The following is a 288,358-nucleotide window of genomic DNA, read 5'->3' on the forward strand; positions in this document are numbered from 1 at the left end:
ATGCTAAAATATTGTCCACATGTCAGCACATAGATCTGTCAGTCTCTTTGTACATAGACAAGGATCTGCTTTGCTTCTTTGAAAATATTCATTTATGAGTACTTCTGTGATTTTATCATTCCATGCTTTAGCGGCTTGTTTTAAACCATATATACTTTTCCGTAGCTTACAAATCATGTTTGGTTTCCTTTTATCTTTGAATCCTAGGGGTTGTTCCATGTAAATGTCTTCTGTTAAGTCTCCATTCAGAAATGCTGCATTTACATCCAGATGTTTCAACTGCATTTGTTTCGTTGCTGCAACTGCAAACAAAGTTCTGATTGTGGTGTGTTTGACAACTGGAGCAAATGTCTCATCATAGTCTTCTCCATATTTCTGAGAATAGCCATTAGCTATCAGTCTTGCTAGGTATCAATCAGTTGTGTCATCTGCTTGGCATTTTACTTTAAAAACCCATTTACATCCTATAGCCTTTTTTTATTTTGGTAGTTCTGTCAGTGTCCATGTCTTTGAATAATGCATGGATTTTATTTCTGTTTCTGCAGCCTTTATCCATTTGTTGGCCTCTTCTTCTGAAAGTTGAGATATGTCCTCCCAAGATGTAGGTTCATAAATTTTATTTGTACTTGCATTGTATGAAAGACATTGAGGTGGTCCTCCCTTGTTTTCTCTTATTGAGCGTCTTGGTTCTATGTCTGTATGGAGCTGTATCTCTTGATTTTCAGGTTTTTTATTTTCATCGATTTCCACTTCTTTCTCATCAGATGTTCCTGCTGTTATATCACTGTCGTTTCTCTCATTTTTTGTTTCCAGTGATGTCATTATGTCATCATTTAGATCTTCAATGAATGTAACACTGTTACTCACTGTGATTCTGTCTTGGGATCTAGGATTCTGTATCCTTTGTAATTGTCACTATATCCGACAAATATTCCTTCAATGGCTCTGTTTTGAAGTTTGGAGCGTTTTTCTTCTGGAATAAACACAAAAACTTTGAAACCCAAAAAATCTTAAATGATTCACACCTGGTTTCTTACCTTGCCACAGTTCATATGGGTTTTTTCCAGTTTTCTTGAAAAAAGTCTGTTTTGCAGATAAGTAGCTGTCATTGCTGCTTCACCCCAGTATTTCTCTGGTAGTCTGGAGTCTGTTAGCATACATCTTATCATTTCAGTCAGAGTTCTGTTTTTCCTTTCTGCTACCCCATTCTGTTCAGGTGTGTATAGAACAGTCTTTTGATGCTCTATTCCATTCTGTCTGAAGTAGTTTTCTATTTGTTGTCCTGTAAATTCACCTCCATTATCACTTCTGATGATGATTGGCTTCCTCTGAAACTTGTTATTTGACTTTGTCACATAGTCTTGTAATTTTTCAAAAACTCCACTTTTGTTCTTTATCAAGTACTTGACTGTGTATCTTGAGTAGTAATCTATGAAGGTCACCATATACAGTATCTATTACCTCCTGATGTGGTCACTTTCATGGGTCCACGTACATCAGTGTGTACCAAGTCAAGTGGTCTTGTGCTTTTTGTCTCACTCTCTTTAGGTATAGATTCTCTTGTAGATTTAGATTTTATACAACATTCACATTTTACGGCAATTGAGCAATCAGAAATCAATAGGTCTTTTGTCAAATTCTTCTTTCGTAACACCATTATACTCTCAGGATGTCTGTGTCCTTGACGTCTGTGCCACATGTGAATAAAATTCTTGTGATCATGAGTACATAACTTCATCTGTTCCTTTAATGTGTCTAGATGATATAATTGTTCACTTGCTTTGACATTAATTATTACCTTATCTCCCGCTAGGATTGTACAATTATTATCTTTAAATTTTCAGTAAGTCCTTTGGCTGTCAGACGCTTTACGGATAACAATCCTCTTTCTAGTCCTGGATCATATTGCACATCCTTTACTAGTAATTTTAAATTATGCCCAAAACTATCAGGACAGATTAGCATTCCTTATATGGATTAACTGATCATCCTCCACTAATAAGCTGATAGTAGCTCTTGCTTGTCTGTTTTTCTTATCCTATGTCTGATTATCATCTGGTCTGTCTGTAGTGATTACCTCCCATAAATCACCTTTAGACAATAACATCTCCACTTTGTACTTCCATAACTGATAGTTCTCATTGTTCCGCTTAGCTACTGTGAGTCTCAGCTCTGAACTGCTGCTCATATTCTGACTCATGGATATGTAGAACGTAGTGGTGCCTGGATAGACCCTTCTTTTTAGGCGCTTCCGTATTCACCTGTACTCACGTTCATACCGATTAATCAGACAGCTTAACTCAGCCACGATCTCATGTAAGAAGACTCCAGGAAAAGAGGGTTGCTTTAACTGAAATTCTTGTATTATGATGAAAGTAGCAGGTAAAAAGGAATATTCAACAGAGGACATGTAGTAGGATGCATACAGATGGAGGAATGATGACAAAATGGAGAATAAGGGAGTGAACAAACATACATCACAAGACTACAGTGAGAGAGTTGGGCCAAAATACAGGGAAAGGCAAACTTCTGCCTAGAAAGAAGGATTGAACACAAGCAATGCAAATATTAATGATTTCCCAAGTCGTGAGACATGACACTCCCCGTCTGAAATCCTTGGATTTCACGATGTCCATAATTCTTCGAAGTCGTTCGAACCTGAAAAAACAAGAGGAAAGAAAACATGCATGCAATAATAAACATCAAAGATTTTAAAGTCCAAACTCGTTGTTGTCGACCCGTAGATCAAACCGAAAGATAAGTCCAAATATATTAAACCCATCTTCAGATTGGGGAAGCCGCAAACATGCCAACTCTTCCACCAACCCAGAATCCAATGGGAATGTTAACAGTTCAATCCAATGGAAAATGTCAATATTCAATAAAACTGGGGGATGAGGAGGAATGCTCCCCGCCGTGAACAACGTCCAGGAGCATGATCAGTTCATGTGATGTCCTCCTTTCGTATAAGCAGCACGAGTTCAGTGACCGGGCGGAAGAAGGTTCGGGTAGAGCCCCCTTTTGTCACCTTAACTTCTACCTTACGAGTCTTTCCGTCCTCACTGGGTAGGACCTTGGCGATAAGTCCCATTGGCCAGTCATTGCGATGAGCCTCTTTGTCCTTTAAGAAAACGAGGTCTCCTTCTTGGAGATTAGGACTGGGCGTCTGCCATTTGTGACGGTTTTGAAGCAAGTGCAAATATTCAGTCTTCCAGCGATGCCAAAACACGTTAGCCAGATGTTGTACTTGCCTCCACTGACGTTTGTAAATGTCCTTGTTATCGAAATTCCCAGGCGGAACTTTAGCAGCTCCAGTCTTCTGTGTAAGAAGTGTAGCTGGAGTAAGGATCGTTGGAGCATCGGGGTCGGATGATACTGGAACCAAAGGTCTAGCATTTATTATGGCTGACACTTGGAAGGTGAAGGTGTCCCGTTTGATATCCCACAGTAGACCAAGGCTGCGCTGTGTTGCAGGAACATCAGAACCCAAGTCGAGGTCTTTTAGGTTTGTGGCATGGTCTTCAGATGGAAACGCGTTCATTACCTCTTGACTGTTAGAGATAATCTTGTGGAGTCTGAGGTTTGATGTGGATAGCATTTCCTGTGTCCTGGAGAGTAGGTCAATAGCATCTTCACTTGTGGGTAAGGACTTGAGCCCATCGTCCACGTAGAAGTTCTTCTCTACAAATTGCCGAGCATCGGATCCGTACTCTCTCTCACCTTCCTGGGCTGTCCGTCTCAGACCATAGATCGCCACAGCAGGTGAGGGACTATTCCCGAAGACATGGACCTTCATCCGGTAGTCTATGACCGGATTGTTGACATTGTTGTCTTTGTGCCATAGGAACCTAAGATAATTTCTGTTGTCTTCTTTCACGATGAAGCAATGAAACATCTGCTGAATGTCGGCCATTATGGCGACAGGTTCTTGTCTGAAGCGGATCAATACTCCAAGGAGGCTATTGTTCAGGTTGGGCCCAGTTAGGAGCAGGTTATTGAGAGAGAGGCCTTCAAACTGAGCGCTGGAGTCAAACACGACTCTGATCTGATTAGGTTTGCGAGGGTGATAGACACCAAAGGATGGAAGATACCAACATTCTTCTCCCTCCCTCAGTGGTGGCGCAGGTTCAGCATGATCTCTGTCAAAGATGTTCTGCATAAAGTCAATGAAGTGCTTCTCCATCTCTGGTTTCCTCTTTAGGGTACGCTTTAAGGATGAGAACCTTGCAGTTGCTTGCTGCAGGTTGTTCGGCAACCTCACTCTTGGGAAACGAAAGGGTAAAGGAGCTACCCAACTGTTGGAGTCATCTTGAGCAAATTCTGTATTCATAACCTTTATGAACTCTTTATCTTCCCTTGTGGGTGCCAACTTGTTGTCACTACTTGTAGAGTCGAACACTGATGACCCGAGGTTTTCATCCCAGGGCTGGTGCGTGTTCATGTTGTTGAAGGATTCCTGTTGCCAGTTGGTGTTGCTCACTTTCTCTTTCACCCAGTAGTGATGTGGGCATGGTTGGAAATGGGTGCTGCGACCATTTGACAAGATGTGTGTTTTGTAAGAGGAGATGTTGTTAGGTCTCTTCATCTTGTGTATGCAAACGTTGCCTACGATTACCCAGCCTAGATCTAAGCGTTGGGCAAATGGTGCGTCGTGTGGTCCGTTAATTTGCTGACGTACCTTGTGCAGCCGGAGAATGTCTCTGCCCAGCAGAATCAGGATATCTGCTTTGTTGTTGAGGGCTGGTATCTTGTTTGCTATCCTCTTGAGATGTTGATGATGAAGAGCAGCCTCTGGCGTTGGGATCTCTTCTCGATTGGATGGAATCTGGTTGCACTCGACCAGTGTAGGTAACGGTATCTCGACGGTGTTCTCGAGAGATGTCGCTGTAAGGCCACTGGCCCTTCTCCCAGAAACCTCTGTAACACCACTGCAGGTACCTAAGGTGTAAGGGTAAGCATTTCCCTTTAAGTTAAACATATCAAAGAGTTCTGACCTTGCAAGTGATCGGTTGCTCTGATCATCCAGAAGGACATACACCTTCACGGCTTTCTCTGGGTGACCGTTGGGATACACGTTCACCAGGCAAATCTTCGCACAGGACTTGTCCCAGAGGTCTTCTCCGCAGACTTCTGTGCATGAAGAAGATATTGTGGTATGGCTTGCAGTTTGAGCTGCGTCCTCCCCGCCATGGCTCATGGTGAGGGAAGGAGTAAGTGTAGAGTCAGGACGGAATGGGTGGAGTGCTTGTACGTGGTCCTCACTGTCACACTCCATGCACTTAATTGTAGTTTTACAGTCTTTAGCAAGGTGTTCAGTAGAAGCACAACATCTGTAGCATACCCCGAACTTCTTTAGAAGCTCCTTGCGTTCTTCGAGCGGTTTCTTCCTGAAGCCGATGCACTTTTTTAAGGGATGTGGCTTCTTGTGGATGGGACATTCACGATTTGGGTTCTCTATCTTTTCACCCTTGTTACTGTTGCCTGGGGCTGATGTTGGTAAGGGAAGAATATCCGTCTTCTTCACTGACACTGGACCCCTGCGGTTTCTGTCATTCGAGCGTGCGCTGACGTATTTAGAAGGAGGTGAAGCTGGGCCACTGGATTCTTCGTAGGAAAAGCTTGGGTCGTTCTTACGCTCTGCCACGTCTTTTATAAACTCACAGAAGTAGGAGAATGGAGGAAATGACACTTGATGGTCTTTCTTGTATTTTGACCCTAGTGTAGTCCACTTTTCTTGTACATTGTACGGTAGCTTGGAGATAATGGGATTTACTCCACGAGCAGTGTCCAGGTAGCTGAGGCCAGGTAGGTGGGTGTCTGCCTTGGCCAGCTGGAGCTCTAACAGCAAGTCACTGAGCTCTAGGAACTTTGAACTGTCTTTGCTTGATATCTTTGGAAAACTCTGTAATCGCTTGAACAGTGCATCCTCTATGGCTTCTGGACTGCCAAAGTTTTTCTCTAGTCTTTCCCATGCAGCCATGAGACCAGCCATTGGATTACTGATATGTACAGACCTGAGTCTCTTGACACGCTCTGTGGATTGTGGTCCTAGCCATCTGATTAGCAGGTCCAGCTCTTCGGTAGCAGTGATGCCGAGGTCACTAGTTACGGTTCTAAAGGCATTTTTCCAACCTCTGTAATTTTCAGGTTGGTCGTCAAACCTTGTGAGACCGGTTTTAGTAAGTTCGCGGCGAATCATGTACCTTGCGAAGTCGGACATGTCTGTTCTTTCTGACTTAGGATGCACAAATGTAGGCTGAGCAGTGTTGTACATAGGGGTGAAGACGTCCTGGCCTTGAAACATGGGTAAGTATGGAGTGGCATATGCATTTAGTCCAGCAACCGGTTTGGTGGGTATAGTCTCTGCTACATGCGGAGCTGGCACTGCGCGGTTGTCGAGAGTATAATGACCTGCCGGCATATTGGGTTGCGTGTAGATAATAGCCTGTGGAGTTTGGTGAGATGCGGGGTCTTGGCGCATACTGGAATACGAAGGAAGTTTAAGTTTGGGAGCATTGTACTGACCTTGAATGTAGGGTTCTGTAAGTGGATCGGCATCCTGGTGCCCTGGAGAAGCATGAACGCCATCAGGAATGTTAGTAATGGTCTGCGGTTCGCCATTTTGGCTTAGCACGTAGTCTCTTGTGCGTTCAATAGGGTCTTCTGCCTCCACTTCACACAAACTGATGCTGTCTCTTTGACTCCCACTGATAGCTCGCTCCAGGATCCTTAACTCTGCCATGGCTGTCGCGTGCTCACATTCCTTCTCCAGAGCTTCCTTGCGTGCTGCATCCGCATCCATTTCTGCTCTCCTTTGTGCTGTGGCTGCATCCATTTCTGCTCTCTTTTGTGCTGCATCCGCATCCATTTCTGCTCTCTTTTGTGCTGCGGCTGCATCCATTTCTGCTCTCCTTTGTGCTGCGGCTGCATCCATTTCTGCTCTCTTTTGTGCTGTGGCTGCATCCATTTCTGCTCTCCTTTGCGCAAAGGCAGCTTGTATCTTAGATGTTTCTGCCTTAGCACGTGCTCTTATAAGCTGCTCGCTGAGAGTGGAATATTTTGATGAACTTGACCTAGATGAGCGTTTTGAGTGCTTGGACAATTTGGATGAGCGAGTTGATGCATCTGGTGTCCGTGCAATTTTAGCCTCTAACTTGGTTTTAATGTCACGTACGGTGCAGTCTCTTTCAGAATTCAGCTGCCGGAAACTTTGCAATTCGTTTAAAGTCTCTGGCAGATTCAGTTTTTTCAGGAGAATAATGTATTGGTCAGTCTTCTCCACATACATTTGGTATGCTGTGCATAATTGTTCTAGGACTCCCTCAAGTGGTAACTCATGAGAAGCAGGCCTTGATACAGTGTCTATGTGATTCAGCACTTTCTCCCACAGTGAAGACACATCACTATACACGACACATTTTGCAGTCTCTAAATTCTCCATGACTTTCCATGTAGGTTTGACTGTACGTTTTCCCCTTTCACTAGCTGGTGGATGGGGATCTGGGTCTCTTTCCTGTGTTTGTAAGTCTGGTAGGGACATTGTATTCCTTGCTTCAGACATGATTTGATTGCAGGCAGGAAGAGTGGAGGATGAGGGTTATACTTCTCCCTGTTTATCTGCAGTGTGTGCTTCTATGCACGCTGGGGTCTGGCTGGGAACTGGGATACCATCTATCTGGGAAATGTCCTATTCCACTGAGGTTCAGCACAGACCTTGAGTTACTGTCTCTGAAGGCAGGCTATTCCTTTTTACTATTCTGACTCATGGATATGTAGAACGTAGTGGTGCCTGGATAGACCCTTCTTTTTAGGCGCTTCCGTATTCACCTGTACTCACGTTCATACCGATTAATCAGACAGCTTAACTCAGCCACGATCTCATGTAAGAAGACTCCAGGAAAAGAGGGTTGCTTTAACTGAAATTCTTGTATTATGATGAAAGTAGCAGGTAAAAAGGAATATTCAACAGAGGACATGTAGTAGGATGCATACAGATGGAGGAATGATGACAAAATGGAGAATAAGGGAGTGAACAAACATACATCACAAGACTACAGTGAGAGAGTTGGGCCAAAATACAGGGAAAGGCAAACTTCTGCCTAGAAAGAAGGATTGAACACAAGCAATGCAAATATTAATGATTTCCCAAGTCGTGAGACATGACAGCTCATCTTTAACTTATTTGTCTTGTTTGTTAGGAGAGAAGTGCTCTGAACTATTCTTTCTGCATTCACCAAGTCATTTTTGTCTTCTATGCTGGGCCCGTAACTTGTTGCATTGTTTGGTCACAGAAGAAACTTGTGAGCGTAAATTATATCGGGTAATTCAACTTTTATCTACACAGAACATGAGGTACATGCATCAGCTTCTTAATACAGCATAACAGGAAGTCTGAAGGACCTTTTACCTGAGAGAAAGTGAAACCAAAGTACAATAAATATATGTATTGCATATAACAGTAACAACATTGCCATCTACTGTCAGAAAAGTGTAAACTCCTCCTGCACACAAATAAGTCTGTATCTGTTGCATATCTGCCAACATCACCTACAGTGTCAGGTAGGCGTTGTTATACTTATTAAAATGATACCTTGGTTGATGAAGTCCATCTTGTGGTTGTTGTTTAATCTTTATGTGCAGTTTTGAGGTAATGAGATTCTCGTGCTCCAGGGTGGGCTTGTGGGGGTCTTTATGTGGTGCTCTGCTTACATTCATCTCTATGGCTTCTGACAGGTCACTGATCCCTTAGTGACCTGCTCCCATTTTACATACAGCATATTTTATTGTTTAAAAAAAATGCATTCATCATGCAGGCAGCGGCGCCTGCACTATATCATGATCGCATCTATAATGTCAATATATTGATTTTTTTGGTGATATAAATTTGTTGAGAATATTAAAAATTCATCCTCAAAATAGCGCCTGACGCACCTGCGCAGTAGTATAATTCGGAACTTGATAGATGCCGGCACCATATAGGAGGAAAAATTGAATCCACTAAGATAGCGCCAGAGGTGCCTGCGCAGTAGCATTTATCGAATCGCTACGCAGGCACTGACTGACAAAAACTGAAAGAAACTTTTTTTTCTCTCAACCTCCGAGAAAAACTGATGCGACTCTGATAACACTTCAAGTTGGATCTCCTTCATGTGTGTTGGCTGAATTTTGCAGGGCACTAAGAGCACTAGGCCTAAACCTGTCACTCATCCACCTGTTACTGATCAATATTTCAGCTAGAAATGCTTGTCCAAGCCCTGTCCCATTCATCCATGCTGCACAATAATACTATTTGTACTCTGGGTCAATTGATGGCACTTTTGCTGGTGTCTGCCCCTAATTTGAGCTGTTTGAGAATTTTTTTTGCCCCCGCTTAAGGGGTTGTCTATGTCTTTGGTTTAGCCTCCCCTTGAATTCAATGAGTTTCAGGTATGTTCGGCGAACATGTTTGTCAAACATCGGAACTTTTGCCGAACCAAGCCGAACTGAACCTTGAAATGTTCACTCTTCTCTACTCATCTTTATAATTTGTCTGGGCCTGAACAGACTGCCATGAAAAAATATGTTAACAAACGTTTGTGGAAGGGTGATATCCATCCTTCCTCCTCCCTTGTGGCTGCTCGATTTTTCTTTGTCCTTGCCTCGATTTCCGAGAACTAAACAAAATCTCGTTTACCCATTTCCACTCATCCCCGACCAATATAATCAGCTTTTGGGAGCTAAGTGGTTTTCTAAACTTGATCTTAGAGGGGCTTACAATTTGATACACAACCAAATGGGTGATAAGTGGAAACCGTCAGAGGTTTTTTTTTAAATCTTAGGGTGGTTTCACACTTGCGTTTTTGTCTGCACTGCAGCGTTTTTTTTCAAAAAAACGCATGCGTTTTTTTTTCCTATATTTAACATTGAAAACGCATGCGTTTTTTTGTGTACGCGTTTGGTCGCGTTTTTTGACGCATGCGTTTTTTTACTGCATGCGTTCATTTTCTGAAATGCTACTTGTAGTATTTTTAGAAGCGTTTTTTGGACCAAAAAAAAACGCATGCGTTTTCATGCGTTTTTTTTGGGTCGAAAAATACATTGGAGTCAATGGGAACGCATGCGTTTTTTGGTGCATGCGTTTTTTGCGGTAAAAAACGCATGCGTTTTGTTATTAAAAAACCAGAAAACACACTGATATGCCACCCCCCAGCATAAAGGTGATAAAGGGAACCTAACCCTACCCCTAACCCTACCCCTAACCCTAACCCTACCCCTAACCCTAAGGGATCCTAACCCTACCCCTAACCCTACCCCTAACCCTACCCCTAACCCTAAGGGATCCTAACCCTACCCCTAACCCTACCCCTAACCCTAACCCTACCCCTAACCCTAAGGGATCCTAACCCTAACCCTAACCCTAATCCCTTTATGGTTAGGGTTAGGGGTAGGGTTAGGGGTAGGGTTAGGGTTAGGGGTAGGGGTAGGGTTAGGGGTAGGGTTAGGGTTAGGATCCCTTAGGGTTAGGGTTAGGGGTAGGGTTAGGGGTAGGGTTAGGGTTAGGGTTAGGATCCCTTAGGGTTAGGGTTAGGGGTAGGGTTAGGGGTAGGATCCCTTTAGGGTTATGATCCCTACCCCTAACCCTAACCCTAACTATTTCTGTTTATAGTGGGTTTTTTACTTTATTTTGATGATTGGCAGTTGTCACACATTTTTCTGCATGCATTTAAAAAACGCAAACGCATGAAAAAACGCATGTAAACGCGGTTAAACGCCGCGTTTTTTTCACCACATGCAAAAACGCATGCGTCAAAAAAACGCAGCGTTTACATGCGTTTTTTCACCATGCGTTTTTTTGCGTTTTTTACCGCAAAAACGCACCCCAAAAAAACGCCAATGTGAAACCAGCCTTATCATACCATTTGGGTTATCCAATGCATATGCTGTTTTATAAAACTTTTTGAATATTTTCTCTGATTGCACTGTGAGATTTGTTATGATTTACCTGGATGATATTCTAATTTTCTCACCTGATATGGACTCTAACTGTATAGTGCACAAGCAGGTAGTCATGGACAAGGGGCTGCTGTGTTCTCACACCCTACAAATAAACAGTGTATCTATTCCTGTGTGCTGTGCGTGTGGTGCCGTACTCTCATGTTTAAGCCGCAGGCTCCCAGATCTATGAACATCAGCAAACAATTCAGGGGACACTTGTTTTTAACAAACAGTTGAACTACTTATCATCTTATGTTCAATTGATGATACAGCACAGTACATTTCCACGTTCTCTGTTCAACTTCAGCTATCCCTTTGCATAATGGCTCCCTCAGACCCCAGGGTACTCCCATCCAGCATCTCATATTGTAAGGTTAAATGGGATCCCTCTTAATGTTGTGTCTGATAGGAAAATGCAATTTGTCTCCAAATTCTGGAAAGCTTTTTGTTGTAAACTATGGATTAAATTGCCATTTTTTCTCTGTTTACAACCCTGAAACCAATAGTCAGACAAAGGACAAATCAATCTTTGGAACAAATTTTAAGGAGCTTTGTGTTGTCTCGGCAAGAGGACTAGTCTTCATTTTTACCTCTCGCTGAGTTCACCTTTAACAGTCGAGTATACTGGAACCTCACTGCTTTTCTGTAGTTATAGTTTTCATCCCCATTTTGGAGAATTTCTAGGAATAGTTGTGAATGTTCTATGGTAGAGGTCGTTAGTCCTCTTTTTGTGACTTTGCTATTAAATTTAGTGTCAGGACTCGCAAGTGTGGGGACCCTTGACGCGAGTTGCGTGCTTGCATATTGTTAGGGCTAGCGGAACGCACCAAATAATAAAGATAGAAAAAGGTGCGTTCGCAGCCCGGGGTCCACCGTGAAGAGATGGAACCTGCTGCCAAGTAATGACGGACTATATGGCGGTACAATGTGAATACACACACGGGTTAACTTCACCCTGTGTGAAGGAAGCGAACCCTGTTAAGTCACAGGGCCGCGGTACCGCACACAAGAGCGCAAGCAAGGAGTCACCTAGCTCAGTCCCTAGACTTGGGATCCGAGTCCGTGTAGACTACTTGCGCTCGACACTGCTAATGGGGTGTCAGCGTAACCAAAATACTAATTAAAGACGCACTAGAGTGCGTGCGGTGCCGCACTGGCAAACGCCACTAACCACCCAGGCTTGGGTCAGGAAAGCGCTGTGAAAGCGCACGGCGCTGCACTGGCGGTCACAGCAATTAGACGCTGTATGGTGTGTCACGTGCTTAGATTAAGTCGGGCGCTAGATGGCAATCATCCACCTTCCGCGAACAGTCATCCAATAGGGACAGGATTTTAAAGAACGACTTTCACTCACAAAACACACACGTTTACAAATATACACTAGCGCATGGCCGTGCGGTCATGCGAACCTTATATAGCTGCAGCATGTACATGACCTTCCCAGAAGGACCAATGGGAGGCTGCCACAGAAGTTGAGCACCTTCAGGACCTTCCTGGAGGACCAATGGGATCTGCTGCAGTATCTGGGCATGTGACCCTCGATCTCCAATGGGAGATCTTGCCCTGGGCATGTTCAGAAGGGGAAAAGCAGGACTTACTCCCAAAAGCGTCTGCTTGCCGCTGCCCAGCACTGGCTTCAATGGCAGAAGCTGAAAAAGCAGCAGTAACCCTATGCAGAGAGTGGGACTGAGCAAGACACTGGGTCCGACGTCTCCACTGAGCAGATTCCACTGCGGCTGGAAAGAATGGGAGACCGCAGCAGAGATGGTTCGAGATTCCCCCTGTGCAGAGGCGGGAACTCGACACCTAACATTACCCCCTTAGGGCCCCCCTCCTTGGACCTCGCTACGCTCGAAGGCAGCAATGAGCTGTGGAGCTTTTTTTGCCACGTACCACCTTGCACCCCAATATACCGTTCACCTCGTAATCGTCCGTAGACAAACCTGATGACTCGGAAAACCGGGACATGTATACGGGTTTCAAGAGGGACACATGAAAGGTGTCAGTGATACCCAAGCGTGGAGGAAGGGCCAGACGGTAGACCACAGGGTTAACCTGTTCGAAGACCTTGAAGGGACCCAAGTAGCGAGGTGCAAACTTAGTGGACTCAACACGCAGCCTGATGTTACGGGCGGAGAGCCACACTAAGTCGCCAGGAGCAAAGGTCGGAGTGGGGCGCCGAATGACCTCATTCTCTCCTTAGAGGCCCAAATGGCATCCTGAGTGCAGTCCCAAATGTCCCATGCCTCCACAGCCCAGTCTGCCACCCTGGAGTCGGCGGAAGACACGGGCATGGGCACAGGGACACGCGGATGCTGGCCATAATTTAGGAGGAATGGAGTCTGACCGGTGGAGTCGGCTAAGGCGTTGTTAAGCGCAAACTCTGCCCACGGTAGCAAGGATGCCCAGTCATCCTGCCTGGCAGAAACAAAATGTCGTAAATATGTGACCAGGGTCTGGTTGGCCCTCTCTACCAACCCATTCGTCTTGGGATGATATGCCGAAGAGAGATTCAACTCAATACTGAGTAGACGACAAAGCTCTCTCCAGAATCGAGACGCAAACTGGGGACCCCGGTCACTAACAATTTTGTCTGGCATACCGTGTAGGCGAAAGATATGTTTGATGAACAACACAGAGAGAGCCCGTGCAGAAGGTAGCTGTGGAAGAGGCACCAAGTGCACCAATTTGGAAAAATGGTCAGTGATCACCCAGATAATGGTGCAGTTACGAGACTTGGGTAAGCCCACCACAAAATCCATCTCGACCATCTCCCAGGGCCTGTCCGCCACCGGCATGGGATAAAGCAACCCAGCTGTCGGTTGCCAAGGAGACTTGTTCATTGCGCAGGAGACACATGCCCGAACATAGTCTGCGACGTCACGAGCCATATGCGGCCACCAGTACATCCTTACCAAGAGCTCAGATGTCCTCTTGGTCCCAAAGTGTCCATGGACGAGTGAGCCCAAGAGAGAACCTCCGGTCGCAAATTAGATGGCACGAAAGTCTTGCCTGGGGGCACAGACTCTAGCGAAACCGGAGCCACCGTTCTCAGGCTCTCTGAAGGGACAACTAGCCGAGGCTCCTCCTTCTCTGATGATGATAGTACAGAGTGAGAGAGAGCATCGGCACGAACGTTCTTCTCCCCGGAAAGAAAATGGAGGAACGAGAATTTAGCCACTGGGCTGTCTGTAAATACACCAAGATCTTGTGGTCTGTGAACACCTGGAAGGGAAAGCGAGCTCCCTCCAGAAGATGTCTCCACTCTGAGAAAGCCAACTTCATAGCTAGCAACTCCCTGTCCCCGATGGAATAATTCCTCTCCGCTGGTGAAAAGGTCTTGGAGAAGAAGAAGCAAGGATGCTTCCGACCTTGAGCATCCTTTTGGAAGAGGACTGCTCCAGCACCAATGGATAAGGCATCCACCTCCATAATAAATGGCTTATCTACATCGGGGCGATGTAGGATGGGAGCGCTAGCGAAGTGTGACTTAATCGAGAGAAAGGCCTTGGAGACCTCCTCCGACCACAACTTGGGATTTGCTCCCTTCTTGGTGAGGGTAACCAAGGGAGCTACCAAAGTTGAGAACATGGGGAATGAACTGGCAATAGTAATTAATGAACCCCATAAAGCGCTGCACCGCTTTAAGAGTATGGGGTTCCTGCCAGTCCATCACAGCCTGTAGCTTGGCAAGATCCATAGCTAATCCCTGGGCAGAGATGATATAGCCAAGGAAAGGTAAGGACTCCAGCTCAATCACACACTTCTCCAACTTGGCATAGAGGGAGTTAGCCCGTAGGAGGTCGAAGACCTTGCAAACATCTCTCCGGTGGGAGTCAATATCTGGAGAGTAGCTGAGAATATCATCCAGATAAACTACCACCGAGGTGGAAAGCATATCCCGGAAGATGTCATTTACAAAGTCTTGGAAAACAGCTGGGGCATTACAGAGCCTGAAGGACATCACCAGATATTCATAGTGCCCATCCCTGGTGTTAAAAGCCGTCTTCCATTAGTCCCCCTCGCATATGCGAATCAGGTTGTCAGCACCCTGCAGATCTAATTTAGTAAATACCCTTGCTCCCCGTAGCCTATCAAAAAGCTCAGATATCAGGGGTAGTGGGTACTTATTATAATGGTCATGGCGTTAAGACCCTTGTAGTCTATGCATGGATGCAGTTCTCCACTCTTCTTCTGTATGAACAACCGAAAAGATAATGGACACCAGAGCTAAAATATAACAACTTTATTGAGAAATTATTCTAAAATGATACACAGATATTAAAAACACAAATAAAAAAGATGCAATAGACAAAAGGGAGGTAAACCTAGTGCCACACACGGTTACAACTATCAATAGGGGAGCAAATCAGCAGTAATATGTCAGAAACCGTACATACAAATGTATATATATATCAATACCCAGAAGTGTAGCAACTACAAACTACAGGCCCGAGATCAGATTTCACTATAGAATAGTAATGGTAAAAGAAGTGGGCAACTACACCAGGAAAAAAGCTCCAAGAAGATAAATATACACAGACAGCAGGGTGGTATAGGTAGTGTAAACTGAGTATTTAAATACTAGTATCGAGTAGTGTCTCACCCTATACTGGCACATCCAAATAGATACACTAAGAAAGTTATACTGGGAAGTCCCATATATAAAGAAAGAGAGAGGACTGTGCCACAAGAGCAAATGCCTGCCAAATAGCTAAAGGGGAGACAAGATTACAGGAATCCGATAAGATGCAAACCATATACCAACCTGCTGCTGCTGCTGCCGTGCGTGGATAGGAGGCCCCGACGCGCGTTTCGCAAATATGGCTTCTTCGGGGGGCGCACGCTAGCGAAGAAGCCATATTTGCGAAACGCGCGTCGGGGCCTCCTATCCACGCACGGCAGCAGCAGGTTGGTCTGTGCGGCCTTCCAAAGAAATACCACCCCACACCATTACTGACCTATTGCCAATGCGGTCATGCTGAAGGATGTTACACGCAGCAGATCGCTCTCCACGGCATCTCCAGACTCTGTCACGGCTGTCACATGTGCTCAGTGTAAACCTACTTTCATCTGTGAAGAGTACAGGGCGCCAATCCTGGTGTTCTGTGGCAAATGCCAAGCGTCCTGCACGGTGTTGGGCTGTGAGCACACCCCCATCTGTGGACATCGGGCACTCAGACCATCCTCATGGAGTCGGTTTCTAACCATTTGTGCAGACACATGCACATTTGTGGCCTGCTAGAGGTCATTTTGCAGGGCTCTGGCGGTGCTCCTCCTGTTCCTCCTGTTCCTCCTTGCACAAAGGCGGAGGTAGCGGTCCTGCTGCGGGTTGTTGCCCTCCTATGGCCCCCTCCATGTCTCCTGGTGTACTGGCCTGTCTCCTGGTAGTGCCTCCAGCCTCTGGACACTATGCTGACAGACACAGCAAACCTCCTTGCCACAGCTCGCATTGATGTGCCATCCTGGATGAGCTGCACTACCTGAGCCACTTGTGTGGGTTTTGGAGTCCGTCTCATGCTACCATGAGTGTGAAAGCACAATCAGCATTCAAAAGTAGCCAAAACATCAGCCATAAAGCATTGGTACTGAGATGTGGTCTGTGGTTCCCACCTGCAGAACCACTCCTTTATTGAGGTTGTCTTGATACTTGCCAATAATTTTCATCTGTTGTCTATTCCATTTGCACAACAGCATGTGAAATTGATTGTCAAACAGTGTTGCTTCCTAAGTGGACAGTTTGATTTGACAGAAGTTTGATTTACTTGGAGTGATATTTTGTTGTTTAAGTGTTCCCTTTATTTTTAAGTTATGTGAGGACTTTTGTAAGATGAGCTGAAATTTTTATTGGTACCATTTTTGGACACACAACATTTTAGATTTTCTATTCCGATTTTTGGGAGACAGCTTGAACAAAAAACAAATTCAGGAATTGTTCTTTTTTTATGCCATTCATCATATGGTAACATTGATAAGGCAGCTTTATTCTTCAGGTCAGTACAGTTACAGCGAAAAAACATTTTCATAATTTTTTTTAATGTTTTGCCTCTTTTACACAATAAAGACAATAGAGAAAATAATAATTTTTTCATTGCTATATTGTGAGTGCTATAACTCTTCTATTTCTCTACAGATAGAACTGTATGGCAGCTTGTTTTGCGGGACTGGATGACATTTTTGGCTGTACTATTTTTATTTCCATTCAACTTTTGATAGCGTTCTATTCCATTTTTTTTGGTGGAATGATGAAAAAGCATAGCTTTTTGCCATGTTTTTATTACTTTCTTTTACGGAGTTCAATGAAGGGGTTAAAAAATGTGACCATTTTATAGGTCGGGTCGTTACGAATTCGACAATACCAAATGTGTGTTTTTGTGTGGATTTTTTATCATAAATATACCTATTTATTGGTTGAATGTATATTTTAATATTTTTTTAAAATACTTTAAAATTTCTTATCACTTTTTTTACATGTTTTTACATAATCCCTCTACTAGACTAGTTGGCTGACTCAGAGGTCGTCATGATGATTGTTGCTATGGCAACGATTGGACTCTCACTCTTCCTGCCTTGTAAATGCTGCGATCACTATCGATTGCAGCATTTAGGGGGTTAAATGGCCTGAGGCAGTACTTCTGGCAGTGACAGCCGAGGCTTGGCTTTCACTTAAGCCAAGCTCCTTGTAGTGATCTTGTGGGCACTACTCCTGTGCCCGCATGGTCGTTATTACATAAATTTAAGTTATTTGGTGGGAACCCTTTCCCGACCATAACATTAACTTACATCAAATGTAGTCAGGGGTTAAAAAAGAAGTTGCAATCAATGAATCATGCAGAAACATCTCAAGTTGCTAAATTCAACCCATAAAACGGAAAGGGGGGGTATATCTAAAGAAGAATATAATGCTGTCTGCAGGGCAAGAGTTAGAAGAGCTAAATCCAGTAAAGAAGTAAAGCTTGCAAGGGAGACTAAAAGTGGCAAAAAGGATTTGGGGAGTATTTCAAAAGCAAAAAAAGGTCAAAGATGCTATAGGATTTTTACAAGATGAAAGGGTGAAGTGGTCAAAAATGATGTTGACAAGACCAAACTTTTAAATTTCTATTTTGCATCTATGTTCTCTAATAAAGCAAATATAACTGATCTTCATGGTGCCATCAAAGGAATAAAATAATCCACACTATCCATAAACAGAGAGATGTTGAGGAAACACTTAGCTAATTTAAATGAATTTAAATCTCCTGGTCCAGATTAATTACATCCTAGTGTACTGAAATGGTTAGCAGAGGAAATTGCAGAACCACTAGCCAGAATCTTTGAAAAATTTTGTTAAACAGGAGAAGTCCCAGAAGATTAGAGAAGGGCAAATATTGTCCCTATCTTCAAAAAAGGAAAGGAGATGGAGCCAAGAAATTACAGGCCAGTGAGTCTTACTTCTATACCAGCCAGGAAAAATCTTTGAACAAATTAATAAACAGCATGTATGTAAGTACATGGATAAGAATACTGTAATTAACCAGAGCCAGCATGGGTTTGTAGCAAACAAGTCATGTAAGACTTTCCTTCTATGATGAGATCACTGACTGGGTGGATCAAGGAAATGTGGTAGACATAGTATATCGTGACTTCAGCAAAGCATTTTATATAGTATCTCATACTATCCTTATTGAAAAAATGGCCAAGTATGGGATTGACAAAGCTATGGTTAGGTGGAATTATAACTGGCTCAGTGATCTGTTATGGTCTGGTGATTAAGGAGCGACATGAGACTAGCTCTGAGCAGGTAGTAGCTATACTGACCGCAGTCCCTAAGCTCAACACAACACTAGAAGTAGCCGTGGGATGCTCCTAACTCTCCCTAGGCACCTCGTCACAGCCTAAGAGCTAACTACCCCTAAAGATAGAAGCAGGAAAACTATCTTGCCTCAGAGAAAATCCCCAAAGGATAGATAGCCCCCACATGTAAGGACTGCGAGAGGAGAAGGAAATGACATACGTAGTATGAAACAAGATGTAGCACAGGAGGCCACTTCTAGCTAGACAGAAATAGTACAGAACAGAGCACTATGCGGTCAATAAAAAAAAACTAGAAAAAGTCCACCGCAGAGAAATGCAAAAAGTCTCCACACCTAACTATAGGTGTGGAGGGCAAACTCTGCTGCCCAGAGCTTCCAGCTTAGCTGAATAGATCCATATTGATAAGCTGGACAAAAGAGCAAAAACAACAAAGTGCTGAACAACAAAGTCCACAACAAGTGAACCGCAAAAAGACAAGCAAGGACTTAGCTTTGCTGAACGGGTCAGAGTGTCAGGAAATCCAAAGAGCAATGACTCCAGGCAGGAACAATTGACAACTGGCATTGAATGAGAGATAAGGCCAGACTAATAAAGCCAAGCCAGGAAGCCGATCAGTGAAAACAGCTGCAGAAGCTAAATCCAAGAAGCAGCCATACCACTCAAAACCACAGGAGGGAGCCCAAGAGCAGAACTCACAAAAATGTTACTTACAACCACCGGAGGGAGCCCAAGAGCGGAATTCACAACAGTGATCGTACTCAAAGAGTGGTAACAAATGCTTGCACATCCAATTGGAAGTGTTTTAAGTGGGGTGCCACAAGGGTCTGTCCTGACCCCAGTGTTATTCAACATTTTTATAAATGATGTAAAATTAGAACAATTGGAGTCAAAACTACTGTCTTTTGAAAATAGAAAGATAGTATTTATTCAGTAACAAAATAACATATTAAAGTCACCATTTTCAACAATATAATAAAAGCGTATAATCATCTCAGGGTAACTACACAAATACAAGGACACAGGTAGCACATCCACAACTCCACACTAATCTGAGAAATCTGACCCGAGGTATCAGGTTCTTAAAGTATATAGGCTGTATAATAATAGGAACTATATGTCTGAACAGACATATAATCACATAAATAAGTGCACGACTGATCCTCACCCATCATGGTCATAGTGTGGAAATGGAATACCAGCCCCTACTCGAGTTTTAGGAATCTTCGGGGGGGCCATCATTTTTATAAATGATCTAGATAAGGGCACTGAAGGGAAACTAATCAAATTTGCAGATAATGCAAATATAGGAGGGATAGCTAAAATAGAGAAGACAGAGAAGGGATTCAGAAGGATCTAGATAAGCTTTAACAATGGGTAGTGAGTGACTAAAGGCCCCTTCACATTTAGCGACGCTGCAGCGATACCGACAACGATCCGGATCGCTGCAGCGTCGCTGTTTGGTCGCTGGAGAGCTGTCACACAGACCGCTCTCCAGCGACCAACGATGCCGGTAACCAGGGTAAACATCGGGTAACTATGGAAAAACAGAAAAGGAGAACCACTAGAAAATGCTGCACACCACAATAAGTATCAATAAATGTAAAAAGGCAAACTTTATTGACGCAATAAAAACATTAAAAACAAGTAACACACCACAATTCCCCACAATGATCCATGACTATTACAGTGGCCAAACCAGGGCAAATACCCTATAGAATAAAGTGTCATATACCTAAGCAATATACACATAAAAAAAAAATAGCACATCAATATAATAAATCATATACTAGATGTAACACAGGTATAGCACAGATATAACACATACAAATGGCCCTTTATAACTATGCCTCCTACATGAATACAGGGTACCCTGAGCAGAAAGAATATATATATACTATATGTTCAGGTAAAAACACAGACCCTGTTAACGGATATAGACAGATATGGCAAAGATGGTAAGTACCTATATGTCAGCACACAGTCTAATGGCCCTATAAGGCTTATGCCGAGTAACAAATCCAAAGGCAAAATGCCCAAAAAGGAGGAGAAGAGGCAAATGCACAAAGTACCCAGGTGTATAGGGCTATAGTGGCCACATACCCACAATATAAGTGAGAATCCTAGGTCCAGCCATGCAAAACAAAATCAAAAGGCATCGCCAGGAGCACAGTGTGCAGAGAGACAAGGATCAGAGCGGGGAGAGACCCCACGCGTATCGCCGTTACAGGGACGGCTTCGTCAGGGGAAGGGTGCCAGACGATCGTCAGAAACAGTTTAATACCTTGTAGTGATGACCAGATTTAGGTGAGGACGCCGGAGACTGGAACCGGAAATGACGCACGAAGAGGGCGGAAGTATGTACAAGGCAGACGTCTCTGCCCATATTGCGCAATGCGCATGCGCCGAACCTCAGCAGCGCAGCGCATTGTGCACATAATAAGAAGATCACCAGGAGTACGGAAACAAGTATAACACATAAAAGATATCGAAAGGGGAGGTACTCCTATCACAGCCACTCAAGGGGAACCTGATAGAGTACGAGGGAACAGTAAACAATCATGGACAAACGTAGAAGGACACAAAAGGAATATAACACATAAACAAACAGAAGATAACTGGAAAAAACGAATATTGAAATGAAAATATATAGATAAAAAATACAAACCAAAAAATAATAATGAATCAATTTAAATAAAGAGACATAGCCCCCATACCTACTGGATCATATATTTATTGGAAATAGCTGAGCCCGAAGGGTTCAATGGCCAAAAGAATGTAGGTATTTACCAAAAACAACAGGGCTATATGCCATATAAAATACAGAAGAGCAAATAATGATGATCAATAGAGACTGTGGAAGGACCGACCCTAGTAACAGGAGTACCCCTATAAGAGGAAAAGCCATACCCTTGGAGCAATCTGATAATTGTAAACCATGAACCACCTGAACGTGTACCAATACCAAAAATATGGCTGGTAGTGGTGAAAAAATCAAAAAAAAGAGACCGTAATGTGGTACTATATTGCACATACATGATGTAAAATAAAGCATGAGTATGTCTCATAACTGCTAATACCCCACATGAAATATACATGCATAAATCGACTATTGCCCATATCTGCAATGTTTAGTCCTGGATATTTAGTCCATATTTTCACAGAATTCCTCATCACAGCTAGTCCACTCTCCAAATCAGCAAGGAGGCATGTTGAGGACCATACATGGAGACCACATAGTATGGTAAAGTGTGGTCCGATTAATCTATCATTCACAAAATGTGGACGTTGTGATGTCGTTCAAATGTTCAGAAAATCTTCATCACTGTCGTCCTTCTGCCACCGCTGGCGGAGATGGATGTAGAAACATGTGATAAAAACTAGATCATGCTTGAGTCCCAATATTATTAAAAGAACTACCGTGGATTGTCCGTATATGGAGACCACATCGTATGGTAATTCGTGGTCCCGTTGATCTATCAAACACAATATGTGGGCGTTATGATGTTGTTCAAGTGTTCAGGATTTCTTCATCACGAGCGGCATGCTGCCACCGCTAGCCGAGATACATGTTGAACCATATGATAAAAACTAGATCATGCTAGAGTCCCAGTTTCTCGAACTGCCATGGATTGTCCAAAAGGCACAAAGATGACCAAGTGATACTAGATCAACCTAAAAGGGGACATAAAAGAACACATATGGTAACAGGGTTATTTAGCCTAGAAAGCCCGAAAAGAGGAGATCCTCATTGGTGCCTCGAGGTGCAGTGGAGTGTAGTAAAAAAATCCAACGGGCCTCAATTTGTAAAAGTTTACGTTCGAGGGATTCCCCTCTCCCCGAACTCTTAATATGTTCAAGACCTACAAACCTAATGCCCGTATGCCTACCTGCATGATGTGACAAAAAATGAGAAGCCACTGAAGTAAGAGGCTTCTCCCTACGGGCATCAGCCATCGCAGTACCAATAGTGGAAACATGCTTCTGCATGCGACGGCGCAATTCTTGAGATGTTTGTCCCACATAAATGAGTGGACATGGGCAAATGATAGCATATATCACATTGGTAGTCTTACAGTTAATGTATGACTTTAGTCCATGCTTAGTGCCGTCAATGGGATTGCAAAAGCAATCCCTGACTGGATACATATACTGACAGATATTGCAGTCTCCGCATGGAAAAGAGCCCCTCAATGTAATACCGCGATTCAGTCTGATAGTGGGCCTGATGTAATGGCTCCTCGTGAGAATATCTCTTAAATTTGGTGCCCTTCTTGCACCAAAAAACAAACACTAGATACTTACCTACAGCCGTCTGTCCTCCAGCGCTGCGCTCTGCTTCTCTGCTCTCCTCCTGTACTGTCTGGGAGCCGGAAAGCAGAGCGGTGACGTCACCGCTCTGCTTTCCGGCTCACAGCCAGTACAGGAGGAGTGCAGAGCGCAGCGCTGGAGGACAGACAGCGGTAGGTAAGTATCTAGTGTTTGTTTTTTTTTACTTTTAGCATGGTAACCAGGGTAAACATCGGGTTACTAAGCGCGGCCCTGCGCTTAGTTACCCAATGTTTACCCTGGTTACCAGTGAAGACATCGCTGGATCGGTGTCACACACGCCGATCCAGCGATGTCTCCAGGGAGTCCAGCGACGAAATAAAGTTCTGGACTTTATTCAGCGACCAACGATCTCCCAGCAGGGGCCTGATCGTTGGTCGCTGTCACACATAACGATTTCATTAACGATATCGTTGCTACGTCACAAATAGCAACGATATCGTTAACAATATCGTTATGTGTGAAGGTACCTTAATAGAATGGTATTTAACAGGAAGAAATGCAAGATTCTATATCTGAGCAAGAAAAAAATACAGCTACAGAATGGGAAGAATAGAACTAAGATACAGCATGTGTGAAAAAGACGGGTGTAATAGCTAATGGCTAATATATCACAGACTGCACATGAGTCAATAGTGTGATGCAGCAACAAAAAGGCAAACACAGTTCTAGGATGTATTAAGAGAAGCATAGAGTTTAGATCACATGAAGTAACTATCCCCCTCTACTCCTCCTTGATCAGGCCTCATCTGTAATACTGTATTCAATTTTAGGCACCTCATTTTAAAAAATACATTGAAAAATTGGAGTAAGTTCAGAGAAGAGCTACTGGGATGATGAGCGGACTGCAAAGTATGTCCTATGAGTAACGATTAAAGGATGTGGGAATGTTAAGCTTGCAAAAAAGAAGGCTAAGAGGAGACTTAATAGCTGTCTACAAATATCTGGGATGTCACAATGTAGTGGTATTATCATTATTCTCATTTGCACATGGAAACACGAGACGCAATGGAATGAAACTGAAAGGGAGAAGATACAGATTAGATATTACAAAAAAAATTTGGCAGTGAGGATGACCAATGAGTGCAACAGGTTGTCACGAGAGGTGGTAAGTTCTCCTTCAATGGAAGTCTTCAAACAGAGGCTAGACAGACATCTGTCTGAGATGGTTTAGTGAATCCTGCATTGAGCAGGGGGTTGGACATGATGACCCTTAAGGTCCCTTCCAACTCTATCATTCTATGAATTGCTAAACTCCACCCACAAAACATAGAACAAGTAAAATAGACTTTAAAATGGTGTAAACAGATAATTGGATGCAAGCAAAAAAAGGCGCAAAATACACAAACCTGGACAAAAACACAGGTGAAAGGCATGATGAATCGGGACTAGTATGCCATGTATAGTACATTATAAAATCTAATAAAATCTTCAGTGAGCAGATATAGCCGATACTATTTGTGTACTGAATGTTGATAATCAACTGCTCCACCAACGTAGATTAAACACATGAACATCACAAGATTCTTTATTTAAGCAAACTCTCAAACACTGGTGATATTTCTTTACTATTCCCACATTATCATTATCTTGTCACAACGCTGCCTGTATATAGTGTGAGCTGTATCTAATGTGACCATTTTGGGCTGATTGATCATCAGTTGCGTCTCACTTTTCAAGTTTGAAGTCTTCTCACACAGGTAATGCACAATAAACCAAATGATGAATAGGACTGTTGTTTAGGCTTTTTTCTATTATGTTTTGTTGCTTTGATGTGCCCTTTCTCTCATGTACCCTTTATTTCCCCTATCCTGTTCCCTAAAGCCATTTCAGTTTCAGACTAAATTAATAAACAAGGTGAAAAATGAGTGAGACTTTACACATAGGGGTAGATTCATTCAAAATGTCATAGCGAAAGCCTGTCTTAAAAAGGCTTATCCAGGTTTGGAATGAAAGTATGTATGCACTCTATGAGACTGAAGACTTGTGAATCCTCACAGTGCGCATGGCGTTTGCTGTCAGGATTCTCCAATTTCAGGGCATGGAGAAGGTGGTCATGGGAACACAAGTATGCGAAAATACATACTCCCGGACACATCCTAGGTAGACATGTGCAGCCTCACTCAATACAAATTATTTGATTGAAGCCACATGTCTAATCAGAATGCGCTGTGAGTATTTAGAAGTCTGCAGTCACATAGAGTGACTCCAGACTTTTGTGCCAAACACGGAAATTCCCTATAACGAAGAGACTCACTGGAGTACAGTGTACCTAATTCATTAAGTGGCGCATGCCGCTTGATAAATTAGGGGCATCTGTTACCCGGAATGAGCCAATGCCAGAAATATACTCCAGAGGACTTCTAATTAATTTGATGGGCGGCATAGCAGAGTGCATTTCCACCCATGTCCAGTCAATGCTACTCTCAGAATGACTTACCTTGTCAGGACTGGTGTGTAAATGCCAAATGTTACAATATTGTTGCTCAACTTCCAAGTTATTGTAACTTATTAAGGTGTTTTACACCACAATTCTGGCATAAACAGCTTAACTACTTAATGACTGCTGATACGCGTTTTTACATAGGCCATTAAGGAGACATAATACTCAGTGCTGCTTTTTCACAGCACTGAAAATTAAGTGTATATAACCCCCAAACAGGCGAAAATCCCATTGGTGTCAGCTATATATGACATTTGATACGCTACAGCATTGGCTCCAACCAATTTTGGAACTAATTGGAGTCAATTAACCCCTTAAATGCTAAGTGGTTAAAAGGGGATTAAACTGAGACTGACAGGTGTCAGGCACTGCAGTAATTGAGTACTACAGTGCATGATTTGAAGGAGCTGTGCTGCCCTTCCACTAGAGTCTTGTCTGAGCGGGTTTTTAGTGAACTGGGGGCTCATAATTGATAGGTGTTCATAGAATCATAGAAACGTAGAGCTGGACGGGACCTCCTCGGTTATCTGGTCCCACCACCTGCTCAATGCAGGATTCACTAAATCGTCTCAGAGAGATGTCTCTCCAGCCTCTTCAATTCAAGGAAAACTCACCACCTCTTGTGGTAGCCTGCTCCACTCATTGATCACCCTCATGTTCCAAAAGTTCCAAAAGTTTTATCTAATATCTAATCTGTATCTTCTCCTTTTCAGTTTCATCCCATTGCTTCTGGTCTTTCTTTGTGCAAATGTGAATAAAGCAAATACATGTGCTGTTGCTTAGCCCTCTTCATCCCATTCTGTATATACCTCTTCATCCCATTCTGTATATACTTTTTCATTTTTCTTGCCTAGATGTAGGACTTATTAAAAGTCATTCTGTTAGTTGCTGCACACAGTCCCAGTTTGTTTTGGTCTTTTTGAATCCCCTCTCTCTCTTCGATAGTATTAGCTATGCCTCCTAGCTTTGTGTCATCAGCAAATTTAATCAGTTTACCCTCCATTCCTTCATCTATATAATTGATAAAGATGTTAAACAACACAGGACCCAGGACAGAGCCCTGTGGAATCCCACTTGAGACATTCTTTAAACTGGATGTGCAGCCATTAGTGACCACTCGTTGGGTCCAATCACTAAGCCAGTTATGAATCCATCTAACAGTTGCCTTATCCATTCCATAGTTGGTAATGTTTCCATAAGGATGGTATGAAATACTTTATCAGATGCTTTGCTGAAGTCAAGATATACTATATCTACTGCGTTTCCCTGATCCACCTAGTCAGTGATTCTGTCATAGAAGGTGTTTTTGCCAGTCAACAGAGAATGCTGACAGACTCATTCTCAATAGAATGAAAAAAGCCTGGATTAGGCTTTCCACACCACAGCAGCACATAGCGTTTTTAATATTCAATATATGTATGAGGCCCTCCAGTTGTTGCCTTCAAGGGTGTATGAGTGACGCTCCTTATAATTTTTTCCTGGCTTTATACTTTGTGAATAGCCTTTATGAGTGTAAGAATACAGAAACTACACTTTAAAAATATACAACAGTGGGAATACCGCGCTACAAGTGGCTAATGCTGATGGACGTACAGGAAACTGCTATATCATATAGGAACTGCTAAAGTTCCTGCGCTGCAGTTGCTATTAACTATACAGGTGACTACTTAGGCTCTATACTTGTATGTATCAGATCGCACCCATTAATAGCAACTCCTAATGATCTATACCTTACTTGGTGTAGCCGTGTAGATGTCGATGCACTGGTGAGCTGTTAGCTTCAGACCCAGATGCCGAACCTGTGCTCCTAGAAGTCCGCTGCACCGGAGAGTAGTCACGTCCTTGTAGAAGGTGAATGTGCAGGTGTCAGCAACAGCCGTTGGTGGTGGCTGTGGGTATAGCAGGCGAGGACTGCTTGGATAGCGTGTAGAGCCAGAGACGTCCCGGCCGGAGGCGTCCCTGGATACACGCGGAAGATGGCCGACACCGCCGAGCAGTGAGTGACGTCACTTGGCCTAGGGGGACTCAGTAGGGTCAAGACTAACCTACGCGTTTCGAAGTGTCACGCACTTCTTCATCAGGGTTACCGCCCACTGTCTCCAAACCCCTTTATAGACGTCCTGCCCGTACCCCGCTGTGTGCTAACACCTACATGCAATTGTGTATTCCTGGACGTTCGTAGTCCCCCCCCCCACCCACAATGCCGGCAATTCCAAATGTGCACACCTTACATACGAGCAGGCATACATTTGCCCCTTGTGTGTAGTATGTAATTAAATGCTTATTATGACCATACATTATGTATGACTAGACACAATGAGTGCCGAGAGATAGGATAAAAAGTCCAACTGGTAATATATGATTATCACTGATGCATGCCCCAAACTGCTATAGGGCATTTTTATTATCATTTGTACCATATACACATATATATATTTTTACAAATATAAATACAATTATTTTTAAATTTTGTTCTTATTGTCTTTATAATTAACCCTTCGCTTTTATCTATTTATGTCTTTTATATATTTACCGGGGTTTTTATATTTATGTTCTTAATAAAAGTGACGTTTTAATTTACGGACATGATAGGCGTTCTTTTCAAACTACATTACTTACTTGCATCATGCACCTAATATATTACCAGTTGGCCTTTTTATCCTATCTCTCGGCACTCATTGTGTCTAGTCATACATAATGTATGAAAAGAACCTGAAGACTCATCTCTTCCGACAAGCCTACAGCCTGCAGTGATCCTCAACCTACTGAACAGCCGTACAGCCAGCTCTTCCCTCTCCTAGTGTATCCTCACCCACCCCCTGCAGACTGTGAGCCCTCGCGGGCAGGGTCCTCCCTCCTTATGTACTCGTGTGCCTTGTTATCTGCTCATGTTTAATGTATTTGTCTATATTTGCCCCGTATTCACATGTAAAGCGCCATGGAATAAATGGCGCTATAAAAATGTATAATAATAATAAAAATAATAATAATAATATGGTCATAATAAGCATTTAATTACATACTACACACAAGGGGCAAATGTATGCCTGCTCGTATGTAAGGTGTGCACATTTGGAATTGCCGGCATTGTGGGTGGGGGGGGGGGGGACTACGAACGTCCAGGAATACACAATTGCATGTAGGTGTTAGCACACAGCGGAGTACGGGCAGGACGTCTATAAAGGGGTTTGGAGACAGTGGGCGGTAACCCTGATGAAGAAGTGCGTGACACTTCGAAACGCGTAGGTTAGGATTGACCCTACTGAGTCCCCCTAGGCCAAGTGACGTCACTCACTGCTCGGCGGTGTCGGCCATCTTCCGCGTGTATCCAGGGACGCCTCCGGCCGGGACGTCTCTGGCTCTACACGCTATCCAAGCAGTCCTCGCCTGCTATACCCACAGCCACCACCAACGGCTGTTGCTGACACCTGCACATTCACCTTCTACAAGGACGTGACTACTCTCCGATGCAGCGGACTTCTAGAAGCACAGGTTCGGCATCTGGGTCTGAAGCTAACAGCTCACCAGTGCATCGACATCTACACGGCTACACCAAGTAAGGTATAGATCATTAGGAGTTGCTATTAATGGGTGCGATCTAATACATACAAGTATAGAGCCTAAGTAGTCACCTGTATAGTTAATAGCAACTGCCGTGCAGGAACTTTAGCAGTTCCTATATGATATAGCAGTATCCTGTACGTCCATCAGCATTAGCCACTTGTAGCGCGGTATTCCCACTGTTGTATATTGGTTCTTTTTGGTTCTTTCTGTCGGATTGGGCACATTATCCGATTGGGATACCAGCGGCACTTGTGGAGCCTACACATAGAGTTTTAGCGCCAGTGTATTTTATTGTTCAGTGTACACTTTAAAAATATTTTAAAGAGGCAAATTAGATGTTGCTTTTCAGGAGTATCTGAATGACTGGATGACCCTCCTTAAAATTTTTTCCTGGTTTTGCCTTTTCTGCAAAGCCTTTATGAGTGTAAAAGTACATCAACTACACTTTTAATATATTTAGGTTTCAAAACATTTTGTGGATTCAATTGGTCATTCATAAAGTTTAACGCAGTTATTGTTCATTACGGTTATATGTAAAACTAAAAAAAAGGGTTCATTTTTTTCTGGATACAATTACTCATCCATAGAGTATTAAGTATGTGCTCTTGGATACATTTATTTGGTATATAACATCCCAAAAAAATGTTCAAAAAGTTTTGTGGATTCAATTAGTAATCCATACAGTGTAACATGCACAGTGGGTGACAAGGTGACAAAATGGCAGAATCCCATGATACTCCCGAGAGAGCGACCAAAAGAATATCATAGCCAGACCAAGCCGGCGCAAAACTGAAGGTGGCAGTAGTCTGTAGTCCGGAACTGGCCACTTTCCCAAAACTACCAAGGCCTGAACCTACACCACATCCTTCACCGCTTAGGTTCTTGCAGACAGCGGATGGGCAAGCCAGGATCCAGGAATTAGTGAGCAGACCTCAGCTGGTGAAAAGAGAGAAAGAGTTGAGCCTGTACCAGGGCTGGAGAAATTATAGCGGGCCCACTATCCGTAAGGTACAGACAGATGGCATCCTGGGTGGAGATCAATGTGCAAGACCAGCAGGGGGTCATAGAAGAGTTAGGACCCATCATCACATCTCATTCAACCAGTGGGCAGTAGAGATGAAACACTTGCCTCGAAGGCTGCAAGAGATCACGTTCCTCAAAATAGAGGGTCAACATTGCTGGTATGCGGTGGGTGTGATCTAAGAAGGAAGGGAGCAGGATGAACCCTTTTTGAGAAATGAACATGTCGGGGGGCTCAGGCACTACCCGAAGCCAGGTCAATTACAGCTAAGGCACCTGGGAATCGGGCTTCAGGAAGCAGGTGGAGGCAGTCCCCCCAGCCTCCAAAGGGAGAAGAAGAAGCAGATACGTGAAGAGCATAACTGTATTCCCCTTCTTATACTTTTTTCTTAGCTTTGCATATTCTGCAAAGCATTTAATAGTGTAGGAGCATATCAACTTTACTTTAAAAAAAGTTTCTGGATTCAATTCAAGTCATCCATATGGTTTATTGCGGTTATTGTTACATTACGGTGGCTTAAAATTTTGAAATATCGCTTGGCCTGGTACAGTTCACAAAATATTTTTGTTCCAAAAATTAACCATTGTCATATATACTGTAGAACCTGCTTTGTGTGAAATTTTGTTGGTTTGAATCATCCTTAGTCCTTACCCCACAAGGCGAGACCTTGTATGAAGACCTAGACTGAGGAAGACTGGCAATCATCTTGTGTTTCCACCGATATATGTACTTTTAAGTAGTGACTCCAGACTTTTTTACCCAAGTGCTTTATGACTAATCTTGTCCATTATGTCATCATGGTTTTTATTGATTCTTGTTACTAAATATTGTTATATGATATTTCAATAAAAAGACTTTTTGTATAGTACTCAAACAGACTTTTTTGACAATTAAACATAAAGCTTTGCATGTGGACCAAGTGGAGATGACGGAAAACATAACACAGGGAGATACTACCCAGCCCAGCCTCATCTCATCTGCTCAGCGCAGATTGGGTAGCAATAAGGAGGTGGAGGCTGAAGAGGAGGAGGAGGAACAGGAGCTGGCTGCTAACGCAACAGAGGCTAGCACCCACACAAACTTTGTCCCATCTCCCTCAAAAATTTTCCATTAAATGTCACCTGCTTAACCCAGCAGGAAGTATGGCGGCGTCTAAAAATCAATAAAGTTGACAAATTCCCAGGCCTGGTTGGGATACACTCCCAAATACTGCAGGAGATATGTACAGTCATTGATAGAGCATTATTTTTCATCTTTAAAGATTCTATAATAACAGGGCCTGTGCCACAGGACTGACATATAACGTCAGTCAATGTAATGTAATGCCCAATTCCCCAATGTGGGGTGTTGTGAATTCTGTGGCAGAGCTCCCTCCTGTGGTCACAAGTGGTACTTCGGCTGATTCTCTCTGTGAGCTTCCGTTGGTGGAGGAGAGTGGTACTGCGGCTTCTGAGTTTCCTTCCTCAGGTGATGTGGTGAAGTCGTTAGGTGCTGCTCTATTTAACTCCACCTAGTGCTTTGATCCTGGCCTCCAGTCAATGTTCTAGTATTGGACCTGTTTCCCCCTGGATCGATCCTGTGGCCTGCTGCTCTGCATAGCTAAGTTCCGCTTTTGCTATTTTGTATGCTGTTTTTTTCTGTCCAGCTTGCTTTTTTGTTGTTTCTTGCTTGCTGGTAGCTCTGGGACGCAGAGGGTGTACCTCCGTGCCGTTAGTTCGGTACAGAGGGTCTTTTTGCCCCCTTTGCATGTTTTTTTGTAGGGTTTTGTGTTGACCGCAAAGTTACCTTTCCTATCCTCGCTCTGTTCAGAAAGTCGGGCCTCACTTTGCTAAATCTATTTCATCTCTATGTTTGTCTTTTCATCTTAACTCACAGTCATTATATGTGGGGGGCTGCCTTTTCCTTTGGGGTATTTCTCTGAGGCAAGGTAGGCTTATTTTCTATCTTCAGGCTAGCTAGTTTCTCAGGCTGTGCCGAGTTGCATAGGAAGCATTAGGCGCAATCCACGGCTGCCTCTAGTGTGGTTGGAGAGGATTAGGGATTGCGGTCAGCAGAGTTCCCACGTCTCAGAGCTTGTTCTATGTTTTTGGGTTATTGTCAGGTCACTGTATGTGCTCTGACTTCTATGTCCATTGTGGTACTGAATTACCTTATCATAACAGTACTGGAGGCCCAAAGTACTAATGATTCTCAATAGAGGGAAAAAAGAAGTTCTGAGACCATTTTTTTTTCTCTGCACTGTGTTTTGCCTTTTTTTTCCCCTAGACATTTGGGTGGTTCAGGACACAGGTGTAGCGATGGACATTAAAGGTCTGTCTTCATGTGTGGATCAGCTCACGGCAAGAGTACAAAATATTCAAGACTTTGTGGTTCAGAATTCTATGTTAGAACCAAGAATTCCTATTCCTGATTTGTTTTTTAGAGATAGAACTAAATTTCTGAGTTTCAAAAATAATTGTAAACTATTTCTGGCTTTGAAACCTCGCTCCTCTGGTGACCCACTTCAACAAGTTAGGATCATTATTTCTTTTTTACGTGGCGACCCTCAGGACTGGGCATTTTCTCTTGCGTCAGGAGATCCTGCATTAAGTAATATCGATGCATTTTTCCTGGCGCTCGGATTGCTGTACGATGAACCTAATTCAGTGGATCTGGCAGAGAAAAATTTGCTGACTCTATGTCAGGGTCAGGATGAGATAGAGGTATATTGTCAGAAATTTAGAAAGTGGTCTGTACTCACTCAATGGAATGAAGGTGCGCTTGCAGCTATTTTCAGAAAGGGTCTCTCTGAAGCCCTTAAGGATGTCATGGTGAGATTTCCTATGCCTGCTGGTCTGAATGAGTCTATGTCTTTGGCCATTCAGATCGGTCGACGCTTGCTTGAGCGTAAATCTGTGCACCATTTGGCGGTATTATCTGAGCATAAACCTGAGCCTATGCAGTGCGATAGGACTTTGACCAGAGTTGAACGGCAAGAACACAGACGTCTGAATGGGCTGTGTTTCTACTGTGGTGATTCCACTCATGCTATCTCTGATTGTCCTAAGCGCACTAAGCGGTTCGCTAGGTCTGCCACCATTGGTACGGTACAGTCAAAATTTCTTTTGTCCGTTACCTTGATCTGCTCTTTGTCATCTTATTCTGTCATGGCATTTGTGGATTCAGGCGCTGCCCTGAATTTGATGGACTTGGAGTATGCTAGGCGTTGTGGGTCTTTCTTGGAGCCCTTGCAGTGTCCTATTCCATTGAGAGGAATTGATGCTACGCCTTTGGCCAAGAATAAGCCTCAGTATTGGACTCAGCTGACCATGTGCATGGCTCCTGCGCATCAGGAGGTTATTCGCTTTCTGGTGTTGCATAATCTGCATGATGTGGTCGTGTTGGGGTTGCCATGGCTACAAGTTCATAATCCAGTATTAGATTGGAAATCCATGTCTGTGTCCAGCTGGGGTTGTCAGGGGGTACATGGTGATGTCCCATTTCTGTCTATTTCGTCATCCACCCCTTCTGAGGTTCCAGAGTTCTTGTCTGATTACCAGGATGTATTTGATGAGCCCAAGTCCGATACCCTACCTCCGCATAGGGATTGTGATTGTGCTATCGATTTGAATCCTGGTAGTAAATTCCCAAAAGGTCGACTGTTTAATTTATCTGTGCCTGAGCACGCCGCTATGCGGAGTTATGTGAAGGAGTCCTTGGAGAAGGGGCATATTCGCCCGTCATCGTCGCCATTAGGAGCAGGGTTCTTTTTTGTGGCCAAGAAGGATGGTTCGCTGAGACCTTGTATAGATTACCGCCTTCTAAATAAGATCACGGTTAAATTTCAGTACCCCTTGCCGTTGTTATCTGATTTGTTTGCTCGGATTAAGGGGGCTAGTTGGTTCACCAAGATAGATCTTCGTGGTGCGTATAATCTTGTGCGTATTAAGCGAGGCGATGAATGGAAAACTGCATTTAATACGCCCGAGGGCCATTTTGAGTATCTAGTAATGCCATTCGGACTTGGCAATGCTCCATCAGTGTTTCAGTCCTTTATGCATGACATCTTCCGAGAGTACCTGGATTAATTCCTGATTGTGTACTTGGATGACATTTTGATCTTCTCAGATGATTGGGAGTCTCATGTGAAGCAGGTCAGAACGGTGTTTCAGGTCCTGCGTGCTAATTCTTTGTTTGTGAAGGGATCAAAGTGTCTCTTTGGTGTTCAGAAGGTTTCATTTTTGGGGTCCATCTTTTCCCCTTCTACTATCGAGATGGACCCTGTTAAGGTCCAAGCCATCCATGATTGGACTCAGCCGACATCTCTGAAAAGTCTGCAAAAGTTCCTGGGCTTTGCTAATTTTTAACGTCGCTTCATCTGCAATTTTTCTAGTATTGCTAAACCATTGACCGATTTGACCAAGAAGGGTGCTGATTTGGTCAATTGGTCTTCTGCTGCTGTGGAAGCTTTTCAAGAGTTGAAGCGTCGTTTTTCTTCTGCCCATGTGTTGTGTCAACCAGATGTTTCGCTTCCATTCCAGGTCGAGGTTGATGCTTCTGAGATTGGAGCAGGGGCTGTTTTGTCGCAGAGAAGTTCTGATTGCTCGGTGATGAAACCATGCGCCTTCTTTTACAGGAAGTTTTCACCTGCTGAGCGAAATTATGATGTTGGCAATCGAGAGTTGCTGGCCATGAAGTGGGCATTCGAGGAGTGGCGTCATTGGCTTGAAGGAGCTAAGCATCGCGTGGTGGTCTTGACTGATCATAAGAACTTGACTTATCTCGAGTCTGCCAAGCGGTTGAATCCTAGACAGGCTCGTTGGGCGCTGTTTTTTGCCCGTTTTGACTTTGTGATTTCGTACTTTCCGGGCTCTAAAAATGTGAAGGCGGATGCTCTGTCTAGGAGTTTTGTGCCCGACTCTCCGGGTTTATCTGAGCCGGCGGGTATTCTCAAAGAGGGAGTAATTGTGTCTGCCATCTCCCCTGATTTGCGGCGGGTGCTGCAAAAATTTCAGGCTAATAAACCTGATCGTTGCCCAGCGGAGAGACTGTTTGTCCCTGATAGGTGGACGAATAAAGTTATCTCTGAGGTTCATTGTTCGGTGTTGGCTGGTCATCCTGGAATCTTTGGTACCAGAGAGTTAGTGGCTAGATCCTTTTGGTGGCCATCTCTGTCGCGGGATGTGCGTTCTTTTGTGCAGTCCTGTGGGATTTGTGCTCGGGCTAAGCCCTGCTGTTCTCGTGCCAGTGGGTTGCTTTTGCCCTTGCCGGTCCCGAAGAGGCCTTGGACACATATCTCTATGGATTTTATTTCAGATCTTCCCGTCTCTCAAAAGATGTCAGTCATTTGGGTGGTCTGTGATCGCTTCTCTAAGATGGTCCATTTGGTACCCTTGTCTAAATTACCTTCCTCCTCTGATTTGGTGCCATTGTTCTTCCAGCATGTGGTTCATTTACATGGCATTCCAGAGAATATCATTTCTGACAGAGGTTCCCAGTTTGTTTTGAGGTTTTGGCGAGCCTTTTGTGCTAGGATGGGCATTGATTTGTCTTTTTTCTCGGCTTTCCATCCTCAGACTAATGGCCAGACCGAACGAACCAATCAGACCTTGGAAACATATCTGAGATGTTTTGTTTCTGCTCATCAGGATGATTGGGTGTCCTTTTTGCCTTTGGCTGAGTTCGCCCTTAATAATCGGGCCAGCTCGGCTACTTTGGTTTCGCCGTTTTTCTGCAATTCTGGTTTCCATCCTCGTTTCTCTTCAGGGCAGGTTGAGTTTTCGGACTGTCCTGGTGTGGATACTGTGGTGGATAGGTTGCAGCAGATTTGGACTCATGTAGTGGACAATTTGACATTGTCCCAGGAGAAGGCTCAATGTTTCGCTAACCGCAGGCGCTGGGTGGGTCCCCGACTTCGTGTTGGGGATTTGGTTTGGTTGTCGTCTCGTTATACTTCTATGAAAGTTTCCTCTCCTAAGTTTAAGCCTCGTTTCATTGGTCCATATAGGATTTCTGAGGTTCTTAATCCTGTGTCTTTTCGTTTGACCCTTCCAGCTTCTTTTTCCATCCATAATGTATTCCATAGGTCATTGTTGCGGAGATACGTGGCACCTGTGGTTCCATCCGTTGATCCTCCTGCGCCGGCTTTGGTTGAGGGGGAGTTGGATTATATAGTGGAGAAGATTTTGGATTCTTGTATTTCGAGACGGAAACTCCAGTACCTGGTTAAGTGGAAGGGCTATGGTCAGGAAGATAATTCCTGGGTCTTTGCCTCTGATGTTCATGCTGCCGATCTGGTTCGTGCCTTTCATTTAGCTCATCCTGGTCGGCCTGGGGGCTCTGGTGAGGGTTCGGTGACTCCTCCTCAAGGGGGGGGGGTACTGTTGTGAATTCTGTGGTCAAGCTCCCTCCTGTGGTCATGAGTGGTACTTCGGCTGGTTCTGTCCATGAGCTTTCTCTGGTGGATGTGAGTGGGGCTGCGGCTTCTGAGTTTGCTTCCTCAGGTGACGAGGTTAAGTCGTTAGGTGCTGCTCTATTTAACTCCACCTGGTTCTTTGTTCCTGGCCTCCAGTCAATGTTCCAGTATTGGTCTTGCTCTCTCCTGGATCGTTCTTGTGGCCTGTCTGCCCTGCATAAGCTAAGTTCTGCTTGTGTTACTTTTGTTTGCTATTTTTTCTGTCCAGCTTGCTATATTGGTTTGTCTTGCTTGCTGGAAGCTCTGGGACGCAGAGGGAGCACCTCCGTACCGTTAGTCGGTGCGGAGGGTCTTTTTGCGCCCTCTGCGTGGTTGTTTGTAGGTTTTTGTGTTGACCGCAAAGCTATCTTTCCTATCCTCGGTCTATTCAGTAAGTCGGGCCTCACTTTGCTAAAATCTATTTAATCTCTGTGTTTGTATTTTCATCTTTACTCACAGTCATTATATGTGGGGGGCTGCCTTTTCCTTTGTGGAATTTCTCTGAGGCAAGGTAGGCTTATTTTTCTATCTTCAGGGCTAGCTAGTTTCTCAGGCTGTGCCCGAGGCGCCTAGGTCTGGTCAGGAGCGCTCCACGGCTACCTCTAGTGTGGTGTGATAGGATTAGGGATTGCGGTCAGCAGAGTTCCCACGTCTCAGAGCTCGTCCTATGTTATTAGTAACTATCAGGTCACTTTGTGTGCTCTTAACCACCAGGTCCATTGTGGTTCTGAATCACCAGTTCATAACAGATAGCCCCCCACAAATATTGACTGTGAGAGGAGAGGGAAATAACATACGCAGATATGAAATCAGATTTTAGCATAGGAGGCCATACTAGCTAAAAAGAGAGAATAGAACAGAGTACTATGCGATCAGTATAAAAACACTAGAAAATATCCACCACAGAAAATATGAATCACCACATCTGACTAAAGACATGGAGGGTATATCTGCATCTCCAGAGACACAGCTTGGCTGCAAAAAATCCTTCACAGACAAAGCTGGACAAAACAAAAACATGAATATGCACAGAACTATAAGGTCCACAGCAGGTGGACAGCAAAAACAAAGCCAGGTCTTATCTTTGTAGAAAAGCAGAGCAAACTGGAGAGACCAGCAGGGAAGTGAATCCTCCAAAAACAATGGACAACTGGCAGGGACTAAAGAGTCCTGCAAAGCTATATATCCCAGTCAGTTTTGCAATTAGTAGACACACCTGTCCAATCCTGCAGTCCAGGCACAACTGCATTACCCTCTACAACCACCGGACGGAGCCCAAAAGCTGAATTCACAATAGTACCCCCCCCTTGAGGAGGGGTCACCGAACCCTCACCAGAGCCCCCAGGCCGATCAGGATGAGCCCGATGAAAGGTACGAACCAAATCAGCGGCATGGACATCAGAGGCAGAAACCCAAGAATTATCCTCCTGGCCATAACCCTTCCATTTGACAAGGTACTGAAGCTTCCGCCTCGAAAAATGAGAATCCAAAATCTTCTCAACAACGTACTCCAACTCCCCATCGACCAACACTGGGGCCGGAGGATCAACAGAGGGAACAACAGGCTCCACATATTTCCGCAACAAAGATCTATGGAAGACATTATGAATAGCAAAAGAGGCCGGAAGCACAAGGCGAAAGGACACCGGATTAATAATCTCAGAAATCCTATAAGAACCAATAAATCGAGGTATAAACTTAGGGGAAGAAACCTTCATAGAAACATGACGGGAAGATAACCAAACCAGATCCCAACCCGAAGCCGGGAACCAACACACCGACGACGATTAGCAAAACATTGAGCCTCCTCCTGAGACAGCACCAAATTGTCCACCACATGAGCCCAAATCTGCTGCACCCTTTCGACCACAGAATCCACACCAGGAAGGTCAGAAGGCTCAACCTGCCCAGAAGAAAAATGAGGATGAAAAACAAAATTACAAAAAAAAGGCGAAACCAAAGTACCGAACTAACCCGATTATTAAGGGCAAACTCGGCCAATGGCAAAAAAGCCAACCAATCATCCTGATCAGCAGACACAAAGCATCTCAAATAGGTCTCCAAGGTCTGATTAGTTCGCTCAGTCTGGCCATTTGTCTGAGGATGAAATGTAGAGGAAAAAGACAAATCAATGCCCAGCTTGGCACAAAAGGCCCGCCAAAACCTAGAAACAAACTGGGAACCTCTGTCGGACACAATATTCTCCGGAATACCATGCAAACGTACCACATGCTGAAAAAACAACGGAACCAAATCAGAAGAAGGCAATTTAGGCAAAGGCACCAAATGAACCATCTTAGAAAATCGGTCACAGACAACCCAGATAACCGACATTCTTTGGGAAACAGGAAGATCGGAAATAAAATCCATAGAAATATGTGTCCAGGGCCTCTCGGGAACCGGTAATGGCAAAAGCAACCCACTAGCGCGGGAACAGCAAGGCTTAGCCAGCGCACAAATCTCACAGGACTGCACAAAAGAACGCACATCCCGCGACAAAGAAGGCCACCAAAAGGACCTACTAACCAAATCTCTGGTACCAAAAATCCCAGGATGGCCAGCCAACACAGAACAATGAACCTCAGAAATCACTTTACTAGTCCATCTATCAGGAACAAACAGTTTCCCCACAGGACAGCGGTCAGGTTTATTAGGCTGAAATTCTTGAAGAACCCGTCGCAAATCAGGGGAGATGGCAGAAAGAATCACCCCTTCCTTCAAAATGCCGACCGGCTCAAGAACCCCAGGGGAATCAGGAAAAAAACTCCTAGAGAGGGCATCCGCCTTAACATTCTTAGTACCAGGAATGTACGAGACCACAAAATTAAAACGGGAGAAAAACAGGGACCATCGAGCCTGTCTAGGATTCAGCCGTTTGGCAGACTCGAGGTAAATAAGATTCTTATGATCGGTCAGGACCACAATACGGTGCTTGGCCCCCTCAAGCCAATGTCGCCACTCCTCAAATGCCCACTTCATAGCCAACATCATAATTGCGTTCCGCAGACGAAAACTTCCGAGAAAAGAAGGCACACGGTTTCATCAAGGAACCATCAGAATTCCTCTGAGACAAAACGGCCCCTGCCCCAATCTCAGACGCGTCAACCTCAACCTGAAATGGAAGAGAAACATCTGGCTGACGCAACACAGGGGCAGAAGTAAATCGGCGTTTAAGCTCCTGAAAGGCAGAAACAGCCGAGGAGGACCAATTTGTCACATCAGCGCCTTTCTTTGTCAAATCGGTCAGTGTTTTAACCACACTGGAGAAGTTGGCAATGAAACGACGATAAAAATTAGCAAAGCCCAAGAATTTCTGAAGGCTCTTCACAGATGTGGGCTGAATCCAATCATGAATGGCCTGAACCTTAACCGGATCCATTTCTATAGATGAGGGAGAAAAAATGAAACCCAAAAAAGAAACCTTATGCACTCCAAAGAGGCAATTTGACCCCTTCACAAATAAAGCATTATTACGGAGGATCTGAAATACCATCCTGACCTGTTTCACATGAGACTCCCAATCATTCGAAAAAATCTAAATATCATCCAAATATACAACCATGAATTTATCAAGATAACTCCGAAAGATATCATGCATGAAGGATTGGAAGACAGATGAGGCATTAGAGAGTCCGAATGGCATCACAAGGTATTCAAAATGGCCTTTGGGCGTATTAAATGCAGTTTTCCATTTGTCACCCTGCTTAATACGAATAAGATTATATGCCCCTCGAAGGTCAATCTTAGTAAACCAGCTAGCCCCCTTAATCCTAGCAAACAAATCAGTAAGCAAAGGCAAGGGGTATTGAAATTTGACCGTGATCTTATTCAAGAGGCGATAATCAATACAGGGTCTCAAGGAGCCATCCTTCTTGACAGCAAAAAAGAACCCCGCTCCCAACGGTGAAGAAGATGGCTGAATATGCCCCTTCTCCAAAGACTCCTTAATATAGCTCCGCATGGCGGCATGTTCTGGCACAGACAGGTTGAAAAGTCGGCCCTTAGGGAACTTACAACCTGGAATCAAGTCAATAGCACAATCACAGTCCCTATGCGGTGGAAGGGAACTGGATTTGGGCTCATCGAATACATCCTGGAAGTCTGACAAAAACTCAGGAACTTCAGAAGAGGGGGAAGAGGAAATTGACATCAAAGGAACATGATCATGAACCCCCTGACAACCCCAACTAGTCACAGACATGGATTTCCAATCTAACACCGGATTATGTAGCTGCAACCATGGAAAACCCAGCACAATATCATCATGCAAATTATGCAACACCAGAAAACGACAACCTTCCTGATGGGCTTGCGCCATGCGCATGGTCAGCTGTGTCCAAAACTGAGGTTTATTTTTAGCCAACGGTGTAGCATCAATGCCCCTCAAAGGAATAGGGTTCTGCAAAGGCTGCAAGGGAAAACCACAACGTCTGGCAAATTCTAAGTCCATTAAGTTCAGAGCGGTGCCTGAATCCACAAATGCCATGACAGAAAATGATGATAATGAACAGGTCAAGGTCACAGATAACAGAAATTTAGGTTGTATAGTACTGATGGTAACAGAACTAGCGATTCTCTTTGTATGCTTAGGGCAATCAGAAATAACATGAGCAGAATCGCCGCAGTAAAAACACAACCTATTCTGACGCCTGAATCTTTGACGTTCAGCTCTAGACAAAATCCTATCACACTGCATAGGCTCAGGGCTCCGCTCGGAGGACAACGCCACAGTGTGCACAACTCTGCGCTCGCGCAAGCGCCGATCAATCAGAATGGCCAGAGACATAGAATCACTCAGACCAGGAGGCGTGGGGAACCCCACCATATCATCTTTAACGGATTCAGAAAGACCCTTTCTGAAAATTGCCGCCAAGGCATCCTCATTCCATTTAGTCAGTACAGACCATTTTCTAAATTTCTGGCAATACGATTCTGCCGCTTCTTGACCTTGACACAGGGTCAACAAGATTTTCTCAGCCTGATCCACAGAATTAGGCTCATCATACAACAACCCCAATGCCTGAAAGAACGAATCAACATCAAGCAAAGCAGGATTGTCAGTTTCCAGGGAAAATGCCCAATCCTCTGGGTCACCACGCAGCAGAGATATGATGATTTTAACCTGCTGAATAGGATCACCAGAAGACCGGGGTCTTAATGCAAAAATACAGTTTACAGTTATTTTTGAAACTCAAAAATTTGGATCTGTCGCCAAAGAACAAATCAGGAGTGGGAATCTTAGGTTCTAAGGCAGGAGTCTGAACAATATAATCTGAAATACCCTGTACCCTAGCAGCAAGCTGATCCACCCGAGAAACTAACTCCTGAACATTCATGTTAATACTAGATTCCGTAGCCACCCAAAGATTAAGAGGAAGGAAAATACCAAACAGGCTAAGGAAAAAAATGGCTCAAAACCTTCCCTCCCTTCTTCTGAGATGCAATTAACTCATTGTTGGCCAGTTGTACTGTTATGATCTGGTGGCCTAGGAGCAGCATGAGACGGACTTTGGAGAAGGTGGTCCCTGTACTGACCGCAAACCCTGAACCTAGCAGCGTAACTAGTAGGGTTGAGCGAAACGGGTCGTTCATTTTCAAAAGTCGCCGACTTTTGGCAAAGTGGGGTTTCATGAAACCCGATCCGACCCCTGTGCGGGGTCGGCCATGCGGTACGCGACTTTCGCGCCAAAGTCGCGTTTCAATGACGCGAAAAGCGCCATTTCTCAGCCAATGAAGGTAAACGCAGAGTGTGGGCAGCGTGATGACATAGGTCCTGGTCCCCACCATCTTAGAGAAGGGCATTGCAGTGATTGGCTTGCTGTCTGCGGCGTCACAGGGGCTATAAAGGGGCGTTCCCGCCGACCGCCATGTTACTGCTGCTGATCTGAGCTTAGGGAGAGGTTGCTGCCGCTTCGTCAGAAGCAGGGATAGCGTTAGGCAGGGTCCATTAACCACCAAACCGCTTGTGCTGTAGCGATTTCCACTGCCCAACACCACCTTCGGTGTGCAGGGACAGTGGAAGCTACATTTTTTTTTTTTCCCCTCAGCGCTGTAGCTCATTGGGCTGCCCTAGAAGGCTCCCTGATAGCTGCATTGCTGTGTGTACGCCGCTGTGCAAACCAACTGCTTTTTTCAAAGCACAAATCCTCTTGTTCCTTCCTTTCTGCACAGCTATCTTTTTTGTTTGTACACACTTTTTATTTAATTTGTGCATCAGTCCACTCCTTATTGCTGCCTGCCATACCTGGCTGAGATTACTGCAGGGAGATAGTAATTGAAGGACACTCCCTGTTTTTTTTTTTTTTTTTGTGGGAGATTAAGATTGACATTTCTGCTAGAGTGCCATCCCTGTGTGTGCCATCTCTCACTCAGTGGGCCATAGAAAGCCTATTTATTTTTTTGCTTGATTTGGGTTATAAAATCTACCTGAAAAAATCACTACATCAATCAGTGGGAGAAAAATATTGGCCTCAGGGCTTGTGTGCCACTCTTGACTCCTGTGTGTGCCATCTCTCAGTCAGTGGGCCATAGAAAGCCTATTTATTTTTTTGCTTGATTTTGGTTCTAAAATCTACCTGAAAAAATCACTACATCAATCAGTGGGAGAAAAATATTGGCCTCAGGGCTTGTGTGCCACTCCTGTGTGCATCATCACTCACTCAGTGGGCCATAGAAAGCCCTTTTTTTTTTTTTTTTGCTTTATTTGGGTTCTAAATTCTACCTGAAAAAATCAATAAATCAATCAGTTGGAGATTAATATTGGCCTTTGGGCTTGTGTGCCAGTCCTAAGCGTGCCATCTCTCTCTCTCAGATAGTGGGCCATAGAAAGCCTATTTATTATTTTTTTTATTGGGTTTATAAATTTTCCCTGGAAAAAAAAAAAAAAAAGTGGGAGATTAATATTGGCCTCTGGGCTTGTGTGCCAGTCCTGAGCGTGCCATCTCTCTCACAAATAGTGGGCCATAGAAAGCCTATTTATTTTTTTGCTTGATTTGGGTTCTAAAATGTACCTGAAAAAATCACTACATCAATCAGTGGGAGAAAAATATTGGCCTCAGGGCTTGTGTGCCACTCCTGACTCCTGTGTGCATCATCACTCACTCAGTGGGCCATAGAAAGCCCATTTTTTTTTTTTGCTTTATTTGGGTTCTAAATTCTACCTGAAAAAATCAATAAATCAATCAGTGGGAGATTAATATTGGCCTTTGGGCTTGTGTGCCAGTCCTAAGCGTGCCATCTCTCTCTCTCAGATAGTGGGCCATAGAAAGCCTATTTATTATTTTTTTTATTGGGTTTATAAATTTTCCCTGGAAAAAAAAAAAAAAAGTGGGAGATTAATATTGGCCTCTGGGGTTGTGTGCCAGTCCTGAGCGTGCCATCTCTCTCACAAATAGTGGGCCATAGAAAGCCTATTTATTTATTTTTTTTTGGTTTTATAAATTCTCCCTGAAAAAAAAAAGGGAGATTAATATTGGCCTTTGGGCTTGTGTGCCAGTCCTAAGCGTGCCATCTCTCTCTCTCTCTCAGATAGTGGGCCATAGAAAGCCTATTTATTATTTTTTTTATTGGGTTTATAAATTTTCCCTGGAACAAAAAAAAAAAAGTGGGAGATAAATATTGGCCTCTGGGCTTGTGTGCCACTCCTGACTCCTGTGTGCGTCATCTCTCACTCAGTGGGCCATAGAAAGCCTTTTTTTGTTTTATTTGTTTTCTAAATTCTCCCTGAAAAAATCATTTTATTTTATTTGGTTTCTAAATTCTTCCTGAAAAAATAATTTTATTCTATTATTTTTTTTTCCTAAAGTCTCCCTGAAAAAACAAAAAAAAACAAATCAGTGGGAGATTAATATTGCCCTTTCTGCTTGTGTGCCAGTCTTGACTCCTGGGTGTGCCATCTCTCTCTCTCTCTCTCCAATTGTGGGCCATAGAAAGCCTATTATTTTTTTAGCTTGATTTGGGTTCCAAAATCTACCTGAAAAAATCACTACATCAATCAGTGGGAGATAAATATTGGCCTCTGGGCTTGTGTGCCACTCCTGACTCCTGTGTGCGTCATCTCTCACTCAGTGGGCCATAGAAAGCCTTTTTTTGTTTTATTTGTTTTCTAAATTCTCCCTGAAAAAATCATTTTATTTTATTTGGTTTCTAAATTCTTCCTGAAAAAATCATTTTATTCTATTATTTTTTTTTCCTAAAGTCTCCCTGAAAAAAAAACAAAAACAAATCAGTGGGAGATTAATATTGCCCTTTCTGCTTGTGTGCCAGTCTTGACTCCTGGGTGTGCCATCTCTCTCTCTCTCTCCAATTGTGGGCCATAGAAAGCCTATTATTTTTTTAGCTTGATTTGGGTTCCAAAATCTACCTGAAAAAATCACTACATCAATCAGTGGGAGATAAATATTGGCCTCTGGGCTTGTGTGCCACTCCTGACTCCTGTGTGCGTCATCTCTCACTCAGTGGGCCATAGAAAGCCTTTTTTTGTTTTATTTGTTTTCTAAATTCTCCCTGAAAAAATCATTTTATTTTATTTGGTTTCTAAATTCTTCCTGAAAAAATAATTTTATTCTATTATTTTTTTTCCTAAAGTCTCCCTGAAAAAACAAAAAAAGCAAATCAGTGGTAGATTAATATTGCCCTTTCTGCTTGTGTGCCAGTCTTGACTCCTGGGTGTGCCATCTCTCTCTCTCTCTCCAATTGTGGGCCATAGAAAGCCTATTATTTTTTTTAGCTTGATTTGGGTTCCAAAATCTACCTGAAAAAATCACTACATCAATCAGTGGGAGATAAATATTGGCCTCTGGGCTTGTGTGCCACTCCTGACTCCTGTGTGCGTCATCTCTCACTCAGTGGGCCATAGAAAGCCTTTTTTTGTTTTATTTGTTTTCTAAATTCTCCCTGAAAAAATCATTTTATTTTATTTGGTTTCTAAATTCTTCCTGAAAAAATCAATTTATTCTATTATTTTTTTTCCTAAAGTCTCCCTGAAAAAAAAAAAAAAATCAAATCAGTGGGAGATTAATATTTACATTTGTGCTTCAGTGACAGTCCTGCATGTGTGGCATCTCTCTCATTTGTTGCCACCAACAACAGAGTGTGTAACATTGTGCCTGATTTTCGCTGTGGTCTCACTCACCTGTAAAGGGGTAGCTAAATCATACTGAAGTTATAGCTCACCGTGTAATTTGTGTGACAGCAACAAATACCGTTAGTTTGTTTACGTTTTTAAAACAATGAGGAAGTCTGGTGGAAGAGGTCGTGGCCGGGGGCGTTCATTGTCAGCTGGTAATGAGGGTAGTGGTAGTGGTGGAGCATCAGCTGGTCGTGGGAAAAAAAATATTGCACCTAAGTCTGGAGCTGTGGAGCCAGGTTCGTCGTCTGGCTACACAAGGCCTCGAACGCTCCCTTTTCTGGGAGTAGGAAAACCGCTTTTAAAGCCGGAGCAGCAAGAGCAAGTTTTGGCTTATCTTGCTGACTCAGCCTCTAGCTCTTTTGCCTCCTCTCGTGAAACTGGTAAATGTCAAAGCAGCGCGTCGTTAGTGGATGTTCACGGTCAGGGACAAGTCGCTTCCTTGTCCTCTTCAGCAAAAACAACAACAGAGAAGAATGCAGCAAGCGACACAACGGGTTACTCCATGGAGCTCTTTACACATACCGTCCCTGGCTTAGAAAGTGAAGCAGTTAACAGTCCATGCCCATTACAAGTTGAATCTGACATGGAGTGCACTGATGCACAGCCACAGCCAGACTACTATGCTGGTCCTTTGACTCAGACCACAGCATTGCCCTCGCAGGGTAATGATCAAGAATCAGACCCTGATGAGACTATGTTGCCCCATCACGAACGCTATACCACCGACCGACACGGTGACACAGACGAAGTTGCACACGAGCTACAAGAAGAGGTAATAGATGACCCAGTTCTTGACCCCGATTGGCAGCCATTGGGGGAACAGGGTGCAGGCGGCAGCAGTTCTGAAGCGGAGGAGGAGGGGCCGCAGCAGGCATCAACATCGCAACAGGTTCCATCTGCCGGGCCCGTATCTTGCCCAAAACGCGTGGCAAAGCCAAAACCTGTTGGAGGACAGCGTGGCCATCCGGTTAAAGCTCATTCTGCAATGCCTGAAAAGGTATCCGATGCTAGAAAGAGTGCAGTCTGGCATTTTTTTAAACAACATCCAATTGATCAGCGCAAAGTCATCTGTCAAAAATGTTCAACTACCTTAAGCAGAGGACAGAATCTGAAAAGTCTCAATACAAGTTGCATGCATAGACATTTAACCACCATGCATTTGCAAGCCTGGACTAACTACCAAACGTCCCTTAAGGTTGTAGCACCCTCGGCCAATGAAGCTAGTCAGCAACGCAACATCCCTTCCGGCAGTGTAGGGCCACCATTTTCCGCACCACCTGCAGTATCTGTGCAGGTTTCTTTGCCAGGTCAAAGAAGTCAGGGTCAGGGAATCACCAGTTTTGTAGTAGGAAACACTGCATCTAGGGCACCGGCAGCAACAATACCATCTCCCACCGTCTCTCAGTCTGCCATGTCCACCGGCACCCCCGCTAGTTCCACGATCTCCAGCTCTCCAGTCCAGCTCACCCTACATGAGACTATGGTTAGAAAAAGGAAGTACTTAGCCTCGCATCCGCGTACACAGGGTTTGAACGCCCACATAGCTAGACTAATCTCGTTAGAGATTATGCCCTACCGGTTAGTTGAAAGCGAAGCTTTCAAAGCCCTGATGGACTACGCTGTACCACGCTACGAGCTACCCAGTCGACACTTTTTTTCCAGAAAAGCCATCCCAGCCCTCCACCAGCATGTTAAAGAGCGCATCGTCCATGCACTCAGGCAATCTGTGAGCACAAAGGTGCACCTGACAACAGATGCATGGACCAGTAGGCATGGCCAGGGACGTTACGTGTCCATCACGGCACACTGGGTAAATGTGGTGGATGCAGGGTCCACAGGGGACAGCAAGTTTGGGACAGTTCTGCCTAGCCCACGGTCTAGGAAACAGTTGTCTGTAGCCATTCGCACCCCCTCCTCCTCCTCTTCGTCCTCCTGCAGAAGCGAGAGCTCGTCCACAGACCGCAGTCGCACAACCACTCCATCCGCAGCTGCCACTGTTGCACACCAGGTCTCCCATTATGGGGCAGCTACTGGCAAACGTCAGCAGGCTGTATTGGCTATGAAGTGTTTGGGCGACAACAGACACACCGCGGAAGTTCTGTCCGAGTTCTTGCAGAAAGAAACGCAGTCGTGGCTGGGCACTGTAGATCTTGAGGCAGGCAAGGTAGTGAGTGATAACGGAAGGAATTTCATGGCTGCCATCTCCCTTTCCCAACTGAAACACATTCCTTGCCTGGCTCACACCTTAAACCTGGTGGTGCAGTGCTTCCTGAAAAGTTATCCGGGGTTATCCGACCTGCTCCTCAAAGTGCGTGGACTTTGCTCACATATCCGCCGTTCGCCCGTACACTCCAGCCGTATGCAGACCTATCAGCGTTCTTTGAACCTTCCCCAGCATCGCCTAATCATAGACGTTGCAACAAGGTGGAACTCAACACTGCACATGCTTCAGAGACTGTGCGAACAGAGGCGGGCTGTTATGTTTTTGTGGGAGGATACACATACACGGGCAGGCAGTAGGATGGCAGACATGGAGTTGTCAGGTGTGCAGTGGTCGAAGATTCAAGACATGTGTCAAGTCCTTCAGTGTTTTGAGGAATGCACACGGCTGGTTAGTGCAGACAACGCCATAATAAGCATGAGCATCCCCCTAATGCGTCTGCTGATGCAAAGTTTGACGCACATAAAGGATCAGGCGTCTGCAGCTGAGGAAGAGGAAAGCCTTGATGACAGTCAGCCATTGTCTGGCCAGGGCAGTGTACAGGACGAGTTAGCGGGCGAAGAGGAGGAGGAGGACGAGGAGGATGATGGGGATGATTATATTTTTAATGAGGAAGCTTTTCCGGGGCCACTGGAAATTGGTGGCGCGGCAAGGCCGGGTTCTGGTTTTTGGAGGGACACAAGTGACGTGGATTTGCCTGAAACTGCCCCTCAACCAAGCACAACCACAGATTTGAGAACTGGAACTTTGGCCCACATGGCGGATTATGCCTTACGTATCCTCAAAAGGGACACACGCATAACTAAAATGATGAACGATGACGATTACTGGTTGGCCTGCCTCCTTGATCCTCGCTATAAAGGCAAATTGCAAAATATAATGCCACATGAGAACTTGGAACTAATATTAGCAACCAAACAATCAACTCTTGTTGACCGTTTGCTTCTGGCATTCCCTGCACACAGCGCCCGTGATCGTTCTCACACGAGCTGCAGGGGCCAGCAGACCAGAGGAGTTAGAGGGGCAGAAATCAGAAGTGGCGTTGGCCAGAGGGGTTTTCTGACCAGGTTGTGGAGTGATTTTGCTATGACCGCAGACAGGACAGGTACTGCAGCATCAATTCAAAGTGACAGGAGACAATATTTGTCCAGTATGGTTACAAACTATTTTTCATCCCTTATCGATGTTCTCCCTCAACCGTCATTCCCATTTGATTACTGGGCATCAAAATTAGACACCTGGCCAGAATTGGCAGAATATGCATTGCAGGAGCTTGCTTGCCCGGCAGCTAGTGTCCTATCAGAAAGAGTATTCAGTGCTGCAGGTTCAATACTAAGAGAAAAAAGGACTCGTCTGGCTACCCAAAATGTAGATGATCTAACCTTCATTAAAATGAACCACAACTGGATTTCGAAATCTTTTGCCCCACCTTGCCCGGCCGACACCTAGCTTTCCTATGAAAAGGTCTTGCCTGTGGACTATTCTGAATGCCTTTTCCAATATCGTAATTTTCTGCACCTGATTGTCCAGCATATGACATGTTTACACCTCACTAAATTGCCAAACTCCCCACACGGGGCCGTGGTATCGACACTTGGCGACAGCACCCGTGAGAGTGCTGTTTGTCTGAAGAGGTGGGTGTGCCCGCTTTTGGTCGACGGCACTGCCACTGGGTCCCTCCTAGTACAATAAAGTGTCTCTGGCGGTGGTGGTGCGCACCCAACGTCAGACACACCGTTGTAATATGAGGGGCCCTGGGCCTGTACCGCCGGCCACAAGACAGTTCCCCCCCCCCAGCTCAAACAGTGCTCTACCACTTGCAAAATTATCTCACAGCTCCACCAATGTTTAGTCTATGCGCTGACATCCTTCAATGCCTGCCACTGACAATACCATTGTATTGACATTTTTGTTATGTTAGGCCTTCGAAGCCTGTCTGCGGTCACTCCTTCCACTATGCCTCCACTGACCACACCACTGCTGCCCGTGTACCCCTGGAACCAATTTAAAATTGCCTACAGCCAGCCCAATTTTTTTATTTTAGGCCTTCGATGCCTGTCTGCGGTCCATTCTTTCTACTACTACTACACTGACCAGGCCACTGCTGCCCGTGTACCCCTGGAACCAATTTAAAATTGCCTACAGCCATGTGTTATTATTTTAGGCCTTCGATGCCTGTCTGCGGTCACTCCTTACAATATGCCTCCACTGACCACACCACTGCTGCCCGTGTACCCCTGGAACCAATTTAAAATTGCCTACAGCCAGCCCAATTTTTTTATTTTAGGCCTTCGATGCCTGTCTGCGGTCCATTCTTTCTACTACTACTACACTGACCAGGCCACTGCTGCCCGTGTACCCCTGGAACCAATTTAAAATTGCCTACAGCCATGTGTTATTATTTTAGGCCTTCGATGCCTGTCTGCGGTCACTCCTTACAATATGCCTCCACTGACCACACCACTGCTGCCCGTGTACCCCTGGAACCAATTTAAAATTGCCTACAGCCAGCCCAATTTTTTTATTTTAGGCCTTCGATGCCTGTCTGCGGTCCGTTCTTTCTACTACTACTACACTGACCAGGCCACTGCTGCCCATGTACCCCTGGAACCAATTTAACATTGCCTACAGCCATGTGTTATTATTTTAGGCCTTCGATGCCTGTCTGCGGTCACTCCTTCCACTAGGCCTCCACTGACCACACCACTGCTGCCCGTGTACCCCTGGAACCAATTTAAAATTGCCTACAGCCAGCCCAATTTTTTTACTTTAGGCCTTCGATGCCTGTCTGCGGTCACTCCCTCCACTATGCCTCCACTGACCACACCACTGCTGCCCGTGTACCCCTGGAACCAATTTAAAATTGCCTACAGCCAGCCCAATTTTTTTATTTTAGGCCTTCGATGCCTGTCTGCGGTCCATTCTTTCTACTACTACTACACTGACCAGGCCACTGCTGCCCGTGTACCCCTGGAACCAATTTAAAATTGCCTACAGCCATGTGTTATTATTTTAGGCCTTCGATGCCTGTCTGCGGTCACTCCTTCCACTAGGCCTCCACTGACCACACCACTGCTGCCCGTGTACCCCTGGAACCAATTTAAAATTGCCTACAGCCAGCCCAATTTTTTTACTTTAGGCCTTCGATGCCTGTCTGCGGTCACTCCTTCCACTAGGCCTCCACTGACCACACCACTGCTGCCCGTGTACCCCTGGAACCAATTTAAAATTGCCTACAGCCATGTGTTATTATTTTAGGCCTTCGATGCCTGTCTGCGGTCACTCCTTACAATATGCCTCCACTGACCACACCACTGCTGCCCGTGTACCCCTGGAACCAATTTAAAATTGCCTACAGCCAGCCCAGTTTTTTTATTTTAGGCCTTCGATGCCTGTCTGCGGTCCGTTCTTTCTACTACTACTACACTGACCAGGCCACTGCTGCCCGTGTACCCCTGGAACCAATTTAAAATTGCCTACAGCCATGTGTTATTATTTTAGGCCTTCGATGCCTGTCTGCGGTCACTCCTTCCACTAGGCCTCCACTGACCACACCACTGCTGCCCGTGTACCCCTGGAACCAATTTAAAATTGCCTACAGCCAGCCCAATTTTTTTACTTTAGGCCTTCGATGCCTGTCTGCGGTCACTCCTTCCACTAGGCCTCCACTGACCACACCACTGCTGCCCGTGTACCCCTGGAACCAATTTAAAATTGCCTACAGCCATGTGTTATTATTTTAGGCCTTCGATGCCTGTCTGCGGTCACTCCTTACAATATGCCTCCACTGACCACACCACTGCTGCCCGTGTACCCCTGGAACCAATTTAAAATTGCCTACAGCCAGCCCAATTTTTTTACTTTAGGCCTTCGATGCCTGTCTGCGGTCACTCCTTCCACTAGGCCTCCACTGACCACACCACTGCTGCCCGTGTACCCCTGGAACCAACATCAGAAAATATAAAAATAAGTATTTTGCTTATAAAAAAGAAAATACTGGAGAGATATCAAATGCAGACATTTTAACATTAAAAACAAACACATACAACAAAAATCTGGTACAGTACTAAAAATGGCCACCAGCTACAATAACTTTCTCCTGCAAGTAGTTAACTGAAAGTTTTTTTCAATTTAAAACACAGATATGGCATCCACCGAGTGTTGTCCTGTCGCGTCTTCTTTATATTATTGCCAAGAAGATGCAAAACAATGAAAATAATAAAATCATTATTTACCAAAAAAATAGAGTAAGTCAAAACCACATTGCAAATAAACATTCATTACAAATAAAGAAGCAGAGCGCGTCCGAGGGTGAGTATATACCTAATAAGAATATAATCACCCTCGGACGCGCCCTGCTTCTTTCCGACAGCCTTCCTTCCTAAGAATCAGCCCTTCCGTGGTGTAGAGAGAGGGTTTGTTACACTCCAAGGTGTTCTCCAGGTTGCCTTTCCTGAGCTTCGATCTTCCGGCTCTCGTTTAGTAGTTCTTGGAAACTACGCTGCATTGGGCCTACAAATTGGGTATGGGGTGTAGAGAGATGGTGTGTTCCACTCCAAGGTGTTCTCCAGGTTGCCTTTCCTGAGCTTCGATCTTCCGGCTCTCGTTTAGTAGTTGTTGGAAACTACGCTGCATTAGGCCTACAAATTGGGTATGGGGTGTAGAGAGATGGTGTGTTCCACTCCAAGGTGTTCCCCAGGTTTCCTCGCCAATGCTTCGATCTTCATGCTCTCGTTTAGTAGTTGTTGGAAACTACGCTGCATTAGGCCTACAAATTGGGTATGGGGTGTAGAGAGATGGTGTGTTCCACTCCAAGGTGTTCTCCAGGTTGCCTTTCCTGAGCTTCGATCTTCCGGCTCTCGTTTAGTAGTTCTTGGAAACTACACTGCATTAGGCCTACAAATTGGGTATGGGGTGTAGAGAGATGGTGTGTTCCACTCCAAGGTGTTCTCCAGGTTGCCTTTCCTGAACTTCTATCTTCAGGCTCTCATTAAATTGTGGTTAAACGGAACAGCTGCATTTGGCGTACTAGTTGGTTTGGGGCCTACTATCGGTGTCTGCCACTCCTTGCTGTTCTCCTGGTTTCCTGTCCTGAAATTCCGTTTTCAGGCGCTCGTTAAGTAGTTGTTAATGTTAGACTGCATTTGGCCTACTAGTTGGGTTGGGGCCTACTATCGGTGTCTGCCACTCCTTGCTGTTCTCCTCCACTGAACAAAGCTGTGCCGCCTGTTTACTACGGTTGCCAATTTTGAACTGCATTTCGACTACTTACTGATTTGGGCCTACTCTCTGTGTCAGCCTCTCATTCCAGTTGTCCTCCACTGCAATGCCCCCTGGTTATTCCTGTGTTACCAATTTTGAACTGCATTTAGCCAACTTTATTCTTTGGGCCTATATCTGTGTTTCCTCCTCATCCTGCCCATTGCCCAGCCAGTGATAGATAAGTCTGCTGGTACATTGACCCATAACGCAACATTCCCCGTGCACGCTACACAACAACATTGTGACCCTGCTGAAAGTCAGGTTGCTCTTCCCGCATACCATACCACCTTACACGGGGACAAAGAGGAAGGTGCAGATGAAAGTGCAGGTTCCTTCATCAGGTGGGGGGAGGAATACTAGTTGGCGACGTCACTGGCACAGGGCCTCTCATAGTACGCAAAAGTGTTGCTGCCGGTGGGTGGCGCCCCCGCCGTGCAAACACACCGCTGTACTTTGAGGGGCCCTGTGCCAGTGCCAATGCCAACGAGTGGGCCCCCCCTGCTTGCTCAGGTTCACAGCACTTGCAAAGTTGAAATACTTACCTCTCCCTGCTCCACTGCCGTGACGTGGTCCAGATATCCTGGGCCCACTAATTACTTGAACCAGCCCTACCCACCACAACTTTAGCCAAATGACCCCCAATTTCAAATGCCTTCCAATTATTATAAGGTAAATTACGCTTGACAAGCTTCATTAAGAAGAATGGATGGTTTTGACATTAAAATGGGCACTCTAGGTGTTTTCCTGGTCCCCGCTCACTGCCGACTATGCTGCCCCATTGACTTGCATTGGGTTTCGTGTTTCGGTCGATCCCGACTTTACGTCATAATCGGCCGATTTCACTCGACCCGACTTTTGAGATAGTCGGGTTTCGCGAAACCCGGCTCGACTCTAAAAAGGTCAAGGTCGCTCAACTCTAGTAACTAGAAGTAGCCGTGGGGGGTACCTAACACTCCCTAGACCCCTCGGCACAGCCTAAGATCTAACTTCCCCTAAAGACAGAAACAGGAAACCTATCTTGCCTCAGAGAAAATCCCCAAAGGATAGATAGCCCCCCACAAATATTGACTGTGAGAGGAGAGGGAAATAACATACGCAGATATGAAATCAGATTTTAGCATAGGAGGCCATACTAGCTAAAAAGAAAGAATAGAACAGAGTACTATGCGGTCAGTATAAAAACACTAGAAAATATCCACCACAGAAGATGCGAATCACCACATCTGACTAAAGACATGGGGGGTATATCTGCATCTCCAGAGAAATAGCTAGGCTGCAAAAAATCCTTCACAGACAAAACTGGACAAGACAAAAACATGAATATGCACAGAACTATAAGGTCCACAGCAGGTGGACAGCAAAAACAAAGCCAGGACTTATCTTTGTAGAAAAGCACAGCAAACTGGAGAGACCAGCAGGGAAGAGAATCCTGCAAAAACAATGAACAACTGGCACTGACTAAAGAGTCCTGCAAAGCTGTATACCCCAGTCAGTTTTGCAATTAGTAGATACACATGTCCACTCCTGCAGTCCAGGCACAACTGCATTACCCTCTACAACCACCGGAGGGAGCCCAAAAGCTGAATTCACAACAATAATATACAGATGTTTATATAGCATGCTGCTGTGTATATAGTATATAGTGTGGAATTCACGCTACCTACACTGGCACATCTCTACACTATATAGTATATACAATATATACACAGCTCCACTCTATATTCCTTAACACAATATATATTGTGTAACTATGTTTGCTGCGTATACTTCTCCTTGTGTCAGTATCTGCTCTTATTATGTTTACTTATTATGTTTACTGTATATATATATTTTTTTTAAATTTATTTATTGGCCCATTTCACAACATTTCGGATCCATAACAGAACATTTCTCTTCTGTGGAACTGAAATGCTTCTTGCTTGCTCAGGGTCCCGGCACTTGCGATAGTTACCTCTCCCAGCTCCTCCGCTACGGCATCTTCCGTGTCTTCTGACTGTGTCAGGTCAGAGGGCGCAATGATGTCACTAGTGTGGGTGTTCTACTCTGAACAGTCACAGTGCAGAGAGATGGAAGACACTGACGCTGAGGAGTCTGGAGCAGAGCAGCGGCTAGCAAGGAAAGGTGAGTATTTCATTTTTGTTTTTTCAAGTTTGGAGCAATATATGGGGCCCATTATATACTGGGGCATCATGGGGCCCATTATACAGTGGGGCAAAAAAGTATTTAGTCAGTCAGCAATAGTGCAAGTTCCACCACTTAAAAAGATGAGAGGCGTCTGTAATTTACATCATAGGTAGACCTCAACTATGGGAGACAAACTGAGAAAAAAAAATCCAGAAAAATTACATTGTCTGTTTTTTTATCATTTTATTTGCATATTATGGTGGAAAATAAGTATTCGGTCAGAAACAAACAATCAAGATTTCTGGCTCTCACAGAACTGTAACTTCTTCTTTAACCCCTTCATGACCGGGGGATTTTTCGTTTTTCCGTGTTCGTTTTTCGCTCCCCTCCTTCCCAGAGCCATAACTTTTTTATTTTTCCGTCAATTTGGCCATGTGAGGGCTTATTTTTTGCGGGACGAGTTGTACTTTTGAATGACATCATTGATTTTAGCATGTCGTGTACTAGAAAATGGGAAAAAAATTCCAAGTGCGGTGAAATTGCAAAAAAAGTGCAATCCCACATTGGTTTTTTGTTTGGCTTTTTTGCTAGGTTCACTAAATGCTAAAACTAACCTGCCATTATGATTCTCCAGGTCATTACGAGTTCATAGACACCAAACATTACTAGGTTATTTTTTATCTAAGTGGTGAAAAAAAAATTCCAAACTTTGCTAAAAAAAAAAAAAAAAAAAAATTGCGCCATTTTCCGATACTCGTAGCGTCTCCATTTTTCATCATCTGGGGTCGGTTGAGGGCTTATTTTTTGCATGCCGAGATTACGTTTTTAATGATAGCATTTCGGTGCAGATACGTTCTTTTTATCGCCCGTTATTGCATTTTAATGCAATGTCGCGGCGACCAAAAAAACGTAATTCTGGCGTTTCGAGTTTTTTTCCCGCTACGCTGTTTAGCGATCAGGTTAATACTTTTTTTTAATTGATAGATCGGGCGATTCTGAGCGCGGCGATACCAAATATGCGTAGATTTGATTTTTTTTTATTGATTTATTTTGATTGGGGCGAAAAGGGGGTGATTTAAACTTTTATTTTTTTTTATTTTTTTCACATTTTTTTAAACTTTTTTTTTTAACTTTTGCCATGCTTCAATAGCCTCCATGAGAGGCTAGAAGCAGGCACAACCCGATCGGCTCTGCTACATAGCAGCGATCTGCTGATCGCTGCTATGTAGCAGAATTGCACGTGTGCTGTGAGCGCCGACCACAGGGTGGCGCTCACAGCGACGGGCAATCAGTAACCATAGAGGTCTCAAGGACCTCTATGGTTACCATTCACAAGCATCGCCGACCCCCGATCATGTGACGGGGTTCGGCGATGACGTCATTTCCGGCCGCCCGGCCGGAAGCGGTAGTTAAATGCCGCTGTCTGCGTTTGACAGCGGCATTTAACTAGTTAATAGGTGCGGGCAGATCGCGATTCTGCCCGCGCCTATTACGGGCACATGTCAGCTGTTCAAAACAGCTGACATGTCCCGGCTTTGGTGCGGGCTCACCGCGGAGCCCTGCATCAAAGCAGGGGAGCCGGCATCGGACGGTATAGTACGTCCGATGCCGGTAAGGGGTTAAGAGTCTCCTCTTTCCTCCACTCATTACCTGTAGTAATGGCACCTGTTTAAACTTGTTATCAGTATAAAAAGACACCTGTGCACACCCTCAAACAGTCTGACTCCAAACTCCACTATGGTGAAGACCAAAGAGCTGTCAAAGGACACCAGAAACAAAATTGTAGCCCTGCACCAGGCTGGGAAGACTGAATCTGCAATAGCCAACCAGCTTGGAGTGAAGAAATCAACAGTGGGAGCAATAATTAGAAAATGGAAGACATACAAGACCACTGATAATCTCCCTCGATCTGGGGCTCCACGCAATATCCCACCCCGTGGGGTCAGAATGATCACAAGAACGGTGAGCAAAAATCCCAGAACCACGCGGGGGGACCTAGTGAATGAACTGCAGAGAGCTGGGACCAATGTAACAAGGCCTACCATAAGTAACACACTACGCCACCATGGACTCAGATCCTGCATTGCCAGACGTGTCCCACTGCTTAAGCCAGTACATGTCCGGGCCCGTCTGAAGTTTGCTAGAGAGCATTTGGATGATCCAGAGGAGTTTTGGGAGAATGTCCTATGGTCTGATGAAACCAAACTGGAACTGTTTGGTAGAAACACAACTTGTCGTGTTTGGAGGAAAAAGAATACTGAGTTGCATCCATCAAACACCATACCTACTGTAAAGCATGGTGGTGGAAACATCATGCTTTGGGGCTGTTTCTCTGCAAAGGGGCCAGGACGAGTGATCCGGGTACTGTTGTGAATTATGTTATCGAACTCCCTCCTGTGGTCATGAATGGTACTTCGGCGAGTTCTGTCCATGGACTCCCTCTGGTGGCTGTGAGTGGAGCTGCTGGTTCTGAGGTTCCTTCCACAGGTGACCTAGTTTATCCTTTGGCTGGCTGCTCTATTTAACTCCACTCAGATCGTTACTCCATGCCAGCTGTCAATGTTCTAGTACTGGTTCAGTTAGCTCTTGGATCTTTCTGGTGACCTGTCTACTCCAGCAGAAGCTAAGTCCCTGCTAGTTTATTTGTTGTTCTTTGTTTTCTTGTCCAGCTTGCTATCATGATTTTGCCTTGCTAGCTGGAAGCTCTGGGATGCAGAGTGGCACCTCCGCACCGTGAGTCGGTGCGGGGGTCTTTTTGCACACTCTGCGTGCTCTTTTTGTAGTTTTTTGTGCTGACCGCAAAGATACCTTTTCTATCCTCAGTCTGTTTAGTAAGTCTGGCCTCCCTTTACTGAAACTTGTTTCATTCATGTGTTTGTGACTTTCATCTTAACTCACAGTCAATATTTGTGGGGGGCTGCCTTTTCCTTTGGGGAATTTCTCTGAGGGAAGGTAGGCTTTATTTCCTTTCTCTAGGGGTAGTTAGCTCTTAGGCTGTGAAGAGGCGTCTAGGCAGAGTTAGGTACGCTCCACGGCTATTTCTAGTGTGTGTGATAGGATTTGGGATTGCGGTCAGCAGAGCTCCCACTTCCCAGAGCTTGTCCTGTGTTAGTTTAACCATCAGGTCATTCCGTGTGCTCCTAACCACCAGGTCCATAACAGTACAGCTGGCCCAAAGTGTTAATGCATCTCAATAGAGGGATAAGAGAAGTTCTGAGACCATTTTTTTTTCTCTGCAGTGTGTTTTGTCTTTCTTTTCCCCTTTACCTCTGGGTGGTTCAGGACACAGGTGTAGATATGGACATTCAAGGTCTGTCCTCTTCTGTGGATCATCTCACTGCAAGGGTACAAAGCATTCAAGATTTTGTAGTTCAGAATCCGATGTTAGAGCCTAGAATTCCAATTCCTGATTTGTTTTCTGGAGATAGATCTAAGTTCCTGAATTTCAAAAATAATTGTAAACTGTTTCTTGCTTTGAAACCCCGCTCCTCTAGTGATCCCATTCGGCAAGTAAAAATCATTATTTCTTTGTTGCGTGGTGACCCTCAAGACTGGGCATTTTCCCTTGCGCCAGGAGATCCTGCATTGCGTGATGTAGATGCGTTTTTTCTGGCGCTTGGATTGCTTTATGATGAACCTTATTCAGTGGATCAGGCAGAGAAAATCTTGCTGGCTTTGTGTCAGGGTCAGGATGAAGCGGAGGTATATTGTCAGAAGTTTAGAAAGTGGTCTGTGCTTACTCAGTGGAATGAGTGTGCCCTGGCGGCAATTTTCAGAAAGGGTCTTTCTGAAACCCTTAAGGATGTTATGGAGGGATTTCCCACGCCTGCTGGTCTGAATAAGTCTATGTCCTTGGCCATTCAGATCGATCGGCGCTTGCGTGAGCGCAAAGCTGTGCACCATTTGGCGGTATTCTCTGAGCAGGGGCCTGAGCCTATGCAATGTGATAGGACTTTGACCAGAGCTAAACGGCAAGAACACAGACGTCAGAATGGGCTGTGTTTTTACTGTGGTGACTCCACTCATGCTATCTCCGATTGTCCTAAGCGCACTAAGCGGTTCGCTAGGTCTGCCACCATTGGTACGGTACAGTCTAAATTTCTTTTGTCCGTTACTCTGATTTGCTGGACTTAGAGTTTGCCAGGCGCTGTGGTTTTTTCTTGGAACCCTTGCAGTATCCTATTCCATTGAGAGGAATTGATGCTACGCCTTTGGCCAAGAATAAGCCTCAGTACTGGACTCAATTGACCATGTGCATGGCTCCTGCACATCAGGAGGATATTCGCTTTTTGGTGTTGCATAATCTGCATGATGTGGTCGTTTTGGGTTTGCCTTGGCTACAGGTCCATAATCCAGTGTTGGATTGGAAATCAATGCCTGTGTCCAGCTGGGGTTGTCAAGGGGTACATGGTGATGTTCCATTGCTGTCAATTTCGTCTTCCACTCCTTCTGAAGTCCCTGAGTTTTTGTCGGATTACCGGGATGTATTTGATGAGCCCAAATCCAGTGCCCTACCTCCTCATAGGGATTGCGATTGTGCTATTAATTTGATTCCTGGTAGTAAGTTTCCTAAGGGCCGACTGTTCAATTTATCTGTGCCAGAGCACGCTGCTATGCGGAGTTATATAAAGGAGTCCTTGGAGAAAGGGCATATTCGCCCGTCGTCATCACCGTTGGGAGCAGGGTTCTTTTTTGTGGCCAAGAAGGATGGTTCTTTGAGACCTTGTATTGATTACCGCCTTCTTAATAAGATCACGGTCAAATTTCAGTACCCTTTGCTGCTACTGTCTGATTTGTTTGCTCGGATTAAGGGGGCTAGTTGGTTCACCAACATAGATCTTCGAGGGGCGTATAATCTTGTGCGAATTAAACAGGGCGATGAATGGAAAACAGCATTTAATACGCCCGAGGGCCATTTTGAGTACCTGGTGATGCCATTCGGGCTTTCTAATGCTCCATCTGTGTTTCAGTCCTTTATGCATGACATCTTCCGAAAATACCTGGATAGATTCATGATTGTATATTTGGATGATATTTTGGTCTTTCCGGATGATTGGGAGTCTCATGTGAGGCAGGTCAGAATGGTGTTCCAGGTCCTTCGTGCGAATTCCTTGTTTGTGAAGGGGTCTAAATGTCTCTTCGGAGTTCAGAAGGTTTCATTTTTGGGTTTCATTTTTTCCCCTTCTACTATCGAGATGGACCCTGTTAAAGTTCAGGCCATTTATGATTGGACTCAGCCTACATCTGTGAAGAGCCTGCAGAAGTTCCTGGGCTTTGCTAATTTTTACCGTCGCTTCATCGCTAATTTTTCTAGTGTTGTTAAACCGTTGACTGATTTGACCAAGAAAGGTGCTGATGTGGTCAATTGGTCCTCTGCGGCAGTTGAGGCTTTTCAGGAGTTGAAGCGTCGTTTTTCTTCTGCCCCTGTGTTGTGCCAGCCAGATGTTTCGCTCCCGTTTCAGGTCGAGGTTGATGCTTCTGAGATTGGAGCAGGGGCTGTTTTATCTCAAAGAAGTTCTGATGGCTCGGTGATGAAACCATATGCTTTCTTTTCTAGAAAGTTCTCGCCTGCTGAGCGCAATTATGATGTTGGCAATCGAGAGTTGTTGGCTATGAAGTGGGCATTCGAGGAGTGGCGACATTGGCTTGAAGGAGCCAAGCATCGCGTGGTGGTCTTGACTGATCACAAGAATTTGACTTATCTCGAGTCTGCCAAATGGTTGAATCCTAGACAGGCTCGATGGTCGCTGTTTTTCTCCCGTTTCGATTTTGTGGTTTCATACCTTCCGGGCTCTAAGAATGTGAAGGCTGATGCCCTTTCAAGGAGTTTTGTGCCTGACTCTCCGGGTGTTCCTGAGCCGGCTGGTATTCTCAAAGAGGGGGTAATTTTGTCTGCCATCTCCCCTGATTTGCGGCGGGTGCTGCAGAAATTTCAGGCTGATAGACCTGACCGTTGTCCAGCGGAGAAACTGTTTGTCCCTGATAGATGGACTAGTAGAGTTATCTTTGAGGTTCATTGTTCGGTGTTAGCTGGTCATCCTGGAATCTTTGGTACCAGAGATTTGGTGGCTAGATCCTTTTGGTGGCCTTCTTTGTCACGGGATGTGCGTTCTTTTGTGCAGTCCTGTGGGACTTGTGCTCGGGTTAAGCCCTGCTGTTCTCATGCCAGTGGGTTGCTTTTGCCCTTGCCGTTCCCGAAGAGGCCCTGGACGCATATTTCCATGGATTTTATTTCCGATCTCCCTGTCTCTCAAAGGCTGTCGGTCATGTGGGTGGTTTGTGATCGTTTCTCTAAGATGGTCCATTTGGTACCCTTGTCTAAATTGCCTTCCTCCTCTGATTTGGTGCCATTATTTTTCCAGCATGTGGTTCGTTTGCATGGCATCGTCTAGGACAGAGGTTCCCAGTTTGTTTCGAGGTTTTGGCGGTCATTTTGTGCTAAGATGGGCATTGATTTGTCTTTTTCTTCGGCTTTCCATCCTCAGACAAATGGCCAAACCGAACGAACCAATCAGACTTTGGAAACATATCTGAGATGCTTCGTTTTTGCTGATCAGGATGATTGGGTGTCCTTCTTGCCTTTGGCTGAGTTCGCCCTTAATAATCGGGCCAGCTCGGCTACTTTGGTTTCGCCTTTTTTCTGTAATTCTGGTTTCCATCCTCGTTTTTCTTCAGGGCAGGTTGAGCCTTCGGACTGTCCTGGTGTGGATTCTGTGGTGGACAGATTGCAGCAAATTTGGACTCACGTAGTGGACAATTTGACATTGTCCCAGGAGAAGGCTCAACGTTTCGCTAACTGCCATCGCTGTGTTGGTCCCCGACTTCGTGTTGGGGATTTGCTTTGGTTGTCGTCTCGTTATGTTCCTATGAAGGTTTCCTCTCCTAAGTTTATGCCTCGTTTCATTGGTCCTTATAAGATTTCTGAAGTTCTCAATCCTGTGTAATTTCGTTTGGCCCTTCCAGCTTCTCTTGCCATCCATAATGTGTTCCATAGGTCGTTATTGCGGAGATACGTGGCGCTTATGGTTCCCTCCGTTGACCCTCCTGCCCCGGTGTTGGTCGAGGGGGAGTTGGAGTATGTGGTGGAGAAGATTTTGGATTCTCGTATTTCGAGACGGAAAATCCAGTACCTGGTCAAGTGGAAGGGTTATGGTCAGGAAGATAATTCCTGGGTTGTTGCCTCTGATGTTCATGCTGCCGATCTGGTTCGTGCCTTTCATTTGGCTCGTCCTGATCGGCCTGGGGGCTCTGGTGAGGGTTCGGTGACCCCTCCTCAAGGGGGGGGTACTGTTGTGAATTCTGTTATCGAACTCCCTCCTGTGGTCATGAATGGTACTTCGGCGAGTTCTGTCCATGGACTCCCTCTGGTGGCTGTGAGTGGAGCTGCTGGTTCTGAGGTTCCTTCCACAGGTGACCTAGTTTATCCTTTGGCTGGCTGCTCTATTTAACTCCACTCAGATCGTTACTCCATGCCAGTTGTCAATGTTCTAGTACTGGTTCAGTTCGCTCTTGGATCTTTCTGGTGACCTGTCTACTCCAGCAGAAGCTAAGTCCCTGCTAGTTTATTTGTTGTTCTTTGTTTTCTTGTCCAGCTTGCTATCATGATTTTGCCTTGCTAGCTGGAAGCTCTGGGATGCAGAGTGGCACCTCCGCACCGTGAGTCGGTGCGGGGGTCTTTTTGCACACTCTGCGTGCTCTTTTTGTAGTCTTTTGTGCTGACCGCAAAGATACCTTTTCTATCCTCAGTCTGTTTAGTAAGTCTGGCCTCCCTTTGCTGAAACTTGTTTCATTCCTGTGTTTGTGACTTTCATCTTAACTCACAGTCAATATTTGTGGGGGGCTGCCTTTTCCTTTGGGGAATTTCTTTGAGGCAAGGTAGGCTTTATTTCCTTTCTCTAGGGGTAGTTAGCTCTTAGGCTGTGAAGAGGCGTCTAGGCAGAGTTAGGTACGCTCCACGGCTATTTCTAGTGTGTGTGATAGGATTAGAGATTGCGGTCAGCAGAGCTCCCACTTCCCAGAGCTTGTCCTGTGTTAGTTTAACCATCAGGTCATTCCGTGTGCTCCTAACCACCAGGTCCATAACAGTACAGCTGGCCCAATGTGTTAATGCATCTCAATAGAGGGATAAGAGAAGTTCTGAGACCATTTTTTTTTCTCTGCAGTGTGTTTTGTCTTTCTTTTCCCCTTAACCTCTGGGTGGTTCAGGACACAGGTGTAGATATGGACATTCAAGGTCTGTCCTCTTCTGTGGATCATCTCACTGCAAGGGTACAAAGCATTCAAGATTTTGTAGTTCAGAATCCGATGTTAGAGCCTAGAATTCCAATTCCTGATTTGTTTTCTGGGGATAGATCTAAGTTCCTGAATTTCAAAAATAATTGTAAACTGTTTCTTGCTTTGAAACCCCGCTCCTCTGGTGACCCCGTTCGGCAAGTAAAAATCATTATTTCTTTGTTGCGTGGTGACCCTCAAGACTGGGCATTTTCCCTTGCGCCAGGAGATCCTGCATTGCGTGATGTAGATGCATTTTTTCTGGCGCTTGGATTGCTTTATCATGAACCTAATTCAGTGGATCAGGCAGAGAAAATCTTGCTGGCTTTGTGTCAGGGTCAGGATGAAGCGGAGGTATATTGTCAGAAGTTTAGAAAGTGGTCTGTGCTTACTCAGTGGAATGAGTGTGCCCTGGCGGCAATTTTCAGAAAGGGTCTTTCTGAAGCCCTTAAGGATGTCATGGTGGGATTTCCCACGCCTGCTGGTCTGAATGAGTCTATGTCCTTGGCCATTCAGATCGATCGGCGCTTGCGTGAGCGCAAAGCTGTGCACCATTTGGCGGTATTCTCTGAGCAGAGGCCTGAGCCTATGCAATGTGATAGGACTTTGACCAGAGCTAAACGGCAAGAACACAGACGTCAGAATGGGCTGTGTTTTTACTGTGGTGACTCCACTCATGCTATCTCCGATTGTCCTAAGCGCACTAAGCGGTTCGCTAGGTCTGCCACCATTGGTACGGTACAGTCTAAATTTCTTTTGTCCGTTACTCTGATTTGCTCTTTGTCGTCTTATTCTGTTATGGCATTTGTGGATTCAGGTGCTGCCCTGAATTTGATGGACTTAGAGTTTGCCAGGCGCTGTGGTTTTTTCTTGGAACCCTTGCAGTATCCTATTCCATTGAGAAGAATTGATGCTACGCCTTTGGCCAAGAATAAGCCTTTCCTATCCTCAGTCTGTTTAGTAAGTCTGGCCTCCCTTTGCTGAAACTTGTTTCATTCCTGTGTTTGTGACTTTCATCTTAACTCCTAGTCAATATTTGTGGGGGGCTGCCTTTTCCTTTGGGGAATTTCTCTGAGGCAAGGTAGGCTTTATTTCCTTTCTCTAGGGGTAGTTAGCTCTTAGGCTGTGAAGAGGCGTCTAGGCAGAGTTAGGTACGCTCCACGGCTATTTCTAGTGTGTGTGATAGGATTAGGGATTGCGGTCAGCAGAGCTCCCACTTCCCAGAGCTTGTCCTGTGTTAGTTTAACCATCAGGTCATTCCGTGTGCTCCTAACCACCAGGTCCATAACAGTACAGCTGGCCCAATGTGTTAATGCATCTCAATAGAGGGATAAGAGAAGTTCTGAGACCATTTTTTTTTCTCTGCAGTGTGTTTTGTCTTTTTTTTCCCCTTAACCTCTGGGTGGTTCAGGACACAGGTGTAGATATGGACATTCAAGGTCTGTCCTCTTCTGTGGATCATCTCACTGCAAGGGTACAAAGCATTCAAGATTTTGTAGTTCAGAATCCGATGTTAGAGCCTAGAATTCCAATTCCTGATTTGTTTTCTGGGGATAGATCTAAGTTCCTGAATTTCAAAAATAATTGTAAACTGTTTCTTGCTTTGAAACCCCGCTCCTCTGGTGACCCCGTTCGGCAAGTAAAAATCATTATTTCTTTGTTGCGTGGTGACCCTCAAGACTGGGCATTTTCCCTTGCGCCAGGAGATCCTGCATTGCGTGATGTAGATGCATTTTTTCTGGCGCTTGGATTGCTTTATCATGAACCTAATTCAGTGGATCAGGCAGAGAAAATCTTGCTGGCTTTGTGTCAGGGTCAGGATGAAGCGGAGGTATATTGTCAGAAGTTTAGAAGGTGGTCTGTGCTTACTCAGTGGAATGAGTGTGCCCTGGCGGCAATTTTCAGAAAGGGTCTTTCTGAAGCCCTTAAGGATGTCATGGTGGGATTTCCCACGCCTGCTGGTCTGAATGAGTCTATGTCCTTGGCCATTCAGATCGATCGGCGCTTGCGTGAGCGCAAAGCTGTGCACCATTTGGCGGTATTCTCTGAGCAGAGGCCTGAGCCTATGCAATGTGATAGGACTTTGACCAGAGCTAAACGGCAAGAACACAGACGTCAGAATGGGCTGTGTTTTTACTGTGGTGACTCCACTCATGCTATCTCCGATTGTCCTAAGCGCACTAAGCGGTTCGCTAGGTCTGCCACCATTGGTACGGTACAGTCTAAATTTCTTTTGTCCGTTACTCTGATTTGCTCTTTGTCGTCTTATTCTGTTATGGCATTTGTGGATTCAGGTGCTGCCCTGAATTTGATGGACTTAGAGTTTGCCAGGCGCTGTGGTTTTTTCTTGGAACCCTTGCAGTATCCTATTCCATTGAGAGGAATTGATGCTACGCCTTTGGCCAAGAATAAGCCTTTCCTATCCTCAGTCTGTTTAGTAAGTCTAGCCTCCCTTTGCTGAAACTTGTTTCATTCCTGTGTTTGTGACTTTCATCTTAACTCCTAGTCAATATTTGTGGGGGGCTGCCTTTTCCTTTGGGGAATTTCTCTGAGGCAAGGTAGGCTTTATTTCCTTTCTCTAGGGGTAGTTAGCTCTTAGGCTGTGAAGAGGCGTCTAGGCAGAGTTAGGTACGCTCCACGGCTATTTCTAGTGTGTGTGATAGGATTAGGGGTTGCGGTCAGCAGAGCTCCCACTTCCCAGAGCTTGTCCTGTGTTAGTTTAACCATCAGGTCATTCCGTGTGCTCCTAACCACCAGGTCCATAACAGGTACATGAAAGAATGAATGGGGCCATGTATCGTGAGATTTTGAGTGCAAACCTCCTTCCATCAGCAAGGGCATTGAAGATGAAACGTGGCTGGGTCTTTCAACATGACAATGATCCAAAGCACACCGCCAGGGCAACGAAGGAGTGGCTTCGTAAGAAGCATTTCAAGGTCCTGGAGTGGCCTAGCCAGTCTCCAGATCTCAACCCTATAGAAAATTTTTGGAGGGAGTTGAAAGTCCGTGTTGCCAAGCGAAAAGCGAAAAACATCACTGCTCTAGAGGAGATCTGCATGGAGGAATGGGCCAACATACCAACAACAGTGTGTGGCAACCTTGTGAAGACTTACAGAAAACGTTTGACCTCTGTCATTGCCAACAAAGGATATATTACAAAGTATTGAGATGAAATTTTGTTTCTGACCAAATACTTATTTTCCACCATAATATGCAAAAAAATGATAAAAAAACAGACAATGTGATTTTCTGGATTTTTTTTTCTCAGTTTGTCTCCTGTTATGGCTGGCAATCAGGCAACACAGCGTGCAGTAATCAGCGCACATACAGAGATCTGGCAATAACCAAAAACAATAGGACGAGCTCTGAGACGTGGAATCTCTGTAGACTGCAGTACCTGATCTATCCTCACACAACTATAAGCAGCAGTGGATTGCGCCTATCACTACCTATGCAACTCGGCACTGCCTGAGGAGCTGACTAGCCTGAAGATAGAAATACAAGCCTGACTTACCTCAGAGAAATACCCCAAAGGAATAGGCAGCCCCCACATATAATGACTGTTAGCAAGATGAAAAGACAAACGTAGGAATGAAATAGATTCAGCAAAGTGAGGCCCGATATTCTAGACAGAGCGAGGATAGCAAAGAGAACTATGCAGTCTACAAAAAACCCTAAAACGAAAACCACGCAAAGGGGCAAAAAGACCCACCGTGCCGAACTAACAGCATGGCGGTGCACCCCTTTGCTTCTCAGAGCTTCCAGCAAAAGTTAATAGCAAGCTGGACAGAAAAAACAGAAAACAAACTAGAAGCACTTATCTAGCAGAGCAGCAGGCCCAAGGAAAGATGCAGTAGCTCAGATCCAACACTGGAACATTGACAAGGAGCAAGGAAGACAGACTCAGGTGGAGCTAAATAACAAGGCAGCCAACGAGCTCACCAAAACACCTGAGGGAGGAAGCCCAGAGACTGCAATACCACTTGTGACCACAGAAGTGAACTCAGCCACAGAATTCACAACAGTACCCCCCCCTTGAGGAGGGGTCACCGAACCCTCACCAGAACCCCCAGGCCGACCAGGATGAGCCACATGAAAGGCACGAACAAGATCTGGGGCATGGACATCAGAGGCAAAAACCCAGGAATTATCTTCCTGAGCATAACCCTTCCATTTGACCAGATACTGGAGTTTCCGTCTAGAGACACGAGAATCCAAAATCTTCTCCACAATATACTCCAATTCCCCCTCCACCAAAACAGGGGCAGGAGGCTCCACAGATGGAACCATAGGTGCCACGTATCTCCTCAACAACGACCTATGGAATACATTATGTATGGAGTAAAGGAGTCTGGGAGGGTCAGACGAAAAGACACCGGATTGAGAATCTCAGAAATCCTATACGGACCAATAAAACGAGGTTTAAATTTAGGAGAGGAAACCTTCATAGGAATATGACGAGAAGATAACCAAACCAGATCCCCAACACGAAGTCGGGGTCCCACACGGCGTCTGCGATTAGCGAAAAGCTGAGCCTTCTCCTGGGACAAGGTCAAATTGTCCACTACCTGAGTCCAGATCTGCTGCAACCTGTCCACCACAGAATCCACGCCAGGACAGTCCGAAGACTCAACCTGTCCTGAAGAGAAACGAGGATGGAACCCAGAATTGCAGAAAAATGGAGAGACCAAGGTAGCCGAGCTGGCCCGATTATTAAGGGCGAACTCAGCCAACGGCAAAAATGACACCCAATCATCCTGGTCAGCGGAAACAAAACATCTCAGATATGTTTCCAAGGTCTGATTGGTTCGTTCGGTCTGGCCATTAGTCTGAGGATGGAAGGCCGAGGAGAAAGATAGGTCAATGCCCATCCTACCACAAAAGGCTCGCCAGAACCTCGAGACAAACTGGGAACCTCTGTCAGAAACAATATTCTCAGGAATGCCATGTAAACGAACCACATGCTGGAAGAACAAAGGCACCAAATCAGAGGAGGAAGGCAATTTAACCAAGGGCACCAGATGGACCATTTTAGAAAAGCGATCACAGACCACCCAAATGACCGACATTTTTTGAGAAACGGGAAGATCAGAAATGAAATCCATCGAAATATGTGTCCAAGGCCTCTTCGGGACCGGCAAGGGCAAAAGAAACCCACTGGCACGTGAACAGCAGGGCTTAGCCCTAGCACAAATTCCACAGGACTGCACAAAAGCACGCACATCCCGTGACAGAGACGGCCACCAGAAGGATCTAGCAACTAACTCCCTGGTACCACAGATTCCTGGATGACCGGCCAGCACCGAACAATGAAGTTCAGAGATAACTTTACTAGTCCACCTATCAGGGACGAACAGTTTCTCGGCCGGACAACGATCAGGTTTATTAGCCTGAAATTTCTGCAACACTCTCCGCAAATCAGGGGAGATGGCAGACACAATGACTCCTTCCTTGAGGATACTCGCCGGCTCAGATAACCCCGGAGAGTCGGGCACAAAACTCCTAGACAGAGCATCCGCCTTCACATTTTTAGAGCCCGGAAGGTATGAAATCACAAAATCAAAACGAGCAAAAAATAACGACCAACGGGCCTGTCTAGGATTCAAGCGCTTGGCAGACTCAAGATAAGTAAGGTTCTTATGATCAGTCAAAACCACCACGCGATGCTTAGCACCCTCAAGCCAATGATGCCACTCCTCGAATGCCCACTTCATGGCCAGCAACTCTCGGTTGCCCACATCATAATTACGCTCAGCAGCAGAAAATTTCCTGGAAAAGAAAGCACATGGTTTGAACACTGAGCAACCAGAACCTCTCTGTGACAAAACCGCCCCTGCACCAATCTCAGAAGCATCAACCTCGACCTGGAACGGAAGAGAAACATCAGGTTGACACAACACAGGGGCACAGCAAAAACGACGCTTCAACTCCTGAAAAGCTTCCACGACAGCAGAAGACCAATTAACCAAATCAGCACCCTTCTTGGTCAAATCGGTCAATGGTCTGGCAATGCTAGAAAAATTACAGATGAAGCGACGATAAAAATTAGCAAAGCCCAGGAATTTCTGCAGACTTTTTAGAGATGTCGGCTGAGTCCAATCCTGGATGGCCTGAACCTTAACCGGATCCATCTCGATAGTAGAAGGGGAAAAGATGAACCCCAAAAATGAAACTTTCTGCACACCGAAGAGACACTTTGATCCCTTCACGAACAAGGAATTAGCACGCAGTACCTGGAAAACCATTCTGACTTGCTTCACATGAGACTCCCAATCATCTGAGAAGATCAAAATGTCATCCAAGTAAACAATCAAGAATTTATCCAGATACTCACGGAAAATGTCATGCATAAAAGACTGAAAAACAGATGGAGCATTGGCAAGTCCGAACGGCATCACCAGATACTCAAAATGACCCTCGGGCGTATTAAATGCCGTTTTCCATTCATCTCCCTGCCTGATTCTCACCAGATTATACGCACCACGAAGATCAATCTTAGTAAACCAACTAGCCCCCTTAATCCGAGCAAACAAGTCAGAAATCAATGGCAAGGGATACTGAAACTTAACAGTGATCTTATTAAGAAGGCGGTAATCAATACACGGTCTTAGCGAACCATCCTTCTTGGCTACAAAAAAGAACCCTGCTCCCAATGGTGACGACGATGGGCGAATATGTCCCTTCTCCAGGGACTCCTTCACATAACTGCGCATAGCGTTGTGTTCAGGTACGGACAAATTAAATAAACGACCCTTAGGGAATTTACTACCAGGAATCAAATCGATAGCACAATCACAATTCCTATGCGGAGGTAGGGCATCAGACTTGGACTCTTCAAATACATCCTGAAAGTCCGACAAGAACTCTGGGATGTCAGAAGGAATGGATGACGAAATAGACAAAAATGGAACATCACCATGTACTCCCTGACAACCCCAGCTGGTTACCGACATAGAGTTCCAATCCAATACTGGATTATGGGTTTGTAGCCATGGCAACCCCAACACGACCACATCATGCAAATTATGCAGTACCAGAAAGCGAATAACTTCCTGATGTGCAGGAGCCATGCACATGGTCAGCTGGGCCCAGTACTGAGGCTTATTCTTGGCCAAAGGTGTAGCATCAATTCCTCTCAACGGAATAGGACACCGCAAAGGCTCCAAGAAAAATCCACAACGTTTAGCATAATCCAAATCCATCAGATTCAGGGCAGCGCCTGAATCCACAAACGCCATGACAGAATACGATGACAAAGAGCACATTAAGGTAATGGACAAAAGGAATTTGGACTGTACAGTACCAATAACGGCAGAGCTATCGAACCGCCTAGTGCGTTTAGGACAATTAGAAATAGCATGAGTAGAATCACCACAATAGAAACACAGTCTGTTCAGACGTCTGTGTTCTTGCCGTTCTACTTTAGTCATAGTCCTGTCGCACTGCATAGGCTCAGGTTTACTCTCAGACAATACCGCCAGATGGTGCACAGATTTACGCTCGCGCAAGCGACGACCGATCTGAATGGCCAAGGACATAGACTCATTCAAACCAGCAGGCATAGGAAATCCCACCATTACATCCTTAAGAGCTTCAGAGAGACCCTTTCTGAACAAAGCCGCTAGTGCAGATTCATTCCACAGAGTGAGTACTGACCACTTCCTAAATTTCTGACAATATACTTCTACATCATCCTGACCCTGGCATAAAGCCAGCAGATTTTTCTCAGCCTGATCCACTGAATTAGGCTCATCGTAAAGCAATCCCAGCGCCTGGAAAAATGCATCAACATTACTCAATGCAGAATCTCCTGGTGCAAGAGAAAACGCCCAGTCCTGTGGGTCGCCGCGCAAAAAAGAAATAATAATCAAAACCTGTTGAATAGGATTACCAGAAGAATGAGGTTTCAAGGCCAAAAATAGCTTACAATTATTTCTGAAGCTCAGGAACTTAGTTCTGTCACCAAAAAACAAATCAGGAATCGGAATTCTTGGTTCTAGCATCGATTTCTGATCAATAGTATCTTGAATCTTTTGTACATTTACAACGAGATTATCCATTGAGGAGCACAGAGCCTGAATATCCATGTCCACAGCTGTGTCCTGAAGCACTCTAATGTCTAGGGGAAAAAAAAGACTGAAGACAGAGCTAAGAAAAAAAAATGATGTCAGGATTTCTTTTTTCCCTCTATTGGGAATCATTGGTGTGGCTCCTTGTACTGTTATGGCTGGCAATCAGGCAACACAGCGTGCAGTAATCAGCGCACATACAGAGATCTGGCAATAACCAAAAACAATAGGACGAGCTCTGAGACGTGGAATCTCTGTAGACTGCAGTACCTGATCTATCCTCACACAACTATAAGCAGCAGTGGATTGCGCCTATCACTACCTATGCAACTCGGCACTGCCTGAGGAGCTGACTAGCCTGAAGATAGAAATACAAGCCTGACTTACCTCAGAGAAATACCCCAAAGGAATAGGCAGCCCCCACATATAATGACTGTTAGCAAGATGAAAAGACAAACGTAGGAATGAAATAGATTCAGCAAAGTGAGGCCCGATATTCTAGACAGAGCGAGGATAGCAAAGAGAACTATGCAGTCTACAAAAAACCCTAAAACGAAAACCACGCAAAGGGGCAAAAAGACCCACCGTGCCGAACTAACAGCACGGCGGTGCACCCCTTTGCTTCTCAGAGCTTCCAGCAAAAGTTAATAGCAAGCTGGACAGAAAAAACAGAAAACAAACTAGAAGCACTTATCTAGCAGAGCAGCAGGCCCAAGGAAAGATGCAGTAGCTCAGATCCAACACTGGAACATTGACAAGGAGCAAGGAAGACAGACTCAGGTGGAGCTAAATAGCAAGGCAGCCAACGAGCTCACCAAAACACCTGAGGGAGGAAGCCCAGAGACTGCAATACCACTTGTGACCACAGAAGTGAACTCAGCCACAGAATTCACAACAGTCTCCCATAGTTGAGGTCTACCTATGATGTAAATTACAGACGCCTCTCATCTTTTTAAGTGGTGGAACTTGCACTATTGCTGACTGACTAAATACTTTTTTGCCCCACTGTATATGGAACATTACATGGGCCCATCATATACTGGAGCATCATATGTGGCCCATTATATATGAAGCATCATATGGGGCCCATTATATATGCAGCATTTTAAGGGGCCTATTCTGTTTGGATTAGTATATGAGGCCCATCATATACTGGAGCATTATATGGGGCCCATCATATACTGAATGGAGCATTATATGGGGCCCATTCTCTTTGGAGCAATATATGAGGCCCATCATATACTGTACCATTATATGGGGCCATCATAAACTGTGTGGAGCATTATATGGGAGTTATTCGTTATGGAGCAATATATGGGGCACATTATATACTGTATGGAGCATTATATGGTTCTCATTATGTATGAAGCAATATATGGCTCTCATTATGTATGGAGCATTATATGGGTCTCATTATTCTGTTTGGAGCATTATATGAGGCTCATTTTACTATATGGAGCAATATATGGGGCTCATTATTCTGTATGGAGCACTATGTGGTGCCCATAATATTGTATGGAGCAATATATGGGGCTAATTATTCTGTATGGAGCATTATGTGATGCCCATAATACTGTATGGAGCATTATATTGTGCCCATAATAATGTATGGAGCAATATATGGGGCTCATTTGTTATGGACCTGGTGGTTAGGAGCACCTGGAACGACCTGATGGTTAAACTGACACAGAACAAGCTCTGGGAAGTGGGAGCTCTGCTGACCGCAACCTCTAATCCTATCACACACACTAGAAATAGCCGTGGAGCGTACCTAACAGGCCTAGACGCCTCTTCACAGCCTAAGAGCTAACTAACTAGCCCTAGAGAAAGAAAATATAGCCTACCTTGCCTCAGAGAAATTCCCCAAAGGAAAAGGCAGCCCCTCACATATATTGACTGTGAGTTAAGATGAAAGTCACAAACACAGGAATGAAACAAGTTTCAGCAAAGGGAGGCCAGACTAACTAAACAGACTGAGGATAGGAAAGGTATCTTTGCGGTCAGCACAAAAAACTACAAAAGACCACGCAGAGTGTGCAAAAAGACCTCCGCACCGACTCACGGTGCGGAGGTGCCACTCTGCATCCCAGAGCTTCCAGCTAGCACAGCAAAATCATGATAGCAAGCTGGACAAGAAAATAAAGAACAAATAATAAACTAGCAGGGACTTAGCTTCTGCTGGAGTAGACAGGTCACCCGTAAGATCCAAGAGCGAACTGAACCAGTGCAAGAACATTGACAGCTGGCATGGAGTAACGATCTGAGTGTAGTTAAATAGAACAGCCAGCCAAAGAATAAACTACGTCACCTGTGGAAGGAACCTCAGAAGCAGCAGCTCCACTCACAGCCACCAGAGGGAGTCCATGGACAGAACTCGCCGAAGTACCATTCATGACCACAGGAGGGAGTTCGAAAACAGAATTCACAACAGTACCCCCCTTGAGGAGGGGTCACCGAACCCTCACCAGAGCCCCCAGGCCGATCAGGATGAGCCAAATGAAAGGCACGAACTAGATCGGCAGCATGAACATCAGAGGCAAAAACCCAGGAATTATCTTCCTGACCATAACCCTTCCACTTGACCAGGTACTGGAGTTTCCGTCTCGAAATACGAGAATCCAAAATCTTCTCCACCACATACTTCAACTCCCCCTCGACCAACACCGGGGCAGGAGGATCAACGGAGGGAACCATAGGTGCCACGTATCTCCGCATTAACGACCTATGGAACACATTATGGATGGCAAAAGAAGCTGGAAGGTCCAAACGAAATGACACAGGATTAAGAACTTCAGAAATCTTATACGGACCAATGAAACGAGGCTTAAACTTAGGAGAGGAAACCTTCATAGGAACATGACGAGATGACAACAAAACCAAATCCCCAACACGAAGTCGGGGACCAACACAGTTGGTTGGCGGTAAGCGAAACGTTGAGCCTTCTCCTGGGACAATGTCAAATTGTCCACCACATGAGTCCAAATTTGCTGCAACCTGTCCACCACCGTATCCACACCAGGACAGTCCGAAGGCTCAACCTGCCCTGAAGAGAAACGAGGATGGAAACCAGAATTACAGAAAAAAGGCGAAACCAAAGTAGCCGAGCTGGCCCGATTATTAAGGGCGAACTCAGCCAAAGGCAAGAAGGACACCCAATCTTCCTGATCAGCAGAAACAAAGCATCTCAGATATGTCTCCAAAGTCTGATTAGTTCGTTCGGTTTGGCCATTTGTCTGAGGATGGAAAGCTGAAGAAAAAGACAAATCAATGCCCATCTTAGCACAAAATGACCGCCAAAACCTCGAAACAAACTGAGATCCCCTGTCCGAGACTATGTTCTCCGGAATGCCATGCAAACGAACCACATGCTGGAAAAACAATGGCACCAAATCAGAGGAGGAAGGCAATTTAGACAAGGGTACCAAATGGACCATCTTAGAGAAACGATCACAAACCACCCAAATGACCGACATCCTTTGAGAAACAGGGAGATCTGAAATAAAATCCATGGAAATATGCGTCCAGGGCCTCTTCGGGACCGGCAAGGGCAAAAGCAACCCACTGGCACGAGAACAGCAGGGCTTAGCCCGAGCACAAGTCCCACAGGACTGCACAAAAGAACGCACATCCCATGACAAAGAAGGCCACCAAAAGGATCTAGCCACCAAATCTCTGGTACCAAAGATTCCAGGGTGACCCGCCAACACCAAACAATGAACCTCAGAGATAACTCTACTAGTCCATCTATCAGGGACAAACAGTTTCTCCACTGGACAACGGTCAGGTCTATCAGCCTGAAACTTCTGCACCAAGTTCCGCAAATCAGGGGAGATGGCAGACAAAATTACCCCCTCTTTGAGAATACCCGCCGGCTCAGAAACACCCGGAGAGTCAGGCACAAAACTCCTTGACAGGGCATCAGCCTTCACATTCTTAGAGGCCGGAAGGTACGAAACCACAAAATCAAAATGGGAGAAAAACAGCGACCATCGAGCCTGTCTAGGATTCAACCGTTTGGCAGACTCGAGATAAGTCAAATTCTTGTGATCCGTCAAGACCACCACGCGATGCTTGGCTCCTTCAAGCCAATGTCGCCACTCCTCGAATGCCCACTTCATAGCCAACAACTCACGATTGCCAACATCATAATTGCGCTCAGCAGGCGAGAATTTTCTAGAAAAGAAGGCACATGGTTTCATCACCGAGCCATCAGAACTTCTTTGCGACAAAACAGCCCCTGCTCCAATCTCAAAAGCATCAACCTCAACCTGAAACGGGAGCGAAACATCTGGCTGACACAACATAGGGGCAGAAGAAAAACGACGCTTCAACTCCTGATAAGCCTCTACAGCCGCCGAGGACCAATTGACTACATCAGCACCTTTCTTGGTCAAATCAGTCAACGGTTTAGCAACACTAGAAAAATTAGCGATGAAGCGACGGTAAAAATTAGCAAAGCCCAGGAACTTCTGCAGGCTCTTCACAGATGTCGGCTGAGTCCAATCATAAATGGCCTGAACTTTAACAGGGTCCATCTCGATAGTAGAAGGGGAAAAAATGAAACCCAAAAATGAAACCTTCTGAAAACCAAAGAGACATTTCGACCCCTTCACAAACAAGGAATTCGCACGAAGGACCTGGAACACTATTCTGACCTGCTTCACATGAGACTCCCAATCATCCGAAAAGACCAAAATATCATCCAAATATACAATCATGAATCTATCCAGGTACTCTCGGAAGATGTCATGCATAAAGGACTGAAACACAGATGGAGCATTAGAAAGCCCGAATGGCATAACCAGGTACTCAAAATGGCCCTCGGGCGTATTAAATGCTGTTTTCCATTCATCGCCCTGTTTAATTCGCACAAGATTATACGCCCCTCGAAGATCTATCTTGGTGAACCAACTAGCCCCCTTAATCCGAGCAAACAAATCAGACAGCAGCGGCAAAGGGTACTGAAATTTGACTGTGATCTTATTAAGAAGGATGTAATCAATACAAGGTCTCAAAGAGCCATCCTTCTTGGCCACAAAAAAGAACCCTGTTCCCAACGGTGATGACGACGGGCGAATATGACCTTTCTCCAAGGATTCCTTTATATAACTCCGCATAGCGGCGTGCTCTGGCACAGATAAATTAAACATTCGGCCCTTAGGAAACTTACTACCAGGAATCAAATGAATAGCACAATCGCAATCCCTATGAGGAGGTAAGGCACCGGATTTGGGCTCTTCAAATACATCCCGGTAATCTGACAAAAACTCAGGGACTTCAGAAGGAGTGGAAGGCGAAATTGACAGCAATGAAACATCACCATGTACCCCCTGACAACCCCAGCCGGACACAGACATAGATTTCCAATCCAATACTGGATTATGGACCTGTAGCCATGGCAACCCCAAAACGACCACATCATGCAGATTATGCAACACCAAAAAGTGAATATCCTCCTGATGTGCAGGAGCCATGCACATGGTCAATTGAGTCCAGTACTGAGGCTTATTCTTGGCCAAAGGCGTAGCATCAATTCCTCTCAATGGAATAGGATACTGCAAGGGTTCCAAGAAAAAACCACAGCGCCTGGCAAACTCCAAGTCCATCAAATTCAGGGCGGCGCCTGAATCCACAAATGCCATAACAGAATAGGACGACAGAGAGCAAATCAGAGTAACGGACAAAAGAAATTTAGACTGTACCGTACCAATGGTGGCAGACCTAGCGAACCGCTTAGTGCACTTAGGACAATTGGAGATAGCATGAGTGGAATCACCACAGTAAAAGCACAGCCCATTCCGACGTCTGTGTTCTTGCCGTTCCGCTCTGGTCAAAGTCCTATCACATTGCATAGGCTCAGGCCTATGCTCAGAGAAAACCGCCAAATGGTGCACAGCTTTGCGCTCACGCAAGCGCCGATCGATCTGAATGGCCAAGGACATAGACTCATTCAGACCAGCAGGCGTGGGAAATCCCACCATGACATCCTTAAGGGCTTCAGAAAGACCCTTTCTGAAAATTGCCGCCAGGCACCATGACATCCTTAAGGGCTTCAGAAAGACCCTTTCTGAAAATTGCCGCCAGGGCACACTCATTCCACTGAGTAAGCACAGACCACCTTCTAAACTTCTGACAATACACCTCCGCTGCATCCTGACCCTGACACAAAGCCAGCAAGATTTTCTCTGCCTGATCCACTGAATTTGGTTCATCATAAAGCAATCCAAGCGCCAGAAAAAACGCATCTGCATCACGAAATGCAGGATCTCCTGGCGCAAGGGAAAATGCCCAGTCTTGAGGGTCACCACGCAACAAAGAAATAATGATTTTTACTTGTTGAACGGGGTCACCAGAGGAGCGGGGTTTCAAAGCTAGAAACAGTTTACATTTATTTTTGAAATTCAGGAATTTAGATCTATTCCCTGAAAACAAATCAGGAATTGGAATTCTAGGCTCTAACATCGGATTCTGAACCACAAAATCTTGAATGACCACGGAATGACTCACGGTGCGGAGGTGCCACTCTGCATCCCAGAGCTTCCAGCTAGCACGGCAAAATCATGATAGCAAGCTGGACAAGAAAATAAAGAACAAATAATAAACTAGCAGGGACTTAGCTTCTGCTGGAGTAGACAGGTCACCTGTAAGATCCAAGAGCGAACTGAACCAGTACAAGAACATTGACAGCTGGCATGGAGTAACGATCTGAGTGGAGTTAAATAGAACAGCCAGCCAAAGAATAAACTACGTCACCTGTGGAAGGAACCTCAGAAGCAGCAGCTCCACTCACAGCCACCAGAGGGAGTCCATGGACAGAACTCGCCGAAGTACCATTCATGACCACAGGAGGGAGTTCGAAAACAGAATTCACAACACTCATTATACTGTATGGAGCAATATATGGGGCTTATTATTCTGTATGGAGCTCTGTGTGGTGCCCATAATACTGTATGGAGCAATATATGGGGCTCTTTATTCTGTATGAAGCACTATGTGGTGCCTATAAAACTGTATGGAGCAATATATGGGGCTCATTATAATGTGTGGAGCACTATTATGGTGACCATAATACTGTATGTAGCAATATATGGGGCTCATTATTCTGTATGGAGCACTATGTAGTGCGCATAATACTGTATGGAGTAATATGTGGGACTCAATATTCTATATAGAGCACTATGTGGTGCCCATAATACTGTATGGAGCATTATATGGTGTCCATAATAATATATGGAGCAATATATGGGGCTCATTATTCTGCATGAAGCATTGTGTGATGCCCAAAATACTGTATGGAGCATTATTTGGTGTCCATAGTAATGTATGGAGCAATATATGGGGCTTATTATACTGTATGGAGCAATATATGGGGCTCATTATTCTGTATGGAGCACTATGTGGTGCCCATAATACTGTATGGAGCAACATATGGGGCTCATTATTCTGCATGAAGCATTATGTGATGCCCATAATACTGTATGGAGCATTATTTGGTGCCCATAATAATGTATGGAGCAATATATGAGGCTCATTATTCTGTATGGAGCACTATATGGTGCCAATAATACTGTATGGAGCAATATATGGTGCTCATTATTCTGTATGGAGCTCTATGTAGTGCGCATAATACTGTATAGAGCAAAATATGGAACTCGTTATTCTATATAGAGCACTATGTGGTGCCCATAATACTGTATGGAGCATTATATGGTGTCCATAGTAATGTATGGAGCAATATATGTGGCTCATTATATTGTATGGAGAAATAAATGGGGCTCATTATTCTGTATGGAGAACTATGTGGTGCCCATAATACTGTATGGAGCAATATATGGGGCTCATTATTCTGTATGGAACACTATGTAGTGCCCATACTACTGTACGGAGCAATATATGGGGCTACCACATGTGAATTTTTATTTCAATGGGGTGAAAAAGGGGTGATTTTTTTTAATTTTTTTTTTATTAATTTTTTTCTGTAATCGCTAGTGTCACGATATGGTATGAAATATCATAAGTAGTTTTCTAGCCTGCGTGGGCTAAGCCCCCCTTCTTGGAGCAACAGTTTGTAGCTGCAAATTCCTGGCTTTCCTTCTCTGAGAGTATGGGGGAAGAGAGGTTTTATTGCCGAATGGAATTTACGACTAGCATTTCCTGTGTAAGCTCTTGTTCAGCTATAAGGGAAGTAGAAACTTCAAGAATCCATGAAAGATTCTTTGTTTGGTTTTTGTTAGATATTAGGCAAACGATTTAAGCTAGGAACATGAAAATATATATTCGTAGTCTCACTCGGTGTATCTACACATCCCATGAATCTCGGGCTTCTAACTCCATCTGGTAAAGAAGTAGGGTTTTCTCTGTAAATATGTATCCCAGATAGGACATATTTGATCTCATTAGAATGCTCACGTTAACCCGAGATGATTGATGGGTTTGTTAGAACTATGACGTGTTTTGTAGTGAAGTTATAGAAATTAGAGAGAATAGTTTAAAGTTTAGGCAGAATGTAGAGAGAGGAGGGTCTGGATAAGCCAGCCTTTCTGTGATGTCACAGCCTTAATGTTTTAAGTGTCTGGCAGGCTCTGAGGAGTGACTTGCTGCTTGATTTCTTGTCTTGTCCTGGAAGAGCCCTGCTCACGTCCAAATGAGCTGGGACGTATGGGAAAAACTGCCCTAGCCTGGTTGCCTGTCATGCTTTGAACATGTAAGTGTTGCTTTTTCTCATTTATTCCCTTTATGTTATAATTACCCTTGTACATATTTGCAATTGTCTCATTTGTAACTTCTTTATAAAATATTTTTGATAAAGCACTGCCTAATTGATTTCAATGGAATATACTATTATATATTAGTTCGTTCATCCATGCTCTAAACTTACCCTGTCTTCTGAAGGGAAATACGCTACTGTTACTGTTGTGTTGGGTTAGCTTCAGACCCGTTTAATCGAAGCTGGTGGCAGCGAAAGTGCGCTGACTGTTAGATTATGCTGAAGCAACTGCGGGTTTGATAATTATTGTTCCTGCCTGAGTGGGAGTAGTTATCGCGTCGCTGCAGCGTGCCCAATAGCCAGTACATAGCAGGCAGCCTTTCTGGCGACTAATTACCCAGGGTGCAGTACCTAATCTGACCTGAGAGTAAGGGGGGCGCCAGAGAGCTGCAAGTGTTAAGTGGAACTGTAAGCGGGATATACATAAATCCCTGCAGTTCGTGGTATATAGAAAAGCAGTGGGATACCTAGAATAAGCCCCTGCTGTAAACTAAGAGGTCAATAGCCTTGTGTGTGGTTTTTTTCATCACATCGTGGAGTGGAGGGATAACTAAGATAAGCCCCTCTGCACATGTGATAGCCGTCTGTTGGCCTAAAGTCACCTCAATCCGTGACGTAGGGGTGACGGTCACGGTGTGAATCCTGACCCATTGGTGACAGCGGTCAGGGGAATCGTGACAATTGGTGGCAAGGCGGTGGGATATCTTAGAGCATTAGTGATTTGGTTTGAGTAATCATTCCTCTCACTAAAAACTTGCAGAAAGTTCTTGCGAGGACTCTGCGCAAATAAGTTTGGAGAACGAACTCAGTGCTTTTTAGTTGTGAGACAATTGTGTACTGGTAATTATCCCCTCCCTTTCTCTTCGTTTTTCTATCCTATCTTTTATTTGGCAACCATGGTTGTGCTGGGAGAAACCTTTTATGAGCAGCAGACCAGAGACACCCTTGTTGCCTTATGCAAGACACAGCACATTGACTTTGCAAGCAAAAACAAAGCCCAACTGGTCGCAGATCTGGTGCAATGGGAAGCCGCTCGAGACCGCTCTCAGAGCGCAGAGGCCGCAGAAGCCAGCACCAGCGAACATGGTGCTGCAGCAGAGGTCCAACCACTGAATGCTGGCCCTGTTAGCAATCCGGGCGAATTGGACCCCCACCTGCAGGCGGCCTTGGAAGAACTCCCCACTGATGACCATGAGGGACGCCTACGGCTGATTCAGCAGTATCGGCAGGAGGCCCGAGCCGAGCGGGAGGCTGAGAGAGCCGAGCGCCAAGCCCAGCGAGAACATGAACTGGAGATGCTCCGGCAAAGGGGGATGCCCTCCACCGCCCAGAGACGTGAGCCCAGCAGCGCTCACATACCTAAGCCCCGGCCCAATCACTTTCCTGTTATGGAGAAGGACGGGGACTTGGACACTTTTCTGCGGGCCTTTGAGAAAGCCTGCAGACAGTACCGGCTGCCTACAGATGAATGGGCACGATACCTGACACCAGGGCTGAGAGGCAAAGCTCTGGAGGCATTTGCTGCCCTCCCTCAAGAACAAGATGGTGACTATGAGGCCATCAAGCAGGCTCTGATAGCCAAGTACCAGCTTACACCCGAGGACCCTCCAACGTGGCCCACACGACAGTTACAGTGATGTGGTGCATGGACTGGGGACCCACTTTGACCAGTGGACCCAAGGACTGTCAGTGACCACCTTTGCACAGCTGCGAGACCTGATGATCAAAGACCAGTTCTTTCATCTTTGCCCAGCTGAGGTGCGACAGTTCGTGATGGACAGAGAACCCAAAGACGTGACGAAAGCAGCGCAGATTGCCGATGCCTATGAGGCCAACCGTAGATCGGAAGTGCGGAAGCCAGTCACCACCAGCTGGAGAGGGGGTAAGCCTGCAACCAACGCCAGTACCCCTGCCAGCCAACACACCAGAGGTCCTGTCCCCGTGGCCAACAGCACCAGACGTACCACCGAACCTCGCACGTGGTACACCTGCCATCAGACTGGTCATATCAGTCTCTCCTGCCCAACCAAGCTGAAGAACACCCAAGCCAAGGCCCCAGGGCCTAATGCAGCAGTTCTTTTGGTGGGTGGTGTGGTTGGGAGGGTGTGTGACAACGTACAGCACGTCACTGTGGGAGGCCATGTTGCTACAGGCCTCAAGGACACCGGGGCTGAACGAACCCTCATCCGACCCGAACTGGCGGCCCCTGAAGAAATCATTCCGGGGAAAACCCTAACTGTCACTGGGATTGGGGGCATCAGCTGTCCCTTACCGTTGGCCCGGGTTTTTATTGATTGGGGTGCCGGGAGCGGGGTGAAGGAAGTGGGGCTGTCTGATAATTTGCCCACTGATGTTTTGTTGGGGACTGATTTGGGGAGGATGGTTGCATACTACGTCCCTGACACCCCTCCCCAATCTACTAATAAGGGTAAAGTTAACCCTGATGATGATGATGATGGGAAATCGCATGTGTTACCTGACCATGCTTTATCTTGTAATGATGCATCTAATAACCATTTTTTCCCTAGGATTGATGGTGAAAATGTTGTACCTGTGCCAGCTGAACCTGATAATGATTTTTCTGTGAAGGTTAATGTGTCCATAGGTACAGGCGTGCCCAGCCACGTCGCTCTGCGGAGTGAGACGGCTGAGGAACCCCAAACAGGGGCAAGTGTCGGTGCTACAGGAAATGGGGAGATGCATGGGAACCGTGAGGAAGGTGACGCCATGAAAGTGACCAGTGCCACCGAGGAAGGTAACTGGCCCATAAGTAGCACTGCCCCTGGAGTGTTGGGGGTGGATGGGGAGGTAGAGCCCATAGCAGCGCCGGCTGATGGGACTGTAGAAACCACCGGGGAGACAGCCTACATAGCTGCTGTCACCCGCAGTCAGAGTGCCCGGAACGCAGATAACTGTCAGCCTTCCGGACCCTCCTCAGTCACCACTGTGACTGAACCAGAGGTGGACCCAGAGCAGGTCCAAGAGGGTTCCCGTGGGGAAGGGGCCCTGACGTCGCTTTTGGCTTCCCCTAGCCAGGAGTTTCAGGCCGCTCTGCACACAGATGCAAGCCTAGAGAGTTTGAGGCAACTCGCCGGGACGCGCTTCTCCGAGACCGATAAGGAGAAGGTGTTCTGGGAACAAGGTAGGTGTACCGGGAGACAGTACCCGGAGAATCACTAAAGAAGTGGTTGAGGGAAAGACAGCTGGTCGTCCCACAGCAATTCCGGGGTGAGTTGTTGCGGATTGCCCATGAGATCCCGCTAGCTGGACACTTGGGGATCAGCAAAACTAAGGCCCGGCTGTCTCAACACTTCTATTGGCCTAAGATGGGGACAGATGTGTCAAACTACTGCCGCTCCTGTGTCACCTGTCAAAGGGTGGGGAAAGCGGGGCCTGCTCTTAAGGCTCCCCTGATCCCTTTGCCAGTGATAGAGGAGCCTTTCCAGAGGATCGCGGTGGACATTGTGGGCCCGCTGGCCGTCCCCAGCAGCTCTGGAAAGCAATACATCCTTACTGTGGTAGACTATGCTACCCGGTACCCAGAGGCAGTAGCTCTGTCGTCAACTAGGGCAGATAAGGTGGCGGATGCACTGTTGGCTATCTTTTCACGTGTAGGATTTCCCAGGGAAATGCATACTGATCAAGGGACCCAATTTATGTCTCGCCTAATGGAGGCTCTCTGTAAGAAAATGCAGGTGAAGCACCTGGTATCGAGTGCGTATCACCCACAGACCAATGGCTTGTGTGAACGCTTCAATGGTACCCTCAAACAGATGCTACGCATGCTGGTTGAGACTCAAGGGCGCGACTGGGAGCGGTACCTCCCACACCTGCTGTTCGCTTACCGAGAAGTTCCGCAGGCCTCGACGGGGTTCTCCCCCTTCGAGCTCCTGTACGGCAGGCGAGTCCGGGGACCCCTTGGGTTGGTAAGAGAATCCTGGGAAGAGGAGCCGAACCCTTCTGAAGTGTCCATAGTGGAGTATGTCATGCGCTTCCGTGACAAGATGCAGACCTTGACGCAGTTGGTGCATGACAACATGACGCAGGCTCAGGCTGATCAGAAGCACTGGTACGACCAGAACGCCCGGGAGCGGACCTACCACGTGGGTCAAAAGGTGTGGGTGCTGGTCCCCGTACCAACGGATAAGCTTCAGGCCGCCTGGGAGGGCCCGTACGTCGTCCACCAACAGCTCAACCCGGTCACTTACGTGGTCACGCTTGACCACGCTCGGGGTAGGTGAAAGGCCTTTCACGTCAACATGATGAAAGCTCATCACGAACGTGAACCTTTCGTCCTACCGGTCTGCAGCTTGCCCGAAGACGGTGAGGAAGACACCCTCCTGGACACGCTGGCCCAAGCCAAGGCCAATGAGTCCATTGAGGACGTGGAGGTAAGCGCCTCGTTAACTGAACCCCAGCGGTTGCAGTTGCAAACCACACTGGAACCCTTCCGGGTCGTATTCTCCAACTGACCTGGGAGGACTGAGTTAGCCGTCCACGAGGTGGACACCGGGAATCACGCCCCACTACGGCGAACACCCTATCGAATCTCTGACCAGGTGCAGCAGATTATGCGCCAAGAGATCGATGAGATGTTACAGCTGGGGGTGATTCGACGGTCAAAGAGCGCGTGGGCATCACCTGTAGTTCTCGTGCCAAAGAAGGACCGGACCACACGGTTCTGCGTGGACTACAGGGGGCTCAACGCCATTACAGCCTCTGACACGCACCCCATGCCGCGCATCGAGGAGCTGCTTGAGAAGTTAGCTGGCACAAATTACCTAACAATAATGGATCTGAGTCGAGGATACTGGCAGATTACCCTGAGCCCTGAGGCGCAGGAGAAGTCCGCCTTTATCACACCCTTTGGACTGTACGAGTCCACGGTCATGCCCTTCGGCATGAAGAATGCCCCTGCCACTTTCCAGCGGATGGTCAACCTCCTGCTTCAGGGACTGGAGAAGTACGCCGTGGCGTACGTGGATGACATTGCCATCTTCAGTTCCTGCTGGGAGGAACACCTGCAGCATCTCGAGGAGGTGCTCAGGCGAATTCACCAAGCAGGACTGACTATCAAGCCGGGAAAGTGTCAGATGGGCATGAGGGAGGTTCACTACCTGGGGCACCGGGTAGGCGAAGGCACCATGGAGCCAGAGCATGGCAATGGTGATGGGTTGGCCCACCAGGGTGAACCTGCTGAGGTGCGCATGGAGGAGAACCATCAGGTCCTGCCTCCCTAGCGCACACCAAAAGGGGGAGGTGTCACGATATGGTATAAAATATCATAAGTAGTTTTCTAGCCTGCGTGGGCTAAGCCCCCCTTCTTGGAGCAACAGTTTGTAGCTGCAAATTCCTGGCTTTCCTTCTCTGAGAGTATGGGGGAAGAGAGGTTTTATTGCCGAATGGAATTTACGACTAGCATTTCCTGTGTAAGCTCTTGTTCAGCTATAAGGGAAGTAGAAACTTCAAGAAGCCATGAAAAATTCTTTGTTTGGTTTTTGTTAGATATTAGGCAAACGATTTAAGCTAGGAACATGAAAATATATATTCGTAGTCTCACTCGGTGTATCTACACATCCCATGAATCTCGGGCTTCTAACTTCATCTGGTAAAGAAGTAGGGTTTTCTCTGTAAATATGTATCCCAGATAGGACATATTTGATCTCATTAGAATGCTCACGTTAACCCGAGATGATTGATGGGTTTGTTAGAACTATGACGTGTTTTGTAGTGAAGTTATAGAAATTAGAGAGAATAGTTTAAAGTTTAGGTAGAATGTAGAGAGAGGAGGGTCTGGATAAGCCAGCATTTCTGTGATCTCACAGCCTTAATGTTTTAAGTGTCTGGCAGGCTCTGAGGAGTGACTTGCTGCTTGATTTCTTGTCTTGTCCTGGAAGAGCCCTGCTCACGTCCAAATGAGCTGGGACGTATGGGAAAAACTGCCCTAGCCTGGTTGCCTGTCATGCTTTGAACATGTAAGTGTTGCATTTTCTCATTTATTCCCTTTATGTTATAATTACCCTTGTACATATTTGCAATTGTCTCATTTGTAACTTCTTTATAAAATATTTTTGATAAAGCACTGCCTAATTGATTTCAATGGAATATACTATTATATATTAGTTCGTTCATCCATGCTCTAAACTTACCCTGTCTTCTGAAGGGAAATACGCTACTGTTACTGTTGTGTTGGGTTAGCTTCGGACCCGTTTAATCGAAGCTGGTGGCAGCGAAAGTGCGCTGACTGTTGGATTATGCTGAAGCAACTGCGGGTTTGATAATTATTGTTCCTGCCTGAGTGGGAGTAGTTATCGCGTCGCTGCAGCGTGCCCAATAGCCAGTACATAGCAGGCAGCCTTTCTGGCGACTAATTACCCAGGGTGCAGTACCTAATCTGACCTGAGAGTAAGGGGGGCGCCAGAGAGCTGCAAGTGTTAAGTGGAACTGTAAGCGGGATATACATAAATCCCTGCAGTTCGTGGTATATAGAAAAGCAGTGGGATACCTAGAATAAGCCCCTGCTGTAAACTAAGAGGTCAATAGCCTTGTGTGTGGTTTTTTTCATCACATCGTGGAGTGAAGGGATAACTAAGATAAGCCCCCCTGCACATGTGATAGCCGTCTGTTGGCCTAAAGTCACCTCAATCCATGACGTAGGGGTGACGGTCACGGTGTGAATCCTGACCCATTGGTGACAGCGGTCAGGGGAATCGTGACAGCTAGCCTTCTTAGGGGACTTGGAGATGTGATTGTACGATCACTTGTGCTATATACAGTGATGCAACAGCATCACTGCATATCACAGAAATCACGGTCTCCTTTGAAGCCCGACTACGGGCAGGGTCTCAAAGGAGCTCCATAATGACAAGAACAGGGATCATCAGCTCCTCCCCGGCTGTCATGACAACCCGCAGTCACGTCACGGGTGCGCTGATGGACAGAGAAAATGACGCACGTGCACATCAGTGTGTTTTAAATGCCGCTGTCAGAGATTGACAGCAATATTTTAGAAGTTAACAATCGCGAGTGGAGCACTGCTCCACCCATGATTGTTGGAGGCATGTTCTGGCTGTAATACACAGTCACCACCTGCTGAGTATGGGGCAGGCTCGGTATGTAAGCCCGCTCCATACACTCGCTTCCGAAATGCGCCGTACATGCATGATGGATGTCATGAAGGGGTTAAAATTATTTTCAAGTATTAACTTTTTTTATTGATATAAAATGTTTTTAATTAAAATATTATTACTTTACAATCAAAGGGAGTGTAAAAAAAAACGTCAACAATTGGAGAAATGTAAAGTTTTATGGAATATAGTGGCACTATATAAATAAATTTATAGTATTCAAATAGTATTCAATAAATAACAAAGGTCAAAAGCAAATCTAGGTTTTTCAGCACCTGGAGCAAAATTCACTTTAATTCTCCCTACTACACACAGCTTAAGCAATTTGAGTGAGTAGTCGTCATGTGACCTCACACATACGATTTGCATACATACATTCTGCTTCTGTAGATGACAAGGCTACAGACACCTGTTTAGACCAAGAAAATGAACGTTCTCCAAGTTGGAACAAATAGCCACTTATCGATTTACGATTAGTGATGAGCGAATATACTCGTTACTCGAGATTTCCCGAGCACGCTCGGCTGTCCGCCGAGTATTTTTTAGTGCTCGGAGATTTAGTTTTTATTGCCGGAGCTGAATGATTTACATCTGTTAGCCAGCTTGATTACATGTGGGGATTCCCTAGCAACCAGGCAACCCCCACATGTACTTATGCTGGCTAACAGATGTAAATCATTCAGCTGCAGCGATAAAAACTAAATCTCCGAGCACTGAAAAATACTCGGAGGACACCCGAGCATGCTCGAGTAATCTCGAGTTACGAGTATATTCGCTCATCACTATTTATGATCAATTAAGATATCACCCCAGTCCACATAGCCTGGAGTTTTAGATCTCCTGTTTCAGATATCCTTAAATGTATGTCTTGAGTCTCTTTCAAATATTGAAGAACTCTTAATGGCATTCCAGTTTTTTGGAGTAGATTTTCCATATATCTACAGAGAATTCCAATTGTTGCTGCCATATCCAATCGAGTCATAGTTTCTGTGTATAGAAGTGCCCCCACTGCCTGTCTGTATTTCTCATTGTTAGGTAACAGATCATGTTCTCCTTCCAACTTTAAGGAGATTGATTCCATTGGGGTCTATATACCTTTAGGCTTCTGACATTCCAAACTGATTTAGAATTGAGTTGATTTTTGCACTTTGGTCTAGAAGAAATCTTCCATCTTCTCTTTGCTCTTTGGACCTGTATTCCTACATAATATGTCACATTTCCAAAGTCCTTAATTTCAAAATGCTGATTCAGAATTTGTCATCTTTGCAATTTCTGTTTCCGCTCGATGAACCATAATCACATCGTCCACATATAAGAATATGCATCCACTTCCGTCTGTACATTTTGTGTATAAAAATGGATCTGGATTATTATTATTATTATCTGCTTGACCTCTTTTAAATCCGTCTTCCAACAAGAGTTTGTCATTTTCATGTTTCGTGCTCTTGCCAATTGCTTAAGACCATAGAGAGATTTTTGTAGTTTGCAAACAAGATCCATCTTATGTACAGCACCTATAGCCATTATACTCCTGAATGTGGCCTGCTTAGCATCTGGAGAAAATGTGGCATCATAATCTCCACCATATTTATGCAACTAATCTTGCTTTAAATCTGTAAATCTTGCCTTTAGGCTGCCATCACACTAGCAGTATTTGGTCAGTATTTTACATCAGTATTTGTAAGCCAAAACCAGGAGTGGGTGATAAATGCAGAGATGGTGCATGTGTTTCTATTATATTTTTCCTCTATTTGTTCCACTCCTGGTTTTGGCTTACAAATACTGATGTAAAATACTGACCAAATACTGCTAGTGTGATGGCAGCCTTAGAGTCATACTTGGGCTTAAAAATCCATTTACATTTGATTGCTTTCTTGCCTTGAGGTAATTTGGTGAGTTTCCAAGTTTGATGAAGGGAATTCATTTCCTCATTTGGAGCATTAATCCACTTCAGTTTTTCATATATAGGTAGCTGTTGCATTTTATCCCATGACTGCGCCTCTGACTCAGGTAGTATTTTGACAAAGTAGGATAGATGCTTAGCTGGTATACCCTTGTATGATCTCAACAATCTCCTGACTTCAGGTTTATTTGATTTTTATGTTGATTCTTCAGTGGTTGAAGAACCTAACGAAACTTCTACATCTTTTTCCTTGTTATTTTGAAATTATGACTGAGATTATTGTTGCTTCAGCTGTACTACTGATATGATATCATGAAACTTGAGCTTCACAAAGTTCTAATCAATCATTACATTTTTGCTTATTGTGACCTTGTTTGTTTCTGGGTGCAGAATTCAATATCCTGTTTGGGTTTCACTGTAGCCCACTAGGTTACCCTCTTTTTCATGAAATTCACACTTGGTATGTTTTTCTTTATATAAATACTTTACTTTCAAATATTCTCATGTGTTGTAGTTCAGGCTTCTTGCTGTTCCATTGCTCAAATGGAAATTTCTCAGTAGCTTTACCCGGTAGTCTGTTTTGAAGATAGCAAGCTCTCATGATTGCTTCACCTCAATACCTCAATACCTTGTTGTTGGCAAATCTGTATCAAATAGGGTACTTCTTCCACTTTCGCAAAGTGTCCGGTTCCTTTCTACACCATTCTGTTCAGCGTTGCATGGTACAGTGGTCAGAAACAGGATTCTATTTTTCCTTAAGTAATTTTGTGTCTCATTAAATCATAATGACAAACCAAAACATCCAAATGACCCTGATCAAAAGTTCATATACCCCATTTCTTAATACCATGTATTGCCCCCTCAAACATCAATGACAGCTTGAAGTCTTTTGTGGTAGTTGTGGATGAGGTTCTTTATTTTCTCAGATGGTAAAGCTGCCCCTTCTTCTTGGCAAAAAAAACTCCAGTTCTTGCAAATTCCTGGGCTGTCTAGAATGAATAGCAACCTTGAGATCTCCCCAGAGTGGCTCAATGATACTGAGGTCAGGAGACTAAAATGGCCACTCCAGGTCCTTCACTCTGTTCTGCTGTATCCAATGACAGGTCGACTTGGCCTTGTGTTTTGGATCGTTGTTATGTCACGCTGCATTCTTCTTTCCTTCAACTTTGAACAAGTTTCCCTTGCCTTTATAGCTCACACATCCCCAAAACATCAGCGATCTACCTCGGTTCTTTACAGTAGGAATGGTGTTCCTTTCACCATAGGCCTTGTTGACCTCTCTCCAAATGTAACGTTTATGGCTTTGGCCAAAAAGTTCAATTTTAGTCTCATCACTCCAAATTACCTTGTTCCAGAAGTTTTGAGGCTTGTCTCTGTGCTGTTTTGCATATTGTAGGCGACAAAATTTTCTGGCAACTCCACCATGCAGCCCATTTTTCTTCAAGTGCCTCCTTTTTGTGCATCTTGAAACAGCCACACTGCTAGTTTTCAGAGAGTCCTGTATTTCAGCTGATGTTATTTGTGAGTTTTTCTTTGCATCCCAAACTATTTTTCTGGCAGTTGTGGATGACATTTTTGCTGGTCTATCTGACCGTGATTTTGTTTTTACAGAGTCCCTGATTTTCCATTTGTTAATCACAGTTTGAATGCTGCTGACTGGCATTATCAATTCCTTGGATATCTTTTTATATCCCTTTTCTGTTTTATACAGTTCAAATACCTTTTCCCGTAGAGCCCTTGATAATTCTTATGCTTTCCCCATGACTCACAATCCAGAAACATCAGTGACTGGATGAAAGATGCAAGAGTCTGTTTGGATACCAGAAACTCACTCAGCTTTTATGCACACACACTAATTACAAGCAGACAGGTGAGGATGTTACCTTTAGTAGCCATTCAAACCCATTTGTGTCAACTTCTGAGCATGTTATCAGGCCAAAATCACCAGGGTATGTGTTAAATAATACTTATTACATATAATTAATTATTCAGGGCTCTTTACCAGACGTGATACTATAAAGAAAATGTCTTGATATTTCTCATAAAAATGTAGTGGTTTATTGGATTGTCCACCAAAAAGCATCATTGCAGCAAAACATAAAATAGGTGCAATAGTTCCAAAGAGATTATACATTTGTCCATATCAAAGTTTGTTCCCCATCTTTCCTGAGATTCTGAATGGTAAATGGTGTTTGTCTCTGTCATGAAGTATGGTAGAAGTCATTACTCACATACCAGCTGTTCATTTTGTCTCAAGTCTGTGTCTGTCTTGTGTGTCCGCAGAGAGTGAAGGAAAAACCCCACAAGTCACAGCCCCCCTCCAGTGAGTCGTGGATATATATATATCCCATAGAGCACGTGTTCTCTCCATATGGTGTTAACTTTTACTCTGAGCTAAATATACAGGAATAGCATATGTAATGTCAGCCAAACCTGCCATGAGGCTCACTACAGAATTGAGTATAAGTCAATAATCAATAATTAATATTAAACAGTATGTGAACTTTCGATCAGGGTCATTTGGATGTTTTGGGTTGTCATTATTATTATTATTATTTATTATTATAGCGCCATTTATTCCATGGCGCTTTACATGTGAGGAGGGGTATACATAATAAACAAGTACAATAATCTTGAACAATACAAGTCACAACTGGTACAGGAGGAGACAGGACCCTGCCGGCGAGGGCACACAATCTACAAGGGATGGGTGAGGATACAGTAGGTAGGGTAGAGCTGTCCGTGCAGCGGTTTGGTCGATCGGTGGTTACTGCAGGTTGTAGGCTTGTCGGAAGAGGTGGGTCTTCAGGTTCTTTTTGATCATTATGATATAAAAAGAGAAAACACAGTAGTTTGACAATAAATGGCTTCACCCAACTACTAATCATGAGTGGAGAAAAGGTTTTCGTGTTATCATTCAAATTCTCTAAAAAAAGGCCAATAAATCAAAAATTCTGCATGGGTATATAAACTTTTGAGCACAACTGTACATAAGAACGGCACCAGGTATGTTGAGTATGCATTTGACAATGATAGTCACATTTTGTATTACACTGGAGCATTACTTTCATTTTCAGCTAAGTTAATTGCTCTTGAAGAGAATTGAGATTTGTTTGTAGGTAATCTTTGTTTTTTGTTGATCTCTAAATCTTTATGCTAGCATGTTTACACTTTTTCGTCTCTTTCTTTCAGTTAATAATAAAAATGTCTTCCAGTAAAGATTACAAGTCCCTAGTTAAGGGCATCAAAAATCTAGATTTTTCGGGGGACAGTGTGCCATGCAGTCTTCTTCTGATTGGTGACATTGCATTCCCAGTGGTGGTAAGTGCTGCAAAGCATGTCCTTATTGCTGCCTCGAAGTATGGAAAAGGACGACTTGTAGCTATTGCCCATGAAACCTTTTTGGATCAATCTCAATTCATGGATTTTCTGAAGAATGCAATATCCTGGTTGAAACCTTCCTCAGATGCAGTAATTGGAGTTGACACAAACTTCAACAATTTGGAGAAAACACTCTCTGCCTCTGGACACAAGGTTGAGAAGATCACTGGTCTGAAGAAAGATTTAGGCATTCTTTGTACAACCGGATATGAGGAGAGTCTGACAGATGACATTATTTCATTTGTAAAAGGAGGAGGAGGTCTTCTTATTGGAGCTCAACCCGCAGATTGGGCCTCCAAAAACAAGTCAGATAAGGTCCTGTTTAATTTTCCTGGTAATAAGATAATCTCTGTTTCTGGAATGTATTTTACAGAGACTTCAGGAGAAAATGAAAATGTTAAAATCGGTGATCAAATGCCATTGACACCATGGTACCATGAGTGAGTACACACAGTTTAAGATATTTCTAATAACTTACAAATGTAGTCTTATCATATATGTAGATACAATGTAACATTTAAAATACCATTAATATTCATAATGTTTAATTTAATCTGATGCTATAACTCAGTTGCCAAGAAAGGACAAGGGTTTATGACACTTGGAGGAGCCCCACGGCCCTGTTTCTTGCATGTCAGAAAATGTATGAAGTGAGTCATCTAAGTAAAAGAGAGCATTAAACATCTTATTTTTGTCTTACACTGAATGACTATTTTATTAGAGACATGCCCTTGATTTGAGCTTCCCAATGTAATTACTAAACAAGTAAGTGCAGAGTGCAATTTAAAAACAATTTTCTGTGGATCAGTCTCGGTGAGAATACACATTAGAATCAAATAATTGAGGAATCTGAATGAGGGAATCAATGGTGTCAGGGAATCAATGGTGTGGGAAATGTTTCCCTGGCACCCCATGATGGACGCTTGGACTGATATTTAGTAAGACTTTGCTAGAAAGTATGGTTGATCAAGTCCATCCCTTCATGGCAGGTGTTCACCAATGACAGAAGAATACTTTCAGTAGGGCAAGACACAATAGCACAGGGCTCATATAAAAAAATGAGCGAAATCTCCAAAGTCGGCTCACCTGCTGGGAGTCCACTGAATGGAGACTGTGGTTCATAAGGGGTTACCAGAGACGAGAAGAATTATAGCAGCAGGCAGATCCAGTACAAAATCCCAAGCATTTATTCAAATAGTTATTAAAGTCTACAAACACACTTCATCCACCACCACTTGTGAGGTTAAAAGCTCTGGCAGATGCGTTTTGGATACATCTTTAATCATTGCCCTAGACCAGCTAACTTGATAGGACCAATTCCTTAGGAGACTCAAAGCACAGGTCAGGTATAATTAAACCAGGTTTAACTCATAATGATAGATCAGTTCTTGCCTGATGTTCATACCTAGTGGTGATTGTGTTTTAAGTATATACATCCACCATGTTTCTCTGTTAGGGTATGTGCACACGTCAGGATTTCTTGCAGAAATTTCCTGAAGAAAACCGGAAATTTTCTGCAAGAATTCCGCATTTTTTTTGCGTTTTTTTCGCGTTTTTTTTTTAGCATTTTGCTGTAGCATCGCTTGGAAAACTGACTGACAAGTTGGTCACACTTGTCAAACATAGTGTTTGACAAGTGTGACCAACTTTTTACTATACATGCTGCCTAAGCAGCATCTATAGTAAAAGATAGAATGTTTAAAAATAATAAAAAAAAAAAAAAATGGTTATACTTACCTGGAAACAGCCGATCTCCTCAGCGGCGTCCGTTCCTATAGATGGTGTGTGTGTGCAGGACCTTCGATGACGTCGTGGTCACGTGAGCGGTCACATGAGCGGTCACGTGACCAATCACAAGACATCATCGCAGGTCCTTCACACAGAGCATCTATAGGAACGGAAGCGGCAGCGTGCGCCGATGAGAGGCGGGAAGACTCCGGGGGCCATCAAAGGTGAGTATATGACTATTTTTTATTTTAATTCTTTTTTTTTACCAATTATATGGTGCCCAGTCCGTGGAGGAGAGTCTCCTCTCCTCCACCCTGGGTACCAACCGCACATAATCTGCTTACTTCCCGCATGGTGTGCACAGCCCCATGCGGAAAGTAAGCAGATCAATGCATTCCTATGTGTGCGGAATCCCCGCAATTCCGCAAATTTAATGAACATGTTGCTTTTTTTTCCGCAATGCGATTTTTTCGCAACATTTGCACTAGAAATGCGGAATACACTGTAAATAATAGGAGGCATATGTAAGCGTTTTTTTCGTGTTTTTATCACGTTTTTATAGCGAAAAAACGCCAAAAAAACGCGAAAAATACTGAATGTGTGCACATGGCCTTAATGAGTTTTTTTCTTATGGTCACCTCCTCTATGAGTTTGTTTAACCCTTTCAGTATCTATGCACTGTTGCAAAATGCTTTGATGCTGCAGAGCTTTTAAAAATTAATTTATACACTGGGTCTCACAAGTGTCTCCTAATCCTGATTTTTAAGGCACTGGCAGTGTACCTTTCGTTGCTAGCCAAATGTTAGAATTTATAGATTCATTTAGATATAGACTATCTCCAATTGTGGGAGCTTTTCTTGCCACAACCCGCATTGGTTGGGATAAAATGAACTTTTTACCTTGAAAACATATAAGGATGTGTACTCTAATGAGTGAGCTAATCGCTCAAAATGGAGGGTTATATGTACGTATGTATGTAAGATCTTTAACCCCTTAGCGACCGCCGATACGCCTTTTAACGGCGGCCGCTAAGGGTACTTAAACCACAGCGCCGTTAATTAACGGCGCTGTGGAAAAAGTAAATAGCGCCCCCCAGAGGCCGATTTTCTCCGGGGTCTCGGCTGCCGGGGGTAGCCGAGACCCCAGAGAACATGATTCGGGTTTTTTTTAACCCACCCCGCATTTGCGATCGCCGGTAATTAACCGTTTACCGACGATCGCAAAAAAAAAAAAAAACGCGATCTCTTTTTAATTTCTCTGTCCTCCGATGTGATCGCACATCGGAGGACAGAGAAAAGGGGTCCCAGGTGGCCCCCCAATACTCACCTAGCTCCCCCGATGCTCCTCGTGTCTCCCGGTGGGCGCCGCCATCTTCAAAATGGCGGGCGCATGCGCAGTGCGCCCGCCGGCCGGCACCGGGAGAATGTTTGGGGTCTCGGCTGCCGGGGGTAGCCAAGACCCCAAAGAGCATGATCGGGTCGGTTTTACCGACCCCTGTTTTGCGATCGCCGGTAATTAACTGTTTACCGGCGACCGCAAAAAAAAAAAAGTAAAGTGTAATTCTCTGTCCTCTGATGTGATCGCACATCAGAGGACAGAGAAATAGGGGGATTCGGGGACCCTACAATACTCACCTGTGTCCCTGGATCCTCTTGCTGCTCCTCCTGGCCGCCGGCAGAAGAAAATAGCGGGCGCATGCCCAGTGCGCCCGCCATCTGTCTCCATCTGCCGGCCGGCAGGAGAACAGCAGTTAGGGCTAAAATTAGGGTTAGGGGTAGGGTTAGGGGTAGGGTTAGGGGTAGAGTTAGGGGTAGGGTTAGGTTAGGGGTAGAGGTAGGGGTAGGGTAAGGGGTAGGGTTAGGGTTAGGGCTAGGGTTAGGGCTAGGGTTGGGGCTAAATTTAGGGTTAGGGTTGGGGCTAAATTTAGGGTTAGGGTTGGGGCTAAATTTAGGGTTAGGCTTCTTTCACACTTACGTCGGTACGGGGCCGTCGCAATGCGTCGGCCCGACATACCGACGCACGTTGTGAAAATTGTGCACAACGTGGGCAGCAGCTGTAGTTTTTCAACGCATCCGCTGCCCAATCTATGTCCTGGGGAGGAGGGGGCGGAGTTACGGCCACGCATGCGCGGTCAGAAATGGCAGATGCGACGTACAAAAAAACGTTTCATTGAACTTTTTTTGTGCCGACGCTCCGCCAAAACACAACTGATCCAGTGCACGACGGACGCGACGTGTGGCCATCCGTCACGATCCATCGGCAATACAAGTCTGTGGGCAAAAAACGCATCCTGCGGGCACATTTGCAGGATCCGTTTCTTGTCCAAAACGACGGATTGCGACGGAATGCCAAACGACGCAAGTGTGAAAGTAGCCTTAGGGCTAGGGTTAGGATTGGGGCTAAAGTTAGGGCTAGGGTTGGGGCTAAAGTTAGAGTTAGAGCTGGGATTAGGGTTAGGGTTTGGATTAGGGTTGGTATTAGGGTTAGGGTTGGCATTAGGGTTACGCTTGGGATTAGGGTTAGGTTTGGGATTAGGGTTAAGGTTAGGGTTGTGATTAGGGGTGTATTGGGATTAGGGTTAGGTTTGAGGTTAGGGTTGAGATTAGGATTAGGGGTGTGTTGGATTTAGGGTTTTGATTAGGGTTATGGTTAGGGTTGACATTAGGGTTGTTTTGGGGTAAGGGTTGTGATTATGGTTAGGGTTAGTGATTAGGATTATGGATCAGGTTGGGATTAGGGTTAGGGGTGTGTTGGGGTTAGGGTTGGAGCTAGAATTGGGGGGTTTCCACTGCTTAGGTACATCAGGGGGTCTCCAAACACGACAGCCAATTTTGCGCTCAAAAAGTCAAATGGTGCTCCCTCCCTTCTGAGCTCTGCCTTGCGCCCAAACAGTGGGTTACCCCCACATATGGGGCATCAGCGTACTCGGGATAAATTGGACAACAACTTCTGGGGTCCAATTTCTCTTGTTACCCTTGTGAAAATAAAAACTTGGGAGCTACAATATCTTTTTTGTGGAAAAAAAAAATATTTTTTATTTTCACGACTCTGCATTCTAAACTTCTGTGAAGCACTTGGGCATTCAAAGTTCTCACCACACATCTAGATAAGTTCCTTGGGGGGTCTAGATTCCAAAATGGGGTCACTTGTGGGGGGTTACTACAGTTTAGGTATATCAGGGGCTCTGCAATCGCAACATAATGCCCACAGACCATTCTATCAAAGTCTGCATTCCAAAAAGGCGCTCCTTCCCATCCGAGCTCTGCCGTGCGCCCAAACAGTGGTTTACCCCCACATATGGTGCATCAGCGTACTCGGGATAAATTGGACAACAACTATTGCAGTCCAATTTCTCCTGTTACCCTTGTGAAAATAAAAACTTGGGGGCTACAATATCTTTTTTGTGGAAAAAAAATATATTTTTTATTTTCACGACTCTGCATTCTAAACTTCTGTGAAGCACTTGGGCATTCAAAGTTCTCACCACACATCTAGATAAGTTCCTTGGGGGGTCTAGTTTCCAAAATGGGGTCACTTGTGGAGGGTTTCTACTGGTTAGGTACATCAGGGGCTCTGCAAACGCAACATAATACCCGCAGACCATTCTATCAAAATCTGCATTCCAAAACGGCGCTCCTTCCTTCCGAGCTCTGCCGTGCGCCCAAACAGTGGTTTACCCCACATATGGGGTATCAGCATACTCAGGACAAATTGGACAACAACTTTTGGGGTCCAATTTTTCTTGTTACCCTTGTGAAAATAAAAACTTGGGGGCTAAAAAATCTTTTTTGTGGAAAAAAAATATTTTTTATTTTCACGACTCTGCATTCTAAACTTCTGTGAAGCACTTGGGCATTCAAAGTTCTCACCACACATCTAGATAAGTTCCTTGGGGGGTCTAGTTTCCAAAATGGGGTCACTTTTGGAGGGTCTCTACTGGTTAGGTACATCAGGGGCTCTGCAAACGCAACATAATACCCGCAGACCATTCTATCAAAGTCTGCATTCCAAAACGGCGCTCCTTCCTTCCGAGCTCTGCCGTGCGCCCAAACAGTGGTTTACCCCACATATGGGGTATCAGCATACTCAAGACAAATTGGACAACAACTTTTGGGGTCCAATTTTTCTTGTTACCCTTGTGAAAATAAAAACTTGGGGGCTAAAAAATCTTTTTTGTGGGAAAAAAAAATATTTTTTATTTTCACGGCTCTGCATTATAAACTTCTGTGAAGCACTTGGGCATTCAAGGTTCTCACCACACATCTAGATAAGTTCCATGGGGGGTCTAGTTTCCAAAATGGGGTCACTTGTGGGGGATTGCTACTGTTTAGGCACATCAGGGGCTCTCCAAACGTGACATGGCGTCCGATCTCAATTCCAGCCAATTCTACATTGAAAAAGTAAAACGGCACTCTTTCTCTTCCAAGCTCTGCAGTGCGCCCAAACAGTGGTTTACCCCCACATATTGGGTATCGACGTACTCAGGAGAAATTGCACAACAACTTTAGTGGTCTAATTTCTCCTGTTACCCTTGTGAAAATAAAAATTTGTGGGCAAAAAGATCATTTTTGTAGAAAAAATGCAATTTTTTTTTTCACGGCTCTACGTTATAAACTTCTGTGAAGCACATGGGGGTTCAAAGTGCTCGCCACACATCTAGATAAGTTCCTTAAGGGGTCTAGTTTCCAAAATGGTGTCACTTGTGGGGGGTTTCCACTGTTTAGGCACATCAGGGGCTCTCCAAACGCGACATGGCGTCCAATCTCAATTCCAGCCAATTCTACATTGAAAAAGTAAAACGGCACTCCTTCTCTTCCAAGCTCTGCGTTGCGCCCTAACAGTGGTTTACCCCCACATATGGGGTATTGGCGTATTCCGGAGAAATTGCATAACAAAATTTATGGTTACATTTCTGTTTTTACACTTGTGAAAATAAAAATTTGTGGGCAAAAAGATCATTTTTGTAGAAAAAATGCGATTTTTTTTTTTTCACGGCTCTACATTATAAACTTCTGTGAAGCACATGGGGGTTCAAAGTGCTCACCACACATCTAGATATGTTCCTTAAGGGGTCTAGTTTCCAAAATGGGGTCACTTGTGGGGGGTTTCCACTGTTTAGGCACATCAGAGGCTCTCCAAACGCGACATGGCGTCCAATCTCAATTCCAGCCAATTCTACATTGAAAAAGTAAAACGGCGCTCCTTCACTTCCAAGCTCTGCGGTGTGCCCAAACAGTGGTTTACCCTCACATATGGGGTATCGAAGTATTCAAGAGAAATCGCACAACAACTTTAGTGGTCTAATTTCTCCTGTTACCCTTGTGAAAATAAGAATTTGTGGGCGAAAAGATCATTTTTGTGTAAACAAAAGCGATTTTTTATTTTCACGGCTCTACGTTATAAACTTCTGTGAAGCACTTGGGGGTTCAAAGTGCTCACCACACATCTAGATAAGTTCCTTAAGGGGTCTAGTTTCCAAAATGGTGTCACTTGTGGGGAGTTTCCACTGTTTAGGCACATCAGGGGCTCTCTAAACGTGACATGGCGTCCGATCTCAATTCCAGCCAATTCTGCATTGAAAAAGTCAAACGGCGCTCCTTCACTTCTAAGTTCTGCGGTGCGCCCAAAAAGTGGTTTACCCCCACATATGGGGTATTGGCGTATTCAGGAGAAATTGCATAACAAAATTTATGGTTACATTTCTGTTTTTACACTTGTGAAAATAAAAAAAATGGTTCTGAATTAAGATGTTTGCAAAAAAAAGTTAAATGTTCATTTTTTCCTTCCACATTGTTTCAGTTCCTGTGAAGCACGTAAAGGGTTAATAAACTTCTTGAATGTGGTTTTGAGAACCTTGAGGGGTGTAGTTTTTAGAATGGTGTCACACTTCATTATTTTCTATCATATAGACCCCTCAAAATGACTTCAAATGTGATGTGGTCCCTAAAAAAAATGGTGTTGTAAAAATGAGAAATTGCTGGTCAACTTTTAACCCTTATAACTCCCTAACAAAAAAAAATTTTGTTTCCAAAATTGTGCTGATGTAAAGTAGACATGTGGGAAATGTTATTTATTAACTATTTTTCGTGACATATCTCTCTGATTTAAGGGCATAAAAATACAAAGTTTGAAAATTGCAAAATTTTAAAAATTTTCGCCATATTTCCGTTTTTTTCATAAATAATCGCAAGTAATATCGAAGAAATATTACCACTAACATGAAGTACAATATGTCACGAAAAAACAATCTCAGAATCAGCGGGATCCGTTGAAGCGTTCCAGAGTTATAACCTCATAAAGTGACAGTGGTCAGAATTGCAAAAATTGGCCTGGTCATTAAGTACCAAATTGGCTCTGTCACTAAGGGGTTAACTTTATGATGCCATGTTATGGGTAAACAGGATGAGGGAAATTTGGAACCTGACCACCACTCACAAAATTTTCCTGAATATAGAACTGAATGAGTGATACCTAAAATTGGGACATTTTCTGAAGAAAATGCAATCTTGGAAATAAAGACCCGAGCCACTGACTATCTAGCATACCGACAATTTGAATCAGTCTTGCATTACAACAAAACCATATTATTATCCTGTTGCATCGAGGCCTCCCATACTTGATACTTTTCAGGAGATTGTTGAGGATGAACTAATTAAAACAGAGGACTAAATCGCTACACTTTCACTCTAATAATCTGACATCTGCAGAACAATTGTTGCTAAGAGAACTGAATAATAATAAGGGGAGGTTGTTATTTTGAATGCCATGTTATATGAAAAAGTGAATTTATTAAAGCCTAATAATCAAGATATATACTGTAAATTGCATTGTAATTCCACCACTGTTTTTCAAAAGCAATTATTGGAGCTGCTTTACGAGGGTGTGAAAATCGGTGGTTTAGATAAAAAGTTATCTGAAGATCTCTATGTTTACTTTCTCATTATCCCGATTTTTCACTACCTGCCAAAGGTGCACAAAAATCTTTTCCCTCCCCTTCTTAGACCAGTTGAAAGGCACCTTAGGTGAAAACCTTAGTACATGGATTGACCTCTACCTGCAACCTTTGGTAGCGGGACTTCCTAGTTTTGTTAGGGACACAAAGCATGTAATAGTCTCTTTAGATAAAACCAAATGGCCAGTAACCAGCTCTTGAATGACATGTGATGCAATATCGCTATATCCTTCTATTCCCCATGAATTGGCAATAGAAGCCTTACGGTCCACTTAAAAAAATATAGCACATATCAACCACAAATTCAGGATTTTATTATTATGGCCACAACATTTTTACTGGGCCACAATTATTTTTCTTTCAATTGGGAATTTTATTTACAATAACGAGGAGCATTGATGGGGCGGGCTTCTCCCCATCTTTATCCAACATTTTTATTATATACTGGGAGGAATTTTTTATTTTTTTGAATGCCAATCCTTTCTCCTCCCATGTCAGGTGGCATGGTCACTTTATAGATGACCTGCTCATCATATGGGATGGACCAGAGGTATTGGCATCCGATTTTTGTTTTTGTCTCACATCAATAATATTAATAATTTAAACTTAAAATTCACCCAAAATCATCAGGGAAAAAGCAATACATTTTTTTGATATTTCACTTACTTTTGATGAAGAGTGTAGTGATCTCCCCGTATAGGAAGGAGACAGCTACAAACTGTATATTATATGCAACCTGCTCCCATTCTAAAAGGTTGTGAATAATATCCCTGTGGGTGAGATTTTTAGGTATAAACACAACTGTACTCTGGAAACTCAATACAAAATGCAATTGTAAGCAGTAAAAATGGACTATGAGCACGGCATTATCCATAACGGACACTGGATAGAGCAGAGAGTATAGTGAATTAAAAAAATCCAGATAATATATTGAAAGACTAAGAATTGCCAACAGTGGATAAAAAAACCTGAAAATAATCCAGTGACATTCGTATGAACATATAACCCCAAGTTTGGAGTGATTAGCTCACTTTTTAGAGAACTTTTTCAAGATAAAAAGCTCAAGTCTATTTTATGCAAACCAGAAAAACTCCCACAATTGGAGATATTCTCACGTCTATATCTAAATGAATCTATACATTCTAACAACACCTGGCTAGCAACGAAAGGGTCATATAAGTGTGGACACACCGACTGCACATGCCGCAAATACAGTATATGCAGAATGCTAAAAGCTTTTCTTCCTCAGTGACAAATAAAAAATATGTAATAGCTCATATATTGTATATTTAATTACCTGTACCCATTGTAATTTACAATATGTGGGCTGCACTACCGGCCTCCTTAAAAAGCAGGATGAGACACCTGTCAGACGCAGTGAATAAATTACTTTTTAAAAGCTCTGCAGCATCAAAGCATTGATGTTTCTCCCTTTTAGAATACAAAGGGTTAAACTACCTTATAGAGGAGGTGACCATAGAAAGAAGCCAATAACAGAGAAACATGGTGGCGGTATAAACTTACAACACGATCACCACTAGGTATGAACGTCAGGCAAGACCTGATTCATCATTAATCATTATGAGTAAAACCTGGTTTAAGTATACCTGACCTGTGCTTTGAGTCTCCTCAGGAATTGGTCCTATCAAATCAGCTGGTATGTCCAGGATATGACAAAACATGCCATGTTTTTAGTTTGTCTAGTGCAATGATTAAGGACATGTATCCGAAGCGTGTCTATGTCATGAATTGCAGGGGTTATCTATTTGTATATTCCCAGTTCCGTTTGGAACTTGCAGCTCTCTGGCGCCCCCCTTACGCTTAGGTCAGTCAGGGAACTACACCTAGGATAAGTAGTCACCAGAAAGGCTGCCCGGTCGTGTACTGGCTATTGGGCACGCTGCAGTGAGGGCGATATAACTATTCCCAGCCGCAGCTGGGCAATACACTTATAAAACCCTTTCCGTCACTGCCAACTTTACCCAACAAGCTCAGTACACTCTGCTGCCACCAGCTCCTTTACCATGAGTAATAGCGAGTTAGGATCCAACCCAATCAGTAGCAATTGCTTAGGTCGGAGGACTTAGGGTACGTTTAGAGCAAGGAAAATGACACTAGTAAATATTATAGCTTTTACTCCAAAAGGATTAGGCAGTGTTTACAAAAAGTATGAAAAACGATATTACAAGATGAGACAATTATAGTGTGTACAGACAATTACAAATAAAAAGGGATTACAGTTGAAAAACACTTACAGTTATCTCATATCATGGTTGCCATGTGGCAGTGGGAAGAGCGACACATCACAATGCATCAGAGCAGATGGTAGAGCTTCTGTTAGCTGACTTTCTGGACAAAGACTACTCCTAAAATGAGGTTCCATATTTTATACCCTGTGCTCGTAACATCACTGAGGGGCTGGATATGCCCACCTTGGAAAGGTATGGAAAACCTTCTATTGCACATAACTCGAGGTGGGCACCTCGTAGAAGGACGCCAAAACTATAATTCTCCCGAGCATGAGATGGGTGTTAATTTGAACCCAAACATGAAGTATCTGTATGACCCAGTTAAGTAGTAATCCATTTCTTTTATTCTGCTGAAGCTGGAGTCTAGAAACTTCACTGATGTGTGGACCTATTAATGCACATTCCAAAAACGTCAGCTTCACCCCTATATCACTACTTGGGGTTGGGGTATTTCATCTTGAATAACTGTATCATACACAAAGAAGCACATGTTTCAGACAAAGGACTGGTTGTTGAGAACCAACACATTCCTGAGGGAGGGGGAAGGAGTATAGGATTACACAAGCCAGCAGGGAGAGAGAGACAGAAGGAGGGGAGAGGAGGGTCAAAGCTGCAGCTTGGGTGCATGTCATTTGCAAACCCAAAAGATGTAGCAGAGCTCTGTATGAGTCATGGCACAATGAGGCTTACGTCATATTTCATGACAGTCTGCAAGACCTTTTAACCTCACAAGTGGTGGTGCGTGAGATGTGTTTGTGGATTTTAATGACTATTTGTATAAATTCTTGAAATTTTTTGATCAGATCTGCTTGTTGCTGGAATTACTCTGGTTTCTACAAGGCTCATATAGTTATGAACTTTTTCTAGAAAGATGATCGTAGGTTTTTCTTGCTCCCCTTAACTTCACAGACTGCAGTTCTTAATTCTACAGAGTTTTGAACACCAAAATGAAAACCAACATTCTAATAGATGGGTGACTCTAATAAAGTGGCCATTTAGTGTATATTGTAGTAGAAAAAAGAGAAGCCTGCATATATCAGGAGCTCAGCCATATACCTCTTCCATTTTAAAAACTTGCATCTGGCTGTAAGAAGCTGGCTGCAGCAGGAGCACCCAGCTCTGTCTGTGGCACAACCTATTGTAGCTAAACTCAACCCTTCCACTAAGTTCTACGCTTCAAACATTTATATGTCAGAAATGGAAGAGATCCAAGTTCCTAAAAAAACAAACAAATAAAACTGCAAACAAAAAGTGATCCATTTTTATCACTATGTTATCATTCATTTCTAGGTTTATTGATGCTTGGAATAATCATGTTTGTAATTCAGATTCTTGCTTAGAGATCCTGGGTCCCAAAACAAAATATGCAGCTGAGCTCATCATATAACATATTCCAATTATATTACTGATACATTTTTATGTAGTAGATGGACCTTTAGAACTCGTTAGGTGCCAGGGTTTTGGTGGTACTCCTGTTTCGGCATCCCTATTCCTGAATACCTGCAAATATGTTGTAAGCAGGTACGGACTGGGACTGAAATTCAGCCCTGGCATTTAAAATCCCACAGACCCATGTTCTCTCAGTCCCCAAGCACCAGATGTGGATATATCACTAATATTACCCTGGATGGAGGAAATCAAGATTTACTACAAGACCAAAATTTCTAATGATACCCGTGGCCTGCTGGGTTGACTGACGGAGTCAACTATTTTGTGCTCCATCACAACTCTCAACAGTATGGGTGTCTTGAACACCAATTCTGTTAATAATGTAACAGACAAGGCAGCCCATGACCAGACAGGCCCTTCTGGCATTTGCCAGAATTGCCAGATGGCCAGTCAGTCCCTGGTTGTAAGTCAATAAATGTAAAAAATAAATTAAGTAAAAGGGACTGCTCACTCAATATTGGAATATGTTTATATGCTAAATACATTACTTTGGTTGAAATGTCTCAGGTAAATGTGTTAACTGTGTTCTATTTCTTTGTCATGATTCTCTATTTACAGTGTGGACTTTTCAGCAGATCAAAATATTTTTCTGAAAGATGTAACCAATTTGGACCTCACAGGAGATTGTGTTTCTTCAGAAATTTTACTTCATGGACCTCTGACATTTCCAGTTGGAATGACTGATGACTTTCGATGCTTTGCTGGTGCCGCGTTTTATGGCAAGGGACGAGTTGTTGTTGAGGGTCATGAGTCATACTTCGATAAACCTGAACTTAAGACTTTTACCATGAACGCATTGTCTTGGTTAGGGATGGGTAGAGATGGAAAGATTGGTGTTAATAAAGGTTTGAAACTCCTTGCCGAAGTCTTAGAGAATGAAGGCTTACCTTATGTAATATCTGATTTGGATCCAGAACTCAGTGTGTATTGTTGCACATCGTACAGTGATGAAGAGGGAGAAAAAATTCAGCAGTTTGTGGCAGAAGGAGGAAGTCTTCTGATTGGTGGACATGCTTGGTATTGGTCCTACTCCAATCCAGACGTGGTTTCTCAATATCCTGGCAATAAGATCATTAACAAATTTGGAATCACCATTCTGTCCAAGACCATTCAGCGAAAAGTGTATCAAGTATTGGATCGTGATGCAGCAACTAACACATATCATTTTCTCAGAGCATTGTACCAATTCTTAAGAGACGTTAAGAGTGGGGCTGAGCCAAAAACACCCTTAAGCTCTTGGCTAAAGCAGTTCAGAAGCGATGTGTCAAATTTTTTAAGGTTACCAGCAAGTCCACTAATTTCATCAATAAAACAAGAGCTTGCAGATTTGGTACAAGGACCTAATTTACCTAATGTTAGTAAAGAGAATCCAGTGAAAAACTTCTCCCTTGATGCTTTTATCCTGAGCTTGGCCTTTGAAATGAGCTGCCTGGATGATCCAATGTTATGTAATTTCCAATGTGCTGATACAGATGTTGTAACAGTACAGATCGATGCTACGAATGAAGGTAATGTATCTTTTTACTTCTAGCAGTAATAACAAAAAATATAGATAACATTTTACAGGTTAAATAAGGCTTAAATGCATTGTTCAGTATTAGAAAAACAAGGCTGCTTCCTTTTACAAATCGCCACACGCTACCACTGACCATGAGTTTGTGACATTATAGCTCTGTCCTGTTAACTTCAAAATATTACATTCTAATTTGGTGTAGATTTATGCCAACCATGAAGTGACATAAAGAAGAAAAGCGTAACACGCCAAGTTGCACCAAAGACAGTCCACACCCACTGTGAATAGAGCAGGCTTAGATCCTGAGTTCCACTAGGCACATGCGCACTTGACATTCTCCTAACATGTGCATCCAATTTTACTTTCTTTCTGACATTTTCTATACATATATGTTGGAAAGGGGTTAAAAAGGATGCAATACTATGGACTTACACAAGAATGCAGGAATGCTTTATACACCACTTCGTTTATAGACGGTAACTTTGGATACTCTGTTCTGCATTGGAGCTGTATGCACAAAGTGGTAGAATATTTTTTTAATAAAGGTTATATAAAAATTACTTATATTTTTATTTCAGTTGTATTAAAACAAATTAAATAAACTCTTTTGAAGGTGGGCACAATATTTAATTTATTAAAATTAAAGTTTAAAAGTTATATAATTCATGACTCATTCACGCTTGTTTGACGTAGCATGCATTTTTTTTAGATGAATCAATGGATGAGAGGAAAGCTATACAGTGGGGGGAAATAAATGTTTTATCACTTGCTGATTTTGTGTTTCAATAGATTTTTATTTATTTTTCCAAACAGAAAAAAAGAGCAAAAAACTAATTTTCTAACAACAATAACAAGCTGTGCATGTGGCGTAACACTTCTATCTTTTAAGTATATCTTCTCTCAATATTTTACCGTACTTAAGACGTATTATTTATTGTAATGGGAGGGATAGGCAGGGGAATGGCAAGGAGGGGGGGGGGGTGGAAGGGTAAAGGAATGGGTGTATTCAAATCTAGGATAAAAAAGGAGTAAATGTTGCATAGTCCATTTTCTCAAAAAAACAAAAAAAAAATGATTTATCTGCTTAAACTGTTATAATCATACTATTACGGTACCTATTATTAACGATACCAACTTTATATCCACCAATAATATGTAAGGAGGAATTCCAGAGCTGTGGGTGCCTGTATTGAGCTGGGTCCGGAACTATCAAGGCTTCGTTCCACGTTGCCTGGGTGAAGGAACAGGGGACCGGACAGGGAGAGGGGATGTGTTTAGACAGAAAACAGAGCAGAAAGCGTGCAAATAGACAGTTTCCCACCATCAGGGAGAGTGCAGGAGGGTGAGCAGCGCACTCCACACCCAGAGCAGCAGCATCATGATGCAATGCAGCCGAGATTTCCTGGACACTCCAGCGGGGTAGTGTGAGTGGGAAGCGCCGTGCGCCCGAACGAGTGTATGACCTCACTTGTGCTGGAGAACGTGAGCCGGTTACACGACATTAAGTTGCGGTCCCCTCTGCTGGACAGCACGCATCACCCACGTTTCATACCGGGTTCTCTGCAGCTCTCTTTATTGCGCCGGCCATTGCCGGTACTACGACCCCCAACAGATCATCTGCGGCTGAGGAACCTAAGGACACGATAAGTTTGATAAATGGACTGTTGTTACATTCTAACTTTCTCTTACAATTTAACTGTTATCTCCCTGCAAGGAGCCTCTTCATTGTACCAAATTAAATAGTTAATCTGTTAAACATTGCTCTGCCTCCATTTCATCACTGCATCCCGCAACCTGTTACAAATACACAATATATTTACTTCTAATTAGGTTTCTAACAATTCTACATTTAATAAAACAAATTCTTGTATTCCAAGCCTATATTTCTTTTTGTATTTGTTAATTCTTCCATTGCAAAGGAGGGATCTTTGTCAACCACCCAAGGACTTCTTATACCGATTTTCTTTTTTTTTTCCTTTTTCCCTTTCTCTTTCCTTCTCTCCTGTGATTGGAGGGAACTAGGTGAATGGTGTTGTGAATTCTTTATTCCAGGGGGCCCAATTTTCAAGCATTTGGGAAATCTATTGTGTCTTGTGGCATGGTTAAATTTGTACACATTATGTGCTATTCTTTCTATAATGTCCTCTATTTTTGGAGGATCTTTCCTTTTCCAATGGGATGCAATTAAATGATTTGTTACCATTATTATAAGTGAGACTATATAGATATTTTCTTTAGGTACATCATTTATTCCTATTGTTAGAATTGTTAATTGTGGAGAGAGTCTTATATTATTGTGTGCAATCTGTTGTATCAGTTGTTCCACTTTTTTCCATGTTTCTTTAATCGAAGTACATTCCCAAAAGATATGCTTGATGTCTCCCTTTTTCCCGCATTCCCTCCAGCACAATCGTGACTGTGCTGGGAAGATTTTATTACGTCTAACTGGAGTAAAGTACCATCTTATAATTAGCTTATAATAAGTTTCATGCAGCGTACCGTATGTATTGGATTTATATACTGTTTTAATAGATTTTTCCCATTGTTCTGAATCTTGAGTAAAGCTCAAATTTATTAATGCAATCAATGCATTTTTTTTGTTATATTGACCATTTCTCATTTTCAGAAAATAAATACAAAATGTATTGCTTGGAACTTCGGAGACATGTTGTCAGTAGTGTTGAGCATTCCGATACTGCAAATATCGGGTATTGGCCGATATTTGCTGTATCGGAATTCCAATACCAAGTTCCGATATTTTTGCGATATCGGAAATCGGAATCGGCGTGTGCGGTGCATATGGTTCCAAGGGTCTGGAGGAGAGGAGACTCTCCTTCAGGCCCTGGGATCCATATTCATGTAAAAAATAAAGAATAAAAATAAAAAATATGGATATACTCACCCCTCCGGCGAACCCTGGCTGTCACCGCTGCGAGCGTCTGCCTCCGTTCCTAAGAATGCAGTGAGTGAAGGACCTTCGATGACGTCAAGGTCACGTGAGCGGTCAGGTGACTGGTCACCTGACCGCGACGTCATCGAAGGTCCTTCACTCACTGCATTCTTAGGGACGGAGGCAGACGCTCGCAGCGGTGACAGCCAGGGTCCTTCGGAGGGGTGAGTATATTCATATTTTTTATTTTTATTCTTTATTTTTTACATGAATATGGATCCCAGGGCCTGAAGGAGAGTTTCCTCTCCTCCAGACCTGGGAACCATCCAGGATACCTTCCGATATTTGTGTCCCATTGACTTGCATTGGTATCGGGTATCGGTATCGGCGATATCCGATATTTTTTGGATATCGGCCGATATCATCCGATACCGATACCTTTGAATATCGGAAGGTATCGCTCAACACTAGTTGTCAGTAGTTTATAGAATAAAAGAACAATTTACATTTTACTCAAAAATATACCTATAAAGAGAAAAATCAGACAACCTGAAAGTTTTGCAGTGGTCTCTTAGTTTTTGCCAGAGCTGTATACTACATGTTTTCCATTTTATTTCATTCTTCGGTTCCTCAATCAAAGTGATTATTGGTTTAGGTATTTGTAGCTGTTGATTCTGTTTTTTCTTTTTTTTTATGCATCTTTTAATGTCCAAGTATTTTACAAACTCTATATCATCTAATTTATATTTCTCTTGTAGTATATAGAAAGGTAGTAGTTCTTTAGTTCCTTCTTGATATATGTCTTCTAAGTGATTGACACCTTTTTTTTCCAGTCCTCTAATGTTACATATGGTAATGCCGATTCCAGAATCCTTCTTGGAATGTTTTTTATTTTATCCTGAATGGGATGGTCTATTAGTTTTTTGTTTAGTAGTTTCCATGATTTAATTGAAGCTTGTAGGGTTGGACATTGTGGCAATTGAAGAGATGAATCTAAGATATGGGCTAAAATTAGAGAGTTTAATGATCTGTTATTGTTTAATACTTTTTCAAGTAATACCCATCCTGTGTTATCATTACTGTTGATCCATTTTTTACTTTGCTTGATCAAGTTGGTTAGGTAGTAGTTCATGATATTTGGTACACTTAAGCCTCCTTTTTTTTTGTTTTTGCAGTGTGGCATTAGCAACCCTTGGTATTTTACCGCTTCAAATAAATCCAGAAATTTTGTTTGTAATTTCTGTAGCCAGTTTTGAGAAACCTCAAGGGGGATTGCTGTAAATACATAAAGTATTTTAGGGAGACAAAACATCTTATATCTTACATCTTATGTCATTATTTTTCCAATCCAAGATATGTCTTGTTTGGCAAACTTTGTGATATAAATCATTTTGCTGTTCTGAATTAAGGCTAGATTTATATCTATTACCGTAAGTCTTTTGTTTTCCTAGTTATTTGAATTCCCAAATTATGGTATAGTGTCTCTTTCTCATACATACTTGAATTCTATCTTAATACTCTCCATTAGTTCCTCATCCAAGCAGAAATCCAAAATTTGTGATTTGTTCTGATTGATTTTATAAAACAAGACCTTGGAAAATTCATCTATTGTTTTGGCTATCTCGCTTAAGGTACCTTCACACTCAGCAACTTTACAACGAGAACGACAGCAATCCGTGACATTGCAGCATCCTGGATAGCGATCTCGTTGTGTTTGACACGCACCAGCGATCTAGATCCTGCTGTGATATCGCTGGTTGGAGCAGAAAGGCCAGAACTTTATTTGGTCCTCAGATCAGCGTGATTCCTCGTGTTTGACAGCAAAAGCAACAATGCCTGCAATGATTTACATGGAGCTAACGACCTGTGACGACCTGTGAGAACGATAAGTGAGTAACCCTTACGTCACTGGATCGCTCCTGCATCGTTCTGGAGCTGCTGTGTTTGACATCTCTACAGCGACCTAAACAGCGACGCTCCAGCGATCTGCTCGTTGTCTGTATCGCTGCAGCGTCGCTGAGTGTGAAGGTACCTTAAGTGATTCTAAGGGATTAGTTATGGTGAGTAGGGTTGAGCGAAACGGATCGGACACATAAAAAAATCGCCGACTTTCGGCAAAGTCAGGTTTCATGAAACCCGACGCGATCCTAGTGTCGGATCGGCCATGAGGTCGGTGATCTTCGCGCCAAGTCGCGTTTCGTATGACGCATTCAGTGCCATTTTTCAGCCAATGAAGGAGGATGCAGAGTGTGGGCAGCGTGATGACGATTACTGGTTGGCCTGCCTCCTGGATCCATGATATAAAGGAAAATTACAAAATATCATGCCACATGAGAACCTTGAGCAAATATTGGCTACCAAACAAGCAACTCTTGTAGACCGTTTGATTCAGGCATTCCCAGCACACAGCGGCGGTGATGGTTCTCACACGAGCTGTAGGGGGCAACATGGAAGAGGTGTTAGATGTGCACAAATCCGAAGTGGCGTTGGACAGAGGGGTTTTATGACCAGGTTGTGGAGTGATTTCGCAATGACCGCAGACATGACAGGTACTGCTGCATCGATTCAAAGTGACAGGAGACAGAATTTGTCCAGTATGGTTACGAACTATTTTTCCTCCCTTATCGATGTTCTCCCATTCCTCTTTGATTACTGGGCATCTAAAATAGACACCTGGCCTGAATTGGCAGAATATGCATTACAGGAGCTCACTTGCCCTGCTGCTAGTGTGCTATCAGAAAGAGTCTTCAGTGCTGCTGGTTCAATACTGACCGAAAAAAGGACACGTCTGGCTACCCGAAATATTGATGATCTGACCTTCATTAAAATGAACCAATCATGGATTTCAAATTATTTTGCCCCACCTTCCCCTGCTGACACGTAGCTTGCCTAAAAAATGTCTTGCTTTTGGCCTCCTCATATTGACTGCTCCAATACCTCCATTTGCAGCTGCTGAATGTCCACCAAAGGCCATTTTTATACCTCCCTAAATGGGCTGACTCCCCCCACAGGGCCGTGGTCACCACTTGGCACAAGCACCCGTGCGAGTGCCGTTTGCCTGGACAGGTGGGCGTGCCCACTCTTGGGCGACGGCACTGGCACAGGGTCCCTCATAGTACAATGAAGTGTCTCTGATGGTGGTGGTGCACAACCAACGTCAGACACACCGTCGGAATATAAGGGGCCTGGTGCCAGTACCGCCACCCACGAGAGAGTGTTCCCCCCAGCTCGAATAGTGCTCTACCACTTGCAATACTTACCTCTCCCTGCTCCACTACTGTGTAGTCTGTGCTGTTAAATCCTTCAATGGCACTGCCAATACAAATTTGTTGAAATGATAGATGATAGTTAAAATATACAGGGGCCCTGGCCTCCATTTGGACCAGTTAAAACTTTGCGCCAACTACCACTGTCTGCTACTCAGTAGAGGAGCCCACTCCTGTACCTAGCTATGCCACCTGTTTATTTATAAACAATTTTTTGGCAGACATTTAGCCCATTTTAATTATTTGGGCCTAATAACTGTGTCAGCCAGTCATTACATTTGTCCTCCACTGAATAAAGCAATGCCGCCTGTTTAGTCTTGTTACCAATTTTGAACTGAATTTAGCCTACTTACATACCTCCCAACCGTCCCGGATCCAGCGGGACTGTCCTGATTTTGACAGTCAGCCCCGCGATCCCGGGCGGGACATTAATTGTCCCGCACTGCTTGGGAGGTATGTGAATCACCCGGTCGGTCAGCTGAGAGCTCCCTGAGTCCCTGCACCCGGCCAGCACAGCAGCACATAATGGCTGCTCTGTGCACAGGACCTGTGATGAGGTCACAGGATGGGAGGAGTCAGGGGTCACATGATCGGATTCGGGAGGAGGACCTCCGTGTACAGGACTTTGCTGGTTGCCATGGCGCCGGAGGAGGGTAAGGCAGCGTATGTGTGAGGTCAGGAGGTGTTTACAGGGTGGATGTAGCAGAGCCGTGTGTGTACGAGGTGTATGGAGCTGAGCCGTGTGTGTAAGGGGTGTACGGAGCCGTGTGCATGAGGTGTACGGAGCGCAGCCGCGTGTGTACGAGGTGTACGGAGCCGTGTGCATGAGGTGTACGGAGCGCAGCCGCATGTGTACGAGGTGTACGGAGCCGTGTGTATGAGGTGTACGGAGCACAGCCGCGTGTGTACGAGGTGTACGGAGCCGTGTGCATGAGGTGTACGGAGCGCAGCCGCGTGTGTACGAGGTGTACGGAGCCGTGTGCATGAGGTGTACGGAGCGCCGCCGCGTGTGTACGAGGTGTACGGAGCAGAGCAGCATGTGAAAGGTGTACGGAGCGGAGCCGTGTGTGTAAGGGGTGTACAGAGCACAGCCGCGTGTGTACGAGGTGTACGGAGCACAGCCGCGTGTGTACGAGGTGTACGGAGCACAGCCGCGTGTTTACGAGGTGTACCGAGCACAGCCGCGTGTGTACAAGGTGTACGGAGCGGAGCAGCATGTGAAAGGTGTACGGAGCGGAGTCGTGTGTAAGAGGTGTATGGAGCACAGCCGCGTGTGTTACGAGGTGTACGGAGCATAGCCGCGTGTGTACGAGGTGTACGGAGCACAGCCGCGTGTGTACGAGGTGTGCGGAGCGGAGCAGCGTGTGAAAGGTGTACGGAGCGGAGTCGTGTGTACGAGGTGTGCGGAGCACAGCCACGTGTGTACGAGGTGTACGGAGCACAGCCGCGTGTGTACGAGGTGTACGGAGCACAGCCGCGTGTGTACAAGGTGTACGGAGCGGAGCAGCATGTGAAAGGTGTACGGAGCGGAGTCGTGTGTAAGAGGTGTATGGAGCACAGCCGCGTGTGTTACGAGGTGTACGGAGCACAGCCGCGTGTGTACGAGGTGTACGGAGCACAGCCGCGTGTGTACGAGGTGTGCGGAGCGGAGCAGCGTGTGAAAGGTGTACGGAGCGGAGTCGTGTGTAAGAGGTGTACGGAGCCATGTGTACGAGGTGTGCGGAGCACAGCCGCGTGTGTACAAGGTGTACGGAGCGGAGCAGCATGTGAAAGGTGTACAGAGCGGAGTCGTGTGTACGAGGTGTACGGAGCACAGCCGCGTGTGTACGAGGTGTGCGGAGCGGAGCAGCGTGTGAAAGGTGTACGGAGCGGAGTCGTGTGTAAGAGGTGTACGGAGCCATGTGTACGAGGTGTACGGAGCGGAGCGGAGCAGCGTGCGAAAGGTGTACGGAGCGGAGTCGTGTGTACGAGGTGTACGGAGCACAGCCGCGTGTGTACGAGGTGTACGGAGCGGAGTCGTGTAAGAGGTGTTCGGATGAGAGCAGAGTGTGAAAGGTGTATGGAGTGGAGCCACGTGTGTACGAGGTGTACAGAGCAGAGCCACGTGTGTACGAGGTGTGCGGAGCAGAGCCATGTGTGTGCAAGGTATACGGAGCGGAGCAGTGTGTGCAATGTGAATAGAGCGGAGCCGTGTGTGTACGAGGTGTACGGAGTAGTGCCGTGTGTGTACGAGATGTATGGAGAGGAGCCGTATGTGTATGAGGTGTACGCAGCGGAGCCGTGTGTGTGCAAGGTATACGGAGCGGAGTAGCTTCTGCAATGTGTATGGAGCGGAGCGGTGTGTGTATGAGGTGTACGTAGTGCCATGTGTACGAGATGTATGGAGCGGAGCCGTGTGTGTATGAGGTGTATGGAGCGGAGCTGAATGTGTACGAGGTGAACGGAACGGAGCCGTGTGTGTTTGAGATGTATGGAGTGGAGCCGTGTGTATGGAGCGGAGCCGTGTATGCAAAGTGTACGGAGCGCAGCTGCGTGTGTATGAGTAGCTATGTGTGGCCATTATACGGTACGAAGTATCATGTGCGGCCAATATACAGTATGGAGCATCATGTGCGGCTGTTATACAGTGTTGAGCATCATGTGTGGCCATTATACAGTATTGAGCATCATGTGGGGCCATTATACAGTATGGAGCATCATGTGTGGCCATTATACAGTATTGAGCATCATGTGGGGCCATTATACAGTATGGAGCATCATGTGGGGCTATTATACAGTATGGAGCATCATGTGTGGCCGTTATACAGTATGTAGCATCATGTGTGGCCGTTATACAGTATGGAGCATCATGTGTGGCCATTATACAGTATGGAGCATCATGTGTGGCTATTATACAGTATGGAGCATCATGTGTGGCCGTTATACAGTATGTAGCATCATGTGTGGCCATTATACAGTATGGAGCATCATGTGTGGCTATTATACAGTATGGAGCATCATGTGTGGCCATTATACAGTATGTAGCATCATGTGTGGCCGTTATACAGTATGTAGCATCATGTGTGGCTGTTATACAGTATGGAGCATCATGTGGGGCCGTTATACAGTATTGAGCATCATGTGGGGTCATTATACAGTATTGAGCATCATGTGTGGCAATTATACAGTATGGAGCATTATGTGTGGCTGTTATACAGTATTGAGCATTATGTGTGGCCGTTATACAGTATTGAGCATCATGTGGGTTCGTTATACAGTATTGAGCATCATGTGCGGCCATTATACAGTATGGAGCATCATGTGTGGCCATTATACAGTATTGAGCATCATGTGTGGCCATTATACAGTATGGAGCATCATGTGCAGTCATTATACAGTATGGAGCACTGTGTGGCCATTATACAGTATGGAGCATCATGTGCGGCCATTATACAGTATGGAGCACTGTGTGGCCGTTATACAGTATTGAGCATCATGTGTGGCCATTATACAGTATTGAGCATCATGTGTGGCCGTTATACAGTATGGAGCACTGTGTGGCCATTATACAGTATTGAGCATCATGTGTGGCCATTATACAGTATGGAGCACTGTGTGGCCATATTTTTTTGTTTATAATTATTCTTTATGAACAGTGTGATCAGCAGTGCTAAATGGGTGTGGTTGAGACGTGGATATGGGTGTGACTAGTGAATGGGTGTGGTCAGAGGCGTGGCCTAAAATTTGCCGCGGCGTGCGTTGTGCGCCGCTAACTTTGTCCCTCTTTCCCAGCTTCAAAAGTTGGGAGGTATGTACTTACTTATTGGGCCTAGTAACTGTGTCTGCCACTCATTACAGTTTTCCTCCACTGAACGAAGCAATTATGCCACCAGTTTAGTCCTGTTACCAATTTTGAACTGCATTTAGCCTACTTTATTATTTGGGCCTACTAACTGTGTCTGCCCCTCATTACAGTTGTCCTCCACTGAACAAAGCAATGCCGCCTGTTTAGTCCTGTTACCAATTTTGAACTGCATTTAGCCTACTTACTTATTTGGGCCTATATCTGTGTTTCCTCCTCATCCTGCCCATTGGCCAGCCACTGCTAGATGAGTCTGCTGGTACATTGACCCAGACCACTACATTCCCCTTGCACTCTACACAGCCAGAATCTGACCCTGCTGAAAGTCAGGTTCCCCTTTCCGCATACTATACCACCTTACATGGGGACAAAGAGGAAGGTGCAGATGAAAGTGCAGGTTCCTTCATCAGGTGGGGGGCATACTCGTTGGCGATGTCACTGGCACAGGGCCCCTCATAGTACGCAAAAGTGTCTCTGCCGGTGGGAGGCGCCACACGCCATCAAACACACCGCCGTACTATGAGGGGCCCTGTGCCAGTGCCAATGCCAATGAGTGGGCCCCCATTGCTTGCTCAGGATCACAGCACTTACAAAGTTGAAATACTTACCTCTCCTTGCTCCACCGCCGTGACGTATTCCGCGTTTCCTGGGCCCACGAAAATCTTAAGCCATCCCTACCCCCCCACAACTTTAGCCAAATGACCCCCAGTTTTCAATCCCTAACTATTATTATAAAGTAAATTAAGATTGACAAGCTTCAGTAATACGAATTGATGTTTTTGGCATTAAAATGGGCCCTGTAGGTTTTTTCCTGTCCTCCACTCACTGCCGACTTTGATTCCCCATTGACTTGCATTGGGTTTCGTGTTTCGGTCGGCCCCCGACTTTTCGCAATGATTGGCCGATTTCACCCGACACGACTTTTGACAAAGTCGGGTTTCGCGAAACCCGACTCGATCCGAAAAAAGTTAAAGTCGCTCAACTCTAATGGTGAGCATTACATAGTCTGCAAATAGACTTATTTTATAGTTTCTGACTTTTGTTGGAATACCTTTAATTAGAAGATTTATTCTATTTTTTTCTGCAAATGGTTCCATTACTATTGCAAATAATATGGGGGAGAGAGGGCATTGTCTCGTTGCATTGGTGATTGTGATGGTGTGATATGCTATGTGGGAATCATTTTTGTGTATATTTCTATTTTACTTATTTTCATGGTGTTCTCTTGTAGAAGGAGTTATTTGCTAATTGATGAATGGCTGTTGCTGCCATCTGATATCAGCCCCCACAGTACTGTATTGTATGCTAATGACATGTTGACCTAACTTGTTGAAACAATGAGCCCCTGCAACCTTCCCCCCTGACGTATGAACGAGGAGGGGGACTTAAAATATCATGGAGGTGAGACACAGATCAGTCCTGTGTGGAATGATGAGGTGTTCACAGGATCTCAGAGAGAAAGAAGAGTATATGGACTATGTGATCCTCTATCTGCTGGATTGCTGGACTTTTATCCTATTACTGAACTGCATTCGGATTCTGGACTATTTTATCCTTTGTGTGCTGGACTATATAAGGACCTTTCGTATTTTTGCCTAAATAAAGATCTTGGAATTGCTCACTATTCTCTTGCTCTGTTGATTGTGCGGTATCGGAGTAGAACCCCGTGACAACTGCTGGCAAGCAGTGGGATCAACAGAGCGTAACCTAATGGAGAACCACCCAGAGAGTGAATACAGGAATTGGACTGTATCCAGTTTACAGGAGAGAGCCAGAGACCTGGGCCTGAACTACCAGGGACTGACTAAAGAGGCCTTAATTGACCTACTGGTGGGTGCCAGCCCAGCCACCTCCTCCCATATGTCTGAAGGACGAGCACTGGAGACGAGGACCACCACCCCAAAAAGCCAGTGGGTGGTGTGGTACGAAGAAGAGATGGCGGTTCTGGGCCCAGGTGTTGTGAATTCCGCTCTTGGGCTCCCTCCGGTGGTTGTAAGTGGCACTTTTGTGAGTTCTGCTTTTGGGCTCCCTCCGGTGGTTTTAAGTGGAATGGCTGCTCCTTGGATTTAGCAGCCTGCAGCTGCTTCCACTGATTGTCTTTCTGCTCAGCTATTTATGCCTGGCTCTTCCCTTCAGCCAGTGCCACTTGTCAATGGTTCCTGGTTGGATTCACATCTTTGCTTGGATTTCCCTGATATCCTGACCGGTTCAGCAAAGATAAGTCCTTGCTTTGCTCTTTTCTGTCCACATGTTGTGGACTTATTCGTTCTGTGCATTCTATGTTTTGTCCAGCTTGTCAGTATGGATTAATTCCGTTAAGCTGGAAGCTCTGGGAAGCAGATTTACCCTCCACACCTTTAGTCAGGTGTGGAGATTTTTGTAAACTCTGTGTGGATTTTTGTAGTTTTTAATACTGACCGCACAGTATTCTATCCTGTCCTATCTATCTAGCTAGACTGGCCTCCTGTGCTACATCCTGGTTTCATTCTGTGTATGTCTTTTCCCTCTCCACTCACAGTCATTACTTGTGGGGGGCTATCTATCCTTTGGGGATTTTCTCTGAGGCAAGATAGTTTTCCTGTTTCTATCTTAAGGGGTAGTTAATTCTCAGGCTGTGACGAGGTGCCTAGGGAGTGACAGGAGCTGTTATGATCAGGTAATTCAGTACCACAATGGACATAGAAGTCAGAGCACATACAGTGACCTGACAATAACCCAAAAACATAGAACGAGCTCTGAGACGTGGAAACTCTGCTGACCGCAATCCCTAATCCTCTCCAACCACACTAGAGGCAGCCGTGGATTGCGCCTAACGCTCCCTATGCAACTCGGCACAGCCTGAGAAACTAGCTAGCCTGAAGATAGAAAATAAGCCTACCTTGCCTCAGAGAAATACCCCAAAGAAAAAGGCAGCCCCCCACATATAATGACTGTGAGTTAAGATGAAAAGACAAACGTAGAGATGAAATAGATTTAGCAAAGTGAGGCCCGACTTTCTGAACAGAGCGAGGATAGGAAAGGTAACTTTGCGGTCAACACAAAACCCTAAAAACAACCACGCAAAGGGGGCAAAAAGACCCTCCGTACCGACTAACGGCACGGAGGTACACCCTCTGCGTCCCAGAGCTTCCAGCAAGCAAGAAAAACCAAATAAACAAGCTGGACAGAAAAAACAGCAAACAAAAATAACACAAGAGCAACTTAGCTATGCAGAGCAGCAGGCCACAGGAACGATCCAGGAGGAAGCAAGTCCAATACTAGAACATTGACTGGAGGCCAGGATCAAAGCACTAGGTGGAGTTAAATAGAGCAGCACCTAACGACTTCACCACATCACCTGAGGAAGGAAACTCAGAAGCCACAGTACCACTCTCCTCCACCAACGGAAGCTCATAGAGAGAATCAGCCGAAGTACCACTTGTGACCACAGGAGGGAGCTCTGCCACAGAATTCACAACAGTACCCCCCCCTTGAGGAGGGGTCACCGAACCCTCACCAGAGCCCCCAGGACGACCAGGATGAGCCATATGAAAGGCACGAACAAGATCGGGAGCATGGACATCAGAGGCAAAGACCCAGGAATTATCTTCCTGAGCATAACCCTTCCACTTAACCAGATACTGGAGTTTCCGTCTTGAAACACGAGAATCCAAAATCTTCTCCACAATATACTCCAACTCCCCCTCCACCAAAAGCGGGGCAGGAGGATCAACAGAAGGAACCATAGGTGCCACGTATCTCCGCAACAATGACCTATGGAATACGTTATGGACGGAAAAAGAATCTGGAAGGGTCAAACGAAAAGACACAGGATTAAGAACCTCAGAAATCCTATACGGACCAATGAAACGAGGTTTAAACTTAGGAGAGGAAACCTTCATAGGAATATGACGAGAAGACAACCAAACCAAATCCCCAACACGAAGTCGGGGACCCACACAGCGTCTGCGATTAGCGAAACGTTGAGCCTTCTCCTGGGACAAGGTCAAATTGTCCACTACATGAGTCCAAATCTGCTGCAACCTGTCCACCACCGTATCCACACCAGGACAGTCCGAAGACTCAACCTGCCCTGAAGAGAAACGAGGATGGAACCCAGAGTTGCAGAAAAACGGCGAAACCAAGGTAGCCGAGCTGGCCCGATTATTAAGGGCGAACTCAGCCAAAGGCAAAAAGGACACCCAGTCATCCTGATCAGCAGAAACAAAGCATCTCAGATATGTTTCCAAGGTCTGATTGGTTCGTTCGGTCTGGCCATTAGTCTGAGGATGGAAAGCCAAGGAAAAAAACAAGTCAATGCCCATTCTTGCACAAAAGGCTCGCCAAAACTTCGAAACAAACTGGGAACCTCTGTCAGAAACGATATTCTCTGGAATGCCATGTAAACGAACCACATGCTGGAAGAACAATGGCACCAAATCAGAGGAGGAAGGTAATTTAGACAAGGGTACCAAATGGACCATCTTAGAGAAGCGATCACAAACCACCCAAATGACTGACATTTTTTGAGAGACGGGAAGATCTGAAATAAAATCCATAGAGATATGTGTCCAAGGCCTCTTCGGGATCGGCAAGGGCAAAAGCAACCCACTGGCACGAGAACAGCAGGGCTTAGCCCGAGCACAAATCCCACAGGACTGCACAAAAGAACGCACATCCCGCGACAGAGATGGCCACCAAAAGGATCTAGCCACTAACTCTCTGGTACCAAAGATTCCCGGATGACCAGCCAACACCAAACAATGAACCTCAGAGATAACTTTATTCGTCCACCTATCAGGGACAAACAGTCTCTCCGCTGGGCAACGATCAGGTTTATTAGCCTGAAATTTTTGCAGCACCCGCCGCAAATCAGGGGAGATGGCAGACACAATTACTCCCTCTTTGAGAATACCCGCCGGCTCAGATAAACCCGGAGAGTCGGGCACAAAACTCCTAGACAGGGCATCCGCCTTCACATTTTTAGAGCCCGGAAGGTACGAAACCACAAAGTCAAAACGGGCAAAAAACAGCGACCAACGAGCCTGTCTAGGGTTCAACCGCTTGGCAGACTCGAGATAAGTCAAGTTCTTATGATCAGTCAAGACCACCATGCGATGCTTAGCTCCTTCAAGCCAATGACGCCACTCCTCGAATGCCTACTTCATGGCCAGCAACTCTCGATTGCCAACATCATAATTTCGCTCAGCAGGCGAAAACTTCCTGGAAAAGAAGGCGCATGGTTTCATCACCGACCAATCAGAACTTCTCTGCGACAAAACAGCCCCTGCTCCAATCTCAGAAGCATCAACCTCGACCTGGAATGGAAGCGAAACATCTGGTTGACACAACACAGGGGCAGAAGAAAAACGACGCTTCAACTCTTGAAAAGCTTCCACAGCAGCAGAAGACCAATTGACCACATCAGCACCCTTCTTGGTCAAATCGGTCAATGGTTTAGCAATACTAGAAAAATTGCAGATGAAGCGACGGTAAAAATTAGCAAAGCCCAGGAACTTTTGCAGACTTTTCAGAGATGTCGGCTGAGTCCAATCATGGATGGCCTGGACCTTAACAGGGTCCATCTCGATGGTAGAAGGGGAAAAAATGAACCCCAAAAATGAAACCTTCTGAACACCAAAGAGACACTTTGATCCCTTCACAAACAAAGAATTAGCACGCAGGACCTGAAACACCGTTCTGACCTGCTTCACATGAGACTCCCAATCATCCGAGAAGATCAAAATATCATCCAAGTATACAATCAGGAATTTATCCAGGTACTCTCGGAAGATGTCATGCATAAAGGACTGAAACACTGATGGAGCATTGGCAAGTCCGAATGGCATTACTAGATACTCAAAATGGCCCTCGGGCGTATTAAATGCAGTTTTCCATTCATCGCCTCGCTTAATACGCACAAGATTATACGCACCACGAAGATCTATCTTGGTGAACCAACTAGCCCCCTTAATCCGAGCAAACAAATCAGACAACAGCGGCAAGGGGTACTGAAATTTAACCGTGATCTTATTTAGAAGGCGGTAATCTATACAAGGTCTCAGCGAACCATCCTTCTTGGCCACAAAAAGAACCCTGCTCCTAATGGCGACGACGACGGGCGAATATGCCCCTTCTCCAAGGACTCCTTCACGTAACTCCGCATAGCGGCGTGCTCAGGCACAGATAAATTAAACAGTCGACCTTTTGGGAATTTACTACCAGGAATCAAATCGATAGCACAATCACAATCCCTATGCGGAGGTAGGGTATCGGACTTGGGCTCATCAAATACATCCCGGTAATCAGACAAGAACTCTGGAACCTCAGAAGGGGTGGATGATGAAATAGACAGAAATGGGACATCATCATGTACCCCCTGACAACCCCAGCTGGACACAGACATGGATTTCCAATCTAATACTGGATTATGGACTTGTAGCCATGGCAACCCCAACACGACCACATCATGCAGATTATGCAACACCAGAAAGCGAATAACCTCCTGATGTGCAGGAGCCATGCACATGGTCAGCTGGGTCCAGTACTGAGGCTTATTCTTGGCCAAAGGCGTAGCATCAATTCCTCTCAATGGAATAGGACACTGCAAGGGCTCCAAGAAAAACCCACAACGCCTAGCATACTCCAAGTCCATCAAATTCAGGGCAGCGCCTGAATCCACAAATGCCATGACAGAATAAGATGACAAAGAGCAGATCAAGGTAACGGACAAAAGAAATTTTGACTGTACCGTACCAATGGTGGCAGACCTAGCGAACCGCTTAGTGCGCTTAGGACAATCAGAGATAGCATGAGTGGAATCACCACAGTAGAAACACAGACCATTCTGACGTCTGTGTTCTTGCCGTTCAGCTCTGGTCAAAGTCCTATCGCACTGCATAGGCTCAGGTTTATGCTCAGATAATACCGCCAAATGGTGCACAGATTTACGCTCGCGCAAGCGTCGACCGATCTGAATGGCCAAAGACATAGACTCGTTCAGACCAGCAGGCATAGGAAATCCCACCATGACATCCTTAAGGGCTTCAGAGAGACCCTTTCTAAAAATAGCTGCGAGCGCAACTTCATTCCATTGAGTGAGTACGGACCACTTTCTAAATTTCTGACAATATACCTCTATCTCATCCTGACCCTGACACAGAGCCAGCAAATTTTTCTCTGCCTGATCCACTGAATTAGGTTCATCGTACAGCAATCCGAGCGCCAGGAAAAACGCATCAATATTACTTAATGCAGGATCTCCCGGCACAAGAGAAAATGCCCAGTCCTGAGGGTCGCCACGTAAAAAAGAAATAATGATCCTAACTTGTTGAACTGGGTCACCAGAGGAGCGAGGTTTCAAAGCCAAAAATAGTTTACAATTATTTTTGAAACTCAGAAATTTAGTTCTATCTCCAAAAAACAAATCAGGAATAGGAATTCTTGGTTCTAACATAGAATTCTGAACCACAAAGTCTTGAATATTTTGTACTCTTGCCGTGAGCTGATCCACACATGAAGACAGACCTTTAATGTCCATCGCTACACCTGTGTCCTGAACCACCCAAATGTCTAGGGGAAAAAAAAGGCAAAATACAGTGCAGAGAAAAAAAAATGGTCTCAGAACTTCTTTTTTCCCTCTATTGAGAATCATTAGTACTTTTGGCCTCCAGTACTGTTATGATCAGGTAATTCAGTACCACAATGGACATAGAAGTCAGAGCACATACAGTGACCTGACAATAACCCAAAAACATAGAACGAGCTCTGAGACGTGGAAACTCTGCTGACCGCAATCCCTAATCCTCTCCAACCACACTAGAGGCAGCCGTGGATTGCGCCTAACGCTCCCTATGCAACTCGGCACAGCCTGAGAAACTAGCTAGTCTGAAGATAGAAAATAAGCCTACCTTGCCTCAGAGAAATACCCCAAAGGAAAAGGCAGCCCCCCACATATAATGACTGTGAGTTAAGATGAAAAGACAAACGTAGAGCTGAAATAGATTTAGCAAAGTGAGGCCCGACTTTCTGAACAGAGCGAGGATAGGAAAGGTAACTTTGCGGTCAACACAAAACCCTACAAACAACCACGCAAAGGGGGCAAAAAGACCCTCCGTACCGACTAACGGCACGGAGGTACACCCTCTGCGTCCCAGAGCTTCCAGCAAGCAAGAAAAACCAAATAAACAAGCTGGACAGAAAAAACAGCAAACAAAAATAACACAAGAGCAACTTAGCTATGCAGAGCAGCAGGCCACAGGAACGATCCAGGAGGAAGCAAGTCCAATACTAGAACATTGACTGGAGGCCAGGATCAAAGCACTAGGTGGAGTTAAATAGAGCAGCACCTAACGACTTCACCACATCACCTGAGGAAGGAAACTCAGAAGCCACAGTACCACTCTCCTCCACCAACGGAAGCTCATAGAGAGTATCAGCCGAAGTACCACTTGTGACCACAGGAGGGAGCTCTGCCACAGAATTCACAACAGTACCCCCCCCTTGAGGAGGGGTCACCGAACCCTCACCAGAGCCCCCAGGACGACCAGGATGAGCCATATGAAAGGCACGAACAAGATCGGGAGCATGGACATCAGAGGCAAAGACCCAGGAATTATCTTCCTGAGCATAACCCTTCCACTTAACCAGATACTGGAGTTTCCGTCTTGAAACACGAGAATCCAAAATCACTCATAGAGAGAATCAGCCGAAGTACCACTTGTGACCACAGGAGGGAGCTCTGCCACAGAATTCACAACAAGGAGCATCCCACGGCTACTTCTACTGTTGTTTTGAGCTTAGGGACTGCGGTCAGTACAGGTACCACCTCCTTCAGAGCTCGTCCCATGTTGCTCCTAAACCACCAGTTCATAACAGTACAAGTGGCCAAAAATGAATTAAATGCATCTCAAAAGAAGAAAAAAAAATTCTGAGCCATTTTTTTTTCTGTGTTCTGTTTTTTTTTTTTCTCTTGATCTCTGGGTGGTTCAGGATTTATGCTCTGGCATGGATGTTCAGGCTTTGTTTTCTCGTGTGGATCAACTTGCTGCAAGAGTACAGAGTATCCAAGATTATGTTGTCCAGACTCCAGCTTTGGAGCCTAAAATTCCTACTCCTGATTTGTTTTTTGGGGACAGATCCAAGTTTTTGAACTTTAGAAATAACTGCAAATTGTTTTTTGCTTTGAAACCCCGTTCTTCTGGTGATCCCATTCAGCAAGTTAAAATCATCATATCCTTGCTGCGTGGTTACCCTCAGGACTGGGCATTCTCCCTTGAATCAGGGGATCCGGCATTGCTGAATGTAGACGCATTTTTTCAAGCGCTCGGATTATTGTATGACGAACCTAATTCTGTGGATCATGCAGAAAAAACCCTGTTGGCCTTGTGTCAAGGTCAGGAAGCGGCAGAAATATACTGCCAGAAATTTAGGAAATGGTCTATGCTCACTAAATGGAATGAGGATGCTCTGGCTGCTATTTTCAGAAAAGGTCTTTCTGAAGCCCTTAAAGATGTTATGGTGGGCTTCCCTACGCCTGCTGGTTTGAGCGAATCTATGTCTCTAGCCATTCAGATTATTATTATTAGGTTCTGTAGAAGGACGTAGATCTGGGGATTTATTATGATGGAATATAGGCTGAACTGGATGGACAAATGTCTATTTTCGGCCTTACTAACTATGTTACTATGTTACTATGTAGATTGATCGGCGTCTGCGCGAGCGCAAAGCTATGCACCATATGGCAGTGTCCTCTGAGCAGAGTCCTGAGCCTATGCAATGTGATAGGATTTTGACTAGAACAGAATGGCAGGAATTCAGACGTCAGAATAGGCTGTGTTTTTACTGTGGTGATTCGGCTCATGTTATCTCTGATTGCCCTAAGCGTACTAAGAGAGTCGCTAGGTTTGTTACCATTAGTACTATACAGCCTAAATTTCTCTTATCTGTGACCCTGATTTGCTCATTGCCGTCCTTTTCTGTCATGGCATTTGTGGATTCAGGCGCTGCCCTGAACTTAATGGACTTAGAATTCGCCAGGCGCTGTGGTTTTTCCTTGCAGCCTTTGCAGAGCCCTATTCCTTTGAGGGGCATTGATGCTACACCATTGGCCAAGGATAAACCTCAGTACTGGACGCAGCTGACCATGTACATGGCTCCAGCACATCAGGAAGATTGCCGTTTTCTGGTGTTCCATAACCTACATGATGTTGTTGTACTGGGTTTTCCATGGTTACAGGAACATAATCCGGTGCTGGATTGGAAAACTATGTCTGTGACTAGTTGGGGTTGTCAAAGGGTACATAGTGACGTTCCTTTAATGTCAATTTCCTCTTCCCCCTCTTCTGAGGTCCCTGAGTTTTTGTCGGATTTCCAGGATGTATTTGATGAGCCCAAGTCCAGTTCCCTTCCTCCACATAGGGACTGTCATTGTGCTATTAACTTGATTCCAGGTTGTAAGTTCCCTAAGGGCCGACTTTTCAATCTGTCTGTGCCAGAGCATGCCGCCATGCGGAGTTATGTTAAGGAATCTTTGGAGAAGGGGCATATTTGGCCGTCTTCGTCACCATTGGGAGCGGGTTTCTTTTTTGTTGCTAAGAAGGATGGCTCCTTGAGACCCTGTATAGATTATCGTCTTCTTAATAAGATCACGGTCAAATTCCAATACCCCTTGCCTTTGCTTTCTGATTTGTTTGCTCAGATTAAGGGGGCTAGTTGGTTTACTAAGATTGACATTCGAGGGGCATATAATCTTGTTCGTATTAAACAGGGTGATGAATGGAAAACTGCATTTAAAGGGACACTGTCACCTGAATTTGGAGGGAACAATCTTCAGCCATGGAGGCGGGGTTTTCGGGTGTTTGATTCACCCTTTCCTTACCCGCTGGCTGCATGCTGGCTGCAATATTGGATTGAAGTTCATTCTCTGTCCACCATAGTACACGCCTGCGCAAGGCAAGATTGCCTTGTGCAGGCATGTACTACGGAGGACAGAGAATGAACTTCAATCCAATATTGCAGCCAGCGGGTAAGGAAAGGGTGAATCAAACACCTGAAAACCCCGCCTCCATGGCTGAAGATTGTTCCCTCCAAATTCAGGTGACAGTGTCCCTTTAATACGCCCGAAGGCCATTTTGAATACCTCGTGATGCCATTCGGGCTCTCTAATGCTCCATCTGTGTTCCAATCTTTCATGCATGATATTTTCCGCAATTATCTTGATAAATCCATGGTTGTATATTTGGATGATATTTAGATTTTTTCTGATGATTGGGAGTCTCATGTGAAGCAGGTCAGGATGGTATTCCAGATCCTTCGTGATAATGCTTTATTTGTGAAGGGGTCTAAGTGCCTATTCGGAGTTCAGAAGGTCTCTTTTTTGGGTTTTATTTTTTCTCCCTCATCTATGGAAATGGATCTTGTTAAGGTCCAAGCTATTCATGACTGGATTCAACCCACATCTGTGAAGAGCCTTCAAAAATTTTTGGGCTTTGCTAATTTCTATCGCCGTTTCATTGCCAACTTTTCCAGTGTGGTTAAGCCCCTTACTGATTTGACGCAGAAAGGTGCTGATGTTACGAATTGGTCCTCTGCGGCTGTTGAGGCCTTTCGGGAGCTTAAACGCCGATTTACTTCTGCCCCTGTGTTGCGTCAGCCGGATGTTTCTCTTCCTTTTCAGGTTGAGGTTGACGCTTCTGAGATTGGGGCAGGGGCCGTTTTGTCTCAGAGGGATTCTGATGGTTCTTTGATGAAACCGTGTGCTTTTTTTTCCAGAAAGTTTTCGCCTGCGGAACGCAATTATGATGTCGGCAATCGGGAGTTGTTGGCTATGAAGTGGGCGTTTGAGGAGTGGAGACATTGGCTTGAGGGAGCTAAGCACCGCGTTGTGGTCTTGACTGATCATAAGAATCTTATTTACATCGAGTCGGCCAAGCGGCTGAATCCTAGACAGGCTCGATGGTCCCTGTTTTTCTCCCATTTTGATTTTGTGGTCTCGTATCTTCCGGGATCTAAGAATGTTAAGGCTGATGCCCTCTCTAGGAGTTTTTTGCCTGATTCTCCTGGAGTCCTTGAGCCGGTTGGCATTCTTAAGGAAGGGGCGATTCTTTCTGCCATCTCCCCTGATTTGCGGCGGGTGCTTCGGGAATTTCAGGCTGATAAGCCTGACCGCTGTCCAGTGGGGAAGCTGTTTGTTCCTGATAGATGGACAAGTAAGGTAATTTCTGAGGTTCATTGTTCAGTGTTGGCTGGTCATCCTGGGATTTTTGGTACCAGAGATTTGGTTGCTAGGTCCTTTTGGTGGCCTTCCTTGTCGCGCTTTTGCCGGTCCCTGAGAGGCCCTGGACGCATATTTCCATGGATTTTATATTGGATCTTCCTGTTTCCCAGAAGATGTCTGTTATCTGGGTTGTTTGTGACCGGTTCTCTAAAATGGTCCATCTGGTACCTTTGCCTAAGTTGCCTTCCTCCTCAGATTTGCTTCCATTGTTTTTCCAGCATGTGGTTCGTTTGCATGGCATTCCGGAGAATATTGTGTCTGACAGAGGTTCTCAGTTTGTCTCTAGGTTTTGGCGGGCCTTTTGTGCTAGGATGGGCATTGATTTGTCTTTTTCTTCGGCGTTTCATCCTCAGACTAATGGCCAAACTGAGCGAACTAATCAGACCTTGGAAACCTATTTGAGATGCTTTGTGTCTGCTGATCAGGATGATTGGGTGGCTTTCCTGCCATTGGCCGAGTTTGCCCTTAATAATAGGGCTAGTTCGGCTACTTTGGTTTCACCTTTCTTTTGTAATTTTGGTTTTCATCCTTGTTTTTCTTCGGGGCAGGTTGAGCCTTCTGATTGTCCTGGTGTGGATTCTGTGGTGGACAGGCTGCAGCAGATTTGGACTCATGTGGTGGACAATTTGACGTTGTCTCAGGAAAAGGCTCAACGTTTTGCTAACCGCCGTCGGTGTGTTGGTCCCCGGCTTCGTGTGGGGGATTTGGTTTGGTTGTCTTCTCATCATGTTCCTATGAAGGTTTCTTCCCCTAATTTAAGCCTCGGTTTATTGGTCCTTATAAGATTTCTGAAATTATCAATCCAGTGTCTTTTCGTTTGGCTCTTCCAGCCTCTTTTGCCATTCATAATGTTTTCCATAGATCTTTGTTGCAGAGATATGTGGTGCCTGTTGTTCCCTCGGTTGATCCTCCTGCCCCGGTGTTGGTTGAGGGAGAGTTGGAATATGAGGTTGAGAAAATTTTGGATTCTCGTTTTTCGAGGCGGAGGCTTCAGTATCTTGTCAAGTAGAAGGGTTATGGCCAGGAGGATAATTCTTGGGTTGTTGCCTCCGATGTCCATGCCGCCAATTTGGTTTGTGCTTTTCACTTGGCTCGTCCTGATCGGCCTGGGGGCTCTGGTGATGGTTCGGTGACCCCTCCTCAAGGGGGGGGGTACTGTTGTGAATTCCGCTCTTGGGCTCCCTCCGGTGGTTGTAAGTGGCACTTTTGTGAGTTCTGCCCTTGGGCTCCCTCCGGTGGTTTTAAGTGGAATGGCTGCTCCTTGGATTTAGCAGTCTGCAGCTGCTTCCACTGATTGTCTTTCTGCTCGGCTATTTATGCCTGGCTCTTCCCTTCAGCCAGTGCCACTTGTCAATGGTTACTGGTTGGATTCACATCTTTGCTTGGATTTCCCTGATATCCTGACCGGTTCAGCAAAGATAAGTCCTTGCTTTGCTCTTTTCTGTCCACATGTTGTGGACTTATTCGTTCTGTGCATTCTATGTTTTGTCCAGCTTGTCAGTATGGATTAATTCCGTTAAGCTGGAAGCTCTGGGAAGCAGATTTACCCTCCACACCTTTAGTCAGGTGTGGAGATTTTTGTAAACTCTGTGTGGATTTTTGTAGTTTTTAATACTGACCGCACAGTATTCTATCCTGTCCTATCTATCTAGCTAGACTGGCCTCCTGTGCTACATCCTGGTTTCATTCTGTGTATGTCTTTTCCCTCTCCACTCACAGTCATTACTTGTGGGGGGCTATCTATCCTTTGGGGATTTTCTCTGAGGCAAGATAGTTTTCCTGTTTCTATCTTTAGGGGTAGTTAATTCTCAGGCTGTGACGAGGTGCCTAGGGAGTGACAGGAGCATCCCACGGCTACTTCTAGTGTTGTGTTGAGCTTAGGGACTGCAGTCAGTACAGGTACCACCTCCTTCAGAGCTCGTCCCATGTTGCTCCTAAACCACCAGTTCATAACACCCAGGCATCTCTCAGGAGTACAAGGAGAAGGCTGCCCACCGGGCACAGCGGAGACAAGAAGCAATGGAGCTTGAAAGAGGGAGTAATTCAATGTGTAGTGTAAGCCCAACGATCCAGGAGCCTGTACGGATCACCCGGACCGAGTTTAAGCCATTTGATGAGGCTTCCGGAGATGTGGAGGGGTTCTTCAAGGACATTGAGCACCAGTATGCTGTGATGGAGGTGCCCCACTCTGGCTGGATGCGGTTGTTAGTGGGACTCCTGAACGGTAGCCTGGCGGAGGCTTACCGAACCATTGACTCACAGCGGAATCGGGATTATAACATTGTAAAGCGGACTATCCTGGATTACCATGCTATCACCACAGACTCATGTAGGGCCAAGTTCAGAGACCTCCCATGCACTACGGGGGGATCGTTTAGAATGTATGCACATAAGATGTCCCATGCATGTTGGAGATGGCTGGAAGCAGAAAACGCCTTTAGTGTGGAAGATGTTATACAGGCGTTCCTTATAGAACAATTTCTTGCCAAGTGCCCTGCAGAGGTACGGGAATGGGTCCAAGAGCACACGCCGTGTACCATGGATAGAGCTGCAGCCCTGGTCGATGAAGCCCTTACTATCCGACCACAATGGAGGAGGTTTCTGGACAATGAACAACGGCCTTCTCCCGTGCCCTGTCCCCCTCTGATTATATCTGCCCTTCCACCTGGTTGCAAGCCGATTACAATCACGCCTCACAATCTTGGGCCCCAACATTTCGGACCACGACCTCGGGGTATCACAGAGAGGAGATGTTATGGGTGTGGGAAACCTGGACATTTGCAGTCTGGCTGTCCCTCAAGGATTCGGAGGAAGCCCCACCTCATCGAGTGCATCCTGTGCACTCCATCCTGCCTGAGGAAGAGCTACCACCCCCCCCACCAGAGTGGACCACCGACCATGGCACCATAGATACCCCTCCTGGAGTGTACGGACTCGGCCTTTGTTCTTTAGGTACCCAGAGCAACAGCAACGCCACCTGCAGGATGTCTCAATTGATGGATACAAAGTGTCAGGATTTAGAGACACGAAGGCATTCCTGACTATCGCTGACCCCCGTGTGGTTCGAACCGAGGCAATTTACAAGGGTCTGGGAATTCCCATTGTCTTGGCGGGGGGTGCCCGCAAATATATACAGCGAGCTTCTGTGCGATTGGATTATGGTTGTGGAGAAAAACTGTGTTGGATTGGAGTTTTGGGAGGACTTCCTGCAGATATCCTCCTTGGAAATTACATTGGGGAGTTACAAAGTCATTTTGTGGGAGCAGAAGGTCTGTTGGCCTCTCACTCTTCTGAAAGAACAATTGGAGGGAGATATCTTCATTCCCTACATTCTAGAGTTCAGAGACTGTCTCGCCCAGCTAGTGTAACGGGGTCTACCAAGCTGGGGTACCTCTTTCAGTACCACCCCGTGTTTCAGGAGGTCCACTCTGCTTTGGATAGATTCTGAATGAAGGACGCTGGCTGGAATTCCTTGGTTGCGTGAGAGCATATAAAAGCTGACTGCTACCCCACGTATTTCCAGTCTAAAAGAACACACTTTATTTACAGCACACAGAATATATAACACAGATACACAGGGCAGGCCAATAGAAAAAGCAAGCCAGACATACATTACAATAGCTGCAGGGGGCCGGAGCCTGCTGATATGTACTGTGGGAATTACAAAGGTGGGGGAGGACAGAAGGGGGATATCTTGTCCTCTCTGCCCAGGGGCGCAGCCTGTGGACTGATACATTTCACATGGAAACTATTATACATAATATATACTGCATAACATATTCTTGGTGCTGGGGGTTCTGTAACAGCTAGCTACCTTGGCTAATCAGCGAATATCAGCGAATGACCCAGTCCAGTCAAAAGGCCTGGTATGACCATAAAGCCATGACCCAGGAATTTATTGACAAGTGCTCATGATTATTGCAACCCCTGCCACTGTATTGAGCAATGTGGACTAAAGTGAGCAGGCCTGTGTAGACCTCATAGCGTGCTCACTTATTATGAGGGGGGAGAGGTTGTGATGGTGGGATATGCTATGTGGGTATCATTTTTGTGTGTATTTCTATTTCACTTATTTTCATGGTTTTCTCTTGTAGAAGAAGTTATTTGCTAATTGATGAATGGCTGTTGCTGCCATCTGATATAAGCCCCCACAGTACTGTATTGTGTGCTAATGACATGTTGACCTAGCTTGTTGAAACAATGAGCTCCTGCAACCTTCTGCCCCTGACCTGTGAATGAGGAGGGGTACTTAAAATATCATGGAGGTGAGACACAGGTCAGTCCTGTGTGGAATGATGAGGTGTTCACAGGATCTCAGAGAGAAAGAAGAGTATATGGACTATGTGATCCTCTCTCTGCTGGATTGTTGGACTTTTATCCTAATACTGAACTGCATTCGGATTCTGGACTATTTTATCCTTTGTGTGGTGGATTATATATGAACCTTTCGTATTTTTGCCTAAATAAAGATCTTGGAGTTGCTCACTATTCTCTTGCTCTGTTGATTGTGCGGTATCGGAGTAGGACCCCATGACAGTGATGTTAAAGATTTCCGAAGCATAGTTGTTTGTTATTACTTTAGCCGAGGGATTTTTATACAGTGCCATTATTCCATTAATAATGGGACCATTAAAGCCAAATTTTTCAAGGGTGGAAGTGAGAAATCCCCAATGAATTCTATCAAATGCTTTCTTTGCATCCAGGGTTAGGAGCAGAAAAGGCAGTTGCTCAACCTCTACTAGACTAATGAGGTTAATAAGCCTTCTGGTAGCATCAGTAGCCTGTCGACCATATCCAAATCCTACTTGGTCCTGGTGTACAATTTTGGGTAATTTTTTAGTTTATTGGCAATAGTTTTTGAGTATATTTTGATGTCTGAATTTAGTAGATATGGGCTGGTAATTTTTTTACTAATGTTTGGTCACCTTTGTTTTTTGGTATGACTATTATACTTGATTCTACCATTTCTTTTGGAATATTTCCTTCAATTAAAAAGGTGTTGAATACTCTAGTTAAGTGTGTGGGGGGGGGGGTAACTTGTTTGTGTATGCTATATAATATTCATTACTGAACCCATCTGGGTCTTATTGGTTTTTAGTTTACTTATAATTTCTTCTATTTCAGGTTCTGTTAATGGTTTGTTTAGATTATCTAGTTGTTCACAATCTAATTTTGGTAATTGAACGTTCTTAAAAAAGTTGCTTATGCTTTTTTCTGTTTGTTGCGTTGTTTTTTTTTTGTCATTTTTTAGATTATATAATGCCTCATAGTATTCTGCAAATGTTTTTGATATATCGTTTGGGTGTTCTTGTCTTTCTCCTTTATCATTTTTAATTAGTGCAATTCTTGATTTGTGTTTTTGCTCTTTGAGCCTCCTTGTCATGAGTTTTGTTGGTTTATATTATTAGAAAAATTGTGATTCATTTTCATATTCCTGGTGTATTTATCGTATTAGTCTGATAAATGGGCTTTAAGTTCTATTCTTAACCCTATGATTTTTTTGTGAAGGTCTGGTGAAGGTGTAGTAAGTTCTTGCTGGGCTTTTAATGCATTTTTTTATTTGTTTTGTAATTTCCACCATTTTTTCCCTCTGATATCTCGGTGAGATCTGAATTAATATTACTCTTATAACAGCCTTATGGGCTCTCCAGATTGTATGTGGTGATAAATTATTTGATGGATTTTCTTTACAATAATTTTCTAATGCTTCTTCAATTTCTTTTTTATACTGAGGGAGTTGAATTATATAATTATTGCATTTCCATATTCTGGCATTTTTAATAGTGTTTCCTCGATTCTATTTTAAATTTCAATGGGACGTGATCCGACTAAGTGATCGTACCAATTTCTACAGGTTTAATTTTTTGTAGCGTGTATATATTGGTAAGTAAGAGGTCAATCCTTGAATCCTTGAAAAGCTTTTATGCCTATTAGAATAAATTGTATACTCTTTTTACATTGAGTTTAAACACCTAAAGGTGTCATAAAGGTCTTCTTTGAGTAGCCATTTATTTAAATTCGATTTTGGCTTTCTTATTGTCGAAGTTGAGTCTATACTCTCATCTGGTTAATAGATAGAAGAACCTGGCACTCTACTTAATGCGTTGTGAGAGGTTTTATTTTGTATTATCAACAAAACGTTTTGATCCCTAAATTCGGGACCTTCATCAGTTACTATAGTGTAAGAAAACAAATGCATACATTAACATTGTGAACATCAAAAATAAAATGAAATAAAGCTGAAAAAGAAAATTAAATAATAAAAATAAAATAAAAAGAAAATAAGAATGAAGCCAAAGTATATACAATGCAATGTGGAACAAAGTCGATCCGAGACATAACGGTCATATGGAAAAATTAGAAAAAAAGTATATAAGTTGGGGACAATAGATTAAGAGACAGATTATCAGGCATCACAATACATAAGAGGCAAATAAAGGCAGGTAAATTAAAAATGCAAATTGAGACTGAAGTACATTTACAAAAGGAGATTGGTATAGGTATATCCGAGATGTCAGAGAGACACATGTGTGGCTGTAATGTGAAAGAAAAAGGGGGGGGGGGCTCATATAAAGGATGCTAAGTCATAGTCCCTACTTAGACCTTTTGGATGAAGGGTATCCAACGTGTGGATGCAAAACGCTTCTCGGCGTTTAAGGAGTGCAATCCTGTTGCTCCCCTGTCTCGGAGAGGGCACATGTTCGATCACCTGAAATTTCAGGTGGGTGATGTTGTGACCCCTGGTGACAAAATGAAATGGGATGGGTAGGAGAAGGTTTTTACAACAAATTGTAGACTTGTGTTTTGAGATCCGATCGCGTATGGGCTGCGTGGTCTCCCCTACATACAACAAGCCACATGGGCATTTAATCAAATAAATGACCCAGGAAGTATCACATGTAAAAAATTCAGGAATTTTGAAACTCTTTCTGGAGAGTGGATGGTGGAAGGACGCACTCTTTTGGACATTATTACATTAGGTACAGTGCAAACAGGGAAATGTCCCTGTTTTAGGGTTCTGAAGAAATTGTTGGCGTGGTGGTACTTTTTTGGGGCCTAGATCTGACTAAGGAATCTTTCAAGTTTGGGAGCCCGTATACTCTCATCTGGGACTGCATTGAAATCTCCAAATGTTATTATTTCCCCTTTTTGTATTTCTTTTATTTTTCCTATTACTTTGTTTAAGAATGTAATCTTACCTTTGTTAGGTGCATAAATATTAGTTATAGTGTACAATATATTGTTAATTGTGCACACCAAAATTATGAACCTGCCTTCATTATCAATTATTTGGTCTATGATTTGAAAATGAATAGTATTTTTTATAATCAGCGTGACTCCTGCTTTTTTTTTTTTTTACATGATGATATAATGTGTGGAAAGTCTTTGTGAATTTTTTCCCCTGGGAAAATTTAGTTTCTTGTAAGCCAATTATGTCTGCATTGGATTCTTTAATTTCTTTCCATAATATGTGTCTTATATTTGGGTTATTCAAACCCTTTACATTTAATGATAAAAAAAATTACTTTCATTTTTAATTCTTCTGGGTCCTCAGGTGGCTGGAAAGTACTTCTCCTAATCTATGTAAAAAAGGCTAATACAAAACAAAACAGTATGCTTGTTACAGCAAAATTAACCCCTTAAGCCCCGAGGGTGGTTTGCACGTTAATGACCGGGCCAATTTTTACAATTCTGACCACTGTCACTTTATGAGGTTATAACTCTGGAACGCTTCAACGGATCTTGGCGATTCTGACACTGTTTTCTTGGGACATATTGTACTTCATGTTAGTGGTAAAATTTATTCGATATAACTTGCGTTTATTTGAGAAAAAAACGGAAATTTGGCGAAAATTTTGAAAATTTCGCAATTTTCCAACTTTGAATTTTTATACCCTTAAATCACAGAGATATGTCATGCAAAATACTTAATAAGTAACATTTCCCACATATCTACTTTACATCAGCACAATTTTGGAACCAAATTTTTTTTTTGTTAGGGAGTTATAAGGGTTAAAAGTTGACCAGCAATTTCTCATTTTTACACCATTTTTTTTAGGGACCACATCTCATTTGAAGTCATTTTGAGGGCTCTATATGATAGAAAATACCCAAGTGTGACACCATTCTAAAAACTGCACCCCTCAAGGTGCTCAAAACCACATTCAAGAAGTTTATTAACCCTTCAGGTGTTTTACAGGAATTTTTGGAATGTTGAAATAAAAATGAACATTTAACTTTTTTTCACACAAAATTTATTTCAGCTCCAATTTGTTTTATTTTACCAAGGGTAACAGGAGAAAATGGACGCCAAAAGTTGTACAATTTGTCCTGAGTACGTTTATACCCCATATGTGGGGATAAACCACTGTTTGGGCGCATGGCAGAGCTCGGAAGGAAAGGAGCGCCATTTGACTTTTCAATGCAAAATTGACTGGAATTGAGATGGGACGCCATGTTGCGTTTGGAGAGCCCTTGATGTGCCTAAACATTGAAACCCCCCACAAGTGACACCATTTTGGAAAGTAGTCCCCTTGAGGAACTTATCTAGATGTGTGGTGAGCACTTTGACCCAACAAGTGCTTCATAGAAGTTTATAATGCAGAGCCGTAAAAATAAAAAATCATATTTTTTCACAAAAATTATATTTTTGCCCCCAATTTTTTATTTTCCCAAGGGTAAGAGAAGAAATTAGACCACAAAAGTTGTTTTGCAGTTTGTCCTGAGTACGCTGATACCCCATATGTGGGTGTAAACCATTGTTTGGGCGCATGGCAGAGCTCGGAAGGGAAGGAGCGCCATTTGACTTTTCAATGCAAAATTGACTGGAATTGAGATGGGTCGCCATGTTGCGTTTGGAGAGCCCCTGATGTGCCTAAACATTGAAACCACCCACAAGTGACACCATTTTGGAAAGTAGACCCCCTAAGGAACTTATCTAGATGTGTTTTGAGAGCTTTGAGCCCGCAAGTGTTTCACTACAGTTTATAATGCAGAGCCATGAAAATAATTTTTTTTTTTTAAATGATTTTTTAGTCCCCAGTTTTGTATTTTCACAAGGGTAACAGGATAAATTGGACCCCAAAAGTTGTTGTCCAATTTGTCCTGAGTACGCTGATACCCCATATGTGGGGGGAAGCACTGTTTGGGCGCATGGCAGAGCTCAGAAGTGAAGGAGCGCCATTTGGAATACAGACTTAGATGGATTGGTCTGCAGGCATCACGTTGCATTTGCAGAGCCCCTGATGTACCCAAACAGTAGAAACCCCCCACAAGTGACCCCATATTGGAAACTAGACCCCCCAAGGAACTTATCTAGATGTGTTGTGAGAACTTTGAACCCCCAAGTATTTCACTACAGTTTATAACGCAGAGCCGTGAAAATAAAAATTCTTTTTTTTTTCACAAAAATGATTTTTTAGCTCCCAGTTTGTTAGGACTGGCGGAACGCACCAAGTAAGATGACATAGATGCGTTCGCAGTCCGGGGTCCACCGTGCAGGCGAAACCCGCTGCTAGTGAATGACAGACTATATGGCGGTACTTAAAAGTATAAACACGTGGGTTAAACCTCACCCAACGTGAAGAAAGCGATCCTGTTAAGTCACAGGACCGCGGTACCGCACATAGAGCGCGAGCAAGTAGTCAGCGAACTTAACCCCGAAAGGGATTGAAGTCCGATTAGACCCTTGCTGGCACAACACCGCAACTGGGTGTGTAATGACCCTTATTAGTAATATATAAGCACAAAAGTGCGTGCGATGCCGCACTGACGGACGCCGCTAACCACCCAGGCTTCGGTATGGAAAGCGCAAGGCAAGCGCACGGCGCCGTACTGGCAGGCACAGCTATAAGACGCTGTGATGTGTGTAACATACAGATGGATAGTCGGGCGCTAGAGAGCTACCATCATCCGCGAGCAATCAACAACTCTAGGGAGGGATACTTAGGAGCTTTCATCCATCGACATACATCCATCTACACACACACATAATAATTGTACACTAGCGCATGGCCGTGCGGTCATGCGCAGTTTATATAGTTGCAGGACAGGAAGTGGCCACAGAAACTTTGCCGTAACTCTCTGTACAGAGCGAGACCGAGCAAGACGCTGGGACCGACGTCCCTGCTGAGCAGACTCCACTGCGGCTGGATAGGAATGGGAGACCGCAGCGGAGACGGCCCGAGATTCCCCCTGTGCAGAATTGGGAACTCGAGACCTAACATTACCCCCCCTCCTAGGGCCCCCCCTCCTTGGGCCTCGCTACGCTCGAAGGCAGCAATGAGCTGTGGGGCCCGAATGTTTTCAGCGGGTTCCCATGACCTGTCCTCTGGGCCATAACCCTTCCAATCCACCAAATAGAACTTTTTGCCGCGTACCACCTTGCACCCCAAAGTAGCGTTCACCTCATAATCGTCCGTAGACGAACCCGATGTCCCGGCAGATGACTCGGAAAACCGGGACATGTATACGGGTTTCAAGAGGGACACGTGAAAGGTGTCGGTGATACCCAAGCGTGGAGGAAGAGCCAGACGGTAGACCACGGGATTAACCTGTTCGAGAACCTTGAAGGGACCCAAGTAGCGAGGAGCAAACTTAGTGGACTCAACTCGCAGCCTGATGTTACGGGCGGAGAGCCACACCAAGTCGCCAGGGGCAAAGGTCGGAGCGGGGCGCCGATAAACATCGGCGCAGGACCTCATTCTCTCCTTGGAGGCCCGAATGGCATCCTGCGTGCGATCCCAAATGTCCCGTGCCTCCACAGCCCAGTCTGCCACCCTGGAGTCAGCGGAAGACACAGGCATGGGCACAGGAACATGCGGATGCTGGCCGTAATTTAAGAGGAATGGAGTCTGACCGGTGGAGTCGGCTATGGCATTGTTAAGTGCAAACTCTGCCCACGGTAGCAAGGATACCCAGTCATCCTGCCTGGCAGAAACAAAATGTCGCAGATATGTGACCAAGGTCTGGTTGGCTCTTTCAACCAACCCATTCGTCTCTGGATGATATGCCGAAGAGAGATTTAACTCAATACTGAGTAGACGACAAAGCTCTCTCCAGAATCGAGACGCAAACTGGGGACCCCGGTCACTAACAATTTTGTCTGGCATACCGTGTAGGCGAAAGATATGCTTGATAAACAAGACAGCCAACGCCCGTGCAGATGGTAGCCGTGGAAGAGGCACCAAATGCACCATTTTGGAAAAATGGTCGGTGATCACCCAGATAATGGTGCAGTTACGAGACTTGGGCAAGCCCACCACAAAGTCCATCCCGACCATCTCCCAGGGCCTGTCCGCCATGGGCAGAGGATAAAGCAAACCAGCTGGCCGTTGCCGAGGAGTCTTGTTCCTGGCGCAAGAGACACACGCCCGAACATACTCCGCGACATCACGGGCCATATGCGGCCACCAGTATGTCCTCGCCAGTAACTCAGATGTCCTTTTAGTACCAAAATGTCCACCCACCCTGGACGAGTGCGCCCAAGAAAGAACCTCCGGTCGCAAACTGGATGGAACAAAAGTCTTGCCCGGGGGCACAGACTCCAGCGAAACCGGAGCCACAGTTCTCAAGCTCTCGGTGGGGACAATAAGCCGAGGCTCCTCCTCCTCCTCCGCAGATGACACAACGGAGCGAGAGAGAGCGTCGGCCCGAATGTTCTTCTCCCCAGAAAGGAAATGGAGGCTGAAATGAAACCGGGAGAAGAACAAGGACCATCTGGCCTGGCGAGAATTCAACCGCTGAGCTGTCTGCAGGTACACCAAATTTTTATGGTCTGTGAAGACTTGGAAGGGAAAACGTGCTCTCTCCAAGAGATGTCTCCACGCCGAGAAAGCCAACTTCATGGCTAGCAACTCCCTGTCCCCGATGGAATAATTCCTCTCTGCTGGTGCGAAGGTCTTGGAGAAAAAGAAGCATGGATGCTTCCGACCTTGAGCATCCTTTTGGAAGAGGACTGCTCCAGCACCAACAGAAGAGGCATCCACCTCCATGATAAATGGCTTATCAACATCGGGGCGATGTAGAATGGGAGCGTTAGCGAAGTGTGACTTTATAGAGATAAAGGCCTTGGAGACCTCCTCAGACCACAATTTGGGATTCGCCCCCTTTTTGGTGAGGGCAACCAAGGGAGCTACCAAAGTTGAGAAGTGCGGAATGAACTGGCGATAATAATTGATGAATCCCATAAAGCGCTGCACCGCTTTAAGAGAATGGGGTTCCTGCCAGTCCATCACAGCCTGTAGTTTGGCAGGATCCATAGCCAATCCCTGGGCTGAGATGATGTAGCCTAGGAAAGGTAAGGACTCCTGCTCAAACATACACTTCTCCAACTTGGCATAGAGGGAATTTGCCCGTAGGAGGTCGAAGACTTTGCTAACATCTCTCCGGTGGGAGTCAATATCTGGAGAGTAGATGAGAATATCATCCAGATAGACTACGACCGAGGTGGAAAGCATATCCCGGAAGATATCATTCACAAAGTCTTGGAAAACGGCTGGGGCATTACAGAGCCCGAAGGGCATCACCAGATATTCATAGTGCCCATCCCTGGTGTTAAACGCCGTCTTCCATTCGTCCCCCTCACAGATGCGAATCAGGTTGTAAGCACCCCGCAGATATAATTTAGTAAATACCCTTGCTCCCAGAAGCCTATCGAATAGCTCGGATATCAGAGGCAAAGGGTACTTATTCTTAACGGTGATGGCGTTAAGACCCCTGTAGTCTATGCATGGACGCAATTCCCCATTCTTCTTCTGCACGAAGAAGAATCCTGCCCCAGCAGGTGACACTGACTTCCTGATGAACCCTCTTGCCAGATTTTCCTGGATGTACTGTGACATTGCCTCCGTCTCCGGGAGAGATAGCGGATAGACTCTACCCCGGGGAGGCTCAGCACCAGGCAAGAGGCCAATAGGACAGTCATAGGGGCGATGGGGCGGAAGGGTCTCCGCCGCCTTTTTGGAGAACACGTCTGCATAAGACCAATACTGCTTGGGGAGAGAGGATAGATCTGCGGGTACCTCTGTTGTAGCAACCTGAACGCACTCCCTCTGACACCTACCCCCACAAGATTCACCCCATCCCAGAATTCTGCCTGAGGACCACTCGATATGAGGAGAGTGGTACCGTAGCCAAGGTATTCCCAACAGGACCTCATCAATTCCCTCTGGAATGACGAGCAGAGAAATAATCTCCTGATGAGATGGCGACATGGACAGAGTAATAGGGATGGTCTGGTGTGTTATCTGTGAGGGCAGTGTCGACCCATTCACCACTCGTACCGTTACAGGTTGAGCTAGCATAACCAAGGGTATTGCGTGACGTTGGGCGAAGGCAGAAGACATAAAATTGCCCTCCGCCCCAGAATCCACGCAGAGCTCTACCGAGTGGGAGAATGAGCCTATAGTAATTGTCCCCTTAAAGGACAATTTAGAGGCAAACGTCGCCGTGTCTAGTGTACCTCCACCTACGACCACTAGACACTGACGTTTCCTCGACCGCTGAGAACATCTGGTGGCTAGATGTCCTGACTGCTGGCAAACATGACAGACCCTGAGTGCACAAGCGGTCCGGGACTTAGACCCCGCTTGTGACACTTCTCTGGCCTCATGTGACTCAGGAACCAGGACCGGAGATTCCAGAGGTTTGGCGAAAGTAGGAGCCAGCCGAAACCTCTGCCTACACTGGGCTCGCTCTAACCTCCGCTCGTTAAAACGGAGATCAATTCGAGTGGAGACTGTTATTAACTCCTCCAGTGTGGTAGGAATCTCCCTAGTGGCCAGAGCGTCCTTTACGTGGTCAGCCAAGCCCCTCCAAAATATGGGGATAAGAGCTTTATCCGACCATTCCAGCTCAGATGCTAAAGTGCGGAATTGGACGGCAAAATGACTGACCAAGGACTCACCCTGAGTTAATGCCAGCAGTTGGAGCGCAGTATCATGGGTGACTTGAGGTCCTAAAAAGACCTGTTTCAGAGTGCTCAAAAACAGCGGAGCACTCTGCACCACATGATCGCCACGCTCCCACAGCGGTGTAGCCCATTCCAACGCCCTGTCCGACAATAGAGATACAATAAATCCCACCTTAGCCCGCTCTGTGGGGAAGCGTGCAGCCAGGAGCTCAAGATGAATAGAGCACTGACTCACAAATCCCCTACAAAATTTGCTATCACCAGAAAATTTTTCTGGCAGCGGGAGGCGAGAAAATGTCGGAACAGGGGTGGCAATGGACAAAGTTGCTGCAGCCACGCTGGCAGCCTGTACAGCAACTGCGGTAACATCCACAGCTGAGGTTGTGCTCTCGAGAGCCGCCAACCTACCCTCCAGCTGCTGGATATACTGGAAGGATTGCTGTTTGTCTGTCATCACTAGCCAGACCCTGGCGCTAGTGTAATGTTAGGACTCGCGGAACGCACCAAGTAAGATGATATAGATGCGTTCGCAGTCCGGGGTCCACCGTGCAGGCGAAACCCGCTGCTAGTGAATGACAGACTATATGGCGGTACTTAAAAGTATAAACACGTGGGTTAAACCTCACCCAACGTGAAGAAAGCGATCCTGTTAAGTCACAGGACCGCAGTACCGCACATAGAGCGCGAGCAAGTAGTCAGCGAACTTAACCCCGAAAGGGATTGAAGTCCGATTAAGACCCTTGCTGGCACAACACCGCAACTGGGTGTGTAATGAACCTTATTAGTAATATATAAGCACAAAAGTGCGTGCGATGCCGCACTGACGGACGCCACTAACCACCCAGGCTTGGGAAGGGAAAGCGCAAGGCAAGCGCACGGCGCCGTACTGGCAGGCACAGCTATAAGACGCTGTGATGTGTGTAACATACAGATGGATAGTTGGGCGCTAGAGAGCTACCATCATCCGCGAGCAATCAACAACTCTAGGGAGGGATACTTAGGAGCTTTCATCCATCGACATACATCCATCTACACACACACATAATAATTGTACACTAGCGCATGGCCGTGCGGTCATGCGCAGTTTATATAGTTGCAGGACAGGAAGTGGCCACAGAAACTTTGCCCTTCCAAGACCTGCCAAGAGGACCAATGGAATGCGCTGCAGAGCCTGAGCACATGACCCTCGATCTCCAATGGGAGATCTTGCCCTGGGCATGCTCAGTGTGCACAAATAAGGACTTAGTCCCAGAGAAGTCCGCTCGCTGCTGACCAGCACTGACTTTAATGGCAGGAGCTGAAGAAGCAGCAGTAACTCTCTGTACAGAGCGAGACCGAGCAAGACGCTGGGACCGACGTCCCTGCTGAGCAGACTCCACTGCGGCTGGATAGGAATGGGAGACCGCAGCGGAGACGGCCCGAGATTCCCCCTGTGCAAAAGTGGGAACTCGAGACCTAACACAGTTTTGTATTTTCACAAGGGTAACAGGATAAATTGGACCCCAAAAGTTGTTGTCCAATTTGTCCTGAGTACGCTGATACCCCATATGTTGGGGGGGAAGCACTGTTTGTGCGCATGGCAGAGCTCGGAAGGGAAGGAGCGCCATTTGGAATACAGACTTAGATGGATTGGTCTGCAGGCGTCACGTTGCATTTGCAGAGCCCCTGATGTACCCAAACAGTACAAACCCCCCACAAGTGACCCCATATTGGAAACTAGACCTCCCAAGGAACTTATCTAGATGTGTTGTGAGAACTTTGAACCCCCAAGTGTTTCACTGCAGTTTACAACGCAGAGCCGCAAAAATAAAAAAATCTTATTTTTCCCACAAAAATGATTTTTAGCCCCCCACATTTTTATTTTCCCAAGGATAACAAGAGAACTTGGACCCCAAAAGTTGTTGTCCAATTTGTCCTGAGTAGGCTGATACCCCATATGTTGGGGTAAATCCCTGTTTGGGCGCACCGGAGAGCTCGGAAGGGAAGGAGCACTGTTTTACTTTTTCAACGCAGAATTGGCTGGAATTGAGATCGGACGTCATGTCGCATTTGGAGAGCCCCTGATGTGCCTGAACAGTGGAAACTCCCCAATTCTACCTGAAACCCTAATCCAACAACACCCCTAACCCTAATCCCAACGGTAACCCTAACCACACCCCTAACCCTGACACACCTGTCATGATCCCAATGGCAGGGGATCACAAAAGGACAAGCACAAAAACAAAACAAGCTCTAGGGTGATGGAACCTGAGCTGACCGCGATCCTGAACCTAAACACACAACTAGCAGTAGCCGGGGAACGTGCCTACGATGATTCCTAGACGTCTCGCGCCAGCCGAAGGATTAACTTCCCCTATAAGAAGAAACACAGACCTCACTTGCCTCCAGAGAAACACCCCACAGAAATAGCAACCCCCCACATGTAATAACGGTGAAATGAGAGGAAAGCACATACGTAGTTATGAAAATAGAATCAGCAAAAATGAGGCCCGCTAAAGCTAGATAGCAGAGGATACAAAAGTGAACTGCGCGGTCAGCGAAAAACCCTTCAAAAAACCATCCTGAAATTACTTGAACTCATGTGCCAACTCATGGAACATGAGGAGTAATTTCAGCCCACTAGAGCAACCAGCAGCAAGGAATCACATCTCTGCAAGCTGGACTAAGACAAAAATTAAGCAAAATGTGGAACAGGAAAATCAAAACTTAGCTTGTCCTGAAGATAACAGACGCAGGGAGCAGAGGTTAAAAGACACGCTGATTACATTGATAGCCGGCGAGGAAATGACAAAAAAGCCAGGTTAAATAGGAAACTCCCATAACCTGATGGAACAGGTGGACACCAGAGACCGCAGAGAACACAAGTCACCCAGTACCATCAGTAACCACCAGAGGGAGCCCAAAAACAGAACTCACAACACACACCCCTAATTCTAATCCCAACCCTAATCCCAACCGCAAATATAATCCAAACCCTAACCCTAACTTTAGCCCCAACCCTAACCCTAACTTTAGCCCCAACCCTAACCCTAACTTTAGCCCCAACCCTAACCCTAACTTTAGCTCCAACCCTAACCCCAACCCTAACCCTAGCCCCAACCCTAACCCTAGCCCTAACCCTAGCCCCAACCCTAACCCTAACCTTAGCCCCAACCCTAGCCCTAACCCTAGCCCTAACCCTAGCCCTAACCCTAGCCCTAACCCTAGCCCTGATGGGAAAATGGAAATAAATACATTTTTTTAATTTTGTTATTTTTCCCTAACTAAGGGGGTGATGAAGAGGGGTTTGATTTACTTTTATAGCGTTTTTATATCGGATTTTTATGATTGGCAGCTGTCACACACTAAAAGACGCTTTTTTATAGCAAAAACGTTTTTGCGTCTCCACATTTTGAGACCTATAATTTTTCCATATTTTGGTCCACAGAGTCATCTGAGGTCTTGTTTTTTGTGGGACAAGATGACGTTTTTATTGGTAACATTTTTGGACATGTGACAGTTTTTGATCACTTTTTATTCCGATTTTTGTGAGGCAGAATGACCAAAAACCAGCTATTCATGAATTTCTTTTGGGGGAGGTCAGTACGATTACAGCGATATCTCATTTATATCATTTTTTTTTTAATGTTTTGTCGCTTTTATACGATAAAAGCTATTTTATAGAAAAAATAATTATTTTGGCATCGCTTTATTCTCAGGACTATAACTTTTTTATTTTTTTGCTTATTATGCTTTGTGGCGGCTCGTTTTTTGCGGGACAAGATGACGTTTTCAGGGGTACCATGGTTATTTACATCCATCTTTTTGATCGCGTGTTATTCCACTTTTTGTTCGGCGGTATGATAATAAAGCGTTGTTTTTTGGCTCGTTTTTTTTTTCTTACGGTGTTCACTGAAGGGGTTAACTAGTGGGACAGTTTTATAGGTTGTCGTTACGGACGCGGCGATACTAAATATGTGTACTTTTATTGTTTGTTTGGTTTTTTTTTTTAGATAAAGAAATGTATTTATGGGAATAATATACAGTGAGGCAAAAAAGTATTTAGTCAGTCAGCAATAGTGCAAGTTCCACCACTTAAAAAGATGAGAGGCGTCTGTAATTTACATCATAGGTAGACCTCAACTATGGGAGACAAACTGAGAAAAAAAATCCAGAAAATCACATTGTCTGTTTTTTTAACAATTTATTTGCATATTATGGTGGAAAATAAGTATTTGGTCAGAAACAAACAATCAAGTTTTCTGGCTCTCACAGACCTGTAACTTCTTTTTTAAGAGTCTCCTCTTTCCTCCACTCATTACCTGTAGTAATGGCACCTGTTTAAACTTGTTATCAGTATAAAAAGACACCTGTGCACACCCTCAAACAGTCTGACTCCAAACTCCACTATGATGAAGACCAAAGAGCTGTCAAAGGACACCAGAAACAAAATTGTAGCCCTGCACCAGGCTGGGAAGACTGAATCTGCAATAGCCAACCAGCTTGGAGTGAAGAAATCAACAGTGGGAGCAATAATTAGAAAATGGAAGACATACAAGACCACTGATAATCTCCCTCGATCTGGGGCTCCACGCAAAATCCCACCCCGTGGGGTCAGAATGATCACAAGAGCGGTGAGCAAAAATCCCAGAACCACGCGGGGGGACCTAGTGAATGAACTGCAGAGAGCTGGGACCAATGTAACAAGGCCTACCATAAGTAACACACTACGCCACCATGGACTCAGATCCTGCAGTGCCAGACGTGTCCCACTGCTTAAGCCAGTACATGTCCGGGCCCGTCTGAAGTTTGCTAGAGAGCATTTGGATGATCCAGAGGAGTTTTGGGAGAATGTCCTATGGTCTGATGAAACCAAACTGGAACTGTTTGGTAGAAACACAACTTGTCGTGTTTGGAGGAAAAAGAATACTGAGTTGCATCCATCAAACACCATACCTACTGTAAAGCATGGTGGTGGAAACATCATGCTTTGGGGCTGTTTCTCTGCAAAGGGGCCAGGACGACTGATCCGGGTACATGAAAGAATGAATGGGGCCATGTATCGTGAGATTTTGAGTGCAAACCTCCTTCCATCAGCAAGGGCATTGAAGATGAAACGTGGCTGGGTCTTTCAACATGACAATGATCCAAAGCATATAGAATATAGTACACCGCACACTCTGTATATATATTTTGCAAATAGTGAAGGATTTTATTTATATAAAGTAGAATTAGGTGACATGAAAAGCGACCAAAGGTAATTATAATGACGTTTCGGCCCTGCCAGGGCCTTAATCATATAATCGCTTCAATGTGCACAAAAGAGAGGAAAAGATCCTGGTAGGTAGAGGCATATACTTGGGTGCCAGTAAGCTGTGTGTATATCTCGCAAAGAGAGCCCTGTAGGGGTCTGTAAGGCGTAGAACTTTATAAGTGCAGTAGATATGCGGCGCTCCCGCGCCCTGCAGTCAGTGTCCCTTATTACCCTGAGTGCGCGCCAATTTTCTCTACATAAATGATCCAAAGCACACAGCCAGGGCAACGAAGGAGTGGCTTCGTAAGAAGCATTTCAAGGTCCTGGAGTGGCCTAGCCAGTCTCCAGATCTCAACCCTATAGAAAACCTTTGGAGGGAGTTGAAAGTCCGTGTTGCCAAGCGAAAAGCCAAAAACATCACTGCTCTAGAGGAGATCTGCATGGAGGAATGGGCCAACATACCAACAGCAGTGTGTGGCAACCTTGTGAAGACTTACAGAAAACGTTTGACCTCTGTCATTGCCAACAAAGGATATATTACAAAGTATTGAGATGAAATTTTGTTTCTGACCAAATACTTATTTTCCACCATAATATGCAAATAAAATGTTAAAAAAACAGACAATGTGATTTTCTGGATTTTTTTTCTCAGTTTGTCTCCCATAGTTGAGGTCCACCTATGATGTAAATTACAGACCCCTCTCATCTTTTTAAGTGGTGGAACTTGCACTATTGCTGACTGACTAAATACTTTTTTGCCCCACTGTATATATATTTTTTTATTTATTTAGTAATTTTTTTTTTTTTTTACACATGTGGACATTTTTTTTAAAACTTTTTTACTTTGTCCCAGGGGGGACATCACAGATCGCAGATCTTACAGTTTGCACAGCACTCTGTAAGATCGGCGATCTCATTCACATCGCTGCAGGCTTACCAGCACCTGCAGTCGACCCGGAAGTACTCCCTGCAGGACACGGATGCAGCCCCGCGGCCATTTTGGATCTGGGGCCTGCAGGGAGAAGACGCTCGGTACAAGGTGAGCACCTCACCTTGTACCGATCGTCTCAGGGAAGCACGCAGGGAGCCCCCTCCCTGCGCGATGCTTCCCTGTACCACCGCGATCATGTTTGATCGCAGTGTGTCGGGGGTTAATGTGACGGGAGCGGTCCGTGACCACTCCTGGCACATAGTGCTGGATGTCAGCTGCGATAGTCAGCTGACACCCGGCCGCGATCGGCCGCGCTCCCCATGAGCGCGGCCGATCGCTATGACGTACTATCCCGTCGGTGGGAATTAAGGCCCACCCCACCTCGACGGGATAGTACGTCATATGGGATTAAGGGGTTAAGTATTATGTATTAGTAGTACTGACAGTAAAAAAAAACTATAACACAACTACAATATATTCCTTGTTGGTATATAAGAGAAAAGGAATCTGTTAACATTATCTCTATTGCATCCAGGTGGTGCCAAAAGATATTAAAAAAAATAAAACTAAATGGCTAACAACTTCTGAGTACACAGTTCTGGCATTATCCCTGGAAAAAGAATAAATGTTCAGTGAAGAAAATATAAAGGATACTTGTTAGCTCCTGGATTCTTATAAATCTTCACCACAGTTTGGGCTTGTGAGACCCCAAATGTTTATAAATCCTAAAGATTGGGCTTTATGATTCATCCTGTTGGAGGGTGAATTCTTCTGTCAGTTGGTCGGTAGTTCTTTCCAATCGTTTTTAGTGTCTCTTTTGCATCTTCTGGTCTGTAAATAGGGATGATTTTCCCCTGATGAAAAATGAGATTTTTTTTTGGAAAGCCCCACATGCAGGGGATTTCTTCTTGTCTCAGAAAGGACGTGGCATCACCAAATGTTCTTCTTCTTGCAGGTGTTTCTTTAGAAAAGTCTGAGAATATCTTAATCTTTTCAAAAGGAGCTGGAGGTTGTCATTTTCCTTTATGTATTCTGTAATCTTTTCTTTTGTCTGAAAAAAAGTGAAAATGCATTATTACGTCCCTTGGTAACTCTGGGGAGTTGTTTTTTGGTCTTGGCAATCTGTGAATTCTGTCCACTTCTTTAATGCCTGGAATGGTTTTCGTTATTAAATCCTGAATGAAAGATTGCATTTTGGATTGTGTGATGCTCTCCGGAATACCTCTTATCTTCAGGATATTTCTTTTGTTTCGGTCCTCCAGATCTACCATCTTTGCTTATAGATTTTTTATTTCCTCGTTCAGTTCTTTCTGGTCCTTATTAGTTGATTCTATGGCTTTTTCCATGTTATTTATCTTTCTATTGTACACTTCCAGTTTTGTATTAATATTTTCTATTGAGTTTTGGATAACATTAAATTGCTTTTCTATGCTTATTTGAACTGACTTGCCAAATGCTTTACGGGCTTCAGTTATATACTCTTCTGTTGATAAATTCTTCCCCATTGATCTAATAGTCTCCTTGATTTTTTTTATGATGTGCGGTGGTATGCTGATGATTTTACATTAGGTGAGTCACTAAAATCCCTTCTTATTCTCTGCTTGTTTGGACTATTTGAGGGAGATAAGTATTCAGAATCTTCTTCACCTCAGTCAAAAACCTCCTTTGCTGCAGCTGCCCCTTTAAGTAAAGCACTGCTTGATTCCAGTGTTTTTCTTTAAACACTTTGTTTTTGAAGGGTTTGTACTTCCATTTATGCTCCCTCTGTCTGAAGCGATGGCCAGGGGACCACCACGGTGCAGGAAGACTACGGTACACAAGATGAGGTGCAAGCAACAAAGGGTAGATTTATTGGAAGGCAAGGAATGAAGGGAATGAGGAAGATGCAAACAGGGGTATACAATGGCAAAATACAATTTACAAGAGTAATAAACTTTATCTTTTCCGTAAAATAGCACTGTGCTCCAGCTATAACAGACTCAAAATATGTCTAACAAGCAAATGTAAACAACAAACAAGTGATGATGCTACTCTACGTATAACCTCCCTGGCCTTTACTAAGCAGGCCACACGGCTCCCGTGTACTGACTATTGAAGCCTACACTAGGCCCTAACAGGTGCACCAAACAGGAACAAACTCACGGTGATGTTGGAGAATCAGGTCCAGTCCCAGGGGGCCCCCAGCAGTCCAATACGGTGGTGCGCACAGCTTTCTGTCAGCTCTGTGAAAGGTGGTCTTCTCCTTGCTTCTGGATCCTAGGGATGCTCCTGGAAACTGTAAATCCCTTTTCTCTGTATCATCGTGGCTCTCTTGCAGCTATATCAGAACACAGTTTTTCTCTCTTTCAGCTATCAGCACAAAAAGTCTTCTCTCCAGCAGCCTCAGCTCACACACGCTGCTCCAGCTCCACACCTGCACTCTGCACCGACTAGTTTATTACAATGATTATTGCAGGGGAGAAGCAGAACATTCCATCACGACAGACAAGGGGGTGCAGCCTCTTAAAGTGACAGCGTGTTCCTTACTGTCCATATCAGCACCACCCTCTTACATGTCTGTGAAAGCTGATATCTGCTACTTTCCTCATTTGTGCAGGAGGATTGTGTACATAATGAATTGTCTGCCCAGACTGTTTGTAGCTGCAGTCCTCTACTTGCTGACCTGTGCTCCATGAAGAGCTGCCTGATGTCATCCCTTCCTGTGCTTGCCTTGTCCGCGGCTGGTATGGGGGAGCAGACTGTGCTGCTTACTTTAAAGTAAGTGGCTTAGCCCAGCTCCCTGACAGTACCTTGCTCTGCTAGATCAGTGTGACTGTGAGGATCACAGGTGTCTGGAGAGGTGGGCAGCTTCAGATCAACATATGAGTTTTGGAGGTGCAGTTCATGCTCTTTTTTTGATGATCAGATTGCCTAAATGTAGCAGAATACTTCACTTGCTATGAACTCTCTCATAGCAATCCAGCAGTGACAACCATAAAGGTCTTCAGGAGACATCTGATTGTCATGCCAACCTATCGGTGACCCGCGATCATGTGCTGAGGGTTACCGATGGGTGGATTTCCGGTGCAATTGCCGGAAATGCATGTTAAATGCCGCTGTCCGCATTTGACAGCAGCATTTAACGGGTTAAAAGCCATGGGTGGATTGTGATTCCACACGCGGCTGTTCTAGGCACATGTCAACTGTTTAAAACAGCTGACGTGCTGGGAAAGATGTGGGCTAACCGCTGAAGCCCACATCAAAGGGAGGGAGTCCGACGTGGGCGTTCTATTATGCCCAACGTTGGAAAGGGGTTAAGGTTTGGAGACTGGCTAGGCCACTCCATGAAATTAATGTGCTTCTTTTTGAGCCCCTCCTTTGTTGCTTTGGCTGTATATTTTGGGCCATTGTCTTGCTGGAAGACCCAGCCATGACCAATTTTTAATGTACCGTATATACTTGTGTATAAGCTGAGATTTTCAGCACATTATTTTGTGCTGAAAACATACCCCTCCGCTAATACACGAGTCATTGTCCAGAAAGCCAGCAGGGGAGGGAGAGGGGAGCAACGGAGCAGCGGCAGGAGCCGGCATCTGTGACATCATACCCTCCTCACGCTGTTGCTGAACATCCCTGCATCTCAGATGTGCTGGCGCCGGCAGCTCTCCTCTCCTGTGCTGAGCGGTCATGTGGTACCACTCATTAAGGTAATGAATATGCACGCATCTCCACTTCCATAGGCGGTCGCGCATATTCATTACCTTAATGAGCAGTACCATGTGACCGCTCAGCACAGGAGAGAGCTGCTTGTGCTGGGACAACTGAGATGAAGGGACGTGCAGCAACCACGCGAGGAGGGTGAATATGACTGGGAGGATGGGGGAAGCCCAGCCATGCATACAAGGGTGGGGAGCCCAGCCATGTATACAAGGACAGAGGAGCTCAGTCATGCATACAAAAATGGGGGAGGACGGGAGGAGCCAAGCCATGCATACAAGGACAGGGGAGGACGGGAGAAGTCCAGCCATGCATGCAAGGACAGGGGAGGATGGGGGGAGCCCAGCCATGCATACAAGGACAGGGGAGGACCTGGGGAGCCAAGCCATGCATACAAGGATCGGGGAGGACAGGGGGAGCCCAGCAATGCATACAAGGATGGGGGAGAACGGGGGAAGCCCAGTCATGCATACAAGGACGGGAGAGGAAAGGGGGAGCCCAGCCATGCATACAAGGATGGGACAGGGGAGCCACACAGAGCAGGACAGGGATGAGGGGACAATGCATACCCGGCTTATACTCGAGTCAATAAGCTTACCCAGTTTTCCAAAACAAAATTAGGTGCCTCAGCTTATACTCGGGTCGGCTTATACTCGAGTATATACGGTACTTGCGGAGGGAAGGAGGTTGTCACTCAGGATTTTACAGTACTTGGCTCCATCCATTCTCCCATTGCTGCAGTGAAGTAGTCCTGTGCCCTTAGCAGAGAAACACCCCCAAAACATAATGTTTCCACTTCCATACTTGACAGTGGGGACGGTGCTCTTTGGATCATAGGCAGCATTTCTCTTCCTCCAAACATAGCAAGTTGAGTTAATGCCAAAGTACTCAATTTTTGTCTCATGTGACCACAGCACCTCCGAATCACTCACAGAATCATCTAGGTGTTCATTGGCAAACTTCAGACGGGCCTGCACATGTGACTTCTTGAGCAGGGGGACCTTGTTGGCACTGCAGGATTTTAAACATTTACGGCATAACGTGTTAAGAAAGGTTTTCTTGGTGACTGTGGTCACAGTTGCCTTGAGATCATTAACAAGTCCCCCCATGTAGTTTTAGGCTGATCTCTCACCTTCCTCATTTTGCATTTCTTCCATTTTCTTACTATTGCACCAACAGTTGTCTCCTTCTCAACCAGCATCTTACTTATGGTTTTGTAGTCCATTACAGCTTTGTGCAGGTCTATGATCTTGTCTTTGACATCCTTATAAAGCTCCTCTGCTCATGTTGTAGAGGTTAGAGTCTAACTGATTAATTGAGTCTGTGGACAGGAGTCTTTTATAAAGGTGACTATGTAAGACAGGAAAGAAATTTATCTTGGTACCGTGTTAGCCAGTAGATAGAAAAATATTTAGAATTGAGAGTCCTCAGTGGTTGATATCAACCACTGAGGACTCTCAATTCTAAATATTTTTCTATGTAAGACAGCTGTCTTTAATGCAGGTAATGAGTTGATTAGGAGCGTCTAACTGGTCTGTATGAGCCAGAACTCTTAGTGGTTGGTAATGAATTAAATACTTATTTCTCACTTATTAGTTTATATAATGTGAGTTTCTGGATTTTATTTTTGATATTCTATCTCTCAATATTAAAATTAACCTACCCTTAAAATTATAGACTGTTCATGTGTTTGTCAGTGGGCAAACTTACAAAATCAGCAAGGGATCAAGCACCATATTTTTGAGATTATAAGATGCTCCGGATTTTAACCCCTTTCTGACCTCGGACAGGATAGTACATCCGAGGTCAGAACCCCCGCTTTGATGCGGGCTCCGGCGGCTGTTTTGAACAGCTGACATGTGCCCACAATAGCGGCGGGTGAAAATCGCGATTTACCTGCCGCTGTTAAACAGCGGCATTTAACCGGCGCTTCCGGCAATCGGGCCGGAAATGAGCACATCGCCGACCCCCGTCACATGATTGGGGGTCGGCGATGCATCAGGATGGTAACCATAGAGGTCCTTGAGACCTCTATGGTTATTGATGCCGGTTTGCTGTGAGCGCTACCCTGTGGTTGGTGCTCATAGCAAGCCTGCAATTCAGCTACATAGCAGCGATCCGATGATCGCTGCTATGTAGCAGAGCCGATCGAGTTGTGCCAGCTTCTAGCCTCCCACGGAGGCTATTGAAGCACGGCAAAAGTAAAAAAAAAAAGTAAAAAAAAATGTGAAAAAAATAAAAAAAATATAAAAGTTTAAATCACCCCCCTTTCGCCCCATTCAAGATAAATAAATAATAAAAAAAAAACCTACACATATTTCGTATTGAAGGGTTCAGAATAGCCTGATCTATCAATAAAAAAAGCATTAACATGATCGCTAAACAGCGTAGCGATAAAAAAAATTAGAAACGCCAGAATTACGTTTTTTTTAACATATCTGCACATAAGTATCAATAAAAACGTCAGCTCGGCACGCAAAAAATAAGCCCTCAACCGACCCCAGTTCACAAAAAATGGAGACGCTATGGGTATCGGAAAATGGCGCAATTGTTTTGGTTTTTTTTAGCAAAGTTTTTAATTTTTTTTTCACCACTTAGATAAAAAATAACCTAGACATGGTGTCTATGAACTCATAATTACCTGGAGAATCATAATATCTGGTCAGTTTTAGCATTTAGTGAACCTAGCAAAAAAAAATCAAACAAAAAACAAGTGTGGGATTGCACTTTTTTTGCAATTTCACCGCACTTGAAATTTTTTTCCCACTTCCTAGTACACGACACAGAAAAACCAATGATGTCGTTCAAAAGTACAACTCGTCCGGCAAAAAAATAAGCCCTCAAAAGGCTATATTGATGGAAAAATAAAAAAGTTATGGCTCTGGGAAGAGGGCAGCGAAAAACGAACACGGAAAAACGGAAAATCCCAAGGTCATGAAGGGAATAAGACGCACCCCATATTTTGAGAAAAATAGGAATTTTTTTTTTTTTTATAAAATGGTTGTGGTTCTTATAATCCATGCGTCTTATTGCTTAACTGGGTGGTGGTTGCGATAAAGCAGGGTCTCAGGGTCGCTGCTGGAGGAAGCAGGAGTGGAGTGATGCTGCAGGCGGCAGGCTGGGATGAGGGGAGTGTTCCGATGTGCGGCGTGCTGCTGCGGGTGTCCAGTGCTGCAGGGGTGTCAGGTGCTGCTGCGCCTGTCTCCGGTGCGGCGGGGGGCTCGCCCGACCTTTTGGGCAGGGGCAGAGCCCCCACGGTTCCATGGCCTCCTGTGTGGTGAATGACCACCGGGGACTGTGCATGCGCAGATGGAGATCTCGGCTCCAAGATCTGCAGCGGCCTGCAGCAACGGTAACACTAAGGTATATCCACATTATAAGATGCAGCCCCATTTCCCCCTAAATTTTTGGGGAAAAAGTGCGAGTTATAATCCCGAAAAATACGGTACTTATTCCCCCCACTGTATGTATATGCAGCGCCCCAGGGTCCTGGTCGTTGCAGTAATGTCATTCTTCCACCAGGGCGAGTGATGTTACGTCTGAAGGCAATAAAGGAGATCACTTTACCAGGTATCACAAACCACACAACACACTTCACACTCCAGGCCACCAGGGGGAGCCATGCTTCTATCTATTAGGGCACTCCTCACAACTAGGTAAAACTGGCAGTTTGGATAGGGAAGCAGAAAGAGAATCTGGCTGGATAGGGAGAGAGCCAGAGGCAGACTGAGGTCTGCATAGGACGAAGATCCACGGAGCTGCGCCTGCCCCATGTGCGGCAGATTCCTAAGAAAGAGACAACAGAAGGGAATTGTCTTGTAGTGAGTGAGAAATGAAGTCATAGCAAAAGGAGAGGAACCCAGAAGGAGTTCTGCCCTGTAAAAGGCTGCCTCCTTTCTGAGGCACATAAGCCGGTAGCCAGAACACCGAGGGAGTAAGGATCTCTACGCTTTACTTCAGAGACTGGCAGGACAGTTGATTCTACAGTACATTGGCTGCTCGACCTTATACCCAGGAGGCACGGTGGCAACTTGAGGGGGCCGGGGCACGATAGTCCCTGTAAAAAGCCTCAGGCCATCAGTCATATGGGTTTGTCCTATCCTATCCATCAGGGGGACAGAGAGAAAGAGACATTACATCTACAATAGTTGTGAGGACCTCACCGAGAAGCTCAGCAGGGAGGAACTACAACACTCAGGCGCTAGAGGAAGGCTACTGATTTCCACCTGGATAAGGGGACTCTGGATTTGCCTTCTGACCGGCCGAACTCTGCATACCCTGTGATCTGGTGCTCTGGACTGTGGAAGCTGAAGCATTCAGTAAAGGTAAAGAGACTGCAACCTCGTGTCCTCGTTATTCACTGCACCTTTCACCATCCACACACTAGGAAGCCCTGGGGACATACTTCACCTGTGGGAAGGTATACCATCTAGCTGCCATAACATCACCCCAGCGGATCCCTAAGCAGCATCGGTCACCCTGACCGAATACCACAGGTGGCGTCACAAACATTATCCTTTTAAAGACATTTCCCCCCTTTTACAACGGACATCCCTAGGGCCATGGACCGGGTCAGCCACCGTGACATCGCCCTTGAGAACCGAAGGGCCCGGCTCCGAGTAACCCCTAGCCCTTGGGGGCGCTATATATATATTTATATATATAGTGTGTGTGTGTGTGTGTGTGTGTGTGTGTGTGTGTGTTTGCATACATTATATTACAGAGAGGAAAAAAAAATTGAATTGGATTTTTGTGATAAAATATGTTACACTATTTTGTATCCAGGTAACGATGCATGGAGAAGCACTGGACTCTATCTGCCTCCCGAGAGATCTGCAACATTTATATTTCCAGCCTCAGCTGTGGAAAAAGGTCTCCAGGTAACTGCACATTTTGTGTTTTCCAACTTGAGAAAAAAATAAAAGGGTCAATAATTATAGATAGAAAACGGTTCTACAAATGAAAGTTAGATCCAGTTAATATTCCATAAAGGGAATTTGTCAGCAGAATTGTACCTCTAAAACTATTAATGTACATTCCGCGCTTCCTTGTCCTGCTTGACTTACAGCTTCTATGCTTTGTGACTTCAGCATAAGGAGTCGTCAATCAAGTGGGAGGAGGCGGGTAAGAGAGCTGGAGTGACAGTTTTCATAGCTACATTGACGGACATGCGGCGCATCTTTTCAGAACTCAGCATGTTTGTTTACAAAGCGGCGACGCTCCATCACCGCGCCGTATATTTACCATAGACTATCATTAGATGCGATAAAATCGCATCTAATGATTAGTCACATGCGTAGAAACTGCGTACAAGCAGCTTACTACGCATGTCTGCTGGCTCACCTGTCCCGCCGGAAGTCCCTCGTCCACTGCAGTTCTCGCGATAACTTATGTTATCGCGAGAACTGCCGTGACCGGGACCGGGACTTATCTCCGGTCACTAGTCTGGTTCTTGCAAACAGCTGATCAGCTGTTTGTGAGAACGCTGTAGTGTAGGTGATCGCTGGAGAGTTATCTCAGGTGATCATCTACCGACTTTGCTACATCTAGATGTCAGGCATCCAGATGTAGCAGAGCTGAACTCGTCTACACTGTGTGCACATACAACATACACCATACAACATGCGACAACATGCGACATGCAACAACATGCGACATGCGTCAACATGCGACGACATGCAACATACAACATGCGACAGGCAACATGAGACATGCAACAACATGCGACATGTGACGACATGCAACATGTGACATGTAACATGCGACATGCAACAACATGCGGCATGCAACATGCGACATGCAGCGAAAGATGACATGCCACATGCGATGACATGCGACAGGTGACATGCAACATGCAACGACATATAACATGCAACATGCGACATGCAACATGCGATGACATGTGACATGCAACATGCAACAACATGCGACAACATGCAACATGCGTCAACATGTGACATGCAACATACAACATTGCAACATACAACATACAACATGTGATGACATGCGACAACATGCAACTTGCGTCAACATGCGACATGCAACATGCAACGACATGCAACATGTGACGACATACAACATGCTACAACATGCAACATGCGATGACATGCGACATGCGACAACATGCAGCAACATTCAACATGTGACAACATGCGACATGCAACATGTGGCAACATGCAACATGCTACAACATGCGACATGCAACGACATGCAACATGCAACAACATGCGACGACATGCAACAACATGCGACAAAATGCGTCATGCGACATGCAGCATATGACATGCACCATACAACAAGCAACATACACCATACAGCACATACATACTGTACAGTGCATACATACAACTTACATATAGACATACAGTACATTAAACATAGAGTATATACTCACCATCACTTGTCACTTTGATCCCCGAAGCTAATGTCACCTGTAAAAAATATTAAAATAATAAACAAACACTATACTCCCTGATCCGCAGAAATCCAATTAAAATGAGTGTCCCTCGACAATCTCCCGTGGAGAACAGCAGCATCAGCTGATGTGACTGCTTTCCAGGGGCTCCAGGAATACAATGATGGAGGGTATCCTTCCACAATGTATTCCTCACAATGTATTCCTACTCCCCTGAGAAAAGAGTCCCTAGTCTCACTTTTGGCATTGCTGTGCACGTGACCGGGACTTATCTCCGGTCACTAGTCTGGTTCTCGCAAACAGCTGATCAGCTGTTTGTGAGAACGCTGTAGTGTAGGTGATCGCTGGAGAGTTATCCCAGGCGATCATCTACCGGCTTTGCTACATCTAGATGTCAGGCATCCAGATGTAGCAGAGCTGAACATGTCTACACTGTGTGGACATACAACATACACCATACAACATGCGACAACATGCGACATGCAACATCATGTGACATGCGTCAACGTGCGACATGCAACAAACGACGACATGCAACATACAACATGCAACAGGCGACGACAGGCGACATGAGACATGCAACAACATGCAACATGTGACGACATGCAACATGTGACATGTAACATGCGACATGCAACAACATGCGGCATGCAACATGCGACATGCAGCGAAAGATGACATGCCACATGCGACGACATGCAACAGGTGACATGCAACATGCAACGACATATAACATGCAACATGCGACATGCAACATGTGATGACATGTGACATGCAACAACATGCGACAACATGCGGCAACATGCAACATGTGTTAACATGTGACATACAACATACAATATGTGACGACATGCGACAACATGCAACTTGCGTCAACATGCGACATGCAGCATGCGACAACATGCAACATGCTATGATATGCAACATGTGATGACATGCGACAACATGCAGCAACATTCAACATGTGACAACATGCGACATGCAACATGTGGCAACATGCAACATACTTCAACATGCGACATGCAACAACATGCGACGACATGCGATGACATGCAACATGCAACAACATGCGACGACATGCAACATGCAACAACATGCGTCATGCGGCATGCAGCATACGACATGCACCATACAAGCAACATACACCATACAACACATACATACTGTACAGTGCATACATGCAACTTACATATAGACATACAGTACATTAAACATAGAGTACATACTCACCATCACTTGTCACTTTGATCCCCGAAGCCAGTGTCACCTGTAAAAAATATTAAAATAATAAACAAACACTATACTCCCTGATCCGCAGAAATCCAATTAAAATGAGTGTCCCTCGACAATCTCCCGTGGAGAACAGCAGCATCAGCTGATGCGACTGCTATCCAGGGGCTCCAGGAATACAATGATGGAGGGTATCCTTCCACAATGTATTCCTCAAAATGTATTCCTACTCCCCTGTGAGAAAAGAGTCCCTAGTCTCACTTTTGGCATTGCTGTGCACGTGACTGGGACTTATCTCCGGTCACTAGTCTGGTTCTCGCAAACAGCTGATCAGCTGTTTGTGAGAACGCTGTAGTGTAGGTGATCGCTGGAGAGTTATCCCAGGCGATCATCTACCAGCTTTGCTACATCTAGATGTCAGGCATCCAGATGTAGCAGAGGTGAACACGTCTACACTGTGTGCACATACAACATACACCATACAACATGCGACAACATGCAACATGCAACATCATGTGACATGCGTCAACGTGCGACATTCAACATGCGACGACATGCAACATACAACATGTGACAGGCGACGACATGCGACATGAGACATGTGACAACATGCAACATGTGACGACATGCAACATGTGACATGCAACATGCGACATACAACAACATGCGGCATGCACCATGCGACATGCAGCAACAAATGACATGCCACATGCGACGACATGCCACATGGAACATGCGACAGGTGACATGCAACATGCAACGACATGTAACATGCGACATGCAACATGTGACGACATGCAACATGCAACAACATGCGCGAACATGCGGCAACATGCAACATGCGTCAACATGCGACATACGACATGCAACATACAACATGCAACATGTGACTACATGAGACGGCATGCGACAACATGCAACTTGCATCAACATGCGGCATACGACATGCGACATGCAACATGCGACGACATGCAACATGCGATTACATGCGACATGTGATGACATGCGACGACATGCAACATGCAACAACATGCGACAAAATGCGTCATGCGTCATGCAGCATACGACATGCACCATACAACATGCAACATACAACACATACATACAGTGCATACATACAACTTACATATAGAAATACAGTACATTAAACATAGAGTACATACTCACCATCACTTGTCATTTTGATCCCCGAAGCCTGTCACCTGTAAAAAATATTAAAATAATAAACAAACACTATACTCCCTGATCTGCAGAAATCCAATTAAAATGAGTGTCCCTCGACGATCTCCCGTGGAGAACAGCAGCATCAGCTGATGAGACCGCTCTCCAGTTGCTCCAGGAATACAATGATGGAGGGTATCCTTCCACAATGTATTCCTCACAATGTATTCCTACTCCCCTGTGAGAAAATAGTCTCTAGTCTCACTCTTGGCATTGCTGTGTGAGAAAGTTCCCACGCAGCAATTGCCATAAAGTGAGACCAGTGAACTACAGTAACCTCTCAGTGATGCACTGCAGGAGCCATTGTCTCCTGTCAGTGTGTCACTGAGGGTCCTATAGAGCAGTGACATCACCCGATGTCACTGTTCTATAGGGGAGATCATCGTGGGACACTCGTTATTAATTGGACTGTGTCGGACAGGGAGTATACGGTTTATTATTTTATGTTTTTTGCAGGCGATCGAGTATGGTAAGTATGGTGAAATTAAGAATAATAAAATATTTTTTTCTGGCTGTGTCTTTATTTCTTTTTTAACTCTTTCACTGCTCTAGGATTAATAATGGATAGGCTTCTTATTGACGCCTCTCCATTATTAACCCGGCTTAATGTCACCTTACAATAGCAAGGTGACATTAACCCCTTATTACCCCATATCCCAATGCTACACGGGAGTGGGAAGAGAGGGGCTAAGTGCCGGAACTGGCGCATCTTACAGATGTGCCATTTCTGGGGCGGCTGTGGGCTGGTATTTGTAGCGGGGGGGCCAATATCCATGGCCCCTCTCTAGGCTATGAATATCAGCCCGCAGCTGTCTGCGTAGCCTTTCTGGCTATAAATTATAGGGGGACCGCATGTCATTTTTTGGGGGGCTTTTGGGGTCCTTTTAATAGCCAGTAAAGGCTATGCAGACAGCTGCAAGCTGATATTCACAGCGTTGGAGGGGCCTTGGGTATTAACCCCTTCCCAGGCTACAAATAATGGCCCCCGGCCATCAGCTTTCCCCCTCTGGCACAGAAAATTGCGCGGGAGCCCACGCCATTTTTTCCCATTTTTTTTTAAATTAAATGTTCATTCAGAAACATCGGCCTTGCTATTATATATCTACTAAATGGTGGCCCCATTCTAACGCATCGGGTATTCTAGAATATGTATGTACTTTATTTACGAAGTGGTGTTTAAATCCCGCTGCAATATCGCTGATTGGTCGCAGCCGGCCGCGTAGTAAATAGCACAGCCACGTAGTATATAGCACAGCCATGTAGTATATAGCACAGCGAGGTAGTATATAACACAGCCCACATAGTATATAGCAATGTGGGCACCATATCCCTGTTAAAAAAAATAATTAAAATAAAAAATAGTTATATACTCACCTTCCGTCGGCCCCCGGATCCAGGCGAGGCGTTTACCGATGCTCCTCACGACGCTCCGGTCCCAAGAGTGCATTGCAGTCTCACGAGATGATGACATCTTGTGAGACCGCAATGCATGGACCGGTCACCGGAGCATCGCGAGGAGGGGGAAAGGCCTCAGATGGATCCAGGGGCCGACGGAGGGTGAGTATATAATGTTTTTTTTTATCATTACTTTTAACATTAGATCTTTTTACTATTGATGCTGCATAGGCAGCATCAATAGTAAAATAAAGTTGGTCACACAGGGTTAATAGCAGCGTTAATGGAGTGCGTTACACCGCGGCATAGCGCAGTCCATTAACACTGCCATTAACCCTGTGTGAGCGCTGACTGGAGGGGGCACTGACTTCAGGGGAGTAGGAAGCGGCCATTTCACAGCCGGACTGTGCCCGTCACTGATTGGTCGTGGCTGTTTTGCAGCGACCAATCAGCGACTTGGGATTTCCGTGACAGACAGACAGAATAAAGATACATAGATATACTAAACATCGGGCTTGGTATTATCTATCTATTATCTATCTATTATCTGTCTATTGATATATCTATCTAGCTATCTATAGATATATCTATTGATAGATATATTTATAGATAGATAATAGATACGATAGATAGATGCGATAGATCTATCTATTATCTATCGATCTATCTGTTATCTATCATCTGTCTGTGTTAACATTATCCTTCAGTGGAGTACATAAATGAAGAGGTTGGACAAGAAATTACATCACCCTTTTTTTTTGGTATATCTTTATTGAGCTTACAAAAACACACACAAATCTGCATGAAAAAATGCGTCAAAAAACGCATGAAAAAGGCTTCAAAAAACGCATGAAAAACGCAGGTGACCTGTCAGTGACCTCATGTGCAGATTTTGTCAGGATTTTACCTGCATAAAATCCTGACCAAATCCTGATGCAATCCTGAACGTGGACACATACCCTAATGGGTGATGACATTTATTAGACTGACTGTCATCTGCACCGACCATTTAGGAAAATCCGAGAAAAATGTAATTTGCATAATAATTTGGAACATGGTGTAATCTTATTACTATCTAAACATAGTGGTCTATTATACGTTTCCATTTTCAGCACTTATTAAAACCTTTTAATAAACAATAAAGTAGTATAATTGTATGCTACATACTGTAAATCAGAGATAGGTGCAGTACTTTTATTCACATATATAGTTTTGGAATTTATTGTAGGTACAGGTTGGCTGCCATTCTGATGACCTGAGCTCAGCAAAACACTTGTGTCGTGCCCCAGTGGTTGTGAATAAAAAGAATGTCGTGAATGAGAAGGTTGTGATATCCAATGTCTGGGGAGGACTCCTGTATGTTATTGTCAAGGGGAAAAGTCAGCTAGGAACAGTTCCCGTTACAGTCTATGGAGCAGAACGAGCTCCAACATTTATAAAAGGTAAGTAGAGTTTAGTCTGCTTTACTCGCTTTTTATGTTTTATGCAATTACTCATATACTTTTTTTTTTTTACTAATTTTTAGCATACCACAGCTCGTGGTCTCAGATTTTTCTCTATAAATTAAAACAGAGAATAAAAGTTTAAATTTATATAGGTGAATCATATCATAAAAACGGTAGAATGCAGCAAAGCAAGTGTTTTGCGGCTCCTATTACAAATAGGGATGAGTGAGCACTAAAATGCTCAAGTACTCGGTACTCTAATCAAGCAGGTCGAACGCTCAGACAAGCTCGACACGAGTACCGAGTTTCATAGAAGTAAATGGGAAACGCAAGCATTTTTCCAGAAAATCCCAGCAGGAGGACTGGGGGGGGAGGTGTTGCAGGAAAATGGATGGAAACAGCTCAAATGGAATGGGATCAGCATGAGGAAAATGTCTGGATGCATCTCTGACTCCCAGGTTGCTGCTGGGAACAATGTTGTCAGAGTATTACTCCACTTTTATAGACGGACAATAGACTTGCATTAGCTAAAGTAAATCCGCACATGGGCCATAAGTGTTTACGCCGGTGTTTTTAGCCTGGTTTAACCCAATCATAAATTTAAAAAATGGGATCCCCCTATTCTTGGTAACCAGCCAAGGTAAAGTAGAGTGCTGCGGGCTTATATTATCAGGCTGGGAAGGTAAATGGTTGTTTTGACCTACCCAGTCTAATAATGCAAGACTGCAGTCACCCCAAAATTGGCACATCACATTAGATGTGCCAATTCTGGTACTTTGCCAGGCTGTTCCTGATTTCCCTGGAGCTGAGGTAATGGTAGTAGTTGGGTTTTATGACAGCTGGGATTTGTCAAAAATCACAGCTGGTATCAAGCACTGGGGTAAGTAATGGAAAGGTATCAGACACCCCTATAACTAACCCAGCAATAAAAAATAAAAACACACACACAGAAAAAATACTTTATTTGAATAAAGACTCCCCCACACTATCCCTCGTTCACCAATTTAAAGAAAGAAAAATCCCATGCATCTTCCGCTGTAATCCAACAAACCCAAAATAGTATTGAAAAGGATACCTGAAAGACCTAAAAAGACAGAAATAAAAACAAGATTCAGTCCCTCATTCACCAATTTATTACCCAAAATGTTGCCACACAGGTTCAATGTAATCCAAGTTTCTCAATTTTATTTCTGGCGCCTATATATTGCAGTAAAGTGACCGCTATTCACAGACGTCGTAGAGTGATATCAACGCTCAGCGAGACTCAGCAGCTATGATGGTCATTGTAGTCACCATCTGGCACCTGTGAACAGCAGTCACATTACTGCTATTCACAGGTTCTAGGCACAAAATTAAGGAATGTGGACTACATCGGACATACATGACAACATTTTGGGTATTAACCCCTTCATGACCTTGGTATTTTTCGTTTTTCCGTGTTCGTTTTTCACTCCCCTCCTTCCCAGAGCCATAACTTTTTTATTTTTCCGTCAATTTGGCCATGTGAGGGCTTATTTTTTGCGGGACCAGTTGTACTTTTGAATGATATCATTGGTTTTAGCATGTCTTGTACTAGAAAACGGGAAAAAAATTCCAAGTGCGGTGAAATTGCAAAAAAAGTGCAATCCCACACTTGTTTTTTGTTTGGCTTTTTTGCTAGGTTCACTAAATGCTAAAACTGACCGGCCATTATGATTCTCCAGGTCAGTATGCGTTCATAGACACCTAACATGACTAGGTTATTTTTTACCTAAGTGGTGAAAAAAAATTCCAAACTTTGCTAAAAAAAAAAAAAAAAAATTGCGCCATTTTCCGATACTCGTAGCGTCTCAATTTTTCATGATCTGGGGTTGGTTGAGGACTTATTTTTTGTGTGCCGAGATATCGTTTTTAATGATAGCATTTTGGTGCAGATACGTTCTTTTGATCACCTGTTATTGCATTTTAATGCAATGTCGCGGGGACCAAAAAAACGTAATTCTGGCGTTTCGAATTTTTTTCTCGCTACGCCGTTTAGCGATCAGGTTAATGCTTTTTTTTCATTGATAGATCGGGCGATTCTGAGCGCGGCGATACCAAATATGTGTAGATTTGATTTTTTTTATTGATTTATTTTGATTGGGGCGAAAGGGGGGTGATTTAAACTTTTATATTTTTTTTATTTTTTTCACATTTTTTTTACTTTTTTTTTTTTACTTTTGTCATGCTTCAATAGCCTCCATGGGAAGCTAGAAGCAGGCACAGCACGATCGCCTCTGCTACATAGCAGCGATCTGCTGTTCGCTGCTATGTCGCAGAATTGCAGGTGTGCTGTGAGTGCTGACCACAGGGTGGCGCTCACAGCTACCGGCGATCAGTAACCATAGAGGTCTCAAGGACCTCTATGGTTACAATGGAGAAGTATCGCCAACCTCCGATCATGTGACGGGGGTCGGCGATGACGTCGTTTCCGGCCGCCCAGCCAGATGCGGTAGTTAAATGCCGCTGTCTGCGTTTGACACCGGCATTTAACTAGTTAATAGGCGCGGGCAGATCGCGATTCTGCTCGCGCCTATTACGGGCACATGTCAGCTGTTCAAAACAGCTGACATGTCCCGGCTTTGATGCGGGCTCACCGCCGGAGCCCGCATCAAAGCGGGGCTTCTGACCTCGGACTTACTATCCCGTCCGAGGTCAGAAAGGGGTTAAATTGGGTAATGATTCCTCCTCAACAATCTACAATGACACTAATATCTTTTGTTAACAGTCTAGACTGTCAGACAATAACTCAGTTCTTTCACTTACACAAGTTGTCACCAAAAAAGAAACTAGGCCAAGGGCAAAATGGGAGGAGGAAAGGAGGAAGAGGGGCAAAAATAGAGGACCAAGAACTAAAATATAACCCAGCCAAAAAAGGACTGCACCAAACAGCACAAATATTCAACCTAACAAATTATATATTGAATGAACATAAAATCTCTGTTATCCAGAGGTTTGTCATACTTCCCCACAGCTCCACCTGATCCTTTTCAGTTTTACTTAGATATTATCATGTTAATAATAAGGTTCTTGTTATGGCCAATTCAAATCCACCTCTCATCACTATGGATCTTTGCCCTAAGGCCGGCGTCACACATAACGTAAAAAAATACGGTCCGTTTTTTACGGCCTAGATACGCAGAAATGTTCCCAAACAGTGATCCGTATGTCATCCGTGTGCAATGCGAGGATGCAATTTTTTCTCAAAAAAGTATCCATGTGGCATCCGTATGGCATCCGTATGGCGAAATTTTCTCGCCGGCTTCCAAAATGGACATATAATGGATTCATGGGCTCAAATATTCGTGAAATAATAATAATAATCTTTATTTATATAGCGCCAACATATTCCGCAGCACTTTATAGTTTAACAGTTTCAAACACAAAAGTCATAAGTAACAACGTTAACAATACAATAATTAAAGCGAAATAAGATGACCCTGCTCGTGAGAGCTTGCAATCTACAATGAGAAGGGGGAGATACAAAGTACAGATGTGTATTTACAATGATGTATTTACAATGATGGTCCAGCCATCTTCAGGGGGTGGGGATAGATGGGGATAGTGAATGGGCTACACACACACAAACATAAAATGACTTTGATTAGTGAACGTGATAGGCCGCTCTGAACAAATGTGTTTTGAGCGAGCGCCTAAAACTATGCAAATTGTGGATGGTCCTAATATCTTGGGGTAGAGCATTCCAGAGGATTGGCACAGCGCGGGAGAATTCATGGAGTCGGGCGTGGGAGGTACACATTAGTGCAGAGGTTAGTCGAAAGTCATTTGCAGAGCGCAGTGGTCTGTTTGGCCGATAGACAGAAATGAGGGAGGAGATGTAAGGGGGTGCCGCACTGTGGAGAGCTTTGTGGGTGAGAACAAGTACTTTGAATTGTATCCTGTAATGACTGGGTAGCCAGTGTAACGACTGGCGAAGAGCGGACGCGTCCAAGTAACGATTAGCCAGATGGACGACCCTGGCTGCTGCATTAAGGATGGACTGGAGAGGGGAAAGTCGAGTGAGGGGGAGGCCAATTAATAGAGCGTTGCAGTAGTACAGGTGGGAGTGGATCAGGGCGACAGTGAGGGTTTTTGTTGTTTCCATGGTGCTAAAAGGGTGGATTCTAGAGATGTACTTTAGGTGTAAGCGGCACGGGCGGGCAAGAGATTGTATATGGGAGGTGAAGGAGAGATCGGAGTCAAACATAACACCCAGACAGGGTGCCTGTGTTGTGAATTCTGTTGTTAAGCTCCCTCCTGTGGTCATGAATGGTACTTCGGCTGGTTCTGTCCATGGGCTTCCTCTGGTGGTTGTGAGTGGGGCAGCGGCTTCTGAGGTTCCTTCCCCAGGTGATGAGGTTAATTCGTTAGCTGGCTGCTCTATTTAACTCCACCTAGATCTTTGCTCCATGCCACCTGTCAATGTTCCAGTATTGGTCTAGTTCGCTCCTGGATCGTTCTTGTGACCTGTCTTCCCAGCAGAAGCTAAGTTCCTGCTTGTTTTTCTCTGTTTGCTATTTTTTCTGTCCAGCTTGCTATTTTGATTTTTGTCTTGCTTGCTGGAAGCTCTGGGACGCAGAGGGAGCGCCTCCGCACCGTGAGTCGGTGCGGAGGGTCTTTTTGCGCCCTCTGCGTGGTCTTTTTGTAGTTTTTTGTGCTGACCGCAAAGTTACCTTTCCTATCCTCTGTCTGTTCAGTAAGTCGGGCCTCACTTTGCTAAATCTATTTCATCTCTGTGTTTGTAATTTTCATCTTAACTCACAGTCATTATATGTGGGGGGCTGCCTGTTCCTTTGGGGAATTTCTCTGAGGCAAGGTAGGCTTTATTTTTCTATCTTTAGGGCTAGCTAGTTCCTTAGGCTGTGTCGAGTTGCATAGGGAGCGTTAGGAGCAATCCACGGCTATTTCTAGTGTGTGTGATAGGATTAGGGATTGCGGTCAGCAGAGTTCCCACGTCTCAGAGCTTGTTCTGTATTATTAGTAACTATCAGGTCATTCCGTGTGCTCTTAATCACCAGGTCCATTATTGTCCTCACCACCAGGTCATAACAGTACAGGTGGCCCAAAGTATTAATGCATCTCAATAGAGGAATAAGAGAAGTTCTGAGACCATTTTTTTTTCTTTGCAGTGTGTTTTGTCTCTCTTTTCCCCTTTACCTCTGGGTGGTTCAGGTAGATATGGACATTCAAGGTCTGTCCTCTTGTATGGATAATCTCACCATTCAAGATTTTGTGGTTCAGAATCCGATGTTAGAGCCTAGGATTCCTATTCCTGATTTGTTTTTTGGGAATAGATCTAAGTTTCTGAATATCAAAAATAATTGTAAATTGTTTCTTGCTTTGAAACCTCGCTCCTCAGGTGACCCTGTTCAACAAGTGAAAATCATTATTTCTTTGTTACGTGGCGACCCTCAAGACTGGGCATTTTCCCTTGCGCCAGGGGATCCGGCATTGCGTGATGTTGATGCGTTTTTTCTGGCGCTTGGATTGCTTTATGATGAGCCAAATTCAGTGGATCAGGCAGAGAAAATCTTGCTGGCTCTGTGTCAGGGTCAGGATGAGGTAGAGATATATTGTCAGAAGTTTAGGAAGTGGTCTGTACTCACTCAGTGGAATGAATGTGCCCTGGCAGCAATTTTCAGAAAGGGTCTCTCTGAAGCCCTTAAGGATGTCATGGTGGGATTTCCCATGCCTGCTGGTCTGAATGAGTCTATGTCTTTGGCCATTCAGATCGATCGACGCTTGCGTGAGCGTAAAGCTGTGCACCATTTGGCGGTATCACCTGAGCATAGACCTGAGCCTATGCAATGTGATAGGACTTTGACCAGAGCTGAACGGCAAGAACACAGACGTCGGAATGGGCTGTGTTTTTACTGTGGTGATTCCACTCATGCCATCTCCGATTGTCCTAAGTGCACTAAGCGTTTCGCTAGGTCTGCCACCATTGGTACGGTACAGTCGAAATTTCTTTTGTCCGTTACTCTGATTTGCTCTTTGTCATCCTATTCTGTTATGGCATTTGTGGATTCAGGCGCTGCCCTGAATTTGATGGACTTGGAGTTTGCTAGGCGCTGTGGTTTTTTCTTGGAGCCCTTGCAGTATCCTATTCCATTGAGAGGAATTGATGCTACGCCTTTGGCCAAGAATAAGCCTCAGTACTGGACCCAATTGACCATGTGCATGGCTCCTGCACATCAGGAGGATATTCGCTTTTTGGTGTTGCATAATCTGCATGATGTGGTCGTTTTGGGGTTGCCATGGCTACAGGTCCATAATCCAGTATTGGATTGGAAATCTATGTCTGTGTCCAGCTGGGGTTGTCAGGGGGTACATGGTGATGTTCCATTTTTGTCTATTTCGTCATCCACCCCTTCTGAAGTCCCGGAGTTTTTGTCGGATTACCGGGATGTATTTGATGAGCCCAAATCCAGTGCCCTACCTCCTCATAGGGATTGCGATTGTGCTATCAATTTGATTCCTGGTAGTAAGTTTCCTAAGGGCCGACTGTTCAATTTATCTGTGCCAGAAGACGCCGCTATGCGGAGTTATATAAAGGAATCCTTGGAGAAGGGTCATAGTCGCCCGTCGTCGTCACCATTGGGAGCAGGGTTCTTTTTTGTGGCCAAGAAGGATGGTTCTTTGAGACCTTGTATTGATTACCACCTTCTTAATAAGATCACAGTCAAATTTCAGTACCCTTTGCCGCTGCTGTCTGATTTATTTGCTCGGATTAAGGGGGCTAGTTGGTTCACCAAGATAGATCTTCGTGGTGCGTATAATCTTGTGCGTATTAAACAGGGCGATGAATGGAAAACAGCATTTAATACGCCCGAGGGCCATTTTGAGTACCTGGTTATGCCATTCGGGCTTTCCAATGCTCCATCAGTATTTCAGTCCTTTATGCATGACATCTTCCGAGAGTACATGGATAAATTCCTGATTGTATATTTGGATGATATTTTGGTCTTCTCGGATGATTGGGAGTCTCACGTGAAGCAGGTCAGAATGGTGTTCCAGGTCCTTCGTGCGAATTCTTTGTTTGTGAAGGGGTCAAAGTGTCTCTTTGGAGTTCAGAAGGTTTCATTTTTGGGTTTCATTTTTTCCCCTTCTACTATCGAGATGGACCCTGTTAAAGTCCAGGCCATTTATGATTGGACTCAGCCGACATCTGTGAAGAGCCTGCAAAAGTTCCTGGGCTTTGCTAATTTTTATCGTCGCTTCATCAGTAATTTTTCTACTGTTGCTAAACCGTTGACTGATTTGACGAAGAAGGGTGCTGATTAGGGTTGAGCGAAACGGGTCGTTCATTTTCAAAAGTCGCCGACTTTTGGCAAAGTCGGGTTTCATGAAACCCGATCCGACCCCTGTGCGGGGTCGGCCATGCGGTACGCGACTTTCGCGCCAAAGTCGCGTTTCAATGACGTGAAAAGCGCCATTTCTCAGCCAATGAAGGTAAACGCAGAGTGTGGGCAGCGTGATGACATAGGTCCTGGTCCCCACCATCTTAGAGAAGGGCATTGCAGTGATTGGCTTGCTGTCTGCGGCGTCACAGGGGCTATAAAGGGGAGTTCCCGCCGACCGCCATGTTACTGCTGCTGATCTGAGCTTAGGGAGAGGTTGCTGCCGCTTCGTCAGAAGCAGGGATAGCGTTAGGCAGGGTCCATTAACCACCAAACCGCTTGTGCTGTAGCGATTTCCACTGCCCAACACCACCTTCGGTGTGCAGGGACAGTGGAAGCTACATTTTTTTTTTTTTCCCCCTCAGCGCTGTAGCTCATTGGGCTGCCCTAGAAGGCTCCCTGATAGCTGCATTGCTGTGTGTACGCCGCTGTGCAAACCAACTGCTTTTTTCAAAGCACAAATCCTCTTGTTCCTTCCTTTCTGCACAGCTATCTTTTTGGTTTGTACACACTTTTTATTTAATTTGTGCATCAGTCCACTCCTTATTGCTGCCTGCCATACCTGGCTGAGATTACTGCAGGGAGATAGTAATTGAAGGGCACTCCCTGTTTTTTTTTTTTTTTTGTGGGAGATTAAGATTGACATTTCTGCTAGAGTGCCATCCCTGTCTGTGTCATCTCTCACTCAGTGGGCCATAGAAAGCCTATTTATTTTTTTGCTTGATTTGGGTTATAAAATCTACCTGAAAAAATCACTACATCAATCAGTGGGAGAAAAATATTGGCCTCAGGGCTTGTGTGCCACTCTTGACTCCTGTGTGCATCATCACTCACTCAGTGGGCCATAGAAAGCCTATTTATTTTTTTGCTTGATTTTGGTTATAAAATCTACCTGAAAAAATCACTACATCAATCAGTGGGAGAAAAATATTGGCCTCAGGGCTTGTGTGCCACTCCTGACTCCTGTGTGCATCATCACTCACTCAGTGGGCCATAGAAAGGCCATTTTTTTTTTTTTTTGCTTTATTTGGGTTCTAAATTCTACCTGAAAAAATCAATAAATCAATCAGTGGGAGATTAATATTGGCCTTTGGGCTTGTGTGCCAGTCCTAAGCGTGCCATCTCTCTCTCTCAGATAGTGGGCCATAGAAAGCCTATTTATTTTTATTTTTTTTTATTGGGTTTATAAATTTTCCCTGGAAAAAAAAAAAAAGTGGGAGATTAATATTGGCCTCTGGGCTTGTGTGCCAGTCCTGAGCGTGCCATCTCTCTCACAAATAGTGGGCCATAGAAAGCCTATTTATTTATTTTTTTTTGGTTTTATAAATTCTCCCTTAAAAAAAAAGGGAGATTAATATTGGCCTTTGGGCTTGTGTGCCAGTCCTAAGCGTGCCATCTCTCTCTGTCTCTCAGATAGTGGGCCATAGAAAGCCTATTTATTATTTTTTTTATTGGGTTTATAAATTTTCCCTGGAACAAAAAAAAAAAAGTGGGAGATAAATATTGGCCTCTGGGCTTGTGTGCCACTCCTGACTCCTGTGTGCGTCATCTCTCACTCAGTGAGCCATAGAAAGCCTTTTTTTGTTTTATTTGTTTTCTAAATTCTCCCTGAAAAAATCATTTTATTTTATTTGGTTTCTAAATTCTTCCTGAAAAAATCATTTTATTCTATTTTTTTTTTTCCTAAAGTCTCCCTGAAAAAAAAAAAAAAAAAAAAAATCAGTGGGAGATTAATATTGCCCTTTCTGCTTGTGTGCCAGTCTTGACTCCTGGGTGTGCCATCTCTCTCTCTCTCTCTCCAATTGTGGGCCATAGAAAGCCTATTATTTTTTTAGCTTGATTTGGGTTCCAAAATCTACCTGAAAAAATCACTACATCAATCAGTGGGAGATAAATATTGGCCTCTGGGCTTGTGTGCCACTCCTGACTCCTGTGTGCGTCATCTCTCACTCAGTGGGCCATAGAAAGCCTTTTTTTGTTTTATTTGTTTTCTAAATTCTCCCTGAAAAAATCATTTTATTTTATTTGGTTTCTAAATTCTTCCTGAAAAAATCATTTTATTCTATTTTTTTTTTTTGCTAAAATCTCCCTGAAAAAAAAAGAAAAAAAACAAATCAGTGGGAGATTAATATTGCCCTTTCTGCTTGTGTGCCAGTCTTGACTCCTGGGTGTGCCATCTCTCTCTCTCTCTCCAATTGTGGGCCATAGAAAGCCTATTATTTTTTTAGCTTGATTTGGGTTCCAAAATCTACCTGAAAAAATCACTACATCAATCAGTGGGAGATAAATATTGGCCTCTGGGCTTGTGTGCCACTCCTGACTCCTGTGTGCGTCATCTCTCACTCAGTGGGCCATAGAAAGCCTTTTTTTGTTTTATTTGTTTTCTAAATTCTCCCTGAAAAAATCATTTTATTTTCTTTGGTTTCTAAATTCTTCCTGAAAAAATCATTTTATTCTATTTTTTTTTTTTCCTAAAGTCTCCCTGAAAAAAAAAAAAAAAATCAAATCAGTGGGAGATTAATATTTACATTTGTGCTTCAGTGACAGTCCTGCGTGTGTGGCATCTCTCTCATTTGTTGCCACCAACAACAGAGTGTGTAACATTGTGCCTGATTTTCGTTGTGGTCTCACTCACCTGTAAAGGGGTAGCTAAATCATACTGAAGTTATAGCTCACCGTGTAATTTGTGTGACAGCAACAAATACCGTTAGTTTGTTTACGTTTTTAAAACAATGAGGAAGTATGGTGGAAGAGGTCGTGGCCGGGGGCGTTCATTGTCAGCTGGTAATGAGGGTAGTGGTAGTGGTGGAGCATCAGCTGGTCGTGGGAAAAAAAATATTGCACCTAAGTCTGGAGCTGTGGAGCCAGGTTCGTCGTCTGGCTACACAAGGCCTCGAACGCTCCCTTTTCTGGGAGTAGGAAAACCGCTTTTAAAGCCGGAGCAGCAAGAGCAAGTTTTGGCTTATCTTGCTGACTCGGCCTCTAGCTCTTTTGCCTCCTCTCGTGAAACTGGTAAATGTCAAAGCAGCGCGTCGTTAGTGGATGTTCACGGTCAGGGACAAGTCGCTTCCTTGTCCTCTTCAGCAAAAACAACAACAGAGAAGAATGCAGCAGGCGACACAACGGGTTACTCCATGGAGCTCTTTACACATACCGTCCCTGGCTTAGAAAGTGAAGCAGTTAACAGTCCATGCCCATTACAAGTTGAATCTGACATGGAGTGCACTGATGCACAGCCACAGCCAGACTACTATGCTGGTCCTTTGACTCAGACCACAACATTGCCCTCGCAGGGTGCTGATCAAGAATCAGACCCTGATGAGACTATGTTGCCCCATCACGAACGCTATACCACCGACCGACACGGTGACACAGACGAAGTTGCACACGAGCTACAAGAAGAGGTAATAGATGACCCAGTTCTTGACCCCGATTGGCAGCCATTGGGGGAACAGGGTGCAGGCGGCAGCAGTTCTGAAGCGGAGGAGGAGGGGCCGCAGCAGGCATCAACATCGCAACAGGTTCCATCTGCCGGGCCCATATCTTGCCCAAAACGCGTGGCAAAGCTAAAACCTGTTGGAGGACAGCGTGGCCATCCGGTTAAAGCTCAGTCTGCAATGCCTGAAAAGGTATCCGATGCTAGAAAGAGTGCAGTCTGGCATTTTTTTAAACAACATCCAATTGATCAGCGCAAAGTCATCTGTCAAAAATGTTCAACTACCTTAAGCAGAGGACAGAATCTGAAAAGTCTCAATACAAGTTACATGCATAGACATTTAACCACCATGCATTTGCAAGCCTGGACTAACTACCAAACGTCCCTTAAGGTTGTAGCACCCTCGGCCAATGAAGCTAGTCAGCAACGCAACATCCCTTCCGGCAGTGTAGGGCCACCATTTTCTGCACCACCTGCAGTATCTGTGCAGGTTTCTTTGCCAGGCCAAAGCCGTCAGGGTCAGGGAATCACCAGTTTCGTAGTAGGAAACACTGCATCTAGGGCACCGGTGGCAACAATACCATCTCCCACCGTCTCTCAGTCTGCCATGTCCACCGGCACCCCCGCTAGTTCCACGATCTCCAGCTCTCCAGTCCAGCTCACCCTACATGAGACTATGGTTAGAAAAAGGAAGTACTTAGCCTCGCATCCGCGTACACAGGGTTTGAACGCACACATAGCTAGACTAATCTCGTTAGAGATGATGCCCTACCGGTTAGTTGAAAGCGAAGCTTTCAAAGCCCTGATGGACTACGCTGTACCACGCTACGAGCTACCCAGTCGACACTTTTTTTCCAGAAAAGCCATCCCAGCCCTCCACCAGCATGTTAAAGAGCGCATCGTCCATGCACTCAGGCAATCTGTGAGCACAAAGGTGCACCTGACAACAGATGCATGGACCAGTAGGCATGGCCAGGGACGTTACGTGTCCATCACGGCACACTGGGTAAATGTGGTGGATGCAGGGTCCACAGGGGACAGCAAGTTTGGGACAGTTCTGCCTAGCCCATGGTCAAGGAAACAATTGGCTGTAGCCGTTCGCACCCCCTCCTCCTCCTCTTCGTCCTCCTGCAGAAGCGAGAGCTCATCCACAGACCGCAGTCGCACAACCACTCCATCCACAGCTGCCACTGTTGCACACCAGGTCTCCCATTATGGGGCAGCTACTGGCAAACGTCAGCAGGCTGTATTGGCTATGAAGTGTTTGGGCGACAACAGACACACCGCGGAAGTTCTGTCTGAGTTCTTGCAGAAAGAAACGCAGTCGTGGCTGGGCACTGTAGATCTTGAGGCAGGCAAGGTAGTGAGTGATAACGGAAGGAATTTCATGGCTGCCATCTCCCTTTCCCAACTGAAACACATTCCTTGCCTGGCTCACACCTTAAACCTGGTGGTGCAGTGCTTCCTGAAAAGTTATCCGGGGTTATCCGACCTGCTCCTCAAAGTGCGTGGACTTTGCTCACATATCCGCCGTTCGCCCGTACACTCCAGCCGTATGCAGACCTATCAGCGTTCTTTGAACCTTCCCCAGCATCGCCTAATCATAGACGTTGCAACAAGGTGGAACTCAACACTGCACATGCTTCAGAGACTGTGTGAACAGAGGCGGGCTGTTATGTTTTTGTGGGAGGATACACATACACGGGCAGGCAGTAGGATGGCAGACATGGAGTTGTCAGGTGTGCAGTGGTCGAAGATTCAAGACATGTGTCAAGTCCTTCAGTGTTTTGAGGAATGCACACGGCTGGTTAGTGCAGACAACGCCATAATAAGCATGAGCATCCCCCTAATGCGTCTGCTGATGCAAAGCTTGATGCACATAAAGGATCAGGCGTCTGCAGCTGAGGAAGAGGAAAGCCTTGATGACAGTCAGCCATTGTCTGGCCAGGGCAGTGTACAGGACAAGGTAGCGGGCGAAGAGGAGGAGGAGGACGAGGAGGATGATGGGGATGATTATATTTTTAATGAGGAAGCTTTTCCGGGGCCACTGGAAATTGGTGGCGCGGCAAGGCCGGGTTCTGGTTTTTTGAGGGACACAAGTGACGTGGATTTGCCTGAAACTGCCCCTCAACCAAGCACAACCGCAGATTTGAGAACTGGAACTTTGGCCCACATGGCGGATTATGCCTTACGTATCCTCAAAAGGGACACACGCATAACTAAAATGATGAATGATGACGATTACTGGTTGGCCTGCCTCCTTGATCCTCGCTATAAAGGCAAATTGCAAAATATAATGCCACATGAGAACTTGGAACTAATATTAGCAACCAAACAATCAACTCTTGTTGACCGTTTGCTTCTGGCATTCCCTGCACACAGCGCCCGTGATCGTTCTCACACGAGCTGCAGGGGCCAGCAGACCAGAGGAGTTAGAGGGGCAGAAATCAGAAGTGGCGTTGGCCAGAGGGGTTTTCTGACCAGGTTGTGGAGTGATTTTGCTATGACCGCAGACAGGACAGGTACTGCAGCATCAATTCAAAGTGACAGGAGACAACATTTGTCCAGTATGGTTACAAACTATTTTTCATCCCTTATCGATGTTCTCCCTCAACCGTCATTCCCATTTGATTACTGGGCATCAAAATTAGACACCTGGCCAGAATTGGCAGAATATGCATTGCAGGAGCTTGCTTGCCCGGCAGCTAGTGTCCTATCAGAAAGAGTATTCAGTGCTGCAGGTTCAATACTAACAGAAAAAAGGACTCGTCTGGCTACCCAAAATGTAGATGATCTAACCTTCATTAAAATGAACCACAACTGGATTTCGAAATCTTTTGCCCCACCTTGCCCGGCTGACACCTAGCTTTCCTATGAAAAGGTCTTGCCTGTGGACTATTCTGAATGCCTTTTCCAATTTCGTAATTTTCTGCACCTGATTGTCCAGCATACGACATGTTTACACCTCACTAAATGGCCAAACTCCCCACACGGGGCCGTGGTATCGACACTTGGCGACAGCACCCGTGAGAGTGCAGTTTGTCTGAAGAGGTGGGTGAGCCCGCTTTTGGTCGACGGCACTGCCACTGGGTCCCTCCTAGTACAATAAAGTGTCTCTGGCGGTGGTGGTGCGCACCCAACGTCAGACACACCGTTGTAATATGAGGGGCCCTGGGCCTGTACCGCCGGCCACAAGACAGTTTCCCCCCACCCCAGCTCAAACAGTGCTCTACCACTTGCAAAATTATCTCACAGCTCCACCAATGTTTAGTCTATGCGCTGACATCCTTCAATGCCTGCCACTGACAATACCATTGTATTGACATTTTTGTTATGTTAGGCCTTCGATGCCTGTCTGTGGTCACTCCTTCCACTAGGCCTCCACTGACCACACCACTGCTGCCCGTGTACCCCTGTAACCAATTTAAAATTGCCTACAGCCATGTGTTATTATTTTAGGCCTTCGATGCCTGTCTGCGGTCACTCCTTCCACTAGGCCTCCACTGACCACACCACTGCTGCCCGTGTACCCCTGGAACCAATTTAAAATTGCCTACAGCCGTGTGTTATTATTTTAGGCCTTCGATGCCTGTCTGCGGTGACTCCTTCCACTAGGCCTCCACTGACCACACCACTGCTGCCCGTGTACCCCTGTAACCAATTTAAAATTGCCTACAGCCATGTGTTATTATTTTAGGCCTTCGATGCCTGTCTGCGGTGACTCCTTCCACTAGGCCTCCACTGACCACACCACTGCTGCCCGTGTACCCCTGGAACCAATTTAAAATTGCCTACAGCCATGTGTTATTATTTTAGGCCTTCGATGCCTGTCTGCGGTCACTCCTTCCACTAGGCCTCCACTGACCACACCACTGCTGCCCGTGTAACCCTGTAACCAATTTAAAATTGCCTACAGCCATGTGTTATTATTTTAGGCCTTCGATGCCTGTCTGCGGTGACTCCTTCCACTAGGCCTCCACTGACCACACCACTGCTGCCCATGTACCCCTGGAACCAATTTAAAATTGCCTACAGCCATGTGTTATTATTTTAGGCCTTCGATGCCTGTCTGTGGTCACTCCTTCCACTAGGCCTCCACTGACCACACCACTGCTGCCCGTGTACCCCTGGAACCAATTTAAAATTGCCTACAGCCATGTGTTATTATTTTAGGCCTTCGATGCCTGTCTGCGGTGACTCCTTCCACTAGGCCTCCACTGACCACACCACTGCTGCCCGTGTACCCCTGGAACCAATTTAAAATTGCCTACAGCCATGTGTTATTATTTTAGGCCTTCGATGCCTGTCTGCGGTCACTCCTTCCACTAGGCCTCCACTGACCACACCACTGCTGCCCGTGTACCCCTGGAACCAATTTAAAATTGCCTACAGCCATGTGTTATTATTTTAGGCCTTCGATGCCTGTCTGCGGTCACTCCTTCCACTAGGCATCCACTGACCACACCACTGCTGCCCGTGTACCCCTGTAACCAATTTAAAATTGCCTACAGCCATGTGTTATTATTTTAGGCCTTCGATGCCTGTCTGCGGTGACTCCTTCCACTAGGCCTCCACTGACCACACCACTGCTGCCCGTGTACCCCTGGAACCAATTTAAAATTGCCTACAGCCATGTGTTATTATTTTAGGCCTTCGATGCCTGTCTGCGGTCACTCCTTCCACTAGGCCTCCACTGACCACACCACTGCTGCCCGTGTACCCCTGTAACCAATTTAAAATTGCCTACAGCCATGTGTTATTATTTTAGGCCTTCGATGCCTGTCTGCGGTCACTCCTTCCACTAGGCCTCCACTGACCACACCACTGCTGCCCGTGTACCCCTGGAACCAACATCAGAAAATATAAAAATAAGTATTTTGCTTATAAAAAAGAAAATACTGGAGAGATATCAAATGCAGACATTTTAACATTAAAAACAAACACATACAACAAAAATCTGGTACAGTACTAAAAATGGCCACCAGCTACAATAACTTTCTCCTGCAAGTAGTTAACTGAAAGGTTTTTTCAATTTTAAACACAGATATGGCATCCACCGAGTGTTGTCCTGTCGCGTCTTCTTTATATTATTGCCAAGAAGATGCAAAACAATGAAAATAATAAAATCATTATTTACCAAAAAAATAGAGTAAGTCAAAACCACATTGCAAATAAACATTCATTACAAATAAAGAAGCAGGGCGCGTCCGAGGGTGAGTATATACCTAATAAGAATATAATCACCCTCGGACGCGCCCTGCTTCTTTCCGACAGCCTTCCTTCCTAAGAATCAGCCCTTCCGTGGTGTAGAGAGAGGGTTTGTTACACTCCAAGGTGTTCCCCAGGTTGCCTTTCCTGAGCTTCGATCTTCCGGCTCTCGTTTAGTAGTTGTTGGAAACTATGCTGCATTAGGCCTACAAATTGGGTATGGGGTGTAGAGAGATGGTGTGTTCCACTGTAGAGAGATGGTGTGTTCCACTCCAAGGTGTTCCCCAGGTTTCCTCTCCATTGCTTCGATCTTCCGGCTCTCGTTTAGTAGTTGTTGGAAACTACGCTGCATTAGGCCTACAAATTGGGTATGGGGTGTAGAGAGATGGTGTGTTACACTCCAAGGTGTTCCCCAGGTTTCCTCTCCATTGCTTCGATCTTCCGGCTCTCGTTTAGTAGTTGTTGGAAACTACGCTGCATTAGGCCTACAAATTGGGTATGGGGTGTAGAGAGATGGTGTGTTACACTCCAAGGTGTTCCCCAGGTTTCCTCTCCATTGCTTCGATCTTCCGGCTCTCGTTTAGTAGTTGTTGGAAACTACGCTGCATTGGGCCTACAAATTGGGTATGGGGTGTAGAGAGATGGTGTGTTCCACTCCAAGGTGTTCTCCAGGTTGCCTTTCCTGAGCTTCGATCTTCCGGCTCTCGTTTAGTAGTTGTTGGAAACTACGCTGCATTAGGCCTACAAATTGGGTATGGGGTGTAGAGAGATGGTGTGTTACACTCCAAGGTGTTCCCCAGGTTTCCTCTCCATTGCTTCGATCTTCCGGCTCTCGTTTAGTAGTTGTTGGAAACTACGCTGCATTAGGCCTACAAATTGGGTATGGGGTGTAGAGAGATGGTGTGTTCCACTGTAGAGAGATGGTGTGTTCCACTCCAAGGTGTTCCCCAGGTTTCCTCGCCAATGCTTCGATCATCATGCTCTCGTTTAGTAGTTGTTGGAAACTACGCTGCATTAGGCCTACAAATTGGGTATGGGGTGTAGAGAGATGGTGTGTTCCACTCCAAGGTGTTCTCCAGGTTGCCTTTCCTGAACTTCTATCTTCAGGCTCTCATTAAATTGTGGTTAAACGGAACAACTGCATTTGGCGTACTAGTTGGTTTGGGGCCTACTATCGGTGTCTGCCGCTCCTTGCTGTTCTCCTGGTTTCCTGTCCTGAAATTCCGTTTTCAGGCGCTCGTTAAGTAGTTGTTAATGTTAGACTGCATTTGGCCTACTAGTTGGGTTGGGGTCCTACTATCGGTGTCTGCCACTCCTTGCTGTTCTCCTCCACTGAACAAAGCTGTGCCGCCTGTTTACTACTGTTGCCAATTTTGAACTGCATTTCGACTACTTACTGATTTGGGCCTACTCTCTGTGTCAGCCTCTCATTCCAGTTGTCCTCCACTGCAATGCCCCCTGATTAGTCCTGTGTTACCAATTTTGAACTGCATTTAGCCCACTTTATTCTTTGGGCCTATATCTGTGTTTCCTCCTCATCCTGCCCATTGCCCAGCCAGTGATAGATGAGTCTGCTGGTACATTGACCCATAACGCAACATTTCCCGTGCACTCTACACTGCAAGATTGTGACCCTGCTGAAAGTCAGGTCCCCCTTCCCGCATACCATACCACCTTACACGGGGACAAACAGGAAGGTGCAGATGAAAGTGCAGGTTCCTTCATCAGGTGGGGGGAGGAATACTAGTTGGCGACGTCACTGGCACAGGGCCTCTCATGGTACGCAAAAGTGTTGCTGCCGGTGGGAGGCGCCCCCGCCGTGCAAACACACCGCTGTACTTTGAGGGGCCCTGTGCCAGTGCCAATGCCAACGAGTGGGCCCCCCCTGCTTGCTCAGGTTCACAGCACTTGCAAAGTTGAAATACTTACCTCTCCCTGCTCCACTGCCGTGACGTGGTCCAGATTTCCTGGGCCCACTAATTACTTGAACCAGCCCTACCCACCACAACTTTAGCCAAATGACCCCCAATTTCAAATGCCTTCCAATTATTATAAGGTAAATTACGCTTGACAAGCTTCATTAAGAAGAATGGATGGTTTTGACATTAAAATGGGCACTCTAGGTGTTTTCCTGGCCCCCACTCACTGCCGACTATGCTGCCCCATTGCCTTGCATTGGGTTTCGTGTTTCGGTAGATCCCGACTTTACGTCATAATCGGGCGATTTCACTCGACCCGACTTTTGAGATAGTCGGGTTTCGCGAAACCCGGCTCGACTCTAAAAAGGTCAAGGTAGCTCAACTCTAGTGCTGATGTGGTCAATTGGTCCTCTGCGGCTGTAAAGGCTTTTCAGGAGTTGAAGCGACGTTTTGCTTCTGCCCCTGTGTTGTGCCAGCCAGATGTTTCGCTCCCGTTTCAGGTCGAGGTTGATGCTTCTGAGATTGGAGCAGGGGCTGTTTTGTCGCAAAGAAGTTCTGATGGCTCGGTGATGAGACCATGTGCCTTCTTTTCTAGAAAGTTTTCGCCTGCAGAGCGCAATTATGATGTTGGCAATCGAGAGTTGTTGGCCATGAAGTGGGCATTCGAGGAGTGGCGTCATTGGCTTGAAGGAGCCAAGCATCGCGTAGTGGTCTTGACGGATCACAAGAATTTGACTTATCTCGAGTCTGCCAAACGGTTGAATCCTAGACAGTCTCGTTGGTCGCTATTTTTCTCCCGTTTTGATTTTGTGGTTTCGTACCTTCCGGGCTCTAAGAATGTGAAGGCTGATGCCCTGTCAAGGAGTTTTGTGCCCGACTCTCCGGGTGTTCCTGAGCCGGTGGGTATTCTCAAAGAGGGGGTAATTTTGTCTGCCATCTCCCCTGATTTGCGGCGGGTGCTGCAAAAATTTCAGGCTGATAGACCTGACCGTTGCCCAGCGGAGAAACTGTTTGTCCCTGATAAATGGACTAGTAGAGTTATCTCTGAGGTTCATTGTTCGGTGTTGGCTGGTCATCCTGGAATCTTTGGTACCAGAGATTTGGTGGCTAGATCCTTTTGGTGGCCGTCTTTGTCACGGGATGTGCGTTCTTTTGTGCAGTCCTGTGGGACTTGTGCTCGGGCTAAGCCCTGCTGTTCTCGTGCCAGTGGGTTGCTTTTGCCCTTGCCGGTCCCAAAGAGGCCCTGGACGCATATTTCCATGGATTTTATTTCGGATCTCACTGTCTCTCAAAAGATGTCGGTCATTTGGGTGGTTTGCGATCGCTTCTCTAAGATGGTCCATTTGGTACCCTTGTCTAAATTGCCTTCCTCCTCTGATTTGGTGCCATTGTTTTTCCAGGATGTGGTTCGTTTACATGGCATTCCAGAGAACATCGTTTCGGACAGAGGTTCCCAGTTTGTTTCAAGGTTTTGGTGATCCTTTTGTGCTAGGATGGGCATTGATTTGTCTTTTTCCTCGGCTTTCCATCCTCAGACAAATGGCCAAACCGAACGAACTAATCAGACTTTGGAAACATATCTGAGATGCTTTGTTTCTGCTGATCAGGATCATTGGTTGTCCTTTTTGCCTTTGGCTGAGTTCGCTCTTAATAATAGGGCCAGCTCGGCTACTTTGGTTTCGCCGTTTTTCTGCAATTCTGGTTTCCATCCTCGTTTCTCTTCAGGGCAGGTTGAGTCTTCGGACTGTCCTGGTGTAGATACTGTGGTGGATAGGTTGCAGCAGATTTGGACTCATGTGGTGGACAATTTGACATTGTCCCAGGAGAAGGCTCAACGTTTCGCTAACCGCCGGCGCTGTGTGGGTCCCCCTACTTCGTGCTGGGGATTTGGTTTGGTTGTCGTCTCATTATGTTCCTATGAAGGTTTCCTCTCCTAAGTTTAAGCCTCGCTTTATTGGTCCGTATAAGATTTCTGAGGTTCTCAATCCTGTGTCATTTCGTTTGACCCTTCCAGCTTCTTTTGCCATCCATAATGTATTCCATAGGTCGTTGTTGCGGAGATACGTGGCGCCTGTGGTTCCATCCGTTGATCCTCCTGCCCCGGTGTTGGTTGAGGGGGAGTTGGAGTATGTGGTGGAGAAGATTTTGGATTCTCGTATTTCGAGACGGAAACTCCATTACCTGGTCAAGTGGAAGGGTTATGGTCAGGAAGATAATTCCTGGGTCTTTGCCTCTGATGTTCATGCTGCCGATCTGGTTCGTGCCTTTCATTTGGCTCGTCCTGGTCGGCCTGGGGGCTCTGGTGAGGGTTCGGTGACCCCTCCTCAAGGGGGGGGTACTGTTGTGAATTCTGTTGTTAAGCTCCCTCCTGTGGTCATGAATGGTACTTCGGCTGGTTCTGTCCATGGGCTTCCTCTGGTGGTTGTGTGTGGGGCAGCGGCTTCTGAAGTTCCTTCCACAGGTGACGAGGTTAATTCGTTAGCTGGCTGCTCTATTTAACTCCACCTAGATCTTTGCTCCATGCCACCTGTCAATGTTCCAGTATTGGTCTAGTTCGCTCCTGGATCGTTCTTGTGACCTGTCTTCCCAGCAGAAGCTAAGTTCCTGCTTGTTTTTCTCTGTTTGCTATTTTTTCTGTCCAGCTTGCTATTTTGATTTTTGTCTTGCTTGCTGGAAGCTCTGGGACGCAGAGGGAGCGCCTCCGCACCGTGAGTCGGTGCGGAGGGTCTTTTTGCGCCCTCTGCGTGGTCTTTTTGTAGTTTTTTGTGCTGACCGCAAAGTTACCTTTCCTATCCTCTGTCTGTTCAGTAAGTCGGGCCTCACTTTGCTAAATCTATTTCATCTCTGTGTTTGTAATTTTCATCTTAACTCACAGTCATTATATGTGGGGGGCTGCCTGTTCCTTTGGGGAATTTCTCTGAGGCAAGGTAGGCTTTATTTTTCTATCTTTAGGGCTAGCTAGTTCCTTAGGCCGTGTCGAGTTGCATAGGGAGCATTAGAAGCAATCCACGGCTATTTCTAGTGTGTGTGATAGGATTAGGGATTGCGGTCAGCAGAGTTCCCACGTCTCAGAGCTTGTTCTGTATTATTAGTAACTATCAGGTCATTCCGTGTGTTCTTAACCACCAGGTCCATTATTGTCCTCACCACCAGGTCATAACATGCCTGCTGCCGGGGTGTTATTATGGTGCCTCCCATGGAGAGGGAAATGTCAGATTTAGGGAGGTTAGTAGATGGTGGGAGCAGAGGAAGTTCAGTTTTGGGGAGGTTGAGTTTCAGATAGAGAGTTGACATGATGCTGGAGACTGCGGACAGACAGTCAGTGGTGTTCTGTAGTACAGCGGGAGTAAGGTCAGGGGATGACATGTATAGTTGTGTGTCATCAGCATAAAGATGGTACTGAAAGCCAAATCTGCTGATGGTCTGTTCGATTGGGGCCGTGTACAGGGAGAAGAGAAGGGGGCCAAGGACTGAGCCCTGAGGTACCCCGACAGCAAGAGGAAGAGGAGATGAAGTGGAGCCAGAGAACAGAACACTGAAGGAGCGGTCAGAAAGGTAGGAGGAGAACCAGGAGAGAGCAGTGTCCTTAATGCCTAGTGACTGGAGCCTAGAAAGCAGGAGAGGGTGGTCAACAGTGTCAAAAGCTGCAGAAAGGTCGAGAAGAATGAGCAGAGAGTGGACACCATTACGTTTTGCTGTCAGAAGGTCATTGGTCACTTTGATGAGTGCAGTTTCTGTCGAATGTAGGGGGCGGAAACCGGACTGTGAAGGGTCTAGGAGGGAGTGAGTGGAGAGGTAACAGGTAAGGCAGGAGTATATCAGGAGTTTAGAGATGAAGGGGAAATTGGAGACCGGTCTGTAGTTGTTTGTGCAGGATGGGTCGAGGGTGGGTTTCTTTAGTAATGGAGTAATGATAGAGTGTTTGAAGGAGGAGGGGAAAATGCCAGAGGAGAGGGAGAGATTAAAGATTGTAGTTAGGTGACTTGTGATGACTGGAGAGAGAGACTGGAGGAGATGTGAGGGAATGGGGTCGGTAGTGCATGTAGTTGGACGAGAAGAGGAGAGGAGCTTGGAGACTTCTTCTTCTGTGATGGGATAGAATGTGGAGAGTGAGCCAGGGGAAATGACGGGAGGGATGGGAGTCACTGAAATTAGTGGTTGGGAGCGGATTTCCTGATGGATATTGTCTATTTTCTCTATAAAGTGGGAGGCCAGGTCATCAGCACAAATGTCTGTGATAGGAGCTTGTGCTTTTGGCCTGAGGAGGGAGTGAAAGGTGTCAAAACGTTTCTTGGGGTTGTTGGATAGTGAGGAGATCAGGTTGGTGAAGTAGGTCTGTTTGGCGAGGTGAAGGGCAGAGTTATAGGTCCTTAACATAAATTTGAAGTGTATGAAGTCTTCTGGTGTGCGTGTTTTCCTCCATAAGCGTTCAGCACTCCTAGAGAATCGCTGGAGAAATCGGGTTTGCGATGTGAGCCAGGGCTGTTTCACTCTGTGTTTGGAGGTGCTGAGGGTGAGCGGAGCTACTTGGTTAAGGGTGCTTCTAAGAGTGTCATTGAAGTGATGTAAAGCCAGATCAGGGCAGGAAAAAGAAGAGATTGGGGACAATGATGAGTGTAGGGAGTCTGAAAGTGTATGAGGGTTAATGGCTTGTAGATTTCTGACTGAATGGTAGGTAGGAGGGTGCTGGGGTGAGCGAGGATTTGTGAGTGTGAAGGAGAGAATGTTGTGGTCAGAGAGGGGAAGCGGTGAGTTATCTAGGTAGGAGATTGAGCAGAGCCGGGCGAAAACCAGGTCCAGGGTGTTACCGTCTTTGTATGTTTCAGAGGTTGAGAGCTATGAGAGACCGAGAGAAGTGGTTAGTGATAGAAGCTGGGATGCAGATGTGGAAGTGGGGCTGTTAATGGGGATATAGAAGGCTCCCAGGATAAGGGTTGGTAGTTCTGAGGACATGAAGTGCGGCAGCCATGCTGAGAAGTGGTCCAGGAAGTGGGTGGGTGAGCCAGGGGGCCGGTATATGACCGCTACTCTGAGGGAGAGGGGACGAAAGAGCCTGATGGTGTGACCTCAAATGAAGGGAATGAGAGTGATGGAACTGGGGGGATGAACTGGAAAGTGCATTGTGGGGACAGGAGTATGCCAACTCCACCACCGGGTTTGTTTGTTGGTCTTGGGGAATGGGAGAATTGTAAGCCACCATGGGTTATGGCAGCAGGAGAGACAGTGTCAGAATCCTGAATCCAGGTTTCCATGAGGGCCAGCAGATTCAGAGAGTTTTTCAGAAAGTAATTGTGAAGGAAAGGAAGCTTGTTGCATACAGACTATGGATTCCAAAGGGCACAATTAAAAGAAGGGGATGAAGGAGCGCAATTAATATTAGTAAGATTATTAAGGTTTCGATGTGAGGTAGGGTAGGGTTGAGGTTGGAGGATGGTGGACTGGGGTTTGGGGAGATGTCCCCTGAAATCAGCAGGAGTAGGAAGATAAAAAGCAAGTAGCTTTTGGAATTGTATGAAGTTTTTTTTATGCAGTGTGTTTGGGTAAGATGGGCTGAGGTTTTTCAAGAAGGTGAGAAGTGCATGGGAGCTGTACATGGGAGAGGGAAGTATAGAGGGGCTGATGTATATGAGTCGTGGTGGAGGGGGGATTGGGCGGTGAAACTGGAATGCAAGGGAGCATATGTGAAAACATATATATAGCCTATATATATATACATACTGTATCTATAGATAGATGGATAGATAGATCTATAGATAGATAGATAGATAGATAGATAGATAGATAGATAGATAGATAGATAGATAGATAGATAGATAGATAGAAAGATGGATCTATAGGCAGATAGATAGATTTATCTGTAGATCTACAGTGCTTAGCGCCCCCTTATTCGGCCCCCTGGAACTTTTCAACCTTTTCCCACATATCATGCTTCAAACATAAAGAAACCAAATGTAAATTTTTGGTGAAGAATCGACAACAAGTGGAACACAATTTGTGAAGTTGAACGAAATGTATTGGTTATTTTAAATTTTTGAGGAAATTCAAAACATGAAAAGTGGGGCGTGCAATATTATTCGGCCCCTTTACTTTCAGTGCAGCAAACTCACTCCAGAAGTTCATTGTGGATCTCTGAATGATCCAATGTTGACCTAAATGCCTAATGATGATAAATATAATCCACCTGATAAATATAATCCACCTGTGTGTAATTAAGTCTCCGTATAAATGCACCTGCTCTGTGATAGTCTTAGGGTTCTGTTTGAAGCACAGAGAGCATCATGAAGACCAAGGAACACCACAGTCAGGTCCGTGATACTGATGTGGAGAAGTTTAAAGCCGCATTTGGATACAAATTGATTTTCAAAACTTTAAACATCCCAAGGAGCACTGTGCAAGCGATCATATTGAAATAGAAGGAGTATCATACTGCAAATCTACCAAGAGCCGGCCATCCCTCTAAACTTTCATCTCAAACAAGGAGAAGACTGATCAGAGATGCAGCTAAGAGGCCCATGATCACTCTGGATGAACTGCAGAGATCTACAGCTGAGGTGGGACAGTCTATCCATAGGACAACAATCAGTCATACACTGCACAAATCTGACCTTTATCGAAGAGTGGCCACAGGAAAGCCATTTCTCAAAGATATGCATAAAAAGTGTTGTTTAAAGTTTGCAACAAGCCACCTGGGACATACACCAAACATGTGGAAGAAGGTGCTCTGGTCAGATGAAACCAAAATCAAACTATTTGGCAACAATGCCAAACGATATGTTTGGCGTAAAGGCAACACAGCTCATCACCCTGAACACACCATCCCCACTGTCAAACATGGTGGTGGCAGCATCATGATTTGGGCCTGCTTTTCTTCAGCAGGGACAGGGAAGATGGGTAAAATTGATGGGAAGATGGATGGAGCCAAATACAGGACCATTCTTGAGGAAAACCTGTTGGAGTCTGCAAAAGACCTGAGACTGGGATGGAGATTTATCTTCCAGCAAGACAATGATCCCAAACGTAAAGCAAAATCTACAATGGAATGGTTCACAAATAAATGTATCCAGTTAGAATGGCCAAGTCAAAGTCCAGACCTCAATCCAATCGATAATCTGTGGAAAGAGCTGAAAACTGCTGTTCGCAAACGATCTCCATCAAACCTCACTGAACTCGAGCGGTTTGCTAAGGAAGAATGGGCAAGAATTTCAGTCTCTCGATGTACAAAACTGATAGAGACATACCCCAAGCGACTTGCAGCTGTAATCGCAGCAAAAGGTGGCGCAACAAAATGTTAAGCTAAAGGGGCCGAATAATATTGCACGTCCCACTTTTCAGTTTTTGAATTTCCAAAAAAAAATTTAAAATAACCAATAAATTTTGTTCAACTTCACAATTGTGTTCCACTTGTTGTTGATTCTTCACCAAAATTTACATTTGGGATCTTTATGTTTGAAGCAAGATATGTGGGAAAAGGTTGAAAAGTTCCAGGGGGCTGAATGCTTTCGCAAGGCACTGTATCTATCTATCTATCTATCTATCTATCTATCTAGGGACCCAAAAAAAAAATAGGAAGGCAGCAAGTGCTTCAGAAAGGCTTTTGGAAGCCGAAACGTTGCACCACGCCATGTGGGCCCAATAAAGTCCACTTATATTTTTGCTAAAACCTGGAGTGCTGCCTTCCTTTTTTTTGGTTCCTGTATATTTGGCAAGTATATGGATTAGTTGCTTGGAGGCCTGTGCACCTGTTTAATTGTATGTGTTGTTCCATGTTTTCCATCTATCTATAGATCTATCTATCTCTGTGTGTGAACATTATTCTTTATTAGAGTGTGTAAATGAAGAGGTTGGACAAGAAATGACATCCCAATTCTTTTTTTTTTGCTAAATAATAGATCTTTATTTAGCTTACAAAACGCACACAAATCCGCATGACAAAAAATGCATGAAAATCTGCATCAAAAGCGCATCAAATCTGCGTGGATTTTTATCTGCATTTTCTGCCAAGAGATGCTGAATCTGCACAGAAAATTCCACAGGCAAATTTGCAACTTGTGCACATACCTAAAGTGTCCCTTCCCTTCCTTTCTTTTACTATCTACCAAAGATCCATAAATGAGTACATTACCCCCCAAGGTAACCAATCATATCTGGCATAGGGTCCTTTTCTTGTAATTTATCACATTTCCTTGATCTACACTTACAGAAATGAATGACAAGACAACACTACCTTCAGATTTAAAGATTCCACCCAATTCATTAAGGAACTGAAGTCCTTTAACGACATCATTAAATCAGGTCCAATCAGTTTTCTTTCTGCAGATGTCTCAGCTCTATGTCATGGTGGCAACTTGGATGGCTCCTCAGCGCCCCCCCACTCACCATGCGTTTTTTCCATGCGGCAGGCCATTCTGCTAAAGTTTGTTTCTTCCTGCACTACCCTGCAGGGATGGTGTTTCCATCTGGCCATAGGGGGGCATGGCCGGTCTCTCCAGGAATTTAACCCTGCTGTGTCCTGCAGAGATTTGGCTCCCCAGCCTATGTTATGCAAGCAGGTTCTATTTAATGCAGACCCCACAGACAAGTCAGGATCCAGGGACCCCAAGATGACAGTACAAGTGCTGTAAGAGGAGATCTGCTCTCAGCGCGAGCGTCAGGACCAGGTCATGTGAGCTATCACAACCTAGCTGCAGGGTCTGTACACAGTCATGTCCAGCCAGCGCCCTTCTGGACACTCAGCCTCTATGAAATCCACCTTGTGCTCCAGTTTCTTGTTGAGCTGCCAAGCCCCAGCTTCCACTTCCATCTCAGTTTGATGGAGAGTCTTTACCTGAGACAGTTCACCAGCAGGAGCTCATATGGTCCACACGCCCGCTCCAACATACGCTTCGGAATAGCACCTTCTTCAGGGGGCATTGTTTAAACACTTAGCTTCAATAACATGACTGTACCTCTACCTATGACCCACCATCTTTCCCAGCAGTGCCAAGTGGTTCTTTGATGATAAGACGCCTAACTGAAAACTCTTCCTGAAACAGGAAGTATGCACCTAGTAAATGGTCATTTTCTGATGATAGCTTCCCTTTAAACATGCCAATATCCCATAACATGATCTGTTTACACAAAGAAGACCTTTAATGTAAGAATTTCACATGTTTTCCAAGGATAGTGATGGAATTTGTGATGTGACTATGCTAGTTTCAGTAATAATTATAATTGTAATTTCTGGTGCCAAAAAACTTGCGTTTTCAAAAGTGAATAAAATATAACTATTTTTTATTTCCTCCAGGCCAGACCAACCTTTCTTCCTGGTTGGATACAATTCGAAACTATCCAGCTCCTTGGGCTGAACTAATAGCAGATAATATAATTTTGTCTGTACCCTCTGATGTGGTCCGGTCTTTGGACGATCCTGAAGCATTAATGTCTCAGTGGGACAGCATGATGAAAGGAGTGTCTGAACTTGCTATGAGTCCTGAAAAATTTCCACGCCCTGAGAGAATTGTTTCAGATGTTCAAATCTCAGCAGGTAACATTGTTCTAGGAAGCATTCAAATGAAATGTTGTAGCCTTGGTAAAGTTAGTTCATTGTTATAGATATTACCATATTGGTGCACAACTTGGGGGGAGTAATGGTATTTTGCACTCCCAAAAATCAAAACTAGAGATGAGTGAACATCGTTATGTTCCCTCGTTATACCATAAGTGCTCAGCATAGAGCTCGGCCTAAATGTCATCCTAAATGTTATGTAAAATGTTCCCAATAAAAGCTTCATCTCAATCCACGAAAAAAGCAAGTCTCCACTCTGGTCCATCATCTGTTAACGGAAATATGAAGGGCTTCCTCTTTACTGGTAGTACAAAGGCTCTGGAAAAGCTAAATGGCTCCTCACCCCCAAAAGAAATTCAGCATATTCTGCACTTCCAAATCCAAATACTTCCCTCCCTTCTGAGCCCCAGTGTACATAAACCGTATTTAGCATGCACATATTTGGCATTTTTGTAGTGATGAGAACCCGCTTAATTTACAGGTGCATGTCTAAAGAAGTATGAGCTGGTCACTACAACTTATGGGTCACTACAACGGCAGTTTGCAATTTTCACTCAGCAACATCCACTGCTGCTTGTTTCAGGAAAACACCCATGGAGTCAAAATTGTCAATACACCTGTAGATAAATTCCCAAGGGGTATAATTTCCAAAATGGGGTTACTTGAGGGGTATGCTGCTTTTCTAGCACTCAGGGGCTCTGTATATAGAGTCCGCAAATTATTCTTTGAAAATCTGCACTCCAGGAGGCAAACAGCACTCCATTCATAGAATCATAAAATGGTAGAGTTGGAAGGGACCTCCTGGATCATCTGGTCCAACCCACTGCTCAAAGGAGGATTCACTAAATCATCCCAGACAGATGTCTGTCCAGCCTCTGTTTGAAAACCTCTATGGAAGGAGAACTCACCACCTCTCGTGGCAGCCTGTTCCACTCATTAATCACCCTAACTGTCAAAAAGTTTTTTCTAATATCTAATTTGTGTCTCCTCCCATTCAGTTTCATCCCATTGCTTCTAGTCTTTCCATGTGCAAATGAGAATAAAGATGATCCTTCTACAATGTGACAGCCCTTGAGATATTTGTAGACAGCTATTAAGTCTCCTCTCAGTTTTTTTTTTTTGCAAGCTAAACATTAACAAATCCTGTAACCGTTCTTCATAGAACATGGTTGCAGACCGGTCACCATTCTGGTCGCTCTTCTCTGAAGTTACTCAAGTTTGTTGATGTCTTTTTTAAAATGTGGTGCCCAAAACTGCACACAGTATTCCAGATGAGGTCTGACCAAAGAGAAGTGGAGGGCAATAATGACTTCACGTGATTTAGACTGCATGCTTCTGTTAATACATCCCAGAATTGCATCTTCCTTTTTTGCTGCTGCTGCATCACACTGTTGACTCATGTTCAGTTTATGATCTATTAGTATACCCAAGTCTTTTTCAGATGTGCTGTTGCTTAGCCCTATTCCTCGTATTCTGTATATGCTTTTTTTCATTTTTATTGCCAAGATGTAGTAATTTGCATTTTCCCTTGTTAAAAACCATTCAGTTAGTTGTTGCCCACTGTCCAGTTTATTTATATCTTTTTGAATCCTCTCTCTCTCTTCTCTAGTATAAGCTATCCCTTCTAGCTTTGTGTTATCAGCAAATGTAATCAGTGTACCCCCAATTCCTTCATCTACATCATTGATAAAGATGTTGAACAATACAGGGACCAGGACAGAACCCTGTGGTACCCCACATTCTTCCAACTGGATGTGCAGCCATTTACGACCACTCTTTGGGTCCCATCACTAAGCCAGTTATGAATCCACCTAACAGTTTCCTTGTCCATTCCATACTTAGTCATTTTTTCAATAAGGATGGTGTGAGATACTTTGTCAAATGCTTTGCTGAAATCAAGATATACTATCTCTACAGCATTTCCCTGATGCACCCAGTCAGTGATTCTGCCATAGAAGGAAATTAAGTTAGTCTGACATGACTTATTAGTTACAAACCCATGCTGACTCTAGTTAATCACTTCATTCTTATCCAGGTACTTACACACATGTTTAATAATTTGATCAAAGATCTTTCCTGGTATGGAAGTAAGACTCACCGGCATATAGTTCCCTGGGTCCACCTTCTTCCCCTTTTTGAAGATAGGAACAACATTTGCTCTTCTCCAGTCTTCTTGGACTTCTATTCTCCAATAATTTTCAAACACCATGGAGAGTGGTTCAAAAATTACTTCTGCAATCTCCTTCAGTACTCTAGAGAACTCTGATTAATGAAACTGTGCACACACAGTCCTGGATAACTACTCTCCCTCCAATCACAGCTGTCCTAGAGCTGTGCAATGGCATCAGTGTGCCGAGCATAGTGGCACCAGTCCTTATATAACCTCTGATGAAGAAATGCAGCCACTCAATCAGAGTAATGCCTCTACTAAGATGGCTACAGCATTACAATGACTGGCAGGGAATCCCCGTATGTTTATTGGCTGTGGAGTAGGCGCCAAACATGCAGGGAGGGGAGTTGAGCATTCAATCTGAGCACCACCAATGCTTGCTGAGTGCCGAGTATATCCAAGTACCCAGATACTTAAGTGATATCCAAGTATCATTGAGTGTGCTTGCTCATCCCTAATAAACATAGTATTAATTTGCTAAAGTGATAGTAGCTGGATAACATTCAATAAATTGTACTGTACTTTTATAGAATGTACAGATTATAAAGTTAACCCTAGGGGAAGTTCACACAGGGCATTTTTGGTGTGTCTTTTTCTGCAGCAAAACCTGATCATCTTGGCAGGAACGAAGCTGCGGCAAAAACGCAGGTTTAGGTGCGTTTTTTGCCGTGTTTTTGGTGCATTTTTTCATGCATTTTTTTTTCACCTTTGTGCATGCCAATAACGTTGAGTGCACACAGAGAAAAAACAACTTTCTGTAGATAGATAGAATGAATAGATAGAACAGATAGATAATTTACCTGTGGTAACCTCTTCCCTGGCATTTTTCCATGGTCTAGAGGTTACCTCAGGTCACCGCTAGTTACTGAGCTTGCGCCCTCTGCGTCTCATTTATTCCCGAGTAGCTTACAGCCGGGAGTGGCTGTATTAGCAGCGCTCCCGGTTGTAAGCTTTATCTCCCCCAGATACTGCATGGGACACTCATTATATTGGACTACGAGGGATCAGGGAGTATACTTTTGCTTTTTTATTTTATTTCTATTTCAGAAGATGGATGGCTTTGCTTGGAATGGCAGAACAATAAAAAGATTGCAAAACTGTGTGGTGTTTTATTTCATTAAAAGACTTTTTTAAGCGTGTGTGTGTTTATTTAACCCTTTAACTACTATAGGATTAGTAATGGATAGGTGTCTTATTGACACCTCTCCATTATTAAGCCAACTTAATGTCACCTTACAACAGTAAGGTGACATTAACCCCTCATTACCCCGCTTGCCACATCTACAGGGCAAGTGGGAAGAGACAGGCAAAGCGCCTTTTCTGGGCAGCTGCGGGCTGCTATTTTTAGGCTGGGGTGCCTTACCAGCCTGAGAATACCAGCCCCCAGCTGTGAGCTTTAGCAAGGCTGGTTGTCAAAAATGGGGGGACCCCCATGCCGTTTTTTTATATTATTTATTTAAATATTTTTTTTTTAAAAAAGCATGAGGACCCCTCTATTCTTGATAACTAGCCTTGCTGAAGCTGACAGCTGGGGGTTGAAGCCCCCAGCTGTGAGTTTTGTCAGGCTGGTTATCAAAATTAGGGAGAACCACACCGTTTTTTTTTAAATCATTTATTTGTAGCGCAGGAGCGGCAGTTGAAAACTCCCATCCACTGCTCCTGCTCTCACTGTAATTAGCGGCTGTAGGTGTCAGATGATGGGACCAGTAGTCCCATCAGCTGACACCAGTGATGGAAGGTGACGTTTATACCTCTGATCACAACTGAGCGCTCCTGCTGTCTTCAGACAGTGTGGGAGCCGCGCCTCTCTGACCGGCAGGGATAATTTCCCCGCCGATCAGAAGCGGTGTTTGCTGCGCTGTCATGCATATGACAGCATGTCAAACACTGTAATGTCGGACCCCCATTCAAGTGAATGGGGTTCGGGTCCACTCTGATGGATGACAGGGTGCATTGGCGCATCATGCAGCCTGCCATCTAGATGTAGCAGAGCCAAGTGTGACATCACATCCGACTGTCCTTGACTTTTCTGCAGCAAATACACTGCAAGAAAAGTCAACCTGCGTATTTGCAGTGTTTTTTCACCATCCATTCAAGTCAATGGGTGGAAAACGCTGAAAAAAAACGCTGAAAAAACGTTGAAAGAAGTGACATGCTCTATGTCCAAAAAATGCAGCAAAGCACAAAATACTGATCACACAAAAAACAATGTGTGTGCATGGGATTTCTGAAATGTCATAGGCTTTGCTGGTACTGTAAAAAGCAGCTGAAAATTAGCATAAACAATTCAGCAAAAAAATGCAGCAAAAACGTCCTGTGTGAACTTACTTTAGCACTGCAAGATTCACATTAGTTAACCCCTTTCTGCCAGCTGACGGAATAGTACATCAGCTGGCAGATCCCCTGCTTTGAGGTGGGCTCCGGCGGTGAGCCCACCTCAAAGCCGCAACATGTCAACTGTTTTGTACAGCTGACATGTGCGCGCAATGAGCGCGAGCGGAATCGCGATCCGCCCACGCCCATTAACTAGCTAAATGCCGCCGTCAAGCGCTGGCAGCGGCATTTAACTAGCGCTCCCGGCCGCGCGGCCGGCTATCCTCAAACCGCTGACCCCAGTCACATGATCGGCGGTCAGTAGGGCATTGCCATAACAACCAGAGGTCTCCTTGAGACCGCTATGGTTGTTGATGGCTGATTGCTTTGAGCGCCACCCTGTGGTCGGCGTTTAAAGTACACCTGCATTTTTGCTCTATGTAGCAGAGGCGATCGTGTAGTGCATGCTTCTAGCCTCCTATGGAGGCTATTGAAGCATGCCAAAATAAAAATAAAAGTTTTTAAAAATATAAGAAAAAATAAAAAATATATAAAAGTTCAAATCACCCCCCTTTCGCCCCAATCAAAATAAAACAATTAAAAAAAAATTCAAACATACACATATTTGGTATCACCGCGTTCAGAATTGCCCGATCTATCAATAAAAACAAAGGATTAACCTAACCGCTAAATGGCGTAGCGAGAAAAAAAATCAAAATGCCAAAATTACGTTTTTTTGGTCGCCGTGACATTGCATTAAAATGCAATAACGGGCGATCAAAAGAACGTATCTACACCAAAATGGTATAATTAAAAACGCCAGCTCGGCACGCAAAAAATAAGCCCTCACCTGACCCCAGATCACGAAAATTGGAGACGCTATGGGTATCGGAAAATCGCGCAATTTTTTTTTTAGCAAAGTTTGGAATTTTTTTTCACCACTTAGATAAAAAATAATCTAGACATGTTATGTGTCTATGAACTCGTAATGACCTGGAGAATCATAATGGCAGGTTAGTTTTAGCATTTGGTGAACCTAGCAAAAAAGCCAAACAAAAACAAGTGTGAGATTGCACTTTTTTTGCAATTTCATCACACTTGGAATTTTTTTCCCGTTTTCTGTTACATGGCATGGTAAAACCAATGGTATTGTTCAAAAGTACATCTCGTCCCGCAAAAAATAATCCCTCACATGGCCATATTGACGTAAAAATAAAAAAGGTATGGCTCTGGGAAGGAGGGGAGCGAAAAACGAAAATGAAAAAACTGAAAAAGCTCTGGGGGTGAAGGGGTTAAAGTTGTGATAAAAATGGCCGCTGTCTCATAGTCATGGCCAAAAGTGTTGGCACCCTTGAAATTGTTCCACAAAATGAAGTATTTGTCCCAGAAAATTATTGCAGTTATACATGTTTTTGTTATATACATGTTTATTCTCTTTGTGTGTTTTGGAACAACACAAAAAAAAATAGAGAAAAAATGGAAAATTGAACATAATTTCACACAAAACCCCCAAAAATGGGTGGGACAAAAATGTTGGCACCATCAACTAAATATTTGGTTGCACACCCTTTGGAATAAATAACTGCAATCAATCGCTTCCTATAACCATCAACAAGCTTCTTACACCTCTCAACTGGAATTTTGGAGCATTCTTCTTTTGCTGCTCCTGGTCTCTCATATTTGAAGGGTGTCTTTTCCAAACAGCAATTTTGAAGATCTCTCCACAGCTGTTCAATGGGATTTTACATCCGGACTTATTGTGGGTTACTTCAGAACTCTTCAGGGCTTTGTTTCCATCCATTTCTGGATGCTTCCTAAAGTATGTTTGGGGTCATTGACCGTTAACCTAGGACACAAACCCAGCTTTTTGACACTGGGCACTACATTTTGGTCCAAAATTCTTCAGATTTTATGATGCCTTTCACACAGTCAAGGCATCCAATGCCATAGGCAGCAAAACAACCCCTAAACATCTTTGAACCTTCACCATATTTGATTGTCGGTACTGCGTTATTTTCTTTATAGGCCTCATTCTATTTTCGGTAAACAGTAGAAGGATGTGCTCTATCTTGGTCACCTCTAACCACAAGATGCTTTACCATAGGGAATCGATTTAATCACAAACATTTTGGCAAACTGTAGTTTAGGGGTTTTTTATGTCTGTGTCAGCAGTGGGGTCCTCCTTGCTCTTCTGCCACAGTTTTATTTCATTCAAATAGTTCACACTGACCATTATGTACCCTAAGCCTGCAGGACAGCTTGAATTTCTTTGGAACTTGATTGGGACTGTTTATCAACCATCCAGACTATCCTGCGTTGCAATTATTCAACAATTGTGCAATGCAAAGATTGCACTGGTCAACGCAATTTTTCTGGCAAAAGGTTTTAAAACATATTTTAAGTCAATTTTGACTGCTGATTACGAATATGAACTTCGTTTTTGGCTATCACATCAGGATTTCGAGATATTTTCAATTTTTGATGAAAATTACTCCTAATGTTTTATGATAAAAACACATGATTTTCAGTTGTACATTTTGTATATTTTTAATCAAGGAATAACAAAGATTACAAAGTCTATGTACAGCAAATCAAATGTACTTACATAATTAAACTGCAAAATATAAAAACACATATATATGGCAGTTATTTGAACTTTCTTTTCTTGGCTGATCTGTGATGTACAGCTTCTGGGTTGTCTCTCATCAAGCTCCAGCAATAGTCAGCCATCATATGTGAGTTCCACCGGCCTTGATACCGTTCTTCCATTGTTTTAATGTCCTGATGAAAACGCTCCCCTTGTTCCTCGCTCACATCCCCAAGGTTCTCTGTAAAAAAGTCCAAATGGCTGTGTAAATAGTGAATCCTGATACTCATTGTACATCCAAGATTTCGCAGACTCATTAGTAGCTCTTCCACAATCTCTTCATACTTGTCTGCTTTCTTATTCCCTAGAAAATTCTGCACCACATTAAAAAATGCATTCCAAGCTCTTTCTTCTGTCTCATTCATCGATGTAATAAAATTTGGGTCTCTCATAAGTGTTCTTTTTTGAGGTCCATCAAATGTTCCAGCTTTTTTCTTCTCTTCACTAAGACCAGGAAAAGTTGAACATATATAGTTAAAGCATTCTCCACTGTGATTGAGAGCTTTGACGAACTGCTTCATCAATCCAAGTTTTATATGTAAGGGAGGAAAGACAATGTCCTTCCTATCCACTAGAGGATCATGGATGACATTCTTATGGCCAGATGCCAAATTCTGTCGCTGAGGCCATTCAGTGTTCACCCAATTCTCTGCTGTAGCTCTACTGTCCCAGTAGCACAGAAAACAAGGGTGTTATCATAACAAATGGGAATTATGCATGTTCAAAGAAAACAAAGATATTCTCACATTTATTGGGAGACTAAATGAAAACTAAATTTATCTTAGTGTACTGTATAAATCGGCACTTTTCATACACTACTTATATTTATCATGGAATTCATGAAAATGGGCTATATACCTATAGCGCAAAAGCGTGATGGGATAGAAAAATTATAAGATCAGATTTGAATTCAGCACCCTCAAATTAGTCCAAAACTGTTCTTAAAGTCCATGCCTGAATTTTTTTTTTTTTGTAGACAAGTGATGTTTATCTGGTTTGAGGTGTGATGTTCATATTGCCCACACCTGTTACTTGCCACAGGTGAGTTTGACCGAGCATAACATGCTTGAAACAAAGTTGTCTACCCACATTTTTGGAAAGGCGCCAACAATTTTGTTTTGCCCATTTTAAGGATTTCGTGTGAAATTATGTCCAATTTGCCTTTTTTCCCTCTGTTTTCATTTTTGTGTTGTTCCAATATACACAAAAGAAATAAACATTTGCATAACAAAAAATACAGTGCCTTGCGAAAGTATTCGGCCCCCTGGAACTTTTCAACCTTTTCCCACATATCATGCTTCAAACATAAAGATACCAAATGTAAATTTTTGGTGAAGAATCAACAAGTGGAACAAAATTGTGAAGTTGAGCGATATTTATTGGTTATTTTACATTTTTGTGGAAATTAAAAAATTGAAAAGTGGGGCGTGCAATATTATTCGGCCCCTTTAACTTAATACTTTGCTGTGCCACCTTTTGCTGCGATTACAGCTGCAAGTTGCTTGGGGTATGTCTCTATCAGTTTTGTACTTCGAGAGACTAAAAATCTTGCCAATTCTTCCTTGGCAAACAGCTCGAGCTCAGTGAGGTTTGATGGAGATTGCTTGTGAACAGCAATTTTCAGCTCTGTCCAAAGATTCTCGATTGGATTGAGGTCTGGACTTTGACTTGGCCATTCTAACACCTGGATACAATTATTTGTGAACCATTCCATTGTAGATTTTGCTTTATGCTTGGGATCATTGTCTTGTTGGAAGACAAATCTATGTCCCAGTCTCAGGTCTTTTGCAGACTCCAACAGGTTTTCTTCAAGAATGGTCCTGTATTTGGCGCCATCCATCTTCCCATCAATTTTAACCATCTTCCCTGTCCCTGCTGAAGAAAAGCAGGCCCAAACCATGATGCACCCACCACCATGTTTGACAGTGGGTTGGTGTGTTCAGGGTGATGAGCTGTGTTGCCTTTATGCCAAACCTATCGTTTGGCATTGTTGCCAAAAAGTTTGATTTTGGTTTCATCTGACCAGAGCACCTTCTTCCTCATGTTTGGTGTATCTCACAGGTGGTTTGTTGCAAACTCTAAATGACGCTTTTTATGGATATCTTTGAGAAATGGCTTTCTTCTTGCCACTATTCCATAAAGGCCAGATTTATGCAGTGTACGACTGATTGTTGTCCTATTGACAGACTGTCCCACCTCAGCTGTAGATCTCTGCAGTTCATCTAGAGTGATCATGGGCCTCTTGGCTGCATCTCTGATCAGTCTTCTCCTTGTTTGAGATGAAAGTTTAGAGGGACGGCTGGGTCTTGGTAGATTTGCAGGGCTGCATTATACCCTATGAGGGGGCTGCATTATACTTTATGAGGGGACTACATTATACTCTGTGGGTGGACTGAATTATTATCTCAGGGGACTACATTATATTCTGGGGGCTACATCATACTATATGAGTGGGTTACACTATACTCTATACTCTAAATTGTGAGGAAGCATGAGCCATCTCAAGGCTACAAGTCCATCTCCAAAGACCTGAATGTTCCTGTGTCTACCGTGCGCAGTGTCATCAAGAAGCATAAAGCCCATGGCACTGTGGCTAACCTCCCTAGATGTGGACGGAAAAGAAAAATTGACAAGAGATTTCAATGCAAGATTGTGCGGATGATGGATAAAGAACCTCGACTAACATCCAAACAAGTTCAAGCTGTTCTGCAGTCCGAGGGTGCAACAGTGTCAACCCGTACTATCCGTTGGCATCTGAATGAAAAGGGACTGTATGGTAGGAGACCCAGGAAGACCCCACTTCTTACCCCGAGACATAAAAAATCCAGACTGGAGTTTGCCAAAACTTACCTGAAAAAGCCTAAAACGTTTTGGAAGAATGTTCTCTGGTCAGATGAGACAAAAGTAGAGCTTTTTGGGCAAAGGCATCAACATAGAGTTTACAGGAGAAAAAAAGAGGCATTCAAAGAAAAGAACACGGTCCCTACAGTCAAACATGGCGGAGGTTCCCTGATGTTTTGGGGTTGCTTTGCTACCTCTGGCACTGAACTGCTTGACCGTGTGCATGGCATTTGAAGTCTGAAGACTACCAACAAATTTTGCAGCATAATGTAGGGCCCAGTGTGAGAACGATGGATCTCACTCAGAGGTCATGGGTCTTCCAGCAGGACAATGACCCAAACACACACTTCAGAAAGCACTAGAAAATGGTTTGAGAGAAAGCACTGGAGACTTCTAAGGTGGCCAGCAATGAGTCCAGACCTGAATCCCATAGAACACCTGTGGAGAGATCTAAAAATGGCAGTTTGGAGAAGGCACCCTTCAAATATCAGGGAACTTTCACACTGTATAAATGCTTGCATACAATATAATGGCTCCCATCATAGCCTTCCAAACAGTATACTGGCCCCCATACAGGCCTGCAAACAGTATAATAGACTCCCAAATAGCCCGGCAAACAGTATAATGGCCCTCACAGAGAACTGAGAACTACAAACAGTATAATAATACCCACATTGTTCTACAGATAGTATAGTGGCCCCCAAATAGCCCTTCATACAGTATAATGGACCACACAGTCCTCCATGTAGTATAATGCACCTCACATTGCCCTTCATGTGGTATGATGCACATCACATTATCTTTCATGTAGTATAATGGTATTGCCAGCCATACAGTATAATGGGCTCCACATTGTCCTCCATGCAGTACAATGGTCCCACATTGCCTTTAATACAGTATAATAGGCCCCATATTGCCCTCCATACAGTATAGTGGGCCCCATATTGACATCCATATAGTATAATGCACCCCACATTGTCCTTTATGTAGTATAATTTACCCCACATTATCCTCCATGTAAGTATAGTGCACCCCTCGTAGTCCTCCATTTAGTATAATGGGCTCTACATTATCCTCCATGTAGTATAATGCACCCCATATAGTCTTCCATTTAGTATAATGCACCTCACATAGTCCTCCATATGCGCCCCACGTAGTCCTCTGTATAGTATAATGCGCCCCACAGTGTTCCACACAGTATAATGCATCCCATATTGCTTTCCATGTTGTATGATGCACCCGACATAGTCCTCCATATCGTATATTGGGCCCCACAAAGCCCTCCAAATAGTATAATGGGCCACACATTGACTTCCATGTTGTATAATGGGCCCCACATAGTCCTCCATGTAGTATCATGCGCCTCCATTGCCTTCCATTCAGTATGAAGGGTCCCACAATGTTCTCATTGATTAAAATATAAATACTCACCTCTCCCCGGTCAGTGTGCAGTCGGCGTCATGTAGTGACATCATCCTGCTCACTACGCTGAGATGTCAGATCTCAGACATAAAGGGAAGATGACGAACGAGAGAGCGGATGACTCACTCCTCCATCATTGCATTCAACTGTATAGACATGCAGGATGCCGATTGTCACGATATGGTATGAAATATCATAAGTAGTTCTCTAGCCTGTGTGGGCTAAGCCCCCCTTCTTGGAGCAACAGTTTGTAGCTGCAAATTCCTGGCTTTCCTTCTCTGAGAGTATGGGGGAAGAGAGGTTTTATTGCTCTGGGGTCGTAAATTCCAGGCTCAGAGGAAAGTCCCTCACCCCTCCCACATTCTCTAGTTCAAACTGGAAAAGTGGCTCCAAGATTCAGGAAAGATTCTTTGTTTAGTTTTTGTTAGATATTAGGCAAACGATTTAAGCTAGAAATACGAAAATATATATTTTTATTCTCACTCGGTGTATCTACACAACCCGCGAAACACGAGCTTCTAACTCCATCTGGTAAAGAAGTAGGGATTTCTCTGGAAATATGTATCCCAGATAGGACATATTTGATCTCATTAGAATGCCCACGTTAATCTGAGATGAATGAGGAGTTTGGTCTGACTCTGACATGTTTTGTAGTGAAGTTATAGAAATCAGAGAGAATAGTTTAAAGTTTAGGCAGAATGTAGAGAGAGGAGGGTCTGGATAAGCCAGCCTTTCTGTGATGTCACAGCCTTGAAAGTATAACTGGCTGCACACATCCCCAGCTGTGTCTCTGCTAGATTTCTTCCTGACTTCTTGTCCTCTCCTGAAGCCAGCAGCATCCCATGGACTGGGATATATGGAAACTCCACTAGCCTGGATGCCTGTCATGCTTTGAACTTGTAAGTGTTGCTTTTTCTCATTTATTCCCTTTATGTTATAATTACCCTTGTACATATTGGCAATTGTCTCCTTTGTAACTTCTTTATAAAATATTTTTCATAAAGCACTGCCTAATTAATTTCAATAGAATATACTATTATATATTAGTTCGTTCATCCATGCTCTAAACTTACCCTGTCTTCTGAAGTGAAATACGCTACTGTTACTGTTGTGTTGGGTTAGCTTCGGACCCGTTTAATCGAAGCTGGTGGCAGCGAGAAGTGTGCAGACTTTTGGGTTATGTTGTAGCGGCTGCGACGTTAATAATTATTGTTCCTGCCTGAGTGGGAGTAGTTATCGCGTCGCTGCAGCGTGCCCAATAGCCAGTACATAGCAGGCAGTCTGTCTGGCGACTAATTACCCAGGGTGCAGTACCTAATCTGACCTGAGAGTAAGGGGGGCGCCAGAGAGCTGCAAGTGTTAAGTGGAACTGTAAGCGGGATATACATAAATCCCTGCAGTTCGTGGTATATAGAAAAGCAGTGGGATACCTAGAATAAGCCCCTGCTGTAAGCAAGAGGTCAATAGCCTTGTGTGTGGTTTTTTCATCACATTGTTAGCAGTGGAGGGATAACTAAGATAAGCCCCCCTGCACATGTGATAGCCGTCTGTTGGCCTAAAGTCACCTCAATCCGTGACGTAGGGGTGACGGTCACGGTGTGAATCCTGACCCATTGGTGACAGCGGTCAGGGGGAATCGTGACAATTGGTGGCAAGGCGGTGGGATATCTTAGAGCATTAGTGATTTGGTTTGAGTAATCATTCCTCTCACTAAAAACTTGCAGAAAGTTCTTGCGAGGACTCTGCGCAAATAAGTTTGGAGAACGAACTCAGTGCTTTTTAGTTGTGAGACAATTGCGTACTGGTAATTATCCCCTCCCTTTCTCTTCGTTTTTCTATCCTATCTTTTATTTGGCAACATGGTTGTGCTGGGAGAAACCTTCTATGAGCAGCAGACCAGAGACACCCTTGTCGCCTTATGCAAGTCACAGCACATTGACTTTGCAAGCAAAAACAAAGCCCAACTGGTCGCAGATCTGGTGCAATGGGAAGCCGCTCGAGACCAATCTCAGAGCTCAGAGGCCGCAGAAGCCAGCACCAGCGAACATGGTGCTGCAGCAGAGGTCCACCCACTGAATGCTGGCCCTGTTAGCAATCCGGGCGAATTGGACCCCCACCTGCAGGCGGCCTTGAAAGAATTCCCCACTGACGACCATGAGGGACGTCGGCAGCTGATTCAGCAATACCGGCAAGAGGCCCGAGCTGAGCGAGAGGCCCGAGCTGAGCGAGAGGCCCAGGCCCAGCAAGCGGAGCGGGAGTACCAGCTGCAGATGGCCCGACTACAAATGCAGGGGTCGTCCCAGTCCAGCCGTGAGCCCAGCAGCACTCAGATGCCTAAACCCCGGCCCGATCACTTCCCTGTTATGGAGAAGGACGGAGACTTGGACACTTTTCTGCGGGCCTTTGAGAAAGCCTGCAGACAGTACCGGCTGCCTACAGATGAATGGGCCCGATACCTGACACCAGGGCTGAGAGGTAAAGCTCTGGAGGCGTTTGCTGCCCTCCCTCAAGAACAAGATGATGACTATGAGGCCATCAAAAAGGCTCTGATAGCCAAGTACCAGCTTACACCCGAGGTGTACCGTAGAAAGTTCCGGACCCTCCAACGTGGCCCACACGACAGTTACAGTGATGTGGTGCATGGACTGGGGACCCACTTTGACCAGTGGACCCAAGGACTGTCAGTGACCACCTTTGCGCAGCTGCGAGACCTGATGATCAAAGACCAGTTCTTTCATCTTTGCCCAGCTGAGGTGCGACAGTTCGTGATGGACAGAGAACCCAAAGACGTGACGAAAGCAGCGCAGATTGCCGATGCCTATGAGGCCAACCGTAGATCGGAAGTGCGGAAGCCAGTCACCACCAGCTGGAGAGGGGGTAAGCCTGCAACCAACGCCAGTACCCCTGCCAGCCAACACACCCGAGGTCCTGGCCCTGTGGCCAACAGCACCAGACCTACCACCGAACCTCGCGCGTGTTACACCTGCAAGCGGCCTGGGCATATCAGTACCTTCTGTCCAGACAGGCCGAAGAACCCCACAGCCAAGGCCCCAGGGCCTAATGCAGCAGTTCTTTTGGTGGGTGGTGTGGTTGGGAGGGTGTGTGACAACGTACAGCCCGTCACTGTGGGGGGCCATGTTGCTACAGGCCTCAAGGACACCGGGGCTGAACGAACCCTCATCCGACCCGAACTGGCGGCCCCTGAAGAAATCATTCCGGGGAAAACCCTAACTGTCACTGGGATTGGGGGCATCAGCTGTCCCTTACCGATGGCCCGGGTTTTTATTGATTGGGGTGCTGGGAGCGGGGTGAAGGAAGTGGGGCTGTCGGATAATTTGCCCACTGATGTTTTGTTGGGAACTGATTTGGGGAGGATGTTTGCATACTACGTTCCTGACACCCCTCCCCAATCTACTAATAAGGGTAACGTTAACCCTGATGATGATGATGATGATGGGAAATCGCATGTGTTACCTGACCATGCTTTATCTTGTAATGATGCATCTAATAACCATTTTTTCCCTAGGATTGATGGTGAAAATGTTGTACCTGTGCCAGCGGAACCTGATAATGATTTTTCTGTGAAGGTTAATGTGTCCATAGGTACAGGCGTGCCCAGCCACGTCGCTCTGCGGAGTGAGACGGCTGAGGAACCCCTAACAGGGGCAAGTGTCGGTGCTACAGGAAATGGGGAGATGCATGGGAACCGTGAAGAAGGTGATGCCATGAAAGTGACCAGTGCCACCGAGGAAGGTAACTGGCCCATAAGTAGCACTGCCCCTGGAGTGTTGGGGGTGGATGGGGAGGTAGAGCCCATAGCAGCGCCGGCTGATGGGACTGTAGAAACCCCCGGGGAGACAGCCTACGTAGCTGCTGTCACCCGCAGTCAGAGTGCCCGGAACGCAGATAACTGTCAGCCTTCCGGACCCTCCTCAGTCATCACTGTGACTGAACCAGAGGTGGACCCAGAGCAGGTCCAAGAGGGTTCCCGTGGGGAAGGGACCCTGACGTCGCTTCTGGCTTCCCCTAGCCAGGAGTTTCAGGCCGCTCTGCACACAGATGCGAGCCTAGAGAGTTTGAGACAACTTGCCGGGACGCCCTTCTCCGAGACTGATAAGGAGAAGGTGTTCTGGGAACAAGGAAGGTTGTACCGGGAGACAGTACCCGGAGAATCACAAAAGGAGTGGTTGAGGGAAAGACAGCTGGTCGTCCCACAGCAATTCCGGGGTGAGTTGTTGCGGATTGCCCATGAGATCCCGCTAGCTGGACACTTGGGGATCAGCAAAACTAAGGCCCGGCTGTCTCAACACTTCTATTGGCCTAAGATGGGGACAGATGTGTCAAACTACTGCCGCTCCTGTGTCACCTGTCAAAGGGTGGGGAAAGTGGGGCCTGCTATTAAGGCTCCCCTGATCCCTTTGCCAGTGATAGAGGAGCCTTTCCAGAGGATCGCGGTGGACATTGTGGGCCCGCTGGCCGTCCCCAGCAGCTCTGGAAAGCAATACATCCTTACTGTGGTAGACTACGCTACCCGGTACCCAGAGGCAGTAGCTCTGTCGTCAACTAGGGCAGATAAGGTGGCGGATGCCCTGTTGGCCATCTTTTCACGTGTAGGATTTCCCAGGGAAATGCTTACTGATCAAGGGACCCAATTTATGTCTCGCCTAATGGAGGCTCTCTGTAAGAGAATGCAGGTGAAGCACCTGGTATCGAGTGCGTATCACCCACAGACCAATGGCTTGTGTGAACGCTTCAATGGTACCCTCAAACAGATGCTACGCATGCTGGTTGAGACTCAAGGGCGCGACTGGGAGCGGTACCTCCCACACCTGCTGTTCGCTTACCGAGAGGTTCCACAGGCCTCGACGGGGTTCTCCCCCTTCGAGCTCCTGTACGGCAGGCGAGTCCGGGGACCCCTTGGGTTGGTAAGAGAATCCTGGGAAGAGGAGCCGAACCCTTCTGAAGTGTCCATAGTGGAGTATGTCATGCGCTTCCGTGACAAGATGCAGACCTTGACGCAGTTGGTGCATGACAACATGACGCAGGCTCAGGCTGATCAGAAGCACTGGTACAACCAGAACGCCCGGGAGCGGACCTACCACGTGGGTCAAAAGGTGTGGGTGCTGGTCCCTGTACCAACGGATAAGCTTCAGGCCGCCTGGGAGGGCCCGTACGTCGTCCACCAACAGCTCAACCCGGTCACTTACGTGGTCACGCTTGACCACGCTCGGGGTAGGCGAAAGGCCTTTCACGTCAACATGATGAAGGCTCATCACGAACGTGAACCTTTCATCCTCCCGGTCTGCAGCTTGCCCGAAGATGGTGAGGAAGACACCCTCCTGGACATGCTGGCCCAAGCCAAGGCCAATGGGTCCATCGAGGATGTGGAGGTAAGCGCCTCGTTAACTGAACCCCAGCGGGTACAGTTGCAAACCACACTGGAACCTTTCCGGGTCGTGTTCTCCAACCGACCTGGGAGGACTGAGTTAGCCGTCCACGAGGTGGACACCGGGAATCACGCCCCACTACGGCGAACACCCTATCGAATCTCTGACCAGGTGCAGCAGACTATGCGCCAAGAGATCGATGAGATGTTACAGCTGGGGGTGATTCGGCGGTCAAAGAGCGCGTGGGCATCACCTGTAGTTCTCGTGCCAAAGAAGGACCGGACCACCCGGTTCTGCGTGGACTACAGGGGGCTCAACGCCATCACAGCCTCGGATGCGCACCCAATGCCGCGCATGGAGGAGCTGCTTGAGAAGTTAGCTGGCGCAGATTACCTAACAATAATGGATCTGAGTCGAGGATACTGGCAGATTCCCCTGAGCCCCGAGGCGCAGGAGAAGTCCGCCTTTATCACACCCTTTGGACTGTACGAGTCCACGGTCATGCCCTTCGGCATGAAGAATGCCCCTGCCACTTTCCAGCGGATGGTCAACCTCCTGCTTCAGGGACTGGAGACGTACGCCGTGGCGTACTTGGATGACATTGCCATCTTCAGTCCCTCCTGGAAGGAACACCTGCAGCATCTCGAGGAGGTGCTCAGGCAAATTCACCAAGCAGGACTGACCATCAAGCCGGGAAAGTGTCAGATGGGCATGAGGGAGGTTCACTACCTGGGGCACCGGGTAGGCGGGAACACCCTGAAGCCAGAGCCTGACAAAGTGGGAGTGATCGTGAACTGGCCCACTCCCGTGACCAAGAAACAGGTGATGTCCTTCTTGGGCACTGCGGGGTACTATAGGCGCTTCGTAAAGCACTATAGTAGCCTGGCAAAACCTTTGACGGACCTCACCAGGAAGAAGCTACCTCACATTGTCAACTGGACAGATGGCTGTGAGGGGGCCTTCCAGGCGTTGAAAACCGCACTGTGCAACGCCCCTGTGTTGAAAGCAGTCGACAGCAGTCGACCGTTCTTGGTGCAGACCGACGCCAGCGAGTTTGGCCTTGGTGCTGTGCTCAGCCAGGTTGACTCGGAGGACCAAGAGCACCCCGTGTTATACCTGAGCCGGAAACTTTTGCCGAGGGAAGTGGCCTACTCCACAATTGAGAAGGAGTGCCTGGCCATAGTCTGGGCCCTGCAGCGCTTGCAGCCCTACTTGTATGGTCACACTTTCACTGTGGTGACCGACCACAACCCTCTTCGCTGGCTAAACGCCATGTGTGGAACCAACGGCAGGTTGCTACGCTGGAGCCTTGCCCTTCAGCAGTTTGACTTCACCATTGAACATAAAACGGGCAAAGAGCATGGGAATGCAGATGGACTCTCCCGCCAGGGTGAACCTACTGAGGTGCCCATGGAGGCATATTGTGGGGTACTGCCTCCCTAGCGCACACCAAAAGGGGGAGGTGTCACGATATGGTATGAAATATCATAAGTAGTTCTCTAGCCTGTGTGGGCTAAGCCCCCCTTCTTGGAGCAACAGTTTGTAGCTGCAAATTCCTGGCTTTCCTTCTCTGAGAGTATGGGGGAAGAGAGGTTTTATTGCTCTGGGGTCGTAAATTCCAGGCTCAGAGGAAAGTCCCTCACCCCTCCCACATTCTCTAGTTCAAACTGGAAAAGTGGCTCCAAGATTCAGGAAAGATTCTTTGTTTAGTTTTTGTTAGATATTAGGCAAACAATTTAAGCTAGAAATACGAAAATATATATTTTTATTCTCACTCGGTGTATCTACACAACCCGCGAAACACGAGCTTCTAACTCCATCTGGTAAAGAAGTAGGGATTTCTCTGGAAATATGTATCCCAGATAGGACATATTTGATCTCATTAGAATGCCCACGTTAATCTGAGATGAATGAGGAGTTTGGTCTGACTCTGACATGTTTTGTAGTGAAGTTATAGAAATCAGAGAGAATAGTTTAAAGTTTAGGCAGAATGTAGAGAGAGGAGGGTCTGGATAAGCCAGCCTTTCTGTGATGTCACAGCCTTGAAAGTATAACTGGCTGCACACATCCCCAGCTGTGTCTCTGCTAGATTTCTTCCTGACTTCTTGTCCTCTCCTGAAGCCAGCAGCATCCCATGGACTGGGATATATGGAAACTCCACTAGCCTGGATGCCTGTCATGCTTTGAACTTGTAAGTGTTGCTTTTTCTCATTTATTCCCTTTATGTTATAATTACCCTTGTACATATTGGCAATTGTCTCCTTTGTAACTTCTTTATAAAATATTTTTCATAAAGCACTGCCTAATTAATTTCAATGGAATATACTATTATATATTAGTTCGTTCATCCATGCTCTAAACTTACCCTGTCTTCTGAAGTGAAATACGCTACTGTTACTGTTGTGTTGGGTTAGCTTCGGACCCGTTTAATCGAAGCTGGTGGCAGCGAGAAGTGTGCAGACTTTTGGGTTATGTTGTAGCGGCTGCGACGTTAATAATTATTGTTCCTGCCTGAGTGGGAGTAGTTAACGCGTCGCTGCAGCGTGCCCAATAGCCAGTACATAGCAGGCAGTCTGTCTGGCGACTAATTACCCAGGGTGCAGTACCTAATCTGACCTGAGAGTAAGGGGGGCGCCAGAGAGCTGCAAGTGTTAAGTGGAACTGTAAGCGGGATATACATAAATCCCTGCAGTTCGTGGTATATAGAAAAGCAGTGGGATACCTAGAATAAGCCCCTGCTGTAAGCAAGAGGTCAATAGCCTTGTGTGTGGTTTTTTCATCACATTGTTAGCAGTGGAGGGATAACTAAGATAAGCCCCCCTGCACATGTGATAGCCGTCTGTTGGCCTAAAGTCACCTCAATCCGTGACGTAGGGGTGACGGTCACGGTGTGAATCCTGACCCATTGGTGACAGCGGTCAGGGGGAATCGTGACACCGATACAGCTGAAAGTGCAATGATGGGCGTGGGGGGGCTGGTGCCCCTCGACTCACGGGTCCCATACCAGCCACGTTGCCTGCTGCTATTTGTGGTATGTAACTGATTAATGTGAAGCATATAGTGGAAAAATAATTTACTATAATTTAAATATAAGTTATAACTTGTATTATATATACATGAAAATTACTAGCATGGGGAAATAGATGTTTTAAAGAATTTGACTCAGGAGTGAGATTTACTTAGCCTAATGCATTACAATAGCCCTCAAATTATCATGACATCTGTTGCCATTACTGGAATTATAATTCCCACAGACACAACATTAAAAAAAGGTCTTCTTACCCACGGTCTTTCGAGACATTATACCTTAGTTCATAACAAAGATTTTAATAAGTTAAAAATTATTCCAATTGATCATATCCCTGCTCACATTCCAAATGGGATTACAAAATTAAACAGGAAACAGGTATATCGGATCTACAAATTAAGAAGCCTCAAACCACAGGGTCTTAATGAGATCACAGAGGTTTTTGTTTACTTTATTAATAGAGTTGGAAATATGTATTTATTAATATTTTTTTTAATTTTAATAATATGGGTGTCTCTAATATTTAATATATCTATGGGAGTTTTTTAAGAATTCCACTAGGAACACTTGATGGGTTGATTATTTATTTGTTGTGTAAAAGATCCTTTCATGTTTCATAAGGGAAGTATTTTTATGTATTTTAAATATATTTATTATACTCCTTTAAGTCTAAATAAGCCTTTGAAATGTAGAAAGTTATAAGCCCTCTACAGTAATAGGATTAAACCGTGCTGTGGTTTGAATAACGCTAACCAGGTAATGGTTCCCCGTGTTAGGTGTTCTTGGTCTTCCCTGATACAATTTACACCATAATTATGAATATAACTGATACAATTTACATCATAATTATAAATATAACTTCATTCCTGCAGAGCGGGTGAGGGAAATCACTAAACCGCAGTTTTTTCAATTTTTCTAATATATCTCTGCTCAGAGAAACAGTAGCTCTACAGAGCATCATCTCCTCTCCTCTTTCCGGATGTTTTTTTTTATTAATAAAACATTTATTTTTAATTGATTAAAATTTAGATCCGTACAATTTAATTTTTTAACTAATGGTTTATTTCAATATATGTCTCTTCCACATTGGATACGCGTGCAGTAACTTGTTAGTATAGATATAAACACTGGCGCTCAGCAAATGACTGACTCAAGGGTAAGATTTGTATAAAGAGCTGCTGTGATTGAAGCAGGTTCTGTGTATACCTGCTAGAAAGCAAAGCCTAAAAAAACAAGAATATATCACCGCGCTACTCCATACATGTGTAAAGCCAAATTGTGAAGATGTTAAATATGCAAATGAAGAGAAACTTACAACGGTTATGCCAAAAGGACGGATCTGATGAGTGGCACTTAGTTTAGTGAGGCGATGATCCCAACAATTGGTGGGAGAGGGTATGATCTCCCCTATGAGAAAAAAAAGGGGGTTTTGCTGTCACCCACAAGATTTTTAATATGAACAGTAAAGCGTACTGATGTGTTCGTAGTTGTACTTACTGAATTGCCTTGAGGTGGTGTGACCGCTAGAAGATCGATAGTGGTGGATAGTTGGTGGTGAATCCTTTAATAATGCGTGAATATGCTATTATTCAGATGTGGATATAGTATCCTGTTAGTTTGCCACTAGTAACAGCGCAATAGGTATTCGTAGTGAATTGTCTGTATAAAATATGGTGGACTCAATGGTTAATAGTCCGTGGGAGGATCTAACAGGGTTTGATGGCAGTAACATAGTGTGCTTAACCCCTTCCCGACCCATGACGCCATGTAGGCGTCATGAAAGTCGGTGCCAATCCAACCCATGACGCCTATGTGGCGTCATGGAAAGATCGCGTCCTTGCAGATCGGGTGAAAGGGTTAACTCCAATTTCACCCGATCTGCAGGGACAGGGGGAGTGGTAGTTCAGCCCAGTGGGGGTGGCTTCACCCCCCTGTGGCTACAATCGCTCTGATTGGCTGTTGAAAGTGAAACTGCCAATCAGAGCGATTTGTAATATTTCGCCTAAAAAACTGGAGAAATATTACAATCCAGCCATGGCCGATGCTGCAATATCATCGGCCATGGCTGGAAACACTGATGTGCCCCCACCCCACCGATCGCCCCCCCAGTCCTCCGATCTGTGCTCCGCTCCCCTCCGTCCTGTGCTCCGCTCCCCCGTCCTCCTGCCCGCTCCCCCCATGCTCCTATGCCACCCCCGTGCTCCGTCGCCCCCCCGTGCCCCGATCTCCCCCCCTCATACTTACCGAGGCTCCCGGTGTCCGTCCATCTTCTTCATGGGCGCCGCCATCTTCCAAAATGGCGGGCGCATGCGCAGTGCGCCCGCCGAATCTGCCGGCCGGCAGATTTGTTACATGTACATTTTGATCACTGTGATAAAACCTATCACAGTGATCAAAATAAAAAAAGAAAGTAAATGAACCCCCCTTTATTACCCCAATAGGTAGGAACAATATAAAAAATTTAAGACATTTTTTTTTTCCACTTCAGTTAGAACTAGGGTTAGGGTTAGGGAATGTGCACACATATTCTGGTCCTCTGCGGATTTTTCCACAGCGGTTTTTATAAATCCGCAGTGCAAAACCGCTGCGGATTTATCGCAGATTTACCGCGGTTTTTCTGGTGATTTCACTGCTATTGGAGCAGTTGTAAAACCGCTGTGGAATCCGCAGAAAGAAGTGAAAAGTGTGGAATGTAAACCGCTGCGTTTCCGCAGTTTTTTCCGCAGCATGTGCGCAGCGTTTTTTGTAAACTCATGGGAAACTGCTGCGGACCCGCAGCGGCGGAAACGCTGTGGACCCGCAGCGTTTTCCGCATCGTGTGCACATACCCTTAGAATTAGGCTATGTGCACACGGTGCGGATTTGGCTGTGGATCCGCAGCGGATTTGGCTGCGGATCCACAGCGGATTGGCCGCTGCAGATTCGTAGCAGTTTTCCATCAGCTTTACAGCTCCATGTAAACCTATGGAAAACCAAATCCGCTGTGCCCATGGTGCGGAAAATACTGCGCGGGAACGCTGTGTTGTATTTTCCGCAGCATGTGAATTCTTTGTGCGAATTCCGCAGCGTTTTACACCTGTTCCTCAATAGGAATCCGCAGGTGAAATCTGCACAAAAAACACTGGAAATCCATGGTAAATCCGCAGGTAAAACGCAGTGCCTTTTACCCGCTGATTTTTCAAAAATGGTGCTGAAAAATCTCATACGAATCCGCAACGTTGGCACATAACCTTAGGGTTAGGGTTGGAATTAGAGTTAGGGTAGGAATTAGGGCTAGGGTTGGAAATAGGGTTAAGATTAGGCTTGTGGTTAGGGTTATGGTTAGGGGTGTGTTGGGGTTAGGGTTTGGATTAGGGTTAGGTTTATGGTTAGGGTTGGGATTAGGGTTAGGGGTGTGTTGGGGTTAGGGCTGTGGTTAGGGGTGTGTTGGGGTTAGGGTTGTGATTAGGGTTATGGCTAGAGTTGAGATTAGGGTTAGGGATGTGTTGGGGTTAGTGTTGGAGTTAGAATTGAGGGGTTTCCACTGTTTAGGCACATCAGGGGTCTCCAAATACAACATGGCGCCACCATTGATTCCAGCCAATTTTGCGTTCAAAAAGTCAAATGGTGCTCCCTCCCTTCCGAGCCCCGACGTGCACCAAAACAGTGGTTTACCCCCACATATGGGGTACCAGCATACTCGGGACAAACTGGGCAACAACTATTAGGGTCCAATTTCTCCTGCTACCCTTGTGAAAATAAAAAACTGCTTGCTAAAACATCATTTTTGAGGAAAGAAAAATTATTTTTTTATTTTCACGGCTCTGCGTTATAAACTTCTGTGAAGCACTTAGGGGTTCAAAGTGCTCACCACATATCTAAATAAGTTCCTTTGGGGGGTCTAGTTTCCAAAATAGGGTTACTTGTGGGTGGTTTTACTGTTTAGGCACATCAGGGGCTCTGCAAATGCAACGTGACGCCCGCAGACCATTCCATCAAAGTCTGCATTTCAAAACGCCACTACTTCCCTTCCGAGCCCCGACGTGTGCCCAATCAGTAGTTTACCCCCATATATGGGGTATCAGCATACTCAGGACAAACTGGGCAACAATTATTGGGGTCCAATTTCTCCTGTTACCCTTGTGAAAATTAAAAAATGCTTGCTAAAACATCATTTTTGAGGAAAGAAAAATGATTTTTTTTATTTTCACAGCTCTGCATTGTAAACTTCTGTGAAGCACTTGGGGTTCAAAGTGCTCAACACATATCTAGATAAGTTCCCTGGGGGGTCTAGTTTCCAAAATGGCATCACTTGTGGGGGGTTTCTACTGTTTAGGCACATCAGGGGCTCTGCAAATGCAACATGACGCCCGCAGACCATTCCATCAAAGTCTGCATTTCAAAGCATCACTACTTCCCTTCTGAGCCCCGACGTGTGCCCAAACAGTGGTTTACCCCCACATATGGGGTACCAGTATACTCAGTGCAAACTGGGCAACAACTATTGGGGTCCAATTTCTCCTGTTACCCTTGTGAAAATAAAAAATTGCTTGCTAAAACATCATTTTGAGGAAAGAAAAATTATTTTTTTATTTTCACGGCTCTGCATTGTAAACTTCTGTGAAGCACTTGGGGGTTCAAAGTGCTCACCACATATCTAGATAAGTTCTTTGGGGGGTCTAGTTTTCAAAATGGGGTCACTTGTGGGGGTTTCTACTGTTTAGGCACATCAGTGGCAAACGTAACATGATGCCCGCAGACCATTCCATCAAAGTCTGCATTCCAAAATGTCACTACTTCCCTTCTTAGCCCCGGCGTGTGCCCAAACAGTGGTTCCCCCCTACATATGGGGTATCCACGTACTCAGGACAAACTGGACAATAACTTTTGGGGTCCAATTTCTCCTGTTACTCTTGTGAAAATAAAAAATTGCAGGCTAAAAAATAATTTTTGAGGAAAGAAAAATTATTTTTCATTTTCACGGCTCTGCGTTATAAACTTCTGTGAAGCACTTGGGGGTTTAAAGTAGTCACCGCTCATCTAGGTTAGTTCCATGGGAGGTCTAGTTTCCAAAATGGGGTCACATGTGGTGAAGCTCCAATGTTTAGGCGCACAGGGGCTCTCCAAACGCGACATGGTGTCCGCTAATGATTGGAGCTAATTTTTCATTCAAAAAGTCAAATGGCGCTCCTTCCCTTCCGAGCCCTGCCATGTGCCCAAACAGTGGTTTACCCCCACATGTGAGGTATCAGTGTACCTAGGAGAAATTGCCCAATAAATTTTAGGATCCATCTTATCCTGTTGCCCATGTGGAAATGAACAAATTGAGGCTAAAAGAATTTTTTTGTAAAAAAAAGTACTTTTTCATTGTTACGGATCAATTTGTGAAGCACCTGGGGGTTCAATGTGCTCACTATGCATCTAGATAAGTTCCTTGGGAGGTCTAGTTTCCAAAATGGGGTCACATGTGGGGGAGCTCCAATGTTTAGGCACACAGGGGCTCTCCAAATGTGACATGGTGTCCGCTAACGATTGGAGCTAATTTTTCATTCAAAAAGTCAAATGGCGCTCCTTCCCTTCTGAGCCCTGCCGTGTGCCCAAACAGTGGTTTACGCCCACATGTGAGGTATCAGTGTACTCAGGAGAAATTGCCCAATAAATTTTAGGATCCATCTTATCCTGTTACCCATGTGGAAATGAACAAATTGAGGCTAAAAGAAATTTTTTGTGAAAAAAAAGTACTTTTTCATTTTTACGGATCAATTTGTGAAGCACCTGGGGGTTCAAAGTGCTCACTATGCATCTAGATAAGTTCCTTGGGGGGTCTAGTTTCCAAAATGGGGTCACATGTGGGGGAGCTCCAATGTTTAGGCATACATGGGGCTCTCCAAACGCGACATGGTGTCCGCTAACGATTGGAGCTAATTTTTCATTCAAAAGTCAAATGGCGCTCCTTCCCTTCCGAGCCCTGTCATGCGCCGAAACAGTAGTTCCCCCCCCACATATGGGGTATCGGCGTACTCAGGACAAATTGTACAATAACTTTTTGAGTCCAGTTTCTCTTTTTACCCTTGGGAAAATAAAAACAATGTTGCTAAAAGATCATTTTTGTTACTAAAAAGTTAAATGTTCATTTTTTCTTTCCATGTTGCTTCTGCTGCTGTGAAGCACCTGAAGGGTTAATAAACTTCTTGAATGTGGTTTTGAGCACCTTGAGGGGTGCAGTTTTTAGAATGGTGTCATTTTTGGGTATTTTCAGCCATATAGACCCCTCAAACTGACTTCAAATGTGAGGTGGTCCCTAAAAAAAATGGTTTTGTAAATTTCGTTGTAAAAATGAGAAATCGCTGGTCAACTTTTAACCCTTATAACTTCCTAGCAAAAAAAAATGTTGTTTTCAAAATTGCGCTGATGTAAAGTAGACATGTGGGTAATGTTATTTATTAACTATTTTGTGTCACATAACTCTCTCTTTTAACAGAATAAAAATAAAAATTTGAAAATTGCGAAATTTTCAAAATTTTAGCCAAATTTCCATTTTTTTAACAAATAAACACAAAAATTATCGACCTACATTTACCACTAACATGAAGCCCTATATGTCACGAAAAAACAATCTCAGAACCGCTAGGATTCGTTGAAGCGTTCCTGAGTTATTACCTCATAAAGGGACACTGGTCAAAATTGCAAAAAACGGCCAGGTCATTAAGGTCAAAATAGGCTGGCTCATGAAGGGGTTAATCAGGTTTAAGGCGGTAGTCACTGTGTTGATCCTGGGTGTGGGGACGACAAGTGGTGTGCCTGCGTCCGGAAGACTAACCGCTGTGCTGCAGAGGGTGACCGCAGTCGGTGTGCGGGAACCGCTGCACTGGACGCCGACAATGATCACAGGTGCCCCGGCTGGAAGCACGCTACCCTAGCTTCCCCACCCTACAAGAACAAAGTTTGAATTTGCACCAAATTAATGAATCATGTGCATTATTTTGATGGATTTGAGCAGAAAATGGTAACTAATACCACAAGATGGAAAATGAAAGTGACTTAAAAATCCCACAAATAACGAATTGAGGCTTTTTACTTTTAATAAGGAAGCTGGGATTAAAGTAATTTAACAATGTGGCTCTGAGCAGAAAATGTGCATCCATGGTTTAGCAATAGCTTATTCACAACACATGACAGCTTAGTGTTATAACACTGTTTTATTTCTTTTCTTACATTATTTCATTCTAGGATCGATGCATGCTGGATACCCAATTATGTGCCATATACCAGCAGCCTCTTCCATCATAAATGTTGAAGTTATAAAGAAAAATGGAACATGGGGCTGTATACATGAACTGGGGCACAATCAGCAGCAGAGTGCTTGGGAATTCCCTCCTCACACTACAGAAGCCACATGTAACCTGTGGTCGGTATATGTACATGAAAATGTGCTGGGAATCCCAAGAGATAAAGCTCATTCTGATCTAATACCAGAAAAAAGAGAAGCCCGTACTAGAGAGTATTTGAAGAATGGAGCAAATTTGAAAGGTTGGCATGTGTGGACCGCACTTGAGACTTATCTGCGGGTAAGACACAGAATCTGTGTGGTTAATACGTATACAAGTATATACTTGTGCGAATTCACGTTTCAATTTATGTAAAATGGTTGACTTTTAGAATTCAGTTTATCAGTAGACATTATATGAAATACTAGATTAAATTGCTTGTCATGTGATAAGCAACTTTGCTCAAATCTCAAATTATTATGCTGAGCTAGATACAGTGGTGCTTGAAAGCTTGTGAACTCTTCAGAATTTTTATATCTCAAACTAAATCCTAAAAGTAGTTAAAGAGAACAAAATCAAACAAATAAGTGAAAATATTAGACCTTTTCATTCCTTAAATGAGAAAAATGATCCAATATCCCATGTCAGTGAGAGGCAAAAGTATGTGAACCTTTCGGGTTATCAGATCATTTTAAGTTGAATTTATACTCTGGTGTTTTCAATCAATGGGATGACAGTCAGATGTGATTGGGTGACCTGTTATATTTAATGAACAACTCCTGCTTGTCAAACTGTATAGCGGTACGATCAAATGCGATTTCTGAGAAAAGGCAATTTTTGGCTCTCGTCAAGCTGGAAAAGGTTACAAGACTGTCTAAGGCTGGTTTCACATTTGCGTCTGTGCGCCCTGCATTTCATCCGCATTGATCCGCATGCGTCACGCGTACCTATCTTTAACATGATGTACGCATGGACATGCGTTTGCATGCGTTCACTTGCGAATGCGTATGCATGTGTCGTTTCGAGATGTGCGGCGGGGTCTGACAAGCGCAACATGTTGCATTTTTGGAGGCGTCAAAAAATCCATCAAATATGCGCAGGCATGCGCATGAGTACGTTAAAAAATGCATTACTGTCTATGGGAACGCATGCGCTTGCATTCTTTGGACTGCGTATCTCCAGGAACTGATTGAGACATGCCCATTGAGACACGCCCTCCTGGAAATATCGAACGCATGCACATAAAAAACACAATCGCAGGCCAAAAACGCATACAAATGCGTTTTTTTGCCATCATGCGTAAGCTGATGCATATAAAAGATGCTGCGTAAACATGCATTTGTATGCATTTTGGCATGCGTTTGTGTATGCAGATGATACGCTGTGCACATATACGCAAATGTGAACTTAGCCTTAAGAGATTGGATTTTGCCAAGCCACAGTCAGACAGATTGTGTACAAATGGAGGAATTCAAGACCATTTTTACCCTCCCCAGAATTGGTTTATCAACAAAATATGCAAATTGCCTCTTCAGAGAGAAAGAGAACTTAAACTCTATAGCGCCACCTGTTAGAAGTAGCAATACTACAAGTCACAATCAACCCTTTAATGAGTCTTGCAATATGACTTAGGATACAAGCCAAACCAGAATCTCAATTTGCAAAAACGGTGTTTCGGCTATTGGCCCTTGTGATTAACAAAGATCATTCGTATAGCAAGGTGTATACTAGTCTATAAGGTCCCAAAGTACTCCAAGGTAACATCTAAGCAGCTAAAGGCCTTCCTCATGTTAGCTAGTGTTAATGTTCTTGAGTGCACATTCAGCAGGATGCTGAACAACAATGGTAGAACAAATAGAGCATTGCTGCCTATGTGAAGTTTGCTAGAGATCATCTGGACAAGGAAGAAGGCTATTGAAACCGTATTTTCTGAATGATTAGAATAAAGTATAAATTTTTGATTTAAATTAGCAGCATTATCTTTGGAGAATAAAAAACAGTGCTTTACAATATACAAACCTCATACCATCTTTTAAACATGGTAGTAGTATCATGGTTTGCTCATGTTTTGCTGCATTTGGGCCTAGATGACTTGCCCATCTTTAATGGAATATTATTACTGAATAATATCAGCTAATTCTAAAAGGAAAATGTGATAACATGCAGCAAGATAACGACAAAAAACACACAAGTCATTCTACAAATGACTGGTGAAACAAGAATAAAGTTTAAGCTTTGGAATGGCTAAGTAAAAAGTCCTGACCTTAATCCTGCAGAAATATTGTAGTGGGACCAGAAAAGAGAAATTCGTGGAAGAAAACTCATCATCATAGCAGATGCCATAAAATTCCATCTAGCTGATGTAAATGTTTAGATGCAGTTATTGCTTTAACCCCTTTCTGAGATGTGTCATAATAATACGCACAGGTCGGACTCCTCCTGTTTGGTGCGGGCTCCGGCGCTGAGCCCGCACCTTTCAGGGCACATGAAAGCAGATTTATACAGCTGACATGTACCCGCGACAGCCGCGGGTGGAATCGCGATCCACCTGTGGCTGTTAACTAGTTAAATGCTGCTGTCAATCTCTGACAGCAGCATTTAACTCACGCTTACAGGAAGCGCGTCACTGGTTCTGCCTGCCCATCAGTGACCCCGTCACATGATCGCTGGTCACCACCAATGCTTTGGTAGGACAACCCGAGGTCTGCAGCAGACCTCTGTGGTTATCCTTGCCAGATTGCTATGAGCGTCACCCCGTGGTTGGGGCTCATAGCAAGTGAGCATTTCTGTTTCACACAGGCGATCTGATCATCGCCTATCTGAAGTAAAGGCAATCAAAGTACTACAGCTTTTAGTCTCCCATGAAGACTATTGAAGCATGCAAAAAGTTAAAAAAAGTTTTAAAAAATATACATAAAAGTTCAAATCACCACCCTTTCACCCCATTCAAAATTAAACGATAAAATCAAATATACACATATTTGGTATCGCCACATTCAGAATCACTCGATTTATCAATTTAAAACAGAATTAACCAGATAGCTAAATGGCGTAAAGAGAAAAAAATTCAAAAAGCCAAACATTTCTGGTTGCCTCTACATTGCAATAAAATGGAATAACAAGCAATATAAACATTTTACCTACACCAAAATTATATCAATAAAAACGTCAGCTAAGAGCACAAAAATAAGCCCTCACACAGCCCCAGATCAAGAAAAATGGAGACGCTACACGCTGCAGGTCCCAGAAAATGACACCATTTTTTTCTTATTTTCTTTACAAATTTTGGATTTGTTTTTCACCACTAAAAAAATAACTTTTACATGTTTGGTGTCTGTGAACTCATAATGACCTCGAGAATCATAATGGCAGGTCAGTTTTAGCATTTAGTGAACATGGTAATAAAAAAAAAACAACTGTGGATTTGCACTTTTTTTGCAATTTCACCAGACTTGGATTTTTTTCCCGTTTCCAGTACATGATATGTTAAAACCAATGGTGTTATTCAAAAATACAACTTGTCCCGCAAAAAAACAAGCCTTCACGTGGCAAGTTGTGGCTCTGGGAAAAAGGGGAGCAAAAAACAAAACTGCAGAAACGGAAAATGGCCTGGGGGTTAAGGTTAACCAAATATTGGTTCACATACATTTCACATACATACATGCTGTGGGTTGTTGTCACATTTGGAAGCCATGTACCTACCTGGAATGTGTTGTTAAATCATCTTTTGGGCAGTGGATCTAATTTCTTAGCAAAAGACAAAAAAAGAAATTACAATAAATTGAGACATTTATTCCTTCCAAAGATCAAACTGAGGACCAAGGAGCACTCATTACTAGAGATGAGCGAACTTGTTCAGAAACCGTTTGCCAATCTCAAATTCAGCACGAACATTGCACATTCGGATTCGTGTTCGGTTTCAAAAGCATTTTTACTCAGTCGTCAAAATTCGGTCACAGTTTGGTAAATTATCGCGTTTGCACTAGTGCTTTTGTTATTACTTTGGCTAGGATAGTGGTGCTGTATTATGAGCGGGTGGGGCGGGGGACAAATTTGTAAGGATAGGGTGTGGAGAGGTTAGAGGAGCGTCTGAAGTGACTACAGCAGTGGTGCATTCTTTTTTTTCCCCTTAACTTTGAGTGTGTTAATTCCGGCATCCAATCAGCATGTAGACACCATTCACAACATCATGGCACAAGGTCTTCTGTGATTGGCTACCAAAGTTGCATGTCCCTGGCCATATAAAAAGCGAACATCATGTTTTGCTGGCGCCATTTCCTCAGTGTCGCAGTGCAGAGATGCCTTGCTAGTGCTGCAAGTGAACTTACAGTTAGCTAGATAGGATCCTGAGCTGTATGAAATCGATCTTCCAGCATCTATCTGTGTTGCAGTCTCAGCAGGTCCCATTTTCTACTCCAAATTGTGATAAAACTGTGTTCAGTGAGAAATCAGAAGGCCAGATTTCCACTTAAAAATCGTTAAGTATAACAATGTCGTTCAGGCACACTATCTAAGAAAATGAATAGTGATTGTTCATTTAGTGACAGGTGACTGACATCTGGGGGCCTAGGGTTGTGAAACACCATGTTATAAGAGGGGAAGGCTACATATAACATGAGTGGGAAAAAGCGAGATTATGGTGGAAAGGGGATTAGGCTTGGTGTACATGGGTTAGATATTAAATGTCAATGAAAGCTCAACTGAACAAACACAGTGTCGTCCTCTCCAAAGACCACTGACAACATCTGTTACTGGGTGGGCTACTCCACTCCCTTTCTTTGGCAGCCGCACAGCAGTACGCCTTGTAGATGATAGCCAGAAAGAGCATATGCTCCAGTGGATGGCAAGAGCTGCATCAACTATCCTCAGAATCCAGACCCTCGTGACCAGACGTTAACCACCGGGGTTTGAGGAGATCCTGATGAGACTCAGATACCAGAGGCGCATGCGGACTGTACTGTGGTGTCAGGGCAGGAAGAGGAGGGTGGAAACCTTCAGGGTAAGGAGTGTGAGAACAGAAAGCGTGAATCTAGAGGTACGCAGCTGAGTAGCTCAGCAGAGGAGGTGAAGGAGGAGGAAGACGAGGAAGTTACATTGTGGCTTCCCACACAGACACTAAGTGATGCAACCATAACAAGCACTGCATCCTTAGCCCCAAGTCTGGCTGTGGCCAGCACTGGTCATGAGTGTGCAGTTTGCAGGGAAGGCAAGGGCAACCTAGCCTGTGCCTTTTTTTGAGACCGCAAAGGATGACCCAACTCACATTATGTGCCAAATTTGCAAAAAAAAAATACTCAGTAGAGGCAAAAATTGCAATAATTTGATAACTACATGCATGAACCGGCGCATGTGTGATCAATATGCCTTAGTGTGGGAATCTCACTAAGCTAAAATGTGGACTAGTGGGCCTCGCCAACCACCAAACATCCCATCAACCACCTCTTCTGCTTCTCCCTCCTCCATCACCGTGCCAAGTCTTCTCACACAGATCCCTGGCCGCACAAACTCCACTTGTTTACCCCGTGAACAACAATGTAGTTTAGGTTTCATGTTTGCATATATTTTTGTCCTTACAGAGTGCTGCTGTGTCCCCTTTTTTTGTATGCTATGCCATCATTGCAGCTTGCACCTGTTCACGCTATATGGAGGTGCTGGTCAGGTTTTTTGTTTTTTTGCAGTTTGCCATTGGAGCTGGTGACTGCCTCCTTTCTAGCTCTACACTCCTCCCATCACCCCAAGGGTGCTTTTAATTAGTGTTGGTTCCTACCTGCCCATTTACAATTGTAGGGTTATAGCCCAAAAGAGGCATATTTAGACTGATAGGACCCATCAGAGAAGTGTCACCTTGCCATGGTTGATGGGCACACATTAATTGGCCAATTTATGAGCTAAGAACCTTCATTTTTGTACGTACTTTTTTTTCTTAGTATGCTTTATTCAGCAACAACATAGTTTAGATTTCGTGTTTGCATATATCTTTTTGAACTTACTGAGTGCTACTGTGTCCCTTTTTTGGTGTTCTTTTTAGTGTCAAGCATTGATCTCGCATTGTTGCAGTCTGAGACACCTTTGTCTTGACTTCTGTGCCTGCTACTGCGGCTGATGTTACAAACCTTACTGAAATTTTTGAAATCTGACCAGTGTCACTTTATGTGGTAATAACTCACAACCACAAAAAAAAGTCTGATTTCCCATTTATTTTTCTCTCCTCTGATATGATCTAGTATACCTGAGGAGAGAGAAATGAGGCCCCTCGAGCGATATGACTTTCTGATTTAAGGGCACAAAAATTAAAAGTTTGAAAATTGCAACATTTTCAAATTTTTTGCCAAATTTCTGTTTTTTCATAAACATAAGTCATATCGGAGAAATTTTACCACTAACATGAAGTACAATATGTCACGAAAAAACAATCTCAGAATCAGTGGGATCCGTTGAAGCGTTCCACAGCTATAACCTCATAAAGTGACAGTGGCCAGAATTGTAAAAATTGGCTTGGTCATTAAGTACAACATTGGCTATGTCACTAAGGGGTTAATAGATCAGAGTACCTGTATAGTGTTGATGCAAGGTACTGGGTAGAGTGCTGTGAAGATAAAGTAAGTAGGTAGTAAATAAGCTAGGGAGTTGTGGAATAGCATAGCGCACTATATAGATGTACTACACTGCTGCCAGGAAGTGTATCCTAACAAAATAGAATCATTTTTTCATGGCTTATTTACAAGCTATTTCTTTTTTGCTTTCAACACAGCCAACCTGTTCCTGCTCCCTAAATAAAGGGATAATTTTTGGTTGGTTTAATAAAACATCATTATAATTGTTGACTCATTTTTTGAATAGCAGATTCAAAAAAAGGGATAATTTTTCACTCCTAGTTGAGAAGTTTTTGCTTCTCCACTTTCAAATAGCATAGCTGTTCCTAATTCAAATAAAGACATAATTTTTGCACGGCTTGGGTAAATGTAATTTTTTTTATTATTTTGCAAATATGTGATCTGAAGGATCACAAACATTTTTACTCAATTCGTTAAGAAGCCATTACTTTTTCTCTATTTAAATACAGGGTGGGCCATTTATATGGATACACCTAAATAAAATGGGAATGGTTGGTGATATCAACTTCTGCTTGTGGGACATTAGTATATGTGAGGGGGAAAACTTTTCAGGATGGGTGGTGACCATGGTGGCCATTTTGAAGTCGGCTATTTTGGATCCAACTTTATTTTTTTCAATGGAAAGAGGGTCATGTGACACATCAAACTTATTGAGAACTTCACAAGAAAAACAATGATGTGCTTGGTTTTAATGTTACTTTATTCTTTCATGAGTTATTTACAAGTTTATAACCACTTATAAAATGTGTTCAAAGTGCTGTCCATTGTGTTGGATTGTCAATGCAACCCTCATCTCCCACTCTTGACACACTGATAGCACAGGCTTCCAGTATCTGTTGTTTCAGATGCTGCACATCTGGTATCTGCACAGCATAGACAATTGCCTTCAGATGAGCCCAAAGATAAAAGTCTAAGGGGGCCAGATTGGGAGACCTTGGTGGCCATTCAACTGGCCCACAATGACCAATCCACTTTCCAGGAAACTGTTCATGTAGGAATGCTTGGACCTGACACCCAAGATGGTGCACCACCACATTATGGTTACTTTTTAATACAAACTCTCACGTTTTGCTGTATTATACTTGACATTGTGGGGTTCTATGAATTTTGAGATCAGCATTTATTCCCATTCTATTGCTTTTTGTATGTTGTGGTAACATCTATTGGCTAAATATATACAGTATTCATATTTTAATTTCCATTTTTAGCTTTATTATTTTCTATGTACTGTTTACCCCCCCAAAAAAAAGCAGGCACCCCAAAAAGAATTGCACTTAACAGACCCTAAACAATAGAGTTGGCAAGTGAAAGGGCTCTCATATACAAATCTGCTTTGCCATCAGGTCTCCCTGCCTTAGGCCTGTCTCACACGTCCAGATAATTCCGGTACCGGAAAAATCAGTACCGGAGCTATCCGTGTCCGTGTGCTCACGTGGCACATCAGTGTGGCACACGTGCGGGAGGTGGAGCCGCATATTCATCACTGTAATAAGCGGCACCACGTGACCGCTCATACAGGAAGAGCTGCGATGCTGAGAGGAAGCATCAAGGGAGCTGGGTAAGTATTTTAATGCCAGCGGGCAGGCACACAGGGGGAGGGAGGGGGCTAGATTACTGGGAACTTTATTTTAACAAAAAAAAATATTTTTCATTCCTTCGTTCCAGCGAACGCTGATGGAGAGAAGAAATGAATGGGGCTTCAGCACCACAAGCTGGGAGGACAGCGCTATCTCCTGCACAGCACACGGACTGCACACAGACAGCATCCGTGTGCGGTACGTGTTTTACACGGACCCATTGACTTTAATGGGTCCGTGTGATCCGTGCGTTCCCACAAACATTGACATGTCTCCGTGTTTTTCAAACGGACACACAGTCCGTGAAAACACGCTGACATGTGCAGAGACACATTGATTTTAATGTGACTACGTGAGTCAGTGTCTCCTGTACGTGAGGAAACTGTCACCTCACGTACTGGAGCCACTGACGTGTGAAACCGGCCTTACACAGCAGTTGTATACCCCCTGCTGGCCGGAAGCAGTATCACTCGCACAGAGTTAGTGAGAGCGGAGTGATGCTGGGATCCGATCTGTGTGTGCGAGCTGCAGTGCAATGCAGCCAGAATGGCAAGGGACCTGACAGTGATGCAGATCTCTGTGCGAGACGCCATCCACTGTCAGCACTTGCCAGCCATAATTGTTTAGGTTCTGATGAGTGTGATTTTTTTAGGAGGGGTCTGCCTTCATTTGGGAGTATTTGTTATCTTTAATTACGGGTCCTGCTGTAACTTTAACTTTTTTTCTATAACTTTTTTTTAGCTACCTGGACACTTTCTCACCGAACTGCAATGAGGGCGTATTTTTGGAGTAGGGCTTATATTTCAAGTCTATTCCAAAAAGGCCGAAAATTCCTGCTAGGGCATATTTTCAGAGTAGGGCTTATTATCAGGTAAACAGATATACACATATATATATATTATTTCCAATGAGATTTGACAATAAATTTACTTAATGTTTCTAGTTTCCTTCTTGGACACAACTCTATGTTTTATCTCAGGACTATATTGCTGGAGAGTTTTGCTGACAGCATATTCACTCCAATACTCATTCCTCTATACACTGTATTACCTGGAATTGCTGGAATACGACAATTAATTTAAATATTACACCATAATGGCCTCACCTAAGGCTGCCAGTCACTTACAATCTAGACTTGCACAACAGAGAATTGATATAAAAACAATATTAGTAGATAATCACCAAATAAGGGACACATCTATAGATTAAACATATGCCTCACCCCGAAACCATCATCACTTTCAGGGGTGGAGCCGGACTATGTTATTCTGCTCTCCAGCTTATCTCCTTACAATGCCCACTGACAGTGCGTTCTCGTCACTTCTCATCACAGCGGGCAAGTTATTGATATTTTAGATTTGCTAAAGAAAGACAACGTACAGACTCATAATAATTGCAAACATGGAACCTTCACATTTTAATGCAAATGTAAATGGAATGTGACCCATGATTTCTAACAGTCCAATCTCATGGACACCTACTAATGTAAAAAAACAGTGAATACCTCTGCAAGCACTAAGATATAACAAAATACTATAAAGATGCGCATAGCTTATATGTTCTTCACTAAATACTTTACTTTTACAAATCCTTCCATAACCTGAGCCTGTCTTCTGGTCACATGATCTCTGGCTGAGAATATTCTGGCTTACAGTGATGTTACATCAAAATCTCGATTAGTTCTTGGCCCTTGAAGCTGGCAGGGGCAAGGCTTGCCATGTGGGTAGGCAAGGCTTGCCATGTGGGTAGGCAAGGCTTCATTCGGCAGAGTTCAATGCTGTTCCTGTGCATGCTGCTGCAGACACTGCTCTCCCTGCAGATCCAGCCCCCTTTGAATCTGTATTTATACAGCAGGGTGTATATACATGTAAACACACTGCTGTATACTCTCTTTTGTATACATAATGTTCTCTTTTCTCCTTCAATCAATTCATTCTATCTAACGAATCCATCTATCTTATATATCCCATCTATCTAACATAATCTATCCTGTCTCTATATCTATTTTATCTATCCTATCGGAGAAATCAGTATTTTAATTGATATGTAAATTACACTGTAGATGTGAAGCCTCTGCCACTCCAGCTCTATTCCCTGTCCAGCACTGCGTCCTCCTGCTTGACTGGCAGTCTCTATGCTTTGAGACTTCAGACAAAAGAGTTATCAGTCAAACAGGAGGAATCAGCCCTGGGAGGGGAATAGAGCTGGAATGACAAAGGCTTCAAATCTACAGCTTTTTTTCGAATGTCAATTCAAACACTGATTTCTTAGTAATGGAGGAACAGACTGATGCAAGTCAAGTTATTGCTGGACTTGTCTTTGAAATAGCCACATATGCATATAAATAGTTTGTGAGATGAAATCCTGTGGAAAGATTCCCTTTAAACGATTGCTTTATTTAAAAAAAATCTTAATTTTGTTTATTGCGTAATACTCTTTTTGTGTTGTACTAAATGGTCCTAGATCATGAGTTTTGTAAGACAATTAGATATTGGATGGAGATTGCGAGCAGGATGCTGCATTTATTTTTTTCTACCCTTGCTAGATCCTTAATCCTGGCTAGGAGAACATGTTTCCACATGAGGTAAAGGGAGTGAAGGTTGCAGTAATACCTTAAAATTGGAGGAATCTCAGGGCCGTTATAAAACATATCATGATTAGATTATCATCATGTGATTTGCCTGTTTAACCAAATTACATAAATCAATATGTGTCACATTTCTGTAATCTTTAACTTTATTTGGGATAATTTGTTGTTTTTCTATATGTTTCTTTTTAGCTACAAGAGAGCTTTGGTTGGGAACCTTTCAAATGCCTTTTCGCTGACTACCAGACCATGCCCAATGTTAGCAATGACAATAAAGTCAAGATGAATCTCTGGGCAGAGAAGTTTTCTCAAGCAGTAAATAAAAACCTGTCCCCATTCTTCAAGGCCTGGGGATGGCCTATTGATGAAGATACCAGTCAGAAATTGTCCAACCTGCCTTCATGGGATGAAGACCCCATGAAGACATATGTTGAGACAGAATAAATGCATAAATGAAATAAGCAGATGTGTTTTATGGCAAAATGTTTCCCAGACTAATTGTCCTGTCTAATAATAATAATCTTTATTTTTATATAGCGCTAACATATTCCGCAGCGCTTTACAGTTTTGCACACATTATCATCACTGTCCCCGATGGGGCTCACAATCTAGATTCCCTATCAGTATGTCTTTGGAATGTGGGAGGAAACCGGAGTGCCCGGAGGAAACCCACGCAAACACGGAGAGAACATACAAACTCTTTGCAGATGTTGTCCTGAGTGGGATTCGAACCCAGGACCCCAGCGCTGCAAGGCTGCAGTGCTATCCACTGAGCCACCGTGCTGCCCATAATAAAGATAATAAAGATATTGTGCAATAAGTTCAATTCACTACTCTTCATACAAGAATCAGGGTGTGATTAATATATACATTGTCTGGGAATATTAATAAAATAATAATTAAATAAGTGCCTGCCTGTTTGTATTAAAGATAAGACACAACAGTGGAATTTATGACCTTGAGGTTATTGCACACACTGTTTCTCGATGCCCGTCTCCATTACTCTGCCCACTGCCTATGCTGATCAACAGTGACCCTTATAATAGATGCTATCACTACAAATGAGAGTTTGATTATTTGCTGACTTATCGGTGACATGTTTACACTGGCAATAATAAGGAACAAACATTACTATGAACGTCAGCCTACACACGAGAAGCTCTGGAGACGGACACAAAGAGAGCGCACACAAAATAGGGCATTACTGTCTGGTAAGGGATAGGTATAATTGATAGTAGAGCTCACCTAAAGGTGTTGTATAAAGGCGTGGAAGGCCGCTACTGCAGCCCTGTGGCTGAAGGAAGTGGTTCTCCCAGAGGTATAATGGCAAAAATGAAAGCACATTGAGGCGGGCTGCGCTGCGGAAATGAAGAGCATTGGGTTTCCAAAATGGTTTTTATTAATACCAACAGGAAAACACTTAAAAAACAAGGTGGCAAAAACCATAGGAAAAATGCCCAGGAAATTTCTGTAAAACTACAGAAGACGGTTCAGAAAAAAAAACCATGATCTTCTGCTTGAAAGACTTTATGGTTTTGCTCAAGTTTAAATCCCTTGAGTGCATATACCCTTAAAGTGGTGTTCCAGCTTTTGTAAACACATTCCCTAGATTGTTTGTTTGACATAACAAACAAACTGGGCTCTCCTCACTCTCCCCTAGTCTGCTTTTGTCTGCAGCACTGATGTCACATTACAATAACAGCGCTGCAATGAATCAAGGAACTCAGCAGCTAACTAATTGGCTAGCTAATTGATGTGATCTCAGAGATGCAGACAATTCTAGACACCAAAAATAAAAAAAAAAAAAATTCAAAAAAAAAAATAAAAAAATGCGTTAAACCGCACCTTACACCCATACGGCCTTAATAGGCTTAGTGGCGCACGTCACTGCCAGGGGGTCAGCCCAGCTACAAAGTCCAATCCATAACAAAGAAGAAGACAGCGCCACACCGGTCAGTGAAAAATGACTTACAGATGCCTTGTGCAGGCATGTACTACGGAGGACAGAGAATGAACTTCCGTCCAATATTGCAGCCAGCATGCAGCCAGCGGGTAAGGAAAGGGTGAATCAAAAACCCCAAAACCCCGCCTCCATGGCTGAAGATTGTTCCCTCCAAATTCAGGTGACAGTGTCCCTTTAAGTTCTTCTGAAAACTTTGTACTACTTTTTTTCAATGCATCGTCCAGAATGGAAGTCTCAATATCGGGTCTCACTGACATTATTGCCTCTTTCAATTCAGATTTAAGGCAGGACATCAAAGCTGCCACAAAAAGGTGTGAATGGGCTTTGTTATACAGTGAAAACCCCAGATCTTTAAATACTACCATAAGACGCCCATAGAACTTCTCGGGAGTCCAGGACATATTGGTGCCTTGGGGTTAAGGGGCATAGGGCTTACAGTCGGGAGAAGAGGCTTAATTTCCTGGGGAGGGTCCATATTATCTAGCAGGGAGCCCCCCTGTCCAAAATTTTTAATTGTTTGCTTTCCCAACACATTAATCTCAGTCACTTTCTCAGTTCCTTCTTGCACCACAAACATCCAGTTTTTTGTCATAGTAATAGACAACTTTCCTTTTTCAACGTAACAAAAACAAATCAGAATTCACTTCCTCTGTTAATCCTTAATTTGCTCTATATCAACCATTCAACTTGAAGCAGGTGAATCTTTTACCAATCTTTCAATTACACTGATAACCAAACAATCTCTTACAACATTCCTTCTAAAACTAGGCTCCCTCTGCAAATCTCTTCACTGGCTCCCATTCCCTCACCGTATACTGTTCAAATTACTAATACTGACCTACAAAGCCATCCATAACCTGTCTCCTCCATATATCATTGACTTAATCTGCCAATATCTTCCCTCACATAATCTCCGGTCCTCCCAAGACCTCCTTCTCTCCTCCTCACCTAATCGCCTCCAAGACTTCTCCTGAATATCCCCCATTTTCTGGAATTCTGTTCCCCAACACGTCTATCAACCACATTCAGATGCTTCAGACGGCACCTGAAAACCCACCTCTTCAAGAAAGCCTACAGCCTGCAATGACCGCGCTGCCTCATCACCACTAAAGGAGCTATTGCCTCACCAAACCGGAGCTGCCACAACCCCCCAAACTACTGTCTTTTTCCCCACCATCCTGTAGAATGTAAGCCTGCAAGGACAGGGTCCTCACCCCTCTGTATCAGTCTGTGATTGTTAGTTTGCTTACTGTAACTGATATCTGTAATTTGTATGTAACTCCTTCTCATGTACAGCACCATGGAATCAATATTAATAAATATATAAATACAGTGTGTCCGTAAAGTCATGGTGAACTTTTGACCAGTCACTGGAAAGCAAAAAATACTGATAGAAATGTGAAATCTGCTGCAAATAAAAGAAAAACTCTCCCAGTTTCATACCTATCACCTTATCGTGTTTTAGGCCACACCTAAATACTCAACATAGGAATGAGGATGTTCAGCAGCCTATATTTGGACATTATGGCGATGAACATGTCTACAAATATGGAAAGTCGCCTCATCGCTAAACACAATCTTCTGCAAAAATCTTGCATCATTGTCGATCTCATGATGCATATCTGGAACAAACGCGGATCAGGTAGTTTTTTCTTCTATCCTTCCAGTAGATGGGCATGGCACCAGGAGATGGAACAGGATCCTTCATGCGAACAACTGGTTAAGACGATGGTGAAGACAACAAGGATTCGGATTCCTGGACCACGGTCTGAATTACTTGTACGATGGACTACTCGCCAGAGACGGACTACACCTCAACAAACCTGGGAAACACACATTCGCCAGAAGACTCGCTACACTCATCAGGAGGGCGTTAAACTAGAAGAAGAGGGGACGGGAAGAAAAACATTAGACTCGAACAAAGAAGACCCAGGAAAACATACTCAGAAGGGAGGTAAGAACATTTCTAAAACAATCCACAGCGAGGAGATTGGAACAAAACAAAATCCTCTAAACTGCATGCTCGCAAACGCCAGAAGCCTGATAAACAAGATGGAAGAACTAGAAGCAGAAATATCTACAGGTAACTTTGACATAGTGGGAATAACCGAGACATGGTTAGATGAAAACTATGACTGGGCAGTTAACTTACAGGGTTACAGTCTGTTTAGAAAGGATCGTAAAAATCGGAGAGGAGGAGGGGTTTGTCTCTATGTATTAGCGAAGGGAATAAGGATGTCGAGTCCATATGGGTCGAAATTCATGGAGGGAAAAATGGTAACAAAATTCTCATTGGGGTCTGTTACAAACCCCCAAATATAACAGAAACCATGGAAAGTCTACTTCTAAAGCAGATAGATGAAGCTGCAACCCATAATGAGGTCCTGGTTATGGGGGACTTTAACTACCCGAATATTAACTGGGAAACAGAAACCTGTGAAACCCATAAAGGCAACAGGTTTCTGCTAATAACCAAGAAAAATTATCTTTCACAATTGGTGCAGAATCCAACCAGAGGAGCAGCACTTTTAGACCTAATACTATCTAATAGACCTGACAGAATAACAAATCTGCAGGTGGTCGGGCATCTTGGAAATAGCGACCACAATATTGTACAGTTTCAACTGTCTTTCACTAGGGGGACTTGTCAGGGAGTCACAAAAACACTGAACTTTAGGAAGGCAAAGTTTGACCAGCTTAGAGATGTCCTTAATCTGGTAGACTGGGACAATATCCTCAGAAATAAAAATACAGATAATAAATGGAAAACGTTTAAGAACATCCTAAATAGGCACTGTAAGCGGTTTATACCTTGTGGGAATAAAAGGACTAGAAATAGGAAAAACCCAATGTGGCTAAACAAAGAAGTAAGACAGGCAATTAACAGTAAAAAGAAAGCATTTGCATTACTAAAGCAGGATGGCACCATTGAAGCTCTAAATAACTATAGGAAGAAAAATACTTTATCTAAAAAACTAATTAAAGCTGCCAAAAAGGAAACAGAGAAGCACATTGCTAAGGAGAGTAAAACTAATCCCAAACTGTTTTTCAACTATATCAATAGTAAAAGAATAAAAACTGAAAATGTAGGCCCCTTAAAAAATAGTGAGGAAAGAATGGTTGTAGATGACGAGGAAAAAGCTAACATATTAAACACCTTCTTCTCCACGGTATTCACGGTGGAAAATGAAATGCTAGATGAAATCCCAAGAAACAATGAAAACACTATATTAAGGGTCACCAATCTAACCCAAGAAGAGGTGCAAAACCGGCTAAATAAGATTAAAATAGATAAATCTCCGGGTCCGGATGGCATACACCCACGAGTACTAAGAGAACTAAGTAATGTAATAGATAAACCATTATTTCTTATTTTTAGGCACTCTATAGCGACGGGGTCTGTTCCGCAGGACTGGCACATAGCAAATGTGGTGCCAATATTCAAAAAGGGCTCTAAAAGTGAACCTGGAAATTATAGGCCAGTAAGTCTAACCTCTATTGTTGGTAAAATATTTGAAGGGTTTCTGAGGGATGTTATTCTGGATTATCTCAATGAGAATAACTGTTTAACTCCATATCAGCATGGGTTTATGAGAAATCGCTCCTGTCAAACCAATCTAATCAGTTTTTATGAAGAGGTAAGCTATAGGCTGGACCACGGTGAGTCATTGGACGTGGTATATCTCGATTTTTCCAAAGCGTTTGATACCGTGCCGCACAAGAGGTTGGTACACAAAATGAGAATGCTTGGTCTGGGGGAAAATGTGTGTAAATGGGTTAGTAACTGGCTTAGTGATAGAAAGCAGAGGGTGGTTATAAATGGTATAGTCTCTAACTGGGTCGCTGTGACCAGTGGGGTACCGCAGGGGTCAGTATTGGGACCTGTTCTCTTCAACATATTCATTAATGATCTGGTAGAAGGTTTACACAGTAAAATATCGATATTTGCAGATGATACAAAACTATGTAAAGCAGTTAATACAAGAGAAGATAGTATTCTGCTACAGATGGATCTGGATAAGTTGGAAACTTGGGCTGAAAGGTGGCAGATGAGGTTTAACTATGATAAATGTAAGGTTATACACATGGGAAGAAGGAATCAATATCACCATTACACACTGAACGGGAAACCACTGGGTAAATCTGACAGGGAGAAGGACTTGGGGATCCTAGTTAATGATAAACTTACCTGGAGCAGCCAGTGCCAGGCAGCAGCTGCCAAGGCAAACAGGATCATGGGGTGCATTAAAAGAGGTCTGGATACACATGATGAGAGCATTATACTGCCTCTGTACAAATCCCTAGTTAGACCGCACATGGAGTACTGTGTCCAGTTTTGGGCACCGGTGCTCAGGAAGGATATAATGGAACTAGAGAGAGTATAAAGGAGGGCAACAAAATTAATAAAGGGGATGGGAGAACTACAATACCCAGATAGATTAGCGAAATTAGGATTATTTAGTCTAGAAAAAAGACGACTGAGGGGCGATCTAATAACCATGTATAAGTATATAAGGGGACAATACAAATATCTCGCTGAGGATCTGTTTATACCAAGGAAGGTGACGGGCACAAGGGGGCATTCTTTGCGTCTGGAGGAGAGGTTTTTCCACCAACATAGAAGAGGATTCTTTACTGTTAGGGCAGTGCGAATCTGGAATTGCTTGCCTGAGGAGGTGGTGATGGCGAACTCAGTCGAGGGGTTCAAGAGAGGCCTGGATGTCTTCCTGGAGCAGAACAATATTGTATCATACAATTATTAGGCTCTGTAGAAGGACGTAGATCTGGGGATTTATTATGATGGAATATAGGCTGAACTGGATGGACAAATGTCTTTTTTCGGCCTTACTAACTATGTTACTATGTTACTATGTTACTATGTTTGGGTCTATCCGCTGGTTTGATAGCATGCCACAGCCGCAATTTGTACCTGGTAAAACAGAGATGTTTCTTTAACACCTTATAAACTGTAGTCTTGCTTAGGTGTAATTGTCGAGCACACGCACGCACAGATTTTTAGGGCTCCTTAGGTAGCTATCTCGTATAGCCTCTACAGACTCGTAGAGACTGATAGTGTACCAGAACGGGGTTTCTCCACCAAACCGCCCGTTTCCTTCAACTAATTATCCCACCGAGTAATGTTACTCCTATGTGGTGGCGCTTCGTTATAAACGCATCAAATTTAGCAAGCCACAGAACACACTGAACTTTCTTCTGTACCGTCCACATCTTGACTGGCATGGAAAACCACACTGCTGGCATAAGCTTGTGGTTGTATGATTTCACAGACCTGGCAGTGTATTAATCAGAGTTCAGTTTATCAGGGGTTAATCTGACTGGGGGCTCAGCAACAGCTTAAATGAGTTTTTGTTGTTTGATTGGTTCTTGTTATCTCTCCTCATGAACAGGTCTGATATGATTGGGCTAGAGAAAGGGCGCCAAAATGTAAGCTATAAAAGTGCACCATGACTTTATGGACACACTGTATATACAGCTCTGTCAAAAATTAAGAGACCACTGCAACATTTTCAGTTTGTCTGATTTTTCTCTTTATAGGTACTGTATATTTTTGAGTAAAATGTAAATTGTGCTTTAATTCTATAAACTACTGACAACATGTCTCCGAAGTTCCAAGCAATACATTTTGTATTTATTTTATGAAAAGGAGAAATGGTCAAAATAAAAAAATGCATTGCTTGCACACCTCAGATAATGCAAAACAAGTTCATAATCCTTTAGATACAACAATACTAATGTTTGAACTCAGGAAGAGTTCAGAAATCAATATTTTGTGGAATAACCATGATTTTTAATCACAGCTTTTATGTGTCTTGGCATGCTTTCCACCAGTCTTTCACACTGCTTTTGGGTGACCTCATGCAACTCTTGGTACAAACATTTAAGCAGTTCTTCTTTGATGGCTTGTGACTATCCATCTTCCTCTTGATTACATTCCTGGATGGCTTGGACCTTAACTGGATCCATCTCGATAGTAGAAGGGGTAAAGATGAACCCCAAAAATGAAACTTTCTGCACACCGAAGAGACACTTTGATCCCTTCACAAACAAAGAGTTAGCACGCAGGACCTGAAAAACCATTCTGACCTGCTTCACATGAGACTCCCAATCATCTGAGAAGATCAAAATGTCATCCAAGTAAACAATCAGGAATTTATCCAGATACTCACGGAAGATGTCATGCATAAAAGACTGAAACACAGATGGAGCATTGGCAAGTCCGAACGGCATCACTAGATACTCAAAATGACCCTCGGGCGTATTGAATGCAGTTTTCCATTCATCTCCTTGCCTGATTCTCACCAGATTATACGCACCACGAAGATCTATCTTAGTGAACCAACTAGCCCCCTTAATCCAAGCAAACAAGTCAGATAACAATGGCAAGGGATACTGAAATTTAACAGTGATCTTATTAAGAAGGCGGTAATCAATACACGGTCTCAGCGAACCATCCTTCTTGGCTACAAAGAAGAACCCTGCTCCCAGTGGTGATGACGATGGGCGAATATGTCCCTTCTCCAGGGATTCCTTCACATAACTGCGCATAGCGGCGTGTTCGGGCACGGATAAATTAAATAATCGACCTTTAGGGAATTTACTACCAGGAATCAAATTGATAGCACAATCACAATCCCTATGCGGAGGTAGAGCATCGGACTTGGGCTCTTCAAATACATCCTGATAATCAGACAAGAACTCTGGGACCTCAGAAGGGGTGGATGACGAAATCGACAAAAATGGAACATCACCATGTACCCCCTGACAACCCCAGCTGGATTCCGACATGGAATTCCAATCCAATACTGGATTATGGGTTTGTAGCCATGGCAACCCCAACACGACCACATCATGCAGATTATGCAACACCAGAAAGCGAATAACTTCCTGATGTGCAGGAGCCATGCACATGGTCAGCTGGGCCCAGTATTGAGGTTTATTCTTGGCCAAAGGTGTAGCATCAATTCCTCTCAATGGAATAGGACACCGCAAAGGCTCCAAGAAAAACCCACAACGTTTAGCATAATCCAAATCCATCAGATTCAGGGCAGCGCCCGAATCCACAAACGCCATGACAGAAAACGACGACAAAGAGCATATCAAGGTAATGGACAGAAGGAATTTGGACTGTACAGTACCAATGACGGCAGACCTAGCGGACCGCTTAGTGCGCTTAGGACAATCAGAAATAGCATGAGTGGAATCACCACAGTAGAAACACAGACCATTCAGACGTCTGTATTCCTGCCGTTCAACTCTAGTCATAGTCCTATCGCACTGCATAGGCTCAGGTTTAACCTCAGGCAGTACCGCCAAATGGTGCACAGATTTACGCTCGCGCAAGCGTCGACCGATCTGAATGGCCAAAGACAAAGACTCATTCAAACCAGCAGGCATAGGAAATCCCACCATGACATCCTTAAGAGCCTCAGAGAGACCCTTTCTGAACAAAGCTGCCAGCGCAGATTCATTCCACTGAGTGAGTACTGACCATTTCCTAAATTTCTGACAATATACTTCTATATCATCCTGACCCTGGCACAAAGCCAGCAAATTTTTCTCAGCCTGATCCACTGAATTAGGCTCATCGTACAGTAATCCGAGCGCCAGGAAAAACGCATCGACACTACTCAATGCAGGGTCTCCTGGCGCAAGAGAAAATGCCCAGTCTTGAGGGTCGCCGCGCAAAAAAGAAATAATAATCAAAACCTGTTGAATAGGATTACCAGAAGAATGAGGTTTCAAGGCCAGAAATAGCTTACAATTATTTTTGAAACTTAGAAACTTAGTTCTATCTCCAAAAAACAAATCAGGAATAGGAATTCTTGGTTCTAACATAGATTTCTGATCAATAGTATCTTGAATTTTTTGTACATTTATAACGAGATTATCCATTGAAGAGCACAGACCCTGAATATCCATGTCCACACCTGTGTCCAGAATCACCCAAATGTCTAGGGGGAAAAAAAAAGTGAACACAGAGCAGAAAAAAAAAAAAAAAAATGATGTCAGAACTTTTTCTTTCCCTCTATTGAGAATCATTAGTTTGGCTCCTTGTACTGTTATGTTTGCTAATGACAGGTGTTATGAAGGCAATCCAGAAACACAGTGTGCTTAGCGATCAGAGCACACACAGTGATCTGACAAATACCCAAAAATACAAGAACGAGCTCTGAGACGCGGAAACTCTGTAGACTGCACACCTGATCCTATCCTAAACACAACTAAAAGCGGCTGTGGATTGCGCCTAACAACTACCTAGGCAACTCGGCACAGCCTAAGAAACTAGCTAGCCTGAAGATAGAAAAATAGGCCTGACTTGCCCCAGAGAAATTCCCCAAAGGAAAAGGCAGCCCCCCACATATAATGACTGTGAGTAAGATGAAAAGACAAAACGTAGGGATAAAATAGATTCAGCAAAGTGGGGCCCGATATTCTAGGACAGAGCGAGGACAGTAAAGCGAACTTTGCAGTCTACAAAAAACCCTAAAGCAAAACCACGCAAAGGGGGCAAAAAAAAACCACCGTGCCGAACTAACGGCACGGCGGTACACCCTTTGCGTCTCAGAGCTTCCAGCAAAACAAAAGACAAACTGGACAGAAAAAAAGCAACAAAAAAACAAAAGCACTTAGCTATACAGAGCAGCAGGTCACAGGAACAATCAGGAGAAGCTCAGATCCAACACTGAAACATTGACAAGGAGCAAGGATAGCAGCATCAGGCGGAGTTAAGTAATGAAGCAGTTAACGAGCTCACCAGAACACCTGAGGGAGGAAGCTCAGAAGCTGCAGTACCACTTGTGACCACAGGAGTGAATTCAGCCACAGAATTCACAACACTGAGCATGCCCAGGGCAGGGTCTCCCATTGGAGGTCGAGGGCCACATGTTCGGTCACATGCTCAGGTGCTGTAGTACATTCCATTGGTCCTTCTGGAAGGTCCTGAAAGGGCAAAACATGCTCAGGTACTGCAGCACTTTCCATTGGTCCTTCTGGAAGGTCCTGAAAGGGCAAAAACTTCAGTGGCAGCTTCCTGTGCTGCAACTATATAAACTGCGCATGACCGCACGGCCATGCGCTAGTATTGTCTTGATATTATGTGTGTGTGTAGATGGATGTATGTCGATGGATGAAAGCTCCTAAGTATCCCTCCCTAGAGTTGTTGACTGCTCGCGGATGATGGTAGCTATCTAGCGCCCGACTAACCATCTGCACGTAACACACATCACAGCGTCCTGTTGCTGTGTCTGCCAGTACGGCGCCGTGCGCTTCCTCTGCGCTTTCCTTACCCAAGCCTGGGTGGTTAGTGGCATCCGTCAGTGCGGCACCGCACGAACTCTCGTGCCTTTTGATTCTATTTTATAAGTTTCCTTACACACCCAGTTGCGGTGTTGTGCCAGCAAGTGTCTAATCGGACTTCAATCCTGTGTAGGGGTTGAGTTCGCTGACTTCTTGCTCACGCTCTATGTGCGGTACTGCGCTCCTGTGACGCAACAGGATCGCTTCCTTCACGCAGGGTGAAGTTAACCCATGTGTGTATTCTTAGTACCGCCATATAGTCCGTCTTACTAGCAGCAGGGTCTTTTACCTGCACGGTGGACCTCGGACTGCGAACGCACCTAGTGTCATATCATCTATACTTGGTGCATTCCGCCGGTCCTTAACAATATGTCGGATATAACCATTAAAATATCGGATAAGGGAGGAGTTGTGTTGGTATTAAATACAGCACATTATCACAAAAAAATGTTAGAATTACTGTCAGACCAAAACACATATGAAAAATTAAAACAAAATCCATCTCATGAAATTAAAAAGAAAAGTGATCTAATCATTAAGGAGGGGGAAAGTTTGGGTGTTCTAACTAAAAAGCAAACAGAATATTTAACAGTGGATAATCCAACTCTTCCTATTATTTACGGAGTACCTAAAATCCACAAAATCGATGACATCCCCCCCATGAGACCTATAGTCTCAGGAATTGGGTCATGTAATGAAAAATTATGTCAATGGGTGGATTCATTACTGCAGCCCCTTGTAAAAAGAACTCCAGCACATATCAGAGACTCAAAAGAAGTTCTAGGAATTCTTGGAGATAAGGTTTGGCATGCCAATCATTCTTGGTTATGCTGCGATGTAGTATAGTATACGTGTATCCCTCATGATTTGGCAATACGAGCTGTACATTTTCATTTGACTAAGTTTAGCAACTATTCTGTGGATTTGGTTGAATATTTGTTACAGGTGGTTCATCTTTTGTTGACACATAATTTTTTTTTCGTTTGACAGAGAGTATTATTTACAGAAAACTGGAGTGGCCATGGGTGCCAAATTCTCACCATCCCTTGCTAATCTTGCCATGGCATTTTGGAAGCTAGAATTTATTTTCTCCGCTACCAATCCGTTTTTGGAGTATGTTGAGTGGTATGGCAGATACATAGATGATACCCTCATTATCTGGGGGGGGATGTATCTGCCATACCACGCTTCATTCATTATCTCAATTCTAATGAATATAACATCAAATTTACATATAGGCATGACAGCACAATTATTTCTTTTTTTGATTTGGAACTTGTGGGAAATATTAATGGGACTATTACAACTAAGACATATCATAAACCTCTCAGTGGCAATACCATCTTATACGCCAATAGTAGTCACTGTAGACACACAATTAAATCTATCCCAGTTGCGGAATTTACAAGAATAAAACGGAACTGCAGTCTAGAGGGGGATCGGGCGGGTGAATTAAAGCAGGTATCAAACAAATTAAAACACCACAAATATCCACAGTGGACTATTAATAGAGCAAAAAAGATTATTGACAATAAAGACCGCAAAGACCTCATCATGTCTCAGAAAAATACCAATTCAGATATGGGAAAAAACCATACATATGTTTTCAGTATAGTCCTCAATTTACCAAAATTAAAGGTATTATCTACAAGTATTTGCCTATTTTATATGAGGATCAACAATTATGTGGCATACTGGAATCAGGCATAAATGTAGTGTCAAGAAGAGCTCCAACAATTGGGAGTAAAATAGCCCCCAGCATGTTCCGTTCTGAAAGCAATAAATCCACAAAAACCTGGCTTAATTGTACCGGGTTCTTTAGATGTGGGGCGAACAATTGTAAAACGTGCAAACATGCAGCTGTCACCAAGTGTTTTTATAACACGGATAAAACAGTAAAATTTGATATTGGACAATACATTAATTGCAGTTCTACTAATGTAGTGTACAAAATTGACTGCAGTGCCTGTAATTTATCATATGTAGGATGCACGGCTAGAAAGTTAAAGACACGGATCAGAGAGCATCTGTACGACATAAATAACACTCAGAATGCAGAGAGGAATGTGTCGGCAGCATCCAGACACTTCATCACATACCATGCCCGTAGCACAACACACTTCCGAGTCCAGGGAATAGAGCACGTTCGTGTGCCGTCTCATGGGGGAGATATCAGACGGTGTCTCCTTACACAGAAGCGTTTTGGATTTATCATTTAGATACCAGATATCCAGCAGGGCTGAATAAACGCAATGAATTAATGCTGCACTATTGTTAACTATGTTCTGTATTTTAATCTTAATATTTGATTTGTTTTTATCTTTAATTCAAGTTGTTCGCTATAATGCCTAGGACCTTGAAATAAGTCATGTGACAAACGACTGTGATCCCTATTGGATGTTTTCCCCTATATAGGGAGTAGCATGCAGATCATGGTATGGCTTTGACAAAGATCGTTGAGATCGAAAAGCGTTGCCACTGTGCCTCTGTTGGTAGTCGGCATTTATCCCAGGGAGCATGTACACCATGCACACTATGCTTTTTAATATTTGATAAAAAATAAAGGATTTTTTAAGGAGCTGGAACTACACCCTTTTTTTTTTTTTCAATGAGTATTCCCCCCACCTGATGAAGGAACCTGCACTTTCATCTGCACCTTCCTCTTTGTCCCCGTGTAAGGTGGTATAGTATGCGGGAAGGGGAACCTCACTTTCAGCAGGGTCAGAATCTGGCAGTGTAGCGTGCAAGGGGAATGTAGCGGTATGGGTCAATGTACCAGCAGAGTCATCTAGCACTGGCTGGGCAATGGGCAGGATGAGGAGGAAACACAGATATAGGCCCAAATAATAAAGTGGGCTAAATGCATTTCAAAATTGGTAACAGGACTAAACAGGCGGCACTGCTTTGTTTAGTGGAGAACAGCAAGGAGCGGCAGCCACCGTTAGTAGGCCCCAACCAAACTAGTAGACAAATGCAGTGTTATATTAAAATCTACTTAATGAGAGCCTGAAGATCGAAGCTCAGGAAAGGAAACCAGGAGAACACCTTGGAGCGGCAGACACCGTTAGTAGGCCGCAACCAAACTGGTAGGCCAAATGCAGTATTATATTAAAAACTACTTAATGAGAGCTTGAAGATCGAAGCTCAGGAAAGGAAACCAGGAGAAAACCTTGGAGCGGCAGACACCGTTAGTAGGCCCCAACCAAACTAGTATGCCAAATGCAGTGTTATATTAAAAACTACTTAATGAGAGCCTGAAGATTGAAGCTCAGGACAGGAAACCAGGAGAAAACCTTGGAGCGGCAGACACCGTTAGTAGGCCCCAACCAAACTAGTGGGCCAAATGCAGTGTTATATTAAAAAACTACTTAATGAGAGCATGAATATTGAAGCTCAGGACAGGAAACCAGGAGAAAACCTTGGAGCGGCAGACACCGTTAGTAGGCCCCAACCAAACTAGTAGGCCAAATGCAGTGTTATATTAAAAACTACTTAATGAGAGCCTGAAGATCGAAGCTCAGGAAAGGAAACCAGGATAAAACCTTGGAGCGGCAGACACCATTAGTAGGCCCCAACCAAACTAGTAGGCCAAATGCAGTGTTATATTAAAAACTACTTAATGAGAGCCTGAAGATCGAAACTCAGGAAAGGAAACCAGAAGAACACCTCAAAGCGGCAGACACCGTTAGTAGGCCCCAACCAAACTAGTAGGCCAAATGCAGTGTTATATTAAAAACTAATTAATGAGAGCCTGAAGATTGAAGCTCAGGACAGGAAAACAGGAGAACACCTTGGAGCGGCAGACACCGTTTCTAGAACCCAACCAAACTTGTAGCCCCAATGCAGTTTTCAAATTCCAATAGGCTGAAAACCTGACAATTGCAGCTCAGCTTTTTTAAGAGGAGGACAGCTGTATTGAGTGGCGCAGACACTGGTAGTAGGCCTTACACCACAAAGTTGGCTCAATGTAGTTTAAAAAAGGTTACAGGGGTACACGGGCAGCATTGGTGTGGTCAGTGGAGGACAATTGGCAGGAGGGACCGCAGACAGACTTACTAGGCCTAAAATAAAGAAGTAGGCTCGATGCAGATCTAAATAGGTTCCAGGGGTACACAGGCAGCATTGGCGTGGTCAGTGGAGGACAATTGGCAGGAGGGACCGCAGACAGATTTACTAGGCCTAAAATAAAAAAGTAGGCTCAATGCAGTTGTAAATAGGGTCCAGGGGTACACAGGCAGCATTGGTGTGGTCAGCGGAGGACAATTAGAAGGAGTGTCTGACACAGGTAGTGGTCCAAAATAATAAATAGATGTTAATGTCTGGCAAAAAAACAAATTAACAAATAAACAGGTGGCATACCTAGGTACAGGTGTGGGCTCCTCTGCTGACTTGCAGACAGTGGTATTTGGCGCAAAGTATTAACTGGTGTAAATGTAGGACAGGGCCCTGAATATTTTTGCTAGCATCATATATGTCAAGAAATTGGTATTGGCAGTGCCATTTAAGGATTTAACCACATAGACTAAACAGTGGTGGAGCAGTGAGAGAAAATTTTGCAAGTGGTAGAGCACTGTTTCGAGCTTGGGAGGTGGGAAACTCTCTCGTGGTCGGTGGTACTGGCCCAGGGCTCCTCATATTACAACGGTGTGTCTGACATTGGGTGCGCACCACCACTGCCAGAGACAATTCATTGTACTATGAAGGACCCTGAGCCAGTGCCGTCGCCCAAAAGTGGGCACACCCACCTCTTCAGACAAACAGCACTCTCAGGGGTGCTTGTGCCAAGTGGTGACCATGGCCCCGTGGGGGGAGTCAGCCCATTTAGGGAGGTGTAAAAATGTTGTATGCTGGACATACAGCAGCTGCAAATGGAGAGATTGGAACACTCAGTAAGACCAGTCCAAAAGCAAGACCTTTTTACAGGAAAGCTAGGTGTCAGCCGGGAAAGGTGGGGCAAAATAATTAGAAATCCATGATTGGTTCATTTTAAGGAAGGTTAGATCATCAACATTTTGGGTAGCCAGACAACTCTGTTGTGAATTCTGCTCTTGGGCTCCCTCCGGTGGTTGTAAGTGGCACTTTTGTGAATTCTGCTCTTGGGCTCCCTCCAGTGGTTTTAAGTGGAATGGCTGCTCCTTGGATTTAGCAGTCTGCAGCTGCTTCCACTGATTGTCTTTCTGCTCGGCTATTTATGCCTGGCTCTTCTCTTCAGCCAGTGCCACTTGTCAATGGTTCCTGGTTGGATTCATATCTCTCTTGGATTTCCTTGATATCCTGACCAGTTCTGCAAAGATAAGTCCTTGCTTTGCTCTTTTCTGTCCACATGTTGTGGACTTATTCGTTCTGTGCATTCTATGTTTTGTCCAGCTTGTCAGTATGGATTAATTCAGTTAAGCTGGAAGCTCTGGGAAGCAGATTTACCCTCCACACCTTTAGTCAGGTGTGGATACTTTTGTAAACTCTGTGTGGATTTTTGTAGTTTTTAATACTGACCGCACAATATTCTATCCTGTCCTTTCAATCTAGCTAGACTGGCCTCCTGTGCTACATCCTGGTTTCATTCTGTGTATGTCTTTTCCCTCTCCACTCAAAGTCATTACTTGTGGGGGGCTGTCTATCCTTTGGGGATTTTCTCTGAGGCAAGATAGTTTTCCTGTTTCTATCTTTAGGGGTAGTTAATTCTCAGGCTGTGACGAGGTGCCTAGGGAGCATCCCACGGCTACTTCTAGTGTTGTGTTGAGCTTAGGGACTGCGGTCAGTACAGGTACCACCTCCTTCAGAGCTCGTCATTTTTTTTTCTGTGCTCTGTTTTGTCTTTTTTTTCCTCTTGATTGGGTGGTTCAGGATTTATGCTCTGGCATGGATGTTCAGGGTTTGTTTTCTCGTGTGGATCAACTTGCTGCAAGAGTACAGAGTATCCAGGACTATGTTGTCCAGACTCCGGCTTTGGAGCCTAAAATTCCTACTCCTGATTTGTTTTTTGGGGACAGATCCAAGTTTTTGAACTTTAAAAATAACTGCAAATTGTTTTTTGCTTTGAAACCCCGTTCTTCTGGTGATCCCATTCAGCAAGTTAAAATCATCATATCCTTGCTGCGTGGTGAACCTCAGGACTGGGCATACTCCCTTGGGGATCCGGTATTGCTGAATGTAGATGCATTTTTTCAAGCGCTCGGATTATTGTATGACGAACCTAATTCTGTGGATCATGCAGAAAAAACCCTGTTGGCCCTATGTCAAGGTCAGGAAGCAGCAGAATTATACTGCCAGAAATTTAGGAAATGGTCTGTGCTCACTAAATGGAATGAGGATGCTCTGGCTGCTATTTTCAGAAAAGGTCTTTCTGAAGCCCTTAAAGATGTTATGGTGGGCTTCCCTACGCCTGCTGGTTTGAGCGAATCTATGTCTCTAGCCATTCAGATTGATCGGCGTCTGCGCGAGCGCAAAGCTGTGCACCATATGGCAGTGTCCTCTGAGCAGAGTCCTGAACCTATGCAATGTGATAGGATTTTGACTAGAACAGAACGGCAGGAATTCAGACGTCAGAATAGGCTGTGTTTTTACTGTGGTGATTCTGCTCATGTTATTTCTGATTGCCCTAAACGTACTAGGAGGGTCGCTAGGTCTGTTACCATTAGTACTGTACAGCCTAAATTTCTTTTATCTGTGACCCTGATTTGCTCATTGTCGTCCTTTTCTGTTATGGCATTTGTGGATTCAGGCGCTGCCCTGAACTTAATGGACTTAGAATTCGCCAGGCGCTGTGGTTTTTCCTTGCAACCTTTGCAGAGCCCTATTCCTTTGAGGGGCATTGATGCTACACCATTGGCCAAGGATAGACCTCAGTACTGGACGCAGATGACCATGTACATGGCTCCAGCACATCAGGAAGATTGCCATTTTCTGGTGTTGCATAACCTGCATGATGTTGCTATACTGGGTTTTCCATGGTTACAGGAACATAATCCGGTGCTGGATTGGAAAACTATGTCTGTGACTAGTTGGGGTTGTCAAGGGGTACATAGTGACGTTCCTTTGATGTCAATTTCCTCTCCCCCCTCTTCTGAGGTCCCTGAGTTTTTGTCGGATTTCCAGGATGTATTTGATGAGCCCAAGTCCAGTTCCCTTCCTCCACATAGGGACTGTGATTGTGCTATTAACTTGATTCCAGGTTGTAAGTTCCCTAAGGGCCGACTTTTCAATCTGTCTGTGCCAGAGCATGCCGCCATGCGGAGTTATGTTAAGGAGTCTTTGGAGAAGGGGCATATTCGGCCGTCTTCGTCACCATTAGGAGCGGGTTTCTTTTTTGTTGCTAAGAAGGATGGCTCCTTGAGACCCTGTATAGATTATCGTTTTCTTAATAAGATCACGGTCAAATTCCAATACCCCTTGCCTTTGCTTTCTGATTTGTTTGTTCAGATTAAGGGGGCTAGTTGGTTTACTAAGATTGACCTTCGAGGGGCATATAATCTTGTTCGTATTAAACTGGGTGACGAATGGAAAACTGCATTTAATACGCCCGAAGGCCATTTTTTTAATACCTCGTGATGCCATTCGGGCTCTCTAATGCTCCATCTGTGTTCCAATTTTTCATGCATGATATTTTCCGCAATTATCTTGATAAATTCATGGTTGTATATTTGGATGATATTTTGATTTTTTCCGATGATTGGGAGTCTCATGTGAAGCAGGTCAGGATGGTATTCCAGATCCTTCGTGATAATGCTTTATTTGTGAAGGGGTCTAAGTGCCTATTCGGAGTTCAGAAGGTCTCTTTTTTGGGTTTTATTTTTTCTCCCTCATCTATGGAAATGGATCCTGTTAAGGTCCAAGCTATTCATGACTGGATTCAACCCACATCTGTGAAGAGCCTTCACAAATATTTGGGCTTTGCTAATTTCTATCGCCGTTTCATTGCCAACTTTTCCAGTGTGGTTAAGATTTGACGAAGAAAGGCGCTGATGTGACGAATTGGTCCTCTGCGGCTGTTGAGGCCTTTCGGGAGCTTAAACGCCGATTTACTTCTGCCCCTGTGTTGCGTCAGCCAGATGTTTCTCTTCCTTTTCAGGTTGAGGTTGACGCTTCTGAGACTGGGGCAGGGGCCGTTTTGTCTCCGAGGGATTCTGATGGTTCTTTGATGAAACCGTGTGCTTTTTTTTCCAGAAAGTTTTCACCTGCGGAACGCAATTATGATGTCGGCAATCGGGAGTTGTTGGCTATGAAGTGGGCGTTTGAGGAGTGGCGACATTGGATTGAGTGAGCTAAGCACCGCGTTGTGGTCTTGACTGATCATAAGAATCTGATTTACCTCGAGTCGGCCAAGTGGCTTAATCCTAGACAGGCTCGATGGTCCCTGTTTTTCTCCCGTTTTGATTTTGTGGTCTCGTATCTTCCGGGATCTAAGAATGTTAAGGCTGATGCCCTCTCTAGCAGTTTTTTGCCTGATTCTCCTGGAGTCCTTGAGCCGGTTGGCATTCTTAAGGAGGGGGTGATTCTTTCTGCCATCTCCCCTGATTTGCGGCGGGTGCTTCGGGAATTTCAGGCTGATAAGCCTGACCGCTGTCCAGTGGGGAAGCTGTTTGTTCCTGATAGATGGACAAGTAAGGTAATTTCTGAGGTTCATTGCTCTGTGTTGGCTGGTCATCCTGGGATTTTTGGTACCAGAGATTAGGTTGCTAGGTCCTTTTGGTGTCCTTCCTTGTCGCGCGATGTGCATGCTTTTGTGCAGTCCTGTGGGACTTGCGCCTGGGCCAAGCCTTGCTGTTCCCGCGCTAGTGGGTTGCTTTTGCCTTTGCCGGTCCCTGAGAGGCCCTGGACGCATATTTCCATGGATTTTATTTCGGATCTTCCTGTTTCCCAGAAGATGTCTGTTATCTGGGTTGTTCTCTAAAATGGTCCATCTGGTACCTTTGCCTAAGTTGCCTTCCTCCTAAGATTTGGTTCCATTGTTTTTTCAGCATGTGGTTCGTTTGCATGGCATTCCGGAGAATATTGTGTCTGACAGAGGTTCTCAGTTTGTATCTAGGTTTTGGCGGGCCTTTTGTGCTAGGATGGGCATTGATTTGTCTTTTTCTTCGGCGTTTCATCCTCAGAATAATGGCCAAACTGAGCGAACTAATCAGACCTTGGAAACCTATTTGAGATGCTTTGTGTCTGCTGATCCGGATGATTGGGTGGCTTTCTTGCCGTTGACCGAGTTTGCCCTTAATAATAGGGCTAGTTCGGCTACTTTGGTTTCACCTTTCTTTTGTAATTTTGGTTTTCATCCTCGTTTTTCTTCGGGGCAGGTTGAGCCTTCTGATTGTCCTGGTGTGGATTCTGTGGTGGACAGGCTGCAGCAGATTTGGACTCATGTGGTGGACAATTTGACGTTGTCTCAGGAAAAGGCTCAACGTTTTGCTAACCGCCGTCGGTGTGTTGGTCCCCGGCTTCGTGTGGGGGATTTGGTTTAGTTGTCTTCTCGTCATGTTCCTATGAAGGTTTCTTCACCTAAGTTTAAGCCTCGGTTTATTGATCCTTATAAGATTTCTGAAATTATCAATCCGGTGTCTTTTCGTTTGGCTCTTCCAGCCTCTTTTGCCATTCATAATGTTTTCCATAGATCTTTGTTGCGGAGATATGTGGTGCCTGTTGTTCCCTCGGTTGATCCTCCTGCCCCGGTGTTGGTTGAGGGAGAGTTGGAATATGAGGTTGAGAAAATTTTGGATTCTCATTTTTCGAGGTGGAGGCTTCAGTATCTTGTCAAGTGGAAGGGTTATGGCCAGGAGGATAATTCTTGGGTTGTTGCCTCCGATGTCCATGCTGCCGATTTGGTTCGTGCTTTTCACTTGGCTCGTCCTGATTGGCCTGGGGGCTCTGGTGAGGGTTCGGTGACCCCTCCTCGGGGGGGGTACTGTTGTGAATTCCGCTCTTGGGCTCCCTCCGGTGGTTGTAAGTGGCACTTTTGTGAGTTCTGCTCTTAGGCTCCCTCCAGTGGTTTTAAGTGGAATGGCTGCTCCTTGGATTTAGCAGTCTGCAGCTGCTTCCACTGATTGTCTTTCTGCTCGGCTATTTATGCCTGGCTCTTCAGTCAGTGCCACTTGTCAATGGTTCCTGGTTGGATTCACATCTCTCTTGGATTTCCCTGATATCCTGACCAGTTCTGCAAAGATAAGTCCTTGCTTTGCTCTTTTCTGTCCACATGTTGTGGACTTATTCGTTCTGTGCATTCTATGTTTTGTCCAGCTTGTCAGTATGGATTAATTCAGTTAAGCTGGAAGCTCTGGGAAGCAGATTTACCCTCCACACCTTTAGTCAGGTGTGGATACTTTTGTAAACTCTGTGTGGATTTTTGTAGTTTTTAATACTGACCGCACAGTATTCTATCCTGTCCTTTCTATCTAGCTAGACTGGCCTCCTGTGCTACATCCTGGTTTCATTCTGTGTATGTCTTTTCCCTCTCCACTCACAGTCATTACTTGTGGGGGGCTGTCTATCCTTTGGGGATTTTCTCTGAGGCAAGATAGTTTTCCTGTTTCTAGCTTTAGGGGTAGTTAATTCTCAGGCTGTGACGAGTGTTATGACCTGGTGGTCAGGACAATAATGGACCTGGTGGTTAAGAGCACACGGAATGACCTGATAGTTACTGATAATATAGGACGAGCTCTGAGACGTGGGAACTCTGCTGACCGCAATCCCTAATCCTATCACACACACTAGAAATAGCCGTGGATTGCTCCTAACACTCCCTATGCAACTCGACACAGCCTAAGGAACTAGCTAGCCCTAAAGATAGAAAAATAAAGCCTACCTAGACCCAGAGAAATTCCCCAAAGGAAAAGGCAGCCCCCCACATATAATGACTGTGAGTAAAGATGAAAATTACAAACACAGAGATGAAATAGATTTAGCAAAGTGAGGCCCGACTTACTGAACAGGCAGAGGATAGGAAAGGTAGCTTTGCGGTCAGCACAAAAAACTACAAAAAGACCATGCAGAGGGCGCAAAAAGACCCTCCGCACCGACTCACGGTGCGGAGGCGCTCCCTCTGCGTCCCAGAGCTTCCAGCAAGCAAGACAACAATCAAAATAGCAAGCTGGACAGAAAAATAGCAAACCAGAGAAAAACAAGCAGGAACTTAGCTTCTGCTGGGAAGACAGGTCACAAGAACGATCCAGGAGTGAACTAGACCAATACTGGAACATTGACAGGTGGCATGGAGCAATGATCTAGGTGGAGTTAAATAGAGCAGCCAGCTAACGAATTAACCTCGTCACCGAAGTACCATTCATGACCACAGGAGGGAGCTTGACAACAGAATTCACAACAGATGAGGTGCCTAGGGAGTGACAGGAGCATCCCACCGCTACTTCTAGTGTTCTGTTGAGCTTAGGGACTGCGGTCAGTACAGGTACCACCTCCTTCAGAGCTCGTCCCATGTTGCTCCTAAACCACCAGTTCATAACACGACTCCTTCTTTTCGGTCAGTATTGAACCAGCAGCACTGAATACTCTTTCTGATAGCACACTAGCTGCTGGGCAAGCAAGCTCCTGCAATGCATATTCTGCCAATTCAGGCTAGGTGTCTATTTTGGATGCCCAGTAATCAAATGGGAATAACGGGTGAGGGAGAACATCGATAAGGGAGGAAAAATAGTTAGTAACCATACTGGACAAATGTTGTCTCCTGTCACTTTGAATTGATGCTGCAGAACCTGTCCGGTCTGCGGTCATTGCAAAATCACTCCACAACCTGGTCATAAAACCCCTCTGTCCAACACCACTTCTGATTTGTGCACATCTAACACCTCTGTCATGTTGCCCCCTGCAGCTCGTGTGAGAACCATCAGCGCCGCTGTGTGCTCGGAATGCCTGAACCAAACGGTCTACAAGAGTTGCTTGTTTGGTAGCCAATATTTGCTCAAGGTTCTCATGTGGCATGATGTTTTGCAATTTCCCTTTGTAGCGTGGATCCAGGAGGCAGGCCAACCAGTAATCATCATCGGTCATCATTTTTATAATGCGTGGCTCCCTTTTTAGGATGCGCAAGGCATAATCCGCCATGTGGGCCAATATTCCAGGTGTCAATTCACTGCTTGTGCTGGGTTGAGGAGCACTTTCTGGCAAATCAACGTCACTTGTCTCCCTCAAAAACCCTGAACCTGACCTTGCAACGCCACCAGTTTCTATTGCCCCCTGAGAAGCTTCCTCATCCAAAAAATATTCATCCCCATCATCCTCCTCCTCTTCGCCCGCCACCTCGTCCAGTAGACTTCCCTGACCAGACAATGACTGACTGTCATCAAGACTTCCCTCGTCCTCGGCTGCAGACGCCTGCTCCTTTATGTGCGTCAAACTTTGCATCAGCAGACGCATTAGGGGGATGCTCATGCTTATGATGGCATCATCTGCACTAACCAGGCGTGTGCATTCCTCAAAACACTGAAGGACTTGACACAGGTCTTGTAGCTTCGACCACTGCACACCTGACAACTCCATGTCTGCCATCCAACTGCCTGCCTGTGTATGTGTATCCTCCCACAAATACATAACAGCACGCCTCTGTTTGCACAGCCTCTGAAGCATGTGCAGTGTGGAGTTCCACCTTGTTGCAACGTCGATTTTTAGGAGGTGCTGGGGAAGCTTCAAAGATTGCTGATGGTTCTGCATACGGCTGGAGTGTACGGGCGAACAGCGGATGTGCGAGCAAAGTCTGCGCACCTTCAGGAGCAGGTTGGGTAACCCCGGATAACTTTTCAGGAAGCACTGCACCACCAGGTTCAAGGTGTGAGCCAGGCAAGGAATGTGTTTCAGTTGTGAAAGGGCTATGGCAGCCATAAAATTCCTTCCGTTATCACTGACTACTTTGCCTGCCTCAAGATGTACACTGCCCAGCCATGACTGAGTTTCTTGCTGCAAGAACTCGGACAGAACTTCCGCGGTGTGTCTGTTGTCGCCCAAACACTTCATTCCCAACACAGCCTGCTGACGCTTGACACTAGCTGTTCCATAATGGGACACCTTGTGTGCAACAGTGGCAGCTGCGGATGGAGCAGTCGTGCGACTGCGGTCTGTGGACGAGCTCTCGCTTCTGCTGGAGGACGAGGAGGAGGAGGGGGAGGGGGCGAACGTCTACAGCCAACTGTTTCCTAGACCGTGGGCTAGGCAGAACTATCCCAATATGGCTCTCCCCTGTGGACCCTGCATCCACCACATTAACCCAGTGTGCCGTGATGGACACGTAATGTCCCTGGCCATGCCTACTGGTCCATGCATCTGTTGTGAGGTGCACCTTTCTACTGACAGATTGCCTGAGTGCATGGACAATGCGGTCTTTTACATGCTGGTGGAGGGCTGGGATGGCTTTTCTCGCAAAGAAGTGTCAACTGGGTAGGTCGTAGCATGGTACTGCGTAGTCCATCAGGGCTTTGAAAGCTTTGCTTTCAACTAACCGGTAGGGCATTATCTCTAACGAGATTAGTCTAGCAATGTGGGCGTTCAAACCCTGTGTACACGGATGAGAGGATGAGTACTTCCTTTTCCTAACGAGAGTCTCTTGTAGGGTGAGCTGGACTGGAGAGCTGCATATGGTGGAACTAGCGGGGGTGATGGTGGACATGGCAGACTGAGAGAGGGTTGGTGATGATATTCTTGCAGTTGGCCTACATACAGTGTTTCCTACCATGAACCTGGTGATTCCCTGACTGCTTTGGCCTTGTGACGAAACCTCCACATTTGCTGCAGGTGGTGTCGTAAACGGTGGGCTTACAGTGAGGGAAGGAATGTAGCGTTGCTGACTAGCTTCATTGTGAGAGGGTGCAACAACATTACGGGACGTTTGGTAGTTAGTCCAGGCTTGCAAGTGCATGGTGGTTAAATGTCTACGCATGCAACTTGTATTTAGATTTTTCAAATTTTCACATTCTGACCTCTGCTGAAGGTCCTTGAGCATTTCTTACAGATGACTTTGCACTGATCATTTGGATCTTGGTTAAAAAATTGCCAGACTGCACTCTTCCTACTATCGGATAACTTTTCAGGCATTGTACACTGAGCTACTTTAACCGGATGGCCATGCTGTCCTACAACTGTTTTTGGTTTTGACACACGTTTTTGGCCAGATACGGGCCTGCCTGATGAAAGCTGTTGCGATGTTGATGCCTGCTGTGGCTCCTCCTCCTCCACTTCAGAGCTACTGCCGGCAGCACCCTGTTCCCCCAATGGCTGCCAATCGGGGTCAACAACTGGGTCATCTATCACCTCCTCTTCTATGCCCTGTGCACCTTCCTCTGTGTCACCGTGTAAGCTGGTGCTAGAGTGTTCGGGACAGGGCCCAATATTCTCATCAGGGTCAGATTCTGGCTCAGTACACTGCGAGGGCAATGTTGTGATCTGAGTCAATGGAACAGCATAATAATCTAGCTGTGGCTGTGCATCTGTGCACTCCATGTCCGATTCATCTTGTAATGGGCATGGCCTGTTAACAATTTCCCTTTCTAACCCAGACACGGTATGTGTAAAGAGTTCCATGGAGTAACCTGTTGTGTCGCCTGACGCATCCTTCTCTGTTGTTCTGGTTGAAGGACACAAGGAAGCGACTTGTTCCTGACCGGGAGCATCCACTGACGACGCACTGCTTTTAAATTTTGGACTTTCCGAAGAGGAGGCGAAAGAGCTAAAGGCAGAGTCAGCAAGGAAAGCCAAAACTTGTTCCTGCTGCTCCGGCTTTAAAAGCGGTTTTCCTACTCCCAGAAAAGGGAGCATTCGAGGCCTTGTGTAGCCAGATGATGACGCTGGCTCAACAACTCGAGACTTAGGTGCTATATTGCTTTTCCCACGACCACCTGATGCTCCACCACTACTACCATCATTACCAGCTGGCAATGACCGACCACGGCCACGACCTCTTCCACCAGACTTCCTCATTCTTGGAAAAATGTAACCAAACCAACAAACGTTATATGGTACTGTAAAACCAGTTAGAAGGTGTACGTAAACTTGTTGTGAGTTTAAATCTCTCTTTATAAGTGTGTGAGACAGCAGAAAAAAATCAGGCCCACTGTGTTACACTACAGTTTGAGTGGCAGAAAGTGGATAACAGATGCCACAAACAGGATTGACGCAGATGCACTTAGTGGCAATACAAATCTCCCTTTTTTATGTGTGGGAGACAGCAGCAAAAAATCAGGCCCACTGTATTACACAACAGTTTGAGTGGCAGAAAGTGAATGACAGATGCCACAAACAGGACTGACGCAGATGCACTAAGTGGCAATACAAATCTCCCTTTTTTATGTGTGGGAGACAGCAGCAAAAAATCAGGCCCACTGTATTACACAACAGTTTGAGTGGCAGAAAGTGGATGACAGATGCCACAAACAGGACTGACGCAGATGCACTCAGTGGCAATACAAATCTCCCTTTTTTATGTGTGGTAGACAGCAGGAAAAAATCAGGCCCACTGTATTGCACTACAGTTTGAGTGGCAGAAAGTGGATGACAGATGCCACAAACAGGACTGATGCAGATGCACTCAGTGGCAATACAAATCTCCCTTTTTTATGTGTGGGAGACAGCAGCAAAAAATCAGGCCCACTGTATTACACTACAGTTTGAGTGGCAGAAAGTGGATGACAGATGCCACAAACAGGAGTGACGCAGATGCACTCAGTGGCAATACAAATCTCCCTTTTTTATGTGTGGGAGACAGCAGCAAAAAATCAGGCCCACTGTATTACACAACAGTTTGCGTGGCAGAAAGTGGATGACAGATGCCACAAACAGGACTGACGCAGATGCACTCAGTGGCAATACAAATCTCCCTTTTTTATGTGTGGGAGACAGCAGCAAAAAATCAGGCCCACTGTATTACACAACAGTTTGAGTGGCAGAAAGTGGATGACAGATGCCACAAACAGGACTGACGCAGATGCACTCAGTGGCAATACAAATCTCCTTTTTTATGTGTGGGAGACAGCAGGAAAAAGTCAGGCCCAATGTATTACACAACAGTTTGAGTGGCAGAAAGTGGATGACAGATGCCACAAACAGGACTGACGCAGATGCACTCAGTGGCAATATAAATCTCCCTTTTTTATGTGTGGGAGACAGCAGGAAAAAAATCAGGCCCACTGTATTACACTACAGTTTGAGTGGCAGAAAGTGGATGACAGATGCCACAACAGGACTGACGCAGATGCACTCAATGGCAATATAAATCTCCCTTTTTTATGTGTGGGAGACAGCAGGAAAAAGTCAGGCCCACTGTATTACACTACAGTTTGAGTGGCAGAAAGTTGATGACAGATGCCACAAACAGGACTGACGCAGATGCACTCAGTGGCAATACAAATCTCCTTTTTTATGTGTGGGAGACAGCAGCAAAAAATCAGGCCCACTGTATTACACAACAGTTTGAATGGCAGAAAGTGGATGACAGATGCCACAAACAGGACTGACGCAGATGCACTCAGTGGCAATACAAATCTCCTTTTTTATGTGTGGGAGACAGCAGGAAAAAATCAGGCCCAATGTATTACACAACAGTTTGAGTGGCAGAAAGTGGATGACAGATGCCACAAACAGGACTGACGCAGATGCACTCAGTGGGAATATAAATCTCCCTTTTTTATGTGTGGGAGACAGCAGGAAAAAAATCAGGCCCACTGTATTACACTACAGTTTGAGTGGCAGAAAGTGGATGACAGATGCCACAACAGGACTGACGTAGATGCACTCAGTGGCAATATAAATCTCCCTTTTTTATGTGTGGGAGACAGCAGGAAAGAAATCAGGCCCACTGTATTACACTACAGTTTGAGTGGCAGAAAGTGGATGACAGATGCCACAAACAGGACTGACGCAGATGCACTGTGCCAGCTATCAAGTAACCACCTAGGTACAGGGTAAAGTGTCAGTGCATAGTGCAAATAACGCAGGAGGCCATATATGTCCATATTAAAAAGGGTCATAAGCAGAGTGTCAGCGCTGCATGCATACCTGCTGGTAGGAGGATTTGCCGTGAGACAGGATAACCCCTATTGGCACAGTCCCATACCCCCTGGTTACCTTAGCACCACATATAGGTATAATTACATGGCCCCATATCTTATACATTATAGTAGTCTTCAGTAGGCACACCTACTTTTATTTGCCACTCATAGACACTTATAAGTCCTTTACCATATATATAGGTTGTTGAGATTTATCCCACTGGTTATGGTTGCATTTTATCTATGGTCATTCATCTCTGTAATCCAGAGCCTGCTGGTGCATATGCATTTAGTGATCAACTTTTTCATCCTCTTACATACATTTATATTTTATGGATTGCTTTGGGTCCATTTTGCCGTGTTTCCCCTTGTTTTGTAAACATTTACATATGAATTGCATTTTTGTCTTTTAATCATACTTAATAAAATTTCTTATATTTTATTTTTGGTTTGTTACTTCCCCACCATCCTGTAGAATGTAAGCCTGCAAGGGCAGGGTCCTCACCCCTCTGTATCACTCTGTGATTGTTAGATTGTTTACTGTAAGTGATATCTGTAATTTGTATGTAACCCCTTCTCATGTACAGAGCCATGGAATCAATGGTGCTATATAAATAAATAATAATAAATATATAAATACAGTGTGTCCGTAAAATCATGGTGCACTTTTGACCAGTCACTGGAAAGCAAAAAAAAAAAAACTATAGAAATGTGAAATCTGCTCCAAATAAAAGAAAAACTCTCCCAGTTTCATACCTATCACCTTATCATGCATCAGGCCACACCACACCTTCACTTTAGGGGGTGTTTCATTCGTACTCAACATAGGCATGAGGATGTTCAGCAGCCCATATTTGGACGTTGTGGCGATGAACATGTCTACAAATATGGAAGGTCGCCTCATCGCTAAACACAATCTTCTGCAAAAATCTTGCATCATTGTCAATCTCATGAAGCATATCTGTAGCAAACGCGTATCATTTGGGTCTATCTGCCAGTTTGATAGCGTGCAACAGCTGCAATTTGTACCCCGTAAAACAGAGACGTTTCTTTAACACCTTATGAACTGTAGTCTTGCTTAGGTGTAATTGTCGAGCACATGCACAAACAGATTTTTAGGGATCCTTAAGTAGCTATCCCGTATAGCCTCTACAGACTCGTCACTGACTTATGGCTTACCAGAACGGGGTTTCTCCACCAAACTGACGGTTTCCTTCAACTGCTTATCACACCGAGTAATGTTATGACTATGTGGTGGTGATTCGTTATAAATGCGCTGATATTCACGTAGCACTTTGGTCATGTATTCGAATTTAGCGAGCCACAGAACACACTGAACTTTCCTCTGTGCCATCCACATCTAAACTGGCATGGAAAACCACACTGCTGGCATAAGCTTGTGGTTGCATGATGTCACAGACCTGGCAGTGTAATAATCAGAGTTCAGTTTATCAGGGGTTAATGTGACTGGGGGCTCAGCAACAGCTTAAATAGTTTGCATCCTTTGGTTCTTGTTTTCTCTCCTCATGAACAGGTCTGATATGATTGGGCCAGAGAATGGGCGTCAAAATGTAAACTATAAAAGTGCACCATGACTTTATGGATACACTGTATATACAGCTCTATCAAAAATTAAGAGACCACTGCAAAATTTTCAGTTTGTCTGATTTTTCTCTTTATAGGTATATTTTTGAGTAAAATGTAAATTGTGCTTTTATTCTATAAACTACTGACAACATGTCTCCGAAGTTCCAAGCAATACATATTGTATTTATTTTCTGAAAATGAGAAATGGTCAAAATAACAAAAAAAATGCATTGCCTGCAGACCTCAAATAATGCAAAACAAACAAGTTCATAATCATTTAGAAACAACAATACTGAAGTTTGAACTCCGGAAGAGTTAAGAAATCATTATTTTGTGGAATAACCATGATTTTTAATCACAGCTTTCATGTGTCTTGGCATGCTTTCCACCAGTCTTTCACACTGCTTTTGGGTGACCTTTTGCAACTCCTGGTACAAAAATGTAAGCAGTTCTTTGTTTGATGGCTTGTGACTAGCCATCTTCCTCTTGATTATATTCCAAAGGTTTTCATGGGGTTCAGGTCTGGAGATTGGTCTGGCCATGACAGAGATTTGATGTGGTGGTCCTTCATCCACACCTTGATTGACCTAGCTGTGTGGCATGGTGCATTGTCTGCTGGAAAAACCAGCCCTCAGAGTTGGGAAACATTGCTTGAGCAAAAGGAATCCACCGTTTTTCCAGGATAACCTATTCAGCTTGATTCATACATCTTTCGCAAAGATTACCCTACCCAATTCCAGCCTTGCTGAAGCATCCCCTGATCATCACCGATCTTTAACCAAATTTCACAGTGGGTACAAGACACTGTGGCTTGTATGCCTCTCCAGGTCTCCGTCTAACCAATAGATGACCAAGTGTTGGGCAAAGCTGAAAATTAGACTTATCAGAGAAGATTACCTTAATACAGTCCTCTATGGTCCAATCCTTATGGTCTTTGGCAAACTTCAGCCTGGCTCTCCTTTGCTTCTCATTGATGAAAGGCTTTTTTCTAGTTTTACCTTACTTGAGTCCTGCCTCTAGGAGCCTGTTACGAACTCTTCTTGCCGTGCACTACACCCAAGCTGCCATTTGCCATTCCTTTTGTAGGTCACGTGATGTCATCTTGCGGTTGCTGAGTGACATTCAAAAAAGATGATAGTCATCCCGGTCAGTGGAGAGTCGTTTTTGCCCTCTGCCAGTCTGTAGCTTTGTTGTCCCCAACATCTGCTGCTTGACCTTGTTGTAATGGACAGCCATTTTAGGATGGATCTTTAAGGATGGAGGCAATATGAAGCTCACTGTGCCCCTCTGCTAGTAAAGCCAGAATTGAGCCTTTCTTTTCCTCACTCAAGACTTTTCTTTTCGACTCCTTTGGCATTGATAAAACTTATTTTTTCATTCATATTACTTTTGGAATATTACTAGCACTTGTTTTGCCATCCAGCTTGTCCTATTGCAAGAGGATTGTGAACACCATAGCAGTGTTTTTATACTTTCCTTCATTAAATAAGATTTGGTTCAGGAGATCACCTAAACAGAAGAACATTAAGTAGAATGAGGTGTAATCTGGTTGGAATTCAACTGACACTGGAATGGAATGGCAGTCAGACATGTAGAGACGCTGATTTTTATAACACTCTGCAGTGGGGGTACTAAAAACAGTCACATTACAGAAAAAATCTTATGATTCAACAACTATGTTAAAGACACCTCTGTCAACCACACTGCATTCAGCTTATTCACTGCAGCACTGAGCATGTCTGTGATGTCACCACGGAACCAACCAATCAGTACACTGTGCATGAGCATGCTGTCATGTCGGACGCTATTCACACTAGGACGTCCGACAGACAGTGGTAATTCTTCATTCGTCCACTATGCGCTCAGTGGCGCCGGTTAGATTTTCTCTAGGTTGTCCGGGGTTAATGTTGCTGGTACTCGGATTGGAGGCTGGGTCACACCCATGGCCTTTGAATAGTTCTTCTGAACTTTGGGCGTCACCAATTATAGCTTGTGTCTTGTACCTGGTGATCTCGGTTCGGAGTGGTGGTCTTGGAGTGGAAATATCATATCTGGTGGTGTATGATCCTTTGTCATATTTCTCCTTCCTATTTGTGTTTTATTTTGCCCTGTGCATATTATAGTGTTTTCCTGAGTGTGTTTGTGGCGTGGTGCGTTTTTTTTCGTTTTCCCTGTCTGTGCTTTCTGTAGGGGTTGGAGTGAGGAATTATCACTGGGTGGAGGGTGGAGGTTTCAGATTAGTACTGAAACAGGAGTTAGGGTCAGGCCTGGCGGCCTAGACAAGCACACCATCAGTGTAATCTCTGGGAGAGGGACAGACAGGGTTTCCCTAGCCTGAGGGATATCGCAGGGGCCCGGGTTATTAGCTTTGCCTACCTAGGCTCCTCATGACACATGCACAGTGTTCATCTTCCATGGCCACCATTTTGCTTAAGGACACGTTTGCCAACAACATTCTGGCTCACAATACATGCATACTGAGGCTTAAATATGAATCAATTAGACCACATAGGTCTTATTAAGAGTGCAACTAGCCCTTAGGAGTGAAGGATAGGACGTTATGGTTGGATTACATCCACACTCCCTCCGTATCTCCAAGCAGCCTTATACACAGTATAATCATATGAACAAATGCCTCCAAAGCAAGTATACTCCACTCCATAGCCTTCCATATATCATGGCCCTTTAGAGAACAAAACTGCAACCACACAAAGCAGCCCAGGAGTGTCCAATAAAGAATTTATAATGAAACATTTTTTTCAATATTATTACATTATACAGTATATATATATATATTTATATATTGTGGTGCACTAAAAGGTGTAGTGCTGGACGGAAGATATGTTTCTCCCAGCATGATAAGTTTTGGCCTGCTATTTCCCTAAAGTTGAGGACCTGCAGTGATGTCACGATCATGTGATCAGCCCATGTGATGGATACCTCACCTGTGGGTGTGGCTATAGACTATGTAATGGAGTTTCTTTTGTTTGGCACATGTTATGCTGGGGATGGAACTAGGCTGGAAGGAGCCTGAACTGTTTTCTCTCCCACACATGTCACAAAGGTTGGTGACACGACTGTTAGCAGCCCTGGGAATGGCACCTGGCGGAAGCCGCTGACCTGGCAGCCGCTTAGTTAAGCCCGTCCCGTGTAAGGGTGAGTCTGAGACCAGTGGTTCTCCAAGCTGGAGTATGTTTGGTTTTTTTCTTACTTTCTGTCTCGGACTGTTTAAAGTGACAATAAACCACTGAAGTATTGACTGGAAGCCTGCGTGTTGCCTCATTACTGCGGCCCTGCCATTGCTCACCTGAGCTAATCCCTACAATTTGGTGTTTCGAATGCGAGCATACGCAGTGAGGCCAGGCTATTTTTGCTTATTTTTACTCCAGCTTATGTCCTGGGTGAAAGGAGTGGCGCAGACCCAGTCGGGGAACTCTGCAGAAATGGAGGCCACAATAAAGGTGCTTGTGGATGCTATGCGACAACAGCAGCAGGCTACGCAGCAGCAGCAGGAAACCAACCAGCTGTTGATACAGCATATCACGGCGTCGCAGACAAGAGGAGCTTCACGGGGAATCCATGATGTCCGGAAAGCGGTTCGCACAGCGATTCCCAAAATGGAGAAATCTGATGACATCGAGACATACTTGGACATGTTTGAGGGAGTAGCTGAGCGGGAGAGACTACCCCGGGACCAGTGGGCAGAAGTTATTGCTCCATTTCTGGCTCCAGGACCTATGAAAGCCTATCAAGATCTATCCCCTGAGCAGAGAGAGGACTACGCAGTCGTCAAGGGTGAGATACTGGCACGTCTTGGGGTAAATGTGTTGGTCCGGGCCCAGCGGGTACATCAGTGGGAGTTTTACCCCTCCAAGCCAGCTCGCTCCCAGTATTATGACCTGTTGCACTTGTTTCAGAAATGGTTGCAGCCTGAGGTTCTGTCTCCCATGGCCATGCTGGACCACCTAGTGACTGATAAATTTTGGAGGGGTCTGCCCCGCGACCTCCAGTCATGGGTCGGGCAAGCATCCCCTACTAATGCTCTCCAAATGATGGACCTGATAGAACGATATGGGGCAACCAAAGAGCTCCAGGGAGTGACACCCCGGAAGGTGTCCGGGAGGTTCCCTAAATCTCCACCCCTGGCTCGACAAGCAGAGCCCAGAAAGGCCACTCAAGACTTATCTGGAGGAGAAAGAGGCCCCATAGTCTGCTGGGGGTGCCAGGAGACTGGCCATATAAGAGCTGATTGCCCCCACCTGCCTGAGCCCATGGAGACAAACTTTGGGTATCGCCAATCCCATTATGCCAAACTAATTTGCGCTACAGGTATCCAGGAGGGATCCAATATGGGACATTTGTGTAAGGTGGATGTGGAGGGTACCCCAGCCGTGGCCTTACTGGACTCAGGGAGTCTCATGACCCTTGTACGAGCCAGTCTGGTACAGTCCAGCGAGTACACTGGTCGGAAAATTGGGGTGTTATGTATACATGGGGACTTAAAAGACTATCCTACCGCACTAGTGGTGATAAACACGCCAGAGGGGAGGCGGTGCCACGAGGTGGGGGTTGTGGTTAACTTACATTATGAATTGATACTTGGTAGAGATTTTCCTTTCTTTTCTGTACTTTGGCCCACAGTTGTCTCACCCAGTGGACAACTGCCGTCACCGGTGACAACCAGGCTACATTCTCCAGAAGTGGGGCATGAACCTGGTAGCCCCGAGGAAGAAGAGTTGGCGGTAGGCGTGGCCCCCCCTTCGGTGGGGGAGGGGGAAAATTCTCCCATAGCAGTGTTGGCCGAGGATGTGGAAGACTTGCCGCCAGGACCTGAATTGTTAGATTTAAATGTATCGAGCGATAATTTTGGTACAGCGCAACTCTGAGACCCTACTTTGACTAGGGCCAGGGAAAATGTATTGTTTATTAACGGGGAACCCCAACAACCTGGGGCATCTACCCAGTTGCCACGCTTTGAGCTAAACCGAGACCTGTTGTATCGAGTTGAGAACGTACGTGGGGAAATGGTAGAACAGTTATTGGTACCTCAGGCCTATCGTAGGCTGGTAATTGACCTAGCGCATGCGCATGTACTCGGGGGGCATTTGGGCCAAAAGAAAACCCTGGACCGCATTTTGCAGCGGTTTTACTGGCTAGGGGTCCATGAGGAAGTTAAACGGTATTGTAATTCCTGTCCTGTGTGCCAGGTAACCAGTCCCCAACCACACTTTCGGAGTCCTTTAGTGCCTTTACCTATTATAGAGGTGCCTTTCGAAAGAGTGGCAATGGATCTGGTCGGTCCTGTCAATAAGTCAGCAAGGGGGCACCAACACATCCTAGTAGTTCTAGATTATGCCACCCGGTATCCGGAGGCTGTTCCGCTGCGCCACACATCAGCTAAGCTTATAGCAAAGGAACTCATGGGAATGTTTTCTAGGGTGGGGATTCCGCAAGAGATTTTAACAGACCAAGGAACCCCCTTTATGTCAAAAATTATGAAAGAGCTCTGCCGCTTGTTAAATGTCAAACAGTTGCACACCCCAGTTTATCACCCCCAAACAGATGGGCTGGTAGAAAGATTCAACAAAACGCTAAAGAGCATGCTAAAAAAAACAGTTTCTAAAGATGGGAAGGATTGGGATCTTTTACTCCCATATTTGTTGTTTGCAGAACGGGAGGTGCCGCAGGCATCTACGGGGTTCTCGCCCTTTGAATTGTTGTATGGCCGACATCCCCGGGGTTTACTTGATATAGCCAAGGAGGCTTGGGAGAACCAACCAACCCCCCACAAGAGTGTAATAGAGCATGTTGCAAAAATGCAGGAAAGGATGGAGACAGTCCTACCATTGGTACGGGAACATATGGAAGCAGCACAACAGTCTCAGAGTCGGGTCTATAACCGGGAGGCTCGGGTAAGAACCCTTAGTCCTGGGGATCGCGTGTTGGTACTTGTGCCCACAGTGGATAGCAAATTTCTGGCAAGGTGGCAGGGGCCCTATGAGATTATGGAGAAGGTGGGACCGGTAGACTATAAGGTACACCAACCAGGCCGGAGGAAACCAGAGCAGGTTTATCATGTTAATTTGCTTAAACTGTGGAAAGACAGAGACCACCTTGGCAGTCAGGGGAAGCCTTGTCTGTAGTCAAAATACCAGATATGTTGTCTCCTAAACAGGTTCAGGAGGTCCGGGAGTTTGTTAGCCGAAATACGGACGTTTTTTCTGGACTCCCTGGACGTACCTCCATAATCGAACATGACATTGTTACGGAGCCACAGGTCAAAGTCCGATTAAAGCCATATCGGGTGCCTGAGGCCCGGCGACAAGCCATATCACAGGAGGTGGAAAATATGTTACAGTTAGGGGTCATAGAAGAGTCGCAGAGTGACTGGGCCAGTCCAATAGTCCTAATACCTAAGCCTGATGGGACGCTAAGATTCTGTAATGACTTCAGAAAACTTAATGAAGTTTCAAAATTTGATGCTTACCCCATGCCCCGGGTGGATGAATTGATAGAACGGTTTGGGCAGGCACGGTATTTTACAACCCTTGACCTTACATAAGGGTATTGGCAGGTGCCCCTAACAAAGGCAGCTAGGGAAAAGACGGCTTTTGTAACACCCGAAGGGTTGTTTCAGTTTAAGGTGTTACTAGGGTTGAGCGAAACGGGTCGTTCATTTTCAAAAGTCGCCGACTTTTGGCAAAGTCGGGTTTCATGAAACCCGATCCAACCACTGTGTGGCGTCGGCCATGCGGTACGCGACTTTCGCGCCAAAGTCGCGTTTCAATGACGCTAAAAGCGCCATTTCTCAGCCAATGAAGGTGGACGCAGAGTGTGGGCAGCGTGATGACATAGGTCCTGGTCCCCACCATCTTAGAGAAGGGCATTGCAGTGATTGGCTTGCTGTATGCGGCGTCACAGGGGCTATAAAGGGGCGTTCCCGCCGACTGCCATCTTACTGCTGCTGATCTGAGCCTAGGGAGAGGTTGCTGCCGCTTCGTCAGAAGCAGGGATAGCATTAGGCAGGGTCCATTAACCACCAAACCGCTTGTGCTGTAGCGATTTCCACTGTCCAACACCACCTTCGGTTTGCAGGGACAGTGGAGGCTACATTTTTTTTTCTCAGTGCTGTAGCTCATTGGGCTGCCCTAGAAGGCTCCCTGATAGCTGCATTGCTGTGTGTACGCCGCTGTGCAAACCAACTGCTTTTTTCAAAGCACAAATCCTCTTGTTCCTTCCTTTCTGCACAGCTATCTTTTTTGTTTGTCCACACTTTTTATTTCATTTGTGCATCAGTCCACTCCTTATTGCTGCCTGCCATACCTGGCTGAGATTACTGCAGGGAGATAGTAATTGTAGGACAGTCCCTGTTTTTTTTTTTTTTTTTTTGTGGGAGATTAAGATAGGCATTTCTGCTAGAGTGCCATCCCTGTGTGTGCCATCTCTCACATAGTGGGCCACAGAAAGCCTATTTATTTTATTTGTTGATTTGGTTTCTAAATTCTACCTGTAAAAATCAATAAATCAATCAGTGGGAGATAAATATTGGCCTCTGGGCTTGTGTGCCACTCCTGACTCCTGTGTGTGCCATCTCTCACTCAGTGGGCCATAGAAAGCCTATTTATTTTTTTGGTTGATTTGGTTTCTAAATTCTACCTGTAAAAATCAATAAATCAATCAGTGGGAGATAAATATTGGCCTCTGGGCTTGTGTGCCACTCCTGACTCCTGTGTGTGCCATCTCTCACTCAGTGGGCCATAGAAAGCCTATTTATTTTTTTGGTTGATTTGGTTTCTAAATTCTACCTGGAAAAATCAATAAATCAATCAGTGGGAGATAAATATTGGCCTCTGGGCTTGTGTGCCACTCCTGACTCCTGTGTGTGCCATCTCTCACTCAGTGGGCCATAGAAAGCCTATTTATTTTTTTGGTTGATTTGGTTTCTAAATTCTACCTGTAAAAATCAATAAATCAATCAGTGGGAGATAAATATTGGCCTCTGGGCTTGTGTGCCACTCCTGACTCCTGTGTGTGCCATCTCTCACTCAGTGGGCCATAGAAAGCCTTTTTTTTTTTTTTTTAATTTGGTTTCTAAATTCTCCCTGAAAAAATCATTTTATTTTATTTGGTTTCTAAATTCTTCCTGAAAAATCATTTTATTTTGTTTCTAAAGTCTCCCTGAAAAAAAAAAAAATCAGTGGGAGATTAATATTGCCCTTTCTGCTTGTGTGCCAGTCTTGACTCCTGGGTGTGCCATCTCTCTCTCTCAAATAGTGGGCACTGGGCCATAGAAAGGCTTTTTTTTTATTTTGTTTCTAAATTCTCCCGGAAAAAATCATTTTATTTTATTTGGTTTCTAAATTCTTCCTGAAAAAATCATTTTATTTTATTTTGTTTCTAAAGTCTCCCTGAAAAAAAAAAAAATCAGTGGGAGATTAATATTGCCCTTTCTGCTTGTGTGCCAGTCTTGACTCCTGGGTGTGCCATCTCTCTCTCTCAAATAGTGGGCCATAGAAAGCCTATTATTTTTATTTGTTGATTTGCTTTCTAAATTCTACCTGAAAAAATCAAAAAATCAATCAGTGGGAGATAAATATTGGCCTCTGGGCTTGTGTGCCACTCCTGACTCCTGTGTGTGCGCCATCTCTCACTCAGTGGGCCATAGAAAGCCTATTTTTTTTTTATTTGGTTTCTAAATTCTCCCTGAAAAAATCATTTTATTTTATTTGTTTTCTAAATTCTTCCTGAAAAAATCATTTTATTTTATTTTGTTTCTAAATTCTCCCTGAAAAAAAAAAATACTGTGGGAGATTAATATTGACATTTGTGCTTGAGTGACAGTCCTGCGTGTGTGGCATCTCTCTGATTTGGTGCCACAGAAAACAGAGTGTGTAACATTGTGCCTGATTTTCCTTGCGGTCTCACCAACCTGTAAACGGATATCGAAATCATACTGAAGTTCTAGCTCACCGTGTAAGTAGTTTGACAGCAACAAATAAAGTTACTTTGGTTAAGTTTTTAAAACAATGAGGAAGTCTGGTGGAAGAGGTCGTGGCCGTGGGCGTTCATTGTCAACTGGTAATGATGGTAGTGGTAGTGGAGCATCAGGTGGTCGTGGGAAAAAAAATATTCCACCTAAGTCTGGAGCTGTGGAGCCAGGTTCGTCGTCTGGCTACACAAGGCCTCGAACGCTCTCTTTTCTGGGAGTAGGAAAAGTACTTTTAAAGCCGGAGCAGCAACAGCAAGTTTTGGCTTACCTTGCTGACTCAGCCTCTAGCTCTTTTGCCTCCTCTTCTGAAACTGGTAAATGTAAAAGCAGCGCGTCGTTTGTGGATGTTCATGGTCAGGGACAAGTCGCTTCCTTGTCCTCTTCAGCAAAAACAACAACAAGAGAGAAGAATGCAGCAGGTGACACAACGGGTTACTCCATGGAGCTCTTTACACATACCGTCCCTGGCTTAGAAAGTGAAACAGTTAACAGGCCATGCCCATTACAAGTAGATTCTGACATGGAGTGCACTGATGCACAGCCACAGCCAGACTACTATGCTGGTCCTTTGACTCAGACCACAATATTGCCCTCTCAGGGTACTGATCCACAATCAGACCCTGATAAGACTATGTTGCCCCGTCACGAACGCTATACCACCGACCTACACGGTGACACAGACGAAGTTGCACACGAGCTAGAAGAGGAGGTTATAGATGACCCAGTTGTTGACCCCGATTGGCAGCCATTGGGGAAACAGGGTGCAGGCGGCAGTAGTTCTGAAGCGGAGGTGGAGGAGGGGCCGCAGCAGGCATCAACATCGCAACAGGTTCCATCTGCCGGGCCCGTATCTGGCCCAAAACGCGTGGCAAAGCCAAAACCTGTTGGAGGACAGCTTGGCCATCCGGTTAAAGCTCAGTCTGCAATTCCTGAAAAGGCATCCGATGCTAGGAAGAGTGCAGTCTGGCATTTTTTTAAACAACATCCAATTGATCAGCGCAAAGTCCTCTGTCAAAAATGTTCAACTAGCTTAAGCAGAGGTCAGAATCTGAAAAGTCTCAATACAAGTTGCATGCATAGACATTTAACCACCATGCATTTGCAAGCCTGGACTAACTACCAAACGTCCCTTAAGGTTGTAGCACCCTCGGCCAATGAAGCTAGTCAGCAACGCAACATCCCTTCCGTCACTGTAAGGCCACCATTTTCTGCACCACCGGCAGTATCTGTGCAGGTTTCTTTGCCAGCCCAAAGCAGGCAGGGTCAGGGAATCACCAGTTTTGTAGGAGGAAATACTGCATCTAGGGCACCGGTGGAAACAATACCGTCTCCAACCGTCTCTCAGTCTGCCATGTCCACCGGCACACCCGCTAGTTCCACAATCTCAAGCTCTCCAGTCCAGCTCACCCTACATGAGACTCTGGTTAGAAAAAGGAAGTACTTATCCTCGCATCCGCATACACAGGGTTTTAACGCCCACATAGCTAGACTAATCTCGTTAGAGATGATGCCCTACTGGTTAGTTGAAAGCGAAGCTTTCAAAGCCCTGATGGAGTACGCTGAACCACGCTACGAGCTACCCAGTCGACACTTTTTTTCGAGAAAAGCCATCCCAGCCCTGCACCAGCATGTTAAACAGCGCATCGTCCATGCACTCAGGCAATCTGTGAGTACAAAGGTGCACCTGACTACAGATGCATGGACCAGTAGGCATGGCCAGGGACGTTACGTGTCCATCACGGCACACTGGGTGAATGTAGTGGATGCAGGGTCCACAGGGGACATCAATTTAGGGACAGTTGTGCCTAGCCCACGGTCTAGGAAACAGTTGGCTGTAGGCATTCGCACCCCCTCCTCCTCCTCGTCCTCCTGCAGAAGCGAGAGCTCTTCCACAGACCGCAGTCGCCCAACCACTCCATCGGCAGCTGTCACTGTTGCACACCAGTTGTCCCATTATGGCCCAGCTACTGGCAAGCGTCAGCAGGTTGTATTGGCTATGAAGTGTTTGGGCGACAACAGACACACCGCGGAAGTTCTGTCCGAGTTCTTGCAGCAAGAAACGCAGTCGTGGCTGGGCACAGTAGATCTTGAGGCAGGCAAGGTAGTGAGTGATAACGGAAGGAATTTCATGGCTGCCATCTCCCTTTCCCAACTGAAACACATTCCTTGCCTGGCTCACACCTTAAACCTGGTGGTGCAGTGCTTATTGAAAACTTATCCTGGGTTCTCCGACCTGCTCCTCAAAGTGCGTGGACTTTGCTCACATATCCGCCGTTCGCCTGTACACTCCAGCCGTATGCAGACCTATCAACGGTCTTTGAACCTTCCCCAGCATCGCCTAATCATAGACGTTGCAACAAGGTGGAACTCAACACTGCACATGCTTCAGAGACTGTGCGAACAGAAGAGGGCTGTTATGTTTTTGTGGGAGGATACACATAAACGGGCAGGCAGTAGGATGGCAGACATGGAGTTGTCAGGTGTGCAGTGGTCGAAGATACAAGACATGTGCCAAGTCCTTCAGTGTTTTGAGGAATGCACACGGCTGGTTAGTGCAGACAACGCCATAATAAGCATGAGCATCCCCCTAATGTGTCTGCTGATGCAAAGTTTGACGCACATAAAGGATCAGGCGTCTGCACCAGAGGAAGAGGAAAGCCTTGATGACAGTCAGCCATTGTCTGGTCAGGGCAGTGTACAGGACGAGGTAGCGGGCGAAGAGGAGGTGGAGGACGAGGAGGACGAGGAGGATGATGGAGATGAGTATATTTTTAATGAGGAAGCTTTTCCGGGGGCACTGGAAATTGGTGGCGTGGCAAGGCCGGGTTCTGGTTTTTTGAGGGACACAAGTGACGTAGATTTGCCTGAAACTGCCCCTCAACCAATCACAAACGCAGATTTGACAACTGGAACTTTGGCCCACATGGCGGATTATGCCTTACGTATCCTCAAAAGGGACACACGCATTACAAAAATGATGAACGATGACGATTACTGGTTGGCCTGCCTCCTTGATCCTCGCTATAAAGGCAAATTGCAAAATATTATGCCACATGAGAACTTGGAACTAATATTAGCACCCAAACAATCAACTCTTGTTGACCGTTTGCTTCAGGCATTCCCAGCACACAGCGCCCGTGATCGTTCTCACATGAGCTCCAGGGGGCAGGAGACCAGGAGTGTTAGGGGTGCACACATCAGAAGTGGTGTTGGACAGAGGGGTTTTCTGACCAGGTTGTGGAGTGATTTTGCTATGACCGCAAACAGGACAGGTACTGCTGCATCAATTGAAAGTGACAGGAGACAACATTTGTCCAGTATGGTTACAAACTATTTTTCATCCCTTATCGATGTTCTCCCTCAACCGTCATTCCCATTTGATTACTTGGCATCCAAATTAGACACCTGGCCAGAATTGGCAGAATATGCATTGCAGGAGCTTGCTTGCCCGGCAGCTAGTGTCCTATCAGAAAGAGTATTCAGTGCTGCAGGTTCAATATTAACCGAAAAAAGGACTCGTCTGGCTACCCAAAATGTTGATGATCTAACATTCATTAAAATGAACTACAACTGGATTTCGAATTCTTTTGCCCCACCTTGCCCGGCCGACACCTAGCTTTCCTATGAAAAGCTCTTGCCTGTGGACTACTGTGAATTACTTTTCTAATGTCTTAATTTGCTGCAGCTGATTGTCCAGCATATGACATGTTTACACCTCCCTAAATGGCCAAACTCCCCACACGGGGCCGTGGTATCGCGACTTGGCGCAAGCACCCGTGAGAGTGCTGTTTGTCTGAAGAGGTGGGTATGCCCGCTTTTGGTCGACAGCACTGCCACTGGGTCCCTCATAGTACAATAAAGTGTCTCTGACGGTGGTGGTGCGCACCCAACGTCAGACAAACTGTTGTAACATGAGGGGCCCTGGGCCTGTACCGCCGGCCACAAGAGAGTTCACCCACCCCCAGGTCAAACATTGCTCTACCACTTCCACAGTTATCTCTCACACTTCCACCAATGTTTAGTCTATGCGCTGACATCCTTCCATTCCTGCCACTGACAATACCATTGTGTTGACATGTATGATGGTACTTAACATAGTCAGGGGCAGTGTCCTCTATTTACCAAAGTAAATACTTTGCGCCAAATTAGTAGGTCTGAAACTACGCAGAGGATCCCACCCCTGTACCTAATGATTGCACCCTTTAGTGTTTTCATTTTGTTTTAATGCGAGACATTCACATTTATTTATTGTTTTGGACTACTAACTGGCAGACACTCATTATAATCGGCCTCCGCTGACGAGACCACTGCTGCCCGTGTACCCCTGGAACCAATTTTAAATTGCCTACAGCCAGTCCAATTTTATTATGTTAGGCCTTCGAAGCCTGTCTGCGGTCCCTCCTTCCACTAGGCCTCCACTGACCTGTCTACTGCTGCCCGTGTACCCCTGGAACAAATTTTAAATTGCCTACAGCCAGCCTAATTTTATTATGTTAGGCCTTCGAAGCCTGTCTGCGGTCCCTGTCGCCAAAACCTTGAAACAAACTGGGAACCTCTGTCAGAAACAATATTCTCAGGAATGCCATGCAACCGAACCACATGCTGAAAGAACAAAGGTACCAAATCAGAGGAGGAAGGCAATTTAGCCAAGGGCACCAGATGGACCATTTTAGAAAAGCGATCACAGACCACCCAAATGACTGACATCTTTTGAGAAACGGGAAGGTCAGAAATGAAATCCATCGAAATATGTGTCCAAGGCCTCTTTGGGACCGGCAAGGGCAAAAGCAACCCACTGGCACGAGAACAGCAGGGCTTAGCCCTAGCACAAATCCCACAGGACTGCACAAAAGTACGTACATCCCGTGACAGAGATGGCCACCAGAAGGATCTAGCCACTAACTCTCTGGTACCAAAGATTCCAGAATGACCAGCCAACACCGAACAATGAAGTTCAGAGATAAGTTTATTAGTCCACCTATCAGGGACGAATAGTTTCTCTGCTGGACAACGATCAGGTTTATTTGCCTGAAATTTTTGCAGCACCCGCCGCAAATCAGGGGAGATGGCAGACACAATGACTCCTTCCTTAAGGATACCCGCTGGCTCAGATAAACCCGGAGAGTCGGGCACAAAACTCCTAGACAGAGCATCCGCCTTCACATTTTTAGAGCCCGGAAGGTACGAAATCACAAAGTCGAAGCGGGCAAAAAATAACGACCAACGGGCCTGTCTAGGATTCAAGCGCTTGGCAGACTCGAGATAAGTCAAGTTCTTATGATCAGTCAATACCACCACGCGATGCTTAGCTCCTTCAAGCCAATGACGCCACTCCTCGAATGCCCACTTCATGGCCAGCAACTCTCGATTGCCCACATCATAATTACGCTCAGCGGGCGAAAACTTCCTGGAAAAGAAAGCACATGGTTTTCACCGCCCCTGCTCCAATCTCAGAAGCATCAACCTCGACCTGGAACGGAAGAGAAACATCTGGCTGACACAACACAGGGGCAGAACAAAAACGACGCTTCAACTCCTGAAAAGCTTCCACAGCAGCAGAAGACCAATTAACCAAATCAGCACCCTTCTTGGTCAAATCGGTCAATGGTTTGGCAATGCTAGAAAAATTACAGATGAAGCGACGATAAAAATTAGCAAAGCCCAGGAACTTTTGCAGACTTTTCAGAGATGTCGGCTGAATCCAATCCTGGATGGCTTGGACCTTAACTGGATCCATCTCGATAGTAGAAGGGGTAAAGATGAACCCCAAAAATGAAACTTTCTGCACACCGAAGAGACACTTTGATCCCTTCACAAACAAAGAGTTAGCACGCAGGACCTGAAAAACCATTCTGACCTGCTTCACATGAGACTCCCAATCATCTGAGAAGATCAAAATGTCATCCAAGTAAACAATCAGGAATTTATCCAGATACTCACGGAAGATGTCATGCATAAAAGACTGAAACACAGATGGAGCATTGGCAAGTCCGAACGGCATCACTAGATACTCAAAATGACCCTCGGGCGTATTGAATGCAGTTTTCCATTCATCTCCTTGCCTGATTCTCACCAGATTATACGCACCACGAAGATCTATCTTAGTGAACCAACTAGCCCCCTTAATCCGAGCAAACAAGTCAGATAACAATGGCAAGGGATACTGAAATTTAACAGTGATCTTATTAAGAAGGCGGTAATCAATACACGGTCTCAGCGAACCATCCTTCTTGGCTACAAAGAAGAACCCTGCTCCCAGTGGTGATGACGATGGGCGAATATGTCCCTTCTCCAGGGATTCCTTCACATAACTGCGCATAGCGGCGTGTTCGGGCACGGATAAATTAAATAATCGACCTTTAGGGAATTTACTACCAGGAATCAAATTGATAGCACAATCACAATCCCTATGCGGAGGTAGAGCATCGGACTTGGGCTCTTCAAATACATCCTGATAATCAGACAAGAACTCTGGGACCTCAGAAGGGGTGGATGATGAAATCGACAAAAATGGAACATCACCATGTACCCCCTGACAACCCCAGCTGGATACCGACATGGAATTCCAATCCAATACTGGATTATGGGTTTGTAGCCATGGCAACCCCAACACGACCACATCATGCAGATTATGCAACACCAGAAAGCGAATAACTTCCTGATGTGCAGGAGCCATGCACATGGTCAGCTGGGCCCAGTATTGAGGTTTATTCTTGGCCAAAGGTGTAGCATCAATTCCTCTCAATGGAATAGGACACCGCAAAGGCTCCAAGAAAAACCCACAACGTTTAGCATAATCCAAATCCATCAGATTCAGGGCAGCGCCCGAATCCACAAACGCCATGACAGAAAACGACGACAAAGAGCATATCAAGGTAATGGACAGAAGGAATTTGGACTGTACATTACCAATGACGGCAGACCTAGCGGACCGCTTAGTGCGCTTAGGACAATCAGAAATAGCATGAGTGGAATCACCACAGTAGAAACACAGACCATTCAGACGTCTGTATTCCTGCCGTTCAACTCTAGTCATAGTCCTATCGCACTGCATAGGCTCAGGTTTAACCTCAGGCAGTACCGCCAAATGGTGCACAGATTTACGCTCGCGCAAGCGTCGACCGATCTGAATGGCCAAAGACAAAGACTCATTCAAACCAGCAGGCATAGGAAATCCCACCATGACATCCTTAAGAGCCTCAGAGAGACCCTTTCTGAACAAAGCTGCCAGCGCAGATTCATTCCACTGAGTGAGTACTGACCATTTCCTAAATTTCTGACAATATACTTCTATATCATCCTGACCCTGGCACAAAGCCAGCAAATTTTTCTCAGCCTGATCCACTGAATTAGGCTCATCGTAAAGCAATCCGAGAGCCAGGAAAAACGCATCGACACTACTCAATGCAGGGTCTCCTGGCGCAAGAGAAAATGCCCAGTCTTGAGGGTCGCCGCGCAAAAAAGAAATAATAATCAAAACCTGTTGAATAGGATTACCAGAAGAATGAGGTTTCAAGGCCAGAAATAGCTTACAATTATTTTTGAAACTTAGAAACTTAGTTCTATCTCCAAAAAACAAATCAGGAATAGGAATTCTTGGTTCTAACATAGATTTCTGATCAATAGTATCTTGAATTTTTTGTACATTTATAACGAGATTATCCATTGAAGAGCACAGACCCTGAATATCCATGTCCACACCTGTGTCCAGAATCACCCAAATGTCTAGGGGAAAAAAAAAAGTGAACACAGAGCAGGAAAAAAAAAAAAATGATGTCAGAACTTTTTCTTTCCCTCTATTGAGAATCATTAGTTGGGCTCCTTGTACTGTTATGTTTGCTAATGACAGGTGTTATGAAGGCAATCCAGAAACACAGTGTGCTTAGCGATCAGAGCGCACACAGTGATCTGACAAATACCCAAAAATACAAGAACGAGCTCTGAGACGTGGAAACTCTGTAGACTGCACACCTGATCCTATCCTAAACACAACTAAAAGCGGCTGTGGATTGCGCCTAACAACTACCTAGGCAACTCGGCACAGCCTAAGAAACTAGCTAGCCTGAAGATAGAAAAATAGGCCTGACTTGCCCCAGAGAAATTCCCCAAAGGAAAAGGCAGCCCCCCACATATAATGACTGTGAGTAAGATGAAAAGACAAAACGTAGGGATGAAATAGATTCAGCAAAGTGGGGCCCGATATTCTGGGACAGAGCGAGGACAGTAAAGCGAACTTTGCAGTCTACCAAAAACCCTAAAGCAAAACCACGCAAAGGGGGCAAAAAAAACCCACCGTGCCGAACTAACGGCACGGCGGTACACCCTTTGCGTCTCAGAGCTTCCAGCAAAACAAAAGACAAGCTGGACAGAAAAAAAGCAACAAAAAAGCAAAAAGCACTTAGCTATACAGAGCAGCAGGTCACAGGAACAATCAGGAGAAGCTCAGATCCAACACTGAAACATTGACAAGGAGCAAGGATAGCAGCATCAGGCGGAGTTAAGTAATGAAGCAGTTAACGAGCTCACCAGAACACCTGAGGGAGGAAGCTCAGAAGCTGCAGTACCACTTGTGACCACAGGAGTGAATTCAGCCACAGAATTCACAACAGGTCCCTCCTTCCACTAGGCCTCCACTGACCATACCACTGCTGCCCGTGTACCCCTGGAACCAATTTTAAATTGCCTACAGCAAGCCCAATTTTATTATGTTAGGCCTTCGAAGCCTGTCTGCGGTCCCTCCTTCCACTAGGCCTCCACTGACCAGACCACTGCTGCCCGTGTACCCCTGGAACCAATTTTAAATTGCCTACAGCCAGTCCAATTTTATTATGTTAGGCCTTCGAAGCCTGTCTGCGGTCCCTCCTTCCACTAGGCCTCCACTGACCTGTCTACTGCTGCCCGTGTACCCCTGGAACAAATTTTAAATTGCCTACAGCCAGCCCAATTTTATTATGTTAGGCCTTCGAAGCCTGTCTGCGGTCCCTCCTTCCACTAGGCCTCCACTGACCATACCACTGCTGCCCGTGTACCCCTGGAACCAATTTTAAATTGCCTACAGCAAGCCCAATTTTATTATGTTAGGCCTTCGAAGCCTGTCTGCGGTCCCTCCTTCCACTAGGCCTCCACTGACCTGTCTACTGCTGCCCGTGTACCCCTGGAACAAATTTTAAATTGCCTACAGCCAGCCCAATTTTATTATGTTAGGCCTTCGAAGCCTGTCTGCGGTCCCTCCTTCCACTAGGCCTCCACTGACCATACCACTGCTGCCCGTGTACCCCTGGAACAATTTTAAATTGCCTACAGCCAGCCCAATTTTATTATGTTAGGCCTTCGAAGCATTTCTGCGGTCCCTCCTTCCACTAGGCCTCCACTGACCTGTCTACTGCTGCCTGTGTACCCCTGGAACAAATTTTAAATTGCCTACAGCTAGCCCAATTTTATTATGTTAGGCCTTCGAAGCCTGTCTGCGGTCCCTCCTTCCACTAGGCCTCCACTGACCATACCACTGCTGCCCGTGTACCCCTGGAACCAATTTTAAATTGCCTACAGCCAGCCCAATTTTATTATGTTAGGCATTCGAAGCCTGTCTGCGGTCCCTCCTTCCACTAGGCCTTCACTGACCATACCACTGCTGCCCGTGTACCCCTGGAACAAATTTTAAATTGCCTACAGCCAGCCCAATGTTATTATGTTAGGCCTTCGAAGCCTGTCTGCGGTCACTCCTTCCACTAGGCCTCCACTGACCATACCACTGCTGCCCGTGTACCCCTGGAACCAATTTTAAATTGCCTACAGCCAGCCCAATTTTATTATGTTAGGCCTTCGAAGCCTGTCTGCGGTCCCTCCTTCCACTAGGCCTCCACTGACCTGTCTACTGCTGCCCGTGTACCCCTGGAACAAATTTTAAATTGCCTACAGCTAGCCCAATTTTATTATGTTAGGCCTTCGAAGCCTGTCTGCGGTCCCTCCTTCCACTAGGCCTCCACTGACCATATCACTGCTGCCCGTGTACCCCTGGAACCAATTTTAAATTGCCTACAGCAAGCCCAATTTTATTATGTTAGGCCTTCTAAGCCTGTCTGCGGTCCCTCCTTCCACTTGGCCTCCACTGACCTGTCTACTGCTGCCCGTGTACCCCTGGAACAAATTTTAAATTGCCTACAGCCAGCCCAATTTTATTATGTTAGGCCTTCGAAGCCTGTCTGCGGTCCCTCCTTCCATTAGGCCTCCACTGACCAGACCACTGCTGCCCGTGTACCCCTGGAACCAATTATAAAGTGCCTACAGCCATATGTTATTATGTTAGGCCTTAGAAGCCTGTCTGCGGCCCGTTCTTTCTACTACTCCTACACTGACCAGACCACTGCTGCCCGTGTACCCCTGGAACCTATTTAAAAGTGCCTACAGCCCAATTTTATTATGTTGGGCCTTAGAAGCCTGTCTGCGTCCTGTTCTTTCTACTACTCCTACACTGACCAGACCACTGCTGCCCGTGTACCCCTGGAACCTATTCAAATGTGCCTACATTCCAATTTTATTATGTTAGGCCTTCGAAGCCTGTCTGCGGTCCCTCCTTCCACTAGGCCTCCACTGACCAGACCACTGCTGCCCGTGTACCCCTGGAACCAATTATAAAGTGCCTACAGCCATATGTTATTATGTTAGGCCTTAGAAGCCTGTCTGCGGCCCGTTCTTTCTACTACTCCTACACTGACCAGACCACTGCTGCCCGTGTACCCCTGGAACCTATTTAAAAGTGCCTACAGTCCAATTTTATTATGTTAGGCCTTCGAAGCCTGTCTGCGGTCCCTCCTTCCACTAGGCCTCCACTGACCAGACCACTGCTGCCCGTGTACCCCTGGAACCTATTTTTAATTGCATAGAGCATCCTTTTTTTAATAGTAGGCGTACAAAGTCTGTCTGCGGTCCACTATTGAAATTGTCCTCCACTGCCCAGAGCAATGCTGCCTGTGTACCCCTGTAACCTTTTTTAAACTGCAGTGAGCCACATTTTTGGTTTAAGGCCTACTACCTGTGTCTGTCTGCGCCACTCAATACAGCTGTCTTCCTTTGAAAAAAGCAGAGCATCAATAGTCTTGTTTTCAGCCTCTAGGAATTTTAAAACTGCATTGGGGCTACAACTTTGGTAGGGCCTACTAACGGTGTCTGCCGCCCCAAGGTGTTCCCCATGTTTTGTCCACATTGCTTCGATCTTCCTACTCTCGTTTAGTAGTTGGTGAAAACTACACTGCATTAGGCCTACAAATTTGGTATGGGGTGTAGAGAGACGGTGTGTTACACTCCAAGGTGTTCCCCATGTTTCGTCCACATTGCTTCGATCTTCCTACTCTCGTTTAGTAGTTGGTGAAAACTACACTGCATTAGGCCTACAAATTGGGTATGGGGTGTAGAGACGGTGTCTTCCGCTCCAAGGTGTTCTCCAGGTTGCCTTTCCTAAGCTTCTATCTTCAGGCTCTTGTTAAATAGTGCTTAAATGGAACAACTGCATTTGGCGTACTAGTTGGTTTGGGGCCTACTAACAGTGTCTGCCGCTCCTTGCTGTTCTCCTGGTTTCCTGTCCTGAAATTCCATTTTCAGGCTCTCGTTAAGTAGTTGTTAATGTTAGACTGCATTTGGCCTACTAGTTGGGTTGGGGCTTACTATCGGTGTCTGCCACTCCTTGCTGTTCTCCTCCACTGAACAAAGCTGTGCCGCCTGTTTACTACTCTTGCCAATTTTGAACTGCATTTAGAATACTTACAGATTTGGGCCTACTCTCTGTGTCAGCCTCTCATTCCAGTTGTCTTCCACTGAACAAAACAATGCCCCCTGGTTAGTCCTGTTAACAATTTTGAACTGCATTTAGCCCACTTTATTCTTTGGGCCCATATCTGTTCCCCCCTCATCCTGCCCATTGCCCAGCCAGTGATAGATGAGTCTGCTGGTACATTGACCCATAATGCAACATTCCCCGTGCACGCTACACTGCAAGATTGTGACCCTGCTGAAAGTCAGGTCCCCCTTCCAGCATACCATACCACCTTACACGGGGACAAAGAGGAAGGTGCAGATGAAGGTGCAGGTTCCTTCATCAGGTGGGGGGAGGAATACTCTTTGGCGACGTCACTGGCACAGGGCCTCTCATAGTACGCAAAAGTGTTGCTGCTGGTGGGAGGCGCCCCCGCAGTGCAAACACACCGCTGTACGTTGAGGGGCCCTGTGCCAGTGCCAATGCCAACGAGTGGGCACCCCCTGCTTGCTCAGGATCACAGCACTTGCAAAGTTGAAATACTTACCTCTCCCTGCTCCACTGCCGTGACGTGGTCCAGATTTACTGGGCCCACTAATTACTTGAACCAGCCCTACCCCCCACAACTTTAGCCAAATTACCCCCAATTTCAAATGCCTTCCAATTATTATAAGCTAAATTACGATTAACAAGAATGGATGTTTTTGCCTTTAAAATGGCCAGTGTAGGTGTTTTCCTGGCCTCCACTCACTGCCGACTATGCTCCCCCATTGACTTGCATTGGGTTTCGTGTTTCGGTCGATACCCGACTTTTCGCGATAATCGGCCGATTCCACTCGACTCGACTTTTAAGATAGTCGGGTTTCGCGAAACACGGCTCGACTCCAAAAAGGTCAAGGTCGCTCAACCCTAGGTGTTACCTTTTGGTTTGCATGGTGCGCTGGCGACGTTCCAACGGCTAATGGATATTGTCCTCCGTCCCCATCGCCGTTATGCCTCAGCCTATCTGGATGATATTATTGTGTACAGTGCAGACTGGGAAAGTCACTTACCCAAGGTACAGGCGGTGGTTGACTCTCTCCGACAAGCAGGGCTAACGGCCAATCCAAAGAAGTGTTCCATAGGGATGGAGGAAGCACGGTACTTGGGTTATGTCATTGGGAGAGGGGTCCTTAAGCCCCAAATAAACAAAGTGGAGGCAATACAGAACTGGCCCCGTCCCCTCACAACAAAGCAGGTAAAAGCCTTTTTAGGCTTAGTGGGATATTACAGACGATTTGTTCCCAACTTTGCAACGTTGTCCGCGCCTTTAACAGACTGCTTGAAAGGGAGGAAGTCTGTGATGGTCCAATGGAATGATCAGTTAGAAGAGGCCTTTGTAAAGTTAAAATCAGTACTGTGTGGTACACTCGTTCTGATTACACCTGATTTCAAAAGAGAGTTCATCGTGCAAACCGATGCTTCTGAGATAGGTCTGGGTGCCGTGTTGTCTCAAGAAATTAACGGAGAAGAGCATCCCGTTAGTTTCCTGAGCCGGAAGCTTACCCCAGCCGAAAGCAGGTACAGTATTATGGAGAGAGAGTGCCTGGCCATTAAATGGGCACTTGAGTCTCTTCGCTATTATTTGCTGGGGAGAAAATTTCGCTTGGTGACAGATCACTCCCCTCTTACATGGATGAGTCAAGCTAAGGAGAGAAATGCACGAGTCACCAGGTGGTTTCTGTCCCTGCAAAATTTTAAATTTTCAGTAGAACATCGGGCCGGCAGACTACAGGGGAATGCAGATGCCCTGTCCAGAGTCCACTGTATGTCATGTGTCCATCCCATAGGGTTGAACAAAGGGGGGAGGTATGTGGTGCACTAAAAGGTGTAGTGCTGGACGGAAGATATGTTTCTCCCAGCAGGATAAGTTTTGGCCTGTTATTTCTCTAAAGTTGAGGACCTGCAGTGATGTCACGATCATGTGATCAGCCCATGTGATGGATACCTCACCTGTGGGTGTGGCTATAGACTATGTAATGGAGTTTCTTTTGTTTGGCACATGTTATTCTGGGGATGGAACTAGGCTGGAAGGAGCCTGAACTGTTTTCTCTCCCATACATGTCACAAAGGTTGGTGACACGACTCTTAGCAGCCCTGGGAATGGCACCTGGCGGAAGCCGCTGACCTGGCAGCCGCTTAGTTAAGCCCGTCCCGTGTAAGGGTGAGTCTGAGACCAGTGGTTCTCCAAGCTGGAGTATGTTTGGTTTTTTTCTTACTTTCTGTCTCGGACTGTTTAAAGTGACAATAAACCACTGAAGTATTGACTGGAAGCCTGCGTGTTGCCTCATTACTGCGGCCCTGCCATTGCTCACCTGAGCTAATCCCTACAATATATATATATATAATAGTAACCGCCATACTTCCATGGTTATTTTTTTTTCACATATCTGAAAAACGACAAAAATAAAAACATGTGAGTATACTGTATATCATTATATATACAGTACAGACCAAAAGTTTGGACACACCTTCTAATTTAAAGATTTTTCTGTATTTTCATGACTATGAAAATTGTAAATTTACACTGAGGGCATCAAAACTATGAATTAACACATGTGGAATTAAATACTTAACAAAAAAGTGTGAAACAACTGAAAATATGTCTTATATTCTAGGTTCTTCAAAGTAGCCACCTTTTGCTTTGATGACTGCTTTGCACAATCTTGGCATTCTCATGATGAGCTTCAAGTGGTAGTCACCGGAAATGGTCTTCCAACAATCTTGAAGGAGTTCCCAGAGATGCTTAGCACTTGTAGGCCCTTTTGCCTTCACTCTGTGGTCCAGCTCACCCCAAACCATCTTGATTGGGTTCAGGTCTGGTGACTGTGGAGACCAGGTCATCTGGCGTAGCACCCCATCACTCTCCTTCTTGGTCAAATAGCCCTTACACAGCCTGGAGGTGTGTTTGGGATCATTGTCCTGTTGAAAAATAAATGATTGTCCAACTAAGCGCAAACCGGATGGAATAGCATGCCGCTGCAAGATGCTGTGGTAGCCATGCTGGTTCAGCATGCCTTCAATTTTGAATAAATCCCCAACAGTGTCACCAGCAAAGCACCCCCACACCATCACACCTCCTCCTCCATGTTTCACTGTGGGAACCAGGCATATGGAGTCCATCCGTTCACCTTTTCTGCGTCGCACAAAGACACGGTGGTTGGAACTAGGGTTGAGTGACTTTTAGTTTTTTAGGGTCGAGTCGGGTTTCACGAAACCCGACTTTCTCAAAAGTCGGGTCGAGTGAAATCGGCCGATCCTATTGAAAAGTCGGGGTCGGAGATCGGCCGAAACTCGAAACCCAATAAAACTCTATGTTTTTTTTTTTAAATATTTCCTTCAGGGCGATATAGCTGTAAAGCCGGTAATTCAATTACCGGCTTTTGCTATCTCCTGCCAAAACCCGACATGATATGAGACATGGTTTACATACAGTAAACCATGTCATATCCCCCTTTTTTTGCATATTCCACACTACTAATGTTAGTAGTGTGTATATGCAAAATTTCGGCGCTCTAGCTCTTACATTTAAGGGTTAAATCGCAGAAAAAATTGGCGTGGGCTCCCGCGCAATTTTCTCCGTCAGAGTAGTAAAGCCAGTGACTGAGGGCAGATATTAATAGCCTGGAGAGGGTTCACGGTTATTGTCCCCCCCTGGCTAAAAACACCTGCCCCCAGCCACCCCAGAAAAGGCACATCTGTAAGATGCCCCTATTCTGGCACTTGGCCACTCTCTTCCCATTCCCGTGTAGCGGTGGGATATGGGGTAATGAAGGGTTAATGCCACCTTGCTATTGTAAGGTGACATTAAGCCAGATTAATAATGGAGAGTCGTCAATTCTGACACCTATCCATTATTAATCCAATTGTATGAAAGAGTTAAAAAAAAACACAAATACATTATTAAAAAGTATTTTAATGAAATAAACACACCATTTGTTTTAATATTTTATTGTACGCTCAATACACCTGAAGACCCTCGCTCTGTAACAAAGAAAAAATAATAAACCAACAATATACATATCTTCCGTAGATCTGTAATGTCCCACGTTGTAAATCCATCTGAAGGCGTTAAAATATTTTACAGCCAGGAGCTCTGCTAATGCAGCGCTGCTCGTGGCTGTAAACCCCAGCGAATGAAGGTAATGTAGGTCAATGACCTGTAGTTACCTTCATTCGCGGTGATGCGCCCTCTGCTGGTTGTCCCTGGAGCGTGGGAAAAGTTCTCAGGCTCGAGGTCATATGAGGACATCCAACAGGGGGCGCATCACTGCGAATGAAGGTAACTATAGGTCATTGACCTACATTACCTTCATTCGCTGGGGTTTACAGCCACGAGCAGCGCTGCATTAGCAGAGCTCCTGGCTGTAAAATATTTTAACCCCTTCAGATGGATTTACAACGTGGGACGTTACAGATCTACGGAAGGTATGTATATTGTTGGTTTATTATTTTTTCTTTGTTACAGAGTGAGGGTCTTCAGGTGGATTGGCAGTACAATAAAATATTAAAACAACCTGTGTCTTTATTTCATTAAAATACTTTTTAATAATGTGTGTGTTTTTTTTAACCATTTAATGCAATTGGATTAATAATTGATAGGTGTCAGAATTGACACCTCTCCATTATTAATCTGGCTTAATGTCACCTTACAATAGCAAGGTGACATTAACCCTTCATTACCCTATATCCCACCGCTACACGGGAATGGGAAGAGAGTGGCCAAGTTCCAGAATAGGCGCATCTTACAGATGTGCCTTTTCTGGGGTGGCTGGGGGCAGATGTTTTTAGCCAGGGGGGGGCCAAAAACCGTGGACCCTCTCTAGGCTATTAATATCTGCCCTCAGTCACTGGCTTTACTACTCTGGCGGAGAAAATTGCGCGGGAGCCCACGCCAATTTTTTCTGCGATTTAACCCTTAAATTGCTGAAAGCTATTAAATTTAAGGGTTAAAGGCAATTCTGGCACTTGGCCACTCTCTTCCCAGTCCCATATAGTGGTGGGATATGGGGTAATGAAGGGTTAATGTCACCTTGCTATTGTAAGGTGACATTAAGCCAGATTAATAATGGAGAGGTGTCAATTCTGACACCGATCCATTATTAATCCAATTGCATTAAATGGTTAAAAAAAACACACACATTATTAAAAAGTATTTTAATGAAATAAAGACACAGGTTGTTTTAATATTTTATTGTACTGCCAATCCACCTGAAGACCCTCGCTCTGTAACAAATAAAAAATAATAAACCAACAAAATACATACCTTCCGTAGATCTGTAACGTCCCACGTTGTAAATCCATCTGAAGGGATTAAAATATTTTACAGCCAGGAGCTCTGCTAATGCAGCACTGCTCGTGGCTGTAAAACCCCGGGGAATGAAGGTAATGTAGGTCAATGACCTATAGTTACCTTCATTGGCGGTGATGCGCCCCCTGCTGGATGTCCTCATATGACCTCGAGCCTGGGAACTTTTCCCACGCTCCAGGGACAACCAGCAGAGGGCGCATCACCGCGAATGAAGTTAACTACAGGTCATTGACCTACATTACCTTCATTCGCTGGGGTTTACAGCCACGAGCAGCGCTGCATTAGCAGAGCTCCTGGCTGTAAAATATTTTAACCCCTTCAGATGGATTTACAACGTGGGACATTACAGATCTACGGAAGGTATGTATATTGTTGGTTTATTATTTTTTCTTTGTTACAGAGCGAGGGTCTTCAGGTGGATTGAGCATACAATAAAATATTAAAACAAACGGTGTGTTTATTTCATTAAAATACTTATTAATAATGTGTTTGTGTTTTTTTTAACTCTTTCATACAATTGGATTAATAATGGATAGGTGTCATAATTGACGCCTCTCCATTATTAATCTGGCTTAATGTCACCTTACAATAGCAAGGTGACATTAACCCTTCATTACCCCATATCCCACTGCTACACGGGAATGGGAAGAGAGTGGCCAAGTGCCAGAATAGGTGCATCTTACAGATGTGCCTTTTCTGGGGTGGCTGGGGGCAGTGTTGTGAATTCCGCTCTTAGGCTCCCTCCGGTGGTTGTAAGTGGCACTTTTGTGAGTTCTGCTCTTGGGCTCCCTCTTGTGGTTTCTAGTGGTATGGCTGCTCCTTGGAGTTAGCTGTCATCAGCTGCCTCCACTTATCGTCTCTTCTGCTCCGCTACTTAGGCCTGGCTCTTTCTTCAGCCAGTGCCACTTGTAAATGGTTCCTGGTTGGATTCACATCTCTTTGGAGTTCCCTGTTATCCTGACCAGTTCAGCAAAGCTAAGTTTTTGCTTGCTCTTTTCTGTCCATAGATTGTGGACTTATCCATTCTGTGCTTTCTATGTTTGTCCAGCTTATCAGTGTGAATTAATTCTGTCTTGCTGGAAGCTCTGGGAGGCAGATTTGCCCTCCACACATTTAGTCAGGTGTGGAGATTTTTTTGTAAACTCTGCGTGGATTTTTGTAGTGTTTTATACTGACCACACAGTATTCCATCCTGTCCTATTTAGCTAGACTGGCCTCCTGTGCTCATCCTGGTTTCATTCTGTGTATGTCTTTTCCCTCTCCACTCACAGTCATTATTTGTGGGGGGCTAATCTATCCTTTGAGGATTTTCTCTGAGGCAAGAAAGCTTTCCTGCTTCTTTCTTTAGGGGTAGTTAGCTCTTAGGCTGTGACGAGATGCCTAGGGAGAGTTAGGAGCATTCCACGGCTACTTCTAGTGTTGTGTTGAGCTTAGGGACTGCGGTCAGTACAGTTACCACTTCCTTCAGAGCTCGTTCCATGTTGCTCCTAGACCACCGTATCATAACAGTACAAGTGGCCAAAAATGAATTAAATGCATCTCAAAAGAAGGAAAAGAAAGTTCTGAACCATTTTTTTTCTGTGCTCTGGTTTGTCTTTTTTTTCCTCTTGATATCTGGGTGGTTCAGGATATATGCTTTGGCATGGATGTTCAGGGTTTGTTTTCTCGTATGGATCAACTTGCTGCAAGAGTACAGAGTATCCAGGACTATGTTGTCCAGACTCCGGCTTTAGAGCCTAGAATTCCTACTCCTGATTTGTTTTTTGGGGACAGATCCAAGTTTTTGAACTTTAAAAATAACTGCAAATTGTTTTTTGCTTTGAAGCCCCGTTCTTCTGGTGATCCCATTCAGCAAGTAAAAATCATCATATCCTTGCTGCGTGGTGACCCTCAAGACTGGGCTTTTTCTCTTGAAACAGGGGATCCGGCATTATTGAATGTAGATGCATTTTTTCAAGCGCTCGGATTATTGTATGACGAACCTAATTCTGTGGATCATGCAGAAAAAACCCTGTTGGCCTTGTGTCAAGGTCAGGAAGCGGCAGAGTTATACTGCCAGAAATTTAGAAAATGGTCTGTGCTCACTAAATGGAATGAAGAGGCTCTGGCTGCTATTTTCAGAAAAGGTCTTTCTGAAACCCTTAAAGATGTTATGGTGGGCTTTCCTACGCCTGCCGGTTTGAGGGAATCTATGTCTCTAGCCATTCAGATTGATCGGCGTCTGCGCGAGCGCAAAGCTGTGCACCATATGGCAGTATCCTCTGAGCAAAGTCCTGAACCTATGCAATGTGATAGGATTTTGACTAGAATAGAACGGCAGGAATTCAGACGTCAGAATAGGCTGTGTTTTTACTGTGGTGATTCAGCTCATGTTATCTCTGATTGCCCTAAGCGTACTAAGAGAGTCGCTAGGTCTGTTACCATTAGTACTATACAGCCTAAATTTCTCTTATCTGTGACCCTGATTTGCTCATTGTCGTCCTTTTCTGTCATGGCATTTGTGGATTCAGGCGCTGCCCTGAACTTAATGGACTTAGAATTCGCCAGGCGCTGTTGTTTTTCCTTGCAGCCTTTGCAGAGCCCTATTCCTTTGAGGGGTATTGATGCTAGACCCTTGGCCAAGGATAAACCTCAGTACTGGA

The 288,358-nt window shown here is 44.8% G+C and overlaps 1 protein-coding gene across 1 annotated transcript; it reads left to right on the forward strand.

Moving 5' to 3' along the window:
• Positions 1-24,675: 24,675 nt before the first annotated feature.
• Positions 24,676-230,697, forward strand: LOC138676325 (TRPM8 channel-associated factor homolog). The gene is made up of 8 exons (XM_069765511.1): positions 24,676-24,794; positions 92,622-93,250; positions 105,747-106,696; positions 157,512-157,606; positions 164,216-164,429; positions 191,697-191,936; positions 218,975-219,312; positions 229,983-230,697. Exons 2-8 carry the CDS (start codon positions 92,634-92,636, stop codon positions 230,232-230,234), a joined length of 2,706 nt encoding a protein of 901 aa, XP_069621612.1. The 5' UTR covers positions 24,676-24,794; positions 92,622-92,633; the 3' UTR covers positions 230,235-230,697.
• The last annotated feature ends 57,661 nt before the right edge of the window (positions 230,698-288,358 follow it).

This window comes from Ranitomeya imitator, chromosome 4 (genome assembly GCF_032444005.1).
Source record: "Ranitomeya imitator isolate aRanImi1 chromosome 4, aRanImi1.pri, whole genome shotgun sequence".
NCBI lineage: Eukaryota > Metazoa > Chordata > Amphibia > Anura > Dendrobatidae > Ranitomeya > Ranitomeya imitator.

What these genes read in the sequence shown, in the direction of transcription:
- LOC138676325 (XM_069765511.1), top strand. Translation starts at nt 92,634, where the DNA reads ATGTCTTCCAGTAAAGATTACAAGTCCCTAGTTAAGGGCATCAAAAAT. An exon ending in GATCGATGCTACGAATGAAG is followed by an intron (nt 106,697 to 157,511) that starts GTAATGTATCTT and finishes TTTTGTATCCAG; the next exon opens with GTAACGATGCATGGAGAAGC. An exon ending in AGATGTTCAAATCTCAGCAG is followed by an intron (nt 191,937 to 218,974) that starts GTAACATTGTTC and finishes ATTTCATTCTAG; the next exon opens with GATCGATGCATGCTGGATAC.